This window comes from Oryctolagus cuniculus, chromosome 2 (genome assembly GCF_051225735.1).
Source record: "Oryctolagus cuniculus isolate XC-2025 breed Fujian yellow rabbit chromosome 2, ASM5122573v1, whole genome shotgun sequence".
NCBI lineage: Eukaryota > Metazoa > Chordata > Mammalia > Lagomorpha > Leporidae > Oryctolagus > Oryctolagus cuniculus.
Genome location: NC_142868.1, coordinates 174,029,433 through 174,317,790, shown reverse-complemented (window position 1 = coordinate 174,317,790; position 288,358 = coordinate 174,029,433). Strand labels below are relative to the sequence as shown.

Here is a 288,358-nt window from a genome sequence, read left to right as displayed (position 1 = left end):
AAGGATGGCCAGAGAGTTAGAGTGCAAAGAGAGAGTGGACAGTGGTAAATGGTGAGGCTGGAGAGTTATGCAGGGGCCAGATCAAGCAAGCTTTTATAATCAAATGTTGAGCTTTACCATAAATCCAGTGTAAGTCTCTAGAGGGGTTTGAGTGGGAGAACCTGTGGCCAGATTTGTATTTTTAATAACATCACTCCAGTTGTGGTATGCATAATACATGAGGGTGGACCCAGAATCATAGACAATGGGGAAACTATTTAGGAAGCAGTTGGAATTCATACATATGGGAGATGATCATGCCTTGAACACAGGTGATGATAGTCATAATGGAGACAAGTTTTTTAAAGATTTATTTTACTTATATGAAGGGCAGAGTTACAAAAAGAGAGAGGGAGAGAGAGAGATAGAGAGATCTTCCATCCTCTGGTTCACTCCCCAAATGGTCACAATGGCCAGGTCTGAGCCAGACCAAAGCCAGGCGCCAGGAGCTTCATCCTGGCCTCACACGTGGATGCAGAGGCCCAGGGACTTGGGCCATTCTCTGCTACGTTCCCAGGCACATTAGCAGGGAGCTGGATTGAAAGTGGAGCAAGCAGGATTTGAAGTGGTGCCCATATGGGATGTTGGTGTTGCAGCTGGTAGCTCAACCCTGATTCTCCACAATGCCAGCTTCCAGAGACAATGTTTTGGAAACATTTAAGAGGTGAAATGGAGAGGACTGGATAGACTGGATGTGGTTGGGAAGGAAGAGGGAAGAACTGGGAAGATTCTTGAGTTTTGACTTATTTACCTGGGGTAGATCTTAGTGCTATTCACTGAAATGGGAACTATTTTGTCCTTTTTTAGAATGTTTAAACACACACACACACACACACACACACAAAAGCAAAATGTGCTGTTTTGCTCATATTTTCTCTGACTTTCCCCACTAAACTATGAGCTTTTTGAGGGAGGGAACAATATTAGTCACTTCTGTATTTGGAGCATCCCTGAAGTATCCAGCCCAGTGTTTATGCCACTGGGACAGAAAGCTGATGCTTGGGGGCTGGCACTGTGGCACAGCAGGTTAATGCCCTGGTCTGAAGTGCTGGCATCCCATATGGGCGCCAGTTTGAGACCCTGCTGCTCCACTTCTGATCCAGCTCTCTGTTGTGGCCAAGGGAAGAAGTAGAGGATGGCCCAAGTCCTTGGGCTCCTGTGCCCATGTGGGAGACCTGGAGGAAGCTCCTGGCTCCTGGCTTCAGATTGGTGCAGCTCCTGCCATTGCGGCCAACTGGGGAGTGAACCAGCAGATGGAAAACCTCTCTCTCTCTCTCTCTCTGCCTCTCCTCTCTCTGTGTAACTCTGACTTTCAAATAAAATAAATAAATCTTAAAAAAAAGAAAGTTGATGCTTGAATCCTATTTGAGAAACTGAAATGTTACTGAGAGTTGAGCTTTTTTTTTTTTTTTAATTTGATTTCTTTTCATCATGGCATAGGAAGATTTTTACCTACACCTTTACTACTAATATACATTTCTTCAAGTTATGTGATGAACAAATGAGATAAAATAATGTAAAAGTATTTGGGAGAGAAAAAGATCTCTCAGAAAGACCTTATTTAGTTATTATCATTGTGCTTATGTTTTCTTTCGCTGTCGCTGTAACTTCCACTTTTTTTTTTTTTTTTTTTGACAGGCAGAGTGGACAGTGAGAGAGAGAGACAGAGAGAAAGGTCTTCCTTTGCCGTTGGTTCACCCTCCAATGGCCGCCGCGGCCGGCGCGCTGTGGCCGACGCACTGCGCTGATCCGAAGGCAGGAGCCAGGTGCTTCTCCTGGTCTCCCATGGGGTTCAGGGCCCAAGTACTTGGGCCATCCTCCACTGCACTCCCGGGCCACAGCAGAGAGCTGGGCTGGAAGAGGGGCAACCGGGACAGAATCCGGCGCCCCGACCGGAACTAGAACCCGGTGTGCCGGCGCTGCTAGGCGGAGGATTAGCCTATTGAGCTGCGGCGCCGGCGATCATGTGTTTATTTGTAAAAAGGAGAATCTGGTTTCGCATATTTGCAAGGATCTTATCAGTGCCCTATGTAATAAATGGGATCTGTTTTTTACTGAACAAACTACTGCAGAGGCTGAATGCTGGACCACTGCCAGGTGTCTTCTCCTAGTGTTTGCAGAAGCTTCTTCCTTATTTAGGATATTACTAAATATTTGTCCTCACTAAACCTTAGTCAGTCTTTCAGTATAGGAAATTACTCAACATCAAGATTAACTAGTCCTCAGAAGCATACATGATTCATTAAGAAGACTTCTGTAAACTTCAATAAAATAAATGCTGCAGAATATTATATAAGATGAACAAAAGATTTTTCTGGTTTATAGTTCCCAAGTACTCTAAGATCTCTAAAACCATACAGTTTATCACCCATCCAATATAAAGGATTGTGAAATATCTATTAGTGCTTTCTTAGATGATTAACAGGGCTTTTATTTACTAATCTTTTAGAATAAATTAACTATTTAGAAATTATCAAGAATGAGGAACAGTCAATTGCATGTTGATCCTTTTTTACTGCTTTGTTACTACTCTAGCAGTAAGTAGAAAAATATTATATTCCAATCTCTTTGAGTGGTGTCTATACCTTGCAGTTCAATTTCACCTCTGAAATGAATATGAGTAGTATCTAATGAAACTGTAGGAGCAGTTTTACAGAGTGAAAAGGCCAAATAATTTGAAATCAGATTTGTCAAGTAACATTTTATAGAAATGACATAATTTCTTTTTTCATCCTTCATCCTACTATTAATTCAAAACTGAATCGAAATGTCATCCTATGTCCCGATCCCTCTCTTCTCTTCTGACTGGCAGAATTAGGCTTTCTCCTCTGGAATCGAACAGACTCTTTTCCTTTCCACTAAAATAGAACTTAAAACATGATTTTCTAAATTTTTGGTTTCCTAGAGGAAAGTACTCATCTTTGAATTCTCTGTGCCTATCAGTGTTCTTGGTCCACAGCAAGAGCTCAGCATATTTGTTGAATGAATAATGCAAATTCCCTCAAAGCACATGAATTTATTTTATGCTGAAAAATTTCATGTTCAAATGTGTACTGGCCAGTGTTTGTAACAAACTCCAGAATTTTGGAGGCTGAACCATAGAATTTTTTTTTGTTCATACAATGACAATGTGTTCCTGATCTGTGGTGGGTAGCTTTCGAGAACCCATGGTTCTTTCTTTTAGCTCTACTTTGTCTAGGGCCTCAGTTGGCATCCTAAATTGGTGTTGGTCTATATCTTTGTGATGTAGAAATTTCTGAACATACTCATATGTAATGCACATTGCTTTAGGCAAGCCACTTGCTTGTCTTTCATTAATATATCCTCTCTGTATTTATTTGAGAATCTACTATTTATGAACAGTGTTTTTGGTACTTTGGATATCACAGTAAATAAAAAAAGTGTTCCTGCCCTTGTGTAACTTACATTTTATTGAAAATAGACAAAAAAGAATAAGTTAAATAAAAGGAATCATATAGTATTCTGGAAGATAATAAGTGCTATGGAAAAGTAAAAGATGCAATAAGGTGAAGAGATCAGGAAGGGATATATAGGGGGCTTGTTGAAAGCTTACCTTAAAAGAATCAGAAGACTGTTTTGAACTCAGATGAGATAAAGTACTATGAACTCTATTCCAAACACAACCAATGTACATCTGTGTGCATTCAACACACTCAAAGAGCTCATCCTTTGGTGTTTATCCCTAGTCCAAAGTAGTATTCTAACCATTGATGTAGACTCTAGAACCCAAAGCTATTTTCCTTTTCCATCTCTGTTTCTTTTACTCTACTATTTTCTTCCCCTGGCTTACCACGTGGGAACGATTTTTAATTCTCTGCTCGAGTTTCACTATCTTCTACTATACCAAATATTGAGTTTATAACCTTGCATTCCCAGACTTATGTCCTTAGAGCAGGTTGTCTTCATTTTGCCTGTTTACATCATGTCAGTCACCCCTCCTTCTTGTAGGTGTTGTGCTGTCTTTCTGGTTTAATCTGAGATGCCTGCCTAGGTCTCTCAGTTTCTTTCTGTTCACTCTCCAACAGGGCCTCACTGTTCTTTGTAAAATTGTTGGCCTGTGTTCTACTATCCTGACCACATTTGACTTTATTTCCAAAATATGTGTGTTGCCTATTCCATTCCTTCCATGAAAATGACTTACTCCAGTCTCTTTTATTTAAAGTTACCATTTTGAGACTCTAACCAATCTCTCCTGGGTCTTAGCACTCCATTGTTTGTTGCTTTGTAAACATTTCTGTTGTGATACATAGGCTTATATGTTGCCTTGTGACTCTCTCATCTTCCTTTAAGCATAATTATCTTTTTCCCTGCACTGCTTCAGGTCTAAAAGATACTGTACCTTGATGGCTCAGGTAGCATGATGGTTTCCTGTACCCAAGTTATTCTAAATTCATTTCCACCCTTGTGTCATTCAGTATGGTCCAGTCTACTCACCTGAGTCTAGAGGTCATGTTCATCTTTTAAGGCCCACTCATTCATGCCATCTCAAAACCTTCCCATTCTCTCTTCTTTACTGATCTTTTCACTGAGCTCCTGTGCAGACAAAACAAAAGACAAAACAAGAAAAAAAGAACTTAATTAATGTATATGCATATTACTAGTATTGTTTAGTATACAATATATATATTACTAGTATTATTTCAACTATTGTGTTTACTTCCCAATTAACTTTTTTTTTTTTTTTTTTTTTTTTGACAGGCAGAGTGGACAGTGATAGAGAGAGACAGAGAGAAAGGTCTTCCTTTTGCCGTTGGTTCACCCTCCAATGGCTGCCGCGGCCGGCGCACTACGGCCTGTGCACCGCGCTGATCCGAAGGCAGGAGCCAGGTGCTTCTCCTGGTCTCCCATGGGGTGCAGGGCCCAAGCACGTGGGCCATCCTCCACTGCACTCCCTGGCCACAGCAGAGAGCTGGCCTGGAAGAGGGGCAACCGGGACAGAATCCGGTGCCCCAACCGGGACTAGAACCCAGTGTGCTGGCGCTGCTAGGCGGAGGATTAGCCTATTGAGCCATGGCGCCGGCCCCCAGTTAACTCTTAAGGTTCTTAAATTATCGTACTTCTGTAGTCCCCAAAAAAGCTGCTACTCTCTGACTGATCCCAGTAGTTTAGAATTATTCTGAGAAAAGCTTTTAGAAGAAGAGTGATTCACATTTCTGAGAAATTGAGTTCTGTTCTCTTTGGTGTTAGAAAGAAACCAGAAGTCCCAGAACTCCATCCGATCTCTCATGTGGGTGGCAGGGGCCCAAGTACTTGGGCCTTCATCTACTGCTTTCCCAGGTACATTAGCATGGAACTGGATCAGAAATGGAACTGCCAAGACTCGAACTGGTGCACATATGGGATGCTTGTGCTGCAGGTGGCAGCATAACCCACTGTGCCACAGTACTAGCCCCATTATGAAAGCTTTTGAGTGCCAACATGATGTCACAAGTCTGAAGGTTCAATGCATATAAACTTTGCTTCAAGTACAAAATTATTAAAAATATTATATAAAATTACTTTCAGACTATGTGTACATGCTACCTATGAAACATGAATGAATTTGTGTTTAGGCTTAAGTAGGCATTATGCTTGAGGAATGTGGAGTTTATGGGAGAAGACTAAGCATGAGAGGGATATTTGAGTTACCAGTGTGGAGATGTTATTTGCATCCATGAAAATGCATGAGACCTCTTAGGCAGTAAAGTTAGATTGAGAAGAGGAGAAGCATGAGGACTGAGCCCTGGGGAATCTGCCAGTATTCATAAATTTTTAGAGGAGCAGAATCAACCGAGGACTGACAAGGAGGGCCTTGTATCAGAGAAGACCCAGGGAAGATATGAGGATACAAACCAATGCAGAATATATTTCAAGGACAGTGTAGTATACAGTGACATCAAATGTGGCTGAAAGGATAAGAAGTGGAATGAGAATTGTCTATTGGCTTTGGGAGAGAGAAGATAATTGATGATCTTGGTAAGAGCAATGGCTGTGGAGTTGTGTGGTGGAGAGTTTGATTTGGGGTGGGTGGAGTAGCAATGGGGAATGAGGAAGTCAGGATGACATAGTATTTTTCTTTTCTTTCTTTCTTTTTTTTTTTTTTTTTGGATAGGTAGAGTTAGACAGTGAGAGAGAGAGATACAGAGAGAAAGGTCTTCCTTTTCCGTTGGTTCACCCCCTAAATGGCCACTACTGCTGGTGCACTGTGGCCGGTGCGCTGCGCCGATCTGAAGCCAGAAGCCAGGTGCTTCTCTGGTCTCCCATGCGGGTGCAGGGCCCAAGCACTTGGGCCGTCCTCCACTGCACTCCCAGGCCACAGCAGAGAGCTGGACTGGAAGAGGAGCAACCGAGACAGAATCTGGCGCCCCAACTGGGACTAGAACCCGGGGTGCCGGCGTTGCAGGCAGAGGATTAGCCAAGTGAGCCGCGGCACCGGCCGTGTTTTTCTTTTTTAAAAAAGATTTATTTATGTATTTTAAAGGCAGAGCGAGAGAGAGAGAGAGAGAAAGAGAGAGATCTTCCATCTGCTGGTTCACTCCCCAAATGGCTACAATGGCTGGAGCTGGGCTGATCTGAAGCCAGGAGCCAGGAGCTTCTTCCAGGTCTTGTACATGGGTGCAGGGGCCCAAGGACTTGGGCCATCTTCTTCCAATTTCCTAAGCCATAGCAGAGAGCTGGATCAGAAGTGGAGAAGCTGGGACTTGAACTGGCGCCCATATGGGATGCCGGCACTGGAGGCCATAGCATTAACCTGCTCTGTCACAGTGCCAGCGCTTGTACAGTATTTTTCAAGGAGTTTTGCTGTGAAAGGAGAAGAGGAAATGTGAGTGGTAGCTGGTTGTGTATAGATTGACAAAGGAACTGGGTTACTTTTCTTCTTTTTTAAAGATGGGTATGATACTGTTAACATGTGCACTACCAAAGGGAATGATCCAGTAGATAAGGGATATTGTTGAGGTGGAAGAGGTGAGATAATTCCAGAAGTGAAACCTTGAAATGGCTAGAGAGCATGTGATTCACAGTCTAAGTGAAGGGTCTTTCATGACTTTCATGAGAGCAAAGTAACAGAGAGCTTGGCCTCTGGATGGGGCAGCACTCCCACCTATGTCCTTTTAACCTGTTGGGCAGTTCTCTTAGGTTCAAACATGTTTTGGATCTGAGTACTTCATTAGACTTGTTGAAACCCAAACTGTGTTCTCATTTTTTGATTAAGAAGACAGTGAGAAATTATCACATTTATGGTCATCACCTGGATACTCTTCCTATCATTTTACCTCAGTTTATCACTTCCTCCATTTCTATAGAGCATATACAAGGGAACTTCAACATGTTCATGGAGGCTGGTGCTGCAGCTCACTTGGCTAACCCTCTGCCTGCGGCGCTGGCACCCCTAATCCCTAGTCCCGGTTGGAGCGCCAGATTCAGTCCCTGTTGCTCCTCTTCCAGTACAGCTCTCTGCTGTGGCCTGGGAGTGCAGTGGAGGATGGCCCAAGTACTTGGACCCTGCACCTGCATGGGAGACCAGGAGAAGCACCTGGCTCCTGGCTTTGGATTGGCACAGCGCAGCAGCCGTAGCGCGCTGGCCATGGCGGCCATTTGGGAGGTGAACCAACAGCAAAGGAAGACCTTTCTCTCTCTCTCTATCTTTCACTGTCTAACTCTGCCTGTCAAAACAGAACAAAACAAAACAAAACAAAAAAACAACACAAAATGTTCATGGAAAAGCTGCATTATCTTTTAATTCCAGTTTCCATGAACTTTTTGAAGCTGTCTTGTACTTCTCCTGTTATGGCACTTACCAATTTTCATGTTTTTTTTTTTTTTTTTGACAAGTTATCTTTTTTTTTTTTTTTTTACACAGAACTGAAGATTCTGTGAGGACAATAACCATACTTTGTTTTCTTTCCTTGTATCCTGCATGTCCTGGCCTTTAAAGAGTGTGGGATACAGACATGCCTGATGTGCAGTGGGAATTTAATGCATATCCTTGTGTTTGTCAAAGAAATCAATGAGTGAGATTGGGTATGACAGAAAGTGTTGAAATTTAAGTTAAGTACCTTTAAGATGTCTCTAGCAGTATCCCAGGAAATCCTATTCCAACTCAATAAAAGGTAGGGATTTATGTGGAGTGGAGTTTAATGATATCCATTCAGACATCTATTTATCTCCTTGCATTGTCATTAGATTATGGCTGGAAAAATATAATTGCATTACTTTCAAGTGAATTTAGTAACACAAATTATTTGTTAATGAATTTTCTTACACAAATGTAATAGATACCACTTCTTATGATATTAAGAATAATCTTATCATTTTAAAGAGGAATTTTATGAGAACTAGAACTAGCTACCACTTGTTCCAATCAGTGAGAAAGCCAATATTAATAATTTTTGGATGTGTTCAACCTTGTTTTGTAATCATTCTGAAAAGCAATGCTGAAGTTTCCCTGTTCTTTGGTGGGGCAATTCTCTATCCCAGGACAAGGTTCTTATGGTTTCAATGCCTTATTCTTGTGATGTAGAAGCACAGGTGCTGGTCCCATTTATGGACCCACCATTGCCATCTCATGCCTCCTGAGTCAGGTCTTTGCCTGAGTTCTACAGAAACTCCATGTGAGAGCATGTCAGATAGGTTCTCTAGGCTGTCTCCTAGTGTTCTGCCTTGTACCTTTGTGGGCCTGGCACTTCCCAGACCCTGCTCCTGAGCTGCTGTAGCATCTGCAAACCTTATCTTTAGTTACAATTCTGGGTTGTCCAGTGGAGCAAAGCTCCCTTCTTCTCTTTCATCTCCATGACACAGAAAAGTTCATTCTGGCCCTTCTTCCAACAATAGGGCCCAGGAAACACAAGATAGCACAGATCATCCAGCTTCAGACTGACTGCAAATGGGCCTGTCTTCCTTTCCTGGGAGTGATTTTAGGAATAGAGGAGGCATAGTTCCTTTCTTTGAGCTGAATCCACAGCAATGGGAAACAAAAAAAAAAACCCACATATTAATTTCCCAGCTGGTTACCCTGCCTATGTTCTCAGTAAATCACATAGTAAACACTCGATTCACTGGATTCTAATATTATACAAGGAACTGCTTTAAAATATAAATCTTTTTAATTAGTACTTTGCATGAATCATTGGGCTAGAGGGCTTAAAAATTTGTGTTCTGAAAAGCAAAATTAGACTTTAACTTCTCTATTTTTTAATAGTCTTAATTTGTTGAAAACATTTTCTCCATGAAACTGTCCTATTCCTAGGTGTGACAAAAAATACTAAGCTAATGTAGGATCTAGCTGTTGATGTTTTCCTTTCTTTTGTTTGTAAGTGGGGATATTTATTTTGGTCTCCTAAAATATACTGGCAGTCAGATCCTGGGTGTTTAAGGCAAAGAATGATCATGTGCCTGCATCTCTCTTTGTCCCTTCCTGGCATTTATTGTTAATAGCTCACGCTTCCCTGGTCACAGGATCACCTGGTAGGTCCGGCTCTGTGGAAGTCTGCCATTCTCCTTGATTTCTGGGATTAGAATGAGTGACCAGAACCACATTTTGTCTCCCAGGATACTAGTCTATTGAGATTGCAGGGAAATGAGCACAATTAGGATCAGCTCATTAACTGTAATGGTTTTCAATGTATCACACCAAGGCTGTAACCCTATGTGGTCAAAGGCATTGCCCATTAGCTTGCATCTGGACAATAACCTTTCCATGTGGTTTCTCTGAAAAATTTTACACTTTATAACTGGAGCAAGGATAATAGAATACCTTTAATGAGCAATTATAATGAACACACTGACTCACTGGATAAAAATTGTGATAACTTATTAGGTATCCCACTGTAGTGTATGTATTTCTAAGCATGTTTGATTTTGACTTTTCTTTTAAGTTTCCCAGCTACTACTTTTTCGAAGAGAATTTCCTGAGTATTTTTTGAAAGAAGTGATAACCTTGGTTCAATGCAGATTCAAGAGTCTAGAGAGATATATTGTGGCTCTGCCCATGAAAGGATAAGTGGCCTCAGCTGAGTCATTTTACAGGTCATGAGGGACTGGGTTAAATCAGTGCTTCCCCAGCATGGCTGAAAAATTCTCTAGGGAACTTTTAAAAATACAGATTCACAGAAACCCCTGAGATCAATGTAATCAGACATGGTGGGTATGGATCTGGCTCAGGTATTATTGTATTATTTTAAAGTAGAAAATTAAACATTATTTATTTGAAAGGCAAATAGAGAGAATAGGGATGGGGAAGGAGGGAAGGGGAGAGAGAGAGAAGGAGAGAGAGAGAGAGAAAGAGTGAGAGAGAGAGAGAGAGAAAGAGAGACTCTTCCATCCACTGCTTCACTCTGCAGATGATTAGCAATAGCCAGGGCTGAGCCAGGCAGAAGCCAGGAACCAGGAACTCAATCCACATGAGTGATAGGAACTCAAGTTCTTTAACCATCATCTGCTGCCTCCTAGGGTACATATTAGCAGGAAATTGGAATCAGAAGCAGAACCAGGATTTCATTCTGATTACTCTAACATGGGATGTGAGCATCCCAAGTGGCATCTTAACCACTGTGTCAAATATCCACCTCTGGCACTTGTATCATTTAACAACTTCTCCAAGTGATTTTAATATGTGGCCAGGATCAAAATTTTTGAGCTGGATGATCTATAAATGTTTTTATACCTTTCAGATATTCTCAGTCTGTGAATTATTTCAGTATGTTTTTCTTAAAAATAACTTTCTATTGCAGTCCTTTTATTCAAATTTTTGGTGGCATTTCTCTTGTCTAATTTGCAATTTAAACATTAGGTAATCTGAAGAAATAAACATCACAATTCCACACTTAGGAGTTCTCTAACAGTAAATACCTAGCTAGAGAGGTGGGCAGTTTTAATGTTAGGTGGGCTGCCAGTTGATATGGGGAAGTCCTAAACACCTGTCAGTCATTTTACCCCCATGTCTGTGTCCCAATGGTGTATTTGATTTTTTCAAGGGGTATTTCTGTCTCAGAACCAAGATCACGACCTAGAATCATCTGAAAACTGTTAAGAGTCATTTACCTTGGAAATAAGAGGAGCCATTTCCCTTGACATATAGAAAACTTTGACTGGAACTCCAAATGTGAAATATGCTAGGCAGTGGACCTACGTGGAGGGCACAGGTGCCCATGGCTAAGGACCCCAGCCGATGAGTCTATGCACCAGCGTTGGAAAGGGAGGTGAGGTGAAACCTCAGTAGCCCGAGACATTGGTGGGAAAGCGGCAGGAAGAGCCTAGAGGGAACGAGGCTTGAAGCCCCGTGGGGGAAAGTTCACCAGGCTAACTAGAGGAGAGGAAAAAAAAATAAAAGGGACTGGTATAGCACGATTCTGTCTCTACACTCACCTCACAAAGGCAAGCAAGACAAAGAGCAGGTGCCATTTTGGACATACATAACAGCTGTGCTACCTCAGGGCCGCGCCCACCCTCAGCCAAGTGGAAAAACCTGATTCTGGTGGGGAGAAATAACAGGAGGTTAAGACCTAGTGAATGTGTGGAGCTTATGAACTGGGACTGTGAAAAAAAAACTGAGGGTATGTGGGAGAACTCACGGAGTGCCTGAGACGTGAGTACTCAGTGGGAGACGCCACAAACGGTAACCTTGGAAACCCGGTGGGAGATTGCAGGGGAATCTGAGCTTACAGTGAGGACTGCACAGATCCTTTGTGTGGTCTTTGGGACAGAGCAGACGAATATTATACCCACTGGGGCTAGTGCTCAAACACTGATTGCCTTCAAGGAGAATAGCTCAGCTGTGTGGAATTACTTCCCTTCTGAATAAGAGAGAGAGAGAGATTGAGAGAGAGAGAGAGAGAGATTGAGAGATATTGAGAGAGAGAGATTTACCACGCCATACCTGGGTATGTCACCTTTAGTAGACCCTTAACCCTAAAGAACTGAATAGACCTCTCTGGCCACACCCACCACAAGCCTCTAAAGATTCACTAAAAGCAGATAGTCCACTTAATCTAGAGTCATAGTATAACGAGAAAAGCCAACACAGTGAGGAAAAAAAAGAAGAAACCAAAGAATATCTCCACAATGCCAAGCAACAAACGCAGAAACCGAGGAAACAAGAGCAAGGAAGACATGACGCCCCCAAATGAACAAGACAACCCAAGCCAAGATTATGAAAATGATGAGATGGAAGAAATGCAAGATACGGATTTCAAAAAATTTATGATAAGAACAATTAGAAGTTTTCAAAAACAAATGCTTGAGCTACAGAATTCCTTACTGGACAGGATAGAAAATCTCTCTTGTGAAAATGAAATCTTAAGGAGGAATCAAAATGAAACGCAGAAACTAGTAGAACAGGAAAGTGTGATAGTGAAGAGAAATCAAAATGAAATGAAGAACTCAATAGATCAAATGACAAACACATTAGAGAGCCTTAAAAACAGAGTCAGTGAAACAGAAGAGAGACTATCAGACTTAGAAGACAGAGCACAGGAAAGTATACAGTCAAACTGAAGAAAAGAAGAGGAAATTAGAAATCTAAAAAATATTGTCGGGAATCTACAGGATACTATTAAAAAAACCAACATTCGGGTTCTAGGAGTTCCTGAAGGCATGGAGAGAGAGAAAGGATTAGAAGGCCTTTTTAGTGAGATACTTGCAGAGAACTTCCCCGGTTTGGAGAAGGACAGAGACATCCTAGTACAGGAAGCTCATAGAACCCCTAGTAAACATGACCAAAAGAGATCCTCACCACGACACGTTGTAATCAAACTCAACACAGTGAAACATAAAGAAAAGATTCTAAAATGTGCAAGAGAGAAACGTCAGATTACTCTCAGAGGATCTCCAATTAGACTCACAGCAGATTTCTCATCAGAAACTCTACAAGCTAGGAGGGATTGGCGAGTTATAACTCAGGTACTAAGAGAAAACAACTGCCAGCCCAGAATATTATATCCTGCAAAGCTCTCATTTGTGAATGAAGGTGAAATGAAGACCTTTCATAGCAAAGAGAAATTGAAAGAATTTGTTGCCACTTGTCCAGCCCTGCAAAAGATGCTTAAAGATGTGTTAACACAGAAACACAGAAACACGGTCATCAGTATGAAAGTAGGTAAAGGAAGGAAACCTTCCAGTAAAAGATCACAGGAATTTCAACACATATATTAGAAATATCTTTGGGAAAATGGCAGGGCAAAGTTACTACTTATTACATTGAATGTTAATGGCCTGAACTGTCCAGTTAAAAGACAGATTGCTGATTGGCTTAAGGAACAAAACCCATCTATTTGCTGCTTACAAGAAACACATCTTTCCAACTTTACAATTTCCTGAAATTGAAAGGTTGGAAAAAGGTATACCATGCCAACAGAAACAAAAAAAGAGCGGGCATAGCCATCTTAATATCAGACAACATAAACTTTAACACAAAAACTGTTAAGAGAGACAAAGAGAGGCACTATATAATGATTAAGGGATCAATTCAATAGTAAGATGTAACTATTATAAATGTATATGCACCTAATTATAGGGCACCAGTTTATTTAAAAGATTTGTTAAGGGACTTAAAGGGAGACTTAGACCCCAATAGTACTGGGAGACTTCAATACTCCACTCTCAGAAATAGTCAGATCAACAGGACAGAAGATCAACAAGGAAACAGTAGATTTAAACAACACTATAGCCCAAATGGATCTAACAGATATCTACAGAACTTTTCATCCTACACTTAAAGAATTTACATTCTTCTCAGCAGTACATGGAACCTACTCTAGGATTGACCACATAGTAGGCCATAAAGCAATTCTCAGCAAATTTAAAAGAATTAGAATCATACCATGCAGCTTCTCAGACCATAAAGGAATGAAGTTGGAAATTAGCAACTCAGGAATCCCTAGAGCATATGCAAACACATGGAGATTGAGCAACATGCTCCTGAATGAAAATTGGGTCATAGAAGAAATCAAAAGAGAAATCAAAAATTTGCTGGAAGTAAATGAGGATAACAGCACAACATACCAAAACTTATGGGATACAGCAAAAGCAGTGTTTAGAGGAAAGTTTATATCAATAGGTGCCTACATCAAAAAATTGGAAAGGCACTAAAAAAATGAGCTTTCAATTCATCTCAAGGATCTAGAAAATCTGCAGCAAACCAGACCCAAATCTAGTAGGAGAAGAGAAATAATTAAAATCAGAGAAGAAATCAACAGGATTGAATCAAAAAAAAATTACAAAAAATCAGACAAATGGAGAGCTGGTTTTTTGAAAAAAAAAACAAAAAAACAAAAAAACAAAAAAACAAAACAAAATTGACACCCTATTGGCCCAACTAAAAAAAAAAAAAGAGGGAAGACCCAAATCAATAAAATCAGAGATGAAAAAGGAAATGTAACAACAGACACCACAGAAATAAAAAGAATCATCAGAAATTACTACACAGAGTTGTATGGCACCAAACAGGGAAATCTATCAAACAACCCACTTAAGAGATGGGCCAAGGACCTCAATAGACAGTTTTCAAAAGAGGAAATCCAAATGGCCAACAGGCACATGAAAAAATGTTCAAGATCAGTAACAATCAGGGAAATGCAAATCAAAACCACAATGAGGTTTTACCTCATCCTGGTTAGAATGGCTCACATTCAGAAATCTACCAAAACAGATGCTGGTGAGGATGTGGGGAAAAAGGGACACTAACCCACTGTTGGTGGGAATGTAAACTGATAAAGCCAGTATGGAAGTCAGTCTGGAGATTCCTCAGAAACTTGAATATAACCCTACCATTCAACCCAGCCATCCCACTCCTTGGAATTTACCCAAAGGAAATGAAATTGGCAAACAAACAAGCTGTCTGCACATTAATGTTTACTGCAGCTCAATTCACAATAGCTAAGACCTGGAACCAACCCAAATGCCCATCAACAGTAGACTGGATAAAGAAATTATGGGACATGTACTCTATAGAATACTATACAGCAGTAAAAAACAATGAAATCTGTTCATTTACAACAAAATGGAGGAATCTGGAACACATTATGCTGAGTGAAATGAGCCAGTCCCAAATGGACAAATATCATATGTTCTCCCTGATTGGTGACAACTAACTGAGCAGCAAAAAGGAAACCTGTTGAAGTGAAATGGACACTATGAGAAACAGTGACTTGATCATCCCTTGTTCTGACTGTTGATGAGCAACTTAATGAGGTGAAAGGTAGGGGTCTTGCTTCATGTTGCTGCATGTGGAAATCCAGTTTTCCCAGCACCATTTATTGAATAGACTGTCCTTGCTCCAGGAATTGGTTTTGGATCCTTGATCAAATATAAGTTGGCTGTAGAATATTGAATAGCAGTGGTGATAGTGGGCATCTTTGTCTGGTTCCAGATTTCAGTGGGAATGCTTTTAACTTTGCCCATCCAGTAGGATGCTGGCTATGGGTTTTTCATAAATTGCTTTGATTGTGTTGAGGGATGTTCCTTCTCTACCCAATTTGCTTAGAGTTTTCATCATGAAAGAGTATTGTATCTTATCAAATGCTTTCTTTGCATCTATTCAGATAATCATGTGGTTTTTCTTCTGCAGTTTGTTAATGTGATGTATCACATTGATTGATTTGCTAATGCTGAACCATCCCTGCATACTCAGGATAAATCCCATTTGGTCTTAGTGAATGATCTTTCTGATGTGTTGTTGGAATCAATTGGCTAGAATTTTTTTGAGGATTTCTGCATCTATGTTCATCAAGGAAATTGATCTGTAGTTCTCTATCTGTTGTATCTTTTTTGAGTTTAGGAATTAAGTTGATGCTGGTTTCATAGAAAGAGTTTGGGAGGATTCCCTCTTTTTCAATTGTTTTGATTTGAATAACTTGAGAAGAATTTAGTTAGTTTTGCTTTAAATGTCTGGTAGAATACAGAATACCAGTCCTGGGCTTTTATTTATTGTGAGGGTTTTTATTGTTGATTCAATTTCTGTCTTGGTTATGGATTTGTTTAGGTTTTCTATGCCTTCATAGTCAATTTAGGTAGGTTGTATGTGTCCAGATATCTTTCCATTTCTTCTAGGTTTCCCATTTTTTTGACATACGGGTATTTGTAATAATTTATGATGATTCTTTTTGCTTCTGTGGTGTCTTTTGTTACATATCCTTTTTCATATCTAATTTTATTGATTTGGGTCTTCTCCTTTTTTTTTGGTTAGTTGGGCTAATAGTGTGTCAATTTTGTTAATTTTTTCATGAAACCAGCTCTTCATTTTGCTAATCTTTTGTATTGTTTTTGGTTTCAGTTTTATTTATTTCTTCCCTAATTTTAATTATTTCTTTTTTCCTAGTAGTTTTGAGTTTGGTTTGCTGCTGTTTTACTATATCCTTGAGATGCATTGGTAGCTCATTTATTTGGTGCCTTTCCAATCTCTTGATATAGGCACCAGTTGCTATAAACTTTCCTCTTAAAACTGCTTTTGATGAATTCCATAAGTTTTAATTTGTTGTGTTGTCATCTTCATTTCTTTTTTTTTGCATTTTTTTAACTTTTATTTAATGAATATAAATTTCCAAAGTACGGCTTATGGATTACAATGGCTTCCCCCCCATAACATCTCTCCCACCCACAACCCTCCCCTTTCCCCCTCCCTCTCCCCTTCCATTCACATGAGGATTCATTTTCGATTCTCTTTATATACAGAAAATCAGTTTAGCATACATTAAGTAAAGATTTCAACAGTTAACTCCCACACAAACATAAAGTGAAAAATAATAGATGATTTTTTAAATGATGATGAAATCAGATCAGACCTATTGTCATGTTTAATCCCAGCGAGAGTCAAGTTGGGAATTGATAATTTCTTCTTCTTCTTCTTCTTCTTCTTCTTCTTCTTCTTCTTCTTCTTTTTTTTTTTTTTACAGAAGATCAGTTTAGTATACATTAAGTAAAGCTTTCAACAGTTTGCACCCCCATAGAAACACAAAGTGAAATATACTGTTTGAGTACTCGTTATAGCATTAAGCCTCAATGTACAGCACATTAAGGACAGAGATCCTACATGAGGAGTAAGTGCACAGTGACTCCTGTTGTTGACTTTACAAATTGACACTCCTGTCTATGGCATCAGTAATCTCCCTATGCACCAGTCATGAGTTTCCAAGGCTATGGAAGCCTTTTGAGTTCTCCGACTCTTATCTTGTTTAGACAAGGTCATAGTCAAAGTGGAGGTTCTCTCCTCCCTTCAGAGAAAGGTACCTCCTTCTTTGAAGACCTGTTCTTTCCACTGGGATCTCACTCACAGAGATCTTTCATTTAGGTTTCCCCCCCCCCCCCCAGAGTGTCTTGGCTTTCCATGCCTGAAATACTCTCATGGGCTTTTCAGCCAGATCCGAATGCCTTTAGGGCTGATTCTGAGGCCAGAGTGCTGTTTAGGACATCTGCCATTCTATGAGTCTGCTGTGTATCTCACTTCCCATGTTGGATCACTCTCCCCTTTATTTATTCTATCGGTCAGTATTAGCAGGTACTAGACTTGTTTATGTGCTCCCTTTGACTCTTAGTCCTTTCATTATGATCAATTGTGAACTGAAATTGATCACTTGGACTGGTGAGATGGCATTGGTACATGCCACCTTGATGGGATTAAATTGGAGTCCCCTGGTATGTTTCTAACTCTACCATTTGGGGCAAGTCAGCTTGAGCATGTCCCAAATTGTACATCTCTTCCCTCTCTTATTCCCACTCTTATGTTTAACAGGGATCACATTTCAGTTAAATTTCAACACTTAAGAATAACTGTGTATTAATTACAGAATTAAACCAGTCATATTAAGTAGAACAGACAAAAAAACTACTAAGAGGGATAATGTATTAAGTTGTTCATTAACAGTCAGGTCATCTTCATTTCTTTTCAGAAATTTTTGTATTTCTCTTTTGATTTCTTCAATGGCCCACTGTTTGGGAGCATGTTGTTCAGTCTCCAAGTGTTTGAATGTGTTCTAGAGTTTTTTGAGTTACTGATTTCAAGCTGCATTCCATTGTGGTCTGAGAAGATGCATGGTATAATTTCAATATTTTTGCATTTGCTTAGACTTGTTTTATGGCCTAGCATGTGATCATTCCTAGAAAAAGCTCCATGCACTGATGAGAAGAATGTATATTCTTCAACTCTAGGATGGAAAGTTCTATAGATATTTATTAGGTCCATTTGGTCTATAGTGTTGATTAACTCTGTTTCCTTGATGATTTTCTGTCTGGTTTATCCCTCCATTGCTAAAAATGGGGTATTGAAGTCCCCCCATTACTATTGTATTTGAGTTTATGTCTCCTTTTAAATCCATCAATATTTCTTTTAAATAGCCTGGTGTCCTGTAATTAGGTGCATATACGTTTATAATAGTTAAAGCTTCCTGTTGAATTTATCCCTTAATCATTACATAGTGCCCTTCTTTGTCTCTTTTAACAGTTTTGTGTTAAAGTCTATTTTGTCTGGTATTAGGATGGCTACACTTAGTTCTTTTCTGGTTTCTGTTAGCATGGAATATAGTTTTCCATCCTTTCACTTTCAGTCTGCATGCATCTTTGTTGGTGAGATATGTTTCTTGTAGGTAGCAAATAGATGTGTTTTGTTTTTGAATCTATTCAGCCAGTGTGTATTCTTTTAACTGGAGAGTTTAGGCCATTTACATTCAAGGTGACTACTGATAAGTAATGACTTGGTTCTGCTATGTTTCCATAAATATTTTTATTGTTTATTTTGGATTTCCTTTGTACTTTTACTAGGAGATTTTCTGCCTTTACCTTCTTTCATAGTGATGATCATGTTTCTGTATTTCTGCATGCAGCACATCCTTTTATATATACACACATATATATCCTTATATATATATATCCTTTTATATATACATATATATCTATATATAAAATATTTATTCATTTACTTGAAAGTTAGAGTTACACAGAGAGAGAAGGAGAGGCAGAGAGAGAGAGGGAGGTCTTCCATCTACTGGTTCACTCCCCAGATGGCCTCAATGGCTGGAGCTCTGCTGATCCCAAGCCAGGAGCCATGAGCTTCCTCCAGGTCTCTCATGTGGGTGCAGGGGCCCAAGGACTTGGGCCATCTACTACTGCTTTCCTAGGCCATAGCAGAGAGTTGGATTGGAAGTGGATCAGCCGGGACTCAAACCAGTACCCATATGGGATGTCGGCACTGCAGGCAGTGGCTTTACCCACTATGCCAAAGTGCTGGCCCCTGTGTGCAGCACATCCTTAAGGATCTTTTGTAAAGCTGGATGAGTGATGACAAATTCTGTCAATTTATGTTTATTATGGAAGGTCTTTTTTTTTTATTATGGAAGGTCTTTATTTCACCTTCATTCATAACTGAGTTTTTCTGGGTACAGTATTCTGGGTTGACACTTTTTTTTCCTCTTAGGACTTGGAATATACCTTGACATTCTCTCCTAGCTTGTAGGGTTTCTGATGAGAAGTCCACTGTGAGTCTCATTGGAGATCCTTTGAAAGTAATCTGCCATTTTCTCTTGCGAGTGTTTTAAAATCTTTATGTTTTACTCTGAAGAGTTTAATTACAATGTGTCATGGTGGAGATCTTTTCTCGTTATGTCTATTAGGAGTTCTATGTGCTCCTGTACTTGGATGTTCCTTTCTTTTTCTAAATTAGCAAAGTTTCTGATATTATTTTACTAAGAAGGCCTTTCTTTTTTCTTTTTTCAAAGATTTATTTATTTATTTGAAAGTCAGAGTTACACAGAGAAAGGAAAGTCAGAGAGAGAGAGAGATCTTCCATCCACTGGTTCACTCCCCAGTTGGCCACAATGGCTGGAGCTGTGCTAATCCAAAGCCTGGAGCCAAGAGCCTCCTCCAGGTCTCCCATGAGGGTGCAGGGGCCCAAAGACTTGGGCTGTCATCTACTGCTTCCCCAGGCCTTAGCAGAGAGCTGGATCATAAGTGGAATAGCCAAAATTCGAACTGGCATCCATATGGTATGCCAACACTGAAGGCAGTGGCTTTACCTGTATACCACAGTGCCAACCCCTAAAAAGGCCTTTTAATCCTTTCTCTCTTTCCACACCTTCAGGAACTCATAGAACTTGTATGTTAGGTCATTTGTAGATTCCAAACAGTGTTTTTTAGTTTTCTAATTTCCTCTTCTTGTTTTTTTTTTTTTGTCTGACTGTATAATTTCCTGTGATTTGTCTTCTAAGTCAGATATTCTTTCTTCTGCTTCACCGATTCTGTTGTTAAGGATTTCCACTACATTTTTTTAATTTTTTCTATTGAATTCTTCATTTGCAATATTTCATTTTGCTTTCTCTTTAAGATCTCAATTTCGTGGGAGAAATTTTATTTCATGTCATATACAGATTTCATTAGTTCATACATTTGCTTCGGATTACTTCTAAGTAATCCTACGATCAATTTTTTTTTTTTTTTGACAGGCAGAGTGGACAGTGAGAGAGAGACAGAGAGAGAAAGGTCTTCCTTTGCTGTTGGTTCACCCTCCAATGGCCGCCGCTGCAGCCGGCGCACCGCGCTGATCCGATGGCAGGAGCCAGGATCCAGGTGCTTTTCCTGGTCTCCCATGGGGTGCAGGGCCCAAGCACCTGAGCCATCCTCCACTGCACTCCCTGGCCATAGCAGAGAGCTGGCCTGGAAGAGAGGCAACCGGGACAGAATCCGGCGCCCCGACCGGGACAAGAACCCGGTGTGCCGACGCCGCAAGGTGGAGGATTAGCCTATTGAGCCACGGCGCCGGCCCCAATTTTTTAAATTCTATTTCTGGCATTTCTTCAGTCTCTTCATCATCATATCTAGTATTGAAGTATTGCATTCTTTTGGGGGTGTCATGTTCTCTTCCTTATTCTTGTTTCTTGAATTGGTGTGTTTATTATTCATCATTTGTGGTGATATTAATTGGTTTCTTCTTTTTTTTTTTTCCTGTGGTGGCTTTTATTTTGGACTATGTCTTTGTGGATTAGTGGAGTGTCTGCTTTCAGGGAATACCTAGAGGTGTGTTGTAGGTGTGGCCAGGGAGCTCTTTCAGTGCTCCAGGGTGAAAGGAGTGTTAAGGTGACACCCAGGTTGGGTGTGGTAAATCTCCTTTTTTTTTTTTTTAATCAAAAGGAAGGTTTTTCTATTCTGTTGGAGTAGCCTCAGCTCATTTCCTCTCCTCAAAAGAGACCAGTGCTTGGGCGCTAACCCCAGTGGTTATAATATTGGTGTGCAATTTCCACAAGGACCACACAAAGGATCTGTGCAATCCTTGGTATAAGCAGATTCCTCTGCAATGTCCCTCACCAGTGAACCAGGGAGCCCTGAGCATGTGAAGCCTCCTACAATGACTACCCTAAGAGCTAGCCACACCCTGAGCCTTCCCATGCAGCCTCACTGTTTTCAAAGCCCCACAGTTTCAGTGTTTTCACAGTCCTGGTGCACAAGCCTCCCACAGTCTTGAGCACCCAGCTCCCCATCGGTTTTCCCTTACATACTCAGGAGTCTCCACTTGGCTGTTGCTGGCGCTGACATAAGCTGTCACAGCTGTTACATATCTCCAAAATGGCATCTGCTCTCTATTGACTTGTTGCAGGATGCCATTGCATGGTAATTGGGGGGAGAAAAAGTGTCCCCCCCTTTTTTTTCTCCTCTACTTTGGCAGGTACACTATCCCCCAAACGGCTCTATGCTGGATTCCCTCCAGCTTTATTGTCAGTGACTTGGGCTGCTGCAGTCTGGTCTCACCTCTCTCCAAAGTTGGTACAGAGGCTCTCAACTGCTGGGGTCCCTCCATCTAGGTCCACTGCGTCCCACTAGCTTGCATGGAATTCCCTCTGTCATTTTCTCCCTAACTTTTCCCTGAGACTGCACTCTCTCCACTTCTTTAAACTATCTTCTCCTAGACTAGAGCTTTAAACCACCTCTGTACTCTGCCATCTTAATCCAATCAAAATGTTTTTCAATTACCTTGTTTTTAATTTTTTTTCAATTAACTTTTTTTTTTTTTTTTGGACAGGCAGAGTGGACAGTACGAGAGAGAGACACAGAGAAAGGTCTTCCTTTGCCATTGGTTCACCCTCCAATGGCCACTGTGGCCATGCGCTGCAGCTGGCGCACTGTGCTGATCTGAAGGCAGGAGCCAGGTGCTTATCCTGGTTTCCCATGGGGTGCAGGGCCCAAGCACCTGGGCCATCCTCCACTGCACTCCCTGGCCTGGAAGAGGGGCAACCCGGACAGAATCCGGCGCCCCAACCGGGACTAGAACCCGGTGTGCCAGCGCCGCAGGTGGAGGATTAGCCTATTGAGCCCCAGCACTGGCCTCAATTAACTTTATATACATAAGATTAACCCTACACTTAGTAAAGAGTTTAACAAATAGTATGGAAAAACAAAACTGTTCCTCAACCGTTGAGACAAGTGCTGTTCAAAGTAATTTCATCTCAAAGTATACTCATTACTTTCTGGAGTAAATACTGAGAATATTTCACCTCATTGCATAAAATAGTACATGTGTTTTAAACACATTATAGAATAAAAGAGAAAATATAAAGGAATATGAAAATAGAATCATGTAAGCTAAATTCATGGTGTTTAAGCATAAGAAAAAGCTTTAGAGCATTAATGAAATTTAATGGTTAATGACATTGAGCTTGAATTAGGCCCTAAACTCTCAAATTGTGATGATACATAATTTTCTCAAACTGAAAACATATTGCGCATTAGGAGGTGAAGCACTTCAAGGAGTTTACACATAGTTTACTTTTTCTAATCTACCTTGTAAATTCTATCAGTGGCTTCCCAGAACCCTTCCCAGCTTTCCATAAAAACATCTACATGGTGCTCTCTTGCATACATTCATAATGTCTGTGACTTGTTCATCTGGGTTTGATTTGAGGCTTCAAACTTCTCTTTCAATTCATTCATTTTTGACACATAACATAGTTCAAAATGCACAAAGTACCAAAGATCATCCACTAAACATCTTCCCACTCCTGAGCTTCAGCTGTTTCTTCCTCACCTGGAGGTAGCCCATGGCTCATGTTACTTGATTTTTTTTTCAGGATTCTGAGGATTAGGTAAAAGCATCAAATGAGACCAATATATAGTAAAAGAAAGTTTTAGATGATTTTTATGTTTGGCTTGGAAAAAGAATGCCTATAACTGCCAATAATCACATTTCCAAAATGTTGACTCAGTTTGATGTTTGTGATTTCTGTGGTCAGGGCTGCCTCTTGGGCATGAGCTCTGTAAGACTGCATAGGCCCCTGTACTTTATTTAATGCTCTGTTTTCAGAATCTTGAAATTCTTAATGAGTTTTTTTTACAATATTATTATTTTTTATTTTGCTGTAGGTCCTACAAGTTATGTAGCCAGTCCTGTCAGTGATACCTTCCCTGATTGAAAAAAAAAAATAAAACAGCAATGTAGAATACTTTATGACTCAAATAGTCCAAGACTGACATGGGACAATCTTTAGTTCTGATTAAAGTTTAGGTTCAAGTCTGTCTCTGATGTTCACTGTGTGAAAATGTATGCTGAAAATGAGGGAAAGGAAACCTGATGATAGTATAAAATTTGTGAAAGAATAGGAAAATTTCAAATTAAATAGTAATAAGCTGCTTTTGAATGTTAAATTCAAGATAGAATCATAATGTTTATACAATTTTATCAATATTTACCTAATTCTTAAAGACTGAATGTTTGGTTTTGGTAATTGACATTTTAACCATATCTGATGGTATATTTGCCAATGGCTGCTTAATACATATTTTGCACTCACACCATATTTTTGCATACATTTCTGTTTTTCTTTTTGTGTAAACTGTAGATATTTGTTACTAAACTGGAGTTATTGCTGGAGAGGGGAAGGTAAACATTTCCCAGAAAGGATCTGTGCAAATGAAGTTGTTCCACTCCCAATAGGAATACCTTTTCTAACTAAAATAGTGTAATCTCACCTATTGCCAGCTTGTATACAGGTGCTGAGACCTTGAGGAATTGTATCTGTGTAAAAAACACATTCAGGCATACTATTGCTCAGAGGTGGGGAGCACTGTGGGACTTCTTAGCAAGATCATAACTTCATAGAACACATTTGATGTGGAGTCAAGATTTATATAGAAATCTGTTAATAAATACATGTGGCTTCTTGGCTGTGCTTTGAACATGGGCATTTACTAAGTCTAATACGAGCTGAAGATCAGAAGGAAACCTTCCAGCTTCATGGGCAGTAGTATTGCTAGATAAAATCCAGGATGTTTAGCTCAATTTGAATTTCAGATAATTAATATGTAACTTTTTTAGGATAAGTATACTGCAAATATTCCATTTTTAAGTACAAGTGTATCTTTTGTAACCTTCGTGATATATTTATATTAAATTCATTGGTTGGTTGTCTGAAATTCAGATTTAACTAGGTTTCCTATATTTTAACCTGTTTAATATGGCCATCCCACTTGTGAGGGAAGATAAGCATGGAAATAATGAAAGATGCAGACTGGATTTGAACTTTCTCCCGCATCCAAATTGCTTAAGATCCATCACTAGGTCACTAAGGGGGGGACTGGAGCTTGGATGAAAAAAATCATTGAAAAGTTGTTATAGTGAATTACATGTTAATTATGCATAGTGAATTGTTTAGATTCTCCTTAATCATTAATGCTAATCTGGCACTTACTGTGTCCTCATCACAGTATTAAAACACATTTCTTGCATTATTTTATTATTGCAATAATCCCATGAGAAAAACTATTATTAACCTATTTTTTAACTTTTATTTAGTAATTATAAATTTCCAAAGTACAGTTTATGGATTACAATGGCTCCCCCCCCATAACTTCCCTCCCACTCTCACCCCTCCCATCTCCTGCTCCCTCTCCCATTCCATTCACATCAAGATTCATTTTCAATTATCTTTATATATAGAAGATCGATTTAGTGTATATTAAGTAAAGATTTCATCAGTTTGCACCCACACATAAACATAAAGTGTAAAATACTGCTTTTTTTTAAAAATTTTTGACAGGCAGAGTGGACAGTGAGAGAGAGAGACAGAGAGAAAGGTCTTCCTTTGCCGTTGGTTCACCCTCCAATGGCCACCACAGCCAGCACGCTGAAGCCAGCGCACTGCGCTGATCCGATGGCAGGAGCCAGGTACTTCTGATCTCCCATGGGGTGCAGGGCACAAGTACTTGGGCCATCCTCCACTGCACTCCCTGGCCACAGCAGAGAGCTGGCCTGGAAGAGGGGCAACCGGGACAGAATCTGGCGCCCCGACCGGGACTAGAACCCAGTGTGCCGGCACCGCAAGGTGGAAGATTAGCCTAGTGAGCTGCGGCGCCGGCCTAGTTTCAGTACTAGTTATAGCATTACTTCACATTGGACAACACATTAAGGACAGATCCCACATGAGAAGTAAGTACACAGTGACTCCTATTGTTGACTTAACAACTTGACACTCCTGTTTATGGCGTCAGTAATCTCCCTAGGCTCTAGTCATGAGTTGCCAAGGCTATGGAAGCCTTTTGAGTTCGCTGACTTTGATCCTATTCACACTGGGTCATAGCCAAAGTGGAAGTTCTCTCCTCCCTTCAGAGAAAGGTACCTCCTTCTTTGATGGCCCTGTTCTTTCCGCTGGGATCTCACTCGCAGAGATCTTTCATTTAGGGTGGTTTTTTTTTTTTTTTTTTTTTTTTTTTTTTTTTTTGCCACAGTGTCTTGGCTTTCCATGCTTAAAATACTCTCATGGGCTTTTCAGCCATATCCGAATGCCTTAAGGGCTGATTCTGAGGCCAGAGTGCTGTTTAGGACATCTGCCATTCTATGAGTTATTAACCTATTTTTAAACACGATAATCATGGGATTTCCATCACTACCAAATTACAATATAATTCACATACCATAAAATTCACTCTTTAAAAAAGTGTATAATTTCTGATAGATTCACAATGCTATGTAACCATTACCATGATTTATTTCAGAATATTTCATTTCTCTAGAAGGAGATCCTGTGCTTCCTAACCTCACCTCTCAGCAGCCCCTGGTAACTACTAACCTACTTTCTTTCTATGGATTTGCCTATTCTGAACATTTCCTGTAAATGTAAATGTAATTATCTGATATTATCATTCTGTGTCTGGTTTTCTTAGCACAATGTTTTCAAGGTTCATTCATGTTCTACATGTGTCAATATTTTATTACTTTTTATGGCTGAATAATATTTGATTGCACTGATACCCTACATTTTGTTTATCTACTTGTTAGCTGACTGAGCCTTTTTTGGCTGTTTTAGGTCATGTTCCCATGAAGATAGATGGAGGTTTGTTGGAGTAAGTAATTTGCCCAATGTCATGCAATTCATAGATGATAGATCCAAATGCAAACCCAAATTGTTCAACTCAGAGCCTGAACTTGTAATAACTGTTGCTTCTTTGGTGTTCTCATAAATTCTATCTTCATGAAGTCTCACATATTTATTCAATATTTTGGGTTCAGATTAATTTGTTGAGCACTTACGACTACTCCTGGAATGGGTAAAACCAGGATTGTTGTCCTCTCCTGGCAGATATGCCACAATAGCACATGTTAATGACTGAAAACACGGTGTGTTACTTATTTCCACATGACAGCCTAAAGTAGGACAATGAGGAGAGACTCCTCTAGCTTTCTCTATTGCTTGTCTGAATTCCAGATTCTCTACTTCTCAGTGCCTGGGTTAAACAAAAATAGCAAGTTATCTAAAATAATATATTGTAGCTTCTTCTGAAGCTTCATAAATACTTCCTATTGGATTTTACTTCTCCCTTGTGTTGCCAAAGAACAGAAAGTAAAATTAGGACACCAAAAACACAACTAAAAAAAAACCCATAAAATAAGAAAGCAATAATTTGAGGGTGAGTGCTGTTTGCTTCTATAGATTTCTCTTTTTGCACTACCCAACTGTGCAAAGGCTCACAATTCATACATGCTATAGGCAGTACAGAAAACATCAGAGGAACCAAAGAGAGCATCCCATTTCACTTCTTGGTAGCTACTCACTGGAGTTCTTCATACCATAAATAATAATCCCCAAATGCAGACAAAAAGCATTGTACTCTTTTCTTCATACAGCTCCAGTTAATCAACATTTAACCATTCAGTAGGGAATCATACATGCTTCATAAAAACAGCTTGTTTTACATAGTGCTTTGTTGGGAGATCCTAAAAAGAGGACATTTTTGAGTCAAAAGTTTAAAGCAAAGCACCTTGTGCCAGCTGGTTGGAAGGAAGGCAGACTTTCCCTTGGAGTATTGTTTCAAGATAAGGTGAGAAGATGTTAAATCTTGAATTCACTTTTCTGTTAAAAGCAGAGATTATGATTTTGATTCTGCAGTTCAGGGTTCATTTCTCTCTCTTACTCTCCCTCTCCCTCTCTCCCTCCCTCTCCTTCTCCCTCTCTCTCTCTCTCTTTCTCTCTGTCTTAACAACTGAAAAATCCCTGCTCTGTCAAAAATGAAATCTAGAGGAAATCTTTCTGGTTCTGTAGCAGAAATGCGTAGCTGAGCCATACATTAGCGATCCTTATACAATTAGACTGCTCCCAAGGCCCCACATGCTCTGGTGTTGCTTCCTCACAGCAGGTGTTCTGAGAACTCTTTGTTCTAATTACAGCAGATTACCTGATTGGGGCAGACCACTGAACTTCCCAGTGTCTTGTTAAATGGAAAAGAAAAAACAACTTACCCACAGGGATTTAAGGAAATGAAGTTTTATTAAGTCATGCTTGTATGAAAGAAAATATAATTGTGTCAATGAATAGTATAACTGCAAATTTTCATGCTGTCCCTTGATCCCAAGGGACCCAAAGCAATTCATGTGTAAGTCTATTTAAACTGCATAGTTTTCCCATCAGGCAGAAAAAAGACCAGACTGAACACTCACATTCTACAGTGGGAAACTAAGGACACCTCAGGGATTAAAGGGGGCTCCTACATTCTCGTCTCTCAGCTCTTAGTGGGATGTACTTTTAAAACATGTATTTATTTGGGAGATAGAGTTTGAGAGAGAGAGAGAGAGAGAGAGAGAGAGAGAGAGAGACATACATACACACAAACACACATACACATAGAGAGAGTGTTCCCATCCACTGATTCACTCCCCAAATGCCTGAAATTTCCAGACTCAGTGTGGGACTGGGCCAGGCTGGCCAAAGCCAATAGCTGGGAACTCAATCCAGGTCTCCCACTTGAGTGACAGGAAGCCCAATCACTGAAGCCACCACTTCTGCCTCCTAGGGTCTGCATTAGCAGGAAGCTGGAGTCAGGAGCTAGACCTGGATATTGAACCCAGGTATTTTAATATGGGAGGTAGGCATCTCAAACCTTGTCTTAACTACTAGGAGAAATGTCTTCCCCAAGATGCATTTTTCATTAATTCTTATTGCACTTTCAGTAAAACCATGGAAAAAACTTGATTTTTTGATTTAGATTTTTCTCTCAAGAGAACTGTGTAAATGTTTTCAGTTTTTTGTAGTCTATGTGAAAAAGAAGAGTGTGGTGATAGCAAAACTTGTGTTGAAATGTATTCCCACTGTAAGGTATTAAGAAGGTCAGAGCTATGATATTTGGAGGTGGAATTTTTGAGAGATGCCTACAGTGTCCAATGAAACTGTATGGACATTCAAACCCTAGCAGCCTCCTCTGATTGACCTCAGTGAGGAGGGAGAGGGGTTGCTTCATTACTGCCAGGTCAGGTGGAAGTACAGATTCCTTTGATACCATAAGAATTAGACTCACTGCTACATGGTAGGAATGAAAGTCCCACTTCCTACTTCTTTGATATCATCGTAGCAGTGTTAGGGATTGGCTACATGACAACCTCTGGAGAACTAAAGTGTAGACTCTGCACATGGCCTTTGCTGGCAAGGATAGGAATGAGACTAGTTTTCCTGTGGTGTTTGAATGGAGTAGAGCTATCATTGCCTAAAAGTTTGGTGCACGTGTGTTGCAGTTTGCCCTTTCCCTGGTCTTGTGGCTATGGAGTAAGAATAGGTTTTCCTGGAGGCTATATCTTTCTGTGTTCATTGGTGCTTCTAGGTTGCCAGGTTCTCAGTACTCTGGGTGTATGTGAGGCAACAAGAAAATTTAGGGAACTCACTACTGAGTTGTTCTTCAGTAATGAGGTCCCTAGCAGGCTTGTCACTTCTCTCCATGTTTCAGAGTCTTCCTGTGCTTGAGTTATAATGTCCAAGGATTGTAGCTGTACTTGGTGGGAGAACAAGGACAAAGTATGTCTGCATTATCTTTCCTTGGATCATTGACTTGGTAAATTTGAAGGAACTTGAATTCTGGGCCTTGAGCTGTCACAACAAAATACCACATATGAGTGGCTTAAATAATAGACATTTATTTTCTCACATTTATTTTCTTCAAGTTCTGGAAGCTTGAAGTCTGAGTTCAGGGTACCAGAATAGTCAGGTTCTGTTGAGATCTCTCTGGATTGCAAATGACTGTCTTTTAGCTGTGCCCTCATATGCAACAAGAGTGAGAACAAGCTCTCTTCGAGTCTGTTTTTACAAGGGCGCTAATCCCAGCGTGAGGTCCTTACCTTCATGACCTCATGACTTCATCCATCCCCAGTTACCTCCCAAAAGTTCTGTTTTCCAAGTAGCATCACACTGGGGTCTATGGATCCAACATATGTACTTTGGAGGACACAGACATTCAATCCATAACAGAACTTCTCAAGAGATATTCTCAACAGATTTCTGAGGTCCGTGAATATTGACTGTGTATTTCTTAAAAAATTTAATGTCTTATTATTTATTAGCTTGAGACTGAGATTTTTCATCCACTGATTTCCTCTGCAAGTGCTTTCATGGGTTAAAGTTGGGAGCTGAAAAGTCAATCCATTTCCCACATGGATGGCAAGAGCCCAATTACTTGAGCCATACCTGCTGCTTCCCAGGATCTACATTAGTAAGAAACTTGGAGTTAGACATTGAATCTAGGTACTCTGATATGAAATATGAGTGTTTTAACAGATAGGCTAAGCAACAGCTGCACCAATTTTGGTTTTAAGACTACCCAGTTAGCAGTCTACAGAAAACTAAACTAAACGTGTGATGTTCTGATTCTTAGGTTGTTGTTATTCATGTTGTATGCATCATAATTAGCTACTAAAAAACTATTTTCGAAACATACAAGAGAACATTGTACAAATTCTCCCCACATTTGAGAACAAGCTGGTATCAATATTAAAAGTTGTAGTTCAAAAAGATTTTGAGGGGCTGATATTGTGGCATAGCTGGTAAAGCTGCCACCCCCAACCTCGACATCTCATAAAGGCACCAGGTTCATGTCCTAGCTGCTCCAGTTCCAATCCAGCTCCCTGCTAATGGCCTGAGAAAGCAGCAGAGGTTGGCCCAAGTATTTGGGCCCCCTGCCATCCCATGGGAGACCAAGATGGAGCTCCTGGCTCTTGGCTGTTGCCTGGTTCAGCCCTGGCCATTGCAGCCACTTGGGAGAGTGAACTAGAGGATAGAAGACCTCTCTGTCTATAACTTTGACTTTCAAATAAATAATAAATAAATCTTTTTAACAAAATAGTTTTGCATTGTTTGAACCACAGGGCCCACTCATATAACCTTGATTCTTCCCTCACTCCAAGTTAAATCAGTGTGCTTAAGAGAAAAATCCTGATAATTATTCCTAACACAACGTTCTCTGTTATGACATATTTTTCAATATGAATTTGTTAGAGTAGAATAGTAGAAAATTTTTATAGTTCATGTGTGATATTATCCTCAAGGCATTAATACTTTGAAGCGATTAGGGGAAGACTCTTAGAACTAAAGAAAAACCCCAAGTGGTACATAAAACTCTAGAAAAAAATTGAAATCATGGACATTTTTGAGTACAAATAGTAGGTAGTTTAGTGACTTTGGGGACTGTGTTTCCTAAACCATGAAGCTCTTTGGTAAAGCTGAGTATAACAGAAGAAGCTGTAAAGATATTACCGTCTGTGTTAAAACTGATTATAAAAAAGTTTTGGGGACTGGCGCTGATCCAGTTCTCTGATACGGTCTGGGAAATCAGTAGAAGATGGCCCAAATGCTTGGGCCCCTGCACCCACATGAGAGACCTGGAAGAAACTCCTGTCTCCTGGCTTCAGATAGGCCCAGCTCCGGCAGTGGTGGCAATTTAGGAAGTGAACCAGAAGATGGATATTCTCTCTCTCTCTCTGTATTTCTGCCTTTCTAATAAATAATATTTTTTTAAAAAAGAAAAAGGCTATACACTGAATCAGATTTAAAAATAGATATTTATTCATTTATTTGAGAATGAGAGAGAGAGAACCCCTATCTTCTGGTACCCTTTCTTGTTGTCTGCAAGAGCCCTAGGCTGGGCCAGGGGCTGAAACTGGGAATCAGAAGCTCAGTCCAGATCTCCCCTGTGGGTGGCAGGAATCCAATCCATTGAACCATCACATGCTGTCTCCTAGGATGTGCATTAACATGAAGCTAAAGTTAGGAGAGGGAATCAGGCTTTGAATCTAGACAATTTGATATGGAATGTGAGCATCTTAACAAGTATCTTAATAGCTACACCAAATACTTGTCCCTGAACCAGAGTTTTAATTTTAATAGCATTGGTCACTTAAAGACCCAGATTTTAAGGTCAAAGAGAAATTCCCAAGATTTAAGAGTATGAATTACTGTGATATTGATGCAAATGATGTTAAGCCAGCAAATATGGAGATTCTTAGATTTTTACCTCCCTATAAATCAACAAGTGAGCCTGTCTCACAAGCATACACACCCCAAAAAAGGATCTTCAGAAGGTTCATGGAAAATGCATGTTATCTTTTAACTCACATTCCATGAATTTGTTGTAGTCCCCACATGTGTTAAATAGACTCATGACCTTTGGGGCAGAGACACAGACAGCTTATTATTCACAGCGTAATAGCCAGAGCAGCATCTTATATTAGTTCCCCATACTTTCTGTTACCACAGGGACATGTGAATGAAGGCCAGACATGGCTTATGAATACTGTGGGTTTTTTATCATAGGAAACAAACCCTGAACTTAAGAGACTCTGAGCTTTCATCAGGGTTGCTGGTAACCTGCCCATTCTTCCCTCTGGAGAGCTATTACTCATAACCCTGGAACTAAGCAAATATCCTCTGGGAAGAGAAGGGAACTTCACTAATTCAGGATGTCTTTGGAGGAGGTGATGTTCTCTGTCTTAGATTTGTATTAAATTATCCCTTAATTCAGCTTGTCAGTACACTTTGGACCCTGTTGAAAGTAAGGAATTGGGAAATACCAGTGGTTATTTCACTGTGCTTGTATTTTTATTTGATTTGGGATTGTTTATGTTTATGCTCTGCTTACAAAGTTGTACAGTTTTAAGTGAACTGCTGCAAACCTGTTTTTCCCCATAAACTCTATTTTTGTGTGCATAATTTTGTAGAAAACAAAGTTTGACAGAAACAAGCACAATAAAGCAGTGTGAAGCAGTAAATTATTATTTTTTAAAAGATTTTGTTTACTTATTTGAGAGGTAGAGTCACAGACAGTGAGAGGAAGAGACAGAGAGAAAGGTCTTCCTTCCATTGGTTCACTCCCAAATGGCCGCAATGGACAGAGATGCGCCGATCCGAAGCCAGGAGCCAGGAGCTTCTTCCAGGTCTCCCATGTGTGTGCAGGGGCCTGAGGACTTGGGCCATCTTCTACTGCTTTCCCAGGAAAAGATATCACAATTAGATATCACAATTTTGTGAGTTTTCCTATACTTTTAATACTTCATATATTTTGGTATTCCTTTTTGGTCTAACTAACAATTTATGTTTATATCTAATTTTGTATTATAACTTTGTATTCTTTTCCTTAAAGAGAACCCCTCAATTATATTTTGACGAAATGAACACTGTAAGAAAAAGAAATAGATTCCACCTATTCCTCAAGAAATGGTGCACAACATAAGCTGTGCTCTGTCTTTCTTTCACTCGGGCTCCCCTGCTGTGACTATGGCTGTAATAGAATGAGATATCCAGCCTTGAACTGTAGATGAGATTAGAAAACAAATAGGCAGTGGTGAGAAGGAAGTAACCCATACAATATCATAGAAAAAATTATTGGGATAGAGTAACTCAGATTGGGCATGAGTAGCATGATAAAAAATGTCAACACAGTGATGAAAACAGTTCAGCAACAAAAGTTGCTGAACAAAAAACATGAACAAAAATGAAAAGTAAGGAACAAGCAATTAGAACAATCAGGGAGACCCCCTGACCCAGAAAAAAAGAAAACTCCTGAGAAGGGCTCTGCATTATTTAGTAACTTCATAAAGATGCAATCATGTGTTATAAAATAAAAAAATAAAATAAACTGAAGAACAAATCAGTACATTACAGAACCAATCAGGTTATCAGAAATATCATGGAACAGAATAGCATAGGTGAAAATAAAGTTGTTGATGTGGAGAAACGACTTGAGGTAAACATAATAAATGCAGATTAAAAAGAATAAAATATTTAAGTAATTAAATATAAAGTAATAGATAATGGATAAGAGACAAAGATAATCCAATATGAAGTTAACTGATCTTGAAATACACAACCTAACAACTGAAAGTAAATAAATAATCAGAGATTGATGAAATACAGGAAAAGTTTACTGCAATAAATGAATAACTGAATAAGTATATTGAAAAAGATACTTCATTCTAGAAAAAATAATAAAAGTCAATTGATAGCAAGCCATATCATGGTTAGATTGAACTTGATGGATAAAGAAAATTCTTAAGACATCAAGGCAGAAAATGAGACTCAATACAAAAAGAAAAGTAATAATCTGCCTTTAAGATTTTTGGTACAGTGCTGAATGCCACATTGAACAAAAATGACTCCATATTTATACTCTTCAGATAAATTATTTTTCAAGTATAAAGGAAACATGCATTCTAAATGGCATCAAATACTTTAGACAATGAAGCACTCACAAGCCCTTTGCAAAAAAAAAAAATTGAAACAAAAACTTGATGAAATTAAAAAATAGAACAAAACAAATCTTGTGTGGCAGACAGAATGATGCTCCCTACCGCCAAAGATGTCCATGTTGTAATCTGTGGAACTTTTGAATATATTACCTTAGATGGCCAAAGAGACTTTGTAGATACAATTAAGTTAAGGGTATTGAGTTGGGGAGACTCTTCTGGATATCCTGGTGGTCCTAATGGAGTCAGATAGGTACTTGGAAGTGAAAGTGGGAAGCAAAAAGATAGGAATCAGAGAGACAATTGAAGATAACCTGCTGCTGGCTGTGAGCATGGAGGAAAGGGCCATGAATGAGGGAATGCAGGTAGCCTCTAGAAGCCCAGAAAGGTAAGAAAATGGATTCCCTTCCAGGGCCCTGAGAAGGATGTCAACATGGCCAACACCTCATTTTCAGCCCAGTGAAAATCATTTTGCAGTTCTTTTGTTTTCATTTTTTTAAATTTTATTTTAAGTTATACAAATTCTATGTTTTTCATATATGCAGAATTAGGAACATAGTGGGACCTCCCTCCTACCCTACCTCCTACCCACATTCTGACTCTTGCCCCTCCTTCCTCTCAGATTCCCATTCTTGATTTTTAAAATGATCTATTTTCAGTATACTTAATGATTGTATAGTTTAACCTACTCTAAGTAAAGGACTTCAACAAATGGTATGAAGAGAAACAGAATAAAACAAAACAAAACAGAACCTTGTTCCTCAATGGAAGAGACTAGGGCTATAAACAATCATCTGTTCTCAAAATGTCTATTTTACACCAATACATTACACTTCAGGTACTCTATTATTTACATTGGATCAGGGAAAACATATGACATCTGTCTTTTTGGGACTGGCTTATTTCACTGAGTAAAATGTTTTCCAGTTGTGACCATCTTATTGCAAAAAAGAGGATTTCATTTTTATTTTTTTTCAGCTGAGTAGTACTCCATAGTGTATACATAACCATAGTTTATTTTTTAAAGATTTTATTTATTTATTTATTTGAGAGGTAGAGTTACAGACAGAGAGAGGGAAAGACACAGAAAAAGATCTTCCATCTGTTGTTCACTCCCTAGATGGCCACAATGGCCAGAGCTAAGCCAATCTGAAGCCAGGAGCCAGGAGCCTCCTGTAGGTCTCCCACACATGTACAGGGGCTCAAGCACTTGGGCCATCTTCCATTCCTTTCCCAGACCATAGAGAGCTAGATCAGAAGAAGAGCAGCTGGGACTTGAACCAGCACCCATATGGGATTCTAACACCACAAGTAGAACTTAGCCCACTATGTCACAGCACCAGCCCCATTCCATAGTTTCTTAATCAATCAACAATTGATGGGCATCTGGGTTGATTCCATATCTTAGCTATTGTAAATTATACTGTTATGAACATTGTGGTACAGATAATTCTTTTGTGTACTGATTTCTTTTAGCTTGGGTAAATTCCTGGGAGTGGGATGGCTAAATCATATAGTAGGTCTATATTCAGATTTCTGAGGTATCTCCATACTCTCTTTGACAGTTTTTGAGCTAGTTTACATTCCCACCAGCAGTGGATCAGGGTTCCTTTCTCCTCACATCCTCACTAGCATTTGTCATTTGTTGATTTCTATATGTGAGCCATTCTACCTGGAGTGAGGTGGAACGTCATTGTGGTTTTGATTTGCATTTCCCTGATAGCTAGTGATCCTGAGCATTTTCACAAGTGTCTGTTGGCTATTTGAATTTCCTCTCTTGAAAAATGCCTGTTTAGGTCCTTTGCCCATTTCTTAACAGCAACAAAACAAACAATGCAGTGAAGTTTCTTGAGCTCTTTATATATATATGCTGAATATTAACTCTTTATCATTTGTGTAGCTTGAAGGTATTTTCTCCCATTCTGTTGGTTGTGTCTTCACTTTGCTGAGTATTTCTTTTGCAGTGCAGAAGCTCCTTAGCTTGATGTAATCCTATTTATAGATTTTTGGCTTTGACTATCTGTGCTTCTGGGGTCTTTTCCAAGAAGTCCTTTCTTATGCCAATGTATTGCAGATTTTCCCTCATGTTCTCTAATGATTTGATGGTATCGGGTCATAGATTTAGGTCTTTGATCCATTTTAATTGGATTTTTGTGTAAGGTGTAAGGTTGAGGTCTAGTTTCATACTTCTGCACATGAAGATTCAGTTTCCCCAGCACTGTTTGTTAAGGAGACTTTCCTTTTTCTATGGATTGATTTTAGCTCTTTTATCAAAGGTAAGTTAGCTGTAGATGTATGCTTTGATTTCTGTAGTTCTTTTCTGTTCCATTGGTATATAAGTCTGTTTTTGTGCCAGTACCAGGCTGTTTTGATTATGATTGACCTATAATATGTCTTGAAATCAGGTATTATGATGCCTCTGGCTTTTGTTGTTGTTGTTGTTGTTGTATGAGATTGCTTTAGCTATTCAGAGTCTCTTGTGTTTCCATATGAATTTCAGCATTGTTTTCTCTAGATCTGTGAATATTGTTGTTGGTATTTTGTTTGGGATTGCATTGAATCTGTAAATTACTTTTGGTAGTATGGACATTTGATGATGTTGATTCTTCCAATCTATGAACATGGAAGATTTTCCCATTTTGTAATATCTTCCTTTATTCCTTTCTTTAGTGTTTTGTAATTTGCATCATAGAGATCTTTGACATACTTGGTTAAATTTATTCCAAGATATTTGATTCTTTTTGGAGCTATTATGAATGGGACTTATCTTAGAAGTTCTTTCTCAGCCATGACATTGTCTGTGTAGACAATGACTGTTGATTTTTCTGTGTTTATTTTATGTCCTGCCACTTTACCAAACTCTTTTATGAGTTCCAGTAGTCTTTCAGAGGAGTCTCTTGGATCCCCTATGTATAGGATCATGTCATCTGCAAATAGAGCTGATTTGACTTTCTCCTTTCCTATTCATATCACTTTGATTTCTTTTTCTTGACTAATGTCTCTGTCTAAAACTTCCAGGACTATATTAAATATATTAAATGGTGAGAGTGAGCATCCTGTCTGGTTCCAGACCTTAGAGGCAATGGTTCCAACTTTTCTCCATTCAGCAGGATGCTTGCCATGGGTTTGTCATATATTGCTTGATTGTGTTGAGGAATGTTCCTCATTTTGCTTAAGATTTTCATCATGAAAGGATGTTGTATTTTATCAAATGCTCTCTCTGCATTTACTGAAATAATCATATGGTTTTTGTTCTTCAGTTAACTGATTTGTGAATGTTAAACCATCTTTGCATACCGGGGATAAATTCCACTATGTCTGGATGAATGATCTTTCTGATATGCTGTTGGATTTGATCAGCTAATATTTTGTTGAGGATTTTTGCATCTATGCTCATCAAGGATATTGGTCTCTATAATTCTCTTTCTCTGTTGCATCTTTTCCAGGTTTAGGTGTTAAGGTGATGCACGCTTCATAGAAAGAGTTTGAGAGGATTCCCTCCTTTTCAGTTATTTTGAATAGCTTGAAAAGAGTTGGAATTAATTTTTCTTTAAATTTCTGGTAGAATTCAGCAGTGAACCCATCCAGTCCTGGGCTTTTCTTTGTTGGGAGGGTCTTTATTACTGATTCAACTTCTGTCTTGGTTATTGGTCTGTTTAGGTTTTCTATATCTTTTTTTTTAAAAATTTATTTGACAGGTAGAGTTATAGATAGTGAGAGAGATAGAGAGAAAGGTCTCCCTTCCATTGGTTTACTCCTCAAATGGCTGCTACGGCTGGCGCTGCACCAATCTGAAGCCAGGAGTCAGGTGCTTCCTCCTTGTCTCCCATGCGGGTGCAGGCGCCCAAGCACTTGGGCCATCCTCCACTGCCATCCCAGGCCACAGCAGAGAGCTGGACTGGAAGAGGAGCAACCGGGACTAGAACCAGAGCCCATATAGGATGCCGGCGCTGCAGGCGGAGGATTAACCAAATGAGCCACAGTGACAGCCCAGGTTTTCTATATCCTTATGACTGAATCTTTGTTCTTATCAAAGATATAGTCATTACAAATATGAGAAAGGAATTTTTAAAAAAGATTTATTTATTTATTTGAGTTACAGAGAGAGAGAGACAGAGAGACAGAGAGAGAGATCTTCCATCTGCTGGTTCACTCCCCAAATTACTGAAATGGCCAGGACTGGGCTGGACTGAAGCCAGGGGTCAGGAGCTTCTTCCTGGTCTCCCACATGAGTGCAGGGGCCAAAGCACTTGGGCCATTTTTCACTGCTTTCTCAGGTGTATTAGCAAGGAACTGGATTGGAAATTGGAAGTGGAGCAGCCAGGATTCAAACTAGAGTCCATATTGGAAACTAGCACTGCAGATGGTGGCTTAACCAGCTGTGCCACAAATACCAGTCCCAAGAAAGGAATTTTTAAGACATTTCATAAAAGTATTATGGAGAGGCTTTAATTAATGCAATAACATAAATTTGAATTTGTGAAAGTCTCTTTAACAACTCTTCCTAATGTATTAATTGTGTGTGCAATTTTGTGTATCTTCTTTCTGTTTTCTTGTCATTATTAATAGTATACCACTCAAGCTCTAAAGTGAGTACTTTTAGATAGCAGTCAAATTTAGATGTTTTTTTTATTTAAGTTCCTGCATAGGCAAGGATCACCAAGAGGCAGAGGGAGGTGGTGACAGTTGTGAAAAGAAAAAGAAGACAGAGTGACTATTAGGAATACAGAATAAAGACAAACCTGTAAACCCACTTGGTATTGATAAGAGAAGGTAGCGTTTGTCAAATGTGCTATCCCTAAGAGCCATACTCTGAGCCCAGAGCTTCTACTGTTTTGAATGTGTTCTCTACCACACAACCTTATCTTCCTGGTCGTGGCACTGGGTAATTAATCTAGGGCAGCCAGTACCAGATGTCCTCAGAAAGTTCATGGAAAATGTGTATTTTGAAAAAAAACTATGTGGACTTCAAATAAACTTATTCCCTAATTATATTAGCCACAAACTTTCTGAAGTGTCCTAGAATTGCAGCTGGTTGGTGGCCCCCTCTGTCAAGAGACCACCTCTGTCACTTGACTTGAGGATACATCATAGGCCACTTCTGGGTTCATGCTTCTGTTAGTTTCAGGTCCCACAGAGCAGACTTTGCAATGGAAGCCAGTGTATAGGAAGTTTATGGGGAGTGCTATTGAGACCAATGTCTGGGAAGAGGAAGAGAGGGAAGAGGAGAGAATGAGAGAGAAGAGCAGTGAGAAGAGGGACCTGGGGAGATGCTGAATGGTGATGCAGTCTCAAGGCAGGGCTGAACATATGTTACAGGCAGCCCTGGAACTAGAATGACTCTTCAGAGATGTCCCAAGTTGGAACAGGAGGACTGTGCCTTTATCGTCTTTCTATCAGTCAGTCCCAGCTGTTCTGGAAGAGTCTGTGACCTTGGATAAAGTAGTTCTTTTCAGCTGTGGCAACAACCTGTACAGTTTGATGGATGGGAGGTGTCTGCCAGCAGTACTCTCAGAGGCTAGGGACAAATCTTTTCATTTCTGAAGGGGATCTGGGCGGCACATCACAGTCTGCTGCAGCCTTTTGGTTATAGTCTGTTTTGGACTCTGTTTTAAGATTTAAAGTAAGTAGCAGAATGTGCATGTAGCATGTGTCCATGGAGAGAGTGAGAATTATTGTGAAAGGGCTCTTGAAGTTAACATGAGGCACATGGAAGTTAATGCTATGAAACAGAAGCTATGAGTACACAAGGAAGCAGCTCAAAGTAGGCCTGAGGCCAACAGAGTTGTATGAACTCCTGTCAGTGAGCCCTTAGAGACATACCTCACACGCTAGTGTGCTTATTGTTTTTCTATACATAAAATTTTCCTTATGGTTCCACATATATCCTTTCATTAGATAGTAACCCAAAGATCTGAAATTCTACAGTGACTGAATTGTGCATAATCACTTGCAGCTTGATCTGTGTAAATTCAAGACACTTAGGACAAACATATACAGACCATTCTATTTTTGGTGACCATTTATCTACAACTCCATTGCTACAGTAACATGAATCACCCAGGTTATACAGGATAATAAAGATTATAAATGTGTATTTGATGGCTTTTTATCACATTGATCCAGCTCCACTTCTGTGTTCCTACTCCATCTCATTGATTCGTAAATAGTGTATATGTTTGCATTGCATGCTGGACCAAATTATTCCTGCATCCTGTTTTTAGTTAATAAATACCATGAGAGCATTTAGTTAAGTGAATGAGATGGAACATTACTTATTGTTGATAATACTGTTAATAACATGGATATTTATTGGGCATCTATTAAATGTTAGAGACTAAGCAAAGGGCTTATGTACACTATTTCAATTAACATGTGTACACCGTAGGCTAGTCAAATTTTAAAAAAGTTCCTTAATATAGATGAGTAAACTGGTATTTAGGGGGCTTAAGCATCTTGCCAAAGGTTACAAAGCTAGCAGGTGGTGGAATCAGCACTTCAACCAAATAGAATGACTCCAGGCTGTGAGCTTAAATATGTGTTTACTGTTTTGTGTTATAAAGCTAAAAGATTATAATCCTTACACCAGTAGTGCCAAGCCTTTAACAAGAGTCCAATATGGTGGTATGGTGAGCTGTGTTTTTATTCAAGAGCTGCTTTGGCTGAAATTCAAACATTTGAAATAACCTGTTCAAGATCCTCTCTTAGCTGTGTTCTTTTAAGGGGCAGAAATATGATGGTACAACAGATGTTTGAGCTGATTCCTACCAATATGTTATTGTATTGTTTAAACAGTTAAATTCTATAAAACTAAACTGAGGTATTGGATATCTGGGTGTCTGGGCCACACAGAAGAGAGGAGATGAAGTTGAAGGCCATCCAAGACAAAATCACCCAACTGGCATTTTCCTTACTATTGACCTCAATATGGGAAAGCTTCTATGTGTTGTATCCTTTAGATTAGGCAGAAGATCATTCTCAGAGCTATGCAGCAAAACCCAGGTGAATTTTAAAAGTAGAACACATTCCAAATAAGATTTATTTTACTTAGCTTGTAGATCAACATATTAAAATTGATCAAATATGCTCAAGTACCACTTGGGAGAACAGGCAGTGGATCCGAGCTCTATTTTCACTCCTCCCTGTCAGTGAGTGTTCTTTTGTTGCTGAGAGCAAGACCCTTCAGGTGGCAGCACCACAGACTCTTTGTTACCTTGAATGCTAAGGCTTGTGCTAGGCAGTTGCCTAGCAACCCTTGTCTCTTGTATTCTTTTCTAAAGAAGGTATTTTTGTATTGTATAATGTGAATTTTTTTATTTGTGTTGGCTGATGATTTAAAATGAGATCCTTGTGTGTGTGTGTGTGTGTTAGAATACAACAAATGCCTTGTGGTTCCATCAAACCTCTGAGTAACAATTATGAGACAGTGAAGCCTTATTTGATGAAACTGCAAGCAATAATGACCCCCCAATCATAAAGCCATTACAAAATCCTGTTGGAAAGCATAAAGGACTGAAAAAACGTGCTATGTCTAATGGAAATGAATGTTTCCTATGAAATGTTGCTTTCTTAATATATGTATTATTAGTGCTCTCATGGGCTAAATGTACTTTTATTAAAGATATTATCTAAAGTTGCTTAGTGCTCAAAGCTATAACAATAAGAAAGATACAAAAAATATAAAATATGTGTAGAATATCTTTCATTATTTTCTCCCAGAATTTATGAACACGGTTTTTAAAAAATATTCAACAAGGAAACCCTTAGGCTTTTATGTGATTTACATGCTAAATTTTTATCTTTGAACTTGACTTTCTTTAGTCTCATAAGGCCTCCACATGATGCTATCTAGAAGCCCTGAGGACTAAACTTCCAAAGTATTTATGTGGGAAATCAGATTTTTTTAAAGGCTGGAAAAATTAGATTCAGATCTGCAGAGATAATGTTATGGCAGATATTTAGGTGCTCCAAATGTAGAAAGTAAGTTTGTGTAAACAGTGAAACTCACATATAGACTTAAAGTAGAGTTTAAGGTCTTCATCTGGGCAAAAGATTAATCATTAAGTAAAGTCAGGATCAAATAGAAGAATATTTTTAGAAGTTAATAAGATTCTCTTAGTTTCATGGAGGTAGTGTATAGCAGCACTCAGAACCTTTCAAATGCTCTTTTGTTTGACCAGTTGTTGTATGACTGGTTATGTAAATAGCCAAGTTAAGTGGGTTCCCTAAATGACCCAGACGTTCTGCCTCAAAGGCAAGAGGCAAAGGATCATGTCATGAGCCTCCTTTGGAATAACCTCTCATCTGCAATATGAGAATTTTATTTACTATACATTCTAAATATGAGACAAGACTTGAGTAAAGCTGTAAGGGTAGTTCTGTCCTTGCATTACTGTGCCAGAGCTTGCGAAGAGCTGGCGGTTGCCCCTGGGGGCTAGTTTCTAGGGACCAGCCATAGGGCAGATTCCAGAGGGTCCCACGGGGCAAGGCTTATGTTTATTCCATCATCTAATTTAGTCACCAGCACACCCATGACTTAGGTAAACTGATTATATGTGTGTGTGTGTGTGCATGCATATGTCTTGCTTTTCATTCATTCCTTATTTAAAGGTTTTATATTTTTTGAAAAATTTTAATCCCTTAATACTGTTCTTGATATTTGTTTTGTCTAAAGTTTACATATGTAAAACTATGTAGATATGGGTGGAGAGAGACCAGGCTGTAAAGTTACCCTGAATTTTATAGCAAGGCACACTTATGCACCCCATGTGAATGGATTAATGGACAGAGCCTGTCTTTGAAAAGTGTATCTACAGGAGGAAAGTTTTCAATTCGGGAATCACCTGATTTTTCTCTCTTCACATGTTTGAAAGGAGAGATGCGGTATGTGACAGCTCTGTTCATGGCATCAGTTATCCTTTAATATCCATATCTATTTGGGAAAGAGAGCTGCTATTAACTTGTTAGTAGCAGCAGAGCCCTATTGTACGAACCATGGATAAGTCAGCATAACTTTTCTCTCTGTTCTTGGAGAGCTGAAAAGAACTAAGTGTGATTTGAAGATTTCCCAGTCAGACGTGCCTCATACATTACTTCCTTAGTTTCATGAATATATTTGTTCTTTCCTGATGGGTAGATCTTATCCCATTTTTAAAGACTTTCTACTTTTATGTATTTTTTCGAGTTTGAGTTCTTAGGGGAGGTCTTGGTTTCTCACAAATCAGCCCTCTTGCTCCCTTTTGCCACGGAGCTAGTTTTATGTCATACTATTGCTGTCAGGATACCCGCAATGTGATGAGACAGTGCTACTGTCCTCTGGGACCCTGTCTTTTTAATAAAGATTTTTTTATTTATTTTGAAGGTTAGAGTTACAGAGAGGGAGAGACACAGAGAGAGACTGAGAGAGATCTTCCATCTATTGGTTCACTCCCCAGATGGCCGAAAATGCCAAGGCTGGGCTAGGCTGGAGCCAGGAGCCAGAAGTTTAATCCAGATCTTCCATGTGGGTGGCAGGGGCCCAAGTACCTAGGCCATTTTCATCTGCTTTACCCAGGCCACTAGCAGAGAGCTGTATTGGAAGTGGAGTAGCTGGGACATGAACCAGCGCCCATATGGGATGCCAGCATCTCAGGTGGCGGCTTTTCTCATTATGCCAAGCCACCGGCTGCTGAGACCCTGTCTATCTGGAATGATGATCTTCTTGGGACACCATGCTGCTTGGTAATCCCTTCAGCTGGTGTGGATTTCTCCTAAGAGTCTTGCCACACAGCTTCTTGGTTCTCACATTGAAATATCCTGGTAGTCTCCTATGCACAAGAGAGGCTGTACTAGACTACTGTTTTTGTTTAACCAGTTTCTCATTTTCTTCATCTCATTTTTCCTTTGGGGAGCTACACTTCCCCTTTCTATGTGGCCTAGTGTAATTGTCAATCACAATGCCTTAAATGCACACACATGGCCTGCAGGTGTCCCAATGACCCCAGTAAGACCAGTTAATTTAGCCTTTAGATCATTCACACCTTGAATGGAGGGACACATTGTTAGAAAGTTTTTATTCCATTGTTACTGCCTTAAGGAGACATTCTATAAGATTGTTGACAGTGGTCCCTGCTACCTCTCTGCTTTCTGTCTTTCCTGGGTTTATGCAGATTAGATTTCTTTCTATACTAAGATTTCCAGAGTCAGTGCAGATTGTTTAAAACCAATAAAGTATTACTGATGACTGAAAGAGAATAGCTACCTCCCTGATCAGTTAAGCTTAGATAAAGCTGGTTACATGGCCTTCAGAGAGAATATTTAATAAGATGCCTGTTTGGGTTATAACTGTAGCTTCTATCTTTTCAGAGGGTCTGCTGACTTCTTAGGTGAGTGGGATAGTTTGGGTTCAGATGATATGAATGTGTTTTTTTTTTAAACTTTTATTTAATGAATATAAATTTCCAAAGTACGATTTATGGATTACAATGGCTTCCCCCCCATACCGTCCTTCCCACCCACAACCCTCCCCTTTCCCACTCCCTCTCCCCTTCCATTCACATCAAGATTCATTTTCGATTATCTTTTTTTTTAACTTTTATTTAATGAATATAAATTTCCAAAGTACGATTTATGGATTACAATGGCTTCCCCCACATACCGTCCCTCCCACCCACAACCCTCCCCTTTCCCACTCCCTCTCCCCTTCCATTCACATCAAGATTCATTTTCAATTATCTTAATATACAGAAGATCAGCTTAGTATACATTAAGTATGGATTTCAACAGTTTGCTCCCACACAGAAACATAAAGTGAAAAATAATAGATGATTTTTTTTAAATGATGATGAAATCAGATCAGACCTATTGTCATGTTTAATCCCAGTGAGAGTCAAGTTGGGAGTTGATAATTTCTTTTCTTTTTTTTTTTTTTTTTTTTACAGAGGATCAGTTTAGTATGCATTAAGTAAAGATTTCAACAGTTTGCACCCCCATAGAAACACAAAGTGAAATATATTGTTTGAGTACTCATTATAGCATTAAATCTCAATGCACAGCACATTAAGGACAGAGATCCTACATGAGGAGTAAGTGCACAGTGACTCCTGTTGTTGACTTTACCAATTCACACTCCTGTCTATGGCATCAGTAATCTCCCCATGCTCCAGTCATGAGTTTCCAAGGCTATGGAAGCCCTCTGAGTTCTCCAATTCTTATCTTGTTTAGACAAGGTCATAGTCAAAGTGGAGGTTCTCTCCTCCCTTCAGAGAAAGGTACCTCCTTCTTTGAAGACCTGTTCTTTCCACTGGGATCTCACTCACAGAGATCTTTTGCCAGAGTGTCTTGGCTTTCCATGCCTGAAAAACTCTCATGGGCTTTTCAGCCAGATCCGAATGCCTTTAGGGCTGATTCTGAGGCCAGAGTGCTATTTAGGACATCTGCCATTCTATGAGTCTGCTGAGTATCTCACTTCCCATGTTGGATCACTCTCCCGTTTATTTATTCTATCGGTTAGTGTTAGCAGGTACTAGACTTGTTTATGTGCTCCCTTTGACTCTTAGCACCAAAAAGGAAACCTGTTGAAGTGAAATGGACACTATGGGAAACGGTGACTTGATCAGCATAGCCCTGTTAATGAACAACTTAATACATTATCCCTCTTAGTAGTTTTTTTGTCTGTTCTACTTAATATGACTGGTTTAATTCTATAATTATCACACAGTTATTCTTAAGTGTTGAAACTTAACTGAAATGTGATCCCTGTTAAAGATAAGAGTGGGAATAAGAGAGGGAAGAGATGTATAATTTGGGACCTGCTCAAGCTGACTTGCCCCAAATGGTAGAGTTAGAAACATACCAGGGGATTCCAATTCAATCCCATCAAGGTGACATGTACCAATGCCATCTCACTATTCCAAGTGATCAATTTCAGTTCACAATTGATCATAATGAAAGGACTAAGAATGTGTTGTTTTTAGGATAACTGCTTCCTTGTAACAACAGGCCCTACTACTGAGGCTGACTTGCACAGTGGTTCTCCATCAAGAACACAGGTTTAAGCGGGCCAATAATTGCTTAGAAAAGAGAAGTGAGGAGGAGAGATAATGAGAGGAGGAAAACTCTGCTCAAGCATTTTAGTCATTTCATTTTTAGGTAGTGCATACTATTCCATTGTATGGAAAGTCCACAGGTGATGCATTCTTTTACTAAGGAAGTGTTAGGCACTCCATTTTGCTCTTAATTATCAACATAAGTTTTTAATGTACATGCAGTTTTGAGAATACTAGAAAACAAGTGTCATTCAGTTTCATTATGGGCATTGTGTTCTCTCTTGCATAGCTTTCATATGGAAATATACCACGGTTTTTTACTAGCTTGAGAGTAGTCTTTAATTTTAGAATAAATTCATTGCTATTGAATTTTGTTATTCTGTATTTCAACATTTCTTGGCTCTCTACTTGTATTAGAATGAATGGCTAGATAAATCTTAGGTTTTAAAAAATAATTTTGGATGTGTACTATACCAAACAAAATGAAAACTTCTGAGTTTAGATTTTGCTTGCAGCTCTAATTCTCATTGGAAGTTGTGTACTTCACTTAAAGCCATACAAGACTCTTTTTTTAAAAAAAAATTATTTATTTATTTGAAAGGTAGAGTTACAGAGAGGCAGAGGCAGAGAGAAAGAAGTCTTCCATCACTGGTTCATTCTCCAAATGGCTGCAATGGCCAGAGCTGAGCCAATCTGAAACCAGGAGCCATGGCAGAGAGCTAGATTGGAAGTGGATCAGCTGGGGCTCGAACCAGTGCCTATATGGGATGCTAACACTGTAGATGGAGGCTTAACCCACTGTGCCACAGTGCTGGCACCTATAAGACTCTTGAGAGAACTACTTTTAAATAATGGCACTGAGAGTTGAATAATGGCTGAGAATTGAAAAATTAAATATTCATGGGGAGGTTTCTGTGTCATCTAGAAATTTCTTCACTTTTAAGAAACACATTTTTTTCAAAAATCATATTTTGATAGATACTAAACTTACATAAAAGTATATGTTTCATTAAAAGATTATCACATTATCCTGGAATTAAGGTGGATCTTTCTAGATGTAGCATGTGATTCTTCAGTCACTCTTCCAACTCATCTTTCTGTCCTTAAATCATTCAACAATATTTGTTTATCCCCTTCTATGTGCTGAGTACTGCTCTCATTGCTGGAGATAATAGCAGTAGATTAAAGAGATAGAAAGCACTGATTGCTCTCTCCTGGATATTATGGGCTACTGGGGAGATGGAGAGTAATCTGGAAAACAAAATGAAATGTATATGGTAGATGGGCAGAAGTACAATGGAGTAAAGCAGCAAGTTGGAGGGTGAGAGCAGGAAATGTTGGGATGCAGTAGAGGCATTTTAGGCAGGGTGGTGACATTTGCAATGAGTTGGTGACATGGGAACACTATTCTGGACCAAGGCACCAAGTGCAAAACCATGTGCTGTGAGAATGTCCCTGGTGAGTTTAAGGAAGAGCAAGCAAGGAGTTGGGCCTGGCTCAGAGAGTGTTGGAAGTGAAATATAGGAGAGGGGTCCTGACCTCAGGATGAGGCTTTCCTTCCATCTCACTCTGCAAAATGCAAAGTCCTTATTATGATCCAAAAGGCCCTGCATTAACCCTCCCCCTCATTAACACACTCAACCCCTCTCCTACAGAATAGTGTTCCCATTTCACCAACTCATTGCAAATGTCACCACCCTTCCTAAAATGTCCCTACTTCACCCCAACATTTCCTGCCCCCCTTTTCCCTACTTGTTTCTTTACTCCATTGCACTTCTGACAATCTACCATACAACTGGGCCATCATCTGCTTCGTACCCACGTGCACTAGCAGGGAGCTGGATTGGAAGTGGAGCAGTGGAGATGCAAATCGGTGCCCATATGGGATGTCAGCACTGCAGGCAGCAGCTTAGACCGTTAAGCCACAACACCGGTTATCAAGTCCAACTCTTGGTGACCACTTAGGACTTCTCATTCATTGATTGCAGACTTTTTCACTCCTTATTACTTGCACCTGACCTCTCTTGCCTCCTACCTGGTGTGTATGATTGCAGCCATTCTTGGTATGTACCCTCATTCTTTCTTTTGTCTATTGTACTAACCTAGAAAAGGCCCAGTACTGCCGGAACCTTACTGCCCAATCTGCCTTTTCAACAGGACTGAATACTTCTCTGGTAAAGCACTTAACCATGACAATTAATCTTTGAATTTATGACCACATATCTCCTGGGGGATCTCAACAAAGCCCAGTAATCCTAATTATTTCCCTCTGCCATCATCACAGGTTTTTCTCACTCCCTCAAACTTTTAACCCTGCCCCTATTCTGTGCTTTGTACTCTTCCTTTGATGTTTCGACAATGGATATGAACCCAACCCTCCACCCCGCCCTGCTTATTCCTAAGGCCACCCTGTTGCTCCTCAGTGCTGTGGCTCCTGAACTTTTCCCTCTCTTTCTGGCAACAGCAGTTTTTTCTCCTTTATGTGAAATCACCATTCAAACATAGTAGAATATACCTCATCTTAAAACAAACGAAACAATTCTTTGAGTCCACATCCTGTCTTAGCCATGACCACAATTTCTTTTGCTCTTTATAGTATTTCTTCAAAAGATTGTCAAGTGTTTGCTGTCTCAAATTTTCCTCTTTCATTCTTGCCTGAACATATCAATCAAAATTTTCCACTCACCATGACAAGAAACCAGCTTTTAGAAGGATCACCAGTGCCTTCCACACTACCAAATCCAATGCTCATTTTTCATTTCTTGTTTTACATGATTCTCAGCAGCTCTCTACGAATGCGTCAGTCCATCCTTTGCATACTTTCTTCACTTGGGTTCTGGGACATCTATCTTACTTTCTGAATTTTCCTCTGGTTTTGTTGTTTGAAAAATTATTGGCTTATTATTCATTAACATGTAGAAAAAGCAATGCATTTTATAAAACATCTTTTGGCATCTAACAGGAAGGTTGTATGACTTATCTCCTTTTAAATTACTGTGATGAATTTATTAATATAGCTCTACTCTTATCATTCATGGAATGAACCTAATTGGTTGTAGTGTGTTATTCTTTCACTCTACTACCTAACTCCATAGTTCATATTTTCCCTGGACTTTTGGTGTAATATTTATGAATGAAATTTGCAAGTTATTCCATTTTGATGCATTCTTTGTCAAGCTATCATAATATGCTAGCTTTTTAAAATTAATTATAGTTTCCTTATCCATATCCTTTGATGATTTATTGATTTTTTTGAAAATTGTTCCTATTCCTTATAAGTATTTCAAGCTTGAATTGCAAGGAAAAACAAAACAGAGAGTCATTCTAAATTCTACCATGCAGATATAACCATCATTAATATTAGATGGACCAGATAATCTCTTGATATGTATTTATATGTGTATTTCTGTGTGTGTATGTGTGTGTGTATAAGTAACAGTGTGCTTGGAACATGGTAGGAATTCCCATTAATTTGTTTACTGAGGGGGCCGGCGCTGTGGTGCAGTGGGTTAAAGCCCTGGCCTGAAGCGCTGGCATCTCATGTGGGTGCCAGTTCTAGTCCCGGCTGCTCCTCTTCTGATCCAGCTCTCTGCTATGGCCTGGGAAAGCAGTAGAAGATAGCCCAAGTCCTTGGGGCCCTGTACCCATATGGGAGACCTGGAAGAAGCTCCTGGCTCCTGGCTCCTGGCTTCAGGTCGGCTCAGCTCCGGCCATTGTGGCCATCTGGGGAGTGAACCAGCAGATGGAAGACCTCTCTCTCTGTCTCTACCTCTTTCTGTATCTCTGTCTTTCAAATAAATAAAATAAATCTTTAAAATATTTTTGTTTACTGAAAAAATAGAATATTAGATGCAGTTATTTTTGCAAACATGGGGTCATATTAAATTCTATTTTTATTTTTATCCAATAAAAGTTTATTTAAATGTATATTACATAATAATCAACAAAACTAATCTCATCAGAATGAAAACAAATAATTGAAGTAACTGAAACTGGAACCAATTCAGAAACTTAGATATGTTTTTTATAATAAACTATCAGTATCTAGACCATAACTCTATAGCTTAAGAAAAACACTGTGATAAAAGGATTTTATTTCTATACCTTTTTTTAATTTATCTTTTCTTGATGTTTACCTTTTTGCCTATTCATCTTTTGCTCATCTTTAGTTAACTGTAAACTAGAACTGATAGAATTTAATATTTTCTCTTTTTACCTCATTTTTACTGGCTTTATGTTATTGTTGATTTTAAGATTTATTTTGCTTACTTCCTGTTCTTTACTCATAATTTCTAGTTTGTTTTCACTGCATTACCATGATTAATATTTTCATTAAATCAGTGATCCTTTTAACAAGCCTTCCTTATTCATCTCAGTTGCCTTGTTTCCATTGTTCTGTGGAATCTGCAAGAGAGAATTAAGGGTGCTTTATTCCCTGAGTTCCTTCCTATTGAGAAAATTATAATAAATCAACCCCTTCTGGATAGGTTATTGATTTTCACATTTTCTCAGAACTTGGCATATTCTATTAATACATTGTTCTATCAGTGAAGATTTCTATGGAGCTATCTAGGCCAGTCTGTTTCTAAATTTTGTTTCATTTCATTATTATATTTTAGTGAAAAGGTGGAGTTTCTGTGAAAGAAGAGGAGACTCTGTACTCACTTCCTCTTCACCCATCCATCTTTTCCCCAAAGCTGTTTCCACTCTATGTGGTCACAAAGGAGAGACAATAAGACCATCTCTGCATCTTATCCTGTTAGGGCAGACAGATAAAAGATGTGATGGCCAGTTAAATTTCAATTCCAGGAAAACATGATACTTTGAGTCAAAGTGTGTCCAAATACAACTGAGCATCCTGCAATTTTATTTGCTAAAGCTGGCAACCTTAGTTGAGCATTTCATTGTAGCCTTAAATTTTGAAATATTGCATCCACAAGATTGCCAGATGTTAATGCTTTTGTAAAACTAGCTCTTTGAAAACTTTGGAATTTCTTCCATGTTTTTTTCTGTGCTTAGGTCTTTTATTATTTGAGGCTTCAACATTTTTTTAAAGTGGATGTACAATTATTTAACATTCAGATTTCATTAATACGTGTGCATTATGGCAATTTTACTGGGGGTTTAACCCTACCTGCTGAGGCTAGCAACTGGGTCTAGTTCACACTTAACACTAATTAAACACTTTATTGCATAAATACAATACCAAACAAAGTATATTCAAATGCTTTCTTAAAAAATCAATTTTAAAGGCCTTTCTATTCAGGCTAATGACAAATATAATAAAGGCAGATATGCTAATTTAACATAATTGACTGATTTTATACAGCACCTATATCTTTTAGTGCACAAGTATATTATTAAATGGTAGAAAACATCCAATACAACCATTTCTACAGAACAAGGAAATAAATGTCTAAGAAAGAAAGCCCCCCATCTTTTATACCCACCCCAACAGTCTAACTCTAAAGAGGAAAAAGTCAATGACTTTCCTCATAAGAGCTCACGACTAATGTTGCTTTGCTATCAACATCTATATTTCTGATCTGTTATGAGCATTGAGACAAATATTCCCAAAGAAAGAAGCACAACACATTTTGTGGTAGCCTATTCAGCAACAGCAAGCACTACATTCAAGCTCTCTCATCCCAGGAATTAAATAAGGTCAGCCACATTCAGGAGCATTTCCTCCACTGTAGTATTGTAGAAAGTCTCAGTGTCTCAAATAATCCTCATTTTCTTCATTAACAGAGTTTATAGCCACACCTTTGCTCCCAAATCGACCCCCTCTGCCCATTTCGTTGTTTTTCAAAAAGTATGCTGTTTTGCTTATGATTCCATGTCATAAATTATGTCAATGTTGTTTATGAGTGCCATGCCTTCTCATTAACTGCTGCTATCGACTCCTGTGAATATAGTTTTCACTAATGGTAGGTAGATTGTAGTTTATAACCACAGGCACTTGCTGCACATCAATCACACAAGCCAACAAGTTAGTAGTGATCAGTACATGGCTCGATTCTGATTGGAATTCTCTCATGATGACATCTCTTTCCATGTCACCAGGCAGAGGAAACTTTGAAGTCCCTGGCATGCATTTTTTCATTGAACCAGTCCACTTTGTGCCTTGTATTGAGAAAAATAACAGCCTGCATAATGGTCAGTGTTTTGTAGAAGTCACAAAGTGTGCCCAACTTCCATTTCTCGCTTTCAATATGAATATAGAATTGTTTGGTTTCTTCAATGGTCAATTCTTTCTTCACCAGAATTTGAACTGGATCTCTCATGAAATTTTTTGGTCACTTCTAACACATCAGTTGGCATCATGGCAGAAAGCAAGACAACCTGAACACCGGTATTTAGTTTTTGAAAATCTCATAGATTTGATCCTTAAACCCTTGTCTCAATATTTCATCTGCTTCATTCAAAATGAACATTTAATCAGTTTTGGAGAAAGATATCTTCTGCTTAACTTGTCAAATACTCTCCCTGGTATACCAACAATATGTGGTAAATGCCTGTAATTTTTGCATTTCATTTCTAACGTTTGTTCTACCAATGCAGGCAATGAGAAGTTGATCCCATATAGTCTCCTAGTACCAGAATTACCTTTTGGATCTATTGAGCTAGTTCTCTGGTTGGGGTCAATACTAGTGCTTGGGTCTCCTTGAACTCAATATCCAGCTGTCGCAGGTTGGAAATAGCAAATGTGGCTGTCTTGCCAGTGCCTGACTGAGCTTGAGCAGTCACAACCTGTTCTTTAATGCAAGGAATAATAGCTCTTTGTGAAATAGCTGAAGGCGGCCAGTGTTGCAGCTCACTAGGCTAATCCTCCACCTGTGGCGCCGGCACACCAGGTTCTAGTCCCGGTTGCTCCTCTTCCAGTCCATTTCTCTGCTGTGGCGCAGGAAGGCAGTGGAGGATGGCTTAGGTTCTTGGGCCCTGCACTGGCATGGGAGACCAGGAGAAGCACCTGGCTCCTGGGTTTGGATCGGTGCAGTGCACCGTCTGCAACACACCAGCCATAGTGGCCACTTCAGGGGTGAACCAATGGAAAAAGGAAGACCTTTCTCTCTGTCTCTCTCTCTCTCTCTCTCTCACTGTCTAACTCTGCCTGTCAAAAAAAAAAAAAAAAAAAAAAAAAAAGAAAAAAAGAAATAGCTGAAGGCATCTCAAAACCATAAGCATAGATGCCCTGAAGAAAAGGTGCCTTTAATTTTACATCACCAAAGTTATCAACAATCTTATTCCAGTTGCTCTTGATGACAACCTCGGGGTCCATTCTGTTCTCTGTTATATTTCGCAGAGCTGCCAGACTTGTCCAAAGAGCCACTTAGCAACTGACTGAAAAGCTTTCAACATTTTTATAAATAAAATGTGGGCATAATTTTTTTAAAACTTAGTTTTCATTATGTCAATTACTGTTTCCCTTTATCATTCTTAAATTTGTGTTATTCATGTTTTCTCTCTTTTAAAAAATCTTTTGAAGTAGAGTGGTTTACCAAGTTTATCTATTGATCCTTTCCCACAAGGCTAGCTCCTATATTTATCAATCAATTCTACTTTTTGGTTTTCTGATTCATTCATTACAATTTTTAATTCAAAATTTTCCTAAATTGCAAAATTATTTGCCAATACATCATACATATCTTAAATGCATAGTCTAATGAATTTTTATTTTCATGTGCACCCAAGTAACTATCACCCAGGTCAAGTTGCCAAACTCATTGTCCCTGTAAAATTCTTTTGTATTTCTTCCCTTTGAATACAACTCTTCCCCCCCCCCCACCCTGAGGTAAACACTACTTAATTCTGCTACCATTAATTAGGATAGACTGTTTTTGAATTCTAATAAGTGGATGTAACACTGAAGGGTGTGTGATTTCTTTTACACGGTGTTTTTGGAAATTACTTTGTGTTATTGAGTGTATCTATACAGTGTAAATTTGTTTCTGTGCTGTCCATGTACATATATTTTTTGTTACTTTTCCAATTCGAGTGTAGTGGTTATTCTATTCATTTTTGCTTGGCAGCTTATGTTATGAGTCCTGTTTTTTCTCATGGTGTGGAGTTAGTTTTCCCCTTAGGTTTTGGGAAGTGTTGTCTTCATGCTTGTTGTTTTTAATATATTTGCTCTTGCACATTGACTCACTCTTTGACCCAAGAGTTGTATAGAAGAATCTGTCTTGAGATTTTTTAAGTATCAAGTTTTAGTCTCTACCTCTGTCATGGATTTCTTTCTTTCATTCTTTTTTTTTTTTAAATTTATTTGAAAGTCAGAGTTACACAGAGAGAGAAGGAGAGGCAGAGAGAGAGAGAGGCCTTACATCTGCTGGTTCACTTCCCAGTTGGTTGCAACGGTTGGAGCTGTGCTGATCTGAAGCCAGGAGCCGGGAGCTTCTTCCATTTCTCCCATGCAGGTACAGGGACCCAAGGAATTGAGCCATCTTTCACTGCTTTCCCAGGCCATAGCAGAGAGCTAGATGGAAAGTGGAGCAACCGGGTCTCAAACTGGTTGCCTATATGGGATACTGGCACTTCAGGCAGCAGCCTTACCTGCTACTCCACAGTGCCGGCCCTATGGATTTCTGATTTTATTGCATTGTGATCAGAAAATGTGTTTCTTGCCATTTCTATTAAAATTATATTTGGTTTCCTTTGCTACATATTATGCTCATTAAAGAAATGTTCCATTGGCGCAGGCATTTGGTGCAGTGGTTAACCTGGCATCTTGGACACCCATATTCCATATTGGGGTACCTGGTTTGAGTCCTGGCTCTTCTTCTAATCCAACTTCCTGTTAATGTGCACCCTGGGAGGCAGCCGGTGATGGCTCAGGTACTTGAGGGCAAGTAGACTGATTTCCTGGCTTCTGGATTCAGCCTGACCCAGCCTTGCTGTCTTAAGTATCTGGGGGAGGGAACCAATAGATAGATGATCTCTCTCTATGCCTTTCAAATAAAATGAAAATAAATGATAATTTCAAAAAGAAAAATATTCCATGGGTACCTCAAGAGAGTATCTTTTCCTTTTTAAGGAATTCATTGATTACCAGGTATACTACAAAAACTTAATTATACATTAGCCAAAATTAATAGCATATTTTTTCCTTAGTCTATAGATGTTATCCTATTGTCTTCTGGAATTTAATATTGCTGAAAAGAATATGTTCAGCCAGATTTTTTTCATTTGTAGATTTTCTCTCCTGTGTAATTACTTTTTGCCTCTTTTCTTTGCAGTTTAATAGCTCTACTGTGTTTCTGTTTCAATGATTTACTAATGATTTTTACTTGAGTAGGATAAGTCTTCTCAATCTGTGCATTCCTACCTTCTTTTATATCAGAAAATGGTTATCTATTACTACTCTATATTTTTCCATTTCACTTACACTGCTTCACCCCCCGCACACACACCCCAGGCCTACAATTCATATGTTAGTTGTTTGTTTTCCTTATGTCCTACCTATAGTTTTCATCTCTAATCACATTTGTGTATTTTTTCCCTTGCTTTTTTCTTCCTCTGCCCAGTCCTCCGTCATATCACTAACTCTCTTAACTAACATTGATATTACTTCTTACTGCTGTCATTTTGGTTTTTGTTATGTAATGTTTTATTAATCTCATTTTTCCTTTTCTTTGTCTTCAGTTGTTCTAGCTCTTGGTTGATCTTATGAATCTCTTTGTTGACACCATTTTAATAAAGTAAATATCCTCTTTAATTTTTGTTTACTTTTAGTAAATGTTTCTATTTATTTTAAAAGAAGGAAGTGGGAGAGAGAGAGAGGGAGAGAGGGAGAGAGGGAGAGAGGGAAGGAGAGGGAGAGAGAAAAAAATTGATCTTCATCTGTTGGTTCACTTCGTAAATGACTGTAGCAGACAGGACTGGGCAAGGTGAAGGTGGGAGCCTAGAACTCAATCTGGGGCTCCCACTTGGGTGGTAGGCACCAGAGCCATCATCTGCTGCCTCTCAGGGAGAGAAAACCTTATCTAGAAATGTTTTCTTTACTTCAAGGAAGTGTTACTTGGAAGACCTGTTTTTCCGAAATATATTCTTTGTCTTCCATTTGTTTTTGTAGTCCTCTTTTTCTTCTTCTATCTTCTTTTTCTTTTCCTTCCTGTTTTGGTGTTAACTCTGCAGAAATGTCATATTTGAAGCTTCATGTTAATCCTCTGTGAATGGTGCAGTTCTTTCTGGTTTGTATTTACTCCAGAAGTAGATGGTGAGATTGTCTTTTCCTCTGTTTTTTCTTCTCTTGCCACTCAGTATTAGGGAAATTTAGAACTATGTTACTGAATCCTGAAGTGAAAAGTTCTGCTTTGTTTAGTTCTTTATCTACTTGAGTCACAGAGGAGCAAAACAGAGGCATAATTCATGTGTATTGTTTTTTATATTGTCTGTTGTTACCTATGTTGGGTCATGTGTCCCATGTCATTGGTTCATTCTGGCAGGAGGTGTGAGAGTCAAGATCTTTCGTTTGGACTTAGAGTTCATATAATTTAACTAAAGCAGATATTTTTTGCATCTATTTATTGCCCTTACTCATTTCCAAATTTTTTTCATAAATAGATAGTTGGGTAGAAAAAATGACTATAGGGGCCAACACTGTGTTACAGTAGGTTAATCTTCCGTCTGCAGCGCTGGCATCCCATATGGGCGCCAGATCTAGTCCTGGCTGCTCCTCTTCCAATCCAGCTCTCTGCTAAGGCCTGGGAAAGTAGTAGAAGATGGCCCAAGTGCTTCAGCCCTTGCACCCATGTGGGAGACTGGGAAGAAGCACCTGGCTTCTGGCTTCGGATTGGCACAGCTCAAGCTGTTGTGGCCATTTGGGGAGTGAACCAATGGACAGAAGACCTTTCTCTCTGTCTCTCCCTCTCACTGTCTATAACTCTACCTCTAAAATAAATAAATAAAAATCTTAAAAAAAGAAAAAATAACTATAAAATAACCCTGTCTTCAGCCTCACTTCCCTAAATATAGAAGTTGCTCTAAAATGTTTTGGATTGATGTTTTTAGCTCATCCCACTGATTTCTCAAAATTTCCGCTCCCATTTTTACAGGCATAAGATTTGGGGTGGCATCCCTTAGGACTCTTAATGTGCTTTATTTTTTAAAGGTATAAATGAATCTTTAAAAAATTTGTTAAGGCTGGCACCACAGCTCACTAAGCTAATCCTCTGCCTGCGGCGCTGGCACCCCGGGTTCTAGTCCCGGTCGGAGCGCCGGATTCTGTCCCGGTTGCTCCTCTTCCAGTCCAGCTCTCTGCTGTGGCCCGGGAGTACAGTGGAGGATGGCCCAGGTCTTTGGGCCCTGCACCCCATGGGAGACCAGGGGGAAGCACCTGGCTCCTGGCTTTGGATCGGCACAACGTGCTGGCCATAGCGGCCACTTAGGGGTGAACCAACAGAAAAAGGAAGACCTTTCTCTTTGTTTCTCTCTCTCTCACTGTCTCGCTCTGTCTGTCAAAAAAAATTTTGTTGAACTTACTTTCTTTTCATTTGAAAGGCAAAGAGAGAGACATAGAAGTAGAGAGATGGGAAAAGAGAGAGAGAGAGAGAGAGAGAGAGAGGCTGTGAACAATTTACTGGTTCATGCCCCAAATTCCTATAACAGATGGGGCTGGGCCAGCCTGAAGCCAGGAGCCTGGGAGTCTCCCATGTGGATGACAGGGATGGAAGTATTTGAGCCATCACCTGCTGTCCCCAGGGTACACATTAGCAGGAAGCTGAAAGCTGAAGCTGAGCTGGGATTCAAACTCAGGTACTCCAATATGGGACTCAGTGTCAGTGGGTCTTAACCACTCTGTGGTTCACTGTGCCGAATGCTTGCTTTGTTCTTAGGGAGTGGGTGTGGAGTCAACTGTTTTTTTTTTTTTTTTTTTTTTTTTCTTCTGTGCATTCTTTTTTAGATAGTGTGAACTCCTCACATCAGTTTTCATTATGGCCTCTTTTTACCATTTTCACGACTGTCTAGTTTCACTATGGGTGACAATTTTTAGGCTCTATTTTTGTTTGTTATCATTAATGTTAGCAAGGTACTGGGAGAGGAAATAAGTATGCATTCATTCTCTCACCTTTTAGCAAAGATTCTCAATTTGTTATTCTAAAACAAAAGATGAGTATAAATAATGAGACAACTGTTCCTATGGGACATATTTAAGAAACTGTTTGAGGCAGCTGTCACTTCCATTTCTAAATGTCCTTGTTGCTAGTGCTATAGTCTGCTGTTCTGATTTCCGGCTTCCCCAAATTCTCAAGGTCCTCATCTAATGACTAATCAGCAGGATTTGTATTCTTATTTTGACTTTTGGGACCTATGTTTCTGTGGACATGTCAGCATTCTTACCACCAAACTTCTGAATGCCTTGTGATTAGCTAATTCCAAATGTTATTTTCTTTCTTTCTTTTTTTTTTTTAAAAAGATTTATTTATTTATTTGGAATTCAGAGTGACACAGAGAGAGAAGGAGAGGCAGAGAGAGAGAGAGAAAGGTCTTGCATCCACTGGTTCACTCCCCAATTGGCCCCAATGGATGGAGCTGCTCAGATCTGAAACCAGGAGCCAGGAGCTTTCTCTGTATCTCCCATGCAGCTGCAGAGCCCAAAGGACTTGGGCTGTCTTCCATTGCTTTCCCAGACCATAGCAGAGGGCTGGATCGGAAATGGAGCAGCCAGGACTCGAACCAGAGCCTATATGGGATGCCAGCACTGCAGGCAGTGGCTTTACCCACTACACCACAGTGCTGGCCCCCAAATGTTATTTTCTTTGTTTTTAGTTTTGCACTCCTGGTTTCCTACTTTGTATTCCCTAGTCCACCATCACTCATGGTCCATTCAAACGGTTTATTTGTGACAGTGACCCAGAACTCTTCATATACTACCTCGAGATACAGAAACACCATGATATTTTCTTTTGATTTTATTATTTTTTTCAAGATTTGTTTTAAAAGAAGAGTTACAAAGAGGCAGAGAGAGAGAGAGAGAGAGAGAGAGAGTCTTCCATCCACTGGTTCACTTCCCAAAAGGCCACAATGGCTAGAGCTGGGCCGATCTGAAGCCAGAAGCCAGGTGCTTCTTCCAGGTCTTCCACGTGGGTGTAAAGGCTCAAGGACTTGGGCCATCTTCTGTTGCTTTCCCAGGACATAACAGAGAGCTGGATTGGAAGTGGAGCAGCCAGGACTGGAACCAGTGTCCATATGGGATGCCAACACTGCAGATGGCGGCTTTATCTGCTATGTACAGTGCTGGCCCCTTGACTGATTTTTTTTTTACCAGAATGTCCACAGTGGTTAGAAAGTTGTTTACAGAAAAATGGGGAATGCATTGAGGTTTACTCTAATGTGATCTTTTTTGTACTTAGAATAGAAGTGTGGGTACCTAGGCTGAAGTAGAAGTTCGTGGCTCAATGCCTTGGTTTTCTTCAAAGATTTGCCAGTGCCTTCATCTTTGATTATAAGTCAGCCATTTTACTTGGCCATTCAATGCCTCTGATTGTTTATGGAACTGGAAACTTTATCTATCATGATTTTTGTAGCCTAATAGATGTTGTGTTGATTGATGAGATACTGTGCGCACACCAGATGTCCTTATCCATAAAACCCAAAATTCTACATACTCGGCTAGGATTTTGGATTGTTTTTCTGTTGTCTCAGATCAAGATTTCTGTGGCTTATTAGTAATCTGCTCAAAAAGGAGTTTCATCTTCTTCCAGAAAACTTGAAGGTGGAGAAAATGGTGGGGAAATGAACATTTAAAGGTATGAATTATGATTTCCTTTCAAATAGCATACTTTGTCAAAGTTGGTTACTTTAAATAACCAGAAAGATTTCTGCAATATACTTTTGTTTTAAAACTTTAATTTCAATGTTGTTTTCAATTAAAAATTTTGTATCACTTGGCAATGCAAATCTTATTCTGGAATTTCAAGTGCAATTTGAAGTTGGTAATCAAAAACTGATGGAGGGGTAGGCATTGTGGCACAGTGGGTTAAGCTACCTCTGAGATATGTTTATCCCTAGTTTGAGTCTCTGTACCTCCACATCCAATCTACTTTCCTGCTAATGTGCCTGGGAAGGCAGCAGATGATGGCATGAATACTTAGGTTCCTGCCACCCATTTGGGAGACTCAGATTGAGATCTAAGATCCTGGCTTCAGCTTTACTTAGCCCTGACTATTTCAGGCACTTGGGAAATGAACCAACAGATGGAAGATTGATCTCTATCTTTCACATAGATAAATAAATAAAACTTTAATAAATAAATTGTTTATATTTTAAAAAAATATTTATTTACCTACTTGAAAGTCAGAATTACAGAGAGAGAGGAAGAGATTGATCCATTAGCTGACTGACTCCCTAGATGTCCTTAATGGCCAGTGCTGGGCCAAGCTGAAGCCAGGAGCCATGAGCTTCCTCTGGATCTCCCATGTGGGTGCAGGGGCCCAAGCACTTGGGTCATCTTTTGCTGCTCTCCTAGGTGCATGAACAGGGAGCTGGATCAGATGTGGAGCAGCTAGAACTCGAACAGGTGCCCATGTAGAATGCTGGCTCTGCAGGCAGTGGTTTAACCTGCTGAATCACAGTGCCATCCACTGTGTTTATAATTTTTATTCTAGGATTATAATGTTGTATTAGATATTTCCCACTGCCTGGAATGCTTTTATCCCATGGTCACATTTGGCTGACTTTCCATTGTCATTCAGACCTTAGAGAGATCCTCACTGAGGATTCATGTGAAACAGCTTCTTGTTACTCCCTTTCCCATTTTCTATTTCAATTTTCTGCACAGAGCTTATAGTCATTAGACATTTCCCTTCCCTTCCCTTCTCTACCCTCCCCTACCTTTTCTCCATCTTTAAGTTTCTGTCCTTGCTTAGACTTCTGTATCCAGGGACTCACAGGATTATATAACATTCAGGATAGCAGGAACCTTTTCTATTGGAGTTATCTCTATTTCTAGATCTAGAACAGGATCCAGAGAAGGTACACCATGAAACATTAAGTGAATTAATAAAGGAATGATTTATAAGTTTCCTAACATTCCATTGAACACAATATTGAAGTAATTATAATTAGTGAGTCTTCCATAGAGCACCATTTAATATTCAAATGAGTATATGAATGACTGAACTGCTACACCACTGCCTGCAGAGCCAGCATTCTACATGGGCACCTGTTCGAGTTCTAGCTGCTCCACATCTGATCCAGCTCCCTGTTCATGCACCTAGGAGAGCAGCAAAAGATGACCCAAGTGCTTGGGCCCCTGCACCCACATGGGAGATCCAGAGGAAGCTCATGGCTACATCCTGTGCTTCTTTGTGTGGTCCCTTATGTAAGTCTTAATAATTCCTTTTCATTGAGGGTCTGTGCTGTTATTCCAAACTCCTGGCTCTTACTTTGATCCCATTCCTGAGTCTATCCTGAGCCCCATCCCTGACCTCTTGTACTTTCCTTACCTGGGGCACATTTAAAGTATGATTACTTCAAAAATTAATGCGGTTACCTAACAGAGGAGTGTAAACACAGCACAGTTACTAGATATTGCCTTATTTTTTGAGTTTTGAATTATATTATCCAGTATTCTTTTGCCAATTCAAATATTAAGACGACAACTTCATGCTTATTAGGTCCTGGGCATATATAGATAAGAATGTGAAGTTCTTATCCTTGAGGAGTTCATATATCATTAAAGTTTGTAGATTCATAGGGACATAATTTGGTGAGTTCAAAATGGTACTATAGAACATATAAACTCTTTCTTGAAAATTGCTCAGGAATTTGCTGAGAAGGTAAGAACGAGTAACCAGTGGCTTCTCAGGCACCAGGCTCTACTCCCAGTCATTTCTGTGCTGATACTTACCCTATACCAGGTACTTTGGAGCAATGAGGTTGCTGCTTAGTAGTATCCAGCAAATGGTGCACACTTAAAAATTTATACAATGAATAAACGGACAGTTTGGTATTTTGGTTAATAAAATTGCATGAAAAGATTCCTAGTGGGATGCACATGAGTAATTTTTTGTTGAAAGAAGTTCACATTTCCAACTCTAGGTGGAAAGACCTAGAGTTGGGGAGATCCTTGTGCTGAGAGACCTACTTCAGGGAACTGGGGAGGGAACCCATTGTTCTTTCTTTTCTTGGAGCACCTGAGGAGTAACATGTGCAGCACATAGGCAAGCAGGGGCTGGGGCAAGGCGGATTCAGGAAAGAAAAACGCAGAAAATGCAGAGATGTTTAGAGGAGGGGGAAGGGCTGTTCTGTTTATGGATAGGTGGGCACAGTGAATTTTCTTTCTAAGTTAGAAGTGTTGAGAGGCAAATACTCTGTGAATTTGAATCATTGGATTATTACTATTACTCTTTGAAGTTACAACTTCTGAAGTGGATTTTTTTGCTGTTTCCCCCGAGACCTGATATTTGTCAACCTTGGATCCTGCTTTAGGGCAATTTGGCTTTTTTATTTAGTTTTTCTTAAAGAAAAGCACTGTCATTCTGCCTTCAAAAAGGACGTGTTTGTGATAGAAAAATCTTTGCCTCACATTTCTCCTGCATTGACAGAGACTGAACTCAGGGTGGAATTCATTTGTCAAGGCACGTTTGGAGAAGGTGGTACAAATATGTACCACTGTACTATTATAAATATTTTTTAGTACATGAAATTTAAATTTACTGAAAAATTCAGTGCATTCTAAGCAGGCACATTCTTGATGTCATGGATTTTGTGTGCTGTTTATTTATTTATTTTTGACTGGCAGAGTGGACAGTGAGAGAGACAGAGAAAAAGGTCTTCCTTTGTCGAGGTTCATGCCGCAATGGCTGCTGCAGCCAGCACGCTGCACTGATCCAAAGCCAGGAGCCAGGTGCTTCTCCTGGTCTCCCATGTGGGTGCAGGGCCCAAGGACTTGGGCCATCCTCCACTGTACTCCTGGGCCACAGCAGAGAGCTGGCCTGGAAGAGGAGCAACCGAGACAGTATCTGGCGCCCCGATTGGGACTAGAACCTGGAGTTCCAGCACCGCAGGCGGAGATTTGCCTATTGAGCCGTGGCGTCGGCCTGTGTGCTATTTATTTTTAACCCCAGTGCACATAAATCAATTCTTTTATTTTTATCTTTTATTTAATGAATATAAATTTCCAAAGTACGACTGATGGGTTACAATGGCTTCCCCCCCCATACCGTCCCTCCCACCCACAACCCTCCCCTTTCCCACTCCCTCTCCCCTTCCATTCACATCAAGATTCATTTTCGATTATCTTAATATACAGAAGATCAGCTTAGTATACCTTAAGTAAGGATTTCAACAGTTTGCTCCCACACAGAAACATAAAGTGAAAAATAATAGATGATTTTTTTTAAATGATGATGAAATCAGATCAGACCTATTGTCATGTTAATCCCAGTGAGAGTCAAGTTGGGAATTGATAATTTCTTTTTTTTTTTTTTTTTTTTTACAGAAGATCAGTTTAGTGTACATTAAGTAAAGATTTCAATCGTTTGCACCCCCATAGAAACACAAAGTGAAATATACTGTTTGAGTACTCGTTATAGCATTAAGCCTCAGTGTACAACACATTAAGGACAGAGATCCTACATGAGGAGTAACTGCACAGTGACTCCTGTTGTTGACTTTACCAATTCACACTCCTGTTTATGGCATCAGTAATCTCCCTATGCACCAGTCATGAGTTTCCAAGGCTATGGAAGCCCCTTGAGTTCTCCGACTCTTATCTTGTTTAGACAAGGTCATAGTCAAAGTGGAGGTTCTCTCCTCCCTTCAGAGAAAGGCACCTCCCTCTTTGAAGACCTGTTCTTTCCACTGGGATCTCACTCACAGAGATCTTTTTGCCAGAGTGTCTTGGCTTTCCATGCCTGAAATACTCTCATGGGCTTTTCAGCCAGATCCGAGTGCCTTTAGGGCTGATTCTGAGGCCAGAGTGCTATTTAGGACATCCGCCATTCTATGAGTCTGCTGAGTATCTCACTTCCCATGTTGGATCACTCTCCCCTTTATTTATTCTATCGGTTAGTGTTAGCAGGTACTAGACTTGTTTATGTGCTCCCTTTGACTCTTAGTCCTTTCATTATGATCAATTGTGAACTGAAATTGATCACTTGGAATAGTGAGATGGCATTGGCACATGCCACCTTGATGGGATTGAATTGGAATCCCCTGGTATGTTTCCAACTCTACCAATTGGGGCAAGTCAGCCCGAGCATGCCCCAAATTATACATCTCTTCCCTCTCTTATTCCCACTCTTATGTTTAACAGGGATCACATTTCAGTTAATTTTCAACACTTAAGAATAACTGTGTGATAATTACAGAATTAAACCAGTCATATTAAGTAGAACAGACAAAAAAAAAATACTATGAGGGATAATGTATTAAGTTGTCCCTTAGCAGTCAGGGCTATGCTGATCAAGTCACCATTTCTCATAGTGTCCATTTCACTTCAGGAGGTTTCCTTTTTGGTGTTGAGTCAGTTGTCACCGATCAGGGAGAACATATGGTATTTGTCCCTTTGGGACTGGCTTACTTCACTCAGCATGATGTGTTCCAGATTCCTCCATTTTGTTGCAAATGACTGGATTTCATTGTTTCTTACTGCGGTATAGTATTCTAAAGAATACATATCCCATAATTTCTTTATCCAGTCTACCGTTGATGGGCATTTAGGTTGGTTCCAGGTCTTGGCTATTGTGAATTGTGCTGCAATAAACATTAGGGTGCAGACCGCTTTTTTGTTTGCCAATTTAAACTCCTTTGGGTAAATTCCAAGGAGTGGGATGGCTGGGTGGAACGGTAGGGTTATATTCAGGTTTCTGAGGAATCTCCAGACTGACTTCCATAGTGGCTTACCCAGTTTGCATTCCCACCAACAGTGGGTTAGTGTCCCTTTTTCCCCACATCCTCGCCAGCATCTGTTGTTGGTAGATTTCTGTATGTGAGCCATTCTAACCGGGGTGAGGTGAAACCTCATTGTGGTTTTGATTTGCATTTCCCTGATTGCTAGTGACCTTGAACATTTTTTCATGTGCCTGTTGGCCGTTTGGATTTCCTCTTTTGAAAAATGTCTATTGAGGTCCTTGGCCCATCTCTTAAGTGGGTTGTTGGTTTTGTTTTTGTGGAGTTTCTTGATCTCTTTGTAGATTCTGGTTATTAACCCTTTATCTGTTGCATAGTTTGCAAATATTTTTTCCCATTCTGTCGGTTGTCTCTTCACTCTCCTGACTGTTTCTTTTGCAGTACAGAAACTTCTCAATTTGATGCAATCCCAATAGTTGATTTTGGCTTTGACTGCCTGTGCCTCCCGGGTCTTTTCCAGAAATTCTTTGCCTGTGCCAATATCTTGAAGGGTTTCTCCAGTGTTCTCTAATAACTTAATTGTGACATAGTTTTAGGTCTTTAATCCACGTTGAGTGGATTTTTGTGTAAGGTGTAAGGTAGGGGTCTTGCTTCATGCTTCTGCATGTGGAAATCCAGTTTTCCCAGCACCATTTATTGAATAGACTGTCCTTGCTCCAGGAATTAGTTTTAGATCCTTGGTCAAATATAAGTTGGCTGTAGATGTTTGGATTGATTTCTGGTGTTTCAATTCTGTTCCATTGGTCTATCCATCTGTTTCTGTACCAGTACCATGCTGTTTTGATTACAACTGCCCTGTAGTATGTCCTGAAGTCTGGTATTGTGATGCCTCCAGCTTTGTTTTTGTTGTACAAGATTGCTTTAGCTACATAAATCAATTCTTCATAGGGGCTGGCACTGGCACAGTGGGTTAACTCCCTGGCCAGAATTCTGGCATCCCATATAAGTGCTGGGTTGATACCTGGTGGCTTACTTCCAATCCAGCTCTCTGCTGTGGCCTGGGAGAGCAGTGGAGGATGGCCCAGGTCCTGCGCCCATGTGGGAGGCCCAGAGGAGGCTCCTGGCTCCTGGTTTCAGATCAGCACAGCTCCGGCCATTGCGGCCAGTTGGGGAGGACCTCTCTCTCTCTCTCTCTCTGCCTTTCCTCACTCTGTGTAACTCTGACTTTCAAATAAATAAATAAAAATATTTTAAAAAATTCTTCATAAATTATGTTTATTATTTCATAAAATAGAATTGTGTTTTTTTCTCCCGAATGTTATAGGATCACCACATTGGGAAATTTTATCACAATGTCTTTAAGCTGGCTGTTACACAAATCTTAATGTGTAGCAGCACCGGATAAAATGCAGAGTTGGGCAAAGAATAGTGGTGAAGCCCTGTGCCTCTATGTATTGACTGCTGGCAGCTCTGTCTGCTGGTCCACTGGAGTCTCAGTGAATTAGGAGACAAGAACACATGCTTTTTTCCACCCTCAGAAAGAGACTATTTAGACCAGAAGGAGGAAGTCAAGACCAGAATTGTTGTGGCACAAGAAGAAAGATCAGGAGGCTGAGAGATTTTCACTTTCTTTTTCGCTCAGTGAGTATCATAGGAGGTAGAGCCATGTGCTGCACCAGGTGCAAAGATCAAGTGGGTAAGCAGGGATCAGGGTGAAGGGGAGACTTGTGTTTTTTCTGGAACCTTGACTCCTAGGGAGGTCTTGGCTGCTGGAGAGGTGACCTGATCTCCAGATAACTGAACTTGCTCACTCACACTGGCCACAAGACAGGGCTGTGTGGGTGTATAGTACATATATAGGTTTATGACACATGACGAATCAGGATTCTTGTTGTCCAAGACATTACTCCATTATATTCACTTGGAAAGGAAGCAGCTAAGTGAAGAAAGACTATTGCTTTAGCAGCAACCACAGGAAGAATTCAGAATGACAGAAATGTAGTTACAGTGGCACTTCGATTAATAAGACCCATAGGAAACATGCTCTTTTACAAGGAAATCATCATGTTTGAGAAAATACAGCACAAAAACCATTATAAATCACAGAGGTGCTTGTACATGCTATTACTTGACTGGAAACAAAAACAAACCAACAAATAAAAAATCCAAGCAATCAACCAAAAACCTGTTCCACAGCTTGTGTTGTCTCCTAACAGCTTGAGGTGAATAAATAATTCTTTGGGCAAAATTTCTTTTCAGCTGCCAGTCTTACCTTCCTGTACCCTTCCTAGGGGTCTTCCCATGTATTCCAGCATACCCCGCCTCCTGAACCCAGTGATCATTCACTCCTGACTTCAAGGTTTCTTCTTCTCACCGAAATTAAGAAAAATCTAAAAATCCAAACCACTTATCCTTACTGATTATTAATTGGTTGTATTTTAACTCAATGTGTCCATAAGTATGCTCCCCAAAGCATAATTTTCAGATGTCAATAGGTGTCATGTAGTCAAAAGGAAAAGATCACATGTCAAATAGGATGGGAAAATTCTAGTTTGGGCAACTAGATTGAGTTTCATTGCTGTAGGAATTCTCAGATGTGTGCATATGTAAATTAGGAATCATAAAAGGGTATATAGTATTCAGTGTTTTGCAAACTTGTTCAATCATCTTAGAATGTTTTTTTTTTTTAGTACATTAAGGAACTGATGTTTGTGTGATACACTCTGGGGAATTGTATTTTAGCAGAAACTCATCCATGTGTATCTAAGTGTAGCTCATCTAAACAATTTGTTAACATTTTATGCCTGTAGTGGGTTTGTAGTGGCCCTGAAAATTAAGTCCAAGTTCTAACCCTAGTTTTTTTGAATGTGACCTCATTTGGAAATACAGTCTTTGCGGATGATATTAAATTAAGGATCACAATATGAGATCTTCTTGGTTTTAGGGTGTGTCATGAATCTGCTGATAGTATCCTTAAAGGAGGTTAAAAAGGAGAAGACACAGAAACATCTGTGGTGAAGAAGGCCATATGAAGATGGAGGCAGAAATCTGTTATACTAACACAAGCCGAGGATCATTGGGAGCCACCAGAAGCCAAAAGAGGCGAGTAGAGCCTCTCCCTGAGAGCCTAGGAGTGGACACAGGCTTATTGACTCTGATTTTACTCTTCTAGTCTCCAGAATAAGGGAATCCATTTCTCCTGTTTTAAGCAATCCTGGGAAACCAATACAATGCCCATTGTTTCTAAGTGTGAAGTATGGTGGCTTGGACTTTGGCCTTTATTTTTAAAGATTAGGCATGGGGCAGAAACTTTTTGAGGACAGACTGATTCTATTTTTTAGTCACTGAAAACAAAATTCAGTATTTTTGATGTGGTTGCTTGAGGGGCGGAATATATTAGAGAAAAAGAACCATGACATTCTATCCCAAAAAACTGTTCTTTTACATTTTTGGTCCCCTTCTAATGTCTTCTTGTTTGGGTGAGGCGTCACTGCATCCATCTTGTCGTCTTTACCTTCCACAACCAATCAGCCATAAATCCTGATAATAACTCCCCAATGTCATCTTTTTTTAAAAAAGATTTATTTATTTAGTTGAAAGGCAGAGTTACAGAGGGAAGAGGAGAGAGAGGGAGAGAGGGAGAGAGGGAGAGAGAATCTTCCATTCACTAGTTCAATCTCCAAATGGCCACAATGGCTGAAGCCACAAGCCAGGAGCTTCTTCTGGGTTTCCCACATGGGTGCAGGGGCTGAAGGACTTGGACCATCTTCAGCTGCTTTCTCAGGCACATTAGCAGGGAGCTGGATTGGAAGTGGAGCAGCTGGGACTTGAACTGATGTCCATATGAGAATGATGGCCCTGCAGGTGGTAGCTTTATTCGCTATGCCACAGCACTGCCCCCGATCCAGTGTCATTCTAATCTATCCTCTTATCCACGTCTTCTGCACCTAAATCCAGGCTTCATCACATCTTGCTGGGGTGCCACTGGGATCTCCTACCTGGCCTCCATGCCTTTTCTATTGTTGTTCTGCAAAACATTTTGCAGCCAGGGTATCTTATGCATTCTTCACATCCCCAAATGCCACTTAAAATACTATCATACCTTTCTGGTTCTCTTAGATAAGGGTCGATATCCTTAATCTGTACTATAATGTTACCAACCCTCCAAACTCATTTCTCCGTTGCCTGCTTCTCTCTGTTTTCTTTTTCCTATTAGTGAACTTTTGTCAATTACTCAGAAAAGTTTGTGCTACTTGTCACAAGGGCTTCCCTCATGCTGTTTCCTGGGACTGCAACATCTTTCTTTCCTACCTCGTTTCATAATTAACATTCACTCTTCCTTCACTACCTTTTTTTAAATAAAGATTTATTTATTTATTTGAGAGACAGAGTTACAGAGAGAGAGAGGAGAGAGGGAGAAACAGAGAGAGAGGTCTTTTGTCCGCTGGTTCACTTCCCGAATGGCTGCAGTGACTGGAGTTGGGCTGATTAAAAGCCAGCATCCAGGAGCTTCCTCTAAGTCTCCCATGTGGGTTCAGGGGCCCAAGCACTTGGGCCATCTTTCCTTCTTTCCCAGGCCATCAGCAGGGAGCTGGACAGGAAGTGGAGTAGCTGGGAATTGAACTAGCACCCAAATGGGATGCCAGTGCTGCAGATGGAGGCTTAACCTACTATGCCACAATGCCAGTCCCCCTTCACTTCCTTGATCAGTTATCATTTGCCCAGGAAAGTGTTCCCTGGCCTTGATTATGACCAGTTTTCCTTGTATCATGGTTCCTTTGTTAGCAGTTATAACAGTTTCACTGTTTGTTAGATTTGTTTGTTTGCCACCTACTGAAATCTATGCTCTTGAGAGTAGGGGCTCAATAAATTTTTTATAAGTGAATTCATGAACAACAAATGGATGAGTGAATGAATAAATGAAATCAATGAGGTAATGAAGAGAATGAATGAACAAAGTTTGGTCCAGCTGACAGTGTTGTAAGTCTAGTCCTTGCAAGATATGAGGATCACAAAATATTACTTCCTCTAGAATCTGAAAGTTTGTGTTTTTCAGTCACAAACAAGAGACTAGCTCTGGCTAGGTGAAGTAGAAGAGATCTGCTGAAACACAGTGGCAGTTCTAGAAAACCAGACTTGTAGACTCTGCAGTCAGCACAGTGCCCATCATTGTGTATAAATTTTTTTTGTGGAGGTGCCATCATTACTACCACACCCAGATTGGATGATCTGTGCTGCTGCTTGAATCATAACTCCTTTGGAATCCAGTTGTAGCTGCTGTTTCTGCTGCCATTTCACCAAAATTATTTCTATGTTATCCCTTTTTCTTTGAGTCCCCAATTTCCTTTTCTAAGTCTGAGGTGGAATTTCTAAGTCTGAGGTGTTTTTAGCATTTTTAGCTCCACTAATGGGAGGTGAGGTCAGTCTTACAAGGTTGGGCAAATACCAACCATGTTAGGAGTGTATAGATGTTGAAGAAAACAAAGATAATGATTGTTTACTGTGACCCACTTGACTATACAATATTAACGTACTTTCCTCCATTATTTACATTATACAATAAAAACTGTATCTGTCTAGTGAAGTTATCACACTGCATATGAGATAAAGGCACATCAGTTACTACATATACCTCTAAGCCAGCATGTCTGGTTCTATCATGTCATGACTCAATATTCTGAACTAAATTCTAAAGTTTACTACTACCACAACACCATATGTTAAAGAGTAGGAGAAAAGTGTACAAAAAAGAATAAAATCATATAAGTAAATACATGAAGCTACAAGTCTACAAAGCTATGGTCCTTGTTTCTGTAACCAATCATCAGGCTATAGCTGAAAATTTAATTTTCTTTCTCCACTTGCCATTTTAATGATTCTTTTGTGTTCATCCACCTTGGCTGATCAGGATTCTTTACCAGCATTCTAGATCTCCATTCCTTAGGGATATAAACCCTCTCTGTATAATGTTGCTTTTGCCTTTTAGTGAATTTTACTACTGAATATGAAAGTAGAATAAGGTCTCACAGGGAGAACTTTCCTTTGTGAAAGAGAAGTCCTGCTTGCCCTTAATAAGTAGAATCATTCATGCTAATGAGCAACCTCTTTTCTGCCATTGTGTCTTAAGAGCTCCAAATTATATATCTCTATGACCAAATCGTTCATGTCACTGTTGTATCTCTGGTGGACAAAACCTCTAAATCATTATTGCTCATGTGGAGGAGATGAGATACAGACATTTTGAGATGAGTTGTTAAGGATAATAATGTGAAGTTCAAACCAAGTTGCTTTGAAGATCCACACATATTGACAGGCGGAGAAAAAATAATGTATATTGATTTTTGGTTTGTAGTATATATATTATATCACATTGAAGGCATTTTAATATCATATGCCAGTGTCTAAAATGAATCTTTAATAGGCCATTCCATTGTTCCACTATACCAACTGCTTTTGGGTGATGAGGAACGTAGTTAAACTGGTGAATCTCATGGGCATTGATCCTTTGTTGTATCTATCTCATTGCAAAGTGAGTTCCTTGATCAAAAGTAACAGCACGTGTTATAGCATGATGGTGATTAAGTCCATGGATAAAGAAACTACCAGAGAAGCACTATGATCAGGAATAGAAAATATTAGTACTGAGTAAGTAAGGGCAAAGTAATCAGAAATACCTTTCCCCTATGTGATCAAAAGGGTACAATTACCTCAAATCCATTAGGTGGATGGCTAATTCCCCTGGTATATGGTATCACAGAAGACTTAGTGTTGATCTCTGCTACTAGCAAGTACAATCCACAGAAATGCAACAGTGTTAGCCTTGGTGAGAGGTAGTACATATTGTCGCATAACTTTAATTTCTGTCTCTATAGCCACCTTGTTCATGAACTCAATGAGCAAATATAGGTTGGCAGGGGAAGGAGACTAAGAAATACCTTTTTATAAAAAGTCTCCTGCCCTGGGGCATTGGATCATCATTCACAAAGGACACAAATATTCTTTTAACCGAAGGAATTGATCCTTTCATTCTGACTATCTGGCTGAACCATTAGCTGTGGCCCATACATGATATCTTTGTTATTTCAGGTCTTCTCTGCTTCTATGGAAAGTGGCCCACAAGAAGAACTAATCGAAGCTCACTCTAAAGAAGTTATCTGTAGGGCCTGGTACTATGGTTTAGTAGGCTAAGCCTTTGCCTGCAGCTCTGGCATCCTCTATGGACACCGCTTTGTGTCCTAGCTGCTCCTTCCAATCAAGCTCTCTGCTTGTGACCCCAGAAAGCAGTGGATAATGGCCCAAGTGCTTGGGGCCCTGCATCTGTTTGGGGGAACTGGAAGAAGCTCCTGGATCCCTGCTTCAGACTGTCTCAGCTCCAGCCATCAGCCATTGTGGCCATTTTGGGTGTGAACCAATGGATGGAATTCCTTTCTGTCTGTCTGTCTCTCCTTCTCTCTGTAACTCTACCTCTCAAAAAAAAAAAAGTCTGTAAATCATGTAAATCAGTCTTGAAACATCCTCTTGGTCAACCAGCCCACAGAGAATGTCTCTTCAGATTTTAAAATTCTATTTATGGAGAGGACAGCATCCAGCTTTTAGGGGTGAAGCTTCAGTGGTGGACACATCAGAAATTTGAGCCATCTACTTATGTCTTCAAGATACTCTCAAACCTAATTTCATAAGAAGTAAGTCCACTTGATAATGGGGTGCATTGGGGCATCTCTGTATCAATGGATTGTTGAAATCTGATGGCATCTAGTTTGAATATCTTAGTTTGCCATGAAATAACACGAAGTCTCTATCAGGGCTCAGCAGCAAGTTATGAGCTCTTTTTTGAAGTGAGAATAGTTATTTAACAAACAGTACAGTATTTCACCATAAAACCCTTGGGGTCACTTTTTGTATTTGGGATAGCTGTACAATGTCCTGTGGTTCTCTAGATAAATCAAGTGCTGTTGAGTCTTCTGGGCTAGATCTCCAGTGAGGCCTCAAGTTCTACTCACTGCAATCTTCGGCGCTCTCAGGAAACACTGCAGAGAGAATCCTCATGTAGGTCCTTTTGCCTTTCCTCCCTACTTCCTACCCCTTTGCCTTTCTGCTTTCCTTCTATCTATTGCATATTTATTGAGTTCTCTATAACCCCATCTGTGCTGCCTGACCACAGAAAAACCCTGCCTCTCACTTCTCAAACTTAATGCAATCCCTGCCCTTTTCTTCCTAAACCCCAAGACTCTCAGCTGTAACTTTTATAATTCTGACACTTTTGACATTATAATAGTTAGCACTTAATTCATTTTTTAGTGCTGTAACTCTTCCTTATTCTGGAGTGCTGGAACACATCAGTAACTCTCCTACATCCCTTGACCTTTGTCACAAACTTTCAAAGTAGAAGAAATGTGTTGAAGCTACACGTCCTCTTTGTTAATGGAAGTGTCACATACTGAGTTGAATTTGCCTTGGAATTTGGGATTTTGTTGAAACTGGGCTTTGTGATATATAATAAGTGTAAGGCACCAGGGTTTCTGCTTCATTCTTCTTTGAGAGCTGCTCCCTCTGAGAGCAGGGCATATGTTTTGTCTTATCATGAGCCCTTCATCAGAAAAGGTGCTCTAGGTCATTTGGTCCTTGGCGGTATCACAGGAGGAAGGGCAGTCTCTGGCATCTGATCCCAGCTGTTTCTGAAGGCCTACAGAGATGGATCTGCTGTTGCTCCCAGGGCAGCTGTAGATTCATGGCTTCACTCGTTATGGGTTTACTTGGTTATTACACTTCATTACTCTTTCCTAAAATCTCTTCTCTTTCTTAATTTCTGTTTCGACACAATGCCATCCCCCATTACACATCATTTGCGCATATTTATGAACTAATTTCCTGTGCTTCCCATTTCTTATGAATCATTCATTTGGCCTTTGTTTATCCCTGGGAGTTATCATCTCTCTTATTTTAGTATTTTGACTCCTTCTAAGACACTCCTTTCACTTTAGTCATAACTTTGTGACCTTCTGAGTTCCCAGACTTGGTGCTTCATTTTCAGAACAAACTTGTAGATTCATGCAGTTTCTTTGCTCAGTGGAATAATAGAATTTTGTCCACGTACGTAAGGAGTGGGGTTCATCCGACCTGGAGAAGATTATAATATAAACCTTTTTTTTTTCTAATTTGCTATTATTTTGGTTTGCCCCTTGGTGCATTTTATAATTATTAGTTTAGTTTCCTGTTTTTTTTGGGGGCATGATGAATATCTAAGTTGAATGAGTTAGCATTTTTTAATGTTGAGTTTTGTGTAGCTTTATTTAGTCTGTGTTTCCAAGGTTATTTTATGCTTTTTGTATTTTATCTTTCCTTACTGGTCTTTGCAACATCTTTCAGCTTAATAACATCAGGAAAATCTCATTAGCTTGCTGATCACTCTTTTCCCCAGATCTTTATTAAGATATAAAGATTTAACACCAATTTTCTCAGCACCTGTCTAGTCATTTGAATTTCACACAAATCTTCGAGACAAAATGAGAAAGGACACTGTAGGTACGTCTGTCAGTTTTATTAATACTTTACCTTGCATGTCATCTGCATCTGCTAATTTATACAAGCTAGTTACATTCTCTTTTTGAATATTTATTTATTTGAAAGGCAGAGTTACAGAGAGGGACATATAGACACACACACACACACACACACACAGAGAGAGAGAGAGAGAGAGAGAGAATGAATCTTCCATCTGCTGGTTTACTCCCCAAATGGCCAAAACAGCCATGCCTGGGGCCAGGCCAAAGCCAGGAGCTAGGAGCTTCTTCCGAGCCTCCCATGTAGATCCAGGGGCCTAGGTACTTAGGCCACCTTCAGCTGCTTTCCTAGGTACATTAATTAGCAGGGAGATGGTTCAGAAATGTATCAACAGGGACTGGAACTGTCATCCATGTGCAATGCTGGTGCTACAAGGGGCAGCTTAACCCACTGTGGTACTTTGCCAGTCCTGCTAGTTACATTTTTTAATTCTTTCTTCATTTCTTCTTCTTCTTCTTTTTTTTTTTTTTTTTTTTTTTTTGGTCAGAGGTTCTTTTTATAAGATTATCACTATTTATTAATTGTCCAAATTTAGAATCTCTCAATGTAAAAGATAGACCCTCTCCCATTTCCATAAAATGTTGTAGAAGGTAGGAGACAACAGTCATCAAATTCTTATTGTGCTTTCAGTTGTTACTATTGTTTCATATAATAGGCAGCACCCCATATGAGGAGTTTTTTTATTTTATTTGAGGAATATAAACTTCATACATTTTGTGATGCTGTCATTATGCCTAGGCAAACCCCTAAATCCTGTGTCAAATTAGCATTAGGAAAATACCAGCAAATCTTCAGCCTTGTAATTCTCTTGGTGATTGAAATTAATTTCACCTAAGTGTTTATAGTTTTTTTTCCATCTGTAGGTTTATATTTTCTTTTTTCTGTGTTAACTAATAAATGAATTGTTAATTACTACTAATAATTTATTATTAATTACTAATAAATTAGTTATTGCCAGGCTGCCATATCACCTGTCATTAGTGCTCTGGAAGTTATTTAGGTCATAGAGTAAATGTTTGAGTAAATGGCTTTTAAAATACTCTCCATTTACAACAATCTGCTATTCTACATTTGTTTTTATAGTTTGGCCAATAGGTTGTTCACATTTTTGGCAGATTGAAATTTGTGAGTGAAAATGTTTTTGCTTCTAGCATGGACCTTTTCCAAACTAACAAATGCTCTGATCCCATTGTGCATTCTGATTTCAAAGAAGAGACAGTTACTTACCCAGAAGAACTTATTTTAACCTACGAAGGCACAGGAAAGCTTATGTTGAATTGATTGTTGTTCTTTTGGTGCAGGTTTCACTCTATCCTTAGTAATTGCTTTTGGAAAAGACACTTTATAGAAAAGCAAACTATTGCACCTGAAGATTGATTACACCTTCTCTTCTATTTCTCTGTCCTTATCAATTTTATGTGACATTTGTGAAAGTCAATATACTGTTCATTTTTCATATACTCAGCCACGAGAACCTTCAAAAAATAGTAGAGTCTTCCCCCATCCCTACCCAATGACTATTGAACATAATGCTTATCACTAATATTTTCTAATATGTATACACATTTTTAAAAATCTTTTTTCTTTATGTTGAATGTTATGTATTGTAATTTAAGAAATGCAGAAACTGAAAAAATAAATTTTAGGAAGAAAATAAAAAATCTATTGTTAATCTCACAAACTGGAGATAAATATTATTAAGGCCTTTTTGCAATCATTGATGAATTATGTGCTGAGATATGCAAGAATATGCATTCTTATTTTGGGAAACAAATTGAAGCATATTCACACAATTCTATGTTTATTTTAATTTATTAGTCTATCTTGTAGACACTCCTACATTGTATGTGTCAATACATGTAGAGCTACGTCATTCATTTTCAGGGGCTGTCCACTATCTCATTGTATTAAAGTCCATTCATGGATTTTTATCTTCTATTGATGCCTGGCTCTCAAATATTTTAGAACAAAATGTGGCACTTGGAGTGAGTAGGCATTTAGCCTAGTTGTTATGATACCTATGTCCCATATAGGAGTGCCTGGGTCCAATTCCTGGCTCTGGTGCCTGACTCCAGCCTCCTACTGATGCAGACATTGATGAGTTTCTACCATCCATGTGGAGAGACCTGGATTGCATTCCTGGCTCCTAGCTCTGGCTCCAGCCCATCCCTGATTATTGTTATTTGGGGAGTAAATCAGAGAATGAGATCTCTCTGTCTCTCAAATACTAAATAAATAAATAATTAGAATATGGCACTGAATATCTCTGAACCTATATAATTCTATCCAAACGTGACTGTATCTTTAGGATTAAGTTATATAAGTAAAATACAGTGTCAGAGAGGGAGCATTTGTGAATTTGATGGATGTTGCCATGTTGCTATGCTTAGAGGTTGTGGCAGGGACTCCTCCCACCAACAGTGCCTGCTTTGCCACACACTCAGACTGTCAAATTCTTTGGGCCTCATTATTCTGACAAGTAATACTTATTTTATTATTAAATTTTCACTTCTCCTTGTGAACAAATTTGGACATCTTTTGTTTAAGAACTCTTTCAATTTTTTTCATGTTATTAATGGTACCCCTTCCCCCCTGCTATGGGATAATTTTTAAGATTTTATGTCATCAAATTTATCAGTATCTTTTTGGTGTGGTGTCTAGATTTTGTATTTTCTGTGGAAATAACTTCTTCCTTGCAAGATTATATATAGAAACTTCTATTTCTTTTTTACACTTCATTTTAACTCTGACTAAATTCAGAAGCATTGGTTAAAGTGATTACTTTTTTCTCTTAAAGGGCTACCTGATTGAGTGTATGCTTAAGAAAATCCATCTTCCTTTTCTTGTTTTGATCTGTCTTACAGAGTAGCTGTAATAGTTCACATTCTCGAATCCAACATGGGAAGTGAGATACACAGCAGACTCATAGAATGGTAGATGTCCTAAACAGCACTCTGGCCTCAGAATCAGCCCTTAAAGCATGCAGATCTGGCTGAAAAGCCCATGAGAGTATTTCAGGCATGGAAAGCCAAGATACTCTGGCAAAAAAAAAAGGACCTAAATGAAAGATCTCCACGAGTGAGATCCCAGTGGAAAGAACAGGTCATCAAAGAAGGAGGTACCTTTCTCTGAAGGGAGGAGAAAACTTCCACTCTGACTACGACCTTGTTTAAATATGATCAGAGTCAGTGAACTCAAAAGGCTTCCATAGCCTTGGCAACTCATGACAAGAGCCTAGGGTGATTACTGATGGCATAAACAAGAGTGTCAAATTGTTAAGTCAACAACAGGAGTCACTGTGCACTTACTCCTCATGTAGGATCTCTGTCCTTAATGTGCTGTACATTGTGATTTAATGCTATAAACTAGTACTCAAACAATATTTTTTCACTTTGTGTTTCTATGTGAGTGCAAACTGTTGAAATCTTTACTTAATATATGCTAAACTGATCTTCTGTATACAAAGAGAATTGAAAATGAATCTTGATGTGAATGGAAGGGGAGAGGGAGTGGGAAAGGGGAGGGTTGTAGGTGGGAGGGAAGTTATGGGGCGGGAAGCCATTGTAATCCATAAGCTGTACTTTGGAAATTTATATTCATTAAATAAAAGTTAAAAAAATAGTTCACATTCTCACCAACAGTGTATTAGGGTACCTTTTCCTCTGCATGCTCACCAGCATTTACTGTTTTTGATTTCTCTATGAGGGCCGTTCTAACCCTGATAATGGAAAAAAATATTTCATTGTCATTTTTTATTTCTTCTATCACTAAATGAAGAAACACATTTGTTTATTGGTTGTTTTTACTTTTATTCTTTTTTTTAAAAGATTTTTAAAATTTATATGAGATTTACAGAGAGAGGTAGAGACAGAGAGGTCTCCCGTCTTCTGTTCACTTGGCCACAATGGCTGGAGCTGCGCCATCCAAAGTCAGGAGCCAGGAGCTTCTTCTGGGTATCCCATGTGGGTGTACGGGCCCAAGAACTTGGGCCATCTTCTACTGCTTTCCCAGGTCATAGCAGAGAGCTGGATCAGCAGAGGAACAGCTGGGACTAGAACTGGCACCCATATGGGATGCCGGCACTTCAGGCCAGGGCTTTAACCCGCTGCACCACAGCTCCGGCCCCACATAATTTTATTCTTTAAATAACTATTTATTTCCTACAATTTTTTTTCTTTGAGGATTTAAATTCCCTACCCCGCATAGATTTGCAATGTTAATTCAATTTGAAATTACAACCTTCCTTTGGAAGAAAGAATGAAGTGTTAGATTTGGGGAACTGAGGGAAATTTGTGTCTGATTTTGCTCTGTGGCTCAATTCAAATACTTGTTTCCTATCACAAATATTGGCCTATTAATTGTGGCTTCCACTGCTGATTATTATTGAAATTCAAGGACAATAATGAGAAATTTGACATTTATTTTCCTGATTGCCACTATATTTGAAATAGCATATTGATATTTAATAGTTCTAACACTTGCTACAGATGATCTAACAATTTGCAGACTAATCATTAGTGTCTAACTTTTTCAAAGCAAAATTGACTGAAACCAATTAAAAGCCATGCCTAAGAATTTGCAGAATTACAAAAGCTTTATCTATTAAAACTTTCCAAGGAGACCAACCCTCAGATATAAAAATATGAGTTTTGCCTAGATTGAGAATCAAATAGGCATAAATAACATTACCTGCAATTTCAGGAAGCTTATTATTTCCTAAGCCAATAAAGAAATGGTATAAAAGAAAGAGAACTTCAGATTTGTATTAGTCAATATGTGACCTTGGGCAAATCATTTAAGCCTGTCTATTTCTTCACTGCAGAAGGAAAACTTACTGGTTTATTACATATTTCAAAATGCCATGAACATTAATGAAGTAATATCTGTAAGACATAAAATTTATGAGAACATTTCTTTTCATGACTCTTACTAAATTCTCTGCTTTGGAATTCAGCCCCCTACATTGCTGGACACTTTAATTGTAGAACGACTTTATTTTAAGCTAAAATCTGCCTTTTGCTAATTTCCAGTTATTTATTATAGTTTTATAGTCTAAAACTATGATAATCTTAATTATTCTATGTACTAGTTCTTTTTTATTAGAAAACTTTTATTTAATAAATATAAATATAAATTTCAAAGGTACAATTTTTGGATTATAGCAATTCCCCCCCCATACCCACCCTTCCAACTACAAACCATCCCATCTCCTACTCCCTCTCTCATCTCATTCTTCATTAAGATTAATTTTTCATTATCTTTATATACAGAAAATCAACTTAGTATATACTAAGTAAAGATTTCAACAGTTTGCACCCACACAGACACACGAAGTATAAAGTACTCTTTGAAGATTAGTTTTACCATTAATTCTCATATATGTACTAGTTTTTTAATTAAGCTTCTTAATTCTCTAAGATTTAAAAAAATACTGTATGCTTTTCAGTGTAAAATAATATTTACTTTTTTGTTTAGAAAAATATAAAAAAACCTGGAGTATATGAGCTAGGAATCAAATACAGTTACTCTCATGTGGGTTGCAGACATCTTAACTATTAGGCTAAACTCTTTTTCTTTGAATCATATATTTGAACTATGTATGGGTATATGGACTGTATATACTGTGCCAGATAGAGGGAATATTAAAATGAATTTTATATACTACCTTTGTTGAACGAGTTTTTGTTATAGATGGAATGAACAATATGAAAACAAGGTCTCCAGAGGTCCAAGCCTTTCCAAAGAGTGGATAACAAGGTAGAGAGGGGAACCCTCAAGGCTTCTCAAGGAAAGGCTGAGTGAAGCAAGGGAAGGGCATCCTGGCATAGGGAGGACTATATGCAAAAGCAGCAGGGCAAGACTCCATAGACCTGTTTAAGCAACCACTAGCAGTTGGAAGTGGCTTGAACTTAATGCTTCAGAGGATCAGTGATAGGAGATCTATCTGGAGATGAAGCAAAAAGTCATAAATAACATTAGCCATGTACTAAGACCTTATTTTTTTAAAAGAAATTGTATTACACATGCTTCTTGCATTTCGTTGTCCCTGCCTTAGACTAATTTGCTCATCTTCTCCCACATGACTTATCTCACTAGAACTGGTTTAGTTTCCTCTAAGTACAACTCCTAAATACTTCTTCCTATGTATATACACCCCTGTTCGTCCCCTAACCTTGGGTCTTCCTTTTTGACTTGGGCTCCTATTTATAGGCTCAGTGGATCAGACTGTATAATCATACCACCAATTACCAGGGGGTTTACGGAACCCTTTATCCATAGTTTATGTAAATCAGAATAAGTTGACTTTTAAAGACCTTTACAAAAATGTTTTTATTTCTTTATCTGTGATGAAGTCACTGATTGAAATTTAAATGGTGTCAATCAGCATACTTTTATTATGAGTCAGAATTACAAATCAAGCTAGCTTAAAAAAGAATTTATGTGTTCATATTACTGAAAAAGTCCAAGAGTAGATCTTCATCAGTCATTGCTAGTTGTAGAGCTCAGCAAATGTCAGTGAAGTTTGGCTGTGATTCCCTTTTTCTTTTCTGGTTTTTCTTTATTGTGTGCTGGTTGCACGTTCAGGCAGGCCCTCTTCATGTGGTGGCCTCTGGTAGCTCCATTGATAGTGTTCATCAGTGTTTCTCCTTCTTAGCAATTTTGTCTGAAACCTCAAGCCTGGGTCTCATTGGTCTGGACTATATCATGTGTCAATTCCTGAATAAGTTAACATGGCCGTAAGGATTAAATATAGCTAAATATGACTTGGCCATCAAGAGCTGGGTGGTGGCTTTGAGATAGCTCAAATTTAAGCCGTATACATTATAATGTGGAAGAGGTGGTTTCCCACAATTACTAGAATGCAATTAACAGAAGGAGAAATGAATGCTTGGTAGCAAAAAACAAATGGATCTAAGATAAAGATTTTATAATTGATTATTCATTTTTCATTCTATAAAATTTATTGGGTATCTAAGATTTTCAAGGCACTATGATAATAAAAGTGGTTATTTGCTGGTTATTTATTATCCCCATGATAGTCATAGTCTTTAAGTATAAAATCATATGTTAAATTATCATCTTATTCAACAAGCAACAACTATAGTTGAAGCCACTTTGTTCAATCTTTAGTGTTATCATGAGAGGCTCTGTCAAGAATTTGATGAAATCATTATGCATTAAAAATTCAGACTTCAAAAGAAAATATAAATTAAGTATTTTTTTGCATGAAAACATTTTACACAATAATGCTTGTCTTTAAAGAAAAATGTTTCAATACAATGTCAGGGCCATGAATGAAAGCTGTGATATATTCATTAGGGGAGAGGTAATTGGTAAACTTTGCTATTTTCTTATTACTAGAGTGGAAGGATGGAAAAACTAGGAACTTCAGAAGCTTTTGAAAAGATATAAGAACATAAATCTTGGCAATCTTGAGGTACTGAAATTGTCCATAGAGAAGATGGTTGAGGGTGATCATAATCTTTAGGAGGAGAGATCATGGTACGTGAAAATGACACAGATAAAGTCAAGGTAGGAAAGAACATAAGTATTCTAGGAGAGAACAGCCTTTAAAATTCAGTACTCAGTAGAGATTCTCATTGAAATGCCAAGACACTCACATGAAATATACTACACATCCAAAAATATAATGTACAACTTTATAACTAATAATCCCAAACAACATGACTTCTTACATTTTCCTAGCTCCATTTATCCCCAGTCCAAACCTTCCAGATGAGTGCCATATTGAACTGATTTCTCCAAGGTCATGCATTTTATCTTCTTATTCTCTTCATAGTTTAAATGAAATTTTAACTTGATCTTATAAAAATATATATTATAGCTTACATTTAAACCTTTTCTCCAGGGTGTCAGGCTTTGAGGATGTGCTAGGGAAAGATTAAGAAGAAAAATGCACTGGAATAGTATAGGTATGGTCAAGAACCTCAGTACAGGGGCAGGCATTATGGTACAGCAGGTTAAGCCACTTCTTGGGACACATATCCCATACTGCAGTGCTGGTTCAAGTTCTGGCTACTCTGCTTCCAATCCAATTTCCTGCTAGTGCATTGTGGGAGTCAGCTCAAGTGCTTGGGGCCTTGGAACTCACATGGGACCTGCCACCCACACAGTTTTCTCAGCTCCTGGCTTCAGCCTGTGATAATTAGGGAAGTGAACCACGGGATGGAAGATTTGTTTCTCATTTTTCTTTCTGCCTTATTCTCTCTTTCTGTCAATCTTCTTTTCAAGTAGACAAAAAAATTAAACATTAAAAAGCAAAAAAAAATAAATACTAAAAGAATAATATCAGTACAGGGGGCTGATGTTTAACCTAAGCAGTCAAGAAAATGATTCCGATACCTCTGTCCTGTAACAGAATGCCTAGGTTTGTGTACCAGCTCTAGCACATGACTTCAGCTTCCTGCTAATGTAGACCTTGGGAGGCGGCAGCTGATGGATCAAATAGTTGAGTGCATGTCACCCACTGGGAGACCTGCATTGAATTCCTGGTTCTCAGGTTTGGTCTGGTTCAGGTCATTGTGAGCATTTAGGGAGTGAGTCAGGTGATGGGAGTTCACGCTGTCTCTCTGTTGGTCTGTCTGCCTTTCAAATAAATAAATAAAATTTCAAAAAATTTAAAAAAGTAATCTCAATATATGAAACATAACCTGCTCTCTCTGACTTGAAAGGTTCTTTAGAAACAGAAATCTTCTTTATGTAGCTAGATGAGTACTTAAAAATATGTCAGTGATCTAAAAAATATGATGAAATCAATGCCCTTATTACCTACTTTGGCAAATTGAACATTGTCACTAAGTTTTGCTTTCCTCCTTAATTCTGTATCTGTGCCTTTATAATGAAATATTTAGTTTTCTCTTGTTTTTCTTCTGTATGGTTTTAGATGCTTCTTAGTATTATAATCGTTTTTTCAAAATTAAAAATTTTTTTGATGTCACAGTGGTCTGTCACATTTCTTTTTCTCTTCTTTTTTTTTAAGATTTTTTTTTAAGATTTATTTAAGGCCGGCGCTGCGGCTCACTAGGCTTATCCTCTGCCTGTGGCGCTGGCACCCCAGGGCGGGGCGCTGGATTCTGTCCCTGTTGCTCCTCTTCCAGTCCAGCTCTCTGTTGTGGCCTGGGAAGGCAGTGGAGGATGGCCCAAGTGCTTGGGCCCTGCACCAGCATGGGAGACCAAGAGGAAGCACCTGGCTCCTGGCTTCAGATCGGCACAGCACGCCAGCCATAGTGGCCATTAGGGGAGTGAACCAACGGAAGGAAGACTTTCCTCTGTTTCTCTCTCTCACTGTCTATATATATATATTTAAAAAAAAATTTTTTTTTGACAGGCAGAGTGGACAGTGAGAGAGACAGAGAGAGAGGTCTTCCTTTGCCGTTGGTTCACCCTCCAATGGCCACCGCGGCCGGCGCGCTGCTGCCGGCACACCACGCTGATCCGAAGGCAGGAGCCAGGTACTTCTGGTCTCCCATGGGGTGCAGGGCCCAAGCACTAGGGCCATCCTCCACTGCACTCCCTGGCCACAGCAGAGAGCTGGCTTGGAAGAGTGGCAACCGGGACAGAATCCGGCGCCCCAACTGGGACTAGAACCCGGTGTGCCGGCGCCGTAAGGCGGAGGATTAGCCCAGTGAGCCGCGGCGCAGGCTGCTCTCACTGTATAAATCTCTCTCTGTCTCTCTCTCTCACTGTCAAACTCTGCCTGGCCAAAAAAAAAAAAAAAAAAAAAGATTTATTTAAAAGGAAGAGTTACAGAGAGGTCTTCCATCTGCCGGTTTACTCCCCATGAAAGCAACAGCTGAGCTGTGCCAATCTGTAGTTTGGAGACAGGAGCTTCCGCTGGGTCTCCCACACAGGTGCAGGGGCCCAAGTGCTTGGGCCATCTTCTACCACTTTCCCAGGCCATAGCAGACAGCTGGGTCAGAAGAGGAGCAGCTGGGGTATGAACTGGCATCCATTTGGGATGCCGGCACTGTGGGCAGCAGCATTACCCGCTAGGGCACAGTGCCGGCCCCAATATTACAATCTTAAGATTTACTCCTGTTGTTGCATTTAACTATTTTATTTATTCACTTGGATATTATTCCATTGATGAATGTAGTACAGATTATTGATCCTTTCTACTTTGGATAGGTATTTTGGGTGTTTTTGTTACTGCTGTTTTTAACGGTAGTGGGCATATTTTTTTCAAGTTTCTTGAATTGATTGGAATTGGAGGACTATCATTAAATAAAAAGGAACCCTTCCACAAACTAACTTGCAATGCCATCTTTGTCATATCTCTAGATTACTTACATGATGATCTTTTGGGGGCTCTTTGTCCTGTCTATTGGACTATTTTTCTAGATGGCATCACACTGTATTAATTTCTATAGGGTAAAAATAATTCTTGTTATCTGTTATGGCATTCCTCACTTTATTTTGTTCTCCAAACTTTTCTATTTTGTACCATTTAAGAGTAAGTTATATATTTTAACCTTTTACCCCTAAATAGATTATGTTATTATCATCATATTGATATAATTCTATTACTACTATCCATTCCATATTAAAGTTTCCATAATTGTCCCAATACTGTCTCTATAGAATATGGTTTTCCTGGTTCCAGATCCCAGCTAGGGTCACACTTTACATTTAGTATCATATTTCATTGGTTTCCTTTAATCTGAAACAGTTCCTCAATTTGTCTTTCATGATAGTGATGTTTTTGAAGAACATAGGGCAGTTGTTTAGTGAAATTTTCCTCAGTGTGACTCCAGTTGCATTTTTTAAAAAGATTTATTTATTTATTTGAAAGTAGAGAGAGAAGGAGAGGCAGAGAGAGAGAGAGAGAGAGAGGTCTTCCATCCTCTGGTTCACTCCCTAGATGGCTCCAATGGCCAGAGCTGTGCTGATCTGAAGCCAGGAGCCAGGAGCATCTTCCAGATCTCCCATGTGGGTACAGAGGCCCAAAGACTTGGGCCATCTTCCACTGCTTTCCCAGGCCATAACAGGGAACTGGATCCAAAGTAGAACAGACAACACTTGAACTGGCACCCGTATAGGATGCTGGCACTGCAGGCAGTGGCTTTACCTGCTAAGCCACAGTGCTAGCCCCTCCAGCTGCATTTTTAATAGGAATGTTACATTCTTCCCTTCTTAGTTATTGATATCAGAATATTCAGCTTCTCATTATTTGAGGCTGCTAATTTTGATGACCTGGTTAAGATGGTGCCAGCCAAGTTCACCATTGTAAAATTTTTTCTTTTTTTTTTTTGTTTTTTTTTTTTTGACAGGCAGAGTGGACAGTGAGAGAGAGAGACAGAGAGAAAGGTCTTCCTTTTGCCATTGGTTCACCCTCCAATGGCCGCCGCGGCCGGCGCGCTGCGGCGGGCGCACCGCGCTGATCCGATGGCAGGAGCCAGGAGCCAGGTGCTTTTTCCTGGTCTCCCATGGTGTGCAGGGCCCAAGCACCTGGGCCATCCTCCACTGCACTCCCTGGCCACAGCAGAGGGCTGGCTTGGAAGAGGGGCAACCGGGACAGAATCCGGCGCCCCGACCGGGACTAGAACCCGGTGTGCCGGCGCCGCTAGGCGGAGGATTAGCCTAGTGAGCCGCGGCGCCGGCCTAAAATTTTAATTTTATACAATTAATGATTGATCAGTGGTGAGAAACTTTTAGACTATGTGAATGTCCTTTGATTTACCAAATTTTTATCCAATAATTTTAGTATGTATTGATGATACTTGTCAGAACCAATTATTTTTTATAGTGGTTTTTAATCCTTTGTGTTTTAACCATATCATTCCTTCCACACTTACCAATTCCATTTAAAAACATAAATACAAGTTCTATTTTGCTCTTTATCACATTCTCTCAGTTATTTAAACATAATATTTACTTCTTGCTTATTTCCTCTTTTTTTCAATATATGTTACCATTTTAGACCTAATTTTTCTCTTTGCTATTTCTTTGTGTGTTTCATAGGTTTTTACCTATGAACTCAATTTTTTTAGTACTTTGAGAAATTTTTTTTGTTGAATTTTTCAGGTACTTCTGTGAACAGCTAACCAAGTACCAGTTTCCTTTAAATTCTCTCCCGAGATTTTTTTATTTTTTAGACCACTCAGGAAGTACAAATTTGGACTGCAAAACTCCATGAAGGCTGATTTCAGTTAAAAATTTTTAGGGAAGAATTTTTCCCTCACCATTCAATGCTGGAGTCAACAGTGTTTTCTTGCTATCTTGAGCGGGGAGGAATGTGGGTTTATTTCAAGTTTACCCTTTCCCTGAGGTTGTAGCTGATGAATAGCTAGTTCCATTTGATGAAGTGTTCTATATGATTCCCTGCTTTTAATGAGCCCCACCAGCTTATTCTTCTGTGTCCAATCCCTCTGGAGACCAGGACTAATGATGCTCAAACTTACTAGTTTTAAGAGACTTCAGGATGAAATCTGGCTTTAATGAGCTGCTTATTTATCCAGGTTATTGCTTCTACTTAATTTTTGGCTTCTAAATACTTTTATCATTTTGGTTATCCATTTGATAATAGTAAAAGAATCTTTGAATAATTTATTGAGCCTTTTAGTTGTTTTTAGGCAGAATTGGGGGTTCTTTACCCCTTTCCTTCTGGAAGTAGAGCCTTCCATGGTCTCTTTATCTTCATGGTGAGATCCGTGTGCTATTCTTTCTTTAGTAAATTTATACAAACATGAGCATGAACATGTTCAAATATACCAATGGGATAAACTTCAGTATATCTGTTTATTTTTCTCATTGAATAATATATAAAACACATTAGTTTAATACTTAATGAGGTTACTTTATGTTTTTGTAGTTGAAAATAGAGTTTCATGGGTGGTTTGTCTGAACACAGATGATTTTTCAACTTTTTGCCTGATTTGATAAAACAGTATAGATAATGTTTTCACAAAGAATTAAATTAGGTCTTACTGTCCAAACAGATTTCAAAGATTCCTTTAATCTTTCTTCTAAACATTTGTTTCAAATGAATCTTAATCAATAAGTATTCTGTACATGTTAGCTAGTAGATTAGCAAAAATGAATGAGCAAATGAATGAGTATTGTTCAGTAGCTCAATCCCAGTTTAGTTTTCATGCGGTAGCCTTCAGTTGTCCATCAGTGAATGAGTCAGGTTTATACCTGGCCTCATCCATCTTCACTAGCTTCCAAGTCCTGAAATGGGGTAGCGGTGGAGAGAGAGAGAGCTTTACAGTGAAACATCATAAATACTTCCTCACTTCAGCCACTAAATTGAGTTTCCAGCATAAATCCTAGCCTAAGCATCAGCAGTACAGTATTATTTGGAAAAGTACAATTGATGTAAATATAAGTACTGATGATTTATCAAGCCATATTCGTCTTTTTCCACCAAGAGCTAAACAGGTTATAACATTTGCTGTCATTGAAGTACATTGAATTTTCAAAGACTGCTTCCTAAAATCTAGCTATTTTATTTGGAGACTTTTTTTTTTCTCTGAAATTCTGGCTGCTGCTGCTCTGAGCAGAATGGATTGTAAGGCTTGTGAGAGACTAGAACAGAATTATAAGTTCCTTAACAATCTTTGAGGAGGGCCTCAAATTGTTCTGGATAGTGAGCAAAAGCAAGACAAAAAGCTTCCTGGGCAAGACACAGATATTCAGAGTCAGGGTCAAAAAAGATTCATCTAAGTAACTGGTCATTAGGTAGGAACTAATCATAATAACAGAGTAGGACTGGTTTTCTGCACACAGCAAGCTTACATGGCTGGATGTAGCACTTGGATATGAACTGAGAAACATTGTTGTAGAGATAGACTATTGTGGTGGAATGAGAAGCAACATTGTTGAGAAATCAACTGCAACAGACTATCCACTTCCTAAAGGAGTTATTCCTTCCAGCCCACTTCCCACTCTCCTTTGAATAGGATAGAGCAAATGTTAATTTTATATGTTCTGAATTTTTTGTACACCCTGAGTGGCAACAAAAATCTTACTAAGGCAGATATTCAAATAATTTTGCACAGTGGCCTTTTCTTAAGGAAATCTTCCCATGTGATATGCTAGAAAAGGATTCAGCCTCCTGCAAGACAAATCATCCCACATTCTTGAAACCAAATTTGACAGGCTGTGAAAACCTTTCCAGCTTTTTAGAAAATTAATTTGAGAGCCAGGAGAGAGAGAGAGAGAGAGAGAGACGCCATCTGCTGGTTCATTATACCAAATGCCAAAAATGGGTGGGGCTGGGCCAGGGCCAAAGTTAGGAGCTGAGAACACAATCCAGGGCTTCCATATTGGTGCCAGAAACTCAACTACCTAAGCTATCATCACCAGAGTGTGCATTAACAAGAAACAAGTTAGGATCTGGAGGCAAATGTCAAACCAGATGATCTAATGGGATGCAGGCATCTTAACCACTAAATACCTGTCCCTGATTATGAAAATCTTGACTATTAAATAGTTATTCCTTTATTTCAGTTATAAATAAAAATATTATTACCACCTCTTGACATGCATTAGTCACAGCAAGTGGTTTAGTGTAAAGGTGTCTGTAGGTTGCCTAATTTATATCACTTCTAGTAATTCATTCAAGTAGATAGTTAGTTGTGAGTTTGGTCAAATAATTATTTAAGACTATAAGATTTCAAAGATTTTTAATTTATTCTTTATGTTTGACTATGATTGAGCAGTATGTGACTGGTTATTTCAAGTTTAAGAAGCTATTTATTTTAAAACATTTTTGGTTCAATAACCAAATCTGTAATCTGTTCAGTACAGAAAAATCTATCAAATGTTGCTTTTTGACATCTGATGCTGAGCATGGTGGTGGTGTGTTCTGTTAGCTGCAACAGACACAGAGGCATTGAGATCCTCACTTAGTGTAATGATTCCAGTCTCCATCACCACCCACTGGTCTGGAAAAGAAGCAATTGCAGGTGACATCAAATTTAGAAAAGAGCTTTGAACATGAGGATGCTTAAATTACCTGAAAATGTTATCCCTATGGGTAAACTTAAGTTCAAGAGATAATTAAAATGATTTTGGGCTTCCTGAGAGGTTTCTGAGTTTTTCCTTATACATTAAAAAGCATGTAATAGTCATAAGTGACCAGATTATTTCCACTTCACTTATTCTGTTTATTTCTTTGAATGAACAGATATTTGATATGGTGAAAGACCATCTCAAGCATTTGCAATGCCTAGTTTAATTTGGTTTTGTTGCTTGAACTATAATCTGTAACCCCAGATTTTTTATGTCTTCTGGGAAAATATAGTTTTAACACCCACATGCATGCACATGTGCACACACACACACACACACACACAGAGAGAGAGAGAGAGAGAGAGAGAGAGAGAGAGAGAGAAACTTATATATTTGACAGAACTGGTAATATAAAAATTTTAAACTAAAGCCTAAGACAGAAGAGAAATTCAAATATATAAAATCATATGTACGGAGGGGAAGGTGTTGTGGCACAGCAGGTTGAAGTGCCACATGAGATGCCCACGTACTCAGAGTACCTGAAATGGACTCTCGTTTCTTCTTTTGATCTAACTTCCTGCTAGTGTGCATTTCCAGGAGGCAACAGATGATGGCTCAGGTATTTGAGTCCTTGCCATCCATGTGGGAGACCTGGCTGGAGTTCCTGGTTGCTAGCTTTAGACTGGCCCAGCCCTGGCTGTTGTGAGCATTTGAGGAGTGAAACAGCAGTTGGAAGATCTCTTTCTGTCTTTCTGTCTCTGTCATTTTGCCTTTCAAGTCAAAATATAAAAAATACCTATGGTGAACAGCATACATGATTAAAAGAGAGGCAGTGATTAATGGGTAACACAATAATTCTTAGGTGTATAGAGCAGATTCTGGGAACATGACTTTTGTGGATTGTGGGAAAGAAGGTAAGAAAAGATGTTTTTTCTTTTCTTTCTTTTTTTTTTCTTTATCACAAACCAGCCTGGGTTACCTTTATTCCACTATTGTGGGCCAAGGAGTTCAGGGCAAGAACTCTTTGGTTTAAGAATTGGCTCTTTATTAAATACAGTTAATGGGAAAATTATATCTGATATAAGTCTTATTCTGTTGGTCATTACAAAACAACCAGAATAAAGTTATTCATAAATTATGAGCAGTTCCAGGAATATCTCTGTTCTGTGCTTTCCCTTTCCTCACATCTCCACCAAGTGGGGCAAGCAAGTCCTTAGACACTGCAGTGTCGGGTTGATGGAAGTTTTGCAACTGTATTTTCCATAAAAGCAAGAGCGAATAAGAACTAGTGGAACTATTCCCTTCCTTGTTATGACACTGGATGGATTGGAGATGGAGAATCTCCTTTCCCTGGAAGGCCTTTGGTGCAGAGGCAGAAGGAAAGGTGAGCGTGTCCAGTCATAGATTCATTGCTAACTTTGCCCGTGCACACAGGCTCTGACTATTGCTGGCAGCATGGTTTCTGTTGCTCTCTAGGATGCAAAGCCTTTAAGAAAACAGTTTAGTAGTATGAGCTTCTCTGTGCATTTCCTGTTTTTATTTTTTGTTTCTTTTAGCAATTGAGGTGGGAGAGGAAGAAAAAATATCATTTGGCTGTTAGGTCCTGAACAAAGAGGGCTTCTTTGTGGCGGAGTCTGTTCTCCTGCACTGTAGCCGGCTTCGACTACTGTGAAGGGATTCAGGGAGGCACCCTCCTGGGAAAACTGGCTTCAATCTGAAACTCTCACAGCTTCCCTTCAAGGAAAATGACCTTTTATATCACTGTTATAATAGCGTGAAAAGTGGAATCATTTCTACCGAAGAGTCATTGGGTAATTTGAAAATGAACTTGACACTTTCAGAGGTCATCTGGGGAAGGCTCAGGAGGCAGGAACTACAGCTGCCTTTTCTTTTCCTGTATAGATTATGCCACCTATGCTGTTCTATCACCTCTTTCTACCACTTTGGCTTCTCCTACTCCTTCTTTTCTTTCTCCTGGTCAGTCCTGGGAGAGGCCGAGTCCTCGGTCTGGTTTCTTTTTTCTCTTTGTAGATGTTCTGACATCAGGGAACTCAGACATTCATAATAAATAATCAGTTTATCAGTGAGGTCTCTGGGTTGAATAAGGCCTTTTAGTCATTCCATCACAGTCCTCTAATCTTTCAGCATAGTCATAACTAGAAATGGATAGGTATTCTCTCATAAAGGCTAAGGGATCCTGTATCCCTCAGGTTTGTTTCTAGAGTGTACCTGGGAGAGCAGTCTAGCATTTATTAGTGAGACAACATCAGATTCTTGGAATGTGTTGTGACAGAACTCATTGGAGTCCTGGTGATTATCTCAATAAAGATAAAACAAAGGAAAGCAAAGTTCTTGCTTGGTATTGTTAGGTGCCTAAATAAATCATGTCTCCTGTAATAGGTAAACAAGAATGGAAGCAATGTTAAGTAACAAACCATTCAAGCAGCCTCCTTGTTGTGTGGTCTTGAGACAGCATGGCTGTAGATCCTATGGCCAGCTATACTGATGTACAAGGCTTGATATAGAAGTGTATTAAAAACACTCTTGCTCATTCAGTCTGTCTTGTACTGCAGCCTAAACGTTCAATTTACATTGTCCAGGTATGGTGGCAATGATTCATAGAATATGTCACTAGCACAATGTCCTCACTTTCCTCATCACTGTTAACAGACAGGGGACCCTCAAGATAGGGCCATTTGTTTGATGTCTAACGAAACTCTAACTGAATGTCCACAGTGCAAGTTCATTCTGAAACCAAAGAATAAGGAAGTAGTAGTGTAGCTTTCAAATCGACTTCTCAACTCTTCAAGAGTTATGGAGTTTCAGATATAGAGCAGAAACAATTAAGAAGTGAAACAAATTAATGAATGCAATATTCATGTTTTCTTAGAAAAGTCAGAGATTCTCCAACCTCGGGTGCCACCTCTTTTTTGTCTTTTTATGGTCTAAAACTTTTTGTATTGATGGCCAGTAGGTGTCAGCATGGAAATTACAATGCATTTTGAAGTCTACCAGAGTTCATCAAGGTGGCCATCTTTGATCCAGGGGGTACTGACTGGTTAGCCTGAGGGGGAAATTCTGACCGCAAGGCATCCTGTTCTCAAAGATAAACAATGTTACCATGGTGGGTAGAAACTTAACTAGGCAGTTCAGGCATTGCAGTTCAATGCTCAGTGCATCCTGAATCTGTGTAGCTTTTCTGTGCCTGAGTTAGATCCCACTCCTCAGGTGCTGCCATTTTGACACCACTGCTTCCAAGCTGTGTCTAAGCTGGCAGCCCAGCGTCTGCCAGAGTGACTTCAGCCACAACCACATCTGGTCTGAATGGTTCAGTGTGCAAGTCTGAGGAAAGATTTTAACAACAAAAACAAGTTAGCATGGTTTTCTAGTATTTTCAGTGTTATAACTAGTTTTGTGAATAGGAGTTGAGGAGTGACAATACTACTACTACTAATAATGTATTAAGTTGTTCATTAACAGTCAGGGCTATGCTGATCAAGTCACTGTTTCCCATAGTGTCCGTTTCACTTCAGGAGGTTTCCTTTTTGGTGTTCAGTCAGTTGTCACCAATCAGGGAGAACATATGGTATTTGTCCCTTTGGGACTGGGTTATTTCACTCAGCATGATGTGTTCCAGATTCCTCCATTTTGTTGCAAATGACTGGATTTCATTGTTTCTTACTGCGGTATAGTATTCTAAAGAGTACATATCCCATAATTTCTTTATCCAGTCTACCGTTGATGGGCATTTAGGTCGGTTCCAGGTCTTAGCTATTATGAATTGAGCTGCAATAAACATTAGGCTGCAGACCGCTTTTTTGTTTGCCAATTTAAATTCCTTTGGGTAAATTCCAAGGAGTGGGATGGCTGGGTCGAACGGTAGGGTTATCTTCAGGTTTCTGAGGAATCTCCAGACTGACTTCCATAGTGGCTTGACCAGTTTGCATTCCCACCAACAGTGGGTTAGTGTCCCTTTTTCCCCACATCCTCGCCAGCATCTGTTGTTGGTAGATTTCTGAATGTGAGCCATTCTAACCAGGGTGAGGTGAAACCTCATTGTGCTTTTGATTTGCATTTCCCTGATTACTAATGACCTTGAACATTTTTTCATGTGCCTGTTGGCCATTTGGATTTCCTCTTTTGAAAAATGTCTATTGAGGTCCTTGGCCCATCTCTTAAGTGGGTTGTTGGTTTTGTTTTTGTGGAGTTTCTTGATCTCTTTGTAGATTCTGGTTATTAACCCTTTATCTGTTGCATAGTTTGCAAATATATTTTCCCATTCTGTCGGTTGTCTCTTCACTTTCCTGACTGTTTCTTTTGCAGTACAGAAACTTCTCAATTTGATGCAATTAGTTTTTTTGTCTGTTCTACTTAATATGACTGGTTTAATTCTGTAATTAATACACAGTTATTCTTAAGTGTTGAAAATTAACTGAAATGTGATCCCTGTTAAACATAAGAGTGGGAATAAGAGAGGGAAGAGATGTATAATTTGGGACATGCTCAAGCTGACTTGCCCCAAATGGTAGAGTTAAAAACATACCAGGGGATTCCAATTCAATCCCATCAAGGTGGCATGTACCAATGCCATCTCACTAGTCCAAGTGATCAATTTCAGTTCACAGTTGATCATAATGAAAGGACTAAGAGTCAAAGGGAGCACATAAACAAGTCTAGTACCTGCTAACACTAACCGATGGCATAAATAAAGGGGAGAGTGATCCAACATGGGAAGTGAGATACTCAGCAGACTCATAGAATGGCAGATGTCCTAAATAGCACTCTGGCCTCAGAATCAGCCCTAAAGGCATTCGGATCTGGCTGAAAAGCCCATGAGAGTATTTCAGGCATGGAAAGCCAAGACACTCTGGCAAAAGATCTCAGTGAGTGAGATCCCAGTGGAAAGAACAGGTCTTCAAAGAAGGAGGTACCTTTCTCTGAAGGGAGGAGAGAACTTCCACTTTGACTATGAGCTTGTCTAAACAAGATAAGAATCGGAGAACTCAGAGGGCTTCCATAGCCTTGGAAACTCATGACTGGAGCATAGGGAGACTACTGATGCCATAGACAGGAGTGTCAATTGGTAAAGTCAACAACAGGAGTCACTGTGCACTTACTCCTCATGTAGGATCTCTGTCCTTAATGTGCTGTGCATTGAGATTTAATGCTATAACGAGTACTCAAACAATATATTTCACTTTGTGTTTTTATGGGGGTGCAAACTGTTGAAATCTTTACTTAATGTATACTAAACTGATCCTCTGTAAAAAAAAAAAAAGAAATTATCAACTCCCAACTTGACTCTCACTGGGATTAAACATGACAATAGGTCTTTACTGATTTCATCATCATTTTAAAAAAATCATCTATTATTTTTCACTTTATGTTTCTGTGTGAGAGCAAACTGATGAAATCCTTACTCAATGTATACTAAGCTGATCTTCTGTATATTAAGATAATCGAAAATGAATCTTGATGTGAATGGAAGGGGAGAGGGAGTGGAAAGGGGAGGGTAGTGGGTGGGAAGGACGGTATGTGGGGGAAGCCATTGTAATCCATAAATCGTACTTTGGAAAAATATATTCATTAAATAAAAGTTAAAAATAATACTACTACTAATAATTATAATAATAGCTACAGCTAACATTTATTCAGAACTTCAGCTCAACTCATTGCTATTCCACTCCTTGCAGTAAGTTTCCAATGTAAGTACTACTATTATCGCCTCTATTTTGCAGATGATGAAATTGAAGTTCAGAGATGCTATATATTCTGTCCAGCTAGTAATAATAAGAAAGTTAGTAATAAGGAACAGGGATTCAAACATTGGTGCTTTATAAGCTACCAGGTTATGGAATCAATGGGTTTAGTAAGAGAAACATATTCCAGGAACAGAGAACAGAATAAACCTGGGGTAATTGTTGCTTGCTTAGGTGGCACTTTGAGATGGATGAAGAAGTGTCTAGAAAATAGTGCTTGGATCTCATTATTAGGTAGGTGGGTGAGCAAGAGAAGAATTTACATGTGTTTAACTGCAGCAGACTTTTGGCACCTTGTACTTAACTGCTGTGCCTAGTTTCTTTGTGATGGGCTGGACCACCTTTTGACACATCTGATTGCTCTAGACCCCTGGTGGGATGAAGTGGGATTCATGATGAGGAAAGGATGGTAGAAACAAATAACACAAGAAAATATTTTTTTCCTGAGCTGACATCTTCCTACCTGTCAAATATTATTTTCCACCATTTCTTCCCATTTCATACCTCTTTGTCTCCATTTGTACTTTTAATTTTAATTTTAATACAATTGCCAATCTTCTTGCTTGCTGTAATGCTGCTGCTTTTGTTTGGAGACCAATGGCCTACCTTGCAAACTCCTCTTTATTGGTTGGAATGTAACTTTAATTGCAAAGCTTCTCCTGACTTCCCATTAGGGAAGGCAGTCTGTGCTCAACCTGATATTTACACAGCCCTCCATTACAGCCATCATATTGGGATATTATGATTGTTTGCTTATTTCCCTGACTTCCTACTGGATTTCAGATTGTATAATCATTTAAGGCAGGAAGATTTTTTATTTTTTTTTTCTGTATCTTTGTGCCTCTAGTGCTTTGCACAGGATACTCCCTAATAAAAAATGCATTAACATTCAATAACTGAGTACATGAATGTATTGATAGTAGTTTCCAGTAGAATAGTGAAGTAGCCTAGTAAGAATGTAAGTAAAGACAATGTTCAGGTGGATATTCAAATGTCTAAAAGTAGAACTCACTACAGAGAGATGGGTGAGAATGAAAGGCAAAAGAAACAGAGTGATGTTATTATGGGAATAGTCAACAGACTACACAGCCAGGCAAAAATTATGAATTGTACATGTATTGCTCAGATTATAAAACAGGCAAAACAGGAAAATATACCAGTAAAAACACAATTCAGCTCTCTGGATAGCTGCTCTGAATTTTACTGTGCTAAAAGCACAATGTCTGATTAATATTTTACAATTTCAGCTCACAAAGGGCAGAGAAAGCAACAAAGGGAAGGCTATTCAGGTCTGGCCTGGCTTTAACACAGCACTAACAGACATGGTGTGGAAGAGAAAGGAAGTTGGGGAAAAGAGATTCAGCTATCTTGGCAATAAATGATCACTTCCATTGTTCTGGCTATTAAAATTATACACACATATATGAAAACAAATGTAACAAAATTTAAGAAGAGAAAAGAAAATAACTCCAAGTCTCCTTTGAGTACAACTGCTGTTAACATTTGTGGTATTTCTTCTGATCTTTAAGAACAAATGTACATATTAACATATGCCTATTCCACCTATTTTGGATATAGAGTTTGGTAACCTGTTTTTAAAAATTAATATTATTTTTGAGAACTTTTTTCTTGTATTAGTTTATATTCTTTTTAATAGTAATTTATTAGAAATGTAATATTCAATGGTTATATTTTAAGTCAGAAATACTCTCATTTTGGATGCTTAATTTGTTTTCTATAATAAGTAATGCTCCAGTGAATAACATTATTAAGGACTTAATTCAAATCTTTGTCTACTTTCTGGATGGATTTCTAGAAATGTAGTTATAGGTAAAGTGTGATTGTTAAGGCTATTGATTAAAATTTCTTTCCAAAATTACATTTCTACTCATGGAATGGAGAAGTGATGTTGGGGCCTATGCTATGGCATAATCGGCTAATCCTCACGTGCAGTGCTGGCATTCCATATGGGTGATGGTTTTAGTTCTGGCTCCTCCTTTTCTGATCCAGCTCTCTGCTGTGGACTGGGAAAGCAGTAGAAGATGGCCCAAGTGCTTGGGTCCCTCCACCTGCATGGGAGACCCAGAAGGAGCTCTAGGCTTCAGATCAGTCCAGGTCCAGCTGTTGCAACCGTATGGGGAGTGAATCAGTGATTTGAAGGCCTCTCTCTCTGTCTCTCCCTCTCTCTGTCTGTAATTGCCTCATAAATAAGTAAATAAAATCTTTAAAAATAGAAGTGTTTTCACTTTACCCTGGCTTCTGTATTATATTAATCTGGGTTCTCAAGAGGGACAGAATCAAATAGCAGATTTACTAGGTGAATTGGTTCATGTCATTTGGATACTGAGAAATCCTACAACAGGACATCAGCAGGTTGGTGACTCTGGGATGCCAGTAGCATGGCTGAGTCTAAAAGTCTCGGGGCCAGGGAAGCAAATGATGCAGCTCTTAGGCCTAGGCTGCAGGCCTGAGAACCTAGAGCATTGCAGGTATCAGTTCTGGGGTACAAATGCCACAGAGCATGGAGTTCTGCTGTCCAAGGGGAGGAGAAGAGTAGTCTACCCTGTCTTCAGGAGATGGTTCCATAGTTTCTCTTTTCTCTGTTTTTCTTCTAAGTTCTCAGTTGATTGGATGATGTTAGTCCACATTGAGGGCAGATCTTCCCTACCTACTCTACTTGGATTCATAGGAAACTCTCCTTTGTGAACATGCTCATAAATTCATCTCAAAATAATTCTCTACCAGACCTCTAGGTATTCTTTAATCCAGTCAAGTCGACACCTAAAATTAACCATCACATATATGAATATATTACACACATATGATTTATATATGCATCCATGTATGTGATTTCAAATATATATACCCTGTATATGCTTTGATTTGCATGTTGAATACTCAGTACTTTCCTGATTACTCAAAAGCTTAAAGATGACTGAGAGTTTCTTGAGTACAAAAGTTTTCTTTAATTAGAAGAATTTAGTATGCTTATCAGTAGGTGGCTTGCCTCTTCAAGACTTTTTGCCTGTTTTTGTATTCTGTTCTTATTTTTAAATTTCAGGACTTAGAACACCAATACTGTAACAACAGAGAGGCAGAAAGACTTGTTCCTGAATATGTTAGTATGAAATTCCAAGAAATAGGGACGTTCTCCCATGTAAACACTACACAGCATTAATAATCAGGAAAATGACATTGATCTAATGCTGCCATTTAATCCTCAGATGCCCTTCAGTTTTTGCCCAGTAATCTTAAGAAATCAGTCAAGTAGCTTTTGTTTTCATGTCTCTGCAGTGTCTTAATTAATCTAGAACATTCCTTAGTCATTTCTTAACTCTCTTAATGTTGATACTTTTGCATAAAAATTATTCTGCAAAATATATCCTAATTTGGCTTTATCTGATTTTCCTTGTGATTAGATTTAGCTAGTTCACTTTTGATGTGAATATCATATCAGTCAGGCTGTGTTGATCATGTTAGAAGGTGACAGTGACTCCAACACCCCATTACTGGTGATGTTAACTTTAATCTGCTTAAGATGGTGTGTGCTTCTTTCCTGTAAGATTATAACTCTTCTCTCTGTGAGGACTTATACTGTGGCTATGTAAACATCTCATTTCTAATCAGAATTTTAATTTATCCATTTACTTATTCATGGTGATATGGATCTCATGAATACTATTTTGTATATTGAATTATCATCTGATACTATGATTATTTATTTTGATGCACAAATTGTCCCACATTTGGTCAGTGGAGATTTTAAAGTTGACTTCCATATTCTTTTTTTTTTTTTTTTTTTGACCGAGTTTAGACAGAGAGAGACAGAGAGAAAGGTCTTCCTTTTTCCGTTGGTTCACTCACCAAGTGGCCACTATGGCTGGCGCGTTGCAGCCAGTGTGCTGCGCCGATCTGAAGCCAGGAGCCAGGTGCTTCCTCCTGGTCTCCCATGCTGGTGCAGGGCCCAAGCACTTGGGCCATCCTCCACTGCCCTCCCAGGCCACAGCAGAGAGCTGGCCTAGAAGAGGGGCAACCGGGACAGAATCCGGTGCCCCAACAGGGACTAGAATCCGGTGTGCAGGCGCCACAGGCAAAGGATTAGCCTAGTGAACCGCGGCACCGGCCAGACTTCTATATTCTTTTGGTCAGTCTTCATCATTATTTAGCACTACCCTTTCTCTGGCACAAGATTTTCCAGGATTATCTTTTTCTTTTTTTTGTTGTTGTTGGTTGGTTTCTGGTTCTTCAATTATCCATTTTTCTGGGGAACTCTGTTTGCTTCTAGTTTATAGAAACCAAGGTCCAACCTTTAAGTATACTCACTATAAACCAGGTATGGTCACTTTCAAGCCCTTTCAGCAGCTAGAACTAACCTATCTATGTTTTTTTTTTCTTTTTCTTTTTTTATTTCAACTTTTATTTAATAAATTTCCAAAGTACAACTTTTGAATTATAGCAGCTTTTCCCCCCATAACCACCATCCCAACCGCAACAATCCCATCTCCCACTCCCTTTCCCATCCCATTCTTCATCTAGATTCATTTTCAATTATCTTTATATACAGAAGATCAACTTAGTATATACTAAGTGAAGATTTCAACAGACTGCACCCACAAAGACACACAAAGTATAGAGTACTGTTTGAGTAGTAGTTTCACTGTTAATTTGCATAGTACAACACATTAATGGCAGAGATCCTACATGGGGAGCAGGTACATAGTGACTTCCGTTGTTGATTTGACAGTTGACACTCTTATATATGATGTCAGTAATCACCCGAGGCTCTTGTCATGAGCTGCCAAGGCAATGGAAGCCTCTTGAGTTCACCAACTCTGATGTTACTTAGATAAGGCCATAGTCAAAGTGGAAGTTCTCTCCTCCCTTCAGAGAAAGGTACCCCCTTCTTTGATGGCCCGTTCTTTCTGCTGGGATATCACAGAGATCTTTCATTTAGATTTTTTTTTTTTTTTTGCCAGAGTTTCTTGGCTTTCCATGCCTGTGAAACCCTCATGGTCTTTTTAGCCAGATCCAAATGCCTTAATGGCTGATTCTGAGAGCAGAGTGCTGTTTAGGGCTTTTGCCATTCTATGAGTCTGCTGTGTATCCTGCTTCCCATGTAGGATCATTCTCTCCTTTTTAATTCTATCAATTATTTGCAGACACTGGTCCCATCCATGCAGTCCACTTGACACTCAATCCCATCCCCATCAACCATGAACCTAAACTGATCACTCCAACAAGTGAGATGGCATTGGCACATGCCACCTTGATGGGATTGAATTGGGATCCCCTGGCATGTCTCTATCTTACCATTAGGGCTAAGTCCGAGTGAGCGTGTGCCAAACTGTACATCTTCTCCCTCTCTTATTCCCACTCCCACATTCAACAGGAATCACATTTCAGTCAAATTTAAACAACTAAGAATAATTGTGTGTTAATCAAAGCATATATATGTTTATATATATATAGATCTGTCTATATACATCTGTATTTATGTTCCTATTTGTTTCTATATATTAAAAACCACAAGTTCTAACTAACATTTACAACTCTAATAAAACAGCACAGGGGGCTCTTCTCATTCATTATTTCCCTTTCCAAATTTGTAACACCCTTTTTTTTAAAAAAAACTTTTATTTAGTAAATATAAATTTCCAAAGTACAGTTTATGGATTACAATGACTCCCCCCCCCATAACTTCCCTCCTACCTGCAACCCTCCCATCTCCCACTCCCTCTCCCATTCCATTCACATCAAGATTCATTTTCAATTTTCTTTATATACAGAAGATCAATTTAGTATATATTAAGTAAAGATTTCATCAGTTTGCACCCACACAGATCAAAAAACATAAAATACTGTTTGAGTACTAGTTATAGCATTAATTCACATTGAACAACACATTAAGGACAGAGATCTTACATGAGGAGTAATTACACAGTGACTCCTGTTGTTGACTTAACAATTTGACACTTTTGTTTATGGCATCAGTAATCTCCCTAGGCTCTAGTCATGAGTTGTCAAGGCTATGGAAGCCTTTTGAGTTCACCGACTTCAGTCTTATTTAGGCAAGGTCATAGTCAAAGTGGAAGTTCTCTCCTCCCTTCAGAGAAAGGTACCTCCTTCTTTGATGGCCAATTCTTTCTACTGGGATCTCACCCACAGAGATCTTTCAGTTAGGTCCTTTTTTTTTTTGCCAGAGTGTCTTGGCTTTCCATGCCTAAAATACTCTCATGGGCTTTTCAGCCGGATCTGCATGTCTTCAGGGCTGATTCTGAGGCCAGAGTGCTGTTTAGGACATCTGCCATTCTATGAGTCTTCTGTGTATCCCGTTTCCCATGTTGGATTGTTCTCTCATTTTTAATTCTATCAGTTAGTATTAGCAGACACTAGTCTTGTTTATGTGATCCCTTTGATTCTTAGACCTATCAGTATGATCAATTGTGTAACACCCTTTTTTAACAGTGAGGACATGACTTCCATCATTCTCAAAATATTTAATTACTTGACCAACCCTCTTATATGTAGCCAATATCTGTCTCTGCTGCCAGTGTGTTCACACTTAACAGACTCACTGCTCATCCTGCTTGGGCTGAGATGTCTTGGACTAGATAATGCTTCTACCACTGCTGTGTCCACCCCACTCCTCAGTGGATGAACATAGTCCTCTTGCCACTCTAGTTCAGTTTCATCACACATGAGTTGCCTGTGGACATACTCTTTTAACCCTGTTGAGGCTTTATTTGTCCATACTGGCCCAGCACCACTTCTACCCCATGCAGTGCATTCCCTGACCCCACTTGAACTCTGTACATCACCAGTCAGAATCACTGCTGTTGCTTTTGTCTACCCTCTGTTTTGCCTCCATATGCACTGATGCCTGCCTAACCCTAATGAGACTAATTCCATTTAGCTGAAATAAATTATTCAGGAAGGAAGGCAAATGGGATGATTAGAAGCATGGCAAAGTTTCTTAAAGTCTGATTTATCCAATTCTCTTTCCTATATCTCCCAGTAATCAAAATAGAAGGAAAAAAGAGCTTCAGTAACCAAAAAAACTTTCTTCTCTCTTTTTGTAAACTACTTGCAAATGTTTTATCTTTCTTCTTGTTAGGCCAGTTCTTTACTTGGGAAATCAGTTTATGCTATCTGAATTATTTTGGTATGTTTGCCCTGTATTTTTGCTCTGCATATATGAAAGGTAGGAACAGGACATGATCCAGCAAGTAAGAATCCTTACTCCTTACAAAAGCAAGCTTGGAATAGCTTTTGTTTCTATCATAGACATTTGTGTGGTAGCTGGAGAATAAAAAATTAACAAAAGAAAGAGAGGGAGAGGGAGAGGGAGAGGGAGGAGGGAGAAGGGAAGAGGAAGAAGGGAGAAGGAAATAGGGGTGGGGGAGAGAGAGGGAGAGAGGGAGAGAGGGAGAAACAGACAGCAGACCCAAGGCACAGGTGGGAAAGCAGGAGAGTGTTGCAGTGAACAACACAGCTAGGTAGAGTTGAAGGAGGGTGTGGATAACAGAAGATAATGAGCCAGAGTACTCCTGTGAGGTGAAAACAACACAATAATGACAAACAAACTAGGATGAGTAGCAACAGGAATATCTATTAAGGACTCATTAAATTTCATTTCTTTTCAATGATCATTATCATTTCTACTTAATTTTCACAGCAATTCTGCAAAGAACATTGTGATTATTATTCCTATTTACAAATTGGAAAACTGATATATCCAGTGGCTAGGAATTTTGCCTTAGACCACACCATTGGTATGAGATTCAGTTCTAGTTTTTTCTGTCTTTAAATTCCAAATATTTCATCACCATGATTCACAATTCACTGCAGTGTGAATAAGAACAAAGATTTCAGGAGCTGGGCTACACAAAGACTGCTTTTGAAGTGCTGAGCTCACTGGACTTTATTTAATCAGACACCAGATAATCATCACTAGGTATGTTCTAGAAAGGACTCTTAAATGGGAAGGAACATATAAGCTACTTTTGAAAAATTGTGATTATTGGGTTTGGTGGTTGTCCCCCCCAAAAAAGGAGGTATATTCCTGTTCAAAGAAGTTACCATATTGTTGTTTGAAAAAACTTATTTTTTGTCAGTGATATCATTCATGTCTCTGACCTCTGTATGTAGAAGCATTTTATATTTTTATATAAATTGTATCTACTCAGGATATTTTTTAAAATAAAAAGTGCAAGTCATCACAAATCAATGATTGGTTTACAGGGGACTATTAACATTAATGTGCTACTGACCCCCAGACTATAAAATTCTGAATGAAGAAAAGCAGTCCGTACTTATGTTCGTGAATATATTTATTAGATTAGTCCCTATTGTAATGAATTTGTGGAAGATCAAGTGTTTCAGCCATCCTTTGTAGATTTCCTTGTCCATAACTGTCATAATTTAGGTAATAGTGAGTGATCAGTGGCCACACACTTACTGGTATTTGTAGCTGCAGACCTCTGTCTTCCTGTAAGTGGCAATTACATTTCTTTAATCAATTTGAAACATAGTCTGAATTCATTGCTAATCTACCGACTGTGGGCTCTACTCAACACAGGTCAGCGAAGTAATCATAATAAAAATGTAAAAGATATAATTATGGTACCATCCAACCCAATCAAATAAAAGCAAGTAGCTAATTTCCATTTGTAAGTTCAGATGACACTGTTTATGTGGTCTGTCACATACATTTAAAAGCTGTAAGCTGTATGAGACTAGTCATGCATAATGTATGGACAGTAAATACTTGAGGGCACTTGACTGTGTCTTATTCATCTCTGTGTCTGCAGTGATTCTCACAAATCCTTCCATAATATAAGCACTCAATAACTGTTGTGGACATAAATACACTCAGAGCTGTGATTTGGAGTAATGACTAATCTCACCTTGTGTTTCGATTTGTGATATAAAATGAACCTACTAAGAAGATTTTTCTACTTCATTTCATTTAGTCATGTATTTGGGAGATGATAGGGAGATAGATTTGGTTAAATAACTATCAATTTATTATTTTAGTAGGCATTAAATTTTAATTAACATTAACTAGTTATCATGGAAAAATATAATGAGATGTTTAAAAAAGAACTTCCTGAGAGAAAGACAAAGTTTTGGGCCTGAAAGTAGTTGAAAAGTATAGACATTTTACCCATTTCCTGGAAAACCAACTAGGGCAGATGGGACTGAAGGTTGTAGTTGTTTTTAGTAGCATTCTGGTAGATGGTTAGTGGAGAATTGGGGGGAAATGGGAGGGAGGAGAGGGGACCAGAGAAGAAGCAGAGTACCAGCAGCAAGTGAATATTAGCTTGTTTCCCTTCACCCTCTCCATCTTCTTTCTTGTAGTCCCCTGCAAATGAAAATAGAAATCCCATAATGTATGAACTCAGTAGTCACTCAACTCTATTTGCAGGGATTCAGATGAGAGGGAGGCTTGGCAGTACTAGGGTTCCAGAGCAAGGGGCCACCTTGCTAGTTGATGCAGCTGTTAAACTATGCAGATGAAACCTGGAGGGGCTGAGATCTGCCCAAGTGAGCTCTGCTTGTAAGCTGGTGTGCTGGCTATCTCTGACCTAGAAGGAGAGATGATTCTTTGTACAAAGGTGTCACATACTTTGCCTAAATCTGGCCCATCTGGGCATCTGGGCTGCTTCCACCCAGGAGAGAGTTCTTTTACTGTTGTGCTAAGGGCACTGGATGGAGTGACAGCACTGAGTACAGGGAAGCCCAGATGGACTTCCAGGGCAATTATATTTGTTTAAGGCAGCCCCAATTCCAATGGTAAATAGTTTATTCTGTATACTTGATTAGCTTAGCTCAGCACCTTTCTCCCTGAGGGAACTTACTGTTGTATGTCCACACCTTAGTCCTCCACTGTAAAATCCCTTTGACTCTTGGGCTATTCTTTAATTTTTAAATTAATATAAAGAGAACAAATTTTATGTATTCTAAAGATAAAATTCTAAGGACATAAGGCTATTTGCCTGCTTTACTCCTTCTTTGTTGCTGAGGATTCGGTCTGAGAAGAGGAGCATGGTGGGGGCAAGAGGCGTGGAGTCACCATACAGACACTGGGAGTCGGGTGAAAGCAGGCTAAAGGTGAGCAGCGAGCAGACTCATTTATTTCAGTTAGTACAGCAGCTTATATAGCCAAGGCAGCCAGTCCGGTCAAGGGCCAGTTTATGCCCTAACCAATCACAGCCTGTTGCCAGGAAGGCTCCATTGCCAGGTGGGTTTCAAGGCCATTCCTGAGTAACTGACACTTGCTATTGGCCATCTTGGCATGGCCTTCTCATTCCACCATACTTCCTCCTTCCCTCTTTTAAAAAAAATTTTTTTTAATAACACACTTTCAATTTACCTTATAATCACAGACTTAATACTCCACTAAATATAGTGTTCAACAAGTAAACAGTAGAAAGACCACTGTTCCACAGGAATATAACCAAGGGCTAGAAATGATAATCAAATTATAAGGTGTCAATTTCATTATTATACATTCATTTTTTTTAATTTAATGAGCATAAATTTCCAAAGTACAGCTTATGGATTACAATAGCTTCCTCCCCACCGTAACTTCCCTCCCACCCACAATGCTCCCCTCTCCCACTCCCTCTCCCCATCCCCTTCACATCAAGATTAATTTTCAATTATCTTTATATACAGAAGATCAATTTAGCATATATTAAGTAAAGATTTCCATTTTGCTCCCACACAGAAACACAAAGTGTAAAATACTATTTGAGTACTAGTTATAGCATTCATTAAACACCTAAGAGTAATTGTGTATTAATTACAGAGTTCAACCAATAGTTTTAAGTAGAATATAAAATGCAACTTTTGTATTGTTGTGGCTTCCCCCCCAACCTCCCTCCCTCCCGTGGCCCTCCCCTCACCCACTCCCTCTCCCATCCCGCCCTTCATTACGTTTCATTTTCAATTACCTTCATATACTGAAGATCAACTTAGTATATACTAAGCAGGGATTTCAACATGCTGCACTTACACAACCAAACCAGGTATAGGGTATTGTTCGACTAGTAGTGTTGTTTTTGAGTTTCATAGTTAAACACATTAAGGACAGAGATCCTACGTGGGGAGCATGAACCCAGTGGCTCCCGTTGTTGATTTAACAATTGGCACTCTTATTTATGATGCCAGCAATCACCTGAGACTCTTGCTATGAGCTGTCTAGGCTATGGAAGCTCCTTGAGTTCACCAACTCTGAATTTGTTTAGTCAAGGCCGTATCACAGTGGAGGTTCCTTCCTCCCTTCAGAGAAAGGTGCCTCTCTCCTTGATGGCCTAATCCTTCTGCTGGGTTCTGGTTCACCAGGATCTTTCATTTAGTTTTTTTTTTTTTTTTTTTTTTTTTTGCCACCGTGTCATGGCTTTCCATGCCTGTGAGACTCTCATGGACCTTTTAGTCAGATCCGAATGTCCCAAGGGTTGATTCTGAGGCAGGAGTGCTATTTTGGGCATTTGCCATTCTATGAGTCTGCTGTGTGTCCTGCTTCCCCTGCAGGATCATTCTCTCCCTTTTGATTCTATCTTTCATTATTTGCTTACACTGGTCTTATTTGTGTAATCTCTTCGACATTTACCCTATCTTTTTGATCAGTTGTGTATTTATACTTATCACTTTACCAAGTGTGCTGGCATTGGTACCTGCCTCCTTGGTAAGGTTGAGTTGAAATCCCCTGGCACATTTCTAGTTCCACCATTGGAGGTAGGTCTGAGTGAGTATGTGCTGTCCTATATATCTCCTCCCTCTCTTATTCCCACTCCTATGTTTCACAGAGATCAATTTTCTGTTAATTTTTAAACACTTAAGAATGGTTGTGCATTAATTGCAGAGTTCAACCAGTGGTCTTGTGTAGAGCAAACCGAGCAACAACAACAACAACAACAACAACAACAAATATACTAAAGGAGCAAAATAGTAAGTTGTTCCTCAACAGTCTAGATAAGGGCTGCTCATGTCATTGTCTCTCATAGTGTCCATTTCACTTCAATGGGTATCATTTTAGGTGCTCGTTTAGTTGCCATCGATCAGGGAGAACATGTGATATTTGTCCCTTTTGGACTGGCTTATTTCACTCAGCATGATGTTTTCCAGCTTCCTCCATTTTGTTGTAAATGCCTGGATTTCATTGTTTTTCACTGCTGTATAGTGTTCCATAGAGTACGTATCCCATAGTTTCTTTATCCAGTCATCTGTTGATGGACATTTATGTTGATTCCATGTCTTAGCTATTGTGAATTGAGCTGCAACAAATATTGAGGTGCAAATGGCTTTTTTCACCCCTTTAATTCCATTTGGGTATATTCCAAGGAGTGGGATGGCTGGGTCCTGTGGTAGTGCTGTATTTAGGTTTCTGAGGATTCTCCAGACTGTCTTCCTAGTGGCTTTACCAGTTTGCATTCCCACCAACAGTGGATTAGTGTCCCTTTTTCTCCACATCCTCGCCAGCATCTGTTGTTGGTTTTTTTCTGTATGTAAGCCAATCTAACCGGAGTGAGGTAGAATCTCATTGTGATTTTGATCTGCATTTCCCTGATGGCTAGGGATCCTGAGCATTTTTTCATGTGCCTGTTGGCCATTTGGATTTCCTCTTTTGAAAAATGTCTGTTAAGGTCCTTGGCCCATTTTTTATTGGGTTGTTTGTTTTGATTCTGTGGTGTTTTTTGATCATTGTGTAGATTCTAGTTGTTAATCCTTTATCTGTTGTGTGGTTTGCGAATAACGTCTCCCATTCTGTTGGTTGCCTCTTTGCTTTCCTGACTGTTTCCTTTGCTGTTAAGAAACTCTTCAATTTGAGGTAATCCCATTTGTTTATTTTATCTTTGATTACCCGTGCCTGTGGGGTCTTCTCCAGGAATTCTTCGCCTATTCCGATATCTTGGAGGGTTTCCCCTATGCTCTCAATTAGTTTCATGGTGTCGTGGCGCATCTCTAGTTCTTTGATCCATGTTGAGTGGATTTTTGTATAAGGTGTAAGGTAGGGGTCTTGCTTCATACTGCGACATGTGGACATCCAGTTTTCCCAGCACCATTTGTTGAAGAGGCTGTCCTTGTTCCAGGGGTTGGTTTTAGGTCCTTTGTCGAATATGAGTTGGTTATAGATGTTTGGATTGATCTCTGGTGTTTCTATTCTGTTCCATTGGTCTATCCATCTGTTTTTGTACCAGTACCAGGCTGTTTTGATTATAAATGCCCTGTAGTATGCCTTGAAGTCTGGAATTGTAATGCCTCTGGCCTTGTTTTTATTGTAAAGGATTGCTTTAGCTATTCTGGGTCTCCTGTTTCTCCATATGAATTTCAGCATCGTTTTTTCTAGATCTTTGAAGAATGACTTTGGTATTTTGATTGGTATTGCATTGAACTTGTAAATTGCTTTTGGGAGAATGGACATTTTGATGATATTGATTCTTCCAATCCATGAGCATGGCAGGTTTTTCCATTTTTTTTCTGTCATCTTCTATTTCTTTCTTTAGTGTTTTGTAATTTTCATCATAGAGGTCTTTGACCTCCTTGGTTAAATTTATTCCAAGGTACTTTATTGTTTTTGTGGCTATCATGAATGGGATTGATCTTAGTAGTTCTTCCTCGGCCCTGGCATTGTCTGTGTATAGAAAGGCTGTTGATTTCTGAGCGTTGACTTTGTATCCTGCTACTTTACCAAACTCTTCTATGAGTTCCAGTAGTCTCTTATAGGAGTTTATTGGGTCCCCTATATATAGTATCATGTCATCTGCAAATAGGGATACTTTAACTTCCTCCTTTCCCATTTGTATCCCTTTAATTTCTTTTTCTTGCCTGATGGCTCTGGCTAACACTTCTAGGACTATATTGAATAGCAATGGTGAGAGTGGGCATCCCTATCTGGTGCCAGTTTTCAATGGAAATGCCTCCAACTTTTCCCCATTCAATATGATGCTGGCCTTTCGTTTATCATAGACTGCCTTAATTGTGTTGAGGAATGAGGGTTTTCATCATGAAAGGGTGTTTTATTTTGTCAAATGCTTTCTCTGCATCTATTGAGATAACCATATGATTTTTGTTTCTCAATTTATTAATGTGATGTATTACATTGATTGACGTTCGAATATTGAACCATCCCTGCATACCAGGGATAAATCCCACTTGGTCCGGGTGAATGATCTTTCTTATGTGTAGTTGGATTCGGTTTGCCAGAATTTTATTGAGTATTTTTGCATCTATGTTCATCAGGGAGATAGGTCTGTAGTTTTCTTTCTCTGTTGTGTCTTTTCCAGGCTTAGGAATTAAGGTGATATTGGCTTCATAGAAAGAATTTGGAAGGACTCCCTCTCTTTCAATCATTTTGAATAACTTGAGAAGAACGGGGGTTAGTTGTTCTCTAAATGTCTGGTAAAATTCGGCGGTGAAGCCATCCGGTCCTGGGCTCTTCTTTTTTGGTAGTGTCTTTATTACTGATTCAATTTCTTCCATGGTTATGGGTCTGTTTAGATTTTCTATATCTTCACGGCTCAGTTTAGGAAGGTTGTATTTGTCCAGGAATCTATCCATTTCTTCCAGGTTCCCCAATTTGTTAGCATACATCTCTTTGTAGTAGTTTCTGATTATTCTTTTTATTTCTGTTGTGTCTGTTGTTACATTTCCATTACCATCTTTGATTTTACAGATTTGGGTCTTCTCTCCATTTTTTTGGTTAGTTGGGCCAATGGTGTGTCGATTTTGTTTATTTTTTCAAAGAACCAGCTCCTGGTTTTGTTGATCTTTTGTATTGTTTTTTTTTTTTGGTTTCAATTCTGTTTATTTCTTCTCTGATCTTTAGTATTTCTTTCTTCCTTTTGGATTTGGGCTTGATTTGCTGCTGTTTTTCTAAATCCTTGAGGTGCATGGAGAGTTCATTTGTTTGGTTCCTTTCCAGTTTCTTGATGTAGGCACTAATTGCTATAAACTTTCCTCTTAGCACTGCTTTTGCTGTGTCCCACAGGTTTTGATAGGTTGTGTTATCATTTTCATTTGTTTCTAGAAATCTTTTGATTTCTCTTTTAATTTCTTCGATGACCCACTGTTCATTTAGGATCATGTTGTCCATTCTCCATATATTTGCATATGGTGTAGAGATTCTTGGATTGTTGATTTCGAGTTTCACTGCGCTATGGTCTGAGAAGCTGCATGGTATAGTTTCAATTTTTTTGAATTTGTTGAGGCTCCCTTTATGGCCTAGCATATGGTCAATCCTAGAGAATGTTCCATGTACTGGGGAGAAATACGTGAACTCTGTGTCTGTGGGGTGGAAGGTTCTGAAGATATCTATTAGGTCTATTTGGTCTATGGCGTCAATTAGCTCAGTTGTTTCCTTGTTGAATTTCTGTCTGGTTGATCTGTCCATTGGTGAGAGTGGGGTGTTGAAGTCCCCTGTTACTATTGTATTTGAGTCTATATCTCCCTTAAAATCCTTCAGTAATTCTTTCAGGTACCCAGGCGCCCTGTAATTAGGTGCATATACATTTATAATAGTAATGTCTTCCTGTTGGATAGATCCTTTAATCATTTTATAGTGCCCTTCTCTGTCTCTTTTAATAGTTTTTATGTTAAAGTCTATTTTGTCTGATGTTAGGATGGCCACACCAGCTCTTTTTGATTTCTGTTAGCTTGGAGTATCTTTTTCCATCCTTTCACTTTCAGTCTGCATGCATCTTTGCTGATAAGGTGTGTCTCCTGAAGGCAGCATATAGATGGATTCTCTTTCTTTATCCAATCAGCTAGTCGATGTCTCTTTGTAGTGGAATTAAGACCATTCACATTCAATGTGATTACTGTTAAGTACTGTCTTTTCCCCTTCATGTTTCCTGAAACGAGCTGTTTATGTATTTTGAACTTTGTTTGTGGGTTACTCTACATTGGCTTTTTTTGCAGTGAAGTTCTTGTTTTTGTATTTCTGTGTGCAGCACGTCTTTGAGCAAGTGTTGTAGGGTTGGACGCGTGGATACAAATTCTTTCAGTTTCTGTTTGTCGTGGAAGATCTTTATTTCCCCTTCATTCATAAATGATAGCTTTGCAGGTTATAGTATTCTAGGTTGGCATTGTTTGTCTTTTAAAACTTGAAATATATCATGCCATTGTCTCCTTGCCTGTAGTGTTTGCGATGAGAAGTCTGGGGTGAGTTTGATTGACTTACCCCTGAATGTGATTTGTTGCTTTTCTCTGGCACATTTTAGGATTTGTTCTTTGTGTGTCACTGAACTGAGTGTTGCCACAATGTGTCGTGGTGAATTTCTCTTCTGATCTACTCTGTTCGGAGTCCTGGCTATCTGTTGTATTTGTGTGTTGTTATCCAGCTGCCTTTGTTTGAAGTTTTCTGATATTATTTCGTTGAAGACACCTTCCAATCTGTTCTCTCTTTCCACCCCCTCAGGGACTCCTATTATCCGAACAATACACCGTTTGATTGAATCTTGTAGGTCTCCAACTGTATTTTTTAATTTTTTAATTTCTTCTTCCTGCGTTTGAACTGACTGTATTATTTCTGGAAGTTTGTCTTCGAATTCTGATATTCAGTCTTCTATTTCATCTGTTCGATTTCTGAGGGATTCCACGGTGTTTTTTATATGGTCAATTGAGTTTTTCAGTTCTAGTATTTCATTCTGGCTTCTCTTTAGGATCTCTAATCCTTGGACTTTTTTTTCATTCAGCTCTTGACACTGTTTCTCATTATTTCTAAGTATTTTGATTATTAATTTTCTGAATTCTTTTTCTGGCATGGTTTCAACTTCTTCTTCAGCCTCTGTTATGGTTGGTTTAGCCTGCTCCATTGGCAAGTTTATATGTTCTTCTATATTCTTATTGCGGGTTTTTGTTTTGTTTTTTGGCATTCCGTCTGGGTGCTTTTTCAGGTTGATTTCCCTCTGCTATAGGTTGCTGTGAGTCTGTACCAACATCCAGTGTAAGCAGGCTGCTCTACACAGCCCGAACGTAAACAGACAGGATGGCTGCTCTCTGCCCGCTGCAGCTCTGGATCCTGCCCTTTTTCCCCTGCAGGCGCTATTCAATTTTTTTTTTTCTTGTAACTTGAGTAGACGGGTGTCAGGGCTTTGAGCAAGAAGCTCCACCTTTGGGCTCTGCCTCCGAAGGTTAGTGTGAGGCAAAGACAGTTCTCCTTTAAGCCCGAATGTAAACAGACAAAATGGCTGCTTCCTGCCGGCTGCAGCTCCGAGGAGGCGCCAAGAGATACTGGCTTACTCAGTCTCTCAATTAGTACCCCTGAATCGTGCACTCTTTCCGCAGGCGCCACTCACTCTGTTCCGTTTTCTATTTCCTCCCACACACTCAGTCATGTGTGTCTCAGTGTCCTTCCCAGGGTGGGTTGGGGGAGGGGTGGCGGTGGCTGTTGCCACTGTGCTGGGCGAGCGCCCTGTCTCACCTCGGCTTCTAGCGCTGGTGCGTACACACTCCTGCTGGTGTCCTGCACCTCAGGTGTCCGCGTCCTCCTTGTGTGTCCACCCTATCTCCGCAGTTTCAGGAAGGGCTTCTCATTTCCCAAAACTACAAGTTCTCACCCCTCTTTGAATCTTCCCTTACCGGACCTTCGGCGTGCTCCCTCCCTATTCCGCCATCTTTCTGTTCCTATTATACATTCATTTTTTATACTACCTATTTTAGCTTCTACAAATCAGAGAAAATATCATGCAACTTTGCCAAACTCTCTTATGAGTTCTAGTAGTTTCTAAGATTCTCCAATGTATAGGTTCATATCATCTGTAGACAGGGATAATTTGATTTCTTCCTTTATAATTTGTATCCCTTGGGTTTATCTTTCTTGCCTAATGGCTCTGGCTAAAACTTGCAGAACTATATTACATAGTAATGGTGAGAGTGGGCATCATTGAGTGGTTCCAGACATTAGTGGAAATACTTCCATCTTGTCTCCATTTAATATAGTGTTGACTGTACACTTGTTATATATTGCCTTGATTATGTTTAGGTATGCATAATTTCCTGAAGGTTTTTTTTATCATGAAAGGATATTGTATTTTATTAAATGCTTTCTCTGAATTTATTGAGATAGTCATTTGGTTTTAGTTTTCATTTTGTTAATGTGCTGTATCATGTTTATTGATTTGCATATGTTGAACCATCCCTACATCCCTGGGATGACTCCCACTTGGTCAGGGTAGATGATCTTTTTGATGTGTTGTTGTATTCAATTAGCTAGTATTTCATTGAGGATTTCTGCATCTGTGTTCATCAGGGATATTGGTTTATAGTTCTTTTTGTAGTATTTTTTTCTGGTATTAGAATTAAGGTGATGCTGGTCTTATAGAAGGAGTTTGAGAGGATTTCACCCCTTTTCATTGTTTTTGAATAGTTTAAAAATTGAGATTAGTCCTTTTAAACTTTGGTAGAACTCATCAGTGAAGCCATCCAGTCCTGGGCTTTTCTTTGTTGGAAGGGTCTTTATTACCAATTCATTCTGTCTTTATTTTTGGTCTGTTTAGGTTTTCTGTCTTCATTCCCCAATATTGGTAAATTTCATGTGCCCCCAAATCTATCCATTTCTTCTAGATTTTCAAATTTGCTGGCATGTAGCTGTTTATAATAATTCCTAGTGATTCTTTTTTTTCCTGTTGCATCAGTTGTAATAGCTCCTCTTTCATCTCTGATTTTATTAATTTTGATTTTTTCTTCCCTCTTTTTTTGGTAGGTGGCCAATGGTTTATCAATTTTTTTTTTTATTTTTTTGACAGGCAGAGTGGACAGTGAGAGAGAGAGACAGAGAGAAAGGTCTTCCTTTGCCGTTGGTTCACCCTCCAATGGCTGCCGCGGCCAGCGCGCCGCGGCCGGCGCACCGCGCTGATCCGATGGCAGGAGCCAGGTGCTTCTCCTGGTCTCCCATGGGCTGCAGGGCCCAAGCACTTGGGCCATCCTCCACTGTACTCCCGGGCCACAGCAGAGAGCTGGCCTGGAAGAGGGGCAACCGGGACAGAATCTGGCGCCCCGACCGGGACTAGAACCCAGTGTGCCGGCGCCGCAAGGCGGAGGATTAGCCCAGTGAGCTGCAGCGCCGGCCACAATTTTGTTAATTTTTTAAAAAAATAAATTATTCATTTCTCTGATTTTGTGTATTTTTACTTTCAAATTTTAAAATTTCTTTTTTTTATTATTTCTTTACTCATACTAATTAGGGGTTTGGTTTATTCTTGTTTTTCTTGTTTTTTGAGATGCATTTTTAGATTATTTATTTGATACCTTTTCAAATTTCTTTCTAAAAGATTTATATATTTGAGTTACAGAGAAGGGGGGGAGGGGAGGGGGAAGAGAAGGGGGAGAGGGAAGGAGGGGGAGAAGGAGAGGGAGAGGGAGGGGGAGAGGGAGAGAAAAGATCTTTTATATACTGGTTTATTCCCCGAATGGCTGTAATGGCTGGAGCTGGGCTTCTGAAGCTAAGAGCCAGGAGCTTCTTTCAGTTCTCCCATTTGAGTGTAGGGGTCAAAATACTTGGGCCACCTTCTGCTGCTTTCTAAGGTACATCAGCAGAGAGCTAGATTGGCAGTAGAGCAGCCAGACCTTGAACCTGTGTCCATATGGGATTCCAGCACCACAGGCAGTGGCTTTACCCACTATGCTGCAGTGATGGCCCCTCCAATTTCTCAAAGTAGGCACTAATTTCTATAAACTTTTCTATTAATTCCACTTTTGCTGTATCCCATGAGTTTTGATATGCTGTGTTGTCATTTTCATTTGATTCAAGGAACTTTTTGATTTCCATTTTATTTGTCCTCTGACACACTGTTCATTCAGGAGCATGTTGTTCAGTCTCCATATCTATGTATATTTTCATAGTTTCTTTTGTTGTTAATATCCAGCTTCATTCCATGGTGGTCAGAAAAGATATGTGGTATGATGTCAGTTTGTTTTGAATTTGTTGAGATTGTTTTATGGCCCAGCATATGGTCTATCCCTGAGAATATTTCATGCACTGAAGAAAATAATGTGATTCTGCAACTGTAGGATAAAATATTCTTCAGGTATCAATTGGGTCAGTTTGATCCATAGTGTAGATTAGCTCTGATGTTTCTTTGTTGATATTTTGTCTGGTTAATCTGTCCCTTAATGGAAGTAGAGTGTTGAATTCTCTCATAGTTATTGTTTTAGAGTGTATGTCTCCTTTTTTAAAAGATTTGCTCATTTATTTGAAAGGTAGGGTTACAGAGAGGCAGAGGTAGAAGGAAGAGAGAGAGAAAGATAAAGAGAGAGAGAGGTCTTCCATTAGATGGTTCAATCCCCAAATGTCTGCAATGTCTAGAGCTTGGCTGGTCTGAAGCCAGGAGCAGAGTTGGTCCAGTATGAAGCCAGGAGCTTCTTCTGGGTCTCCCATGTGGTTGCAGGAGCCCAAGGACCTCTGTCACTCTCCCAGGTGCATCTACAGGGAGCTGGATTGGAAGTGGAGCAGCTGGACTTAAACTGGCACTCATATGGGATGCCCAGCAGCTTTACCTGTTATGCCTCAGCACAGGCCCCATATGTCTCCTTTCAAATAGCTGGTATTGCATTCAATCTGTAAAATGCTTTTGGAAGAATGGACATTTTGATAATATTGATTCTTTCAATCCATGAACATGGAAGATTTTTTCATTGTTTTGTGTCTTCTTCTATTTCTTTCTTTAAAGTTTTCCAATTCTCATCATAGAGATATTTGACATCCTTAGTTAAGTTTATTCCAAGGTATTTTTTTGTAGCTATTGTGAATGGGACTGATCTTAGAAGTTCTTTCTCAGCTGTGGCATTGCCTGTGTATACAAAGGCTGTTGATTTTTGTGTATTGATTTTATATCCTTCTACTTTACCGAACTCTTCTGTTAGTTCCAATAGTCTCTTAGTGGAAATCCTGGGATCCTCTAAATAAAGAATCATGTCGTCTGCAGAGAAGGATAGTTTGACTTCTTCCTTCCCAATTTGTATCCCTTTAATTTCTTTTTCTGGCCTAATGGCTCTGGCTACAAATTCCAGTACTATATTGAATAGCAATGGTGAGAGTGGGCATCCCTGTCTGGTACCAGATCTCAGTGGAAATGCTTCCAACTTTTCTCCATTCACTATGATGCTGGCCATGGGTTTGTCATATATTACGTTGATTGTCTCGAAGAATGTTCCTTCTATACCCAATTTGTTTAGAGTTTTCATCATGAAAGGGTGTTGTATTTTATCGAATGCTTTCTCTGCATCTATTGAGATAATCATATGGTTTTTCTTCTACAGTTTGTTAATGTGGTGTATCACATTGATTGATTTGTGAACATTGATCCATCCCTGCATACCAGGGATAAATCCCACTTTATCTGGGAGAATGATCTTTCTGATGTGTTGTTGGATTCTATTGGCAGGCATTTTATTGAGGATTTTTGTGTCTATATTCATCAGGGAAATTGGTCTGTAATTCTCTTTCTCTGCTGCATCTTTTTCAGGCTTAGGAATTAAGGTGATACTGGCTTTGTAGAAAGAATTTGGGAGGATTCCCTCCTTTTCAATTGTTTTGAATACGTTGAGAAGAATTGGAATTAGTTCTTCTTTAAATGTCTGGTAGAATTCAGCAGTGAATCCATCTGGTCCTGGGCTTTTCTTTCTTGGGAGGGCCTTTATTATTTATTCAATTTCTGTCTTGGTTATGGGTCTGTTTAGATTTTCTGTATCTTCATGGTTCAATTTAGTAGGTTATATGTGTCCAAGAATCAATCCATTTCTGCTAGATTTCCCAGTTTGTTGGTATACAACTCTTTGTAATAATTTCTTATGACTCTTTTTATTTCTGTGGTGTCTGTAGTTACGTTCCCTTTTTCATCTCTAATTTTATTGATTTGGGTCTTCTAACTCCTTTTTTTTGGTTAGTTGGGCTAATGGTGTGTCAATGTTGTTTATTCAGAAAGCTTGCTCTTAGCTTTGAGCTGATCTTTTGTAATTTTTTTGATTCAATTTTGTTTATTTGCTTTAAATTTTAATTATTTCTTTTCTCCTACTAGTTTTGGGTTTGGTTTTCTGTAGTTTTTCTAGATCCTTAGGATGCATTGCTAGCTCTTTTATTTAGTTTTTAATCCCTGTTAAAAATAAGAGTGGGAATAAGAGAGGGAGGAGATGTACAGTTCGGCACACGTTCCCTTGGACTTACCCCTAAGGTTAAAACGAAAAACTTGCCATGAGACTCCAAATCCCATTGTGTTTTCAGCTATCAATGCCATCTTGCTAGTTAACATTACCAGTTTAAATTCATAACTGATCACAAAGGTAGGATTAAGTGTCAAATGGATCACATATGTAAGACCAAGTGTCTGCTAATAATAATAGATAGAATTAAAAAGGAGAGAATGATCCAACATGGAAGCAGGCCACACAGTATACTCATAGAATGACAAATACCCTAAACAGCACTCTGGCCTCAGAATGAGCCCTTAGGGCATTTGGTCTGGCCAAAGAGTCCACGAAAGCACTTCAGGGATAGAAAGCCAAGACACCGTGGCAAAAAGTGACCTACATGAATGATCTCTGTGAGTGAAATCCCAGTGGAAAGAACAGGCCATCAGAGAAGGAGGTACCTTTCCCTGAAGGGAGGAGAGAACTTCCACTTTGATTATGGCCTTGTCTAAATGATGTCAGAGTTTGTGGACTCAAGAGGCTTCCATAGCCTTGGCAGCTCATGACATGAGCCTTGGGTGATCACTGATGTCATAAATAAGAGTGTCATTTGTTAAATCAACAACAGGAGTCACTGTGCCCTTGTTCCCCATGTAGGACCTCTGCCATTAATGTGTTGTACTATAGAATTAACGGTAAAAATTAGTCTTCAAACAGCACTTTATACTTGTGTGTCTGTGTGAGTGTAAACTGTTGAAAACTTTGCTTAGTTTAGAATTGATCTTCTGTATATAAAAATAATGAAAAATGAATCTTGATGAAGAATGGGATGGGAGAGGGAGTGGGAGATGGGACAGTTTGGGGGTGGGAGAGCAGGTATGGGGGAAGAACTGCTATAATCCAAATTTTGTACTTATGAAATTTATATTAAATAAGAGCTTTCTATAAAAAATTAGCTTGGCACCTCAACATTGGGTGCATACACATTGGCTGTAGTTACATCTTTCAGTTGAATTGTTCCCTCATTCATTAAAAAATGATCTTCTTTGGCTCTTTTTTTTTTTTTTTTTGACAGGCAGAGTGGACAGTGAGAGACAGAGAGAAAGGTCTTCCTTTTTCCGATGGTTCCCCCCAGTGGCCGCTGCGGCTGGCGCACTTCGGCCAGTGCATGGCGCAGATCTGAAGGCAGGAGCCAGGTGCTTCTCCTGGTCTCCCATGCGAGTGCAGGGCCCAAACACTTGGGCCATCCTCCACTGCCTTCCCAGGCCACAGCAGAGAGCTGGACTGGAAGAGCAGCAACTGGGACAGAATCTGGCGCCCCAACCGGGACCAGAACCCAGAGAGCCAGCACCGCAGGTGGAGGATTAGCCTATTGAGCCACAGCGCCAGCTTTCTTTGCCTCTTTTTAAGTTTTTATTTCTAAGTCTATATTGTCTGATACTAAGATAGCTACTTCTGTTCATTTTTTATTTCCAGTTGCATGTAATGCTTTTTTTCCATCTTTGCACTTTTATTCTGTGTGTATTATTTTTGTAAGGTGTGTTTCTTATAGGCAACATATAGAAAGGTCTTGTTTTTTATACATTCAATCAGTCTATATCTTATAACTGGAAAATTTCTTTCATTTACTTTTAAGGTTATTATTGATAAGTAATGACTTGGTCCAGCCATTTTCCTGTAAATATTCCTTTTGTTTGTTTTGGATTTCCTTTGTAGTATTACTAGAAGGTTTTCTGCTTTCAAATTCTTTTGTGATGTTGATTTTCTTTTTGTTTCTGTATGTAACACATCCTTAATTAATTGTATGGCTGGCCAAGTGTTGACAAATTCTTTTAATTTTTGATTGTCTTAGAAAGTCATTGTTTCACTTTCATTCATAAGTGAGAGCTTTGCTGGGTAAAGTAGTCTTTTTAAAATATTTTTTAACATTTATTTTATTTATTTGAAAAATAGAGTTACAGAAAGGCAGAGAGAGAGGTCTCCCATCCTCTGGTTTACTTCCCAGATGGCTGCAATGGCCAGAGTTGTGCCAATCTGAAGCCAGGAGCCAGGAGCTTCCTCTGGGTCTCCCACATGGGTGCATGGGCCTAAGGACTTGGGCCATCTTCTACTGCTCTCCCAGGATATAGCAGAGAGCTGGATGGGAAGAGGAGCAGCTGGGACTAGAACCAGCACTCATATTGGATGCCGGTGCTTCAGACCAGGGCTTTAACCTGCTGCGTCACAGTGCCAGCCTATGGTAATCTTGATTGACAGGTTTTTTATTTTTATTTTTTGGCAGTTTAAGAACTTGGATTAGTCGATGCCACGGCTCAATAGGCTAATCCTCTGCCTGCCGCGCCGACACCATGGATTCTAGTCCTGGTTGGGGTGCCAGATTCTGTCCCAGTTTCTCCTCTTCCAGTCCAGCTCTCTGCTGTGGACCAGGAGTTCAGTGGAGGATGGCCCAAGTGCTTGGGCCCTGCACCCGCATGGGAGACCAGGAGGAAGCACCTGGCTCCTAGCTTTGGATCGGCGCAGTGTGCCAGCCGTAGCAGCCATCTGGGGGGTGAACCAATGGAAGGAAGACCTTTCTCTCTGTCTCTCTCTCACTGTCTAACTCTGCCTTTCAAAAAAAAAAAAAAAAAACCTGGATTATGTATCTTCATTCTCTCCTAGCTTATAAGGTTTCTGATGAGAAATCTGCTATGTAATTGGATATACTTTAAGGGTAATCTGATGTTTTTCTCTCACACATTTTATGATCTTTTCTTGAGGTTTTTCTTTTGAGTTTCACTAAAATCTGTTGTGGTGATCTTTTCTGATCATATCTATTTGGGGTTCTGTGTACTTCCTGTACTTGGATGCCAACATCTTTCTCCAAATTAGAGAAAATTTCAGCTATTCTTTCTTTTTTTTAAAGGTTTATTTATTTGAAAGGCAGAGTCAGAGAGAGAGAGAGAGAGAAAGAGAGAGAAAGAGATCTTCCACCTGCTGGTTCACTACTCAAATGGCTGCAATGTCCACAGCTTGCCTGATCTGAAGCCAGGTGCCAGGAGCTTCTTCTGAGTCTCTCATGTGAGTGCAGGGGCTCAACAACTTGGGCCATCTTCCACTGTTTTTTTCAGGCGCATTAGCAGGGAGCTGGATGGAAGTGGAGCAGTGGAGACTCGAACAGGAGCCAATATGGGATGCCGGTGCTGCAGGCGGTGGCTTTACCTGCTATGCTACGGCGCTGGCCCCTTTAAAAAAATTTTTTTTCCAGCTATTATTTCACTGAGTAAATTTTCTAAGCCATTCTGTTCTTCCATTACTTCATTCTCAATATTCTGTAGGCTTTCCGTGAAAACTCTCCAACTTCCCCCTGGGAGAACACGGTCCCTCTCCTGTTCTTGTATCTTCCCCATCATCAAAATCAGTGTATCTTTTCCCTAATCAGCCATCTAGGAACTCTCCTCTTGGGCTTTTCACTTGAACCCTACATCAACTCTTCCTCTAGTAGGGTATGCTCAGAGTCATGCTCTTACAGAAGAAAGTGGGGGGAATGTTATATAAATACTGTATCATAAAATATTTCAAGCATCTAGAATATTACACAGAAACATATTTTAAAACCTATTCACCCCTCAGTGAGGTCTATTTGTATTTGCCAAATTTACCTGGGTTTTATTTTTATGCAATTTAAATAATCTAGAGTTAAAAGTACATGAGGGGGCCAGCGCCGCGGCTCACTAGGCTAATCCTCCGCCTTGTGGCGCCGGCACACCGGGTTCTAGTCCTGGTTGGGGCGCTGGATTCTGTCCTGGTTGTTCCTCTTTCAGGCCAGCTCTCTGCTGTGGCCCAGGAGTGCAGTGGAGGATGGCCCAAGTCCTTGGGTCCTGCACTCCATGGGAGACCAGGATAAGCACCTGGCTCCTGCCATCGGATCGGCGCAGTGTGCTGGCCACAGCGCGCCGGCCACGGCGGCCATTGGAGGGTGAACCAACGGCAAAAGGAAGACCTTTCTCTCTGTCTCTCTCTCTCACTATCCACTCTGCCTAACAAACAAACAAATAAAAACAAACAAACAAACAAACAAACAAAAAACTACATGAGGGGGCTGGTACTGTGGTATACTGGGTAAAACTGCAGCCTGCAGTGCTGGCATCCCATATGGCCTCCGGTTCGAGTCCCAGATGCTGCACTTCTGATCCAGCTCTCTGCTATGGCCTGCGAAAGCAGTAGCAGGTGGCTCAGGTCCTTGGGACTCTATATCTGTGTGGGAGACCCAGAAGAAGCTCCAGGCTCCTGGATTCGGATTGGCACAGCTCTGGCCATTGTGGCCTTCTGGGGAGTAAACCAGCAGGTGGAAGACGCTCTCTCTCTCTGCCTCTGCCACTGCCTAGCTGTAACTCTGGCTTTCAAATGAATAAATAAATCTTTTTTTTCTTTCTTTTTGACAGCAGAGTTAGACAGAGAGAGAGAGAGAGAGAGAGAGAGAAAGGTCTTCCTTTCCATTGGTTCACCACCCAAATGGCCGCTACGGCCTGCACGCTGCGCAGATCCGAAGCCAGGAGCCAGGTGCTTCCTCCTCGTCTCCCATGCGAGTGCAGGACCCAAGGACTTGGGCCATCCTCCACTGCACTCCTGGGCCACAGCAGAGAGCTGGACTGGAAGAGGAACAACCAGGACAGAATCCGGCGCCCCAACCGGGACTAGAACCTGGTGTGCCGGCGCTGCAAGGCGGAGGATTAGCCTAGTGAGCTGTGGCGCCGGCCATAAATAAATCTTTTTTTAAAAAAAATACATGACTGTGTCTCACTTATCCAATTTCCCACCTTTATACTGTTGACCAGTTATCATTACTGTCCATAAATTTTATAGAATGTAGTTTTTGTTTCTGAAGTTTATTTAAATGCCATCTTTTATGAGTGTACTTCAAAACGTTCAGAGAAACATGTAATTTAAAGATAACATGCATTTTCCATGAATTTTTGAAGACTCCTCATAAATCATTTTGCTACTTGCTTTTACTTATTTATTTTTTAAAGATTTATTTATTTACTTGAAAGAGTAATACAGAGAGAAGGAGAGACAGAGAGAGAGAGAAAGGTCTTTCATCTGCTGGTTCACTCCCCAGATGGCTGCAATGCCCAGAGCTGTGCCAATCTGAAGCCAGGAGCCAGGAGCTTCTTCTGGGTCTCCCATGCGGGTGGCAGGGGCCCAAGGACTTGGGCCATCTTCCATTGATTTCCCAGGTGATAGCAGAGAGCTGGATCAGAAGTGGAGTGGCCAGGTCTTGAACCGACGTCCATATGGGATGCCAGCCCTGAAGGTGGCAGCTTTACCCACCAAGCCACAGGGCTGGCCCCTGCTAATTGCTTTTAAAATGTAACATGTTGAGATTTACCCATGTTGATACTTGTAGCTCTCATAGTTCATTCCTCTTAGCTGCCATTATGTATATGACATTATATATCATTTATAATATATATATATATATATATGAGCTATGATGTGAATCTCTAGAGGAATTTTAATGTTTGTTAGAAGGATGTTCTGTTTTCCCTCCTTCTTAGTACATTTTTAACCATAAAAATGCTCCCAGATTACAGAGCAGCACAGCCAGAGGGGCTGTTTAATTATTGAAAGATGCTTGAATACATATGTTCAGGGAATATTTATAAAATGTCCTCCAGTTTGTCAAATCACACATTCAGTATTGGGATACAGAGGTAGATAAGACAAGACTCTGGTATAAATGTTTAAAATATGCAGGGTGCTTTGGGATCACAGAAGAGGGATGGAGGAGATAAAAGTAGGAAGGTAATGATTGGAGAAACCTTCAGAGAGGAACTGTTGATATCTGAACTGCCTTGAAGAAATGAATTTCCTGGGAGCCATATCTGGAAAAGACTGCCTTTATAAAGGGATTAGGTTATGTAACCCAAGGCAGAGAGTTTTGAGAGGGCGTGGTGAGATCAGCAGACTGCTCATAGAGTGGTGAGCAGAGTACCTGAGGAGGACATTCGCCTATCAGAATTTCTGTTTCCTCAGAATTGAATGGATAAATAGTGCCCACTACTCACACCGCTTGTCATGGATTTTTAGAACCACTGAGAAGGAAAGGCATATGTGCAGACCTTTTGCATTTAGATGACTTTCTTTCTTTTATAAATATGCAAATCATTTTATTTTAAAATTTAAGAATTTTAATATTTTGCTATGTTCATTTCATGTGTACAAGCATGCTATTTTTTGAAAGCAGGAATATTAATATCACAAAATATGGCATTTTTGACAGTGATCATAAAGTGATGAAAAAAAGGTATCCTGTCAAGTACATCGTATAATTCAGTGAAGATAATATTCATAAATATATACCAAATATTGTGACATCCACACTGTTTTTATATACTCTTCCTCCATTTTGTTGTAAATATTAGGATTTCATTCTTTTTTAATGGTTAATATTCTGTTGTGTATATATATATACCACATTTTCTTTATCCAGTCATCGGTTGCTGTTTATCTAGATTGATTTAATGTCATAGCTATTGTGAATTGGCTGCTATAAATATATTTAAATGATTGTCTAAAACTCTTTCCTACCTTCCATTCTTCAGGAGTTAAAAGCATGGTATTTGGGATTAGACAGACTTAGATTTAAAATCCAGATTTGCTGCATGCTAGATGCATGACCTGATGCATATAACTTTACTTTGTTAATTTCTCAGCGTCCTCATGGGTGAACTGAAGTAGCAGATATCAGAATTTGGCCCCCTAAAATATATATGAAATGTGGCCCCCTTAAAGTTTCCCAGAAGTCTCATCTGGGATGCCACATATGTTATTGGAATTTGGAGTGCCATACGATATGAGCATATGCTTATTAATAAATCCCCAATATTAATAAGCCCATGTGGGTCTTGCCTAATATTCAGAGAAGAATTCTGAATATTGGCATAAATGAATGGGGCAGCATGGTACATTTTACGCATTTATTCAGTGCAAAAGATGCATAGGAGAGTGAGGGCTTTATCTACAAGAGAGAGGTAGATCTGGGTTCATACCGAGTACCAGGAACCAGCCACATAGAGGAGTATCTAGGTCAGGAGGCATGGGCGGGTTGACCCGAAGGCCACACACCCTGAAGGTACAAGGCTATAGCCAGCCCCCTACTGGCAAGAGGCCAGGGGGAGGAAAAAGGCTGGACACCCTGAGTCCCAGACCTTTAATCCACTTTCAAAGGGGAGTGGTTAATTAACCTGATTGGCTGGTGGGCACTCAGGTGTGGCCAGGTAGGGGCATAAGATCACACAGGGGCATGGTGAAGACATGGTCTTCCAGCTCACAAACCTAATCAGTTTTAACCTGTATGTCTGTCTACTTCAGCAGGTTCTTGAGGTGGACGTTAAAACAGTTAAGTCACCACTTGGGATTCCCATGTCCTTATCAAAGTGCCTGGTTCAAGTCCTGGCTTCTCCATTTCCAGTCCAGCTTCCTGTCAATGTGCAGCATGAGGGTCAGCAGATGATGGCTTAAGTGCTTAGGTTTTTGCCACCTACATAAGAGACCAGATTTGAGCATTCTGGGCTACTGGCTTCAGTCTGGTCCAGCTTGGTTGTTGTGGGCATTTGTGGAGTGTATGGAAAATGTCTTTCTGTCTGTCAGCCTTTCAGATAAAAAGAATGTAACAAAAATATGCTTTTAAAAATAGCAAACTACCTGAATGCTATGAACTGAATGTTTGCCCTCTCGCTACTACAAATCATCTGTTGAAACCTAACCCCCAGTGTGATAGTTTTAGTAGGTGGGAGTCTTTGGGAGGTAGTTGACTCTTGACAGAGGAGCTCTCATGAATGAGGCTGAAGAGATCAGAGTTTTGTCCTTTCGTCCTGTGAGGACACAGTTGGCTAGAGGACATCATCTGTGAACTAGGAATTGGGCCCTCACCAGATGCCAAACCTGTTGGTGCTTTGATCTTGGCATCTCAGCTTCTAGAACCTTGATAAACAAATTTGTAGCTTTAAAGCTACCCAGTTTATAGTGTCTTGGTATAGCAGCTGGGATGTACTAAGACTGTGGTTGCGCTAGTTCAGAAAGATGAATGTGGTGTGATCACAGGCGCTTCAGGCATTTCCTGCTCTTGGGCTGGCGGAACTGTCTCCGCAGGCCTCTTACAATTGTAGTAGGCACGATCCCAAACAGGTCCTGGTGTTCCTTAACCCAGTTCAAACAGCAAATGGGGTGAGTTACTCATAATGGTAGTTTCACAAATTTGAATGTGGATTTTTTTTTAGTGATTCTATGAAAATAGCCTTTCATGTTCAGGAAAGCTTTTGGAAAAGCTAAATTAAGGAAAGTGAAAGAAACTTTCTTGGCTGCAGGATTTCCTGAAAGACTTCAATAAGTTAATAAATATTTTGAATCTCGAAGAATGTATACGTTTTCCCCAAACATTTGACCAGGAATCCCCTTCTCAGGGCTACTTTATTAGTATCTTCTAGAATAGTAGTTCTTCACAGAACATGGGTTGGGAATTGTCTTAGAATCTAACCTTGACTTCATTCCTTGTCAGGACATGAAGCAGTTCTTAAGGTTCATCTCTGTCTTACAATTTGTATTTTTTTCCCTCTGGAAGCAACACAGAGAATGCATTATAGGAATTATGTTTGTCCGGTGAGATGTTAATCTCCAAGAGTTTGTGATACCTCAGAGAAAAAGCCTCTGGCTTTCTTCATTAGTCTATTATGACTGTATTATTCCATTGTAAATTTTGTCTTAGACTTTTAATGGATTATTGAATTTTTTGTTATGAACCATGTCTTAGAGGCAATATAATTTAAAAAGCACTCTCTGATTTTGTAAATACAGTACATCTTATTTTTCTCAATGTTTGCTGTCTCAGTCTTCATGACTCATTTGAGCATTCTGGGATTCTCCACTGTTGTAGAGTATCAAATATGGATGACTTTGTTAAGTCAAAATTCAGGGCTCAAAAATGCTGAATATTTAAAATTTTTCCCTTCTGATATATCAATAATGGTGAAGTCCCAGGGAGAAGGGATTATACATTAAATATCAATGATAAATGAAAAAACATAGTTTTTATTTATGATGTTCCTTATTTTCTTCTATAAAGGGTTTGAGAAACTTACAAATAAAAATGCATTTACAATATTACTTGTAAGCAGAAAGAGGCCAATTAACAACAACAATAAACTATACTGAAGGGGAAAACTAATTTTGCCAAAAATGTAGTTTGATGTTGTTAAAGCAATTGAAAACTAAATTTGGCTCAGGGATTCCTGGCAGCCAAAGAAAAAAAAAGGAGGGGATAGGGGAAGCAGGGCATTATGGGGTTAAAACTTTAAAGCTTAAATCCGCAAAATTTAGCTAATGAGATAAGAATGCATTGCTCTTAGTGAACTAACTGGGTCCAGAGACAGAATTAAGAATTCCCAGAATAATGAAAATCTTGTCACATACCCCTTGGATTTTATAATTATTTTATAGGCAAGAATAAAAAATCCTATCAAATTGAAAATGCTTTTCTTTAAAATTATTCCGTTAGATTGCTAAATCTCCTTATGATGAGCAGCCTCTTAGAGGATATGAACCAGAGATCCAGGAAATACCATAGATTGGATTAAGTTCATGTTGGCTAATCACTGTTCACTTTTGGAAGGAAACCTTCAGCATTTTGAGATGCATGGGTCAGATGAGCCATTTTGGGAATATCTTTGCTATATGATTAAATATATATGTATATATGAATACAATCATAAAAGTAATTATATAAATAAAATACAATTTAAAACTAAGTGTTCTCATGCTGCCAAGCCTTTTCCCTGTGCAGAACACATTTCTTTGCCACTTGTGGATCCTTCAGTGCAAAAGGTCACGGGAATCTGTACCTGCATCTGCTGCTGAGATGCATTCTTATCACCTCCTGCGTACCTGAGGAATTCGGTTCCCTGGCCTTCCCTTACATAAAGTGCCGATACTTTGAAGCTCAGAGTCATCTGCTGATGGATATTTGCCAGAGCAAGTCACATGGGTCTCATAGGTGGGGCAATAATTTGATGTCCTTTGAAGATGACATTCTTCAAAAAAGCCAGTTGTTATTTATGTGATGGGGAGGATGAAAATGTATGAAGGGAGGAGGAGAAGTGCTCTCCAGTGGTGGTGCTCTACCTCTCCACTGTGATCAGCCTTGACCCCATCATCACACTCAGTAAGACAAGAGCCTGCAGCCAACTGGGCACATGAGAAGCAATGGTGATATTGATCTCTTAGGTTTCTGAGGTGTGGCTCCTGGAGGTCTCAAGTTCCATTCCCAAATGACCCACTAGAAATTCTTTCTTAGGGCAGGCCAGAGTTGTGGTATAGCAGGTTAAATCACTGCCTGTGATGCCAGCATCCCATGTTGGCACTGGTTCATGTCTTGGCTGTTCCACCTCTGATCCAGCTCTCTGCTAATGGCCTGGGAAAGGCAGCAGATGATTCAAATGCTTGGGTCCCTGCCACCCATATGGGAGACCTGGAACTCCTGCCTCCTGGCTATGGACTAGTCCAACCTGGCAGGTACTGCCATTTGGGGAGTGAACCAGCAGGTGGAAGATCTCTCTCTCTCTCTCTCTCTCTCTCTCTCTCTCTCTCTCTCTCTCCTTCTCTCTGTAACTCTCATTTCAACATAAATAAATCTTAAAAAAATCCAAGAAATTCTTTCCAGAAGATGGATGAATATAATGAGAAGCTACACTAACCTTAGCTACAAAAAGATAACAGAAAAACAATGGAAGGACCGTGTTCCCAGGCTGAGAGAAATTTTCAGTGGGGAAATAGCAGAATAGAACCGAGGCTCTGTGGGACAGCAAGGAAAGAGGACAGGCTCACTGCTATGGCTGGCCATACCACCAGCTATCCCTGCGTCTATATAACTGATTGCTGGCTGAGAAATGCCATCTTACCAAGACAAGGTAGGAAGAAGATGCTGCGGTGCCTTCTCACTGGCAGTTTTAACTGAGAGAGAATTCCACACTGATTTCAAGACCAGCTTGAGGAGCTGACAGGGGTCTAAGCAAAGTGCCAGATTCAATTGGCTGTGTTAAATTGCTGTAGAACTCCGTTCTGACTCAGCTACTCTGTTCTGACTCCTGCTACCAGAGCCAAAGTTAGGGCAATTTATAGGGCAGACTGCAGACCCTCTGCATTCTACAACTGTGGGGTATCTGAGCATGAGGTTCAGAGCTGTGCTAACTCACTCTGTGTGATTCATTTGGGTTTCCCACAGCTTCTTTGGCCTAGCCCTAGCAATCTCTCATAAATATCTGGACCTGGCCTGAGGAAGTTCCCTCTGCAACTCCAAGCTCATGTTGCTGGAAGACCTGGGCATGAGCCCCTGCATTGCCCTTGTATGATGTAGTTCCATCTGTGCATTGTGGAGCTGGAATTGTTGATATTGGCTTACAGTCTCCGGAGTAATATGTACTTAACTCATAGTATCTGGAGTGTTTTATCTGCATCACTCTGCTTCAGGCAGATGGCCACCACCCTGGAAGATCTGAGTAATGACTCGCATCCTACAAGAGTAGGACTGTAACAATAATTACTAATTTCTCTCCCTCAAACTTCCTTCCTTCCTTCCTTCCTTCCATTTCTGTAATAAAGTACTTGTTTTTTACTTTCAAAAATTTATATAAAGGGAACAAATTTCATATATATATATTTTAATATATATATAGTGATACTTCCTACTCTCCATTCTTTGAGAAGATAAATAGAATAGATAGATCTTTAGCCAGCCTAACAAAGAAAAAAAAGAGAGAATACTAAAGTAAACAAAATTGGAGATAAAAAAGAGTTTTTACAATAGACATGTCTAAAATAGAAAGGATCATAAGAAACTTCTGTGAGCAAGCATATGCTATCAAATTGGAAAAATCTCAAAGTAATAGATGAATTTCCTGGATACATTTAACCTACCAAGATTAAATCAAGATGATATAGAAAATCTAACAAGAACCATAACAAACGAGTTAAGATTGAAACAGTAGTTAAAAATCTCACACCAAAGAAAAGAACGGGCCATTAAAGAAGGAGGTACCTTTCTCTGAAGGGAGGAGAGAACTTCCACTTTGACTATGGCCTTGTCTGAATAAGATCGGAGTTGGTGAACTCAAGAGGCTTCCATAGCCTTGGCAGCTCATGACAAGAGCCTTGGGTGATTACTGATGTCATAAATAAGAGTGTAAATTGTTAAATCAACAACGGGAGTCATTGTGTAACTATTCCCCATGTAGGATCTCTGTCCTTAATGTGTTGTACTATGCGAATTAACGGTGAAACTACTACTCAAACAGTACTCTATACTTTGTGTGTCTTTGTGGGTGCAGTCTGTTGAAATCTTCACTTAGTATATACTAAGTTGATCATCTGTATATAAAGATAATTGAAAATGAATCTTGATGAAGAATGGGATGGGAGAGGGAGTGGGAGATGGGATGGTTGTGGGTGGGAGGGTGATTAGAGGGGGAAAGCTGCTATAATTCAAAAGTTGTACTTTGGAAATTTACATTTATTAAATAAAAGTTGAAATTAAAAAAAGAAAAAGAAAAAAAAAACATAGATAGGTTAGATCTATCTGCTGAAAGGGCTTGAAAGTGACTATACCTGGATTATAGTGAGTATACTTAAAGCTTGGACCTTGTTTTTATAAACCTTTCTCCAATAGAAGCAAACAGAGTGGGATGGGAGAGGGAGTGGGAGATGGGATGGTTGTGGGTGGGAGGGAGGTTATGGGGGGAAAAGCCTCTATAATCCAAGAGGTGTACATTGGAAATTTATATTTCTTAAATAAAAGTTGAAAAAAAATGAAATAGAGGTTCCTCAAAAAAAAAAAAAAAAAAGAAAGGTTTAGTATGTGAGGGCTTTACTACTTAATTCAACAAAACATTTAAAGAGGGGCTAGCTTTAGTACTTTTCAAAGTATTCCAAAATATTGAAACAGATGGAACTCTGTCAAATTCTTTTTACAGGGCCAGCATCAGTCTATCACTAAACCGAACAAAGATAAAATATGTAAATTAAAACAAAATTATTCTTAGGTATTTAAATTTAACTGAAAAGTGATCCCTGTTAAATATAAGAATGGGAATAAGAGAGGGAGGAGATGTACAATTTGGGACATGCTCAATCAGATTTGCCCCAAATGGTGGAGTTAGAAATGTGCCAGGGGATTCCAATACAGTCCCATCAAGGTTGCATGTACCAATGCCATCTCACTAGTCCAAGTGATCAATTTCAGTTCACAATTGATCACACTGATAGGTCTAAGAGTCAAAGGGATCACACAAACAAGACTAGTGTCTGCTAATACTGACTGATAGAATCAAAAAGGGAGAGAACGATCCAACATGGGAAGTGGGATACACAGCAGACTCATAGAATGGCAGATGTCCTAAATAGCACTCTGGCCTCAGAATCAGCCCTTAAGGCATTCGGATCAGGTCAAAAAGCCCATGAGAGTATTTCAGGCATGGAAAGCCAAGACACTCTGGCAAGAAAAACAAACAAACAAACAAACAAAAACACCTAAATGAAAGATCTCTGTGAGTGAGATCCCAGTGGAAAGAATAGGCCATCAAAGAAGGAGGTACCTTTCTCTGAAGGGAGGAGAGAACTTCCACTTTGACTATGTCCTCGTCTAAATAAGATCGAAGTCAGCGAACTCAAGAAGCTTCCATAGCCTTGGCAACTCATGGCTAGAGCCTAGGGAGATTTCTGACACCATAAACAAGAGTGTCAAATTGTTAATTCAACAACAGGAGTCACTGTGTACTTACTCCTTATGTGGGATCTCTATCCTTAATGTGTTGTCCAATGTGAAGTAATGCTACAACTAGTACTGAAACAGTACTTTACACTTTGTGTTTCTGTGTGGGTGCAAACTGATGAAATCTTTACTTAATATATACTAAATTGGTCTTCTGTATATAAAGATAATTGAAAATGAATCTTGGTGTGAATGGAATGGGAGAGGGAGTGGGAGATGGGAGGGGTGCGGGTAGGAGGGAAGTTATAGGGGGGAAAAGCCATTGTAATCCACAAACTGTACTTTGGAAAATTATATTTACTAAATAAAAGTTAAAAAAAAAACTACAGCCATATTCTTGATGAACATAGATGCAAAAATTCTCAACAAAATACTAGCATACAAACACCAACAGTACGTGCAAAATATCATGCATCATGATCAAGTGGGGTATATCCCAAAGATGCAGAGTAGTTTTGCATTTGCAAATCAATAAATGTAATAAATAACATCAACTAGTTAGATGTAGAGAAAGCATTTGATAAGATTCAACATCCATTCATGATTAAAACGCTCCACAAATTAGGTGTAGAAGGAACATTCCTCATTTTTATAAAGGCTATATGACAAACCAACAGCCAGTATCTTATGGAGTATAGAAAAGCCAAAAGCATTTCCCCCCAGATCTATAACAAGACAAGAATGTCTACTTTCATCACTCTTATTCAATATAGTATTGGAAGCAACAGCAAGAACTTTGAGGGAGGAGATAGAAATAAAGGACATTGAAATTAGAAAAGAGGAAGTGAAAAATACCCATGTTTGTAGATGACATGCTATTATACATGAAACAACCTAAACACTCCATCAAAAAGCTGTTAGAACTGAAAAACCAATTAAGTAAGGTTGCAGATTACAAAATAGACATACAAAAAAGTAGCTTTTTAGTACACTGATGATGAACTTGAAGAAGAGAAATCAAGAAAGAATCCACATTGTTAATAACAGCAAATACTTAGGAATAAATTTACCCAAAAAATGTGAACAGTCTCTACAATGAAAATTATAAAAGATTTATTAAAGAAGTCATCAAGTACACACAATAAAAGGGAATATATTCCTTCCTCATGGATTGGAAGATTTAATTAAAATGTCTGTGCTATCTAAATCAGTCTACAGATTCAATGCATTCTCTATCAAAATATTGATGGCATTCTTTACAAAGGTAGAAAGACCAATCATGAAATACATATGGAATCACAAAAGAGCCAAGATAGCCATGATCATTCTGAGAAAAAAAGGTCAAGTTGGCTGCATCACAACAACTGACTTCAAAGCATACTACAAAATTATAATAATTAAAGCAAGATGATACTGGAATAAAAACTAAAACATAGACCAATGGAGCAGAGTAGAGAGCTCAGAAATTAATTTAAGTGCATACAGTCAACTGAATTTTGACAAAAGTGCCTAGGCCATATGTTGGAGAAAGGATAAATTTTTCAATAAATGGTTCTGGCAAAACTAGTTGTACATATATAGAAGGATGAAATTAAATCCCTACCTCTCATCATATACAAAAGTCAACTCAAGACAAATCAAAGACCTAAATAGAAGACCTGATACTATGAAATTGCTGGAAGAAAATATAAAGGAAACACTTTAAAACATTGCTATAGGTTATGAATTCTTGGATAAGACTCTCAAAGCCCAGGCAACAAAAGGAAAACTAAACAATAGGGATTAAATGAAACTCAGAAGCTTCTGTCTGTACACCAAAGGAAACAATAAATAGAGCACAGTGGCATTTGACAGAATGGAAAAAATATTTTGAAGCTATTTATCCTGCAAAGGATTAAACCCAGAAAATATCAGCCACGCAAAAAACTTAACATAACCAGAAATCCAATCCAGTGAAGAAATGGGAAAAGAACCTCAACATATGATTCTCAAAAGAAGAAATATAAATGAACAACAAATATTTGAAAAAATTCCCAACATTAGTAGCCACCAGGGAAATGCAAATCAAAACCACAATAAGATATCATCTCACCCCTGTCAGATTGGCTATTATCCAAAAAGCAGAGTAACAAATGCTGGCAAGGGTATAGAAAAGGGTAATCAAAGCTGGCGCTGCGGCTCAATAGGCTAATCCTCCACCTGCGGGGCCAGCACACCGGGTTCTAGTCCCAGTCGGGGCACCGGATTCTGTCCCGGTTGCCACTCTTCCAGGCCAGCTCTCTGCTATGGCCAAGGAGTGCAGTGGAGGATGGCCCAAGTGCTTGGACCCTGCACCCCACGGGAGACCAGGATAAGCACCTGGCTCCTGCCTTTGGGTCAGCCCGGTGCGCCAGCCACGGTGGCCATTGGAGGGTGAACCAATGGCAAAAGGGAGACCTTTCTCTCTGTCTCTCTCTCTCTCTCTCTCTCACTGTCCACTCTGCCTGTCAAAAAAAAAAGGGGGGGGTAATCATTGCCAAAATTGACAAATGGGATTACATAAAATTTGAGAAGCTTCTGTATTGCAAAACACTCAGGAAAGTGAAGAAACAACCAACAGAATGGGAAAAATACTTGCAAACTATACAACAGATACGGGATTAACAACCAGAATATATAAAGAGATCAAGAAACTTAACAGCAACAAAACAACTCAGTGAAGAAATGGGCAAAGGACTTAAACAGACATTTTTCAAAAGAGGAAATCAATATTGCTAACAGACATATGAGAAAATTCTTAGGATCACTAGCTGTCAGGGAAATGCAAATAAAAACCACATGAGATTTTACCTCACCACTGTTAGAATGGGTTTTATACAGAAACCAGCAAACAACAAATGCAGGTGAGGATGTGGGGAAAAAGGTACCTTAATCCACTGTTGGTGGGAATGTAAACTGGTAAAGCCATTATGGAAGACAGTATGGAGATAACTCAGAAATCTGAATATAGACCTACATACTGAAAACAGTATGGAGATACCTCAGAAATCTGAATATAGACCAGCCATCCCACTCCTGGGAATTTACCCAAGGGAAATAAATCAGCATATGGGTTATCTGTACTCCCATGTTTATCACAGCTCAGTTCACAACAGCTAAGACATGGAATCAACCTAAATGCCTGTCAACTGAAGACCAGATAAAGATTTTATGGGATATGTATACCATGGAATGCTACATAGCAGTAAAAAAAAAAAAAACAAAAAAAACCCTGAAACCCGGTCATTTGCAACAAAATGGATGAAACTGGAAAATATCATACTTCATGAAATAAGTCTGTCCCAAAGGGATAAATACCATATTTTTTCCCTGATCTGTGATAACCAATAGAGTACCAAAAAGGCAAGCTAGAAATGAAAATGACACATTGAGAAGCAATGGCTTTGAACAACCCCTGTATTGACTGTTGAGTAACAGTAAGTTTTTTCCTATTTGTTGAACTCTTTACTTAACATAGAGTTAATCATATATGTGTAAAGTTAATTGAAAATAGATCTTAGTAAAAAATAAGAGTAGGAGTTAAGAGAGGGAGGAGGAAGAGGGGTGGAAGGGTGGGCACAGCAGGAAGAATCACCATGTCCTAAAGTTGTAAATAGGAAGTGTATGGAGTTTGTAATGGTAAAGTTGAATATTTCTGTATACATTCCTACGGACTTATTTTTAAGGGTGCAGTTAAAAAAAACTTGCCATGGGACCTCAAATCCTCTTAAGTGGGGTGGCAGGGAATAGCATTCTAAGTGTTAACACAATCATACCAGTAGGATTAAGTGTTAATGTGATCATATAAATAGGATTAAGTGTTTGGTAATAATAGATAGAATTAAAAAGAAGTGTATGTTTCAACATGGGAAGCAGTCCACACAGTGGACTCATAGAATGACAATTGCTTTCCATAGCACTCTGACCTCAGAATGAGCCCTTAAGGAATTCTGGTCTGCCTGAAAATCCCATGAGAACATTTCAGGCATGGAAAGCCAAGACTCTATGGCAAAAAAATGTCCTACACGAAGGACCTCGGTGGGTGACACCCCAGTGGTACTTTTCTCTGAAGGGAGGAGAGAACTTCCACTTTGCCTGTGGCCTTGTCTAAATACTGACAGTTTGTGGATTCAAAAGGCTTCCATAGCCTAGGAAGCTCATGTCAAAAGCCTCGGGTAATCCCTGACATCATATATAAGAGTTTTAATTGTTAAATTAACAACAGGAGTCACTGTGCACTAACTTCCCATGCAGGACCTCTGCTCCTAAAGAGTTGTATTAACAGAGTTAGCAATAAAACTTGTTTTCAAAGTCTTATTCCATTTTAGTGTATTAAGTGGAGGTTATATGTATGTAGCATAAGTTTCAGTTATGCCAAAATGTCCAGTTCTATTGCTTGTTTTCTTAGGTGCTCCTTTAATTAATGGTAAAAGTTATTCCCAAAGGGTAACTCTTATACACTATTAGTGGGAATGTAAATTAGTGCAACCACTGTGGAAATCGGTATGGATTTCTTATAAAAATAGAAATAGACTTGCCACATGATCCAACAATGCCATAGCTGGGTATATAACCAAGAGGCATGAACACATTGTACCAAAGAGATAACTGCACTGCCATGTATATTGAAGCACTGTTAACAATAGTAAAATATGGAATGAATCAGAGTGTCACTCATCAGATGAATGGATAAAGGAAATGTGGTATATATATGTATGCAATAGAATATTAATCATCTATAAAAATGAAACTGTATCTTTGCATCAGAATCATAGGAAATGGAAGAAATCATGTTGAGTGAAATAAATGACATAGAAAGGCAAATACTGCATGTACTAACTTATGTGTGGAAGCTAAAGTTAAAAAAGAAAAAAAAATCAAAAACCAAAAACTTGCCTGTGTGTATCAGTATTGCTATAAATATAGTGTTTTGTCAAACATTGTTCTTTGTCTTTGTGAAACAAATTGTTATTAATGACATGCTATAGTTTTTTTTTTTAAGATTTATTTATTTGAAAGGCAGAGTTACAGAGAGGCAGAGGCAGAGACAGAGAGAGAGAGGTCTTCGTCTGCTGGTTCATTCCCCAGATGGCCACAATGGTCAGAGCTGGGCCAGTCTGAAGCCAGGAGCCTGGAGCTACTTCCAGGTCTCCCACATAGGTGCAAGGGCCCAAGGACTTGGGCCATCTTCCACGCCTTTCCCAGGCACATTAGCAGGGAGCTGGATCTGAAGTGGAGCAGCTGGGACTTGAATGGGTGCTCATATGGGATGCTGGAGCTGCAGGCCATGTCTTAACCTGCTGTGCACATTGCCAGCCCCCTACATTAAATTTTAAAATAATCACAGATTAAAACTATAGTTGGGACTGGCACTGTGGTGTAGCAGGTAGTGCTGTTGCCTGCAGTGCTGGTATCCCATGTGGGTGCTGGTTGGAGTCCTGGCTGCTCCGCTTCTGAACCAGCTCCCTGCTAATGTGCCTGGGAAAACAGTGGAAGATGGCACAAGTCCCTGAGCCCTTGCACCTACATGGAAGACTCAGAAGGAACTCCTGGCTCCTGGCTTCAGTCTGGCCCAGCTCTGGCCATTGTGGCCATTTGGGGAGTGAACCAGCATATGGAAGACTTTTATCTCTGTCTCTTTTTCTCTCTATGTAACTCTGCCTTTCAAATAAATCGATAAATAAATCTTTAAAAATGTACTGCATGTGAATGAAATTGACATCTTTTCATTTGATTATTGTTAATAACCTTAGCCTATATTCCTGTTGAATTATGGTTCTTTTTACTTTTTGTGTGTCAAGCTCTGTATTGAGTGGAGTATTAAGCTTTTGACTGTCATGTAAATTATTAATATACTATCAAAAAGGAAAAAAAGAAAAACAGAAAGAAAATCTTTAATTTCTTTTTTTTTTTTTTTTTTTTTTTTTTTGACAGGCAGAGTGGACAGTGAGAGAGAGAGACAGAGAGAGAAAGGTCTTCCTTTTGCCGCTGGTTCACCCTCCAATGGCCGCCGCTGCAGCCGGCGCACCGCGCTGATCCTGGCAGGAGCCAGGAGCCAGGTGCTTTTCCTGGTCTCCCATGGGGTGCAGGGCCCAAGCACCTGGGCCATCCTCCACTGCACTCCCTGGCCATAGCAGAGAGCTGGCCTGGAAGAGGGGCAACCGGGACAGAATCCGGCGCCCCGACCGGGACTAGAACCCGGTGTGCCGGCGCCGCAAGGTGGAGGATTAGCCTATTGAGCCACGGCGCCGGCTGAAAATCTTTAATTTCCAATGATGTTTTAATGCCTGTTATTGACTGGTTGGTACTCTGGTCAGCTGCCTGTCTTACCTCCTCCTTAATCTAGCCCTAGTAGGCTTCAATAAAAAATTCTTTGGAGTCTATTACATATTTGCCTATGACTTTTTAGCTGTACTAAAAGCTATGGAAATCAACCAAATAAATTCCAACAAAAATTAATAGTGAAGCCACATTACAGTTAATGAAATATTAAAAATCTTCCCTGAGGAAGGTATGGAAGAAATTTGGCTTGTTTTTGCACATTGTTTACTTCTTCTTGGATGTGCTTATGACCAAGGAATAGAACACCAATGTGTGTAGTTTGAAAAGAAGTAATGTGTACTCAGGAGTGGGATGCACAGGATAGATAATGTAGCATAGGACTACTTTCCTCCCATCAGAGTGAATACCATCTAGAATGTGTTTAAGGCCTTTCCAAACATTTTTCAGTGAACATGCCATCTTTGATGAATAGAGCCCATTGTATGCTGGGAAATATTTTCATATCTGGGAAAAGCAAAATTGGCGAGTGTTAGAAGAAAAAAAAAAATACGGGAAAGAAATTTTAATTACCTGAGACTTGGTGTTTACATGAGGGATGCCTCATTATCATAATGGTCTGTCATCCATCACTGCCACATAGTCACCTTTGTTTACTGTTGGGAAATTCAAATTGTATGGTCTGGATGTCAGAAAGAAAATGTGCAAATGCCCTTGGTAGACTTGGGGAAGTGAAGAAACTGAGCTGTGTATCTTTACCTACTTAAAGGAGTCTTGTGTACTCAATTTCTCCAAATATTTTCCTTAAATGCACAGGTAGGATTTTAGGAGACAGAAAAGGGCCTTTTGTTTTCTTATAATGGATCAAGTTGCCTGCTCATTGGGTACCTATTCAAGAGACCAGAAAGTGTTCACTTATTTGTTCTTTTATTCCCTCCCTCACCCCCCACCATTGCCCCCAACCATTCCTATCCTTAACCCTCACATTTCTACGCACTATGGTGCAGCCTGGGACAGATAATAAAGATTATGGTGACAGAAACTTTGCTTTTAAAGAACTCACAGCCAAATATGCTGTGCAGATGCCTTAGAGTTCTGTGCTAGGACAGAACTAGAAGAGAGTAGCTTTCTCTAAGAGATTAAAGATTGCCAGGAAAGGTGGTGTTGTGGTGGGATGCAGGAGAGACAAAAAAAATTTCTTGAGGGAGGAAATACGTATCTTGAAGGATAAACTAGTTAGTCAAACTGAACTTGCTGTCTCTGGATAATTCTTTTGATGTGTGTGTATATGTGATTATAAAAGCACCGGATTCTGTCCTGGTTGCTCCTCTTCCAGTCCAGCTCTCTGCAGTGGCCTGGGAGTGCAGTGGAGGATGGCCCAAGTCCTTGGGCCCTGCACCCGTATGGGAGACTGGGAGGAAGCACTTGGCTCCTGGCTTCGGATCGGCGCAGCATGCTGGCCGTAGCGGCCACTTGGGGGGTGAACCAACAGAAAAAGGAAGACCTTTCTCTCTCTCTCTCTCTCTCACTGTCTAACTCTGCCTGCCAAAAAAAAAAAAAAAAAAAAAAAAAAAAACAAACCAAAAAACCAGTATCAAATGAAGAGTGGGTGTCTCAGTGTTTTGTGCTGCTATAACAGAATATCACAGACTGGGTAATTTATAATAAACAGAAATTTATTTCTCACACAGTTCTGGAGGCTGTGTACTCCAAGTTTGAGGGGCTGATGTCTGGCAAGGGCCTTCTTGCTCACACATCCCATAGCAGAGGGTGGGAGGGCAGGAGAGATAACAAGAAATCAAACTTGCAGCCTCGAGTCCTTTTATAACTGGCATTGACCCAGTGATGAAGGTGGGGGCTTTATGTCCTAAACATTGTCCATCAGGCCCCACCTCCCAAGACAGAAATTGGGGATTAAGTTCCCAACATGTACTTAAATATTTCTTGTTTTTTAATTTTATTATTTATTTTTATTTTACTTGAAAGGCAGAGAAAGAGAGAGAGGGAGAAGGAGAAGGAGAAGGAGAGAGAAGCTGGGGGCTTCTTTTTCCTGCTGATCTCAAAATGCTTGCAACAGCCACAGCTAAGCCAGGCTGAAGTCAGGAGCCCTGAATGCCATTTCAGGTCTTCCACAGGTGATAGCACTTGAGGATTCACTTTCTGTTCCCCCAGGAAGCTGATTTGGAAGCAGAGGATCCCGGATGTGAATCAGGCACTACAGTGTGGCATGTGAGAATGCCAAGGGGTTACTTAACCAGTGCACACAATGCCTGCCACCCAACTAATATTTTGGGGGAAACCCACTGAAACCATAGCAGTAGGCTACTGTTGAAAACAAAAAAAGAAAGATTGTAAGGATGCTTCCCCAACTTGAGAACTTCACATTCTCCTCCTAATACTCAATGCTATTGTGATCACCAGAGGCTGAATGAAGTTGATGAGCGGAGATCTGTTGGTCATCTCTGGTGGTCTGAACCTTCACTTGATAGAAGTAGAAACTGAGGCCCTTGGTTGGGTGTTGCCAAAGCTATGTCTGCTGACCTACACTGAGTTGTTCAGCAGTGACCATATCCTTTGTCTCCTAACTCCTGGTCTGAAATCCTTTCTGCTCTTCCATACAAAGTACTTCAATTTAATGTTCAGGCAGAAAAGGACACTAGATGGAACATATTCTGGAGCTTGATACCTGATTGCTGTAGTTTCCATGATTGTACTGCACTTTCTGGGGCTTTTATGATGAACTGATATCAGAAAGTAAAGGTATGTACCTAATTCGAAGGTGACTTCAGAGCGTGGTTAATCTCCTGTGTACAATGAGTTTTTTTAAAGGATTCATTTTATTGAAAGCCAAGGCAATGCAGAACAGTGAGTCTATTTGAATGCAATAGTGCTTTTTAGGAGATCAGGTCCAGCCAATTTCTGATTCCCCAAGGCAAAATTCTATTAGGCATTAAAACTCAAATTTCAGGCACCTTGCACTGATGAACACAGGGAACATCTGTGGCAAGTTTCTGGCATTATAACCACCGAATACTGATTATTGTAAGAAGAGAGCTAAATTGCAGTGCTGACATACTAAAATAAAGAAGCATTTGTTCCTAAAAATACACAAGTACTTTTCTACTACCTTTCTACTGGGCTGAGAGGATGGTGTGTGACACTGATAAACACATCCTGTAAGTTTTCAATTTGCTTTGTTGCTCCAGAACACTTAACAATAGTCATGCTAATAATAAGCACTGTTAATGGACATCTGCTGTGTTCCAGACATTTTATGTACATTTTCCCAATCCATACAGTAATCCTGAAAGACAAGAGTACCTTTATTTTGCAGAAGAGAACACTAAATCTCCTAACAGTTAACCACCGTGCCCAAGGTATGGTGATGAGAACGTAGATGGAGCTAATCAGAAAAGACTTGGTCTATGCCATCTCCTTTACATGACTCCAGGGATTGTTTTTATATCCTCTGCTCCTAGCCCCTCTCTAGTGTAGGTGTATAATTCAATTTTTTCAATTGACTGTGGTTAGACATCAAGGATTTGGGTGTCTAAAACAGTGTTTCTATCTAAAAAGAGGTGAGCTGAGGAATAGTCTGTGAGTGCAGGATGCCCAGGCACCCAGCACTGATGATTGGAGTTGGGGGTGGCAACCGAGATAAAACTTGACTGGGAAACTGCTTGTTCACTGCCATGAATCTTACTACTTATAAGCTGGAATCAGGCCCATTAAGTGTCCAATCCAGCTTGAAGGAAGTTAGAGGCGTGCAGAGGAATCTTTTTTTTCTGATGCAGAGTGGAGCAACTATTAGTGCAGTTTCCTACTCAGCCTCCTGAGCCTTCTGTACTCTCTCTCTGCCCCTCCTTATGCTAACCTCCTCAAATTTAATCCTTTCAACTTCACTTTGCCTTGCATTGGTGGCCCAGATGGTGAGCTCAGCTTCCCTAGCTGGACTAAGGCACCCACACGCCCTGACCTGCCTTGAGAACTGACAGATATTTGCTGAGCAATGATTGTTCTCTGCCAGGTTCTTCCAACTTGCTGGAATTGTGGTTTCAGTCATTTCTAATTTATTCTGTCCAGCAGTTCCCTATGACCCAGTGTCAGGGCCATTAGAAGGAAGAGTGCATGCTCAGAATAATAGCAGTAAGCATAAGAAGCTAGGAATCTGTTCTTGAGTGTTAGGAGACTTAGGAGTTGATTTGACATTACAGCAGCAGAGGATATGTGAGTGTTGGCTTTGGGGACACATTAGATGAGTTCCCATTGCAGGTTGAAGAGCAGGAGGAAAAAATAGGTATTTAGTTAGGACTTTTCTGGTTGCAAGTTCCATTATCAATTTTGGCTAAATTAAGCAGAAGAGGATAACATTGGGTATTTCTCTGTATCCAAAGGCATGAATGCAGCTCCCTCTCAGGAATAAACTGAAGATAGGGACCTGAATGATACCTTGATTTTTCACATACCTCCTTTGTGCTTCTTTCTGCCTCTCTGCCTTATTTTCCTCCTTCTCCAGCTTCTGGACCACCAGGCAGGAAACTCGGGTTCAAGATGCTCTGTCTTCTATGTTAGTCTCATAGTAACTAAGAAAGAGGTTATCCCTTTCATCCTTCAGTCTTACATTTTTTTCTCTCTCTCACCCACCCTCCTCCATACCCCTGTTCAAATTCCATAATTTGCAGAAGAAATAATCAAGTAAGCCTGGGTCAGATGTTAACCCATGGACTGTGGTGAGGTATGGAAAGGCCTTAGAGAGACATGGCTGGTTTTGATTCCATCATGAGGATGGGTTAAGAAGTGGCAATTTCTAGAAAAGCTGTGTGGACCAGGAAAACAATCTCATGGTTACTACCTTCAAAACCTAGAATTGGTTAGGAACAGGCCAATGGTCCGGTGAGAGTATTAGTTAATACGGTGATTATGTGTAATAATGAAAGCAACTAATTTTTATTGAGCCCAACTTGTACAGTGCCAAGTTTTTATATCTCATTTGATCATCACAACTATAAAAACTAGGTAGTTTTGTTTTCTAGATCAAAAACCAAGTTCATTATATCATGTTCTTTTAACCGTGTTCTGTTAACTTACTATACCATACTGTCTTACATGATGACTCATGATGACTGGTATAACATGAGATACTTGATAGGACTTATTAACTGGTAGTTATCTGAAGAATTTATAAGGTTAAGGTTTGTCCAAGGCCATAGGGTGAGGACTAATTGACAAAGCCAGGACTGTATCCCATCATTTCCTTCTAGGTCCATCCTTTCTGTATTCTTAACTATATCCCAACACTGACTACGCCAGTCAGTCTCTCATAGGGTTTTTCATGTACATCATGCTAGGAATTGCTTGCTCACTGATACTACTTTTCTCATAAATCAGAGATGCAGAATTACATGCAGCTTCTCTGGTTTGCTCACAGAGCTGCAGACAACAGCTGAAAGCCACAGCATGCAGATGTCAAAAATGAAAGGAAATAGTTGGGATTCAGGTTGTATCCTGACGTGAATCATCAGCCATGTATGCAAGAAAACATATTTGTTCACTGCTTTTGCATTATAGGTAAACATGATAAAACCAGCCCACATGATACAGCTCAGGAAGGACCCAGAAGATGAGATTGTATTAAGCACAATCTTGGTCTTGAAAGGGACTTGTCTTTGCCATTTCATTTTATGATCTCACTTCTGATTCTTTACTGCACAGAAATCTTATGATCAGACTTTCCACCTCTCTTTCTTCCCTCCTACAGGCATGAATTGTGTGCACCAAACATTTACAGTGGCTAGGCATTATTTGGCTTTTACTATAGATTTTCTTTCTTCTTCGTTGTGTGTTTTTTTTTTCTCCTTTGAAAGCTCTATTCAGTACTTTGGCATTAAAAAAGCTCAATATGAATAAAAAAAACCCATAATCTTACCCTTTTGGTGAGAAGCTAACACTGAATATGTTGCACCCATCTTCTATGGTGAAAGGGGACTTTTACAACTTGTAGTTGGGCTCAGAGAGCTGAAATAAGTTTTGAGTATCATTGGAATAGGGCCATTAGTCAGTGAAGCAATTTCCCTTAGCAGATATGCAAGGAGAATTTGAAGGCTGAATTTTTGTCTTTGTTTTTTCTTGTTTGCTGCCAACTGCAAGTTACAAATTGGATACAAATTCCTTACCCTTTGGCCAGCAGCACTTTATTTCATGCTGTCTAATTTATATGTAAACAAAGTCACAAATTTGACTTAATTGTGTTTCCCTTAAGTTTTTCCACCTTATTTTAAGGGAGATTGTTTGGTTTGTGATTTCCTTAACTCTGGTTAACTGTTGACTTTCTGGAACATTTTGCTTCAGCATTACCAAGAAATTTCAGCCTATAGCGACATCTAACCAGGTGCTGATTTGGACGTGAAATTACAGCCTTAGTCACAGACCATTCATGAGAGCTGAAAAAAAATCCTGAAAAACTTGAATAAAAAATCAGGTCTCCATTAAAAAAAAAGGCTGTAGCAGCACAACCTTGTTTTCTCTACAAGAAAAATCTGTAAGATTAGGTGAGAGAATTAAGTGGAGTCAGATATGCTTCTGAGTTCCAGGAATGTCTAGAAATCTCTCCTCATAGATTAGAATCTGCATTTTTCCCATCCCAATGGAAGGACACTGATTGCCATTAGCCTTTAGCTTATTTTGGTTTTCCAAACTCCATATGCTGGGAACTTCTCTAGATCGTCTGTGTTGGTTGCCATTTTAGTTTCCTAGAACGGTCATATCAAGTTTTCCCAAACTGGTGGCTTAAAACAAGAGAAATTCATTCTCTGATAGTTCTGGAGGCCAGAAGTCAAAAATCAAGGTGGTGTCAGGGTCGTGCCCCTCCAGAAGGCTCTCTGGGGAAGAGTCTTTCCTGCCTGTCTCCTAACTTCTGATGGTTGCTGGCAATCTGTAGCATTTCTCTTAGTTTATAGATGCATCAGTTGTCTCTGCCTTTGCCTTAATGTGGCCTTCTCTTTATCTCTGCATGTCTTTTCTTCTTGTAAAGACAACAATCAGTGGATTGAGGGCCCTCCCTAGTCAGTATAATCTTCATGTTAATGAATTACAGCTGCAAAGACTCTTTCCAAATAAGGTCACATTCTTAAGTTCTGAATGGACATGAGTTTTGGGCAGTGGGCACTGTGTGGCTCACTATAGTTGCCTTTCTTGGATCAAAATAACTAAAGGCAATGATGCTTTAGAAATTTCAATCATATGTCTCAAGGTTTTACTATATTCAGTCACCTAAAGTTTAACATTTTGTGGACAGAGACCCTTATCTTTTAGAAATAGTATCAAGTTTTAGTAGGTGGAACTCAGATATTCATATAAGGATAGTCTCAAAGCCTTTCCCTATGTCTAGCACAGATGATGTCTCAGAGGATTAAGGCAGAAAGGACTAAATGCAGGAGAAGAATTTTGAACCCTCCATGCCAAAGAAATTGCAAGGATTCATCATGCTAAGCCCTACAGGGGTTCAGGTTGTCATCTCTATTATTTTTTGAAAGCCCTTCTTGTCAAAGCTTTGGCTCATAATTGAAATAGAGAATTGAAATATAGTATGGGACTTATACTTCCAAGATCCAGTGGAAAACCCATTTGGTTCAAATGGAATAATAACTCCTTGCCTTTCACACTAGGAAAGAAGACCTATCTGAGCACTGCTGAAGTATTTTAGTGATTTGCCAATACAGAGTTATGGAAATTTAATACAGAGCTCTGAAAGTTAAGAAGTCCAAACCTCAAGTGACCTGTTAGTGCTATGTATGCTAAGTCTTTTCAGTTTGTCCCTGTAAGATTGTCACAAAACACACCCAACACTGGAGTAAGGGAAAGGGTTTATTGGAAAAAAACCAGCAGACCAGAGGGAAGGGGCGAAGAAGAAAAAAGAGAGTAAGAGAGAGAGAGAGAGAGAGAGAGAGGAGAGGAGAAGAGAGCATGAGCAAGAGAGAGTGAGAGGAGAGAGAGGAAGAGCAGGTGAGAGAGTGAGAAGAGGAGACTAGAGAGGAGAGAGAGAGAGAGAGAGAGCCACGTGTTCAGGAACAGGTCCTTTTAAAACTTTGCTGGAGGGCGGGCAGGGAAGCAGAAGTGGTGAATCCCATTAGAATGAGGGTGGAGCTTGACACTGGTGGTTGGGCCATGTGGCCACCTGGCTTCCAGCAATGGTGGCGGGGGCTAGAGCCTAGGATGATGTCAGGGTGTAGATTGCGTCATAGATAAAACTGTACCATTTTCCTAACAGTCCCAATTCAGCAACAGCTGATAAATTCTGGGAAAGGAGATGGGAATAAGCAGTGAGCACAGTCACTGTGTTATTGTCTTTCCAGATTTCTTGATTTATGATCTTTAGTTAGACTCTCATACCCTTTCTTCTGAACATTGAGACATCTGTGTATTAGTATATGCTGATAGCAAGGGAAGATTTATATGAGTAAAATATCATGTTGCTTATGTATATGGATGGTGGGAGATCCAGAATTTAGGGAATGTGGAAGATTGGCTTTGATGAGAAAATGTTGGGAGTCAGAGAAGTACCTGCTCAGGAATCAACAAATAGATCTAGCCACTGTGGACATCAGTAAGCTTGAAGCACTGGAACCTGATGAATCCTAAGATGAACATACTGAGACAATTACAGTTAAACCATATCTTGAAGGCATTTATTTAATATTCAGTCTGCAGTCTGCTCTACTAGCAACTTTTCCCCACATCTGCTAAATTTATGCAACTATTCACAGTTATCCACAGGGAAATGAAATAAGTGATAGATAATTATAACAGTTTGCTTTATTGGAGTAAGAAGGCATCATTAGTAAGAATTTGTTGGTCTCTGGATTATCAATTGCTGAAGCTATGTTTATTCTAGAATTTTGAAACAAATTCTGAACCCTTTGAGAAGTGATAAGATACTGAATTTGAGAAGAAAGTGTCTTTTAATTTTTTTATCCCCTATTGATCACTTTTTAGTTTACCCTGGTTTCTGAATTCAATGCATTAGTCATTCTACATTAACTATATTAACTAACCTAGTAGATTTAGTAAGTTGGTTAAGAAACTGAAATATCAGTTAATGAGTACAATTCTTTATCAGTTTCTACAGTTTCAGTCATCATAATATTTGCAGTGTGAAAAAGATATCAGATGACTGCTAAGATTACCTGCTTTGAAGATATCTACTATATTTTCTATAATGTTTCTTTCAATGTCAACCTTAATTTATTTTAAAATGTTAAAAATAAACAATTTTGTGAAGATATCATTTCAGTTTTTAAGCATTTATGATGGATATCCACTCAACAAAAGGAAAAGCACTTCAGGCAAATAATTAATTTAAGCTGAATTATTTCAACTTAATTTTTATTTGTTCATTTATTTACTCAGTGAGCAGTTATTTTTGTGAGCTTCAACTATGTATCACTTACTGCTTTAGACCCCAGTGACATAGGGGGACAAGATTAGTCCTATCCTAATACTGCAGCTCATGTTCCAGTAGAGTGTAGAGGAGGAAGCAGACAATAAACAACAATGAAAAATGTTTAATATCTGAGGTGCCATCAAGATGTACAGTACCATGGCAAAATGTGACATTGAGAGAGCAAAATGAGGTGGTAGCTTTTCTACAACCTTGAAGGAAGGATGGTGCAGTGAGCAGATTGCACTTACTGTGAATCCATTCAAGCTTAAAACTTAGGGACTTTCACTTACATGGGTCTTTGTGGGCGACGGAAGTTGCTAGGTGCTGTAGAATATTCTTAGAAGTAGAGGAAGTCAAATTGTTATCAGAAAGAATTTCAACATAAACATCCCTGTTAAAATGCTACATATGTCTCCAGAGAAAGTGAAAAATGACTTCCAATTAATCTTCAAAACTTCAATAATTTGCCATAATATCTGCTCTCATTCTACACAAACAATCCAATTTTGTATTTCTTTTCCTGAGAGAACATTCTCAGCCAGAATTATATAAGTTTTAGGTTCCAGCCAATTTTTAGCCACCTAACCATGGGAATCACAGAGGAAGAGGGTAACAGAGAGATAACAAAAAGATCAGTGTGACTGGAATTCAGCATGTGAGTGGGTATACTAACATGAAGTCAGAAAAGTAATAGGAAGTGAGGGGTGAGTATTTTGGCTCATAAAGAGCTGTGGGTTTTATTCTAATTAACTGTGAAGTCAATTTAAATTCAGATCAGAGGAATTGCTGGATCTGACGACATTTTCATCAAATCCTTTAAAAATAATCACCTATTTAGAGTGAATGGAGGCAAGAGCAGATGCAAGGAGACCTGGCAGACAGATGCCATTGCAAGAATCCAGTCAGCAAGTGAGGGTGGTTGGGGCCTAGTTCAGTAGCAATAGGGGTGGTGAAAAAATCAGGATTAGACTTTTTTTTAAGAAAGAACCGAGAAAATTTGTAAATGGATCATATTAGAGAGAAGTGAATTCAAGGAAGATGCCAAGATTTTTGGCTTGAAGAATGAATGGAGTTGCTGTTTGCTGAGTTAGAGTCTTACATCAAGACTTCAAATTTGGAGATTTAAGTTTGAGACAGAAGTCTAAGTGGAGATGTAGATAGCTGAGTATATGAGTACTTTATGATCATTTAAATTTTTTTTGACAGGCAGAGTTAGAGAGAGAGAGAGTCAGACAGAGAGAAAGGTCTTTCTTCCGTTGGTTCACCCCCCAAAATGGCCACTATGGTCGGTGTGCTGCACAGATCTGAAGCCAGGAGCCAGGTGCTTCCTCCTGGTCTCCCATGTGGGTGCAGGGCCCAAGCACTTGGGCCATCCTCCACTGCCCTCCCAGGCCACAGCAGAGAGCTGGCCTGGAAGAGGAGCAACTGGGACAGTCCCAACTGGGACTAGAACCCCGTGGTGCTGGCACTGCAGGTGGGGGATTAGCCTAGTGAGCCGCAGCTCTGGCCGATCATTTAAATTTCTATACAGTCCTGCAAGGTAGGCATCATTCCTATTTAAAGCTTTAAAAATGCAGTTTGGATGTCATCTGATACCATATGACAACATATGACTGGAACATAGATCTTTATATCTGACTGCTTGTTTTTCCCATTGTATTGTCTTTTTGTGTTGTTTCATTCTTCCTTCTCCTTTATCCATAACTTCTTTTTTATGTCTACTTATTCATTTGTTCAATGTATACTTATTGAACAGCTCTCCTATGCTAGGCATAGTGCTAGGTGTTGAATTATAAATATGAGTAATACATTATTGCAGCTTTCAAATCACCTTGTGATCTTAATAGCTTGTTGGTACACTAAGATGTGGAGGAAACTAAATTCAGTCAAACTGATAACTTGAGTCTAATTAGCCATGACTTGTGACCAGTAGAATTCATAGTAATTTTGGGGGAAAAAAGAAAACACTGCTAAAATAAACAAATTTCAATTTTAAGATGCTGAATGATTTTAGATATGACATATAAAAGTCTGTCTTAGAAATCAGAGAATATAGTACATATGATTAACATTTATTTGGCTATATTTTTTAAAAGATTATTTAAAAAGTAGAGAGAGAGGGATATTTCTATTTGCTAATTCATATCCCAAATGATTATAATAGCCAGGGCTGGGCCAGGTTAAAGCCAAGAGCCAGGAATTCCTTCTGGACCTCACATGGGTGGCAGGAACTCCAGTACTTGAACGTCATTTGCTGCTTTCTAGGCACATGAGCAAAAACAGAGAGAGAGAGAGAGAGAGAGAGAGAGCAAGAGAGTGAGCAAGCTAGATTGGAAGCAGAGGAGCTGAAAGTTAAACTGACACTCAACTATAGGATGCCAGCATTGTAAGCAGTGGCTTTACAGGCTGACCACAATATGAGCCTTTGGACTCTTGAGTTTCTAAGTGCTCTTGGCATGCTTATCTTATTTAGTTATCACAACAAAACTTTACGATAGCTGATATTATCATCAGTTAAGATACATGAAGTTTAAATGAAGTAGCAAAATTAGAAACTAAACCAAATCATATATGTATGTACATATATATATATAATTAAAAGGAAGCATTTTCCTAATCATCTATGGTCAATTTTGACAAAGGTGCCAGAAAGATACAGTAAGAAAAGGATAGTATCTTCAATAAGTGATGTTGGAGGAACTGAAGAGTCACATGCAAAAGGACAAAACTGGATCTTTATCTCACAGCATATATAAAAATCAGCTGAAAATGGATCAAACACTTAAATATAAGACCTGATACTATAGAACTGCTAGTATCTTAGAATTATAGTATTCTTGGGGAGGGAACTTACTGCTATAGCCCAGGAGAAGATAGTTTTAAAAAAGTGGAGATAGTGTGTAGTCTCAGGGAAGAGTTAGGGAGAAAATGGCGTAGGACACTCTACTGCCATTAGAGGGACTTGGTGGACCTGCAAGGAGGACATGGGCGCCCACAGCTTGGGACTCCAACAGCCAAGAGCCTACACATCAACACTGGAAAGTGAGGTGAGACCAGACTGCATCAGCCTAAGCCACTGGCAAAAAAGTGGTAGGAAGTGCCTAGAGGGAACCTGGCTTGGAGCCCCATGGGGGAAAGTATACCAGCCAAACTAGAGGAGAAAAAAAGGATGGGACAGAAACATTTCTCTCTCCTTGATCACTTTACAATGGAGTCCTTTAACAAGCCGATAGAGCAGGTACCATTTTGGATGTAGTTAACAGCTGCCCCAGCTCATGTTTATGCCCAGCAACCAGCTGAGTGGAGACCCCTGACTCTGGTGGGTAGAACTAACAGAGGGCTAGGAGCTTGTGACTGTGTGAAGCTTCTGTACCAGGAATATGAAAAAAACTGAAGGTGTGTGGGAGGTCTTAAGGTGTGGCTGGGACTTGGAGCTGTCTCAGTGGGAGACTCCACAAGCTCAAGGTTCCTGGTTACCTGGTGAGAGACATTGCTGGGTGTTGCCCCCCCTCTTCATGGAGGAACGACACTGGACCCTGCGCTGTTCTTTTGTCTGCTCGGCCCTTCCCGGGTTTGTTGCTGGTCCTTCCCAGGTTGGCTGCCGATCCTTCCACCTCCGTGGAAGGGTGGCTCCCCCTGCCACTTTCCCCACTTCCGTGGGGGAGTGGCACACCGCCAGCCGGCTCTCTCGGGGGCTGCTCAGATGTTATCCGGATGTTCCCCTTAGATGTTCCCGATGCATGTTGTCTCTCCCTTCCTTTATAGTCCTCTTCCACCAATCCCAACTCTGCTACCCACACACCGAGTACGCTGCTCTCCTCCAATCAGGAGCAGGATCAGCTCCTGCAGGTTATTGGTCGAACTGGAGGCAGCTGTGTAGAAGCTGTTTCCTCCTCTCCCAGCGCCATATTGTGGGAGAGCAGATGCATAGAATAAGTCTTAATTCCAGTAACTTAGTCTAGTCCGAGTTGCTCCCCACAGCTGGGGAATCTGAACTTACACCGAGGACTGCAAAGATCCTTTGTGTGACCCTTGGGACAGAGTGGATGAATGTTACACCCACTGAGGCTAGCACTCAGGCTCTGGTCTCCACTGAGGAGAGGTGCTCAGCTGAGCAAAACAAACCTCCCTTCTGATTAAAAAAGAGAAAAGAAAAAAGAGAATATTTATCATGCAAATCCTTGGTGCGTCACCTTAGGCATGCCCTTAACCCTGGAGAACTGAACAGAGCTCTTTGGCCACACCCACTACAAGCCTCTAGAGATTCACTGAAAGCAGACGCTCCACTTACCTACAGAAGCATAATACAACAACAATAATAATAATAATAAAAGAAACCAATGGATGTCTCCACAAATCCAAGAAGCAAGAATAAGGAAGACAGCATATTGTCCCTAAAAGTACACAACACTTCAATTAGATTGTGAAGATGATGAGATAGAAGAAATGCAAGAAATGGAAATCAAAAAAATTGATCATAAGATTCCTAGAAGTAATCAAAAGCAAATGCATGAACTACTGAAATCCAAGCAGGACATGAAAAAAATTTCTCTCATGAAATTGAGAACTTAAAGAGAAATCAAAATAAAATGAAGAATCCAATAGGACAAATTAAAAATGCAGTGAAGAGCCATAAAAACAGAATTGGTAAAGTAGAAGAAAGAATATCAAACTTAGAAGACAAAGTATAGGAAAGTACACAGTTAAACCAAAGACAAGAATAGGAAATAATAAAACTAAACAACAACAACAAAACACTGTTGGGAATCTACAGGATATTATATATATATTAAAAAAACTCAACATATATGTTCTAGGAGTTCCTGAAGGCATGGAAAGAGAGTAAGGCTTAGAAGGCCTTTATAGTGACATAATAACAGAAAACTTCCCAGGTTTGGAGAAAGAAATGGACATCCAAGTACAGAAAGCACATGGAATTCCCATCAGACATGACCAGAAAAAGATCCTTGCCACAACATTGGTCTGGGCAATGATTTTTAGATGTGAACCCAGAAGCATAGGTAACAAAAGAAAGTAGACAAATGGAATCAAATAAAACTAAGAAGCTCTGTACAATTAAGGAGAAAATTAACAAAGTGAAGTGACATGGTTATGGTTTGGGAGAAAATTTTTTCAACCACACATCTGAAAAGAGATTAATGTCTAAAGTAGATGAGGAACTTAATTATATATAGAGAAAACAAGTAATCTGATAAAAGAAAGGACAAAGGCCATGAATAGACATTTCTCAAAAGAAGCATATGAATGATTAACAAATCCATGGAAGAATGCTTGACATCACTAATCATTAGGGAGATAATTAAAACAGTAATGAGATATCACCTCACATCTGTTGGAATGGCTATTGTAAAGAGATGAAAGATGGTGCTGATGAGGATGTGGAGAAAAAGGAACTCTTGTGCACTGTTGATGGGAATGAAAATTAGTACACCCATATGGGAAACAGTATGAAGGTTTTTTCAAAAAGCTAAAAATCAAATTACCATATAGCAGTCCCACTTTTGGGGATGTATATGAAAGAGTTGAAATCAGTATGTTGAAAAGATGCCTGCATTCCCATCTTTATTGTAGCACTGTTCACAAAAGCCAAGTTATAGAATCAACCCAAGTCTCTATCAGTGGGTAACTAAAGAAAATGTGGCACATGCACACCATGGAATGATGTTCTGAACCTTAAAAAAGGAAACCATTCTGACATTTTTATAACATGAATGAAATTGCAGAATGTTATAATCAGTGAAATAAGCCAAACATGGAAATATAAATATCATATGTTCTCACATGTGGATTCTTTTTTTTTTTTTTTGACAGGCAGAGTTAGACAGTGAGAGAGGGAGAGAGAGTTATAGACTGTGAGAGAGAGACAGAGAGAAAGGTCATCCTTCCGTTGGTTCACTCCCCTAATGGCTGCTGTGGCTGGCGCTGTGCCGATCCGAAGTCAGGAGCTGGGTGCTTCCTCCTGGTCTCCCATGCGGGTGCAGGGACCCAAGCACTTGGGCCATCCTCCATGCCCTTATGGGCCACAGTAGAGAGCTGGACTGGAAGAAGAGCAACCGGGACTAGTACCCAGTGCCCCAACTGGGATAAGAATCCTGTGTGCTGGTGCCGCAGGCGGAGGATTAGCCAAGTGAGCCATGGCGCTGACCACATGTGGATTCTGAAACAATGGAACTCAAAGAAGCAGGGAGTAAAGTGGTAGTTACTAGAAGTTGGGCAGTAGAAGGATTGAGTAGATGACAAAGGCTGCAAAGCCTCAGATAGGAGGAATGCCTTTTATTTTGAGTTCTATTACATAACATATTGAATACAGCATAGCTAATATTTGAGTACTGTACATTTCAATTCAGCTAAGAAAGTAAATTTCAAGTATTCTCATCACAAAAGGTGAAATATGGGAGTTGATGGGTATGTTAGCTTGATTTAGTCATTTCATCTTGAATTAAGAATCAAAACATCAGCTGGCGTGGCGGCTCAATAGGCTAATCCTCCGCCTGCGGCGCCAGCACACCGAGTTCTAGTCCTGGTTGGGGCGTTGGATTCTGTCCCGGTCACTCCTCTTCCTGTCCAGCTCTCTGCTGTGGCCCGGGAGTGCAGTGGAAGATGGCCTAAGTGTTTGGGCCCTGCACCTGCATGGGAGACCAGGAGGAAGCACCTGGCTCCCGGCTTCGGATCAGCGCGGTGCGCAGGTTGCAGTGCTCTGGCCACAGTGGCCACTAGGGGGGAACCAACGGAAGGAAGACCTTTCTCTCTGTCTCTCTCTCTCATTGTCCACTCTGCCTGTCAAAAAAAAAAAAAAGAATCATAACATCACTTTGTAACCCATAAGTATATATCTGTAACCCATAAGTATATATACAAGTATAATTTGTCAATGTATAGTAAAAATAAAATAAGGAACTTTTAAAAATATTTTATTTATTTATTTATTTATTTGAAAGGCAGAGTTACAGTGAGGCAGAGGCAGAGAGAGGGAGGGAGGGAGGGAAGGAGGGGAATGAGAGAGAGAGAGAGAGAGAGAGAGATCTTCCATCGACTGGTTCACTCCCCAAATGGCTGAAACAGCCAGAGCTGTGCCAATCCAAAACTAGGAGCAATGAATTTCTTCTGGGTCTCCCATATGAGTGCAGGGACCCAAGGAATTGGGCCGCCATCTACTGCTTTCCCAGGCTATAGCAAAGAGGTGGATCAGAAGTGAAACAATTGGGACTTGAACCAGCGACTGTATGAGATGCTGGCACTGCAGGCGGTGGGTTTACCCACTACGCCACAGTACTGGCCCCTAAGGAACATTTAATCATTTTGAAAATTGACTTCAAGAATCAAGAGTCCTGGGTTCTAGTCCAAATTTTATTTTTGAGTTTTTTGCTCCTGTCCTCAAAATGTAGTGTCCCCACCAGCAGCTGGAATTCAGAATCCTTGGATAACTTACATTCTCTACAATGACTATAATAATAGTTATTACATTTCATTGTGAGATATACTTAATTTTTAAATGTGTTTAAGAGGTAGAGCCATAGACAGAAGGAGAGACAGAGAGAAAGATCTTCCATCCACTGGTTCACTCCCCAAATGGCAGCAATAGCTGGAGCTGCGCCAATCCGAAGCCAGGAGCCAGGAGCTTCTCCTGGGTTTCCCATGTGAGTGCAAATGGTCCAAACACCTAGGCCATCCTCTACTGCTTTCCCATGCCATAGCAGAGAGCTGGATTGAAAGAGGAATAGCTGGGACATGAACGGGAGCCAATATGGGATGCCAGTGCCGCATGTGGAGTCTTAGCCCACTATGCCACAGCGCCGGTCCCTAGATATACACTTTTATTTTAAAAATGACTTAGATGATTGGCCGGCGCCGCGGCTCACTAGGCTAATCCTCCGCCTAGCGGCGCCGGCACACCGGGTTCTAGTCCCGGTCGGGGTGCCGGATTCTGTCCCGGTTGCCCCTCTTCCAGGCCAGCCCTCTGCTGTGGCCAGGGAGTGCAGTGGAGGATGGCCCAGGTGCTTGGGCCCTGCACCCCATGGGAGACCAGGAAAAGCACCTGGCTCCTGGCTCCTGCCATCGGATCAGCGCGGTGCGCCGGCCGCAGCGCGCCGGCCGCGGCGGCCATTGGAGGGTGAACCAACGGCAATGGAAGACCTTTCTCTCTGTCTCTCTCTCTCTCACTGTCCACTCTGCCTGTCAAAAAAAAAAAATAAATAAAATAAAATAAAAATGACTTAGATGATAGATGTAGATATTATTTGTTTAATACTAAGTGTGAAGTTGTTAGGTGCTTTATCTGGGTTATTTAATTCAATTGTCACAAGAACATTGCAAGGTCATGGATATTATTAGTGTTATTAGATTTTATTATATTAATTATTAATATAATAATTAATAGTACTACATTATAGTATTACTAGAGTATTACAGATAATGAAACAAATTAAGTAATGTTCTGGAGGTCCAGCTGGTCATACATTTTGGTACTGAGTCTAACCCACTTCTGAATCCAAATTTCATGTTCTTTATCATCTTGTTCTTTCTCCAGAAACATAGGAATTATCCTAAATGCAAAACTCTAAAAAATGTCAACTCTCAGAAGAAATCAGGACATTTTTGGGAGTGTTGAGGCTAGTTAGCAGAAGACAGTGTGAAAATGCTACAGCTGTTGGCCAGAACTTCAGTCTAGTGAGGGAATTTCAAATAACACTTGCTCTTCTTTGGCAAGGTTTTTGAAAAGAAGAACATGCCAAGATTCATCCATTAGTATAATCTAAGATTTCCTTAGTAGGCTCTGCTGTCATTAATATCATATTATGTAAATTATCTTGCAGATTTCAAAATGTTTAGGGAAACAATCATTTTAATCCTTCTTGGAAATCTATAACATGATTTTGTTTATGTTCCATTTTTGAGCATGAAGTATATTGATATGTTCACTAGTATCCTTTTTTTTTTTTTTTTTGACAGGCAGAGTGGACAGTGAGAGAGAGAGAGACAGAGAGAAAGGTCTTCCTTTGCCGTTGGTTCACCCTCCAATGGCTGGCGCGGCTGGCGTGCTGCGGCCGGCGCACCGCGCTGATCCGATGGCAGGAGCCAGGTGCTTTTTCCTGGTCTCCCATGGGGTGCAGGGCCCAAGCACTTGGGCCATCCTCCACTGCACTCCCTGGCCACAGCAGAGAGCTGGCCTGGAAGAGGGGCAACCGGGACAGAATCCAGCGCCCCGACCAGGACTAGAACCCGGTGTGCCGGCGCCGCAAGGCGGAGGATTAGCCTAGTGAGCCGCGGCGCCGGCAGTATCCTTATTTTCAAACATAAAACAAAGTATAGGTCTGTATGGAAGATATTTTCAAAGATCCCCAGAGTATCCCTGAAGTTGCAGATGGTAATGAACCCTATATATATTATGCTTTTTCCTATATGTATATACAAAGGAAAAAGTTTCATCTAAGATTAGGCACATTAAGATAGTAACAGCAATATGTAATGATTAAAAGAACAATTATTATAATATATTGTAATTAAAGTTAGGTAAACGTGATCTCTCTCTTAAATATTGTTCTGTACTCACTAGGCTTTTGATGATCTGAGATGATATAAGGTCTGTGTGATGAGATAACTGAGGTGAATGACAGGCAAATGAGGTGAATGATGTAGGTATTGTGATGAAGCATGAGGCCACCACTGACTTTCTGATGATGTCACAAGGAGGATCATCAAGCCACACCCATGCTAGCTGACTTCTAGTAACTGAAATGGTGGAAAGCAAATCCATGGACAGGAGAGGACTACTGTACAAGGACTAGTACAATTATCCCAATTACCCATTACCCAGCTTCAATAATTATCAAGATATTCTAAATGCTTGTCTTCTCTGTAATTCTCCACTACCTACTCTTGCTGTCTCCCACTCCTGGAATATTTGATGAGGCACATGTTATTAATTCCATAAATCCAATTCAGTAATTTTTTTTTCTTTTAGGAATGTGGACCTGTTTAATCATCACCACAATGCTGTTTCAGAAGACTTTAATTACTGCCAAAAATTCTCTCATGTCCATATCCTTTTACTTAGCAAAATGCTGTTAAGTTTCATTAATTTGTTAACATGCATTAGTGGTTTGTTAATTTTAATTATTGAATAGTATTGCATTATGTGCATCTAACACATTGTTTATTTTTTAGAGTTTTGCATTTTGGATAGTTCCTATGTTCTAAGCAAGTATACCAGACAAAGCCGTTGTTCTTAACCAAAGTTTAGTAGTGTTTCATCAATAATCACTTCTCAGTGTCAGTTTCCAGAGCCTTAGCATGGTTGCTGGTGACAATTTTGTCCTGTTTTGTCATCGTTTTTTGGGAAGATTTGTTGCCATGTGGATATTCCTCTGCATCCTCAAGTTTTAAATGGTAAAAAAAATGTCTAAGAACAGGGAAAACATTAAAGATATGTTTGTAAATGTGGTTATTTATTGATTCAGCCAATATTTATTGAAAATTTTTGATACAGATGCTAGCAATGTGCCGATGTGAGAAAATATTGTCCCCTCTCTTGAAGTTCTTACAGTTAAATGGAGGGTCCAGAAAAGTAAGACAAGCAAGATGGCCTAGAAACTCAGGGGGTGGGTTGTGCATTTAACCCTTGATGCCCTCACTATTGTGAAATATCATGCAAGTAATTTAAACTCTCTAAACCTCAATTTCCTCACCTGTGAACTGATTTTATTAATAGTATCTTCCTCATCTGACTTCTGTGACACTGTTTTCATATATATAAATAGCTTTTCAGTGTCTAGCATCTAGTAAATTCTGAATTCTGGGTCTCTTGTGTTTTCATATGAATTTTAGAGTTGTTTTTTCTAGATCTTAGAAGAATGTCCTTTGTATTTTGATTGGGATTTCATTGAGTTTGTAAATTGCTTTTGGTAGTGTCAACATTTTGGTGATAGTAATTCTTTCAATTCTGAACCTGGAAGATTTTTCCATTTTTGTGTCTTCTTCATTTCTTTCTTTATTGTTTTATAATTTTCACTGTAGAGATCTTTCACATGTTTGGCTAAATTTATTCAAAAGTATTTAAATATTTTTGTAGCTATTGTGAATGGTACTGATTTTAGAAGTTCTTTCTCAACCATGGCATTGTCTATGTATACAAAAGCTATTGAATTTTGTGTGTTGATTTTATATCCTACAACTTTACTGAACTCTCTTATGAGTTACAATAGCCTCTTATTGAAATCTTTTGGCTTCCCTCTATAGAGGATCATGTCATCTGCAAACAGGGGTAATTTGACTTCCTGTTTTCTAGTTTGTATCTCTCATTTCTTTTTTTGCCTAATTGCTCTGGCTAAAGCTTCCAGAATGATATTGAATAGCAATGCTAAAAATGGAAATCCTTGTCTGGTTCTGGATCTTAGTAGAAATGCTTCCAACTTTTCCCCATTCGATATGATGCTGTCTTTGACCTTGTCACATATTATCTAGATTTTGTTAATAATGTTCCTTCTATACTAATTTGCTTAAGTCTTTTTTTAATCATGAAAAGATGTTGTATTTTATCAAATTATCAATAACATCTATTGAGATAAACATATAGTTTTTATTCTTTAATTTGTTAATGTTATGTAAAGCTTTTATTGATTTGCATATGTTGAACCATCTCTGCATACTAGGGATAAATTCCACTTGGTTTAAGTGAATGACCTTTCTTTTGTATGTTGGATTTGATTAGCTAGTGTTTTGATGAGGATTTTTGCATCTATATTTATCAGTGATATTGGTCTGCAATTCTCTTTCTTTGTTGTGTCTTTTTTCTGGTTTTGGAATTAAGGTGATACTTGCCTTATAGAAGGAATTTGGGATGATTCTCTCGCTTTCCATTGTTTTGAATAGCTAAAAAATTGGCATTAGTTCTTTAAAAGTTTGATAGATTTCAGCAATGAAGCCTTCTAGTCCTGGGCTTTTCTTTGTTGGGAGAGTCTTTATTACTGATTCGATCTCCATCTTCATCATTGGTCTGCTTAGGTTTTCTGTGTTCAGGACTCAATTTTGGTAGATTGCATGTGCCCAGAAATCTATCCATTTCTTCTATATTTTCAAATGTGTTGGCTTATCACAGTTTGTCCTAATTCCTGATGATTTCTTTTTATTTCTGTGGTGTCCATTGTTAACATCTCCTTTTTCATCTCTGAGTTTATTGATTTAGGTCTTCTCCATCCCACTCTCTTGTTTTGGTTGCTGAGCCAATATTGTATAAATTTCATTTATTTTTTCAAAAACCAACCCTTCATTTCACTGATCTTTTACAATCTTTTCTTTATATTTTACATTTGAAAGTTTCAATATAATGTGTTGTGGTGAAGATCTTTTCTGGACATGCCTATTAGCAATTCTATATAGTTCCTGTAACTTGAGTGTCCACTCTCTTTCTCCAAATCATGAAAGTTTTCTGCTTTATAAGAAGGCCTATTAGAATAGGCCTTCTAATCCATTCTCTCTTTCCATCCTTCAGGAATTCCTAAGACACATATGTTGGGTCATTTGATGATAGCCCATACATCTCAAACACTATTCCTCATTTTTTTCTCTTTTTTTCTGGTCTGACATATTTCTAAACATTTGTCTTTTAGCTTGGATATTCTTTCCTCTCACAAGTCTGTTGTTAAGGCATTCCATTGTCCTTTCTATTTGACATATTGAATATTTCATTTCTAATATTTCAGTTTGATTTCTCCTCAATATCTCTTTCTCCTGGGAAAATTTTTTATTCATGTTATGTATGAATTTCTTTAACTCATGAATTTACTTCTCATTGTTTTTGAGTAATCTTATGATCATTCTTTTGAATTCCTTTTCAATAATTTCATCAATTGGTTTATCTTCACAATCTAATATTGAAGTGTTGTTATGTTCCTTGGGGGAGTCATATTATCTTCCTTGTTCATGTTTCTCATGTTTCTATGCTTATTTTTAGGCATTTATGGAGCTACTTGTTGATTTTACTCTCTGATGGCTTTTATATTTGAAATATGTCTCTGTAGCTTAGTGGAGTATCTACTGCTCCAGTAGATATTCAGAGGCATGTGCTGTGTAGGGGCAGGGAGTTCCTGTCAATGTTTGGGGATGGTGCAAGAGTTCAAGTTCACACCTACTTTGAGTGTGGTAAATCTCTTTTGTTAGTAGGGGGTGAGTATGATCAGCTGGCCGATGTGATTGTTTTGGAGGAGAGACTGAAGCGGCATTCAAGGCTTTCGGGAGGAAAGGCAGATGGTTTATTACTCATGCAGACTTGACAGGACCCCCATCCCAAGTGTCAAGCCCAGACTCTTAGCTTTCCTTTGTTTTTATAACCCCAAATCAGGAAGTTTCAGTGACAGGGTTATCCTTGAAGCACCTAAGCATGTAGATAACCATCACAAGAATGTAGCTGGGCTTCCTGCAAAAGCAGCCTATTCTGGGAATTGCTGACAAGTGTGTGGTTGAACGGTGAAGCAAAACAAAAATCCCTAAGAATCCCTGAGCAGCCTGTCCTTGGCTGCCTCTTGTCTGAACTAATAGGGAGGAGGGCATGCGGGCTCCAGCCCTAGTAATGGGCATCATACCCTGTTATTGCTAACACATAGGAGTCTGTCAGAGATTAAAAAAAAAAAACACTCCTATCACGATTAGCATTAGCAAGATACAGCCTATAGCAGGACTCCAGTATGATCACTGCTTCATCTTCTCTCTGCCAATGTTATCAATGCCCAGAGCAAGCCCACAATGGCTACACACTCCACCCGTGCATTCATATGAACTGTACAAATGGTCTGTGCACTCCTCAGTGTGAGAACAGAACCGTCTGCAATGATCCATCCCAGGCCCTCAGGGAGCTCCGAGCCTCTGATTCCAGACACTGTGTTTTCCCAGAGACCCAGCTACACTCCATGCCCTATCCTATAGTCACAGAATTCTCACAGAAATAGCGCACAGAGCTCCCACAGTCCACAGACAGCAGGAGATATACTCTCAGCTCCTGCTCCGTGAGTCTCTTCTTTTGTCCACTAAGAGAGCTGAGGCCTTCCCAGACCCAGCTGCCTGAGAAGTGTTCTGCTTTGGCAGTTTGAGTACAGGTGCCACTGATATGAAGGGGGAAGTGAGCGCCTCACAGGCTAAAGTGGGTACCCTACCCCCTGCCAACTCTTAAGACCAGACTCAAATTCAGTGGAGAGCATATACTTATCTCTCAAATAAAGTCCCCTGATCACATATGCAGAAGCTGCAAGCTGCCTGTACTCACTTTGTTAAGATGGTACTTCCTCTCTGCTATTCACCAGGAGTCTTTGGGGGAGGGTATGAAGCATGCAGTGTGCTCTCTTCACGGGGTTATGTAGACTCCCTGCTAACATTCAGGCTGGACTCAAAGACCATGTAGTCTGCAAGGTTCTCTCTCAAACAGCACCACCAGTGACACTGGCTGCTATAGTCTCCTCTCATTTCTCTTGAAGAGGACTGTGTCTCTTCCTGATGCTAATTCTGATACTCAAGGAAATGATTTTAAAATTGATTGTTTTTAAATGGAAAGTAGCAATTACCAGTGAGGGAATGGAGAAAATTAGGCCAGAAGGAAGAGAGACCCAAGATGAGGAAAAAGGAGTGGACAGATTGCACAGCCACTGGAAGCTTTACAAGGGAAAGCAATATAACCTTATGCTACACTAGATATAAATTTGTGTGTGTATTTGCATATCAAACCTGAACCATTTCAGTTATATTCTTTAGTTTTCATTCCCTTCATGAATATCTTAATTCAATGCATCAGGAATTAAGAAAGAGATTGTGCCATGTAAATTTAGATATACTGATTTCAACTCTTCTGTTTTCCCAAAGTCAAATCTCTGTGCCGTTTTGAGCCACTTCTACCTTGGAACCATACCCTGACGTCACAGGGACTCTCTGGATGGAATTCTAAGCTACATACTGTTATTCTTCTTGTAGTTTGGTGCCAGTGGTCATCACTAATACTAACTGGATGTTTAACTCTTTACTACCAGTGGTGAGCAATTTCCTTGTACAGGCTGTATGACCTTGTATATGTCTGTGCAGAATCCCTGAATCCATTGTTTCTTTTTGGATTAAATTGTTAGATTAATGTAATGCAACAGACTATTTTATATTAAATAGTTATGCCCTTTCTGTGAGGCAGTTCATAGCCCTTTCCTTTATCTGGGTCTTTATTTTGCCTTTGATTGTCCAATCAGGTTTTAGCCCATTTTCAATTATAGATTTTTTTTTCTCCAGAAGTGGTCAAAAATGATGTAAAGCAGGTATGTTGATTCACTCAAAATCACATTGTAGATTCAGGCTAAGTGATAGCACAATAACTAGAAAACAAAAACTTATTGATGTAATATGTTTACAGAAGGCAATCTAACCACTGGAAAGAATGCATGTGTTTATAGAGTTTCAGACAGCAGAGCTTACTGCTCTGTAGATAAGAGCTTGGGAGAGTTGGAGGGATTTAATCAACATTCAAGATATAAACATACTTTGTGCCAATTCCAGGTTATATTTAAGTTTCAGGTTGACTTCCCAAGAAGCAAGAGGTTGCTCACTTGTACCAGGATATTTCAATGTTTCTTTTTAAACTTGGAATCCCAGCTGCTTATTGTTTACAGAGGTCACTGGCATTGCTTTTGGAAATGGGAATGGAAAACTCTTGAGTCATGACAAGGTCAGGTCAGGCTCTCCCTGAAGGTTGTTTGAGAGCTCAAGTTTTGATTTAGTGTATAATAACAATTTTGATTGTTCCAGGGTCAGGGTGATTTCATCCAGCCCAATGCCTATTCAGTGGAGGTCCTGGCCAAATATAACTATCTTTTTAGATGGAGTTGCCTACTTATCCTTGGATTCTAAAGAATGGACTGAAAAATGATCCCAGCTGTGGCAGAGAAGTCCTTTCCCCAACATTTATGGAGAAAGAAATGTTATGTGTCTTAGAAAGGCTGCCTTTAGAGATTAACATGCCTGTTTTTTTAATCCCTTTGATCAAGGTCTGTAGATCAATGAATGCTTGTTGGAGTAAGCCTCTGTTCATCCTGTACTAGCTATTCTTTGCCTCTTTTTCCCTTCATTACTCTTATACAAAAGAAGTAGAAAAGGAACAGGAAGAGGAGGAAGCTATTTTATCTTTGAGTGGAATAATGTATAAAATCTCTGGAATTCCAGTTCTTTAATTTTTTGCTCTGATTCTGGTTTGACAAATGGTAGTCTGTGTTTTATACTTTTGCATCTTTCCTGGACATTTTAGAAATACTGAAATGATTGCAAACACAGAGGAAGCCTCCTCAGAAGAATGGACTTTCCAGCCCTCTGCTGAGAGAAAAGGCTATCTCCTTTCCTGTCTTCATTGTGACTGGGGCCACTCAAATTATTTGTCCACAGGAAATGCCTTGGCTTGCTGGGAGCACTAATGGGCATGACAATCGATATTGCTGATACCAATACATCACACTCTCAGTAAGAGATTTCAATAGTACATTTTCTTTCTCTGAGGATTTGGTCAACAACATTTATACAACACACCCAGCATGCAATGCATGGTGCTAGACATTAGAAAAGAAGGCAAGAAAGTCACAAAGAATGGTTCCTGTTCTTTAGGACCTTCTTAAATAGTTGGGAAGATGATGACTGTTATTAGTCAAGGTCTTCCATTTAGGAATCTTCTGATTTTTCCTGAAAGACAAAAGTATCAAGACAAAAGGGGTTCTCAGAGCCAGATGCGCACTGACTCCAGTGAAAGCTTGAAAGGGGTTTCCCCTGTGGATAAGATTTGATTAATTTACACAGGATCATGGATCAGGTCTCTAGGGGACAGAGATATGGGTGGCAGTACAGAGCAGGGTGTTGTAAAGCAGCCAGTAGGACAAACAGTGGTATGTAAATTCTGAGAAGGCAGGAGCTGAGGGAAGCTCACAGAAAGGAGATTTGTGTGTTCCAGAAAATCAGGAATTCATAGATAAGTTAAGGCAGCAAAAGAAAAAATAATAAGGCTGATCAGTAAGAGGAGACAAAGTATGCAGTATTTGCTCATGTGATGAAACAAATCACTGCCATTTAGCAGCTTGAAAAGCACATGTATCACTGCATAGTTCCTGTTTGTTGAAAGCCTGAAACTGTCAGTTCAGTTCTCTTTTCAAGATGTCACAGTCCATATCAAGTGTTGGCCAGGAATACAATTTCATCTGAGGTTCAAGGTCCCCTTCCAAGCACAATTTAAGTCCTTGTGGTTATAGCACTAGGGTCCTTCACTCCCGGAGACAGCCCACCAGCCCTTGCCATGTTGCCCTCTACAGTCTGGCACTTTTTTCTCTAAGGCCAGTGGAAGAACCGGAAGAACATCCACTGCAGATCTTCTGTTAAAGGGCTGACTTGCTTAAAACAGGCCTACCTAGGATATTCTCCCTTAATCAATTCGTTAGAGACCTTAATTGCATCTACAAAATGCCTTTTCCTCTATCTTATAAAGAAATTTACATATGGATGTCACATATGTGACATCCATTCTATTGACAGACCCCACCCATACTTGAAGGGAAGGGATTTTACAGGGCATGTACAGTGGAAACTGGTTGTTGTGGGGATGAGCCTACAATTCTGTGTCTAACATAAGGTGTAATCAAACTCATGTGATTATCTGACCATGAATCTAAGAAACAGTGTAATCTTTCCAAAGGACTCACATGTATATAGATATTCCTTGACTTACAGCAGGGTTATATCTTGATAAATCCATCGTACGTTGGGCATACTATAAGTTGAAAATGCATTGAATCCAGCTTGCCTAACTTAGCCAACATCACAGCCTAGCATCACATTAAACTCAATAGGATTGTTTGCTTCCCATTGTGATCACATTGCCACTTGGGAGCTGCCTGGCATTTATAGAGTATATCATGCTGAATGTTGTTAGCCTGGAAAAAGATAAAAATTCAAAATTTGAAATACAGTTTCTACTGAATGCAGTTTTACTTTTGTGCCATAGTAAAGTTGAGAAATTGTAAATTGAACCTTTGTAAGTTGGGGATTGTCTGCATTTCTTGTGAAGTCAACACTGATTCCAATCATTAGAATCTGTGGAGAGAGAATAGGTAACTGACTCTGCCTATGGGACTAGAGTATGTTAAGAGTATGACAATGCGAGATGTAGATCTTTTGTTGAGTTGTAGGGCATAATGTGATTGAAGATGATTTTATCTTCTCTACAGTCACTTTATAAAGTGGGACTGGGGCTCTGAAACTAACTTAGAAATTATTGAAACAGTCCTGCTTTGAAGAAAATTATGGCAAATAGCTCTGGAAAGACAAAGGCAAAGTTAAACCTAAGAGACATTTTTTTAAATTAAATTAAATTTTTGTACATTGGGGATGTATTGGATTTGGGTTGTATAGAAAGAAGAGGAAAAATAGGCAGTGTCTCTATGGGTTTAAAGCTAAGGAAGTAGAATGGAATTAGCATTTTTTTCCCACTTAATGCAACTTTGGAGGCCTCTTATTAACAAAATAGTATTGGAGGGGCCCACATTATAAGGCCATGTAGGCCATAATTTCCCTCTTCATGAGCTTGGAGTGTTCTAGGAAAAGGGTGTAGGTGAGGAGTCCCTGGTATCAAATGCAATAGGAAAATGAGGGTGGAAAAAACATGTATGTCATAAACAGCAGTCTTCTCACTGAAGTAGTTGGGAGTATAGAAGACACATTCCAGATGGCAATAGAAAGAACTATGGGATATCCATTAGAGAAGCAGGATTGCAAAATGAGTCCAAAAGAAACAAGCATTACATAGAGGGTAGAAAGAGCAAATGACTTCCTTTGAAGTTTGGAAACAGCTCAACCTATTTATATGATGCTATCATTATTATTTTTTTATCATTGTCATAATGATTATTTTTATTGATAAAGTTCTAAAGTTGTTTGAACTAAAATTTGAACAAATATCTGTGGTGGGAAGACTTTAATCACTCTACAAAGAATACAGATATGCATTCATATTTTTGAAATAGTTGCTTGTGGAAGAGCCTTTAAAGTCTTCTAGGCCAGGCTGTCATTCATATAGGACTTCATTTTTAATATTTTATTTAAGTTATGTAAGTTTAATATATTTCATATATACAGATTTAGGAACATGGTGATACGTCCCTCCTCCACCCTTCCACAACCCAAGCTCCAATCCTACTTCTTCCCCTCTATCACATTCCCACTCTTAATTTTTACAAAGATCTATTTTCAGTTTACTTAATGATTGCCTAGTTAACTTTACACTAGGTAAAATAGTTCAAAAATAGTTTAAAGAGGGGAAAAAAAAACACACTGTTCCTCAACAGAAGAGACAAGGACTGTAAACAGTCATCAAATCTCAAAATGCCCATTTCACATCTAAACATTACATTTTAGGCACTCTAATAGTTACTTCAAATCAGGGAAACATATGATATCAGTCTTTTTGGGACTGGCTTATTTCACTAAATATAATGGTATCCAGTTGCATCCATCTTGTTGCAAAAGATAGGATTTCATTTTTTATTTTATAACTGGCAGTACTCCATAGTGTATATATACCATGATTTCTTCATTCAGTCAACAGTTGATGGACATCTGGGTTGATTCCATATCTTAGCTATTGTGAATTGTGCTGCAGTGAACATGGGAGTACAGATCACTCTTCCATATGCTGATTTCATTTAATTTGGGTTTATTTTCAGGAGTGGGATGGCTAGGTCATATGTTAGGTCCATATTGAGATTTCTAAGGTATCTCCATACGTCTTCCACAGTGACTATACCAGTTTACATTCCTACCAACAGTAGGATACCTTTTTCCCCACATCCTCACCAGCATTTATTGTTTGTTGAGTTCTATATGAGAACCATTCTAACTGGGATGAGGTGAAATCTCATTGTAGTTTTGATTTGCATTTCCCTGATGGCTAGTGATCATCAGCATTTTTCAAGTATCTATCGGCCATTTGAATGTCCTCTCTTGAAAAATGCCTGTTCAAGTCCTTTGTCCATTTCTTCACTGGATTGTTTGTTTTGTTGTTGAATTTCTTGATATCTTTCTAGATTTGGATATTAAACCTTTATCTGTTGCAAGTTTGCAAATATTTTCCCCATTCTGTCAGTTGCCTCTTCACTTTGCTAAATGTTTCTTTTGCAGTGTGGAAGCTTCTCAATTTGATGTAATTTCACTTGTCAGTTTTGGCTTTGATTGCCGGTGCTTCTGGGGCCTTTTCCAAGAAGATTTTGCATATGCCAATGTCTTGCAGAGTTTCACCAATGTTCACTAGTAATTAAATGATATCAGGTCATAGATTTAAGTCTTTGATCCATTTTGAATGGATTTTTGTGTAAGGTATAAGATATGGATCTAGTTTTATTCTTCTGAATGTGGAGATCCAGTTTCCCCAGTGCCATTTGTTGAACAGACTGCCCTTGTTCCAAGGAATTATTTTAGCTCCTTTTTAAAAGATAAGTTGGTTGTAGATGTGTGGATTGATTTCTATTCTGTTTCATTGGTCTACTCATCTGTTTTTGTGCCAATGTCAGGCTCTTTTGATTATAGCTGTCCAGTATTATGTCTTGAAATCAGGTATTGTGATGCCTCTGGCTTTGTTTTTGTTGTACAAAATTGCTTTAGCTATTCACGGTCTATTGTATTTCCATGTGAATTTTAACAGCATTTTTTTATATCTGTGAAGACTGTTATTGGTATTTTGATTCGGATCTCATTGAATTTGTAAATTGATTTTGATAGTATGGGCATTTTGATATTGTTGATTCTTCCAGTCCATGAACATGGAAAATTTTCCATTTTTAGTGTCTTCTATTTCTTTCTTTAGTGTTTTGTAATTTTCATCACAGAAATTTTTGATGTCCTTGGTTAAATTTATTCCAGGTATTTAATTTATTTGGAGCTATTGTGAATGGGACTGATCTTGAAAGTTCTTTCTCAGCCATGGCATTGGATGTGTATACAAAGGCTATTGATTTTTCTGTGTTGATTTTATATCCTGCCACTTTACTAAACTCTTTTATGAGTTCCAAAAGTCTTGTTGGAGTCCTTTGGATCCCCTACATATAGAATGATGTCATATACAAATAGGAATAGTTTGGTTTTCTCCTTTTCAATTTGTATCCCTTTGATTTCTTTTTCTTGCCTAATGGCTCTGACTAAAACTTCCAGGACTATATTTAATAGCAATGTTGAGAGTGGGCATCCTTGTCTGGCTCTGGATCTTAGAATGCTTAAAGTTTTTCCCCATTCCATAGGATTCTGGCTGTGGGTGTGTCATGAATTGCCTGGATTGCTTTGAGGAATATTCCTTTCATACCCATTTATTAAAGTTTTCATCATGAAAGGATGTTGTGTGTTGTCACATGCTTTCTCTGCATCTATTGAGATAATCATATGGTTTTTGTTCTTCATTTTGTTACTGTGATGTATCACATTTATTGATTTGCCAATGTTGAACCATTCCTGCATAACAGGGATAAATCCCACTTGGTCCAGGTGAATGATCTTTCTGATGTGTTGTTGGATTCAATTAGGTAATGTTTTATTAAGATTTTTGCATCTATGTTCATCAGGGAATTGGTCTATAGTTCTCTGTCGTATCTTTTTCTGGTTGAGGAATTAAGTTGATGCTGGCTTCATAGAATGAGTGTGGGAAGATTCCTTCTCTTTCAATTGTTTTGAATAGCTTGAGAAGAATTGGAATTAGTTCCTCTTTAAATGTCTCCTAGAATTCAGCAGTGAAGCTATCCGGTCCTGGGCTTTTCTTTGTTGGGAGGTTCTTTATTACTGATTCAATCTCCATCTTGGTTATTGATCTGTTTAGGTTTTCTATGTCTTCATGGCTTAATTTAGGTTGGTTGTATTTTTCTGGGAATCTATACATTTGTTCTAAGTTCACCAGTTTGTTGGCAAACAGCTCTTTATAGTGATTCTTGATGATTCTTTTTATTTCCATTGCTTCTGTTTTTACATTTTTCAGCTCTGATTTTATTGATTTGGGTCTTCTCACTCTTTTTTCTTGTTAGTTGGGCCAATGGTCTATCAATTTATTTTTTCAGAAAACCAGCTCTTCATTTCACTGATCTTTTGTATTTTTTTCTTTCCATTTTATTTCTTCTCTAATTTTAATTATCTCTTTCTTCCTACCAATTTGAGATTTAATTTATTGTTGTTTTTCTAGGTCCTTGAGAGGCATTTATTCAGTACCTTTCCAATTTCTTCATGTCAGCATCGATTGTTATAAATTTCCCTTTTAACACTGCTTTTGCTGTATCCCGTAAGTTTTGATATGTGTTGTCATCTTTCATTTCCAGATATTTTTTGATTCTGTTTTGATTTCTTCTATGACCCACTATTCATTCAGGACCATGTTGTTCTGTCTCCATGTGTTTACATATGATCTGGAGATTCTTGGTTGTTGATTTCCAGCTTCATTCCACTGTGGTCAAGGAAGCTGCATGGTATGTTTTCAACTTTTTGAATTTGTTGAGACTTGCTTTATGGCTTAGCATATGGTTTATCCTAGAGAAAGTTCTGTGCACCGATAAGAAGAATGTGTATTCTGCAACTGTCTGGTGAAGAGTTCTACAGATATCAGTTAGGTCCATTTGGTCCATACTATTGATTTGCTCTGTTATTTGTTGATTTTCTGCATAGATGATCTGTTCATTAATGAAAATGGGGTGTTGAAGTCCCCTGTTAATATTGTAGTGGGTTTTATGTTTCCCTTGAGATTCATTAACATTTCTTTTAAATAGCCAGGTGCCTTATAATTGAGTGTGTAAACATTTATTATAGTCACATCTTCCTGTTGAATTGATCCCTTAATCATTAAATAGTGCCCTTCTTTGTCTCTTTTTTTTTTTAACTTTTATTTAATGAATATAAATTTTCAAAGTACAGCTTATGGATTACAATGGCTTCCCCCCCATAACGTCCCTCCCACCTGCAACCCTCCCCTTTCCCACTCCCTCTTTTAACAGTTTTTATGTTATAGTATATTTTGTCTGATATTGGGATGGAAACAATTGCCTTTTTTTTTTGCTTTCTGTTAGCATGGAATACCTTTTTCCATCCTTTCACTTTCAGTCTGCATGCATCTTTGTTGGTAAGATGTGTTTCTTCCAGGCAAAAAATAGATGGGTCTTGTTTTTTAATCCATTCAGCCAGTCTGTATCTTAAACTGGAGATTTGAGGCCATATACATTCAAGGTGACTATTCGTAAGTAATGACTTGGCCCTGCCATTTTCCCATAAATATTCATATTGTTTACTTTGGATTTCTTTTGTACTTTTACTGGGGGATTTTCTGCTTCCACCTTCTTTCATAATGCTGACTATCTGTGTTTCTGTGTGTAGCACATCCTTAAGCATTTTTGGAAGACTAGACGATTGGTGACAAATTCTTTCAATTTCTGTTTGTTGTGGAAGGTTTTTATTTCACCTTCATTCATAAATGAGAGCTTGTAGGGTACAATATTCTAGGTTGATAATTTTTTTTCTCTTAAGACTTGGACTGTATCTTGCCATTCCCTTCTAGTTTATAGGGTTTCTGATGAGAAGTCAGCTGTGAGTCTAATTGGAGATCCTCAGAAAGTAATCTGGTGTTTCTCTCATGTACTTTTTAGAATCTTTTATTTATGATTTACTGTGAAAGGTGGACTAAAATGTGTCATGTCTGTTGGAGTTCTATGTGCTTCCTATACTTGGATTTCTCTTTCTTTTTGCAAATTGTGGAAGTTATCTAGAATTATTCTACTAAAAGGCCTTCTAGTCCATTCTGTCTTTCCATATCTTAAGGGATTTCTAATATCCATATGTTGGGTCATTTGATAGTAACCCTTAAATCTCTAACCCTGTTTTTAAGTTTTCTAATGTCTTCTTTATTTATTTATTTATTTATTTTGGTCTGACTGAAAGGTTTCCATAAATGTGTCTTCCAGCTTGGATATTCTTTCTTCTGCCTCACCACGCCTGTTTTTTAAAGACTGTCCATTGCCTTTGTTATTTGACCTTCTGAATTCTTCATTTCTAATATTTCAGTTTGAATTCCCTTAAAAATTTCAACTTCATGGGAAAATTTTTTTTCATGTTATGTATGGTTTTCTTTATTTCTTGGATTTCCTTCTGATTGCTTTTGAGTAATTAAATGATAATATTTTGAATTCAGTTTCTGGCATTTACTCAGTCACTTCATCTTCACATTATAAGATTGAAATGTTGAGTTACTTTGTGTGTGGGGGGGTCATTTTTTTCTTCTTTACACTTTATTCTTGATTTTCTGCATTTGTTTTTAGGCATTTGTAGAGTTGATTGTTGTTTTCTTCTCTGATGGCTTTTATCTTTGAGCTATGACTCTGTGGCTTAGTGGAATGTTTGTACTTTCAGTGAATACCAAGAGAGGTGTGGTGAGTGTGGCCAAGGAGCTCTGGTCAGTGCTTTAGGTTGCAGTCAGTATCCAGGGTAACACCCACGTTGGGCATGGTTGATCTCTTGATTTTTTTGTTTTTAAAGGTTTATATATAAATTTGGAAGGCAGAATTACAGAGAGGCAGAGTCAGAGAGGTCTTTCACCTGCTGGTTCACTCTCCAAATGGCTGCAATGGCTGAAGCTGGGCCAGTTTGATGCCAGGAGCCAGTAGCTTCTTCCAGGTCACCCATGTGGGTGCAGGGACCCAAGTACTTGGGCGACTTTCTGCTGCTTTTCCAGACACATATGCAGGGAGCTGGATTGTATGTGGAGCAGCTGGGTCTTGAACCAGTACCCATATGAGATGCTGACTTTGCAGGCAGCGGCTTTACCCGCTATGCCACAGTGCTTTCTCTGGTCTCCTCTTTCTTACAGATATGGGGGAATTGTCACCTCTATTGGTGCGATCACTACTTCACCTCCTCTCCTCCAAGCTGAGGAATACCCCAGTGTTAGCCCCCAGGGTGTTCAATAGTCATCTGTGCCACCTAATGAACTGCACAAATGATCTGTGCAGTCCTCACTATGAGCACAATTCCTGCTGCAGGGAAACCTGTCCCAAGAAACCAAGGAGCTCCTAGCATGATTGCCCAGAGACACTGCTGTACCATGTACCTTCTTATGTAACCACTGAGTCCCCACAGTTTCAGCACACAAAGATTCTACAGTTGCTGGGTGCAGAGGTTTGGCTCTGCTCTGCCAGTCTGTCCAGTCAACAGAAAGGCAGATTATCCCCAAGCCAGCTCTGCCTAGGTATCTTGATCCTGGGCAGCTGGGGGCATCTTATATTTCTACATGAATGCACAGCCACTTCCCAGCCAGGCTCAAAGTCAGTGAGGACCATGGGTTTTGCCCTCTGATACAATCTCTGGATGCATACACAAGAGCCATTGGCTGAATGTTGCCCTCTCTCTGCCACTGCTGCCAGTATTGCGGAGAAGATGGCTTCCTGTCTCAGCCAGTTGTTGTGTGCGTGCACAAAGGCTTCTGCAGTTGCCACCCAAACCAAAAGTAGCATGTGCCCTTGCTTAGCCAGTCAGTGGTGCTTTGTTGTAGAGAAGTTGGGGCATGATAAATGTGCCCCCCTCTACTTCTATTGGGTCTTTGGGCAACCACTAGCCCTCAGGGCTCCAGTCCAGACTCATGCCACACTCTCCTTCTGGCTATATCACCATGGTTTGATGCAGATAGGCCTTTATTGTATGTTTTTTTTTTTTAAATTTATTTGACAGGTAGAGTCATAGACAGTGAGAGAAAGGGACAGAGAAAGGTCTTCCTTCCGTTGGTTCACTCCTCAAATGGCCTCTATGGCCAGAGCTGCACCAATCCAGAGCCAGGAGCCAGGTGCTTCTCTCTGGTCTCCCATGCAGGTACAGGGGCCCAAGCATCTGGGCCATCCTCCACTGCCCTCCCAGGCCACAGCAGAGAGCCGGACTGGAAGAGGAACAATCGGGACTAGAACCCGACATCCATATGGGATGCTGGCTCTGCAGGTGGAGGATTAACCAAGTGAGCCGCAGCGCCGGCCCTGTTTTTTTTCTTTTAAAGATTTATTTGAGAGGCATAGTTACAGACAGAGAGAGGGAGAGGCAGAGAGGCAGAGAGACAGAGAGGCAGAGAGGTAGAGTGGCAGAGTGGCAGAGAGGCAGAGAGAGAGAGAGAGAGAGAGAGAGTGAGCCCATCTACTGGTTTATTCTCCAAATGGCTGCAATGGCCAGAGCTGAGCCGATCTGAAGCCAGATGCCAGGAGCTTCTTCCAGATCTGCCACTTGGGTGCAGGGACCCAAGCACTTGTGCCATTTTCTCTTGCCTTCCCAGGCCATCAGCAGGGTGCTGAATTGGAAGTGGAGCAGTTAGGACTTGAACTGGCGTCCACAAGGAATGCTGGCACCAGAGGTAGATGCTTAACCTACAATGCCACAGCACTGGTCCCAAGACTTCATTTTAAACTTCTGAAAGGTTGCATGCCTTTGGAAGAAGAAAGCTCACAACTTTCAATTTGATAATTTTGTTGTCAAACAGTTTTATTCAGTCACACTTTTATAGCAGATTTCCTATGCCCATGACTATACAGAACTATGGAGAAGGGCAGTAGGGGCTGGTCTTTGGAGAAAATGGGCATCAGAACACCCTTTAATGGAAAAATAGAACTGAAGGAAGTCAAGTCTATCCAAGAGTAGTGTCTCCTCCAAACTATGGATCTCTGCTTTCTCTCATAGAATCTAATAAATAGAGGTTTTGGGTTTTTTTTCGGTGCTGGCCTCTTCCATTTTATTCTCAACCCTTTAATCTTGTTTGACTGCATCTATTAATGGCCATCACAGACTATATTTACTACAGGAATCATATAGTATAAATCTAATCTGATAGTCCTAATTTAAATATCCAGTTCTTTCCCCTCAATATAGTATTGCCCAGTGTAATATAACCCTCATCTAAAAGAAAATAGACTCGTTTAAGATATTATGTGAGGGGCTGGTGCTGTGGCATAGCGGGTGAGGCCTGCAGTGCCAGCATCCCATATGGGTGCTGATTTGAGTCCCTGATGCTCCGCTTCCGATCCAGCTCCCTGCTATGGCCTGGGAAAGCAGTAGAAGATGGCACAAGTCATTGGGCTCCTGCACCTGCGTGGGTGACCTGGAGGAGCCTCCTGGCTCCTGGCTTCAGATTGGCATAGTTCTGGCCATTGCAACCATTTGGGGAGTGAACCAGTGGATGGAAGACCTCTCTCCTTCTGTCTTTCTCTCTGCCTCTCTATAATTCTACCTTTCAAATAAATAAATAAATCTTTCAAAAAATATTATGTGAAATTCAGTTTTGTTTGAAAAATGAATATTGTGTTAGTTGCAATCTTGTCTGAGATAAATCGCACTCAAAGTTTGGAATTATTCAGAATAAACATCTCCAAAAATACAGATGTACTATTTCATTTTGTAGATGTTTCTAGAGTTGCTGAATACTTTAGCTTTAATTAATGTCAGTCATGAATTTAAAATTGGGAAAAATCAAGCCAAAAATGACAGGGTATTAAAATGTGATTCTGAATTATACTTATTATGTAGTGATATTTTGATAAAATTTATGTGGAATAAAATGTGAATCTTGTACAACATATATCAGAACATAAGTGCAATTTTAGGATTTCAATAGGGAGTTAATTAATCATGACTTTAAAATATATTCTAACAAATACCAGTGTACCTTATGACAAAGTGATTAGTGCCAAGAAGTAATGATTTTATTCCACAATTCTAGAGCCTATTAACAAATATAACTTTGTTTCTCCCATAGAACCCAGACAGAGTGATTTTGTAAATTATGCTAACAGTATTTGTTGAATTGTATGTTAATTTTAAAAACCAACTTTTCTCTCTCTTCATAGGACAGCATGAAGTAGACTATCAGGCATGAGGAAGACATAATGCTTTCCCTTAAATGGGGCAGTGGGATCCAGTGGGGTCTGACCAACCAGTGCATTGTAAATACCTTCATGAGTGAGCCAGGAGAAATTCTAACTCTTGTACTCTTTGTTAAGGGGCAAGAAAATAGTGCTGTTAAGGCTCTAAGCCTTGGGCAGTGCTGCGACTCAATAGGCTAATCCTCCGCCTGCGGTGCTGGCACACCGGGTTCTAGTCCCGGTTGGGGCGCCGGATTCTGTCCCAGTTGCCCCTCTTCCAAGCCAGCTCTCTGCTATGGCCCGGGAGTGCAGTGGAGGATGGCCCAAATGCTTGGGCCTTGCACCCTCATGGGAGACCAGGAGAAGCACCTGGCTCCTGGCTTCGGATCAGCCAGCCACGGTGGTCATTGGAGTGTGAACCAACGGCAGAAGGAGGACCTTTCTCTGTCTCTTTCTCTCACTGTCCACTCTGCATGTTATAAAAATAATAATAAAAAAAGGCTCTAAGCCTCAAAGCAGGAGAGAGGTGAGATATGATGGAATGCTGTGTGTGTGTGTGTGTGAAGAGGTTTGGGGCAGGCATTTGGCCCAGTGATTAAGATGCTGCTTTAGACACCTGCATCCTATATGTAAGTTCTTGAGTTCTTAAGTTGTGTCTGTCTTCTGACTCCATCTTCCTGCTAAAGCTCTCTCTGGGAGGCAGCAGATGATAGCTCAAATATTTGGGTTGTTGCCACCCATGTGGGAGACTTGAATTCAGTTCCAGGCTCCCACCTTCACCCTGGCCCCGTCTTGGCTGTTCAAATATTTGGGGGGCTGGTGAACTGGCAAATGGGAGTTCTCTTCTCTCTCTCCTCTTTCCATCTCTATCTGGCTCTCTCTCTCTCTCTCTATCTGTGTGTGTGTGTGTATATATATATATATATATATATTCCACTGAAAGGCTGTAAAAACTAATGGAAATCAGTTACCCTTGCCTGGTTAGTAAGAACTTCTTAAATACCAGCACTATCTGGTGAATTTGCATCCTGGGTATTAGAAAGCAGTTTTCCTCCTGCCATAAGGTGGTGCAGTTGATGGCTGATATATTACTAACCTGCTTATTACTCTTCAATATATTTCAGTCGCATTTGGGAATAAAAATCCAAATGTATTCCTGTACCCCTAAAGTAATAATTATCAGGTTATGACTGACTCACTAATCTCATCCCATGATCTCTCCCTCCCTCTCTCTCTCTGCTATTGTCCCTTCTGCCCAAATGTTATTACCCTAAAGGTTTGCATAGCTTGAGCCTTGTCTTCATTATTTTCTCAATTCAAATGTGATTTTCTCAGAGAGGCATTTTCTGAAAAATCCCAATAAATTATCCCTTCCTCTACCTCCACCTGTTTTGATGTCCTCCTGTTTTAATTCAGAAAGGCAGCTGGCAGACTCCAGATCCAGAAAATCATTACCTAAAGATTCTGATTTTGACTCTCCACCTAGGGAGCTCAGTGAATTAATTCCTAAGGATTTTGCCAGTGTCATCTATTCACCTCCTCTGACCTGGATGGAAAAGAGATTGGATAATACAGGCAACACATTCCCATGCTGGATCAGTGATCATTTTCTGTTCCTTTTACTATTTTATTATCTTTGTGACACAGACTTCAGAAAATTTATAATTCTTTATTTGCTAAGTGGTTTAATGTTGATCTGCCTTTGACTGATGACCATGAGGACAGAGACTGTCTACTGTATTCACTGTTAGATTTTCAGTGTCTATAAGGATGCCTGGCATAGCATATGTAACTACTCAGAGTACTCAGACCTTTGTGTGATATAGTTGAATGAAGTGGCCCTGTTAGGAAATACCTTCAGGTGCCAGAATGACACATATGCACTCCTTGGGCTAGGGGTGATGGATAGTGGGCAGTCCCTCTTTGTGGGAAAGAAGGTCAAAAATGAATTCTTTGCAGGTGCCACTTAAGCAGCACTTAAATTCAAATATCACAAAGTTGTTTGTATGATTTTTTTTTATTTATTTTTTATTTATTTATTTTTTTATTTTTTGACAGGCAGAGTGGACAGTGAGAGAGAGAGACAGAGAGAAAGGTCTTCCTTTGCCGTTGGTTCACCCTCCAATGGCTGCCACAGCCGGCGCGCTGCGCTGATCCAATAGCAGGAGCCAGGTACTTCTCCTGGTCTCCCATGGGGTGCAGGGCCCAAGCACTTGGGCCATCCTCCTCTGCACTCCCTGGCCACAGCAGAGAGCTGGCCTGGAAGAGGGGCAACCGGGACAGAATCTGGCGCCCCGACCGGGACTAGAACCCGGTGTGCCGGCGCTGCAAGGTGGAGGATTAGCCTATTGAGCCGCGGCGCCGGCCGTTTGTATGATTTTTTAATCTGTTTATTTAAACTCAAGATAACCTACAAGTTAGACTGTGCTAAACTTTCCTCCATTCTTGGCAAGAAACTACTTCTGTAATGATTCTGTAACCCGGAAATTTCACTAGGTTTAAGTATCTATCTGCTGTGAGCAGGGTTTATTAATGACAGTGTTATTAAAAATATGATTATTTTGGCTGGCGCCAAACAATAATTCATTATTGTTTGGAGTGGCAGATCATCTGGAAACCCACCTGCAGACATAGCTCCTGTAGTTCCAGTTTTCATGATGCCACATTGGCTGTAGTAGTACTAAGTAATCAATGGCCACAATTTGCATTCTGAGGACTGGTATTGGAATTGTGCTTGGAAATTTACATTATTCTAGAGGAAGTGGTGTGGTGCGGCCGTTAAGTACTTTCTTTTAATGAATGTGTGCGGTGAGAAAGAAAGTGGCAGGAGCTTGTGCTGCTGGGTTAGTTGGAAATGGGCAAAGGAGGGTCTCTTGTGGTGTTCAGCCAAATGTTCTAAAATGTAGCAGCATTGGCTTAGGGGTGTATAGATTATGGAGCTGTGGGGAAACACTCTTTTTAGAAAAGTGAAGCTTATGTTAACAGTTTGAAAACTTCTATATCCTAACCCCAGTCTTACATTTATTTGAAAACAGACTGCATGATGTCCCTACTATGTGTCAGGCCCCAGGGACATGCAGGTGAGCAAAAGTAGTTATATCAATTATATACAAATGGCAGCTTTGATAATGCATGTTATTTTAAGATTTCACATTTATTTGGGAACAGAAGGTGGTTTTAGGGCCACCATTCTGTCATTATGGCAGAACAGACTAGTTCTGAAGCTCCCCAAACACAGTCTGTCTGTCTCTTGTTTTCTCTTTTGTTCCTTTCTCTACCTTTAATTATGCAAATTGAAAAGCATTAACTGGGCATTCATTGTGGTTTGGAACTCTGACTTTTATGGAACTCCACACTTTATTAGCTTTTAAATGATGAACAAATAGTGAATCACCCTATGGTGTGATAAACACAGAATAGTGGTCTGTCTCAAGGCCCTCAGAGAGTAAGTTATATGCTATAGAGCCCAGAAAAGCTTTGAAGAATATCCCCAACCCCAAAGAAATAATAATATTTTACTTACAGGCTCTTTTAGGAATTGGGTGAGATATTTTATTCAGAATACTAAGCACATGGTAATCCTTCACATCTGTTAATTATTATGATGAAGACAAATGAACTTGTTTTGTATTCTTGCACTATAGAAATTTTTTATAACTGTCCTAACATTCCTTGAATATTAAACTACTATCTATTTTCTCTTTATTCTCTTCCTTTGGAGTGGGCATTTGGCATAGTGGTTAAGTCACCATTTGGGATGCCCACGCCCCATATCAGAGTCCCTAGGATTTATCTCTGGCTTTGCTTTTGATCCAATTTCCTGCTAATTGCAGTCTGGGAGGTAGCAGATCATGACTGAAATACATGCGTCTCTGTCACCCATGTGGGAGACCAGTATTGAGTTCCAGGCTCCTGGCTGCAGCCTGGCACAGCCCTGGCTATGGTAGGCCTTTGGGTAAAGTGAATGAATCAGCAGATGGAAGATATTTCTCTCTGTCTTTCTGCCTTTCAAATAAATAAATACTTACAAAAATTTAAAATGTTATTTTATTCATTTTTGTGCTTCCCCCACTCTAAAATACTTGTCTATAAACTTGACTAAATTTAAACAAAAGATATAAGGTATGGCTGGGTTATAAAGTGGAATTGGGAAAATGAAAGCTAATGGAAATTGCAGGATTACAGTTCTCCTCGTGTCTTTGCCTGTCCACAGAAATTGGAAATCATGTGAGGAAAGTGTCCAGAGAATGCAAATGTTTCTCTTTTCCTGTGTCTGAGAATTGTAAGATCAGTCAGTGGGACTAGGTTAGGGTTTTTAGCCCATGAGTAGAATCATAGGACACACATCCTTCTTAGCATGTTCACAGTCTTTGAATTGGGAGGCAGTAAGTGGATTTCAAATGATAGAGTTAATTTGTACTTATGGAGTTTTTTGGGAGAGGTGCTTAATTTTCCAAATATAATATATAAAATAACACATTTTTTCCCAGGATAGACAATATAGAGATAGCGATGAACTTGATAGATAAAGGCAGATATCATCTTTGAAAAGTATTTAGGGCATTAATAAACTGCCTGATAATGAGCAAATAGTGCTGTGGTCTTTCTGTACCTTTATGACATTTAGTATTATATTTTTCCAGAATTTTGAAGATGGATAAGAAGGAATGTCTTCTAGAGTTTCAGAACACAGACTTTTTTTTTTTTGGGGGGGGGGATTCAGTGGTTAAGTTGCCAATTGGGATGTCCACATCCTATGTTGAAAAATGCCTGGGATTGAGTCCTTGAGTCCTGACTGTTCCTGATTCCAGCTTCTTGCTAATGCATACCCTGGGAGGCAGCAGGTGATGGCTCAAGTACTTGTGTCCTTGCCACTCATGTGGGATAACTGGAGATTTGGCTTCCAATTTTGGTTGACCCCAGTGGATGAGACATCTCCCATTCCCTGTATCTCTGTCTAAAAAGAAAAAAAGGACACAATGTTTGTTACTCAAAGTATCAGCTTCTTTATTTCTAAAATGAGAGCAATAGCAGTTATGTGCCAGGGTTCTTTGGGAATTAAATTGAAAAATTTTGTAACTGTAGTTCCTGGTACACAGTAAACATTCAATAAGTTTTAGTTATCATCAAATATCAGGTATTGTTGTCACCTCTAATTATCAAGTAACAGGTGGACATGATGTGGGACACTCATATCTCCAAGGCATAGCTGTGACCTTCTTGCAATGAGGCTGTTTCATTTTCAGTCTTTTTTAAAAATATTTCTGTATTACTATTTAGCTTAAGAAACTTGTTTATGGCTACTTGGATGTGTTCTAAGACTTTGCGTGTTGTGGACATGGCTTTTCCCATTATTTCTGCTGCAGAAGTCTCACCTGGCACTCAGCCGACTTTAAATATATCAGGTAGGTCTGCACCCTGCTGCTGATTTGCATCTGTCATAAACTCAACACTCAGCATAATGTTTTCCAGATTCCTCCATCTTCTTGCAAATGACCAGGTTTCATTGTTTTTGACTGCTGTATAGTATTCTGTAGAGTACATGTCCCATAATTTCTTTATCCAGTCTATTGTTGATGGGCATTTGGGTTGGTTCCAGGTCTTAGCTATTGTGAATTGAGCTGCAATAAACATTGATGTGCAGACAGCTTTTTTGTTTGCCAGTTTTATTTCCTTTGGGTAAATTCCAAGGAGTGGGATGGCTGGGTTGTATGGTAGGGTTATATTCAGGTTTCTGAGGAATCTCCAGACTGACTTCCATAGTGGCTTACCCAGTTTGCATTCCCACCAACAGTGGGTTAGTGTCCCTTTTTCCCCACATCCTCACCAGTATCTGTTTTGGTAGATTTCTGAATGTGAGCCATTCTAACCGGGGTGAGGTGAAACCTCATTGTGGTTTTGATTTGCATTTCCCTGATTGCTAGTGATCCTGAACATTTTTTCATGTGTCTGTTGGCCCTTTGGATTTCCTCTTTTGTAAAATGTCTATTGAGGTCCTTGGCCCATCTCTTAAGTGGGTTGTTTGTTTTGATGTTGTGGAATTTCTTGATTTCTTTGTAGATTCTGGTTATCAGCCATTTATCTGTTGCATAGTTGGCAAATATTTTTTCCCATTCTGTTGGTTGCCTCTTCACTTTCCTGACTGTTTCTTTTGCAGTACAGAAACTTCTCAATTTGATGCAGTCCCAATAGTTGATTTTGGCTTTGACTGCCTGTGCTTCTGGGGTCTTTTCCAAGAAGTCTTTGCCAGTACCTATATCTTGCAGGGTTTCTCCAATGCTCTCTAATAATTTGATGGTGTCAGGTCATAGATTTAAGTCTTTAATCCATGTTGAGTGAATTTTTGTGTAAGGTGAAAGGTAGGGGTCTTGCTTCATGATTCTGCACGTGGAAATCCAGTTTTCCCAGCACCATTTATTGAATAGACTGTCCTTACTCCAGGGATTGGTTTTGGATCCTTGATCAAATATGAGTTGGCTGTAGATGTTTGGATTGATTTCTGGTGTTTCAATTCTATTCCATTGGTCTATCCATCTGCTTCTGTACCAGTACCATGCTGTTTTGATAACAACTGCCCTGTAGTATGTCCTGAAATCTGGTATTGTGATGCCTCCAGCTTTGTTTTTGTTGTACAAGATTGCTTTAGCTATTCAAGATCTCCTGTGTCTCCATATGAAATTCAGAATCATTTTTTCCAGATCTGAGAAGAAGGTCTTCGGTATCTTGATTGGTATTGCATTGAATGTATAAATTGCTTTTGGGAGAATGGACATTTTGATGATATTGATTCTTCCAATCCATGAGCATGGGAGATTTTTCCATTTGTTGGTATCCTCTTCTATTTCTTTCTTTAAGGTTTTGTAATTTTCATTGTAGAGATCGTTAATGTCCTTGGTTAAGTTTATTCCAAAGTATTTGTTTTTGTAGCTATTGTGAATGGGATTGATCTTAGAAGTTCTTCCTCAGCCATGGCATTGCATGTGTATACAAAGGCTGTTGATTTTTGTGCATTGATTTTATAATCCTGCTACTTTGTGTTCTCCCTGATCGGCGACAACTAACTGAGCACCAAAGGGGAAACCTGTTGCAGTGAAATGGACACTATGAGAAACAGTGACTTGATCAGCTCTTGTCCTGACTGTTGATATACAATTTAATACTGTATCCATTTTAGTATTTTTTTTTGTTCTAGTACTATTGGTTGAACTCTGTAATTAACACACAATTATTCTTAGGTGTTCAAATTTTAACTGAAAAGTGATCCCTGTTAAATATAAGAGTGGGAATAAGAGAGGGAGGAGATGTACAATTTGGGACATGCTCAATTGGACTTGCCCTAAATGGTGGAGTTAGAAATGTGCCAGGGGATTCCAATACAATCCTATCAAGGTTGCATGTACCAATGCCATCTCACTAGTCCAAGTAATCAATTTCAGTTCACAATTGATGACACTGATAGGTCTAAGAGTCAAATGGATCACACAAGCAAGACTAGTGTCTGCTAATACTAACTGATAGAATCAAAAAGGGAGAGAATGACCCAACATGGGAAGTGGGATACACAGCAGACTCATAGAATGGCAGATGTCCTAAACAGCACTCTGGCCTCAGAATCAGCCCTTAAGGCATTCGGATCAGGTTAAAAAGCCCATGAGAGTATTTTAGGCATGGAAAGCCAAGACACTCTGGGGAAAAAAAAAAAGAAGAAGAGCTAAATGAAAGATCTCTGCGAGTGAGATCCCAGTGGAAAGAACGGGGCCATCAAAGAAAGAGGTACCTTTCTCTGAAGGGAGGAGAGAACTTCCACTTTGACTATGACCCTGTCGGAATAAGATCGAAGTCAGCGAACTCAAGAAACTTCCATAGCCTTGGCAATTCATGACTAGAGCCTAGGGAGATTACTGACGCCATAAACAAGAGTGTCAAATTGTTAAGTCCACAACTGGAGTCACTGTGTACTTACTTCTCATGTGGGATCTGTCCTTAATGTGTTGTCCAATGTGAAGTAATGCTACAACTAGTACTGAAACAGTATTTTTACACTTTGTGTTTCTGTGTGGGTGCAAACTGATGAAATCTTTACTTAATATATACTGAATTGATCTTCTGTATATAAAGAGAATTGAAAATGAATCTTGATGTGAATGGAATGGGAGAGGGAACAGGAGATGGGAGGGGTGCGAGAGGGAGGGAAATTATGGGGGGTGGGGAGCCAATGTAATCCACAAACTGTACTTTGGAAATTTATATTTAGTAAATAAAAAAAAAAACAAACTCAACACTCTCTCTGTGGTTTTAGCAGGCTTCCTCAGAGGATACCAAGCCAACAGAAATGCATGCTGCTTGGCCAGGTAGGCCTTGACATGGTATATGAGCAGAAGGAAATTTTTCTGTGTTTGTGCCAGGTTAGTGGTAGCATGCTGTGTCTTGTCACACAGACATGGTGCTTGGGACCTGAGCTGGAATTCCATGCTTTTTAACTTTGCTTACATTTGCCTGCATTTCCAGTTGGTTAGAGGTATTGATAAGGGAAGAGAGACCTGGTTATTCTTTCTCTTTATTTTTTAAACATTTATTTATTTATTTGAATGTCAGAGTTACACAGAGAAAAGGAGAGGCAGAGAGAAAGACAGAGAGAGGTCTCCCATCCACTGATTCACTCCCTAGTTGGCTGAAATGGGCAGAGCTGTGCCGATCCGAACCCAGGAGCCAGGAGCTTCCTCCAGGTCTTCCCACACAGGTGCAGGGCCCAAGGACTTGTACCATCTTCTAATGCTTTCCCAGCCCATAGCAGAGAGCTGGATTGGAAGTGGAGCAGTCAGGACTTGAACTGCTGCCCATATGGGATGCTGGCACTGCAGGCAGCGGCTTTACCTGCTATGCTGCAGTGCCAGCCCCCTAGTTTTCCTCTTTATATGTGACAGTATTCTATAGGAGAGAAGCTTCTAGAAGTGACACCTCTAGATGTAAGCAGCCAGAAGTTCAAGAGGTAAAGGATGGATACTTGTTGTTAAGTTGGAAAATATTGATCTTGAAGGACTTTGCTGTCATTTTAGATTGTTCCAGCCAAATTTGCAGAATGCCTTAAAACTTCTAATTAATCTTTCATCTGTCAATAAACTGTTGCCCTGCCTGCATCTATTATTGCCAGAGCCATCATCCTTGTTTCACAAGGACAAAGGATAACTGCTATCATTATTCCTACACGCTCTGTAAGAGTGGCACTCTTGCCTGGGTACCTTTGACAAGGCTGAAGTGTAATTGTTTCAGCACACACCCTAGGGCAGATTCTGAGTTGGTCATTTTGATTAAATTGACTCATCATGTTATTAAAAGTTAATTTTTCCAGTTATTTTTTGATTCTCTGAATCAGCCAGATTGACCTACTGTATTATTATAGAAAAAAATATACAGTAGCCGTTTGTTTTTAATAAGGTTTTAAAATTTTATTTATTTATTTTTACTTTATTTGAAAGGTAGAGATATATCTGTCTGCTTGTTCATGCCCTCAACAGCCAGGCTCAAGCCAGGGGACCAGAACTCAACCTTGGTTTCCTACATGTATGACAGGGACCCAAGCACTTGATTTATTACTTGGTGCCTCCCAGGGTGTGTATTAGCAGGAAGCTGAATCTGAGGAGTGGCCGGAACTCAAATGAGGTTGTCACATATGGAATACAGGCTTCCCAAGAGGTACTTATCTGCTGCACTGAACACCTGCTCCCATTGCTGGTTTCTCATGCAGTCAAATGGAAACAGCAGGGCACAAAGTCAATGCCTCATTTTCCCCATTAGTAGAATACAGAATTTAATACCAACTTCCTAAGTTTTAGTAAGATAGTTTGATTAAATTTTTTTTGAAGGAATAAGTAAAACTGTTTTATAAACTGTTGAGCTTGGTATGAATGTAGTATATTAGATTTATCAATGTAGCATTAAGCATATTATCTTAGTTTTTAAAGGATTCTCTGTTTCATTTTCATTAAGTATTCTAAGAGTCATTTGGAGCCTTCAGCACTTAGGTTACATTTATTACCAAAACTACAGTATTTATTACCTTGCACTAAATACGATGCCAACCATATTGTCTTGGCATTGGCAGGAAACTAACTATTGAGAACATTCTGTGATATAGCCTGAGTTGTGGCTCAGTCAGTTCCTGTCTTTATCAGTAACCAACATGGTCTCTAATTGATTATTTCTCAGACATACTCTTCTGAGTCCTCTGTAACATGTAGTCCTGAACTCAGAGTTTTCTTTTTAGAAAACTTTTATTTAATAAATATGAATTTCGAAAGTACAACTTTTTTATTATAGCATTTTCCTCCCATAACCACCCTCCCACCAGCAAACCATCCCATCTCCTACTCCCTCTCCCATCCCATTCTTCATTAAGATTCATTTTTAATTAGCTTTATATATAGAAGATCAACTTAGTGTATACTAAGTAAAGATTTTAACAGTTTGCATCCACACAGACACACAAAGTATGAAGTACTGTTTGAGACTAGTTTTACCATTAATTCTCATACACATTAAGGACAGAGATCCTACATGGGGAGTAAGTGCACAGTGACTCCTGTTGTTGACTTAGGAATTGAAACTCTTTATTTATGGCATTAGTAATCACCCAAAGCTCTTGTCATGAGCTGCCAAGGCTATGGAAGCCTCTTGAGTTCACAAACTCCGACCTTATTTAGACAAGGCCATAATCAAAGTGGAAGTTCTCTCCTCCTTTCAGAGAAAGTTACCTCCTTCTTTGATGGCACGTTCTTTCTGCTGGGATCTCACTCACAGAGATCTTTCATTTAGGTAATTTTTTTTTGACACAGTGTCTTGGCTTTCCATGCCTGCCGAATTCATAGTTTTCTAACCCCACAGACCTTGGGTGTCGCTCCCCCTCTTCGTGGAGGAACAACACAGGACCCTGCGCTGTTCTTTGGTCTGCTCGGCCCTTCCCGGGTTTGCTGCTGGTTCTTCCCAGGTTGGCTGCGACCCTTCCACCTCCGTGGAAGGGCGGCTTCCCCTGCCACATTCCCCACTTCCGCGGGGGAGCGGCACACCGCCGGCCGACTCTCTCGGGGGCTGCTCAGATGTTATCTGGATGTTCCCCTTAGATGTTCCCGGTGCATGTTGTCTCTCTCCTCCTTTATAGTCCTCTTCCACCAATCCCAACTCTGCTACCCACATGCCCAGTATGCTGCTCTCCTCCAATCAGGAGCAGGATCAGCTCCTGCAGGTTATTGGTCGAACTGGAGGCAGCTGTGTAGAAGCTGTTTCCTCCTCTCCCAGCGCCATATTGTGGGAGAGCAGATGCATAGAATAAGTCTTAATTCCAGTAACTTAGTCTAGTCCGAGTTGCTCCCCACACTTGGGAAGTGAGGACACCAATATATAGAAACTAGAAGAGAAAGTGATGGGTTTTTTTGAGATATATTCCATTTTATATAAAGGCAGTTTCCAAAATGGAGCTAATTTTGGAGAGAAGAGTTGGGGGTTATAGATTTGGAGCCTTCCAGCTAGAGCTTAGAATTTAAGCTGTGGGAGCAGGAGATCATGGAGGAGAAGGGTGAGTGTGTATGCAGTGTGAGTGTATACACTAGAAATGGGTGAAAGGGTTGGTAAGAGGAGGAGAGGTTAGGTGAGGGGAACTCTGGGTCAAATGATAGGAAAAAGAGAGGAGTCAACAGAAGAGGCATGCAATTTAAGAAAGGAGAATGGGAATGAGAGTCCTTTCATCTTGTGGGAGGGACTCCAAATGCTGGTTACCTTGATATCCAAATTTTTAATTCCCATCATCATCTCCATCTCTGCCTCCAAAGGGAAGCTATACCTTTTTAAAGCTTATGTTTTTGTAGCTTTCTTAATCCCCCAAACTTATGAATGTGAGTTCAAAATAACATTTGGAGTAATTATGTAAACTGTAGTGCCAAAAGGAAATTCAGAAATGCAAGAATACCAAACCAACACTGCTAATATATTTATTTTCTTGTGATAATTTTGTTTCATGTTCAGAGCTGATAGCAATGGAAATGTGCAAGTAAATGTGCGAGACTTGTTTTCAGCTGGCATTCATTCTCATTGGTTGGTGCCAATGGTACAAACTGTTCAAATGTTATAAATGTCATTTCTGTATTTAGCCTGATAACCTCTAATTCCCCTTCCGCTCCCCTCCAATCTAAACAAACCACCTTCTCTTACCCTCTCCCCAGCCTCTTTCTAATAATACCAGGGCACATCACCTAGGGCAACAGGAATGTGTGGCAAAGACATTTTCACACCTGAAAATAATTTCTTCAAAGTTCAACTTATTGTTTCACCAGAAGAATGCAAATTTAGTCAACTTCCATGGGAAAATAAACTGTTTTTCTTCCCTTTTCAAAAATAATATTCAAGCTGAAAATTAACCAAAGCCTAGCCTATGAGGTAATGTTGAAATTTTACAAAGACATCATCTATTTGAATTAGTGTCTGTAGAACTTGCCATAATTAAAAAGGACTATGACAGCTCACTGCTTTCTTTTGTAAAAACAAAAGGGGCTACCATTTACCAACAATTCTTAGAGATATATATTATCTAACAGAAAGTTTGAAAAATTGTTGTTTGGTAACCTTTGTAGCTAATATGAAGCTCTTTTTTGAACATCATTATAATCTTTTGTCCTGTGAATGGCTAGGTCCAGGAATATTTTATGGTCAGTTGCTTTCACTGCTTTGTTCAGACCTCAAAAGGACACTGTGATCAGCTGAATAATGGACTGCAATGATATCTAGGTACTAATTTCTGAGACCCATGAGTGTTTCCGTATATGGCAGGTATGATTCAGTTCAGGATCTTTTTCTAAAAAATATTTATTTGTAGATGTGATTAGATTTAGGATGCTTTATAAGATAATTAAGTTTTAGATCTGTTTTTAAAAATATTTATGTATTTCTTTGAAAAGTGAAGTGAGAGAGAGAGAAAGAAAAAAGAGGAGAGATATCTTCCATCTGCTGGTTCACTTCTCAAATGGCCACAATAGCCATTTGGCCTGGACTAGACCAAACCAGGAGCCAAGAACTCCAAATGGGTCCCCCTCATGGGTGGGTGGCAGGGGCTTAAGTACTTGGGCCATCCTCTGCTTTCTTCCAAGGCACTTCAGTGAGGAGTTGGATTGGTAGTGGAGGAGCCAAGATTCAAACTGACACTCCAACATGTGATGCCAGCATTGTAAGTAGTGACTTGACCTACTATGCTACAATTCTGGCCCCAGCTTCAAGATCTTGAGATAGAGAAATTATCCTGGACTATTCACAAGAACCCCAAAAATAATCACAGATGTCCTCGTAGGAGAAAGGCAGAGGGATATTTTATGATAAAAGAGAAGTAGGAGCTGTGACAAAAGAAGCAAGAGCTTGGAGTGATTCAAGGAAGGGGACTTGAAGTGAAGAATTCAAGAGAACCTTGAAGAAGCTTGAGAACCCAGGAAAATGAATTCTTCCTTAGAGTCTACAGAAGGAATGAGCCCTGCCTGTTGTTAAGAATTCTGATTTCCAGAATTGTAGGAGAATATATTTGTGTCATTTCAAGCCACCATGTTTGTGGTAACTAGTTATAGCAGTCACGGAAAACAAAAATTTAACTACCTATTGCCTTCACATTGAAACCAGCTTCATTTCTAGGACAAAGAGGTTTGTAAGGGAAAGTTAAGGCACATTCTTGGATATTTCCTTAGAGAAGGGAGCCTCCCCAAGTAGAACAAAGAGGCCACATTTCTGTTGGTTCTCTCATGTTCTTTGAGGATGATGCTTTCACCTGTAGAGGATCAAACAGGGTGTTGTCAGAGAAAAGATTGCATTGAGTGGAGTCTCTGATCTCTAGCATTTTAAGCATCTGGTAAAATGAAGGCTACAACCTTTAGAATATTATGAAGTGAAAAAATAAAAACAAATATTTAACACAGGAAAAGTTGACAACTACCAAGAATTGGAAATACTGCTTGAGAGGGAGGTGTTTTGCCTTGCGTCTGCTTGGCTTACTTTCATTAGGAGCAAAAGTTATGACTGAAAAAGAAATTCAAGCTACAGTAAAACAAAACTCTGTTAGTTATTTTTTACCTCAATATTTGTGGTGAGTTATTAGAATCCTCTAAAATTTATGTCCACTTGAGTCTAAGAAAGTTGAGCTCGTAGAAGCAGAGTATACCAGAGGCTTGGGGTAGTTGTGGGGAGATGATGATCAAAAGGTATAAATTTCAGTTACATAGAAGTAATAAATTCAAGAGATCTATTGTACAGTATGTTGGCTGTAATTAATAACAGTAACATGTTCTTAAAAATAGCTGAGGAGAGATATTTAAGTGTTATCACAAAAATGTGAGGTAAGGTATATGTTATTTAGATTGACTTGGGCATTCTGAAATATATACATATTTCAAAACATGTTTGTCATAATAAATATGAGAGGTGTTAGAAAAATGCATAGTCTAACTAAAAAGTATGGGTGGCTGGTGCGGTGTAGTGAGTAAAGTTGCCACCTGCAATGTTGGCATCATATGTGGGTGCTAGTTCGAGTCCTGACTGCTTCAGTTCCAGTCCAGCTCCATATTAATGGCCTGAGAAACGCAGCACCAGATGACTCAAGTGCTTAGGCCCCTGCCACCCATGTGGGAGACCCTGAAGAAGTTCTGTGCTTCCTGGCTTTGCATGTGATCATACCTCCACACACACTTCACTATTGCCATCCTTAAGCCTCACCATGTATCTGAACCAAAGGGAGCTACCCAGTCTTGGTCTGTGAATCTCCAAAACTGGGAGCCAAAATTAACTTCCTTCATAAGTAGCTTATCTTGGTATTTCATTTTAGTAGCATAAAGATGACTAATACAGTGGCAGAATTTGGTGAGAAGTGGCCATATAGTATAGTAAGTAATGCCAATAATTGCCTGGAACCATCAGAAGTGAGGAGGAGGCAATCAAGGATTCTTCTGTGGGCTCTTCACAGGGAGCATGGCCCTGAAAGACTGATTTTAAATTTCTAGCTCCAAGAACTATAAGAGAATATATTTCTACTGGTTTAAGTCATCAAGTTTGGGGCAATTTGCAGTAGCAGCCCTGGGATACTAATATTCTCTTCTTATAGAAATTGTCTTCTTTTCTTTCTTTTAAAGTATCACTTTCTAGATATCTCTGGAAGTCAAAACTTATGCAACTTATATATTCGATTTGAGGAGACAATAGGTGAACACAGTTTCTGGAATTCTGATATTTTAAGTGAATTTCTTGGCAAGTACATGGTTGTGGTTTGTCTTTTACTCTTTTTCTTAAATCATTGACTTTTAACTGGTATCTTTAAACTTTTTATATTTAAGGTGATTATTGATATAACTGTTAATTTCTATCATCTTTGTAACTGTTTCCTATTTGTTGGAATTAGTTCTGCCCCCTCTTCTTTTTCTGCCTTCTCTGACTTTATCTTACACAATTCCAATTTATCTCCTCTCATAATTCTTATTACTTACTTTTTAACAAAAAACTTTTGATGTGGTTCTTCTACAATTTACAATACATCTAAATCCAAATTGAAATGACATTGTATTATTTCAGGTGTATTTTTTGTAGTTTATACAAGACTTGCAACATCACAGCACTGACCCCAAGACTTTCTAATACCTCTCTCCTGTCCTTATGATAGTGTTGTCATTCGTTTTACTTATTCATATGTTATAGTTACATATGTTATAGTTACCTAATAAATTGTTGCTATTTAAAGATAAAGACTTATGTATTTATTCAAAAAGCAGCATGACAGAGAAAGAGAGGTAAAGGCAGAGATTTTCCATCACTGGTTTACTCTTCAAATGGCTGCAAGAGGCAGATTTGGGCCAGGCCAAAGCCAGGAACCAGGGACTCCATCCTGCTCTCCTACATGGGTATCAGGGACCTAAGTACTTGAGTCATCGTCCACTTTCTTCCCAGGTACATTAGCAGGAAACTGCATGCGTAGAGCATCCAGGACATGAACTGGTGTATCACAAGTGGTGGCTTAGCCTGCTGTGCCATAACATGTGCTCAGATTGTTACTATTATTATTTTGAGAAGTCCCTTTAAGATAACTATAAGCAGGATAAAAAGATTTTACTTTTATTCCTCTTTTGATGCTCTTACTTTCCATATGTAGATCCAGAATTCTGACCTATTTAATTTTCTTTCTGCCTGAAAAACTCTTAACATTTCTTGCCAGACAAGTCTGCTGTAAATGGATTCTCCACTTTTGTTTGTTGAGATAGTGTTTATTTCTTTTATTTTTATTTTTATTTTTTTTTGACAGGCAGAGTGGATAGTGAGAGAGAGAGAGAAAGGTCTTCCTTTGCTGTTGGTTCACCCTCCAATGACCACCATGGCTGGCGCACGGCGGCTGGCGCACCGCGCTGATCCGATGGCAGGAGCCAGGTGCTTCTCCTGGTCTCCCATGGGGTGCAGGGCCCAAGCACTTGGGCCATCCTCCACTGCCTTCCCGGGCCACAGCAGAGAGCTGGCCTGGAAGAGGGGCAACCGGGACAGAATCCGGCGCCCTGACCGGGACTAGAACCCGGTGTGTCGGCGCTGCTAGGTGGAGGATTAGCCTATTGAGCTGCGGCGCTGGCCTATTTCATTTTTAAAGGAAAATTTTCCTGAATACAGAAACTCTAGGTTGGCATTTTCTTCTTCTTCTTTTTTTTTTTTTTTTGACAGGCAGAGTAGACAGTGAGAGAGGGAGACAGAGAGAAAGGTCTTCCTTTGCCGTTGGTTCACCCTCCAATGGCCGCCACGGCCGGCGCACCGTGCTGATCCGATGGCAGGAGCCAGGTACTTATCCTGGTCTCCCATGGGGTGCAGGGCCCAAGGACCTGGGCCATCCTCCACTGCACTCCCTGGCCACAGCAGAGAGCTGGCCTGGAAGAGGGGCAACCGGGACAGAATCCGGCGCCCCGACTGGGACTAGAACCTGGTATGCCGGTGCTGCAAGGCGGAGGATTAGCCCAGTGAGCTGCAGCGCCGGCCTTCTTTTTAACTTTTTACACTTTATTCTCTTCTTGTTTAGATTGTTTCTGATATGAATTCTGCTGTAATTCATATTTTCTGTCTATAGTTAAAATGTATTTTTACAGCTTCTCTTAGTCATTTAATTTTGTCTTTGATTTTCTACAATTAGGATATGACATGCTAAGATATACTTTTTGGTAGTTAATTTTTGAAGCTTTTATATGTTTTTAAATTCATGGCTATATGGTTTGGTGTCTGTTATTAATTCTGCAAAGTTCTTTGGCTTTATTACTTCAAATATTTCTTCTACCCTATCTTCCTTCTTTCTCTTCCTTCCAATATTTAATTGCATGTGCGCTATTCCCTTCATATTGTCCCATGGTTCTTGGCTGTTCTGTTCTTTTTGTTTTTGCATTTCAGTTTGGGGATTTTCAGATGACTTCTCATCAGGTTCATTATTTCTTTCCTTAGCTGTGTTGAGTCTAATGAGAAACCCTTCAAGGGCATTCTTCACTTGCTTTACTGTGATTTTCATTTCTAGCATTTCCTTTTGGCGCTCTTTTGGCACCCCCATCTTCTGACACCTTCAGTGTACTGCTGTCCACTCCTGCTATTAGAGCCTTTAACATATTAATTGTATCAGTTTTGAATTCCTGTAGATGATACCAGTATCTCCCTAATGAATATATGTTTTAATCTATTATTTATTCTTTATTCTCAAAGTTACAAATTAATACAGAGGTATGAGGTTGCTGGCCTTACAATCTTGTATTGACTACTAACTGATTTTTGACAAGTGAGTTAATCTCTTTAATCTTCAGTCCTTGTCTACAAAACCTGGATAACACATATCTAATGGAGTTTTGTAAGTATTCAATGAGATAATATATGCAGTATGCATATGTTAGTGATAGAATCTAGCTGGGTAAATAGTAAATAATGAGTTATTATTATTTTATTATTCTATATGATTTTTTCTATGAAGAAATTGAAGCACAATCTACAACAGTATTCTGGGTTCCCCAAAAAGAAAATCTGACAGGATAAAGAAAGTTAAAGTTTTATTTTTCATTTTATACTTTTTCTACTTTGTTTAATGTTTTATTTCATGAGTAGTATTACTTTCTATAATAAAAACTACTTTGATTCCTATTATATGTATTTCTAGTTATAAATTTCATGCCATTGAATTTTTTTGCTTGCTTTATGAGCAGTCAACAGAAATTGTACATTAAATGACATCATTTTTGATGGAAGAAATAAAACTTGCACATTTATTATAAATCATGCAAATTAAACTACACAGATGTACAACAAACAGAAAAGGAAATAAGGATTGCAGCATTTAAATTAAGTGTTTGACTAACTGTGGTTTATGATGGGCTTTTATTTTTGTAGGATGAGTAGAAAAATATTCTTTTTTTTTTTTTTTTTTGACAGGCAGAGTGGACAGTGAGAGAGGGAGACAGAGAGATGGCCGCCACGGCCGGCACACTGCGGCCGGCGCACCGCGCTGATCCGATGGCAGGAGCCAGGTACTTCTCCTGGTCTCCCATGGGGTGCAGGGCCCAAGCACTTGGGCCATCCTCCACTGCACTCCCTGGCCACAGCAGAGAGCTGGCCTGGAAGAGGGGCAACCAGGATGGAATCCGGCACCCCGACAGGGACTAGAACCTGGTGTGCCGGTGCCGCAAGGCGGAGGATTAGCCTAGTGAGCCGCGGTGCCGGCTGAAAAATATTCTTAAGATTAAATCAACTTAAATTTCACAAGAGGATAGGATTGAGGAGATGATGATTAAAGGGCACAAAGCTTCAATTAGAGAGAAAGAATATGTTTAAGAGATTTGTTGTACAACATGATGACTGTGGTTAATGATAATGCACAGTTGAAAACTGCTAAGAAAGCAGATTTTAGGTGTTTTTATGCCTCAAAAAATGATACCTGTTGGGGCTAGTACTTTGGTGTAGTTAGCTAAGCCTCCACCTGTGGCACTGGCATCCCGTATGGGCACTGGTTCATGTCCCTGCTGCCCCTCTTCCAATCCATCTCTCAATTTTTGACCTAGGAAAGTAGTGGAAGATGGCCCAAGTGCTTGGGCTCCTGCACGCATGTGGGGAACTTGGGAGAAACTCCTGGCTCCTGGCTTTGGACCTCTCAGCTCTGGGCTGTTCTGACCATTTAGGGAGTGAACTCCGTCTTTCCCTCTGTCTGTATCTCTGCCTCTCAAATAAATAAAATATTTAAAAAAAAGACACTTATGTAAGGCAGTTGGCTAGATTTAACTGTTGCACAATGTATTCTTATATCAAAACATATCATTGTATATCAGATGTACACATATTTTTACATGTCCATTAAACAATAAAGAAAAAAAGTGCACAGAATGAATATGGCATGCTGTTGGATGCTTCAGCAATAGGAAAGTATTAGGGACCCAAATGTGCTTTTTCATGTTGTCAGACTCTTGACTTGAGATCACATCAAGAGAATACTGTGGAGACTTCTGCAGGGCATAAAACACAATTCTGTTTTATCAAAAGGACACAAATCCTTTTGGTTGTCTGACCTAATGCTTCATATGCATGTTCAAACCTTTCAGGAAAAAAAAATAAAATGCTCAGTTAATACCACACTTTTTCAAAAGGAGTAAGATACATCCTTTGGGGTAGTTTAGTGAACACGCACAGCAAATCCAGCCCTTCTCGTTTGTCACGCATTTAGGATTGAGTTGTAAGCATTTTAAACCCTCTTTAAGCCTTTCCCAGGCACTAAGGCTCTTTGCATGCACCACTGGGACCAGACACAATATAAATCTGAGATTGCACCTGGAATTCAGTTCACATAGGGGTGGGCTAAGTTATATCAAAACAGATTTTCTGGTGCAATGATGATGATCTAAGTCATGAAAGCTAAGTTATTAACATTGTCAGTTTACATTCCCTGCCAGAGAATGAGCACGAGTCTAAGAGTTGTATGCTAATATCACTCTCCAATCCCTAGTTTTAGAATAGTTTGTATTACTGTGAGACTAAAGCACTGGCAATGTCTTGAAGACATAAACTTTGATTTCATTGAACTAGACTTGACTGCTAACTCTGTAAGTATGTGCTGCTGATCACCAGGTGGGGGCGTCCAGAAGCAGATAATGGCGGGTCACGCATTACTAGACCCTTAGAGTTAGAATGGGCTTCATAATAATGCATGCCAATTCATCTCCCCTTTTAAAAAATTTGAAAAATCTGTTATATTTACTTGAAAGGCAGAGGGACAGAGGGGAAAGGGGTGGGCGGGGAGAAAGAGACCAATTTCCCACCTGCTGGTTCACTCCTTAAATGTCCATAATAGCCAGGGTTGGGTTAGAAGGCAGCTGGAGCCTAGAGTTCAATCTAAGTCTCCCAGATGGGTGACAGTGACTGAAATACTTGAGTCATCACCTTCTGCCTTCCAGGGTGCACATCAGCAATAAGTGGGAATACAGAGTGGAGTCCACACCTGCCAACTTGGTTTTGGTCTTAGGGGAAAGCACGTAGCTTTTACCATTAGGTAATATTTTCCCCAAAAAAGAAGTGGTTATTTAAGGAATATAAGCTTCATGAATTTCATAAGTACAACTTTAGGAATATAGTGTTTCTTTCTTTCTTTTTTTTTTTTTGGACAGAGTTAGACAGTGAGAGAGAGAGAGAGAGAGAGAGAGAAGGTCTTCCTTTTTCCGTTGGTTCACCCCCCAAGTGGCCGCTATGGCCGGCACGTTGCCCTAATCTGAAGCCAGGAGCCAGGTGCTTTCTCCTGGTCTCCCATGCTGGTGCAAGGCCCAAGGACCTGGGCCATCCTCCACTGCCTTCCTGGCCACAGCAGAGAGCTGGAATGGAAGAGGAACAACTGGGACAAAATCCAGTGCCCCAACCGGGTCTAGAACCCAGGGTGCCAGTGCTGCAGGCGGAGGATTAGCCTAGTGAGCCATGGCGCCGGCTGAAATATAGTGATTCTTACCACCATTCCTGCACTCCCACCTACTCCCATTCCTCCTTCTCCTCCCTCTCCCATCCCCAATCTCATTCTCCACTAAAATCCATGTTCAATTAACTTTATACTAAGAAGACCAACTCTATACTAAGAATAGAGTTCAATAATTTGCATGAAAAACAAAACAAAACTATTCCTCAACAGGAACAAGGGCTGTTCAAGTCATTGCATCTTGACGTTAATTTCACTTTTTTTTTTAGAATCTTGATTAACTATAAAGAAGCACCCAAGATTTATATATCTTTTGCAAGCACTTAGACATAATTATAATACAACTCATTGAGGACGTGGGAAGTTAGTGAGCAGTGAATCCTGTTGTTAATTTAACAATTAGCACTCTTATATATGACATCAGTGATCACCCAAGGCTCTTGCCATGAGCTGCCTAGGCTATGGAAGCCTTTTGAATCCACAAACTCTGTCAGTATTTAGACAAGGCCACAAAACAAAGTGGAATTTCTCTCCTCCCTTCAGAGAAAAGTACCTCTTTCTTTGATGACCACTTCTTTCCACTGGGTTCTCACCCACTGAGGTCCTTCATATAGGACATTTTTTTTTTACCACAGTATCTTGGCTCTCCATGCCTGAAATGCTATTGACCCACTCCCTTTTAAAAATATTTATTTGCTTATTTGAAAGACAGAGGGAGAGCCCTCTCCCATCCACTGTTTTACTTGCAGTAAGTCCATAGGACTTAGGGCTGAAATAGTGAGCTGGAAACTCAATAAAGACCTCTCATTTGGTGGCAGGAACCCAGTTACTTGAGCCATAATCCCCAGGTCTGCATTAGTAGGAACCTGAGCTAGGTATCAAACCCAGACACTCTGGCATAGGGTGTGAGCATTTTAATTGGCATTTAGACTGCTATGTTAATGTCTGCCCTTAACTTCCCTTTTCTTACATATAAAGAACTGGAGGCCCTGGCATATGAAGTGATTTACATAAGGGAATAACATTTATTTAAAAACAAATCATGGCCAGCGCCACGGCTCACTAGACTAATGCTCCCCACGTGGCGCTGGCACTCCGGATTCTTGTCCCGATTGGGGCGCCAGTTCTGTGTCCCAGTTGCTCCTCTTCCAGTCTAGTTCTCTGCTGTGGCTTGGGAAGGCAGTGGAGGATGGCCCAAGTGCTTGGGCCCTGCACCCCCATGGGAGACCAGGAGGAGGCACCTGGCTCCTAGCTTCAGATCGGCATAGCGCACTGGCCTTAGAGGCCATTTGGGGGGTGAACCAACGGAAGGAAGACCTTTCTCTCTGTCTCTCTCACTGTCGAACTCTGCCTATCAAAAAAAAAAAAAACAAACAAAAAAACACCAATCACATCATTTTGTATTCAGATAATTACTAGATGTTTACTACAAGATAACCTATTTTGTTTATTGAATAATTCAAACTTATTTTTGTCTATAAAGACAACTTAGTCATAATTGAAAAGCATCCATCCTATTTATTTGTAAATAGTAGATATGACCTTACCATTAAATTGTATGTTTTTTATGGTACCTTTGAACTCTTTGGCTTCTTAAGTAGTTGTTCAAGTGGCTTTATGTAGAAAACTATTTTCCGTGGTCAGTAGGATGCTAGTTGTTGGTAATGGGCTACACTAAGACCTTTGAAAATCATCTTTGTAGTTCTACATAAAATGATCCATTAGGCTTCACAGCAGTTCTACAGATTATGTTTTCTCTTCTTTTTTTAAAAAAATGTATATATTATGTTGTATGACATGATATTTTGATATCTTCATGTATGCATATATGTGTATATTTGAAGTGATTATTATAGTCAAAACTCAGTTTTGTTGATTTTATTGATGAGGAAATTGAACTCAGTCTAATAGCTTGTTTAAGATCACACTACTTAGAGCTTGTACTAGTACTAATCTTCTCAGAATGTCACAACCAATAACACTGACTACAGGGCTTAAACAACAGATACTTTTTTTCTCACAATTCTGGAGGCCAGAAGTCCAAGGTCAAGTTGCTGGCAGATTTGCTTCTGGCGAGGGCTCTTCTTGCCTTGCAGATGGCTGCCTTTTCACTCTGTGCTTACGTGATCTTTTCTCTGTGCTTTTTTGGGAGGAGGGGAATAGTAGGGGAAAAAGATATCTCTGGTATCTCTTTATCTTTTTTTTTTTTTTTTTTGACAAGCGGAGTGGACAGTGAGAGAGACAGAGAGAAAGGTCTTCCTTTGCCGTTGGTTCACCCTCCAATGGCTGCCGCGGCCGGCGCTGCGGCCGGCGCACCGCGCTGATCCGATGGCAGGAGCCAGGAGCCAGGTGCTTTTCCTGGTCTCCCATGGGGTGCAGGGCCCAAGCACTTGGGCCATCCTCCACTGCACTCCCAGGCCACAGCAGAGGGCTGGCCTGGAAGAGGGGCAACAGGGACAGAATCCGGCGCCCCGACCGGGACTAGAACCCGGTGTGCCGGCGCCTCAAGGCAGAGGATTAGCCTAGTGAGCCTCAGCGCCGGCCTCTTTATCTTTTTAAAAGGTCACCAATCCTATTCAATTAGAGCCATACTTTATAGGCATCTGTTAACCTTATTTACCTCCTTAAAGGCCCTATTTTGAAATATAGTCACATTGAGCTGCAACATATAAACGATGTGGGAACACTATTCAGTCCATAAGAGGTACAAAGTTAGAGTTTGAGCCTGAGTCTGCCTGGCTTTGAAACTTGTGCTTGTTCTTATGATACCTGCTGAGTATTAGTGTATGAAATGGCAATAGTGGCATTTCCCCTGTCAAATTAATATATTTGTATTATGGTTCAGAATTTAACTCTATTGCCTTCCTTTCCCCATGGTATATAGGAATGACTGATGATATTATCTAACTGGTACAAAATAAAGTAATTTGACATTTATTGGTATACTTGATTTCTAGAGAGGAAATGCCATTTGGGATTATGAGCACTCATGTACTGATCTCTACTATTGGATTCAAGCTCTACCTATCAAAATTTGGCAAATAGGTGACACCCTATGGTGTACTTCCAAGCAAGTACAGTCATTTAGCATTCATTCACCCTTCACACATATGCATTGGGTGCTTACTATGTGGTTGATGCTCTTCTAATGGGTGAGGGAATGGCAGAAGGAAAGACTGATAAAGATATTGCTTTCATGGAGAAAACAGTAAGGGTAAGCAAAGAAAAAACATTTCATACAAGATTGGTGTACTGGGAAAAATGAAGTAAGGTAATAGGAAAGAGGTGCCTTGGATTGGAGGAGCGTTAGCTTGGTGGTCAGGGAAGCCCTCTTTGCTATGGTGACAACTGAACTAAAACTTGAATGATGGGAAGGGTTTGGTCCTGGAAATATTTGGGAGTTAAATAGACCAGGCAAAGGAATAGCAAAAGCAAGGGCTCTGTGAAGAAAAATATGGTTTGGGGAATGGAATGAAGACCAGAATGGTTATATGAGGTGGTCAACGGGAGGAGTGGCCGAAGACAAGATGGTAGTTGACAGGGCTCGACTTACTGCAGCTCTGATACACAGTGGAAAAGAGGCTGGCATTTATTCTTAGTGCAGTGGGACTCTCTTGGGAGATGTTAAGCAAAAGGCTGACATGATCTGATTGGCGTTTGTGAATAATCATTTTGGCAGTGTACATGTACCACAGTGATTGCAATTTTGTGTCTTTCTTTCCTAGAGTGTCTTTGTGTGAGGCAGAGTAGACAACATATTCTCTGCATTGGTCAATTTAAAATTAGTTTCTGAAGAGCTGATATACAAGCAAATCTGATGGGTAGCAAAACAAATCTATTTAAGATTTGCTTGTAGCTAACCCGTGTCCAGAGTGTGAAGCTTAGCCGTCTGTCTGACATGGCCCATCTTGTTTCTCCATTGTTCAGATAACCTCACTGATATTCTAATAAGTAACTTGAGCTTCCTTTATTCCTTACTCTCTCCCTTCCTTCCTTGTATCCATACTTCCTTCTTCTGTCCTAATAAGGGAGGCATTCTATGGTTTCTGTCAATAGGTGCTCTTCTCTCCATTCAAATTCAGCCTGTTCCAGCCGGCGCCGTGGCTCAATAGGCTAATCCTCCACCTTGCGGCGCCGGCACACCGGGTTCTAGTCCCGGTTGGGGCGCCGGATTCTGTCCCGGTTGCCCCTCTTCCAGGCCAGCTCTCTGCTATGGCCAGGGAGTGCAGTGGAGGATGGCCCAGGTGCTTGGGCCCTGCACCCCATGGGAGACCAGGAAAAGCACCTGGCTCCTGGCTCCTGCCAGGATCAGCGCGGTGCGCCGGCTGCAGCGGCGGCCATTGGAGGGTGAACCAACGGCAAAAAGGAAGACCTTTCTCTCTCTGTCTCTCTCTCTCACTGTCCACTCTGCCTGTCAAAAAAAAAAAAAAAAAAAAAAAAACAAATTCAGCCTGTTCCAATTAGAGTTTCTAGACACTGATTTCACTGGCTGTTTATGAACTCCTCCAGTTTGCAGAATTCAAAAACTAGAATGAGATGGAAATCTGAACCCGGCAAATATGGGCTGCTTGCTTGAGATAGGCACTGTGAGCCAAATTGACCACTGGAGGATTCCCAAAAAGAAGCTGTGCCACCTCCATCTGCTAGCTCTCCTGGTTTCTGTGCTCAGCTGGTGTGGTTTGGGGACATCTGAAGCTGTTGAAGGAGCCTGCTCCCACAGATGCTAATGGTCACAAGCATCACCCCTGGGGGGTGCAGGGAGAATGAGGAATAAACCAGGGGCGCAAGGCAGGAATCCTAGGAGAGATGAGGAGAGGATGACAAAAGGGGGAGGACAGATTCAAGAGGGCAGTGCTATACATGGTAGCAAGTTTTGAGGGTACAGAGAGTTATTTTACTTGAAGTTGGAGAAATAGCAATTGAACAATGGAGATGGGTTGAGGATTGACAGGACATCTCGTTTGTGCCTGTTCACTGATATGCCCATAATGCCAAGAGGCCAAGTCTTTTCTACACCCACCTCAGGAAGAAGGCTGCTTATGCACATGATGCTAAAGATTTATAAGAAGTCTCTTTGGTTCCTGGCAGCAGCACAGTATTAATAAAGTACTATTTTATGAGAATTATCATTGTAAAAACATGAGTGGTCTTCTTTATCATGCAAGGACATATACTATTAACCTGTGCAAACATAACCCCAAATCCATCAGTCCTCAAGAATAACACTGAGTTTCTTATTCTCTTCCCCCACCCTCCAGGTGTTTTTGCTGCCATGTGTTCCTGTATACCATCTTTACCTAGTAAGTCAGGGAAAGTGAATATTAAAATAAACAGGGCTGGAGTGGGCATTTGGCCTAGCAGTTCAGATGCCAGTTAAGACACACATGTCCTATGTAAGAGTGCCTGGGTTTGATACTGACTTTGGTCTCTTGACCCAGCTTTCTGCTAATGAAGACCATGGGAGGTGGCAATAATAGCTGAAATAGTTAAGTTCTTGTCACACACATGGGAGTCCTGGATTGAGTTCTCAGCATCTGGTGTTGGCTTTAGCCCAGTCCTCATTGTTTATGGTTATTTTGGGAATGAACCAGCATATAAGAACTTTCTTTCTCCCTCTCCCCCTCTCCCTCTCCCCCTCCCCCTCTCCCTCCCTCCCTCCCCCCTCCCCTCCCTCTCTCCCTCTCCCTCTACCCCTCTCCCTTTCCCTCTCCCCTCCTCTTCTCCCTCCCCCTCTCCCTCTCCCCCTCTCCCTTTCCCTCTCCCCATCTCCCTCTTCCTCTCCCTCTCCCTATCTCTCTCTCTCTCTCTCTGTGTTTTCTCTCTTTCCTCCCAATAAAGAGGATAAAAACTAAAATAAATAGTGCTATAAATGAATCCAATTATATTAAATATGCTATAAATAAAATAATTATATTGACACTCTATCAGAAGTAAAACTTTGTGCTGCAGTGGTTTAAGCCATGCTTCGGACACTTGCATCCCCTATTGGAGTACTGATTCGAGTCTCAGCTACTCTGCTGCTAATGCATCCTGGGAGGCAGTGGCTGCTGGCTCAGCTACTTGTTGTTGCAGCCCACATGTGAGACCTGATGGAATTCCAGGCTCCTGGCTTTTGACTGCCCCAGCCAGGCATTTGGGAAATGAATTAACATTTGGAAGATCTGTCTTTCTCTTTGTCTCAGTCTCTGTGCCTTTCAACCAGAGTAAAATGAATCAACAAGCATGTAAAAACAAATGTAATATGGTAATATATGTGCATTTTAATAACATTAAATAATATGTATATTCATGGGTCTAATACTGATAATAGTGAAGAAATATGAGCATGTTTAGAAAAAGTGGGGCCAATTATAATAGAATATAAAAAAGTTGTGATTTCTGTTAGTGGCAAGTTTTAGTTGATTCCACTGGGATTTTTTTTTTTTTTGCTTATTCATTATTAAACAACATAGTACATTTCAATTACTTGTTAATAGAAAGGAAGTCATAATTTTTTTTAACCAATGAAATTCACAGAACTCCTATCTATTTTTTTAAAGATTTATTTTATTTGAAAGACAGAGTTACAGAGAGAGGTAGAGACAGAGAGAGAGGTCTTCCATCCACTAGTTCACTCCCCAGATGGCCACACGACAGGAGCTGCACTTATCCGAAGCCAGGAGCCAGGAGCTTCCTCTGGGTCTCCCATGTGGGTGCAGGGGCTCAAGGACTTGGGCCATCTTCTATTGCTTTCCCATGCCATAGCAGAGAGCTGGATGTGAAGAGGAACAGCCAGGACTAGAACCGGCACCCATATGGTATGCTGGCTTTAACCTGCTACGCCACAGCACTGGCCCCAGAACCCCTATATTATATCCACTGATCTTGGGTTAAGTGTTGAGAATCTCTGTTCTAGGAGATTTCTAAAGTAGCATGCCCAGTCCTAAACTGGTAGAATATACTGTGGTTTTGGTTCTTTCCCTTAAGTTAAATGTTCTCTGAGGAAATTGGATAATTTCTGTGATACCTGGGAACTTACAGTATTCTGAGGGCATGCTGGGTAATCAAAGCTGAATTGGGCATTGCTAGAATCAACTGGAAAAAGTTTAGAAGCCACATAGTCTCATGGAACTGACCAACTTCTTCAGATACCAGTAATCTTGCTCTTAGAAGTGACCCCCTGCAGGATAACTGTGGACTGTTGTTATTCTTACATGTGCATCATAATGGCTGCAGGTGGCTGATTGCAGCCTCCTATTTTGAGGCATATTTGTTCAAATGTCAAGGCATTTCTTTAAGAAGAAATGAAATTGATTGTCTTTGCTACTTTATTGGGATGATTCTTGTTCTGGGCCAGTTTTCATTTGCAAATATCAGACCATGGTATTCCATATGCTATTAAACATAAAACAATAAATATGTTTTAGGAAATGTTTAAAGATGCTTCATAGAAGTGTGGTCGTGGTGGTGCCACATGGGTGATCTTCCTTCCAAGGATGTCAGTACACTTTGGCTGTTGGGCACAGAGGAATGGTCTGATGAGCCAGCAACTGAGACAGGAAAACTTGAGTTGGAGACTGACACCAAGTCTAAGCAGCCAAGATTAATTTCCATGCTCAGTAAGATGGATCCTGGAACTCAAAGGGACCATTTTGCTGCATGACTCACTCATGTAGTTTATAGGAGCTATCCAGGGCAGATCTCTTTGAGCTCTCTGTCATGCCAACCAAATTAAAAGCAGACTCCTCTAAGTTAGAAGAGATCCTTGGTGGTCCAGCTCTGGCCTTCCCCTTTGACTTCATCTTCTCTTCCCCTTTTTCTTGTTTAGGACTCTCCATGGTGTACACATAGTATATATATATATATGGGTCTCTATATATACTATGTATATATATACATATACATATATATACATATATATAGTCTCTCGTATATGTGTTTATGTATATATATATATATAAAATCTCCTTATATATAAAATCTCCATATATATGTGTGTGTGTGTGTGTGTGTGTGTATGTGTATAATCTCCTTTTGCTCCTAAGGCCATGATGAACAAAACAACCAGAGACTAAATCAAGCACAAAAGAAAATAATGCAATCAAGGGATGTAGTAAACTCGAGATGTATGAAGCTACTGCTGGCAAAACACAGTACAATGTTTTACAGAAAATCTGTTTTTTTTATAAGTAAAATAAATATACTCTAAAATTACAGCAAAATAGAGAATAGCAGATAAGTAAACCAGTAACATGGTTATTTATCATTATTATTAGTGAGTTTCATGTACTGTACATATCTATATGTGTTAATACTTTCTTATGACTGGCAGTGCAGTAGGTTTGTTTATACAAGCATCCCCAAAAACACATTACTCTGAGTAATGTCTTTTGCTATATCATTATCATAGCTGTGATATCACAGTCTATAGGAATATTTTAGCTCCTTTATCAGTGACTACCATTGTATATGCAGCCTGTCATTGGCTGAAATGTTTTAATATGGCATATAGCTATACATAAATCTTCTGTGTGGTACAATTCCTTAGCTGCCCAGGACAGGGTAAATGTTCTGTAGGTATGGGTTCTCTGTATATAGAGTTTCAATCACCATCTATGTTTGTAAGTGCAATCAGTATCCTTCTTTCAGAGGTATTACAGTTCTTGAGCCTTTATAGGATCCTGAGGCAAGAATAGTCTTCGTTCCTTTAGGCTCTCTCAGTTCTCAAGCCCCTAACAGACTTAGCTTCTACACTCTATAATGTCTGCAAAATCAGTTACCACTGACAAAATGTAGTAGTTCACCCTAGCTCTCATACCAATTTACTGCTCTGCCTGATGAATAATTTTACAATCTGCTTCAATGCAAAGGAAAGATGAATATTATGAACTCTCCTTACTTATGTGAATCTGAGATGGTATACTTAGGAGGAAGTGAGAGTCCATGTTTTCTGTGCATGGAGGATGTTGTGCATAGAGACAGAAGCCTTGGATATGTGTTTGGACTAGGTCCTCTTTTTGGTCACTTTCAAATCATAAAAGTTGTGACTCAGTGATTTTGTGAAATGCTCTGAACTGCTAAGATAAAAGGTGTGATGGACACAAAGAACATTGCTATTAGCCCCATTTTTGAAGTGATGTTATAATCTTTGTTCATTTTCAGTTTTATTGTTCATTTGAGCTTAGAGAATTTTCTCACCAGTTCTCCTTTTGTATTATCATAATATCTAACAGCTTTAATCAGCCAATTTGTCTTGACAAAAATTACATGCATGGTTGTCCCTATTCAGAGCACTGTTTTGTTTTTTAAATCTCCATTCAACCATAACCTCCCTTTCATAGAATATTCACATGTATATCCAGTCCCAGTGTTTTGGTTTTGCCAAAAGTTCCATTATCTGTTTTCCACAAGCATAACCTGCTTAATACTCATTGTCTGAGAGCACTGCATATTCATGTGCAACTCATACGTAGTTTCATTATCAAAATTCAAAGCAAACCAGCATTATTTAATGGAATCTTTAAGGAGATTATTAGAAACAATTTAATTCCTCTGTGCTGCTTAGTCCCATGCTCCTATTTTTACCATGAATTTTATTTCCCTTTACCTGAATTTGTCAAATTTGATTAGTAGTTAGGGAAAGCATTAATAAAATAAACTGCTTAGTCAAGAATAGAATCTGATATGAAGTTCAATGTTTTATTCTACCTTGGAATTTTCTGGACTAATGCTCATATATTCAGCTTTAACTTGGTTCCATTGCTTTCTTGTTGATGAAACCCAGTGCTAGTGCCACAAAGGTCAAGTTCTCTGGACTTCTAGTGATCCATCTTAACAGAATATATAGTATGCATTTATTGTCTTTAATTGGTATTTTAAATTTTGTTCTGTGAGATGTTGATGCTTGCACAAATTTCTTGACTGTGATTTTCTAAAGTGCTACATAATAGTTGGAGCCTTGTAGATTATAAGAGGGCATGTCTATGGGTACAGGTTTTGCTTACAAAAGCAGAAATGCAAGCTGGCCAAAGGATTCGTATTCAGTGATTTAAAAAAGTGGCATCAGACTGGTCAAAGGAATACTGAAGGGACACATACTTTTTGGAGTTCCCATTTAAGTTTGCAATTCTTTTTTTTTTTAAACATGAATGTATAGTACTTTGCCCATAATAGTTTTTATTTCCTTTTTGCTTTGATCAGCTAAAATCAGGGAACTTGTCTTTCGTCATTGTCCATGATATTTATCAACAACTCCCTCAGATTACATTGTGTTGTTATTCTATTCCTGGGTCTACTTTTCATAGATGTTTTGCCTAATATTACTCAACTTCCGTGTATTTGCATAAAAATTAGATTTTGAATGCCTATTTTTGTATCATTGAAGTATTCTGAGTACAAATCTAACACAAATAAAAATTTAGCCAAAAGCTAAAGTTAAAGAATTTTAGAGCTATCCACTATTCAGTGACATATCCCTCTATCTTCTTTATTATCACAAATAACTCATGCCTATTTTTGTGTTATAATTACAGATAGACAGACATTTGATAGACAATAGAACTGAGATTTAATTATAAATCTTAATCTGAGAATCACTACTTAATTCCTCAGATCTTCAGTTTTCCTGTTTGTCCATAGAAACAGTAAGACAAATAGAGGCATGTTTAGTTCTAACAATAGCTTGTTTTCCTGAATTTATATCTAATCAATTACTGGAAAGTCAATGATATTTTTAGTACTTGGAGGTGGGATATAAATGTGACATGCTATTTAAAAAAGTCTTTTTTATGAATTTAACTAACCCCCTAATGCATTTATGTTTATAAATCTAGATTTTTAATAATGATTTTTGGTAGAAGAATAATTCTAGTTTTATAAATGAGTAATATTTTATATCACTAGGGGAACATTCTTTTTTTTTTTTTTTTTTTTTTTTTTTTTGACAGGCAGAGTGGACAGTGAGAGAGAGAGACAGAGAGAAAGGTCTTCCTTTGCCGTTGGTTCACCCCTCAATGGCTGCTGTGGCTGGTGCACTGCGCTGATCTGATGCCAGGAGCCAGGTGCTTCTCCTGGTCTCCCATGCGGGTGCAGGGCCCAAGGACCTGGGCCATCCTCCACTGCCCTCTCGGGTCACAGCAGAGAGCTGGACAGGAAGAGGAGCGACCGGGACAGAATCCGGTGACCCGACCGGGACTAGAACCTGGGGTTCCGGCGCCGTATGCAGAGGATTAGATTTGCCTATTGAGCCACGGTGCCAGCCAGGGAGCATTCTTTTTAAAATACATTTTATATATTGAGCCTTCCTATAAACATGTGTTCTGGTTCATTTCATAATTTATATTTTTGATACATTTTGAGTTTTACAAATCCCTTTTTTCTTAAAGTAGGGCATGGATAGATTACTTTTCTTTACCCTACAGGTACATTGCATAGGATAATTAGTTAATATCCACAGATTTTTGAAAAGATGAATAAAACATGGAGCTGTTTATACCATCAACCTCCTGTGTCACCTTTTCTCCTTACACTCCAGTGACTTTGTAGTGGTTAAAAAGCACTCAAGAAAATGGTAGCGGGCTAATAAACTCATTTGAAGGCTTGCCGGTGTTCTGTTGGGCACATATTACTTTATTTTGTGAGAAGAAAATTAAATAAAAGTAACTTAACTTGAAGCAAAAGAAAATATGTGTATATTAGTCTGCTTTTCATCAAAAACTGAAACTAAAGTACCTAAGAGAAGCTACTTATGAAGGAAGGACTGTGTTTAGGTTCACTATTTTGGAGGTGCCTAGTTCATGACTGAATGGCCCCCATAGTCTGATGTGTGATGAAGGTGGTGCATGGTAGAGTGAATACAGAGAAGGGATCTCATGGCAAGTCAGGAAGCAAAGACAGGGAGCGCACTCTACATAAAACTGCCATGATTTGATCATGGGGCTGCCCCTAATAGCTTTATCCAATTCAATCCAATCTGAAAGACTCTAACTTCAGACATCATAATTGGATCAAACCTCTAACCTTGATCTGTAAGCCCATGTCTTTGAGATTTAAATGTATGCATGAGTTGGGGAACCAAGTCACATTCAAACTATAGCAGAGGGGCAGCAGGAGCTTGAAAACTCCAAAATTCATTCCAGTTGAAATAACTAGCAGAAGACAAAACAAATCCTGTCTTTTTTGTAATTATTAAATTTATTTTTATTCCTATAATATAGTAGTGAGAACAAAGATGTGTCATATTCCACTCCTCTGTCTGTTGCATTTCTTCTCTTCAAGCATAAAAAATTTGGTATCGCCTTTACTTTGTTCCAGAGAAACTTGAAAATACTCTTGGGCCATGGTTTTTAGCTTTAACATTCATTGTTCCTCCTCTCTGTCCTTGCTTCCTCCCTACCTCCTGCCCCATCCTGCTACACACACACACACACTCACACTCACACTCACACACAGGAAGCTCTTTGTAATTCTTACTTGGGCTTATGATGAATTTCCACTGAGTTCTCTCAGATATGGGGTGTTCACTTTTTCCCTTGTGCAAATGAGGAAACCACTGGTGGCCAAGATGTTTTCATGCCTTCTGATTTTAAAATAAGATGCTTGAAGGTTCTGCAAATACTACACTTTGAGATGAAGCTCTTTTCTCTTGTTTGGACTGCCCTAAGCCTCGTGTGAACTTAAAGGTGGCTTTTGAAGGAAATGGATGTTCCCTAGTGGGAAAAGGCATTACGTCTATGAGCTAAAGGCAGAGTTTGACCTTTTGAAATCTGGTTTCTGTCTCCTGCTTAGCTGGTGAGATGTAATTAAGGACTGGGAATTCTGCATTCTGAATCCTCATTTTTAACAGATAGAACATCACCTATTTGTGTGATTTTCTCATACTGAAAAACGATGCAAGTTTCTATCTAACTCTTTTCAGGGAACTATTTAGACCTTGCCCAGGTTTTAAGACTCTTTAGTAGCTCTTTACTATAATCTAGGACAATGGACTTCTGTTAGATTTATATTACCTACTCCCTTTAGATTACCGTGTCCTCAGTTTACTTGGGATGATGGACATGTTTCTGAATAAATGCATCAGTAAGACTACCATCATAGAAGGAAAAGACATTAAAAATGTGTGGATCACAAAGGGTTAGAAATTTGCCAATAGCATTGGGGCCTAGGGTATTTCTTAGAAGCAGAAATTTTAGGGAACTTGAGCAAGTGACTTCTCTCTTCTTGGACCTTCATTCTGAAAATGTAATAATTTTTCCATTAAGGAGACAGCCAAAACTTATGCCATTTCTGCTTGTGTTTGATTTTTTTTTTGAAATTTGTTGAAATATGGGAATACTTCAAAAAGTTTGTGGGAAAGTGAGATTAAAAGATGTATTTATTTTGCTGCACAAAAATAGAAATCCATGCATAGGTTTTTTAATAATCTACATTTTCCATGAAATTTTTAAAAATAGTTATTCATTTTGAATGTTCTTTGTGTGCTTCCATATTTCTATATATACATTTCCCTCACTTAAGCCCTCTGCTATGGTAAATTTTAACTTTAATTTTGTGTTGTTCACATTGCTGGCCAATTTAAGAAACAGTTTCCATATAAAAGTCTGAAAGGGATAGCTAATGGGTTTTGAAATACAGGGTGCCTTGTTGCTATTGAATCAATATATATTTGTCTATGAAATTTTTGTCTGTCTACTATCCAAACCTCAATTTGTTATCACCTATAAAATCATTTTAGTTGCTTCTTTTCACTTGATTATAAAATGTGCCTTTTTCCAACCTTTTTTTCATTTTTATTATTATGTTCTGGAGGATTTTTTTAAAGGCTATTTTTTGACAGGACTTTCTTTAAAAAAAAACAAAATAATATTATTTCATGTAATTTTTCTATAATATTTATTGCCCTTATTATATGGTGTGGTAGACATTTAATACACAATCAACAGCCAAAGATTTGTGTATGACCTTTTCAGATGAGTATCAATTGTGTTAGATTTCCTAATTAGCAATTGGTTTGACCTCATTGGTACTTCAAAAACTAGATAACATCCCCCCCCCCCCACATATAAAGGTTTAGTATTAATCTGAGTGTGAATAAGAAAATTAACTACTGAAGACTTTTATTAATAGTCAGACTTTCCAGCAGTAGCCATAACTTGTAAAACCTTGACTTCCATGTGTTTTTTACTAGAGGTGGTCACGCATGTTATTAAGGGAACCCTTGGTTTGTCTTTTTTACCTCTAGGGAAGCAATTATCTCTATTGTACTTGGAAAAACTGTATCCAGTATAGTGGTTGTCTTCCTGCTCCCTAGGAAATAATCTGCTGGAATGCAAAATACAATTACCATGCTTGAGCAACTTCCTGTATCCTGGAGCTGACCATTATTAATGGCATCCAATTATTCATAGCAATCAGGCAGTGGACCTTGCTAAACAGACCACAGCAGTGGGTATTTGACAGTCAGTCAGCTGTCTGGGTATAATAGAAGGAGACAGTGTCATATCCTGGTCATCTTAAGTGAAAACAACATGTCACTTTCAGACTTACTAGAATACTATAATAACTTGATTGCAAGATTTAGCCTATCATTATTGTTAGAAGCATATGTTTATATATGCTGCCAGGAGCAGGAAAAAGAAGTTGGTTTAGGGAAGCTTGGTGTTTGAGAATCTCTTTGGCTTACCTTGCATCATGGCAAATTTACTAAATGACCTTTGATGTATCATTTAGATTTCCTAAGCCTCAATTTCCTCAATTCTAAATTGAGGGCATTTTGTCTACTTTTGAGAGTGGTTGTGAGCATTAAATGACATAATAACTGTGAAACAATTGGATGAGTGAAAGTGGCTGAATCATTGTCAGTTTCCTGTCCAAAGCATCAGTCTGAGCTCCAGTTCCGGCAGAGGTAAAAGGAACCTTTTAACCTTTTTAATTATTTACTCAAGTGCAGGATAGAGTTTGACTCGCACATGAATACTGCTTTTTCATTAAGCCCCGAAGTCAAAGATTTTTCCCTTATTGTGCAGTGATATTAAGGTGTGATGCTTGTTTGCAGTGAAGGAACTAAGCACAAAAACTGACATATATTTCCAGGTGGTTGCCTTTTGACCCTTCCATTTCCTGAATGTAATTTCCCTTGAGTTGACATGCCTATAACAGTTCTGATACAGCTGCAACAAGAAGCAAATTGTTTGCTTCCCAAAGTGCATTAATTCTCTTATTACATCACCTACTCACATTAATTTATGAGAGTGATCACGAGGAGGGGGATTTTCACAAGGAACTAAATTTCAGTTTTAAGCCAAGTAATTTGAAATGGGATGGAGAAACACACATATGTTAATAACCTGCTAATTCAAAGTAATCATGGAAGAGCTCTTTTATGAGTCTTACCTCCTTGTCACCATGAGAGATATTCTAGTGAGATTTGCAATTTTAAAAAACCTGTACTTTTTCTAAGATTGCTTGGGTGAAGATGAAATATCCTCTTTAGAATTTCTCACATACACATCTTACCAGTGCTGGATATGGAGTGAATTTAACTTGTCGTGAACCTTATGAAGCAGAGAAAATCTTACTGAGAGAAATGAGAATTAAATTTTAGAAGGTGGCTAATGTATTAACAACTCAGGCCAGTTGTTGATTTTCTGGTGACCTGGGAAATAACTTCAATTTCTGCACTGCAGGTGGACTCTCTGGACATATATGTAGATGAAGGGAAGAGAGGGACCTGTGATGGTTTTCAGAGGTAGCTGGCTGGGCAGTTGAGAAGTATTTCTGTCTGCTTTGTAGGCAGTAATTTGCCTCAACAGTTAAGGGAATAGAGATAAATATTGACAGACTGAATTTTAAATGCTAGCCTTTTCACTTTATAATTTGAGTTTTCTTATCTGATAAAGTCTTTTTTTTAAAAGATTTGTTTATTTATTTGAAAGAATAACACAGACAGGAGAAGCAGAGAGAGAGAGAGAAAGAGAGAGAGAGAGAGAGAGAGAGAGAGAGAGAGGTCTTCCATCCGATGGTTCACTCCCCAATTGGCTGCAATGGCCAGAGCTGGGCTGATCTGAAGGTAGGAGCCAGGAGCTTCTTCCAGGTCTCCCACACAGGTGCAGGGGCCCAAGGAGTTGGGCCATCTTGTACTTCTTTCCCAGGCCACAGCAGAGAGCCAGATTGGAAGTGGAGCAGCTGGAATTGAACTGGCGTCCAATTGGGATGCCGGTACTGTAGGTGGTGTCTTTACCCACTACACCACAGCACTGTCCCCGTTGTTTATCTGATAAAGTTTTAACAGCAACTGTTAAGACTCTTGGAAGACAAGAGATCACACATGCCCTCATATTCTAACTTTCAGTACAGTGGGGTGAATGGTGGTCCCTGAAACATATTTACTTCCTAACCTCTGGAACCTGTGAATGTGATTTCATTTGCCAAAAGGGACCTTTTAAAAAAAAATGACTCTCAATAATGGAGTTCTGCATTCTTTCTATTTAAAAATATATGTACTTGTGAGAATGAGCGAGCATAGCTGATTCACTACCTTAATGCCTACAATAGCTTGTGCTGGTGATAGGGACCAGTTAGTTGCTCTAGTAATCACTCCTGCCTCCCACAGTGTGCATTAGCAGAAAGCTGGAGTCAGGAAGAGCAGCCACAACCAGAGAGGAAGCAGGAATCTAATCCAGGTAGTCTAATGTTGGAAAGAGGTATCTTAACCACCAGACTGAGTGCTTGCCCCACTAATAGGGTCTTTATAGATGTAATTAAGGATCTTGAGGTGACACCACCATAGATTACCAGGGTGGTCCCTAAATCCAATGACAAGCATCCTCATAAAAGACAAGAATAGAAGACACAGACAGAGAAGACCATTGAAGACAGAAGCAGAGCTTAGAGTGATAAAGCCACAGAATAAGGAAAGCCAAAAGACATCAGAAACTGGACGAGACAAGAAATGCAATATTCCCTAGATGGTCTGGAAGGAGTGTAGCCCTGTTAACATTTGCATTTCAAACTTCTGGCCACCAGACTATATGATGAATTTCTGTTGCTTTAAGTCACTTATTTTGTGTTAGCTTGTGACAGCAGTTGCAGGCACTAAAGGACTGAGCACTGTGTCTGGTACATGGTCAGTGTTCCACAGGTTGTTTCATGTTTTTTCAGATAAAAGAGACCTTTTTTGGGGGGCGGGTAGGATGAACTTTCTAAAAAATCCTGTCTTTATTCTTCCCCTCCTTATATCCTTAACTTACTTATTGATCTAGAGGTTATTCCATATTTATTAAGTAACTTCTATGAGTCATGGTTTGTGGTACTAAATTTACTAACTGCTTTGAAAAGAACATTATACTATGGCAAACAGGAGACTATATATAGACTCCAGCCTCATTTGGTTTATTCTTGAGTGCTTTAGTGGGAGAGATAGACATAAGATAACTTTTTTTTAAAGATTTATTTATTTGAAAGGCAGAGTTACAGAGAGGTGGAGGCAGAGAGAGAGAGAGAGAGAGAAAGAGAGAGAGAGAGATATCTTCTAACTGCTGGTTCACTCCCCAAATAACTATAATGGCTAGAACTGAGCTGATCTGAAGCCGGGAGCCAGGAGCTTCCTCCGGGTCTCCCATGCAGGTGCAGGGGCCCAACGACTTGGGCCATCATCTACTACTTTGCCAAGCCACAGCAGAGAGCTGGATTAGAAGTGGAGCAACTAGGACATGAATTGGTGCCCATACGGGATGCCAGCACTGCAAGTGGTGGCTTTACCTGCTATGCCACAGTGCCGGACTCCCAAGATAAGTTCTCATTTCAGGATTAACTGCTATGAAGAAACCTGATTGGATTTGGGACAGTCCAATAGAACAATAAAGTGGGTTACTTACACAGTGTGATGAGTTCATTGCAAGGAAGTAAACAGTGAGAAAAGTAGAGATGGTGGTTTTAAGGGTGTGATAGATTCTGAGCTATATCAAAAATTTTAGCGAAAAAGGGAGATATTTTTGTAGAGGATTTCTGCTCTTTTTTTATTTTATTTTATTTTTTATTTTTTTATTTTTTGACAGGCAGAGTGGACAGTGAGAGAGAGAGACAGAGAGAAAGGTCTTCCTTTGCCGTTGGTTCACCCTCCAATGGCCGCCGCGGCCGGCGCGCTGCGGCCGGCGCACTGCACTGATCCGATGGCAGGAGCCAGGTACTTATCCTGGTCTCCCATGGGATGCAGGGCCCAAGTACTTGGGCCATCCTCCACTGCCTTCCCGGGCCACAGCAGAGAGCTGGCCTGGAAGAGGGGCAACCGGGACAGAATCCGGCGCCCTGACCGGGACTAGAACCCAGGGTGCCGGCGCCGCAAGGCGGAGGATTAGCCTAGTGAGCTGCGGCGCCAGCCGATTTCTGCTCTTAAAGCAGTGTTGACTTTGAAATTTGACTGCCATTAGGTTTGAGACGTAAAAAGGCATTTGTCTTTGATGGGTAGAATATTCCTACTTTACCTAGGGGACAATAAGACATTTTCCTAGATGTTCTAGGGAAGGGTGGGCAAACCTTTTCTCTAAAGGGCCAGAGAATAAACAGGGTCTCTGTTGTTTCTGCTGCAACTTTTGGACTTTAGTTCATAACATGAAAGCAGTCATAGACAATCTGTAGACAAATCTTCTATATTCTAAACTACTTATTGGATACTAACATTTGAGTTTCATTTAGTTTTCAAGTCTTATTCTTTTTTAAAAAAATTTATTTATTTATTTATTTTGAAAGGCACAGTTACAGAGAAGCAGAGGCAGAAAGAGAGAGAGAGAGAGGTCCTCCATCTACTGGTTCACTCCCCAAATGGCTGCAAAGGCCAGAGCTGCGCCTATCTGAAGCTAAGAGCCAGGAGCTTCTTCCAGGTCTCCCATGCTAGTGCAGGGGCCCATTGACTTGGGCCATCTTCTACGGCTTTCCCAGGCCATAGCAGAGAGCTGGATCAGAAGAGGAACAACTGGGACACGAATCGGTGCCCATATGGGATACCTGCACTGCAAGTGGCGGCTTTACTCACTATGCCACAGAACTGGTCCCTCAAGTCTTATTCTTAAAATTTCTCTCTTTTCCTTCTTTTCTTCAATCATTAAAGAAAATGTAATGCTCAGTCTTAATTTGAGAGCTGTACCAGAGTAGGCTCTGGGAGGCAGGTGGCTTGTAGGTCATGGTTTGCCAAATACTGTTATAGAGTACAACCTCTCTTTTTATAAGGAAAAGAAAGAGTTTCCATGTCCAGAAACTCTGGTGCAAACAGCTACCCACCAAGCAGGAGTGGAGAGTTAGGTAGGAAAGAGAAGTCTCCTTGGGGAAGCAGTCTGATACCTCTGCAGGATTCACAGCTCCTACTAGTTCGATAAACATGGGCCTGAACTTGAATTAAAAATGATTTTTTTTGCTTCATGAATCAATATTTAATGATAATGTATCTACTTGATGTTTCAGCTATAAAAATGCAAATTATGCATGAAATTGATGTACATTATTCCATAATTAACTAATCTGATAGAAAAAAAATTAGGTATTTATATTGAAAACAAGCCATTCATAACTATTAAGATACTCTCCAGTGGAGAATCATAGTCTCAAAAATATGAGTGACTGGAAATTGGGGCCAGTCACTTGTGACCAGGGAGATGGAGTATTGTGTTTCTTTCACCCTACTGGCATTGCCCAAGTGCCTTTCTAGCAATACATTCTCATACGTTTTAAAATGATGAAAGATAATTCTTAAAATGTTTTATTCTGTGACATCATTTCATGAATGGTATATAAATAGTGCATTCCTATATAATGCTGCATTGACAACCTTTACTGCACTATGGACTCTGGAAATATGATGATAAACAAATGGTTATGAATTTGAAATTTGTCAAATACCTCTGAATTCAAGTGCCTTATTATTCAGAACTTGTGGATTACTCCCAAAATCATTCAGTTTAAGTTATGGTTTCTCAATTCTTAATTAGCTGTCTTCCACTTTCCTTTAAAACCTCTTGTTTTAGCCACAGTGATTAATCCACAAAAAGTACATCCTATTGTCAGTCTGTTTTGTGTATTTAACATTAAATGGATCCACTTTCTACAGATCATGGATTTTTTTTTTAGTGCTTAAGGAGGCCTCAGAGAAGACTAAGCCTAACTTCCGAATTTTATACCTCAAGAGAATGCTGAGGAAGTGACTGTAATTCATTGGTTTTGCCTTTAACTGTAAAGTGTTTCTATTTAACTCTGTAATGAACTTGGCTCCCCCCTGTATAGTCAGGAATGCTTACTCAATGATTTCTGACTCCCCTCTACTCTTATGTAACTTTACTCTCAATTTCTGACCTAGAATCCTAAGTTCCTCACTACATACTTGTGACTTACTTTCTATTTTTGATCTCTGGTTACATGAAAATGATGGATAGGGGATTTTGTCTTTTACTTTCTTTCATTCTGTAGCAATTGCCAAATCTCTCTTACCTATTAGGCTTTCTGGGCTCTGATCAGCCCTAATTTAGTCATTGTTCCCAAATACCTTCCTAGATAGTGCCAGTGTCTTTAACTGTTCAATTCTCTTGTTCTTTTTGTGGTTTGTAGGGACAGTTAACAGCTGCATATGAATATCTTGGTAATCAATACCTATTCAACACCTCTAACTCTAATCTTGAACACCCAAGACCAATCTTCCACTCTCATCTCAGTCTATGACCAGATGTCAATAATAGAAGGTTCTACATTGAAATAAAAGCAAGAATCAAGCCCAACCTAACCATATGTACTTAAAGAAATAAGTTAGTAGCATGATATCATCACTGGAGTGATGGAAATAGAATTGTATGCCTAAATAACCTTATATGTATTCATGTCATAACCTGACATGGTTCATTTTGATAGACTGTTATCTCCCTTAAACAGAAATATTGTGCACAGAGCTCTATGTGCAACATGAAAAACAACCTTGAGTTACATTCATAAATCATATTTGAATTAGAAAGGAATTTGCCTTACCAGTATCCTTCTTTACTTTGAGATGGCTGATACGATTTTACTAAACCATTTCAACGGTTTCAAAGAATATGCTAGGAGTTTTTAATGGTTATTGCATTTAATACAACATGAGCACAATATTTGCTACTGATTTTCAGAGCCTTTGAATTTTGATCACTTATCTTTGATTTATGGGTTAAAATCATGTCCCTCACTGAGAGGCTTTTTTTTAAATAGACATTACGTGATAGCATGTGGTTTGTAAAATAACCTGGGAGATGAAAATGGAACACTAATCTTTAAAATCCATTTGAAAAATAATTTTTAAGCTGAATTTTGTCTTCATGTAGTATGATGCAGGCTTTATTATGCTTTGAGAGACTTTTCTTCCAAAAATATTTTCTTTTTGACAAGCAAAGAAATCAACATTAACTTTATTTTTTCAATCCTTAAATTATTGCAACATGATTTATGGCTTAGCATATGGTCTGTCTTGGTGAATATATCATCTATTCTTGAAAAGAATATGTGTAATCTTTTATTATTTAAGTATTTTTTGGTTGTCAGTTCATAGTTATTCAGTCTTATAGATGCTTACTGATTTTCTTTCTACTTATTCTATCAATTATTGAGAGAAAATTTTTGAAACCTTTAATTGAAATTGTGGATGTATTTATTTCTCTTTAAAATATATGTAGGGGTATGTGTTTAGCCTAGTGGTTAAGACACCTGTGACCCACATTGGAGTATTTGGGTTGATACTCATCTCTGACTCCTGACTGTAGCTTTGTTATGTGGACCATTGAGGATAGTGATGATAACTCAAATTTGATTCTTGCTACTGATGTGGAAGTCCTGACTTGAGTTCCTGGCCCCTGGCTTTGACTTTGGCTCAGTTCTGCTCATTCTGGATTTAGGGTGTGAATCAGCAAGAGAGGTCATGTGAGGATAAGGCGAGAAGGTGTCTGTGTATGAACTAGGATGAGGGCCCTCACCAAGAGCTGAATTGGCCAGAACCATCATGTCGGACTTCCTAGCCTCTGAAACTGTGAGACACAAGTGTTTGTTATTTAAGCTAACCAGTGTGTTGTATTGTAATAGTAATCTTAATTAAGACCTATCACTTCACGTATGATGTCAGAATCATACTTACAACAATATACTTCTTTCTATTCTCTTCCCTTTATTTCTCCTGTAGTTGTCATATATTCTACTTTGACGTATGCTTAGAACCAAGTCTACTACCATTATTTTTGCTCTAAATATTCTTTTATACAAATTAAAAAATGAGGAGAGCAAAAACTACAAAAAGAAAGGAAGAAAGGAGGGGATGAGGTAGAAAGGATGAGGGAGGGAGGAAGTGATTATCAATATGTTCTTAGAATTATATCTACAAACCACATTGAATCTGTTAAAAACCAGTTAAAATGAATAATAAAGAGAAGATGTTCTTAAAAATATCTTTCCATGTATTTACCATTTTCAGTATTCATTCTGTATCCTTTTTTTTGGGAAAGGGTCAGTTAGTAAATATTTTAAGATTTGTGAAAAATAGAGTCTCTGTCACAGTGACAACTATACCTGTGTAGAGCAAAAGAAACCACAGATATTTGTAAACAAATGATCATGACTATATTCCAGTAAGATTTTACTTATGAACATTAAAATTTGTATTGTCAATAGTTTTTTGTAAACTTTGAATTTCATGTAATTTTAAACATAATATTTGTTTAATTGTTCTGATCATTTAAATATGTGAAAATCATCTTAGCTCATAGACCACACAAAAGCTGTTAGTTGGCTAGATATGGGTCATAGTCTATAGTTTTCTGACTTCTGCTGTAGATGCATGCTTTTCCTGATGCCATTAAGCCTCATTTAAGAATATTTCTTGTAGTTCAGGGCTAATAATGACAAATTTTATGTTTTCATTTCTCTGACAATCTACTTATCTCTTCATTTTGAAGATACCTTGTCAATATATCAATATTTTCTTGTGATAAAGAATTGTAGGTTTTTGATTTTCAGCACTTTAAAGATAATAATTTTTTTTTTTTTTTTTTGCTTTTCAGCACTTTCAATAACATTCTATTGTCTTCTGGTTAATTGTATCTCTATGTTTTGTTTCCTTTGCCTCAAAAATGAAGTCTATTTGGTCTTCACAGCTGCAGTTTGGGAAGGTTGAATATTGAAGCAAATACAAAACTCATCTGATGTGTTCTCCTTTTTCCCTCCCTCCCTCCCTCCCTCCCTTCCTTCTCTCTCTCTCTCTCTCTCTTTCTCTTTCTTTCAATACTTTTCTGTATTTACTTTGCCTGAGAAGTAGAGAGAGAAAGATACAGAGGGAGGGAGAGAGGGAGAGAGAGAGGCAGACAGATTGCTTCTTTTTTTTTTTTTTGACAGGCAGAGTTAGACAGTGAGAGAGAGAGACAGAGAGAAAGGTCTTCCTTCCGTTGGTTCACCCAGCAAATGGTCGCTACGGCCAGCGCGCCAGTGCACTGCACCGATCCGAAGCCAGGAGCCAGGTGCTTCCTCTTGGTCTCCCAAGCGGGTGCAGGACCCAAGCACTTGGGCCATCCTCCACTGCCTTCCCTGGCCACAGCAGAGAGCTGGACTGGAAGAAGAGCAACAGGGACAGAATCTGGTGCCCCAAGCGGGACTAGAACCCGATGTGCCAGTGCCACAGGTGGAGGATTAGCCAAGTGAGCTGCGGCACCGGCAACAGAGTGCTTCTTATCTGCTGGCCCATTCCCTAAGTGTCCACCAGGAGCTGTTAACTAAATCCCAGTCTCCCATATGAGTGGAAAGGACCCAAGTAATTGAGCCATCACTTGTTGCCTCCCAAAGTGTGCTTACTCGGAAGTTAGAATTGGTAGCAGAGCTGAGACTCAAATTCAGGTACTCTGATATGGGAAGCATATGTCCAAAGTGGTATTGTAACTGTTAGGCCAAATGCACAGTGCTTGTGTTTGTTTCCCTCAAAGAATGAAACCTAAACAATATGTTAGCTAGTGCTTTAAGTACTCTGTTCACATCTATTGATTTTTATCATAAGAATAAGCACAATTCCTGTGATTTTGTCATGACTAGATGCTAAAGTACTTTATATATGCTCAAAATATATGTTGTGATTAGTTTATATTTCTAAAATGTGATGCTTGAAGCTTGAGAAATGTTTAATATTTAATTTTTCTCTGTCATTTCAAAGCATTTTTATGGGGATCTTATATAATTGGCTTATGAGGCTGTAGTAAAGGCTGTGAAATTTGAGGTTCTTAACCTCAACCAGTCAACATTTATGAAATACCATCTATGTACAAGATACTGGTGGGTCTCAGAGCTGTGACTCTTGCTAACTCAATGTTATGTAATAATTCTTGATATCATAATGCATTGTTTAAAGGAAAATTGGAGAATAGTCACAAAAACAAGATTCCACAGCCACCACATGAGTTGTCAGTATCCCATAAAAGCACTGATTGAATCCTGGCCTCTCCACTTCTAATCCAGTATCCCTGCTAACATGCCTGGGAAAACAGTGAAAGATGGCCCAATTCTTCGCTGCTGCTCCCATGTTAGAGACCCAGCTGGAGTTCTAGGCTCCTGACTTCTGCCTGTGCCCAGCCCTGGTTGTTGTAGCCATTTGGGGGAGTGAAACAGCAGATGAAGAATTCTCACTCTCTCTCTGTTTCTCCTTCCCCCTCTGAAACTGCCTTTCAAATAAATACATATTCTTTTTTTAAAAAAAACTAAACAGTACACTGAAAACTGAACTGTTGCAATGAGACCATGTTATTTACATAATCCTAATCCTCCTGATGTCACTTTTTTCTTCCATAGAATTAAGATGATGTGTCAATGATCTTTAAGTTCCTTATGGTTTTCTGCATGTCCTAGTGAACTTTTTTCTGTCTCATGCAATTAGGATATAAATAGAAGATCATGATGCTTTTTAACCCTGCATTCTGAAGGTGATTTTGATTGTTTAAAATATGAAATGTTAGAGTGTACTTAAGTTGCAGAAAAAAGATTTTTCTAAACATAATAGCTAGTTACCTTCCTTGTATACTTTTATGTGTCCTCTGAGTCATATCTACACTCAGTAGCTGCTGACAAAACAAGATTTTACTGCTGAAAGAGCAGCAGATCTAATAATGCTGCAAAAGAGCAGGCTGAATTTTATTTTGCCTTGGGTCATCAATAAAATTCCAGTCATGCTCTGATCCTACACTCTTTATTGTTCCCCATGACACATCACAGGTAAAAGCAGACTTTACTATTTCAGACATTACAAAACTTTCAGTGAAGAATTGGAAAACATCTAAAAGGTCACACATAAGTCCTAGAGAGCTTCCAAAGCATTCTCCAAGATACAGTGACACGTGCAAATGGGAGTATTTGTTAGGATAATGCTGACTGCTGCTACAAGTAGACCTGCAAATAAAAGGGTTTGGAATAATCAAAACTTTTTTTGTGTGTCTGCATCTCTTCTTCTTGTGGTCATTTAGGAACTGATGTTGGTGGAGGCTCTGCCATTATTTAGGGTCTTATTTTAGGATCTGCTAATGTCATATGCCACTTCCATGGCTGCTGTAGTCATTTCCATTCCAGTACGTTGGAAGGGAGAAAGAGCATGAAGTTCACCATAGAGTTTTATGAGTCTGTCTATGCTTCCAGTGGCTTCATATATCTGTAAGAAAGATGTAGAAATCTCAGAATCAGGAAAAAAATCACTGGGTGTCTGTCGCTCCCCCTCTTCGTGGAGGAACGACACAGGACCCTGCGCTGTTCTTTTGTCTGCTCGGCCCTTCCCGGGTTTGCTGCTGGTTCTTCCCGGGTTGGCTACTGTCCCTTCCACCTCCGTGGAAGGGCGGTTCCCCCTGCCACTTTCCCCACTTCCGCGGGGGAGCGGCACACCGCCGGCCGGCTCTCTCGGGGGCTGCACAGGTGTTCCTTCATATGTTCCCCTTAGATGTTCCTGGTGCATGTTGTCTCTCTCCTCCTTTATAGTCCTCCTCCACCAATCCCAACTCTGCTACCCACACGCCGAGTACGCTGCTCTCCTCCAATCAGGAGCAGGTCCTACAGTTTCTTGGTTGAACTGGAGGCAGCTGCGTAGAAGCTGTTACTCCCTTCTCAGCGCCATATTGTGGGAGAGCAGATGCATAGAATGAGTCTTAATTCTAGTAACAGTCTTAGTCCGAGTTGCTCCCCACAGGTGTCTAATGTCCAGAGCTCATGTCATTAGCCATTCTCTAATCTTTTGTGATCTTGGAGTATCTGTACCAGTCCTAGAATTTTAAACATAGTGTATTATTAGATCTCAATCTTGTGATGAAGTTAGGCCAATTGAGAGGTTTGAATTTTTTATTTATATGTTTTCTTTGACTTTCCTGATGTTTTTTCCTCCACAAAAGAACCAGTTTATAAACTGGATGAGAACAGAGCTTCCTCCTTTTGATGGCTTAGATAATGAGGGGAACACAGATGGGCACATAATCCAAAATCATAAGCTGCTTCTGTCTTGAGGCTGTAAGATTGGTTAATAAATTCTCTAACTTTGTCTGTAGCCTTGTTGTGTGGAAAGGGCCTTTTACCTCTTTCTTCTGGATTAAAGATGCTGTGACCTTTTAAAAATTACCATAGTATTTATTAACCAATGGTCTTTTTTTTTTTTTCAAGATTTATTTTATTTATTTGAAAAACAGAGTTACAGAGAGAGGTAGAGACAGAGAGGTCTCCTATCTGCTGGTTCACTCCCCAGATGGCCACAACGGCTGGAGCTGTGCCAATCCGAAGCCAGGAGCCAGGAGCTTCTTCTGGGTCTCCCACATGGGTGCAAGGGCCCAAGAACTTGGGCCATCTTCTACTGTTTTCCCAGGCCATAGCAGAGAGCTGGATATGAAGAGGAGCAGCTGAGACTAGAACTGGCACCCATATGGTATGCTGGCGCTTCAGGCCAGGGCTTTAACCCATTGCACCACAGCATGAACCCCTGGCCAATAGTCTTAAGTGTTGCATAAAACTCAGTTATGTTCAGGTGTCTGATTTGAGATTAAAAAAAATTTTGATAATTGTTGATGTCCCATTTTCAAGTCCTGAGTATAGTTCTACATTTTTGAATGTATGTGGTTTGGTTTCCAAATGTGCCCATTTGGACTATCCTGCTGTTTGTAATTTATCTAGACAGTTATTTCATAATCCTGATAAACAGAACACATGGTTGCAACTATCCAGAGAATATAGCACACTTATATGGCATTAGTAAGATGAAAGACACCATTTGCCAAAAAATTGAGTCAAACTTGCTGAATATTTTGCTTCTTTTTAAAGCTTATCCATCTAAGAGAACTATACTTTTCATGAGTTTTACAAATAAAAAAAGGAACTTTTATTCACCTCTTTAGTTTTGGATATAATGATAGAAGCCTTCAGAAGACTTTTCCTTTCTTGGAAGATGGAATTGTTATATGTTATTTTTGTCTCCTGAAGACAAAATTAATTATAGATAGGAAGTTTCTGGACTCATATGGGAAGGGAAATGATCCCAAGATGTTTTAAAGGTCTTACCACTATGAGAAGCTGCCAGAATTACTTTTTAACTGATGATATATTAAATATAAGTGGATACCTCGTTATTTTACATGCTTTGTCTTTCAAAAACTTATTTGGGGATGTGTATAAACCATTTGCTCAATGGGAATGATTTTTACCATGTTTTACCATAGAAAGTGCATCAGTTTCAGTGATTAAATTTGAACTTGAATCCTTGTTCCTGCATAATAATGTGACTCAGAACTAAATGCTCCTTACGCTTCCTGAATCATAGTTTTTTCACATTTAAAAATATCCAACTTATAGGATGCAGTGAGATAAATGAAATAATTGTGGGCAAAGGTCTCTGGAACCATGAACTGCTATAAAAATATGAGTTTTTTTATTATATAACTGAGTATTACAAAATAAAAATCTATATCCTCTACCTTGTTTGTACATGCATAGACACACATGTGCACACACCATATACATATTTGTAGTGGATCAAATGAGTATTTATCTACAGGGCTTATTATTTATATTATGTACAGAATTTTGGTAAAAGCTGGATTTAATGCCTATCATAATATCTCATGGAGAAGAGTTCCATTTTCATAGCATTAGCATAGGAATTTCAGTAGAAAATTCCTTCTTTGTAAAGCTGCACCTGTTAGCTGGCAATGTGCCCTGTCAACAATTTGTTCCTTCTGACGGGACAGTATTTAAGGCCAAGGAAGTTGTACATAGCCAATATACTACCTAGGTGAGTTTAAGGGAATTCTGTAAACCAGTTGTTCTTTCTATCTCTGAATTTTGGCTTCTACATTTCTAAAATTGGGATGAATTAAATAATTTTAGGTGCTTGTCCATACTTTGAAATCTCTTGATTTCAGAGTCACTCCATGGTTGGTCTAACATGATATGATCACTAACTCATGTCAACACTCTTGAACTTAGGTAGCTAACTGAATGTGTCCAGAAACAACCTCTTAACAAAATAAACTAGTAATGCAGCAAGGGATAATTCCGACCTATCATGAATTAATTTATTAACTGCAGTAAGAGGATGAATGTAGGTGGATAAAATCTGAAAATGTCCTTACTCTTTGAGAGAAAATTTATATAAAAGATAAAGTCATGTTTTTTAATATATAATCAATGAAAATAGTATGAAGTTTTGGAGAAGTTTTGTCCAATAATGCACTTCAGCGATGGAAATGTTCTATATTTGCACCATACAACGTAGCAACCACTAGCTATAACTTGAAGTGTGATTAGTAAAACTGAGAAACTGAGAATTTTATTTTTTATATTTGAGATATAAACATGGGAGAGAGAGAGAGAGAGAGAGAGAGGTAACCTATCTGTTGGGTTACTTCTTAAATGCCTACAAAATCTAGGGCTGGGCCAGGCCAAAGCTGGGAACCAGAAACTCAATCCAGATTTCCCATGTGGGTGGCAGAGACCTAAGTATTTGACCTATCACCTGCTGCCTACCAGGGTGCACATTAGCATGAAACTTGAATTGGGAGCAGAACTGGGTCTCAAACCTATGCACTATGATGTGAAATTCATGTGTCCCAATCAGAATCTTAACCACTAGGCCATATATCATCCCCAGAACTGATAATTTTTAAAAAGCAAATTAATTAGTTTGGAAGAGAAGGAAAGGGAAGGAGAGCAAGAAAGAGAGACAGATAATGTTCCCATGTGTTCCTCAAATGCCTGTGATAACCAGTGTTGGGCCAGAATGAAACCAAGAACTAGAGCTCAGTCCACATCTCCTGCATAAATGGCAGGAACACAACCACTTGAGCCATCACCCACTACCTCCTAGAATACGTGTCAGCAGGAAGCTGGAACTAGGAGTGGAGCTGGGCCTGAACCCAGGCACTCTTGACATGCAATGTGGCATCCCCAGGAATGTCCTAACCACTAGGCTAAATGCCTGCCTGCCTCAACTGAAAATTTTTATTGTTATTTGTTTACTTAACCAAACTTAGTCATATGTGGCTAGTGGCTATCTTTCTGGAGAGTGGTTATAGAGAATGTGAAGTGCTCACTGAGTTATAAGCTTTTTTAGGGCAAGAAATCTGTCTTGCTAATTTTACTATGCAGGTATTAAAACTAACAGAGGTCACAGAGTAGAACCCAGTAAGTCATTTTTGTTGCAGGAAAGGATATTCCTTAAATGAATTGTGATTAAGGATATTTGGATATCATTACATTCTTTTTTTTTTTTTTTTTTGACAGGCAGAGTGGACAGTGAGAGAGAGAGAGACAGAGAGAAAGGTCTTCCTTTGCCGTTGGTTCACCCTCCAATGGCCGCCGCAGCTGGCGCACCGCGCTGATCCGATGGCAGGAGCCAGGAGCCAGGTGCTTTTCCTGGTCTCCCATGCGGTGCAGGGCCCAAGCACCTGGGCCATCCTCCACTGCACTCCCTGGCCATGGCAGAGAGCTAGTCTGGAAGAGGGGCAACCGGGACAGAATCCGGTGTGCCGGCGCCGCAAGGCGGAGGATTAGCCTAGTGAGCCGCGGCGCCGGCCGGATATCATTACATTCTGTATCCCTTTGCATATTAACATATGAATTGAAAAATCTTCTAGTAAATAAGCTTACTTTGTTTTTAAGTTCGCATCTTTCAGATATTTGCAGGTTGTTCACAAAGTTAATGAAAAATATTTATTATGAAGAAACTATGCACAGATTTTATTTTTTGTGCCAAAATAAGCTTATTTTTTAATTCCATTTTCCATGAACTTTTGGAAATACTGGCATATGTGTATATGTGTGAGAAAGAAAGACAAGGGAGGTAGAGAAGGAAGAAGGAATATGGGGGAGAGAGAAATATCCCATACATGTAATCCCATAGAATGCAATGTGGGAAAGTTTGCTTTTTAAGAGATGTGGTTTAGTTTGTAGAATACATGACCACCTACCACATAGATGAGCTCAACAAATCAGGTTTTTGGACTTTGCTCTCTAATGTAATATGGATGAAAAATACTGATTCAGTGAAGTGTGTTGGAGCAGAAACCAGAGGATAGGCAGAAAAATTAACTTAATAGAAGATATTTAAGTATTCAAAGCCCTCTGAGCAATTGGGAACAGAGGCTTAAACCTGGAACACTACGAGACTGGTCTTCATGAGGTGAGCAACTTCTCCCTTGAGACATAATCACTATTTCTGAATAGTGAATGTAATGTTTTTCATATCTTTTTGAAGTTTTTTAGGGATCCTTTGTTTAGAATTTTTTTTTCTATTCCTGTTTGGAAGAACATCAACTTCAAATCTGAATTTGCTATTTAAAGTACTAGGATTTTCCCCAAGGACTTTTGAAATTTTTGTTAAAACAAAACAAAACAAAAGACTCCAAACCCTTACCTTTAAGTTTTCCACAATTGAAATTTTTTCATTGAAGCTGAATCATATTTAACGAAAAGTTGAAAATCATTAATATCTAGTTCAAAAGACAAGATGAAAAGGATCAAAGTGCCTTGCTTATCTAGCTTTCTATCTTCTTGAGGGTCAATGCATAGAAATGTGCATGAGAAGTAGAGCTGCTGGCAACTGCCTGGTCTAACACATTTTTTTCCAGAGAGTAAAAAATACTGTTACCTCTTGGTTTATGAGGCGATGAAGTATTCTAGCACATAAATATTGACGCTGAGACCCATGGGATGTAGCTGTGTTGAGCACATTTGCAAGACATAAAGACCAAAGCTAAATGAAGTTACATCTTTTCCTATAAAACGCAATCTGTCTCTCAATGGATCGTACTGTCCTGTTGTTTTTATTTCCTCCATCTTTATAATTGGAGACATCCTGCCGGCTTGTTGAAAACACTTGTATTTCTTCCTGAAAGTTAGCCAACCTACAAATTATCTTTAAAAGTCTGATTAGGTGTTTGCAGCTAAAATTAACACATCAGGGAAATGCTAGAATTTTGAGCTGGAAGCTGAGAACAGGAAAATGGTTAAACAAAGACATAAAAAATCTGTCAGAACAATATTCTGGAATGAAATAGATTTTTTAATTGAAAATTTTGTGTAGCTTTTACCTACCTTGGAGCAGGAAGCCTCTGAGTTCTACAATATTGAATATAGCTATAAATGTTTATATAGTTTTTATTTGCTTAGATGGGAGCAAGGTAGGGGGTAGTACATTAAATATTCTCTTATAATACTCTTATAAAGTTGCATAAAACAAATTCTGAATACAGTGTGTTCAATTGCAAGGATTCATGGGAGAACCATGAATTTCCTGATAAAACTCATGGTGTCCTGACCAGAGGCCATGTAAGAATTCCCGAGTGAGCTATGAAGCTTGAGAAATATTAATTCAGTTGTGTGTAATTCTGTTTCCCCAAGCATGTCATGATAATATTCTTGAGAAAAAAATAATATATTCATCCAAAAAACATTTAACTTAGACTAATAGACTCCAAGCATTGTTTTAGGTATTGGAGCCAGCCATGAACATTTTTGTTGCGATACTTGCTCTCATGGAGTTTATCTGAGGGAATTTCAAAATATTATTGGAAATGATATTAAAAATGAGTTTATTTTTGTGCAATAAAGGAAATGCATGCATATGGGGGGTCATCACAAAGTTTTGTGAAATTAGTGTTATGACAAACTATGCATGGATTTCAAAATTTTTTGCACCAAAGCAAATGTGTTTAAATTCCATTTTCCATGAACCTTGTGAAGTCTTCTCATATGTTAATGTCGAGGAAATGACATACAGCAAGCGAGAGGAAAACTGAATATGCTTCAAGTATACTAACAAATCCTGAAAATAAATGAAGATAATATGATAAGGCATGAAAGTAGTTGGGAGGCCTTTCTGAGAATGGAACTTGAGAGCTGAGTTCCAGAACTTACAAAGAGCTAGTACCAGAGGAAGACCGAAGTTAAGAGAAATAACATGTACAAAGGACTTAGAGTGACAGGGCTTACAAGAACAAAAGATGACCAGGGGCCGGCACCGTGGCTCACTTGGTTAATCCTCCGCCTGCGGCGCCAGCATCCCATATGGGTACCGAGTTCTAGTCCCGGTTACTCCTTTTCCAGTCTAGCTCTTTGCTGTGGCCTGGAAAGGCAGTGGAGTTTTGACCAGGTGTTTGGGCCCTGCACCCTCATGGGAGACCAGGAGGAAGCACCTGGCTCCTGGCTTCGGATGCGCTGGCCGTGGGGGCTATTTTGGGGGTGAACCAACGGAAGGAAGACCTTTCTCTTTGTCTCTCTCACTGTCTAACTCTGTCAAGGAAAAAAAAAAAGAAAAAAAAAAAAAAAAAAAGAAGAGATGACCAGGCCAGTGTGGCACTGGAGCAGCAGATCTACTGGGAGAGCAGATTCAGATCATATAGGGCCTCATGGACCATGTAAACATTGTCATTTTGCTGTGTGCTTTCCTTTCATTGTCTCATTTGGCAAAACCAAGTTTAAATTTCCACTCTTTATAACTCAGCCACACCAGCTGATCATGAACCAAATTCATTACATAGATCCTAAATTGGTCTTCTTTGCTACTGGGCAGTCATAAGTGTGCAGCTTTATTCTACTTGCTTTCTTATTCCCTTAGATATTTTTATACCTTTCCTTCTGTCCTCAAACCTTCTACCTGTCTTAGCTTAAGACCATGTTTCTTTCTTTACTAGGAAAACTTAAGCAGTCAGTAAAGACCATCTGATACTCTCATGATTGCCTCTTTTCAACTGCAGGCATCTGCATCTACGTATGCCCACCTCCACCTTGTTACCATGAATATAATGTCCATGCTTCTGTCTAAAGCTACTGTTTCCTTTTGTGCACTAGATCCTTGGCTTCTCTCGCCTTCTTAAGGACATCGCTGCGTAATTCTCCTCCTGTTTCTAAGATCATTAATTATTTCCTCTTTACTATCAATATGCAAAAATATAGTTATTTTTCTCACTTAAAAAGCCACCCAACTTTCTTAGGATTCTATTCTTCCAAGAATTAGTTATCACCTTATTTCTTGGTTTTCCTATTCAGCAGAACTCTTCAAAAGTCATCTGCCTTTGTTGCCTCAACTCCTTCATTCCTAATCTCTCTCAAAACCCATACCAATCAAGCTTTTGTGCTCACCACTCTAACAAACTTGCCAAAGTTGCTAATGTAATTAGCAATGCTAATGCTAATTAGCAATGCTAATACATTGCGAAATCCAGAGGTCAGTGCTCAGCCTCATAATAATTCACATCTGGCAGTAGATGGTACATGGCTCCCTTTGTTTCATTTTCTTTTCTTGGTTTACATGATGTACTTGTTATAATTTTTTTTTCTCTTTAATCATATTGATCACTCTTCTTAGTCTCTTTTGCTGGGTCTTCCCTTTCTTTCTAATTTTTTCTTCCTTGCTTTGCTGTCTTGAGGGATTACATAATTCAGTAGAGTATATGTTTTACTTGTTAAGATGCTACTAATGCTGGCCGGCGCCGTGGCTCAATAGTCTATTCCTCCGCCTTGTGGCGCTGGCACACAGGGTTCTAGTCCCAGTCGGGGCGCCGGATTCTGTCCTGGTTGCCCCTCTTCCAGGCCAGCTCTCTGCCATGGCCCGGGAGTGCAGTGGAGGATGGCCCACGTCCTTGGGCCCTGCACCCACATGGGAGACCAGGAGAAGCACCTGGCTCCTGGCTTCAGATCAGCGCAGTGCGCCGGCCGCGGCGGCCACTGTAGGGTGAACCAATGGCAAAAGGAAGACCTTTCTCTCTGTCTCATTCTCTCTCTCACTGTCCACTCTGCCTGTCAAAAAAAACAAAAAAAATGATGCTACTAATGCAGTTGTTATACATGCAGGAAGCTGGGGCCAGGAGCTAGAACAAGGTATTAGACCTAGTGCTGTGATGTGGGATGTGGACATCTTAACTGATATCTTGACCACTAGGCCAATGCTCACCTCTAAACTTGTCTTTTAATTTAATTTTTCTACAGACATTTTGAAGTACTCTCATATACCTTTGTGGCCAGCTTCCCTAGTTCCTTCAAGTGTCTCCTTCTCAGTGAGGTTCTACTCCAATTCATTAAAAATTTTAACATCCACATGGTTCACAAAATATTACACTATATTTTTTGTTGTTCTTAGGATTCACCATCTTCTAATTTAAATTATAAATTATATAATTAATTTATATAATTACATTTGTATAATATATATATATTTATTATTTTATTTATTGTTTCACTCCCTTTGCTATACTGCAATCTTTAGCATGGAAGTTTATTTATTTATTTATTTGATTTACTAAAATATCTAAGTGCCTAGAACAATGTCTGGCACTTTTTGCCTGGCAGAGAGTGTTTGCTGAATTGTGAAATCATCTCATATAATCCCTATAGTAACTCATGAAGTAAGAAGTGTTATGTAGTGTATAGCTGAGCCATATTCAGGCCTGAGGCAAAAAGAAAAATCAGTAATACTGATTCTGTCTTTATTTAGAATTTTGATCTTTTTTTCATTCTGATTTTTTGTATTTATTTTGAGTTAAAAAATACTCTATTATAATATGTTTATGTTTGTTACTGAACATTTGCTAACTCCTTAGTCTTGGCTTGGGAATCATATTATTCCTGTTTTGTGAGTGAGGAACCTGAAGTTTGGAGATGTTAAGTCACTGGGTCTGGCTTATATTACCATTAAGATTGAAGTCCCTGAATTATCTAGTTCTGGGGGGGGGGGGGTGTTGTTCATAACCATTGTGCTACGTTTTCTAGATTCTTGTTTAATTTTTATCCTTTCATTCAATGCAGAGCTCCTTCCATCTACATCTGTAAAATGTACTTGTTAAATTGGTGTTCATTTTTTTTCTGGTAATGCTTTGTTATTCTCCTGGGGTACTATTTAGTGCAGGCCAGGTTTGTAGTCATCATTCACATAACAACACTTTCCAGAAGAGTCACAACTATATGTCCATAATTATCTCCACCTTGAACTGTAGTGGGATCACTCATTCTTAAACCGAAGTCTTTCTTAGGTCTGACGTCCTCAGATAACATCCCTTTAGGATTATTTTTGAATAATTTTTGAATAATTGCTACCACTTGTCCTCTCCTGACTTCCATTTCCCCAAAAGAAATGACTAGGCTTTGTAGAGCTGATTCTAATTTGGACATATTCTTCCTGATTTTTATTTTCTTATTACATTTCCCACTTACACATCTGAATTCACATGCATTCTCCTTCACTTGGCCAAGAGTTAGAAGGCTAGTCTTCTTCAAAGGCACAGAAGCAGCTTCGCACTGCCTCTGAGTGGATCCACTGCCTTCACCACGGTCCGTGCTTAGATCAAGCCTGCCTTGCTGGTGCATTACAGTGTGGCTTTAAACAATGAAGGACTTGTTTTAGTTTTTTTTTTTTTTTTAATTTATTTTATTTATTTGAAAGGCAGAATAAGGGAGGGAGAGAGAGAGGGAGGAAGAGAGAGAGAGGGAGAGAGGGAGAGTGGGAGGGAGAGGGAGAGAGAGAGAAAGGGAGAGGGAGAGAGAGGTGGGGGAGAGAGAGAGAATGAATGTCTATCTGCTGGTTCACTTAACAAATGGCTGAACTGCATCTGGGTCCCAACCACTTGGGCCATCTTATGCTACTCTCCCAGATGTGTTAGCAGGGAGCTGGATCAGAAGTGGAATAACTGGGATTCAAACCTGCACTCATATGGGATGCTTGTGTCACAGGTGACGGCTTCACCTGCTGCACCACAACTCTGGCCCCTTATTTTAGTTTTAAAACCTCAATAATATCAATTATCACAAATATTTAGTTACAAAATTTAGCATAGTCAAAATATTTAGTCACACTAATCTCAGATGGCAAATAATATAAACCTCTTAACTTTGTAGACTCATATGCATAGATTAAAATAAAACAAAAATAAAACTGAAATTTAATCCATTTTAGTAATATGGATATTTATACAATTTACTTCAGAAGTGAGTTGATTATATTCTGATATTTAGGGTGCATTTTAATAATTAGTCTGTATATATCCTTCTTTCATTTTTTATTTTGTATTACTATTTTTTTCCTTTTTCCTACTCACCATAGGCACTCTGTTTTGTATGTAAAGTATATGCTTCCAATATAATTTTCATAATTTACAGGAGGGGTCTTTACAAAATCCAATGAAAATGCATATTATGAAAATATTCTATGGATCTCAGTTTTTTTCACCAAAATGAGCTTACCTTTTAATTTCTTTTTCCCAGTAACTTTAAAGTACTCTCATATTGCTTAAATGTATAGAGTGATGCTAGCAAAAGGCTTCTGCCCTAACTGTTCCACTGAGTTTATGTAGGATAATTTTGACTCTGAGCCAAAGCCTAAAGAAATTAATGACATAGCTGCTTCCTACCCACTCTCTCTACCACTTTCTCTTCTTCCCAGTATCCATTGGTTCAGTCTTCAGTGGACTTCACACTTCAGACTTCAGTGGCACACATACTTTTTAATGCTAGCTGTAACAGATCTTCTTTAATATCAGTTTAAAAATATTACTTATCTAACTAATAAATTCATGAAGCAGAAGTAATATTTTTGTGAAGATTAAGTGGAAACACTGTGATTTGCTTCACTAAGTTTAAGCCATTTGGTCTTATTTATTCCTTTGATGGAAAAGTAAACAACTTCTAAAACAGATTGTGATCTACTTTAAGCCTCAAAGCTGATTTTCTTGACCTTAGTGAAACACTGGGTCTTAAAAAAATACTGTGTTCCAGATTCATCCATATTGTAGCATGTATCATAATTCATTTTTAAGACAATAATATTTTACCATATGCATATACCATATTTTGTTTATCCACTCACCTATTGATGGACATCTTTTAGCTATTGTGAAATTTGCTATTATTTAGCCAGTCACAAAAGTACAGATGTTGTATGATTCTACTTATGTGAGGGACCTAAAATAGTCAGATTTATAGAGATGGAAAGTAAAATAGTGTTTTAGAGTACACAGAATTTCAGTTTGGGTTGTTGAACATGTTCTGGAGGTAGGTAAGGTTGATAGTTGCACAACAATGTAAAGGTACTTAATACCACCAAACCATAAACTAAAAATGGTTAAAATGGCAATTGTTGTATTAAACATATTTTAACATATTAAGAAAAGAAGATCATTGTGTTGGGGTTCTCCAGAGAGACGAAACTAGTAAGGTATGTACATAGATACATGAGAGAGGATTCACCCAGGGAATTGGCATTAAGGTGGCTGAGGACTCCTATGACAGAACATCTGAAACATGGAGACCTGGAGATGACAGTAGCATGACAGTCCAATCTAAAGGCCTCAAAACCAAGTAAGCTATTGTGTAACTTTCAGTCCACGGTCAAAGGCCTGAGAACCTTGGGGGCCACTGCTGTAAGTCCTAGACCACAGGCAAGCAAGCATGGAGTTCTAAAGTTTCAGGCAGTAAGAAAGAAGTCAGTCTATTCCAGCTCTCAGTGCTTCCTATTTAAGTCCATTTTCTTTTGCTGTGACTGAATACCAGAGCAAGGTAATTTATAAATAGTAGAAGTTTATTTTGGTCCATGATTCTAGAATCTGGGAAATCAAAAGTTCGACACCAGCAACTTCTTAGCTTATGATGGATCTTGCTTGCTGACGTGGGCAGGGGGAGTCCCAGACCTTGACTCCCAACTTGTGAATATCATTTTTATATATTCTAGTGGGAAAGACATGAGACATGTGTGCACACACAAATACAAACAAGTTGCTGTTTCTCTGCAGAACCTTGACTAATGCAACATCTAAAGAGGGATATAGACAGGATTCAGTTTATGCTCTGGCAGTTTCAAAAGGTCTCCATCTCCCTCAGTTCTCCCATTGTACATACTGAATCTTTATTAATAATAATCTGAAGACATTTTCTTCTTCCAATAAAGATGTGGTATTAGTACCCCAGGGCATAGTCAGTTATATAAATTTACTCTGAATGTCTGTATGCTTTAATTAAGTTCAATAATATGTGCCTTGTGTTTTGACATTTCATTGTTATCTGATTATATCTGTGTGTCTGTTTGTATATATGTACTCACAAAAAATTTAAACTTGACATTTGGCATTTAGGGCAAGTTCACTAGGAGCAGCTCTTCAGAGGAGGATTTATGTGCAGTTAATTTGTTAAGGAAATGTTTGTGAGAGTAGCCAATGGGGGAACAAGGAAAGCAGGACAAAGTAAAAGAAGCCATGCAAACATGTGGTTTCAGGTAAAGCCCCGGTCCCCCCTGATCATCAGACTCAGTCTCCACCACAGCCTGCTGGAGCAGGAAGCTCTGGAGTGTACACACATAGGATTAGAATAAGAAAATGTTTATTGCCACTGAAGATTCTTTGTTTATTGAATATTTATTAGTTTAAAAATATTTTACCTGCCTGGACAGGAATTGTTGGTGCTACAATAAAAGAAAAATAACATGAATTTCAGATAGAAAAAGAAAATTTTCAGTCATATTACTAGTGGGATATGCTAATTCAGAAAATTTCTATAATTCTGTTACTGAATTTTTTGAAATGCATTTATAGTTGAATTTTCTGAAATATAGTGGGAGAAGAAGGTAGAAGAGGACGAGAAAAAGCTACTGCCAGATTTTTAGGGGAGATATATTTTTATCAATCCAATTTTCATATGGATCCTTATACAAGGAAAGATAAACAAAATAGACAATCACTTGAGTCATATTTTGTAAGAAACAAATGCCCATCAAATAACCAGTCCTTATTTTGACCTTTCATGCTGTAACAAGGTAATCTATGGACAGGTGTTTCTTTGGTGGGGGTTAAAGAAAATACAGCTTTCTATTTTGAGTATCACTGGAAATAATGGTGCTATGTTTTATCCTTTTATATTGAGACAGTTTAATTTAGTCACATAGAATGTTGAAAATGGCTCCCTATTCTGATTGAGCTGGAACTGCTTAAGTGGCACATGTGATTGCCTGCTTTTTATTATTGAAAATCGGTGCGCGCACACACACACACACACACACACACACGTACTCAAGTCCTTTCCAAACTAATTCTCCAAAATAGATAATTCGAAGACTTTAGTTCGTTAATAAAAAATAACCCAGAAAACCTGGTTATGATTAATCTACATAAATGGAAACTTATTTTTCTGTCCACTGCTACCATTTTTGCTAGGGGGCTACATTCTCTTTCAAGTAGTGAAGAAATATATAGCTCTCCTTAAGAGATGGTTATTATATGGTATTGTTACAATTATGCATTATTACATCTGATTTTGGTAATATATCTAAATGATAATGTCCTAAAATTACAGAAGCCATAAAAAAAGAAAAAAATGACAATAATTAAGAATTTTCTCTTTCAGAACCACTTCTCAATAAATCCAAATAGTCATACACTCTGCTCACTTAGCACACACTTGTGTCCTGTAATTCCAAAGCCCACCAATAGTGGCTGTGTGTGTAATGTGTGTGTGTGTGTGTGTGTGTGTGTAAGACTTCCTTGCAGATTTTGAACCTGCCACAAGTTCAAAGTCTACAGGGCAGGTTGAAGACCCAGGGAAGAGTTTTGCAAGCTGAGTTCAAAGACAGTTTGCGGCCAGAACTCCTTCTTCCAGGGAAGTCACACTTTTTTTCTCTTTAGGCCTTTGATTGATTGAAGAGGCACATCACACTGTGGAGGATAATCTGCTTTACTGTTAACCTACACAGAAACTTCCAGAGTAATGTTTGACAAAATATTCAGGCACTGTGGCCTAGCCATATGTATAGACAAAATTAACCATCACAAATATATGATTCACAGTGTCTGTAGGCTTTGTTGTAAAATACATGTGTTGAAACTCTAACCTCTGCTACTTCTGAATATAACCCTATTTGAAGATGAGGATTTTAAAGATGATTAAGTTAAAATGAAATAGTTTTGGGGGAAGAAGTGCTCTATATACATATATATGTATACAGATACACACACACACACACACACACACACACACACACACACACATATATATATAGTATATAAGGACCAGAAATCTAGGGATCAGACATGCATGTACCAGTGGAAAGACCATTTGTGGGCATAGTGAGAAGGCCTCACCTGCAAGTTAAAGATTGAGGCCTCAAAAGAAACCAGTCCTGTTAACACCTGGATCTTGGATTTCTGGCTTCCAAAATTGTGAAAAAATAAATTTCTGTTGCTTGTTTAAGGCACACAGATTGCAGTATTTTGTTATGGCAACCCTAGCAAACTAATACAGTCTGTAAGCCTTATTTTTTGTCTATTTAAATGGAAAATATAAAACCTGCCTTTTAAAGTCAATGAGATTATTGAAAATATGATACCTAAGAAAAGTGCTTCAGTCCCTGGCTTATGGTAAGTTGTTCATTGTAAAGTTAAACTTACACACATTACAGATATAGAAATAACAATTTCTTTAAATATAAATGAAATAATTAAACACATAAAAGGGAATTCTCAGTGCAGACATGAATGAGTTAGGAGAACCACTAGAAGGTGATTTTGGGGAGTGGATGTCTAGCCTAGTGGTTAAGATACCTGCATCCCATGTCAGAATTCCTGGGTTTGACTTCTGCTTCTGGCTCTTGACTTGCTTTCTGCCAGTGCAGACCCCAGAAGGTATTGTTAATGGCTCAAGCACTTGCATTCCTGCCACCCACATGGGAGACCTAGATTGCATCCCTGGATCCTGGTGCCAGCCTCCACTCAGCCCCAGAAGTTGTGGGCAATTGGAGAACAAAGCAACAGTTGGGACCTCTCTCTGTCACTTGCTGCCTCTAACATTAAAAAAATTTAAAAAAAAATTATTAGTAAATGCCAAAATAGTTAATGGGAGGAAAAATAAAATAGGACCATTCAAGCACAGATTCTTTCATTGTTGCTAAAGGAAGGTATGAAACTAAAAATCAGAAGGGAACTGGACATTAATATCTTTCTTCTCACTGTTGAATTCACAGTATTTACCACCATGCCTTCATAGAACCAACTCTACCACTGAAACAGAATCTCAAGGAATAGTCAGTATAACTTGTTGTATGCACATTGTGATAAAATTAACTTTATAGTAAACTGTATATTCTGTTTTTTCCGTATTTGGATTCAGTGATTTCCAAACAACAGCCAAACTTTCAGGATTTTAGAAAGCATCTGATTCATGAATCCTTTACACTATCACTTTAGTTAGATATGTGGGCTGAATTGAAGGCAATGGGGAAGGCAAACCTGGATTTGGGGACATCAGGCAACCACCAAATGATAAAGAACGCAATTTCAGCAAGGCTGATTAATGACTGGGCATGCTACTCAGTGTAAGACAACTAAAAATGAGTGCTTAGTGTAATTTTTTTGAAAAATTTATTTATTTATTGTGAAAGAGTTAGAGAGAGAGAGAGAAAGAGAGAGAGAGAGAGATCTTCGATCTGCTGGTTCACTCCTCAGATGGCTGCAACAGCCAGGGCTGGGCCAGGTCAAAGCCAGGTGCTAGTAGCTTCTTCTGGGTCTCCCACTTGGGTGGCAGTGGCCCAGACACTTGGGGCCTCTCATGCTGCTTTTTCCAGGCCATTAGAAAGGATCTGGATCAGAAGTAGAGCAGCTGAGACTCAAGCTGGTGCCGGTTTGAGGTGCTGGCATCACAGGCAGTGGGTTTACCAGTGTGCCACAATGCCAGCTCCCAGCTCAATGCAATTAACTTTTTCAAATAACAGAATATTTATTTATTTAAACAATGCAAAGAAAGCATACTACAATAAAAGAAATATTGCCAAAGAAATCTTTGAAAAATTCAAACTTTCTCATCTATAAGAGGAAGGATTATTGAAAAGGATAATAGGAATTACACTTGTAAAACCAAGAAGAGTAATGAGTGAAGTTGTGAAATTATGAAGGGAGTGAGCGTTCAGCTTAGTGTTTGAGATTCCTGTATCCCACATCAGAGTGCCTGGATTTCATCTCCAGCTCTGCTTCCTGACTCCAGCTTCACACCAGTGCAGTCCCTAGGAGGGAGCAGTGATGGCTCAAGTAATCCCTCATGGGGAAATCTGGATTGCATTCCCATTTCTGGTTCTGGCTCTGGCTCTGGCTCTGGCCCTGGCCCAGCCACAGCCCTTGTGGGCATTGGGGAGTGAGCAATGGATGGAAGCTTTTTCTGTATGTATGTCTCTTAAATTAAAAAAAATTATGTATATACATATGTATACATATATATATACATACACACACAATACATGCACATACGTACATACACTGCAGGAAAAAAGTTTGTTAGAAAGACTTCTGAGGAAATTTGGCTATGGAGATGGAGCAAAATAATGGTGGGTTAGGTTATAGATGCAGTTAAAAGGAAAGATATTGATATCCGCTGCCCTCATGCTCTCAGGAGAAACAGGTGGCTCCATAGGGAAGATATATTTCTGGAAAACATCATGGAATGACATGATTCAAGATGAACTAGGAAAAAGACCAAGATCAAGTCTCTATTCTAATCATTTCATTTGGTTTATGGGTACATAGCAACATCTTTTCACTATCTGGTTATTGTGAAATTTTAGAAAAAGAATATGGTAATGTATGGAACCAAAAAAAGAAAAATAACAAAACTGTGAATCAGTTATCTTTTAAAATTTTTAAATTAAAATTTGGTAGACAAGATTGTATGTATGTGATTCATTTCTTAAAGTTAAGGGAGAAGAGACAGCCTCTGCATATTTATGTGGATTAAGTACAAAACTGCAGAACTATTTAGAGGATGACTAAGCTAGCCAGGAATTGTACTCTTGAATGATGCAAATATTCTATTAGAAGATTTTTTCAAGCTTTGCTAATAGTACTGAAAATTAAAGGAATTGCCAAGTTCTCTTTGGAACATGTATGCGTAAAGAAAAGGAAGAGAAAGATCAACAATTTAGAAAGTCATGTCAAGGGTTGAGAAATAGTAATGTGTAATGATTAGTACAAATAATTTCTAAAGTACTTAAGACACAGAGAGTACCAAAGTATATTCTGGACACCACATATTGGAATATCAATTTGGACAACTGGGAGAAATATATCAATTAAAGTTTTCCTAGTTGAGAGCAACACAGTTAAAGAAAAGGGAAAGTTTCTGAGTGTTGTTAGTAAGAAAGAAGAGCATGAGGTTACCAATCATGCATATAATCATGGGTATCATAGGAAATTCAGTATCCTTATACATATTCAGTTCTTTTGAAGAATGAGATTTCTATACATTAAACACATATAATTTGAAATCAACTGATGTAAAATGATCCTTTTTTTAAAGATTTATTTATTTACTTGAAAGTCAGAGTTACACAGAGAGAGGAGAGGCAAAGAAACACAGAGAGGTCTTCCAACTGCTGGTTCACTCCCCAGATGGCTGCAATGGCCAGAGCTGCGCTGATCTGAAGCCAGGAGCCAGGAGCTTCTTCTGGGTCTCCTACATGGGTGCAAGGACCCAAAGACTTGGACCATCTTCTACTGCTATCCCAGGCCATAGCAGAGAGCTGGATTGGAAGAGGAGCAGCCGGGACTAGAACTGGCGCCCATATGGGATGCTGGTGCTTCAGGCCAGGGTATTAACCCATGGCGCCACAGCACCAGCCCAAAATGATCCTTCTAAATGGGTTTCAGAATATTCAGAAAAATTTACTAGAAAATTTGGCTTGGATTTGAATGAATATCAAGAAAATACTTTTAAATTGAATGTGAAAGATGCTTTTGTTTTTGGAAATGCTTATTCTGTAGAATGAAATACACAATAGAAAGGATCCCTCTACCCTGCATTAAATTCCATTATGAAGAGGATGAGGTTATATTGTGTGTACCTCCCAAAGTAAAACTATTAATCTTATGCCAGCATGAATTCATGTGTGTGCTGAAATAGTTTCTGTAAGGGTTAGTTTTGCAGTTGTACCATGAAAACCACCGATAACAATTACAAAGAATCAGAAAAAAAAAGATAGATAAAACATACGTTTGTTGAGATGAAAAGGGAGATAAGTCCTTAACTTGATAGTAACTTTGTGAGCAGAAAGCAAACAGAATTTGGGACAAGTTTGGCATTTCTTCAACCAGTAATCGTCAATGTTTAATATCCCTGTGATGAAACAAATTCATCTTCTGAGTATTGACCTGTACAAATTTTCTGTGCATTTATTGTCCTCTTGAGTAAGACACTTCTTCACTTTAAAATGGTCTTAAAAATATCAGGTGAAGCTTTCTTTGTGGACAAGGGTAGGTCAATGATTAAATTTTCTCAAGTCTGTGGAGAGATTACAAAAATAAAATTAATGTTGTGAATTTTTCAAAAAAGCAAACTCATTCAATTAAAGAATTGCCTTTTTATTCTGAGTATGTCCTACTTACTTAATATCATTTAAGATTTCCTTCCCATGAAACGATGGATAGTACTTACATGTTTATCTTATTAACATCCTTACATGGAAAAAGACAAATCAATACAATTTGCTGATTCCCAATTTTAAAAAGCTACTACGTAGTGGACGTGGACTTGTAGAACCTGTAAACACTGTCTATAGTTGTACTGACTGTGAACATATTGACATAAGCCTATAATTATTATTAAATAACTTGTGCCAAGTGCCTTCTTCCCTACCCACTCTGGTTACACAATGCTTCTTCTTGGGACCACAAACTTACTCAAAATTAAGTGTAAGAATGGCTAAAAATAAAATCCAAAAGTCTGGGAACCATTGTCCTTACATGAGTGTTATTATCTGTTCCTTTAAGAAAGATGAAAACTCTTTTGGCTCTTTGACAATGAAATCCCTTAAAAGCCATATTCAAGCAATCTGGCAGTTCCCAGTTTGATAAATATAAGGATAGGGTTATTTTGACCCCTTATTACAAAGTAGAGTTTATTTTTCATAAATAAAAATATAGGACTTTGTGCTTACTAGGGAAAAAAGTTATATGATGAGAAATGGTGGGGAGAACTGAAGACCAAATTGCAGATGAGAGAGATGGATTTTTGCATCTCTATTCTCCTTCTCCTCAGAATTCTTCTAGTAAGATAATTATGACTGATGCATCTAGGAAGATCCCAAAATGAGGACATATGTCTGAAAAAATTCTCAGCAAAACATTAAGCAAAGCAAATAAAAGTTTAGAATCTTGTCTAAGTTTGTTAGAGTACATTTGGAGGTCTTTCTCCTTTGTTCTTTTGTACCTATCCTAAAAACAAAAGACACAGGAGCAAAGTGTGTTATTAACATGGATTGATCTTTGAGCAGCTGCCTTATTAAACTTCAGAGATGATGCTTCCCTGTCACTGTGGTCAGGTGACTAAAGCTGATACTGCCCCTATACCTTGAAGCTCTGTAAGTAGGTGACAGCTTCTTTGGTGACTACTGTATCACCAAGATGTATGATACTCTTTATTTGACAGATAGACTTATAGACAGTGAGAGAGAGAGAGACAGAAAGGTCTTCCTTCCGTTGGTTCACTCCCCAAATGGCCGCTACTGCCAGTGCTGTGCCGATCCGAAGCCAGGAGCCAGGTGCTTCCTCCTAGTCTCCCATGCGGGTGCAGGGACCCAAGCACTTGGGTCATCCTCTGCTGCCCTCCCGGGCCACAGCAGAGAGCTGGACTGGAAGAGGAGCAACCAGGACTAGAACATGGTGCCCATATGGGATGCCGGTGCCACAGGCAGAGGATTAACCAAGTGAGCCACGGCACCGGCCTCGATGTATGATACCCTTACATGAATGATATTATCCCTTAAAGTATTTGGAGTGATAGAATTTTAGTACCAATGAACAATATTTATAAGGAGGAAGGGCTGGCGCTTTGGCATAGCGGGTAAAACTGCTGTCTGCAGTGCTGGCATCCCTTATGGGCAGTGGTTTGAGTACTGGCTACTCCACTTGCAATTTAGCTCTCTGCTATGGCCTGGGAAAGCAGTGGAAGGTGGCCCAAGTCCTTGGGCCCCTCACCCACGTGGGAGACCCAGAGAGGGCTCAGGGCTCCTGGCTCCTAACTTCAGATTGACGCAGCTCCTGCCATTACGGCCATCTGGGGAGTGAACCAGCGGATGGAAGACCTCACCCCCAACCCCCACCTCTGCCTTTCTTTAACTGCCTTTCAAATAAAATAAATAAACCTTTTTTTTTTTTTTTTTTAAAAAAAGAGGATACAGTATTGGAGACCAAGTAAAAAGGGATGGAGTATTCAATGAGGAGAGTGTAAAAAGCATGGAGAGCTGTCAAAGTCAAGAGGAAGGGAAATTTTTAAATGGAAACCTATTAGTAGTGCAACAAAATTAAGTGAGCAACTGACCTAAGAAAAGGTCACTTATCCAATTGGTTGATGAAAAATGACCTTTAAGAAAGCCCTCTCATGAGGTTGATAGTATTGTAAGTCAGATTGAAATTGTTTGATATGTGACTGAGAATTGAGAACTCATAGGTGGTACATGCTAAATACCTTTTCAAGAAGATTTAGCAATAAAGAAAATAGTGTCATATAAAAGAAACAATTTGATTTCTAGATCAACTCAGCATTAGGAAAAGTGAAACTTGGGGCAGTATGGGATATATCAGACAATTTTCTATCCCTTGAGAAATTTCTACATTTATGGGATGAGGCAAGATGATGATATAAAAATTATTCTGTAGAGTTGGAAAGTTTGGCTGAAACAGAATGAAATTCTAAGAATCAACTTTAGGGGTTAAAAAAATAAGAAAAGTATTGCTTGGCAGAAACTGAGGAATGATTAAGCATATTCCAGGAAATGAGAAAAGAAATTGGCCTGGAAATGGACCTGACCCCATGATGAGTTGCTAATAAAACACTGATTTTATGCAAATATTATTGATACTTAATGGGCATTTTCCCATTTGTATTTAACTCTCCTCAGGCAGGAATACTGTATTCATATTGAAGTCTCACAAATAAATAATACTACAGGGATGTTTAAGAGGCCCATGAGAAATAAAACACCTGGGGAACCAAAGAATTGTTTGTATCTGGAAAATTGAAAGAGAATGGAAATGTTTAACCTAAAAATAGAGTTCTTAGGTATTACTTCAACCATTTATTAGGGTTTTATAATTAAATATGTCCTAAAATAAAAAAAAAATCTAACTGTTCCTCAAAAAGCACTGGATTGGGATTGAGAAGAGCTACAAAGGAACTAGTGAAGGGGCCAAGTTGGTAACTTGGTGTCTGTATGCTGGAAGAGTTCACCGTGGGGTGCTCTGTGAGGAAAGACATCATGAGAGTGGGTGGGAGAAGCATGTATGCCAATAGGTATACTTAGCAGGCTGAGTTGTCAGAAGGATTGGAGGAGATGAGGCATGGGCAAGAGGTCGGCCAATATTCTGGGTCCTAAAGGATGGAGTATCCAATGAGAAAGTAGTTGGGACTCCATTTTACAAGGGGAAAATTGATTGGTAACAAACTAAACAGCAAGAATCAAAAGGCTTGGTAAGGACACAGCTACCCAATTGAAGGTATGTGGGCCAAAGGATGGTTTATCTTGAGCTGAGTGAAGCTTCCCCAGCTCTGGGTTGGTTGGTATGGAGCAAGAAAAAGCTGGCAATGTTCCTATGAATGTATTTTCTTAAGTTGCAAAGCTAAAATTGTTTTTGATTTTTCTTTTTTTGCAAAAAAGCTACTTATTTATTTATATATCTTGAACATGTTATAAATGCTATGTTGAACATTTTGTCTTGACATTAGTTTTAAGGCATAGATATTAAGAAAAAGTTTTCCATCTGCACTATGTGAGGGGCTTCTAGGTTTCTTTCATTGTCAAAGGGATTAGAGATCAAGACAGAACATTTAAAATGACTGGGGAGAGGCAGCTAAGCAAGTTCATTCCTGCTAGTGAGGTTGGGCTTATGTGGTAGAGGAAGATCAAACCAAGACCAACTTTAAGCAGGTGTGTGTGTTGAGTCTGTATTATATTGTCTTTTGGATTTGGTTGTCTTGAAATTACATATTTCTATACTCTTTTTAAATTTTCTCTATTGTGAGGGTGGCTTGAGAGGGAGGTGGGGAGAGAGAGAAAGAGAGAGATCACCCATGTGCTGGGCCACTCCTAAAATGCCAACAGCAGTTGGGGCTAGGCCAGTCTGAAGCCAGGAGCTTGGAACTCAAGAGCAGGGACCCAAGTAATTGCGCCAGCACATACTGCTTGCTAGGGTGCGCAGTAGCAGGAAACTGAATTGGAAGTGTAGCTGGGATTCAAACCTAGGGACTCTGATGTGGGAAACCCTTGTCCTAAGCAGTGACATGTTCACTTGCTGTACAAGTTTCCTACGCAAGTGTGTTCTGTTCTGTTTTCTGATGAGCTCTTTATCCTGTTTTTTTAAATGCATATTTTTAACATGCTGTTTTGGCCCTGGGAACGCAAATTCAGGACTGTATGTCCTTCTCTTAGATTAGGAACTCCTTGAAGGCAGGATTATTTCTTACTTAAAGTCTAGCTATAGCAATAAAGCACAGTCAATGCACATCACATGAAATTCTTAGATTTTCTAGTAGTTTTCCAGTAAATTGGGGAAAGGAGCAGCTAAGCAGGTGAGGATAGACAAAAGAAGACTTTGCTGTGGAGCTAAGGCACAGGCATGGAGAAATGTGAAATTATCTTAGTGAATTTGATATAATCTCTATTTTTATACTGTATTATTTATATTTTAAGCTTAATTCTAAGCTCATTGAAATAATTTTGAATGCATCTATTCCTATAGGAGAATTTGTTAAAATTAAAATGAGTCATACCAAGATGGCAGAATAGGGAGGGAGTTTACAGCTCTAGTCCAAGAAAGATTGTTTAAAAAATGAGGAGAGAGTGCAGTCTCAGCGAAGAGTTAGGGAGAAAATGACAGAAGAAACTCCATGCAAATTAGAGGGACACTGTGGATCTACGTGGAGGGTATGGGCATTCACAATTCAGGACCCCAGCAACCAAGAGCCTCAGCACTAGCTTTGGAGAGTGAGATGAGACCAGACTGCAGCAGCCCAAACCACTGGTGATAAAGCTACAAGAAGAGCCTGGAGTGAGTCTGGCTTAGGGACCTATGAGGGCCAATATACCTGCCAACCCAGAAGAAAAAAAAATAGGGCATGCTTCTCTCTCCCTGACCACCCAGCACTGGTGTCCTGTAACTAGCTGATAGAGGGCAGGTACCATTCTGGACATGCATAACAGCTGCGCCAGCTTGTGCCTGCATATCCAGCAACCAGCTGAGAGGAGATGTATGAGTCTGGCTAGAATTGACAGGAGGCTGGGAGGTCTAGACTGTGGGAGCCTGGTGTGCTGGGACTGTGAAAATGCTGTAACTGGGTCGCAGAGTGTGGCTGGGTCTTTGGACAGCCACTGTGGGCAGCTCCACATGCTCAAGGCCCCCAGATTCCCTGGTGAGGGCCATTGATGTGGGATCTATGCTCACACTAAGGACTGTATGGATCCTTTGTGTGATTCTTGTGGCAGTATGGATGAATCTTGTACCCAGTGGGGCTAATGCCCATGCATTGGTCTCCTTGGAGGAGAGGCAGTAAGTATGAGACTGTGCCAACAGAGCTGAACAAACCTCCCCTCTGATATATATATATACACTGTATATATATATATACACAGTATATATTTATATATATACAGTATATATACTGTATATATACATACACATATATATGTATATATACATATATACATACATATATATACATGTATATATACATATATACATACATATATATACATGTATATATACACATATATACATACATATATGTTTATATATATTTATATATATACTATGTGTGTGTGTGTGTGTGTGTATATATATATATATATATATATATATATATATAAAGGCAATGTACCATGCCCTATCTGGGAGTCACCTTGGAAACTCCCTTCCACATGGAGTGCTGAACAGAGCTCACTGGCCACACCCAGCACATGCCTCAGGGTATTCACTGAAAGAGCAGACATTCCACTAATCCATAGAGGTATAATCCAAAGATAAAAGCCATCACAGGGAAAAAATATAAGCCAACAAGTATCTCCACAAATGCCTAAAAATAAATGCAGCAATTCAAGAAATAAGAATAAGGGGCCAATGCTGTGTCGTAGTGAGTAAAGCTGCCCCTGCAGTGCTGGCATCCCATATGGGCACTAGTTCGAGTCATGACCAGAAATGATCTTTCTTCACCACAACACATTGTAGTCAAACTCTCCACAGTAAAACATAAAAGAGTCTAAAATGTGCACGAGAGAAATGCCAGATTATTTTCAGAGGAGCTCCAGTTAGAGTCCCAGCGGACTTCTCATCAGAAACCCTACAGGTTAGGAGAGAGTAGTGAGATATATTCCAAGTCTTAAGAGAAAAAAACTGTCAACTCAGAATAGTATACTCTACAAAGCTCTCATATATGAATGATGGTAAAATAAAGACCTTCCATAACAGAAATGGAAAGAATCTGTCACCACTTGTCCAGCCTTACAAAAGATACTTGTAATCCATAAGCTGTACTTTAGAAATTTATATTCATTAAATAAAAGTTTAAAAAAAACAAAAGATACTTAAGTATACACAGAGAAACACAGAAACATGGTCATCACTATGAAAGAAGGTGAAGGCAGAAAATCTCCTTGTAAAGGTGCAAAGGAAGTCCAAAGTAATCAATAAGAATATTTATAGAAAAATGGCAGGGCCAAGTCATTACTTATCAAAGGTCATCTTGAATGTAAATGGCCTCAAATCTCCAGTTAAAAGATACAGACCAGCAAAATAAGGGGAAAAAAGAAAATATCTATTTGCTGACTATCACATCTCACCATACACTCTCACCAACAAACACATCTCACCAATAAAGATAGATGCACACTGAAAGTGAAAGGATGGAAAGATATTCCATGCTAACAGAAACCAAAAAACAGCTGGTGTAGCCATCTAAATATCAGACAAATAGACTTTAACACAAAAACTGTTAAAAGAGACAAAGAAGGGCACTGTGTAATGATTAAGGGATCAATTCAACAGGAACATGTGACAATAATAAGTGTATATGCACCTAATTACAGGGCATCTGGTTATTTAAAAGAAATATTAATGGATCTAAAGGGAGGCATAGACTCCCATACAATAGTAGTGGGAGACTGCAACACCCCACTTTCTGCAATGGACAGATCAACCAGACAGAAAAATCAGCAAGGAAACAACAGTTAATCAACATTATAGAACAAATAGATCTAATGGACATCTACAGAACTTTTCATTCTACAATTGTAGAATACACATTCTTTTCACCAGTGCATGGTACTTTCTCTAGGATAGACCACAGGCCAGGCCATCAAGCAAGTCTCAGCAAATTTGAAGGAATCGAAATCATACCATTCATATTCTCTGACCACAATGGAATTAAGCTGGAGATCAACAACTTGAGAGTTTCCAGAACATATGCAAACACATGGAGACTGAACAGTGTGCTTCTGAATGAACAGTGATCATAGAAGAAATAAAAAGAGAAATCAAAAAGTTGTTGAGGAACATTTTTTTCATACTTTTTGTTAAAATCTTTACTTAGTATAGAGTTAATCTTCTGTGTATAAAGTTAATTGAAAATAGATCTTAGTAAAAAATATGAATGGGAATAGGAGAGGGAGGAAGAAGAAAGATGGGAGTGGGGTGGGAGGGTGGGTACAGTGGAAAGAAACACTATGTTCTTAAAGTTTTATCTATGAAATGCATGGTTTGTATATCTTAAATAAAAATTTTCCTGGGGGAAAAAAAAAGAAAAGACTGATTAAAAAATAAATGTTGACCCATGAGCCAGGGAAAAAATTGATACACCAAAAAAAAAAAAAAAAAAAACTAAAAAGGAGTCATAACATAATTCAATATCTCTAAATTCCCAGGATGTGGCAAAATTATTTGAAAAGAGTTATAGGATTTAAATTGGTTGTTTGTAGCTTAATTCCTTCAATCTTTGGTCTCATAGATATTTTTAAGTGTGACATACATTCTCAGATATGTATCAGGGTCTAGATCTATAATGGTAACCAGGGATATTATCTATGCTCTGTTGAAACTTACAGTTAGGTATGGATTAATCAAGTGGTTATGATGTTTGAAGTGATATACAGCAAGATGGAAATAAATGTATCTAAGGACTGTGTAGCAGTGGAAGGTGATCTAATCCTAGATTTGTGTGTATTGGAGGAGGAAGGGATATTTAGGAAAGGCTGCCTGGAAGAAGTGATGCTACTAGATTTGAGGTCTGAAAGTCAGCTGGGAGATCCTGGTAGAAAGATGGTACAGAAGCTGATGGAGGTACTGGTAGAAACATTTCCATGTTGAAGAAATACAGTGGCCAGAGAACCTGTTTCCAGAAAGTGCAAAAACTGAGAAAAATGTGTGGCTGAAGGAGAAGTGCAACTAGGAGCAACTTTTAACAATCCTTTAATGATGCTTGGAAAAAGATGACTCTTCAGAGAAAACCTGGAATGTAGACTGAGAGTAACAGGTCAATGTTTTTCTTAGAAGCCAAGAAAAGGTAATGTTTCTAGAATGATGTAATAGGTGACATTATCAAATGCTCCCAAGAGGTCAGTTACTGGAAAAAATAAAAACATTAATTAACTTAGTAATAAGGAGATACTGGTGGCTGAAGAAAAAGCTGTTTTTAAAGAGGCAACTATTGAGAGGTGAAAACTGTAAAGTAACTGGGAGGTTAAAAAAAAGGGAGTGTCAGTTATTTTAAGACAATTGGTTACATGGAGAAGAGGAGAACCACAGTAGAAGAAGGTAGATATGATGGAATATGATGGAGTGGAGCCGTTTAGTATGACTGTCCATTGGGATCTCATGTATAATCAATGGTTCAGAAACTTACACTCTTTAAATAGGTCTTGAAGAATAATTCTGGTACTTAATAATAGAAAATTATAGTCATGGTGTAATTTGTTCCTATGATATAATGCTGGTATAGCTATTATTTGTTTATGACTTTACATTTTTTATGACTTTACATGTTTATGACTTTTTTTTACCATGTGAATATATGATCCACTTAACAGAGAGGCCATTGACTTTATGAGACCACTTCAAATACATAAAGTGTTGAAAGCTAGCAGATGCCTATTCCTTCATGTTTTCTTACATTGCAATAAGAAAATTTTGTGTGCTGGAACACAGTACACAATTTTAGTAAGCTTACATCCTACTAAAATGTATAGTGCAAGAGCAGTCACACATATAAGAGAAATAAACATAAATGATCTTAGTGTGCAGGGGATTGCATGGAGAATGCTCTAGTTTTATACTCTGAGATAGCAGAGGTTGTGGCAGTGAAAGAAGTGCTCTTTAATTTAAAGACTTCTATGGAAGTGCTAACTTATTGAAGACATTTACCTTCTAGTAGTTGCAAGTTCCTAGAAAAATTGTTCAATCACTTTGGCCTGCATTTTTTTTTTATGAAATTGGATTCCTAATCTCTTCCATCCGACTTTTTCTGAACACTCTTGTGCTTCCAAGCTATAAAATACTGTTTATATTGTATTTATCATTATGGTCAATGAATACTATAGTATTTATTGAAGGAAGATATAAAGCTCATAACAATGTTTATTGACATAATACTATGTACATATTACTTGATAAAATGCAGCTTCAATAATTAAAATTTACATCTTAAGTTTAGATTATAAGATAGATATGTTTACACCGATCAGACATTATACAGTGTATACATGAATAGAAACATTGCCAGATACCCCATAAAATATATACTTGTTTATAAAATAAAAAAGAAAATAACAATAACGAACATAAAAACTATATAAACTGTGCCTGTGAGAAAGGCAGTGTGACATTAAAAGCTGGGAAAGATCATGGGCTTTGAAATAGATTTGCTGAATTTAACCACTAGAGGTTACTTTGGGTAAGTTGTTTTACACTTCTGAGCCTCAATTTATTTATCTGTTATATGATGGTATTAAAAAATGGTCAGTAGTAGTAAATAGTAGTGTTTCCCTCATAGGGTATTGTGGAAATTCGAAGAGGTGATGCTTTTGATGTGAGAAGCACTAACCCTCATTAGTGCTTGCTCTGAGGCCTGTGAGTGTCTGCCATGTAAAGCGCAGCTTCCCAAACGGGTGCAACTGATTTCTAGGGAGGTTGCTAGGAGGGGCAGTAGAAGTCATGAAGCAAATGTACAATGGTCTCCCAAAGTGGCCATATTTATTACATTATTATATGTTTTTACAAGGATTTTTTTAAAAAAACATTTTTGAATTTTATAAAGAGAAGGATTCAAGGAAATATGCTGTCATTGGAGGAGTGGAAGTGAGGGTCAGACTTTAGCTCTAAAGCATTGAAATGTGTGTTCATTCATTTTTTTTTTCAACCCGGAGTTCCTCTGTGGCAATGGTTAAGCACTTCTGGTCTGAATGCTTGGTTCTTGGTGCAAGATATTGAAGTAAAGATGCCTCTTGTTCTACCACTGATTTGGATAGATTAGAAGTCAAGTGGATTATATGGATTTGTCTCAGTAAATCCTAAAGTGATTTTCTGGATTTGGGAAGAATTTTGACATGTTTTAACTTAGCGCTTTAACTGAGAAACGTTCCTAGCATGTTGGCTGTTTTAAGCAATTGAAAACACTGTCAACTCAACTGAAAAAGGCAAACCTAGATGTTTTTAGACACTGCATAATATGTCTTAAATATATTTTGGTAAATATCTTCATTTCCTTATTTACTGTGACTAAAACAATTTGGCAGATTTTCAATTCTAGACTACATAAATACATAATTCTTGGAGAATACATTGTATGCTTTTCCTGAATTTGATAAATTTGCCAAAACTTAAGTATCTACTTTCTTATTAGTGTTTGGATATTTTAAAAGGAACATTGATTTGACTGAAACAAAGGAATAAGGGCAAACATATACACACAGAGACAGACACAGCAGATTTAATGTCACCTTTTCAAATGTGTGGTATCTATACTGGAACTTTAGTTTTAACTTTTTTATTTTTATTTTTTTGACAGGCAGAGTTAGACAGTGAGAGAGAGAGACAGAGAGAAAGGTCTTCCTTCCTTTACTTCACCCCTCAAATGGCCGCTACGGTCTTCCATCCGCTGATTCACTCCCTAATTGGCTGCAACAGCTGGAGCTGTGCCGATCCAAAACCAGGAGCCAGGAGCCTCTTCTGGGTCTCCCATGCGGGTGCAGGGGTCCATGGACTTGGGCCATCTTCTACTGCTTTCCCAAGCCATAGCAGAGAGCTGGATCGCAAGTGCAGCAGCCAGGACTCGAACCAGCGCCCATATGGGATGCAGGCACTGCAGGCAGTGGCTTTACCCACTATGCCATAGCACTGCCCCAAGTATGCATTTCTGTTAAGTATATATATGATATTGCCAAAGATTTTAAAAAAATGTACCAATTTATACTTCTATTAGTTATGTGTGATGTGACTAATATTGTGGGCTTAATTTAATTTGACTTTTTATGATGAATAATGTTTTTAAGTATTATTTAATATATTTATTAGTGGTCATCTTCTGAGAACCACTGCTGAGTTTTTTCCCCCTCAGATCTATTTACTTATTTGAAAGGCAGAGTTACAGTGGGGCTGGGAGAGGGGAGACAGAGAAACATTTTCTATCCACTGGTTTATTCCTCAAATGGCCTCAATGGCCAGAGCTGGGCCAATTTGAAGCCAGGAGCCAGGAACTTCTTCCAGGTCCCCCACCTGACTACATGGGCCCAGGTACCTGTGCTATCTTCAGCTGCTTTCCCAGGCACAATAGCAGAAAGCTGGATCAGAAATAGAGCTGCTAGAACTCAAACTTATGCCCATATGGGATGCTGGTGTCAGAGGTGACTGCTTTACCCACTGTACCACAACACTTTCCCCAGCAATAGAGCTTTGTATTTTATCCTGGAGTAGATGGGAGGAGGAAAACAGGAGGGTGACATGATTTGCTTTTTGTTCAAGAGACATGGCTCCTGGCTTTCTGAATGGGGAGGGTGAGGGATAGGCAAGGGTCTAGAAAAAGTTGTCACATAGCCATACATTAGATAGAGTTAGGATTTGAACTCATATCTGTTTGGATCTAAACCTCATGTCCTTTCATCTTACTACTTCCTCCTTTGTACTTGAGAGTTCCCTAGGGATTTTTCTGTTTTTAGCTTCTGTTCTTTATGTGTGGATGTGGGTAGGGAGTGTGTTTGCAACTTAACTTTGTTTTTCAGGAAACTCTGCCATGATCCATTCCTATTTCATTCATTGGACTCTGATCATATTGTGTATGACCAAACTTGATTTTTATGTTTTTGAACAGTCTTGTGTTAAAAATAGCAATGTGGAACCATGAATGCTATTTCATTTGGGGGAAACACTTTTCTTTTGTCCTTTTTCTTTGTTGCCTCTTTCCATCTTCCTTTTTATAGAGACAGGGATCTCCCAGTCTTGCTTTTTTTAAGTGATGACAACCCTTGGTGAGTTGATTAGACATCAGACCTAAGTTCAGCTAATCAGGGTCCCATTCATTGTGATTTAGAGAAGAGACAGATCTACAGCCAGAGAGTGAGAAAGAAAGAAGGCAAATGAAGAAAGAAGGAAGGAAAGGTTGGAGGGAAAAAAAGAAGAAAGGAAAAAGATGAGAATACAGTGCAGAAGGAAAGATGGTGGACTGGTGTTTTGGTGCAGCAGGTTAAGCTGCCCCCTGCTGGCGCCCCATATGAGTGCAGGTTTAAGTTCAGGCTGCTCCACTTCCAATCTAGCTTCCTGCTAACACTCCTGAGAAAGCAGTGGAGAATGCCCCAAGTGCACCCACGTTGGAGACCAGATGAGACTCCTAGCTCTTGGCTTTAGCCTGGCCCAGCCCTGGGTTTTGTGGCCACTTAGAGGGTGAACCAGCAGATGGAGGATCTCTCTCTCTCTCTGTTTCTCCCTCTTACTCTGTTATTCTGCCTTTCAAGTAAATAAGTAAATCTTAAATGAAGAAGAAGAAGAAGAAGAGATGGGGTGGGGACAGGGCATGAGAAGAGGAGGGGGGAAAAAGAAGGCAGTCTTTCTCTCTTGGGTTGCTGGACTTGTAAATATGGCTGTGGACAGCTGTGTTTTTCCACTGTAGTTAGGTAAAACAGAACAAATAAATAGAAGAGAGATGCAGAGCTAAATGAGAAATACTTCAAGGTTTCCTCTAGCTTCTAGTTTATGATCCCAGTTTGTCCCTGGGGTCTGAATGCTTCTCTTGTTTATATGAGACATCCTGCTAATCTTGTAATAAAGTTACCAATTTTACTTAAATGTATTACTCTTATTTGTAACCCTAGTAAATTAACCCACACTCAGTATGCTATCATATAGCACAGGTATTCTAAGCTAAAGACAGTGAGAAAAATCAGATTTGATTATTATTTCTTGCCCTGAAGGATTTTTTTTCAACTATAGAGTTGTCAAGTGAATTCAAACACAGATTCTTTATTAGCTAGCTTCATTATCTGATTAAATCTGGTTAAAGTACCAGGCACATTGGCTGTTTCAATATAATATGACAGTGCAAAATTAAAAGCAACTGAGAGATTCAGTCATTTGAATTTTCAGTGACGGGTACAATTGGAGTACCACAGCTTGCTAATCTTTTCCTGCAAGTCTGGTGTGGTGGTCTGTGACTAGATTCCAGCCATTGGTTGGTCTTCTTAAACACATTTTGATTAAAAAGCATATCACCAAAGGGTGCTATCTGGAAAGTGCTCACACTATAAAATCCAAGGCTTATTAGCAGGGTTGAAGTATTCCCAAATAATTGAATATTACCTTGGTACCTTGAAAGGCAATCTAAACTTCTTAAACCTTTCTGAGTTTTTTTTTCTTTGATTGAGTGTTGAGGAGGCTGAGAAGGCTGAGGGGCTGTCATCTCAGGCACTGACACCCAGTGTCAAGCATCTTGGAAATACTGTAGGCCAGTTCAAAACATACACAAAAATACTGAGTTTAATTAGTATTTAGTTGAAAATTTGGTAGGAAAAATCATTAAAAGTTTTTTTATTTATTTTCCAATAAAATGTTTTATTAAAATTTAGGAAGGAAAATGGAAAGAAATAAAATGGAATAAAAATAAAATAAAAATAAAAGCATAATTAATTATAGCATTTTTCCCAGAGCTTGTTTTTAATTTGTCAGTCTTTACTTGTTCTTTCATAAAACATCACATAGTATGATGTTGTATTTTACAATACTGTGTCTTCCCTTTATCCAAGAATTTTCAATATTGTTATAAATTGGAATATGTTTTCAAAGATTTCATGGCATAGCTATTATATAACTCATTAGCCACAGTTTTGGAGCATTGATGGCTCTAGTTTTTTTTAAGGATTTTAATGTTGCAGTACATCTCTTTTCATGCAGTTTTTTCTGTGTGTAGAATTCTTTGTAGGTCGGGTCCTTGGCTATTTCTGCCCCACTTTGATCGTTTCCATGCTGGCAGCACACGTTTACCCAGCACCTCTTCCTGGTGCCCCTTTAGTTCTGCAGGCACCATCCCAGCTCTGTGAAGAGAAGGAGGCTCTGGGCAGGTCTGGGAACACAGAATGTGAACTGCAAATGTGAATGAATCTGAAATCCGAGTTGATCCCTTGTTTTCACTTCACTGAGTCCCAAAGATGAGAAGTGGCTGAGAATGTGCTGGGATTTGACTCTGCCAGCTGGCGAGGCATGCCCAAATAATGGGAGATTATTAGAAGCCTGCCCTTTTCCAGTGAGCTTTTATCCACATTCATTTCTGTGTTGTGCCAATTAGGAATGGCACAGTGGTTTCCTTTGTATGCATCCTGGCAGCCCCATCCTCATTGATTTGGGAGGAAAATCTCACAGAATGTGCACGTCACTTTGGCTTTTCATAATGAGGCGTGACAACAGGATCTCTGGTCCCTTATTCTACATTCCTAAGTAGCTGTGTGCCTGAGGAGACTGTCTGTGCATGGCTTAATACTCTGGCATCTTTAAGCAAGAAATTTCTATTAGAGTGGACTAGTAATCACATTGAGTATATAGAAGAGATCATTCATTCACTCTCTGAAGTTTTCTTTTTTAATGGATATAGTATTAATTCATACAGGAGCTACAGTGGGGCACAGCAATACAACAGAATTTGATGCAAGATAGAGTGAGTTGAGTCCCAGTCAATGATTAAAATATCTGAAGTACCTTACCATAAACTTCCTTCTGTGACTATTTGACAGTGTGACTCCTATGGTCAATAATGCAGTGACTCTCCAGTGTGTATAGAGCCAGGTACCAGTGTGCTCACTTAGAGCGCTTGGAGGGGGTCAATATTCAAACCCAGGGTCCCCTTCTAATCCAACTGCTAAGAATCCAGGACAGGATTTCTCTTCCCATTCATGAGGCAACTGCTTTCCTTTGTATGGATCTGAAAAAAGTAAAAATAACACAGCTACCTGTTACTTAGACAAAAGGAGTTTTGTTTATTTTAGCCAAAAGATATGTTGTGAGAGTGGAGCTGTGGGTGCTCGGCTGCTAGGCTGCTGTGTGGAACTTCACCTGTACTTCTTTCATGACCACACATTCTTACTTAATGTGAAACTTGAAAAGGGGATCAGAGACAGGGCATCTCTGTGGACCCTCTGCACTAGTTCCTGCTTAGGGTATCTTTGTGTGGTTCTGCATAAATCTGTTGTGCAGAATCAGGGAAGCACTCTGCTGGGTCACTGAACACTCATAGCACTGGAATTGAAGAGCGTTGATAGAACCAGGATAGAGGTTAACTGCCTTCTGGTTGTTGTCATCAGTTGGCATGGGACATACCTTTTTTTGTAAGCACATGTGCTACTGAAGTGAGCACAGCATGGGGCATGCTAAGTGGTGGATGAGAGCTGAAATTGCATGGAAGAAGCCATTGTCTTCATCTCAGACAGCACTTGAGAGAGACAGGACCTGTCTGTTCCTGGGCCTGTAATGCAGGCTTATTTATTTCTCTGCTGATACTCAGAAATGTCAATGCATTCCCAGTGTGTGTGTGTGTGTGTGTGTGTGTGTGTGATGTAATAGAAGTACATGAACTAGTACAACGTACTGGTGATCAGTAAATGTTAACTTCCTTTTCTGCCAGAGAGGAACTTACAGTATTTCACAGAATACTAGAAACTTACACCTGGAAGACACCATAGAGATCCTTTAATCCAACCACCATAGTTTATAGATCAAGAAATGCAGACTGGTTTTAGGGATTTTCCTGAAGTAAAAATGTATCGACACAGGCAGGTCTCCAACTTAGACATTCTGATTTCAGCCAAATAGTCTTTTCTTCACACAGTGTCTATTTTTCAAGAGGCAAGAGAAAATTTATTTGTGTATGTTTTCAAAAGCAAAAATACGAAAGCAGGAGAAAAAATAACACCTAAGTGTTCATTGTTATAAATGTTACTATATTTATATATTACTTTATGCTTTGTATTTTTAATCACCTTATTAAACAATGATTGACATAAAATATATATATTTAATGTATACAATTTGATGAACTTAGAGATAAACATACAACATGTAAATTGTCAGTACAAACAATATCATAAGAATATTACTACCTATCCACCCCTAAAAATTTCCATCTATATATTTATTTATTTTTGATAAGAATATTTAGCATAAGATTCATTTTCTTAGCAAATTTTGAAGTATATAATATAGGACTGTTAAATTTAGGCACTGTGCCACATAAATCTCTTAGACTTACTTATCTTGGAAAACTTTGTACCCCCTTACCAATATCTCCCCATTTCCTTCTTCTTCTAGCTCCTGGCAATCATCATTCCATTCTTTTTTTAATATTTAATTTTTTTTGAAAGACAAAGTTACAGAGAGGGAGATATAGAGAAACCTCCAGCCACTGGTTCCCTGTCCAAATGGCTACAATGGTCAGGGCTGGACCAGACCGAATACAGGAGCCAGGACCTTTAAATAGGTGTCCAAGTGCTTGAGCCATCCTTCACTGCCTTCTCAGGTGCATTAGCAGGAAGCTGGATTGGAAGTTGAGCAGCTGGGTCATGAACCAGTGCATGTGTGGGATGTTGGCATTGTAGGTGGTGATTCAACCCACTATGCCACAACACTGGCTCCAACCATTCTACTCTCACTCTCTCAGTATGACTGTTTTAGATTCCTCATATAAGTGGGATCATGTACTATTTTTCCTTCGGTATCTGGCTTATTTCACTAGTTATAATGTCTGCATGTTTCGTCCATATTGTTGGAAATGACAGAATTACTTTCTCTTTAAAGATAGAATAGAATTTCATTGTGTAAATACAGGCTATTAATAAATACTTATTTTTCAAACACTAGACTATTTTTAAACATCTTTATTATTCCTAATTTATTTCCATTGTGGTTAAAGCATAATTTATAGACTGAAATATTTTTATATTTATCGGGACTTACCTTGTGAACCAGAATATGGTCTGTGTATAGGTCTTATGTGCATCTGCTGTGGTCTGGTGGAGCTTTCTATAAAGGGCTGGATCATAATGTTATTCAAATCTTAGCTTTTATTAATTTTGTGTATACTTTTTGTAGAAATTATTGGGAGATGAATGTTGAAATCTCCAACTGTAATTATTGATTCTTTTTCATTTTCTCCTTGGGAAGTTCTTTCAGGTTTTATTTCACATAGTTTTTATCTTTGTGTTTTTTGGCATAAACATATAGGGATGGGGTGCTTTTGTTGTGGCACAGCAGATTTAAGCTGCCATCTGCTATGCTGGTATTCTATATACCTCTGGTTCCTGTCCTGGCAGTCTACTTTCAGTCCAGCTCCCTGCTAATGTGCCTTGGAAAGCAGAGGAAGATGACCCAATTACTTGAGCCTCAGAAACCCTTGTGGGAGACCCAGATGAAGCTCCTGACTCTTGGTAATGTCCTGGCCCAGCCTTCACAGCCATCTTGGGAGTGAACAAGTAGATGGAAGATTTGTCTGTCTCTGTCTCCCTCTGTAACTGATAATCAAATAAGTAAATAAATCTTTTAATAAAAGATAAGAAAAATGAAGTAGTGCAAAAAAATACAGTGTAATGATATCTGCCAATCTGGAATTCTTCACCCAAGGAAAATATCTTAAAAAACAGAAAATGAAACAAGTACTTACGAAAATAAATAAGTCAACACTGTCATTCATGTGTTTATTCCTTTGTAGGCAATATGACCTTTTACTTCTGGTTACTTTTACTATTTTGTGTTACTAATTTTAAGCAGTTCAATTGGAATGTGCTTTGGCAATTTTTGTTTCTGTTCTTGGAGTTTGTTTAGCTTCTTGGGTCTGAGTAACTGACAATTTCCATCAACTTTTAAAACTCTCAGCTGTTATTCCCCATATTTTTTTTACTGCTCCCCCAATTAAACCCAAGAATTCTAATTACATATATGTGCCTTAAGGGCTGATTCTGAGGCCAGAGTGCTGTTTAGGACATTTGTCATTCTAAGAGTCTGCTGTGTATCCTGCTTCCCATGTTGGATCATTCTCTCCTTTTTAATTTTATCAGTTAGTATTAGCAGACACTAGTCTTGTTTATGTGATCCCTTTGACTCTTAATCCTATCATTATGAAACTGGTAACTTTGACTAGTGAGATGGCATTGGTACATGCCACCTTGATGGGTTTGAATTGGAATCCCCTGGCACGTTTCTTTTTTTTAACTTTTATTTAATAAATATAAATTTCCAAAGTACAACTTTTGGATTACAGTGCCCCCCCCATAACTTCCCTCCCACCTGCAACCCTCCCATCTCCTGCTCCCTCTCCCATTCCATTCACATCAAGATTCATTTTCAATTACCTTTATATACAGAAGATCAATTTAGTATATATTAAGTAAAGATTTCAACAGTTTGCATCCATACAGAAACACAAAGTGTTAAGTACTGTATGAGTACTAGGTACATGTTAATTCACATTGTACAGCACAGTAAGGACAGAGATCCTACATGGGGAGTAAGTGCACGGTGACTCCTGTTGTTGAATTAAAGTCCTTAAAAATCTGTTATGGGGCTGGCTTTTGGTGTAAAGGATAAAGCCTCCACCTGCAAAGCTGACATCCCAAATGGGTTCTGGTTTTTGTCCAGCTGCTCCACTTCCATCCTGCTCCCTGATAATGTACTGGGAAAATCAGTAGAGGATGGTCCACATGCTTGGGCCTCTGCTACCCACGTGGGAAACCTAAAAGAAGCCCTTGTCTCCTGCCTTTTGGCTTATTCCAGCTCCGATCTCTCTCACCCTTTATCTCCCCCTCTTTCTAACTCTGATTTTAAAATAAATAAATAAATCTGTAAATAAAGTCTGTTACATTGTTGAGAGTTTTGTTTCTACGTATTCAAATTGATGATGATGACTCAGATGAGCAATGAGGGGTCCCTTTCCATATATCAGAAGTTGTTTTCCTGATCAATCTCCTTTCTGATGCATTGTCTTAAGAATGGCAACCACCTTTTTTGGGGGGGGAGGGGGCATACTTTTAGCTCTATCCCCTCAAGTCAGAGAATCCACTGTGCTTTACTTAGTTTCCCCTTACCTGAATCGTTAATTGAAACTCACATAGGGAAAACAGCTGGATCAACTGTTCACAGTCCATTATGGCCTTTTATCCAATTCTGTGAAAATGGTTTTAAAGAATGTTTAGTTCTTTCCTTGTTGTTCCAGGCTGGAACATAAAATTGTCCAGAAGGAAAAGTCTTCAGTTGTACTGATATCTTATTTAAATATATACATTTCTGAATTTTTCTATGTTTGTATCTAATTCCTTAACAAGGTGATAAACTCCTCTAGAGCAGAAGACTGATAGCTTATATTTGTGCATATTCCCTATAATGCTGTGCATTTTGCCATAAATTGAGAAAGTTCCTGCAACAAATTATGACAACATAGGAATGCAACATTTCTTTTATGATAGAGTCCACATATGACATTTAATAATGTCATTTGGGTTTATTTATTATCTGTGTCCCTCTGAAGGAAAAAGGAGGGCTGAATCAAAATAGATTCGAGTGGAATTTGGAGTTCTCAGGCCTAGAACCCACAGTTTAAACTAAATCAACAACCAGACAGAGAAATTTACCCAGATTTTGGGAGGAAAATCACACAATGAAATACAAGCAAATCCAGTGGCTGGGATTCATCTCTCAGTAAGAAACCAACAGTGTCAAGTCTGGAAAAAAGAAGAGGGGAGAAAATTAGTCTTACAAATATCCTGTTAAATATAAGAGTAAGAATAAAAAAAGGAAGAGATGTACAGTTCGGCACATGCTCACTTGAACTTACCCCTAATGGTAGAGCTAGAACATGCCAGGGATTCCAATTCAATCCCATCAAGGTGGCATGTCCCAATGTCATCTTACTTGTTAAAGTGATCAGTTTGAGTTCATAATTAATCAAAAAGATAGGATTAAGTGTCAAAGGGATTACATAAATAAGACCAGTGTCTGCAAATAATAATTGATAGAATTAAAAAGGAGAGAATGATCCTTCATGGGAAGCAGGATACCCAGCAGACTCATAGAATGGCAGAAGCCCTAAACAGCACTCTGGCCTCAGAATCAGCCCTTAAGGCATTCGGATCTGGCTAAAAACGCCCATGAGAGTTTTTCAGGCATGGAAAGCCAAGACACTGTGGCAAAAAATAAATGACATAAATAAAATATCTCTGTGAGTGAGATCCCAGCAGAAAGAACGGACCATCAAAGAAGGAGGTGCCTTTCTTTGAAGGGAGGAGAGAACTTCCACTTTGAATATGGCTTTGTCTAAACAAGATTGGAGTTGGCGATCTCAAGAGGCTTCCATAGCCTTAGCAGCTCATGACAAGAGCCTCGGGTGATTACTGACATCATAAAAAAGATTGTCATTTGTTAAATCAACAATGGGAGTCACTGTACATCTGCTCTCCATGTAGGATTTCTGTCCTTAATGTGTTGTACTATGCGAATTAACAGTAAAACTACTACCCAAACAGTACTTTATACTTTGTGTGTCTTTGTGGGTGCAGTCTGTTGAAATCTTTACTTAGCATATACTAAGTTGATCTTCTGTATATAAAGATAATTCCATGATGAAGAATGGGATGGGAGAGGGTGCGGGAGATGGGATGGTTGCGGGTGGAAGGGAGGTTATAGGGGGAAAAAGCCGCTATAATTCAAAAGTTGTACTTTGGAATTTTATATTTATTAAATAAAAGTTAAAAAAACCCCAAATATCCTGAAAGATATACTTCATATAGGTGTCATGTCAATTTGAAAGTCTAAAAAAAAAAGATCATCTGGCATGGATGGTGAAAGTTGAGTGAACCTGGCCTGAAATTGTGGATGTGTGATGGGAAGGTGTTTAAAGTACAAGACTGTAACTGATTCCAATCCCAATTCTGTTAGTGTGACTACAGTCACTACAATAACTGTAAAGACCTCTCTATTCTGCTTATTCATGGTAGGTTCCTGGCTTTGTTGCTTCATAGCTAAGATACATGTAAATGTTAATAAACAGTCATGCCAACTGTCTCAAAATTAGTTCAATTTATTTGTAAAGAAGCCATAAATTCTAATGCAATTCTGGTAGAAATATCATGCTATTTGTTATACTAAGTGCTTACCATTCCCTTGTCAAGTATTTTAAGTGAATGATGTGTTTAAAATTTAAATAGAATATGTAGGATTATAATATTCAAAACACATTTCAGATTTGTTTTTTTTTTCAGATAAATTTTGGTATTATGACATTTGATAGGTCTTATTCAATATAACAATAGCTTTATATCATTTTTGCCACCCATCAAATTGCATAAAAACCTGCTTAAATTTCCTGAAAACCATTTAAAATAAGAATTGTGTTAGGTTCTGGCACTATTTGAAGGTCATGTAACACATTACCTCATTTAATACCAAAATAATTTTATGAAGTCAATATTAATACTGTTTATTTTCTAGAGGAAACTCCAGTTTAAGTATCTCAGGCTGGCACTATGGTGCAGCTGGTTAAGCCACCATCTGCTGTGCCAGCATTCCATATGGGTGCTGGCTTGAGTCTCCACCGTTCCACTGCTGATCTAGCTCCCTGTAAATGCTCTGGGAAAGCAGCAGAAAATGTACCAAGTGCTAGGGCCTGTGTACCCATGTGGGACACCCAGATAAAACTCCTGGCTCCTAGTTTCTACTTGGCCCAGCCCTGGCTGTTGTGGACATTTGGGGAGTGAACTAGCAGATGCAAGATGTCTCTCTCTGTTTCTCCCTCTCTCTCTGTAATTATGACTTTCAAATAAATAAACATTAAGAATATTTAAAAAGAAAGTTTAAAAGTTTAAGGGTCTTGTCCAATTATCCAGATCAAAGTCAAGTTGGCTTAACTTAGAAGTTCTTAATCACCATCTTGCCCTTATTTCTCCTTTTGTCACTCTTTTGTTCTCTCTTGTCTTTCTTGTTTGTGGAATCTGAGTTACAAATTTAACAGGTTTAACATTGTCACATATTATTATTCTTTTAGTGAGTCACAAGCCCATTCTTGAATATGTTCTTGGAATTCTTTAAAGGACAATGCCTGCATTGTAATTAAAGAGTTTGGGTGAATTAGGAGTCTCTCAGCCACTCCCTTAAAAATACTCTGGGATAATCTGGAAGTAGGTTACCGTAAGAATTCACACAATGCAGTAGGTTTTGTTTATGCTGCTATTAAGTCCTGATTAATTTTCCTTTTACTAGAACTCAATGGACACAAAGTCTATAGTTTATTGAGAGAACTTTCTCACAAAGCTGTGGTAGTTGCCTCACAATAACAGATGGGGGCAGCAGAGAGCTTTCCAGGTGAGCTTAAATAAGGCCAGGTAGGCAACTACTTAGGTGTATTAGGACCAGTAGTGGAAAAAGTATGAGTAGTGGTGAGAAGGGTTATGAGGCATCATGGGAAGCAGGAGAAAGAGGGATCAAGTAATGGACATATCTAGATCAAGTATGGGAAGGTCAGAGAAATTGACAAGATTGGAGCTGAATGGAAAAAAACCCCATCTGTAGATACAGGGCTATTTGCAGATACAGCCTATCCAGTTTCAAGCTATAAAGAGCTACAATTAGGTTAAACATCTTCTGTGGTATCAGTCATGATATTATAAACCTTATGTCTGTTCTTTATTATTTATTAATTTATGTTTGTATTTGTTATTTAATTCAAATAAATTCTAGTGAAATCTCATATTCTCATAAAAATTCCTATGATGGGTATTTATCTAAATGTTACCTTAAAAGGAACTGAAGAAGGTCAGCACATTTAGGGCTAGACTCTAGGTCTAATTAAGTTTCAAATCCCAGACTCACTTTCAAATTTGCAACACATTGACAGTTTATTCTTGTAAAATATTATTTCTGTAACCAGAAAATGTGAAGAAAATCAATGCAGTGGTATTTTTAAAAGCCCAAATTCCCTTTCTAAATCCATTTTTTATTTAAGCAGTATTCTTTAGAAATGCATTTATTGGAATGAAAATATTTCCCTTGGAGATTGAGTCCTTTGGTGTACCATTCAAATAATTAAATTATTGAGTTATCTGAGGGTATGAAGAGAATAGGATCAGATTAGGTAGTCCCTAAGAGTCTCAGTAGCAGAGATATCCATGACCTTGAGAACTTCAGCTACTCACAGAATTGTTGCTTTATCTTTGAAGTTGGTCTTCTTACCGTGTAAAGACTGAGACATAGAATTGGAACAGCTATTTATAAATGCTCAGAATGTTTATGGAGTAGAAAAAATATGAATATGTTTATTGTTACATAAATATCCTAGAAAGTTTAGAAATTAAAATTTAGAAGTTTATTTTCTGGCATAATTCAAGAGGAGGGGCCAGCATTTGTGAAACCTTGATTCTCTCTGTGTTTAACCTAAATGATGAATTCAGCAAAACTTGAAAAGAGCAAAAGCTAAAGGTTGATTTTAGTATTAATGTAGCTACAGAACATACTTTAGGATGCCTTACCTAATCTCAACGTAGACTTAAGGAAAATAGTAAATACATTAATAAAAGATTATATCAAGCAACCACTTTTTAAATAATTTTGATTGTGTATAGGGCCCACCACCAACAAAATTTTGTTTTCCTACAAGTTCCTGGATGTGTCAGTTTTATACATATATTATAGAACTTTTCTTGGCTTAGTACATTTTGTTTAGATTCCGGATATGTACGATTAAAGGAGAGGAATTTTAAACATAGTGTTTGGGTCAGTTCTTTTAATTTTAAGACATTAGGTTATGTAAATACTTTGTGTGTGTGTTATGTGCATGAAAATGTGGGTAGAATGTGTCCTGTTTACGCTTTTAAGAAAAGATTTATTTATTTTATGCAAAAGTCAGAGATACAGAAAGAGAGAGAGAGACACATCTCCCAGATGGCCAGGGCCGGACCAGGCTAAAGCCAGCAGCTTCTTCTGGGATTATTATGTATATGGTAAAGGCCCAAACACTTCTGCTGTGTTCCCAGGCCATTAACAGGGAATTGGATCAGAAATAGGGCCACTGGGACAAGAATTAGTTTCCAAATGGGAGGACAGTATCACAGGCAAAGGCTCTACCTGCTACTCTAGAACATCAGCTCCTCCTTTTTACGTTTGTACCCCTTGCCCTGCAAAGCAACTGGCTAGCAGGCAGTTCTCAATATTTTGGAACAAAAGTGTACTCTGTCTATATAGAAATCTCATAGATTTCTGACAATGTCAGATATCAGAGTTAAAGGAGAGTCAGGGAAGAAGTTAACAAATACAAATTCTTGTGTACTATTTATTATCCATGTGATTTTGAAGGAGCCGTATAACTTTTGCTTTTTCATTTGTGTAATGGACTAATCATGTTTCCTATCTCCAAGGGTTGTTGAGTGGAAAATGGGTTAACATATATAAAATGTCATATAAGCTGTAAATTATATGGAGACCAAAGTATTTATTTTATTGCTTTAAGATCAAATTTTTATTTTCCAAACTTCAAAATTCACCATGCACCTGAGCCCCATTTCAAGTGGACCTGTTACCCACATGCCCATACTGTGAGGAGAAGGTAACACTTTGGGTTGAATGTAGATAATTTCCTCTATTGCTAATGACTAACTCAGAGATCCAATGTTCTGCTTCTAGTAGGATTCATTGTCTTAAAGGATACATGTTTACAATGTGAAAAGAAAAAGTCACAAAGTGAATTCTCTTTTATGTCAATACTATAGCAAAATGCTGAAGTGCTTTAACCTGAATGAGAAAGAAAACACATTGTGGAATGTTCATATTGCAGGTCATTTAAAAGCATCTTGATCATACACAAGGTGTATGATTGAGAGATAGATCTAAGATGGAGAGAAGCCAGTGGAGTTGAGAAAATGGTATTAGGAAAGATTCTTATCCCTATTCTTCCTTGAGATCCTGAAGCCATTATAATCCTGATAAATATATATTTTTTGCTTTTGAAAGCCCATACATTTATTGGGTGGCTAGCCAAATGGAAGTAGCATTGTGTTGCATCATTTTCATTTGCGCTGGACGTTAACATTTTATTTGTGTATTGTTTATGGCTCTATTGGTTTTACTACTGTGGGTTTGAGCAATTATTCCTACCTAAGATCCACATATAAGCAACAAAAATGTTTTATGTCATCTTTTTTTTCCAATAGCCAGGCATTCATAATGGAAATGATATTAGTCTTCCTTCAACACTAAGACCAGTATACAACCATAGTGAGCAAAAATGCATGTTGGCTGAATGCAAGACTCAATGTAGGGCTTAAATAATATCCAGACTGATCACTAGAACTTTGTAGTACCTACTAATAAACTCACCCTGCTTAATTCTCTAATTTTTTCTCATTCAACTTGTAGATTTCCCTGTTTGTTCTATACACCAGCCATGCAGGCCTATTTTCCACTGACCAATGTCTTTTCCATCTCAGGGGCTTTGTATGTGAAGTACACTCCATCTATGAAGTCCTTTCTTGGATCTTCCCAGATCTGGCTCTTTCAGGTCATCTGGGCCTCATCTCTTTGATAAAGTCCTCCTTGACTTGCTATGGGGAAGAGATTCTAAGGTGACCTCCATGATCCCTTGTCTACTGGCATCTACTAGCTTGTTTAAAACCCATCAGTGAGTATGGAGGGACCTTTGACTTGCTTCTAGCCAAGTAAAAATGGCAAAAGGTAGTGATATATGACTCCTGTAATTATGATACATTATATAAGGCTATCTTGCTAGAGAATTTCCTTGGCAAGTTGGTGAAGTAATCAGTAATGTTTGGAAAGCCCACATTTTAAGTAACTGTAAGAGCCTCCAGGAACTAAAGGCAGCCTCCTGCTAAAGGCTCATAATGTCTGATTCTGTGCTATACTTGTGAGAAAATTCATTTCTTAACAAAATAAGTGAGTTTGGAAGTAAATTCTTCCCTAATCTACCTTCTAATGAGATTACAGTCCAGCTGGCTCCTGGATTGCTATCTCATAGGACTCTAAGAAGATGACTGGGTTAAGCTCTGCCAAAACCCCAGGCCCATAGAAAATGTGAGATAATACATGTGTATTCTCTTAAGCTTCTAAATTCGTGATAATTTGTTATGTAACAATTTATAATAGACACTCCATTTAGCTAAAGTTTTTCTCACTCTGATTGCTCTCGTATCATTTTGTTTAAATATTTTAAAAAATATATCACAAAATGGAAGGGGAGAGGGAGCGGGGGTGGGGGGTTGCAGGTGGGAGGGAAGTTATGGGAGGGAAAAGCCATTGTAATCCATAAGCTGTACATTGGAAATTAATATTCATTAAATAAAAGTTAAAAAAAGTTAAATTGAAAAAAAGGCTTAAGGGAAATAAAAATATATCACAAAGTCTACTTTTAAGTATCTATCTCTTTTCTTCTTAATGTCCTCTGAATTTGTAACCTCTGTGTTGCAGTTTTCCTCATCTATAAACTGGAGTTGATAATACTACATCCTAAGGTTGTGGGATTAAGTAGGCTTGTATTTGGAAAGAGCCCAGCGTGATTTTTTTTAAAAAAGGTTTATTTATTCATTTGAGAGGCAGAGCAAGAGAGAAAAAGAGATAGATACAGAAAGACAGGAGGAGGAGGAGGAGGAAAAGGAGAGGAAGCGGGAGAAGGAGGGAGAGGGGAAGGGAGAAGGATCTTCCATCTGCTCTTTTACTCCACAAATGACTAGAACAGCCAGGGCTGGACTAGGACAAATCCAGGAGCCAGTATTCTAAAATCTTGCATCACTCCCTGGATTCTTGGCTTCTTATCTACCAAACTGTTTTTCCAAATGGAAAAATGTGTTTTCCATATCCATACCTCAGCCTGCTTTATTATCACCCATGGGCTGAATTTATCAAACAAGAAGAATATCAAATGATAATTTTGAAACTTTTTTTTAACTTTTACATTTCCAAAGTACAGCTTTTGGATTACAGTGGCTTTTTCCCCCCATAACTTCCCTCCCACCCACAACCCTCCCATCTCCCGCTCCCTCTCCCATTCCATTCACATCAAGATATTGACTGATATTAGACAAAACACCTTGGTGATCATGGAATAAGATGGTCTCACCAGGCCAATTCATGGCCCCTTACTCACTAAGTTACCAAAATGTGCAATTGCCCTTCTGGTATTTTTGAGTCCACTGGAAAATGATAAAGTTATCTGCAGAACAAATTATGAATATGGATTATTTAAATTTTAAAATTTATTTTTGAAAGAAGTGGGGAGAAGGAGGGAGTGAGGGAGGGAGGGAGGGAGGAAAAGAGAGAGAGGGGGAGAGAGAGAGAGAGAGAGAGAGAGAGAGAGATGGAGGAAGAGAGAGAGAGAGAGAGAGAGAATTTCCCATCTGCTGGTTTACTACCCAAATGCCTGCCACAGCCAGGACTGGGCCAGGCTGAAGCCAGGAGCCTAGAACTCAGTTCAGATTTTCTACACAGATGACAAGAACTCAAGCACTTGAATCATCACCTGATGCCTCTCAGGTGTACATTGGCAGGAAGCAACATTCAAGAGCAGATCTAGGATTCAAATCTAAGCAATGTGATATGAGATAGAGGTATCTGAAGTGGCATTTTGACCTCCTTGCCAAATGCTTGATTCAAGTCTGAACTAGTTAAAGCAGTTGAGACAAGATCCTTGGGACCTGCAGAATGGGAACATTTTTTCTGGATAATTGGAGTGACTCTTCTGAGCATGAGTTCCCTAACATCTGAAAAAGTACCTCTACCTTCAGGACCTCTGCAATAAGTGCCATGCTTGTAGGTTTCTTTTTTTTTTAAAGATTTATTTATTTATTAGAAAGTTAGAGTTACACAGAGAGAGGAGAGACAGAGAGAGAGAGAGAGGTCTTCCATCCCCAATTAGCCACAATGGCCAGAGCTGCGCTGACCTGAAGCCAGGAGCCAGGAGCTTCCTCTGGGTCTGCCCCACAGGTGCCGGGGCCCAAGGACTTGGGCCATCTTCTACTGCTTTCCTAGGCCAAAGCAGAGAGCTGAATTGCAAGTGGAGCAGTTGGGTCTTGAACCGACACTCATATGGAATGCCAGCACTTTAGGCCAGGGCTTTAACCTGCTGTGCCACAGCGCTGACCCCCTTATAAGTTTCTATCTTCTGATCTAAATCCCAAACTGTGTTACCCTAGCCCTTTGACAAAACTGCATGTGGATGAAATGTTACAGAATTATACAAAGTTGATGAAGAATGAAATTTAGCAATAATCTAATAGTAATGATAAGTAGCATTTGGGGTTATTTATTTTGTGTCAGTGGACTGTGCACAGCACTTGATATGCAATGTCTCATTTAATAGAATCTAACTCATTCATTTTATAGGTGGAAAATCTGACAATTTGAGTGGTAACTTTCACTTATAGTTTAGGCTGTATATCATAGTGTTTAAATACAAGAAATTGAGTATATAACTACATTTATATGATATTTTCTTTTTTTAATTCTTTTTTTGACAGGCAGAGTGGACAGTGAGAGAGAGAGACAGAGAGAAAGGTCTTCCTTTTGTCGTTAGTTCACCCTCCAATGGCTGCCGCGGCCAGCGCGCTGCGGCCGGCGCACCGCGCTGATCCGATGTCAGGAGCCAGGTGCTTCTCCTGGTCTCCCATGGGGTACAGGGCCCAAGCACTTGGGCCATCCTCCACTGCACTCCCTGGCCACAGCAGAGAGCTGGCCTGGAAGAGAGGCAACCAGGACAGAATCCGGCGCCCCAACTGGGACTAGAACCCGGTGTGTCGGCGCTGCAAGGCGGAGGATTAGCCTAGTGAGCCGCGGCGCCGGCCATTTATATGATATTTTAAAAGTGATGATTGCTGGGTATTTAGCCTTATGGTTAAGATGCTCACAACCTACACTGGGGGATATGGGCTCCAGCTCCTTATTCCGTCTTCCTGCTAATGCAGACTCTTAAGATATAGCAGTGAGCAGTGATGGCTCAAATAATTGGGTTTCTGGGTTGCATTCCTGCTTCCCATGTTTGGCTTGGCCCAGCCCTGGCTGTTGTAGGCAGTTGTGGAATGAACTAGTAGATGTTACTCTCTTTCTGTCTCTCAGTGTCTCTTTGTCTCTTGAATAAATAAATAAATAATTTTAAAATATGTAAGAATTGGAACTGTAGTAATGGTTGACTGTCCTGGCCTGGAGGTGACACAGATCTCAGTTTGAGAAAGTGACTGTGCTGCTCACCAGCTGTGTAATATTCAGTGTGAGTTAACCTCTCTGACCACTAATGCTCCATCTGTATCCTGGAGATTATTATCTTATATTGGTTAATATAAGAATTAAGTTAAATCAAGAACGTAAGAGTAATATTACCTGATAGCTGAGTAACTGTATGGCAAATAAGAGCTCTTATTATAAATTGCTTTTGTATAGGTTAAACTTTATGTAGTCATTATCCAAATTTTATTTTTAAAAATGTTTGTATATCTTATTTAATTGAAAGGCAAAAAGGGAGAGAGGAGAGAGAGAGAGAGAGAGAGAGAGAGATCTTCTATCCCCAATTTCACTCCACAAATGACTGTAACAGTCACTTTTGAGCCCAGAATTCTATCCAGATCTCCAACATGAGTGATAGGATACAAGGAATTTGGACAATAATTGCTGTCTCCAAGGCAGTAGCAGGAAGCTTGAATTAGAAGTTGAGCCAGAACTTGAACCCAGGCACTCTGAAATAGGATGTAAGTGTCACAAGCAGTGACTTAACCGTGTGCCAGTTGTCTGTCTCCCACATTTTTTAAAATTTTAATCTTATTATTTTGTAGATTTTGCTATTGAAGAGATGATATCACAGAAATGAGAGGTAAATGTTGGTCATTTGCTCTGTGATATTAGGAAGACCTGAGACTCAGACTGAGATGGGCAGACTTCAGTGTTTGGTTTCTTTACTATTTGGTTATTTAATTTCTTTACACATTTTTTATACAACAGAAGGGCTCCTTCCAATCAGTGGGAATTGAGCTTTCCACTTAGGTTGGAACCCTTTGAGGACGGGAACTTGTATCTTTGTATCAGAACAATCCAATAGGTCTGTTACAGATATGAGTTTATTTTATAATAACAAGTTAACAGAGAATTCTAAAGAATATGGATCCTTACTATAAGGTAAATCATCTATTCCCCACACTGAATCTCCAAGGTAAAAGTACGCGGTATTATAGAGGCCAGTGCTGTGGCATAGTGGGTAAAGCTTCCACCTGCAGTGATGGCATCCCATATGGGCTAGTCCCGGTTCTAGTCCTGGCCACTCCACTTCCAATCTGGCTCTCTGTTGTATCCTGGGAGAGTAGTGGAGGATGGCCCAAGTCCTTAGGCTCCTGCACACATACCGGAGACCCAGAGGAGGCTCCTGGCTCCTGACTCCTGGCTTCGGATTGGCACAGCTCCAGCAGTTGCAGCTATCTGTTGTGGTTGGAAGACCTATCTCCTCTCTCTCTCTTTCTCTCTCTCTCTCTCTGCCTCTGCCTCTCTGTAACTCTGCCTTTCAAATAAATAAATAATTCTTTTTTAAAAGAGGTATTATAACATGGCAAAGTGTAAAATGAACTACTTGGGGATCTAATATGGGGTACCACTGAGAAATCGCTGTGTAGGCCAAAATAGGCCTAATTAAGCATATATTAGACTAAAGATTGGCTACTTTTTCCTATTTGCTTTCTCCCTCCCTGAGCACAGTTCCAGGATTTTGTTCTCATAAAAATACAAGGTTTAGTTGAGTAATTACTTAATGGATATTTATTGAGTTCTTGCACCCCCCAAATCAGTTAAATTAAGTCTTTCATTATGGAACTCATTTTAGGGCAGAAAGAAGAAATGTTGACTAGAAAAATATAATTGTGATATCATAGTATTGAGACTGAGGTATGCTTAAGTTGCTTTTAGGACACAGAGTGAGGAAACCTGGTCAGAACTTGGAATATCAGAGAGGACTCTTTCAGGAGAATGAGTGAGCAAAGTCCCAGAGGAGTTAACCAGGCAAAAAGGAAGGAAAGATTCCTATAACTTATTGCATGTTCAAAGATTTGAGTCATCAGAGACCATTCTGGGTCATACACATAACTCAACATAGCTAAACTTTACAGAGGGAGAGGACTAGGGCAAGAAATATAACTGATGAAACAGTTATGGGCAGATCTTGAAGGCCCTAAAACCATGAAAAGGATTTTATTCTATAGATTAAAGATATGAAAAGGGTTAGTTTCAAGCAAGGAAGTGACATAATTGTGTTTAGAAAATCACTGTGGGGGTGGGGTTGACATAGCAGGTTAGGCAGTTCCTTGAGATGCCTGAATCCTATATTGGAGTGCCTGGGGTACAGTCTCTTCTCTGCATCTGAATTAAGTTCTTGTCACTACACCTGAAGGCAGCTAATGTCTACCCAAGTACTTGGGTTCCTGCAACCCATATGGGAGACCCAAATGAAGTTCTTGATTTCTGGTTTTGGCCAGGCTCGGACCTTACTGTTGCAAACATTTGTGAGAGTGAACCAGCAGATAGAAGCATGCATGCTCTCTCTCTCTCTCTCTCTCTCTCTCTCTCTCTGTGTGTGTGTGTGTGTGTGTGCGCGTGTGTCACTTTGGCTTTGAAATAAATGAAAAAATCTGGAAAATTAGTTAGAAAGATCACCATAAAGATAAGATTGAGGGGTCTGGTACTGGTGGCAGGGAAATAATTAGGTGATGGTTGAGTTAAGTAAGGAAGTGACAACAAGGATTTGTGGTAATTAATAATATCAGATTAGAAGAAGAAGAGGAAGAAGCTCTAGATGAGCCCAAGGGCTTTGACTTGGGTAACTGGAAATGGTGAATTGATATGAACTAAGGAATAAGGAAAAATAGGTTTCAATGAGAAGTGTGATAAATTATGTTTTGGGAGATATCAATTGTGAAGAACATATAAGACTCCCAACTGGAAATTACTAGTCGGCAGTTATATTCTAGTTAGGAGACACAAGGATAGAGATGTGATTTGGGCATCACCATGGTATAGGTGCTAAGTTAAGCCAAGGGAAAAGATGAGATAATTTAGGAAAAGACTACATGCATGGATATAATAAGTAAGGAAAGAAGGGAGAAAGGATAAGGAGGTGGGAGGGAAGCAATCGTGCCCCTGAAGTTAAAGTTGAACAAATTCATGAGTCTAAGAATAATTGACAGCAGTAAGTATTGTAGGGAAAGAGAGCAGGTAAAATAAGAACTAAAAGTGTTAACTGGATTTAATCACACATGTGACCATGGCAAAACAGTTTCAAAGAAGAGCTGGGATGCAGGAAGTTATAAGAAGAAGAAAAGAAGAAAGTAGTGGCAACAAGGACAATTATTTTAGGAAACTTGTGTCTGAAGAGGAGAGACAATAAATAGGAAAGAGGGACAAAACCCTGAGGGAGTTTTGTCTGGCCTTGTGATGTGTATGCATGTGTTTTGTGTGTGTGTGTGTGTGTGTAGAGTTTTTGAAGATGGAAAAGGCTTGCATGTATTTATATGCAGAAAGTAAAGAACCCAAGGATGGTGTAAAGGTCATGCTTAATTTTTCCACTCGTGGTAGATAGAATTTCACTTTCTCTTGTCTTGAAGCTAGAGCTATGTGACTTGGTACTGTTAATGACATGTAAGCAGATGTGATGTTGACACTTTGGATACTAGAGCCAGTGTGCACTTTTTCCTTTTCCTGACTCAGTGATCTGTATGGCATGTGCCAAGATAAATCTTCTGTGAGCCCAAGTCTCTGAAAGGGCACAGTGAGATGAATGCAGCCTTGCTGGTGACCTTCACTGAGTGCGCAGCATGAACCAACGGTCAGGAATTTTGTTAATATTGGTCCGTCTGCCTCTTGCACACAACACACATTTCAGTTCTGTGTCCACCAATTTTCAGGTTACTCTCCAGTGTTTTTATTCTGTGCATTGTGGAACAGGCCCTGTATGGCTACCATGTTTAAACATCTCAGGCCTTCAGACTCTAACCAGGACTTACATGGCCTTCCCAGACTTCTGGACTTGGACCTAAGTGCATCACTGGTTTTTATGGGTCTCTAGATCACAGATACAGATTACTGGGCTTCTCAGGCTGCATAGTTTTTGAGCCAATTCCTATAATTATTCTCCCTCCCCTCACCGCTCCTATTGGTTCCGTACCTCTGGAGAACCCTGACTGACACACTATTCATGTAATCTTCACAGACTCCTAATATTTAGATGACTGAAGTAATTCCATTTCAAAACTTCCTTCTACAGACAAGGACATTGAGACCCAGAGTGTAGTGAAATTAAAACCCAGGCTTCCTTTGTTCCATCTCAATCTTCTTTCTTAGGCCCTTGAACCTTTGATTCAGGACTCAGTCTTGACCTAGGGTGAAACGTCTAACCTTTCCTAAATTATTCTTTTCCTTTGAACCTGGTTATATGTAGGCTCTCCTGATGCAGATTTTTAGCTATTTTTTCCCTCTGCCGTGCCCTGAGTTTAGCCTGACAATATGGGTCCTGCTTATATCCATAAGCTGCTATCTTGTAACACACTCACCCTAAGGCATCAAAACAAAGGATTAGAAGGGCTACTGAGCAAGGTCAGAAGTGCCTTGCACCTATCTGGGATTGAGCAAGTGCAAAAAAAAAAAAAAAAAAAAAAAAAAGAAGGTGACCAGAGAGGCTGCAAGGCTCAAGGGTGCACCAGGCCCTAGGGCCTCCTGAGGAAAGTCATAACTTAAAAAGCATTAGAAGCCCTGAGGCCAACTGTCTGTTCTTGAAGTACTCCAGGGATGCTTTTCGTATTTTAGAAGAAAGAAGAGTTTTCTGGGAGGGAATGTTTGCTATTCACAGATTGAAGCAATCCCCTAAACCAAACCTTGAAAAATGTCTGATGCTCTGTTAGCCAAATAACAGCTTCTGTCTATCAACAGAATTCTGAAAAGCTGGATAAGGCTTTGATAGTTTAAGGAATATGTGCAATGCTAAGTTTGAATGAAACAAATTATATTATCATTATTATTCACTGAAGAGTATTTGAACAATTCTTATAAAAGTCATGTAAGACCACCTTTCACTGAAAAGGGACCTGGTATTTTGAATATCAAAACATGACCTTATCTTATCCCTGGGCTGCCTTTAGTATCCATTTTCCAAAAACGAAGAATGGTAACCTCCCTAAATGCATTCATCTCTGTCAGATTAGTTTATCAGATTAGCTAGCAGAGAGCTGGTTTGGCCTTCTTCCTGCTGCTCAGAGCTGCCTGGAGGCAAAATGGAAACTAGTAGAAGGCTGGATGGGCTTGATTAGAGTTTGTAGAAGTTCTTTTGTTGGGAGGGAGGAGAGGAAGCTTTCCTTTAAAAAAGAAGGCAGGGGTGGGCTGAAGGCCTGGCCTTACTTGAGCAGTTTGATCAAATCAATTATAAAATGTTATTAGTCAAACTGGCTGTAAACAACCAGGATATATATATATATATATATAGGCAAAATAGTTTAAAATTTTTCTTGTTGGAATTATCCAAAACAACTGATCTTGAAACCTGAGTCTATCAAAATCACAGAACATTAAGCCATGGAATTTTAAAAAGAATACATCAGTTCGTGTGCATCCATCCTTCTACCAGATATCATTTCTTGTTTATCATTGAGGTGATAGTGTTGCAGGGGAGAGAAGAATTAACTTGCAATTACAAAAAGCATATTAGAAATTTCAAAAAGCCATGCCTGTTAAATCCTCTCCTTCTCTCTCAATAGCTCCTTATCATCTTAATTTCATGGGTCAGATATTAGGATGAGCCAAAATTGCAAGTTCTTGTAAGAGGGAAATGGCTAAATGAATAATATTTTTTACTGCTTATTATTTATTGAATCCATCTATTTCCAATTATAATATTGTGTCTCATCTCCTACAAGATTGCTTTTGCACATGAAGTGAGATGACCTGAAACATGCTGCTGTTATTATCAGGGCCTTCTTGTAGTTATCAATGTTGATTTAAAATCTCAGCAAACTATAGCATGCAGAAATATGAAATAAAATGAGCATCTAGTGACAATATACCTTTCTACTCGATTAAAAATGTCATTATGAAATCCAGTGTAATTCTTTTCCACATATACCTTCATTTGCTGCTAAACGGGCTGACATAAAAATATATCACATTTTTAATGGTAGGAATTTGGACTCATATAGCTTGTACTTTTGTGTGTGTGTGCATGCATAATATACTGAAATCTACTACTCCGCACGTTATGTTAGTAAATTTTTACTGGTAAATTCAAAGAAGGAGCAAGAAGAGCATAGGGTAAGGACAAGTGAATACTCAGTGTTGGGTTACTGATTTGAAATCAGTGCTGTGCGCGGTTGAGACAGTGGCAGGATGAGAGCGTGAGACTGAAGGCTGGGCTTTTCTGGTTAGGAGTCTCACTCAGGACGCCCATTCCTCTTCAGGTCTCATCCCCAGTCTTTAACAACTTGGATAATGTCAGCCCTCTTAAGTTCTCTGATCAAGTCTTTGATAGAATTTCTTATTTGCTGACTACTTGAGAAAGCTACCTGCAAAGGGAAGGTGAACCACGAACAGTTAGAGATATGACTTTTCCAAACAGAAAAGATAGGAAGAGTAGGGGGAAAGTGACTAAATAATGTACAAGCACAAAGAATTTACTTGTAAAGATCTTTTAATAAAAAGTTGAGCTTCCTAAGCCAATAAAAACATATATCCAGTTCCTGTTGTCTTTCTTTAGAGTAAACTATCTGAATTCTGGTAGTCATAGTGATTAAAAATCAATTTCTAATTTTGAAAAAATATATTGGGGACAGCATGGTGGCGTAGTGGGTGAGGCCACTGCCTGTAGTTCCGGCATCCCATGTGGGCGCCAGTTCAAATCCCAGCTGCTCCACTTCTGATCCAGCTCTCTGCTGTAGCTTGGGAAAGCAGTGGAGGAGGGCCCAAGTCTTTGGGCCCCTGCACCTGCTTAGGAGACCAGGAGGAAGCTCCTGGCTTCGGATCGGTGCAGCTCCAGCCATTGTGGCCATCTGGGGAGTGAACCAGAGGATGGATAGATCTCTCTCTCTGCCTTTCCTTCTCTCTCTCTGTGTAACTCTGGCTTTCAAGTAAATAAATAAATATTTTAAAAAAGAAAAATATATTAAATGAATGTATTTTATACCATATAGCCATTCAATTATTGAGATAAAAAATGGAAAAAAACTTGGGTTATATCTTTTACGTGAAATTTTAAGGTTCTATTTCTTCTGTTATTCTGTGGCTAATTTCTTTGAGACTGAAACATTTTAAACACATACACACACACACATGCATGTACAAACACATGTGCATACATACACAAAGTTTCAATATCATTTGAAAGATATATTTCCTTTTATGTGACATGATTGAAATCCAGGAAGGCTAATTTAGTCATTTGTACTTTCTTAAATAAGTAAATTTTAATTAACTTCCTATATGGGAGGTCAGAGTGACTCAAGTTACCCTGAGAGATAGCAACATGCAAAACATTGCCCTATTTGTGTCTTGTGATTCCATGGTAAAAGATAGTATTGAACCAGTTTTATCATATTTGCCTATAGATGCATATTATATAAATCTGTCATCTAAAAGGTAATGGATCCTAAAATTAGATTTCTAGCCCCAACATTTTCCTAAATTCAGAAAGAATTCCAAATGCCAACTGTAGATTTTTGACTGTAAGAGGTAGAATTTTAGGATAGGCGCATGACTTTTCCCTTGGGAGTTATTCTCCTGATTATTTTATATTATGTGGCAAAGGTTTATGAGCAGTTGGCTTGAAGATGGCTAGATTATCTTGGTGGATTTAATCAAATTACATGATCCCTTTAAAAGCAGAGAGTTTTATCTAGCTAGTAGGAAAAGGAGGAGTTGAAGAGGTTTGAAACATGGAGAAGATTTGGTGTTCTTTTGCTTGAATGAAGTTGAAAGGAGCAAGAAGTGAGTACCCAAGAGGAGAGAGCCTGCCTGAACATGAAAGTGAATTCTTCCCCATAGCCTTCAGATACGAAAAAGCCCAGCCTTCCCGACGCCTTGCCTTTCTTCATGAGAGAACTCAGTTAAACATGTCTGGACTTCTGACCTATGGAATTGTTTCCCACTGTTCCATCAGGGCCTGGGTAGGAGTGTGCAGAGGACTAGATTCAGGCACAATCTTTGGTGGAGCAAGGTGGCAGCATCCATGCTCTTAGCTGGGAACTCCAGAGCACACTTAAGTGACTCAGCAGAGTCCTCTTACCTAATCCAAATCCAGGTACTTAAACAGTACCAGGTATTTAAAACAGTCTCCTGGTATGAAGGTTGCAATACCTTGGAGTTCTACTAGGTACTATTGGTTGTTGACAGTGGACCATAAAATTAAGCTGTTGACCATATTTATATTTTTTTGCTAAATAGACTTCCTTCTACTTAACTGATCTTGCAACTAAAATTTCAATCAATACTATTATATATAGTATCAGTTACCAGGAAAAAAAATAGTCATCAGTAATGTAACTATAAAATCACCATTGTTTGCCTGTAATCCAGTTTTGGCATTTGGTTTTCATGACCTGTGAATTTGGGTAATCAACCACTATGCTGTGGATTGTACTGTGTTGTGGTTGAGTGGGTTTCAACTCTGTAGGTCTTACATTGCCTCTATCTTCAGGGCTCATCCTTGTACTTAATTATGTGGTCATGGAAACAGGCAGAGGGATTGTGAAGAAGTCACGGACAGGGCTTGTATTTATGTGGAGAAGAAAATCATGTGTAGCACCAAAGAATAGATAGTAATGAATATATGAGTCTGTAGTAGAGAGGGCTGGAAAAACAGCTGACCCTATGAGTCAGGTTCTTGAATTCAGCTTCTTTTTCTACAATGACATTCTATGTTAGCTTTTCTTGGAGCCAGTTTCTTGAACTCTCAGTTTCATTATCTGTAAGATGTTTGTTCTAAATAGAGCAAAAGGGTATCATCCATATACTCTTGCACTTATAAACGAAGCACCCTACATAGATGTGGAAGTTAGAGTTCTTAAATAGAGAAGAAAATATGGAAGACCTAGATGTCACTTAGGCACAGAGAACAGCCATTTTTAGAATGCCTTCATTTGGTATTAACTATTCTGCATTTATTTAATAATTACTTGTGCTCTCACACTTGATAGGAGATAAGTATTTCAAATTGGAGAAGTAGTACATTGGTATGTATGTTGCCAGTACAGTAAACTTGTATAAGCAGTTACTCTGAGCATTAGACTTTCTTTAAAAATAATCAGTGAACAAAGATATTAACCCTCTCTCCATTAGGTGATCATAATTTGACAATTATCTTAGACTGTTAATTAATAGTGTATAGTCTAGGATTTTAATGCAATTACCCTAATATCATTGTTTTACATAGATATTTCCTGTATGATTTATGGAAAATAGGAAACTAGCAAATTACTACATTTGACCAATTAATGAATTTGGAAGTAAAAATTTGTGGATAATCACTATGATATCACATTGATTATAGAGGTGTGCCAGTTAATAGGTGGTGGCTCCTTGAACCATTATGAATTAGCTGTTGCAATGAATAAATCTATATATATGAGAGGGGGATACATGTTCCCAATCACCATATAAAAACTTTATTTTTCTTTCTCTTCTATGTCTTTTCATTTAGCGTGACATTTTTCCTTTAATTCCTTCAGATCTGAATTTTGGACTCTGACCACAAAGAGGGTATGGGATCTTAAATAGAAAAATACCAGTGCATCAGGCTGTTTCTGATTGCATTCTGCTTTAAAACTGATTTGGAGGAAGTTGCTTTTTAAAACTCTTTTTTACTCTATTTGAAATGAATATACTGCAACACTGGTTAATATAACTGGACCTTCTAAGGTTCTAATTTGAATCACTAGGCTATTTAAAAAATGAAAGGAGGTAGGTTTCATTCCTTAGGTCATGTGCTAAGATTAAACACTTACTTTCTTGAGACTTAGCAGGCAGTCTAAGTGAGGACACTGCAGAGATGATGAACAGACCTGAAAAGCTGCAAACATCTATGACACCCCTGAAGGTGAAACTCATCAAGCTCCTGCTGTTACACTTTCTAAAAGTGAATACAGGATTTGGCATTGCTGAGACCTACCTCTACCCAAAGCACTCAAAGATTTGAGGGGAAGGAGAAAGCGAAGTTGGAACAGATGCCAAGGCAGCTGGAGATAGACCCACAATGCATAACTGTACCCAATTTAGTTACTTAATGTGGGGTGCTTACATGCACCATGCTTTAAAGAAGTAATAGACTTTTTATTGCTACTAAGGCTGAAATAAACAAGTGATTTGATCATTTGTCTGGATTAATTGGTAATGAATTAATTAGCAGCCATGAAATTCAAGCAATAACCTGGTTAGTTCCTGATTGGTTGATTAATCTACCACTGCACTAAAAAGGGTCATAGAACCATGGAAACTCAGTGTCCCAGAAAATATGTTTTCAAAAACACATTTGTCATGTAGCTGCACATATTTAGGCTCAAAAATGCAGGGGATATTTTTACATCTTGGTCATGGCTGGGGAAAATGCATCGCATAACTAAGGTTAGTTTTCACAGAAAGTACTGTTCTTGGGAAGAAAGAATTATACATATTTCTAATCTTAAGGAAATTTCAAATTCCTACAGTTTTTAAGACTGTAGTATACTGGGATAAGCACTCTTAAAATTCTTATAAACCATCATTTCTTTCAGAAAACAAGGTATCAAGCCTCAGCCTTTACTTTGGTACCTTTGAAGAATGGTCCATCCAGCAGCCAATGTCTGTACCTAATACAGTGCTGTAAAATGCCTTGAGGTCACTTCTGGAGATGTGACTGCATGTTTGAAATTTGGTAGGAAAATTCCTTTGCAGCTCAGAAGTAAGACATGAGGCCTAGAGCCTAGGCTCAGCAGCTTGCTCATCCTTTCTGCAACCTCCAGGCTATGGTTTTGAGTCGCCAGCACAATGAAGCTATCTTCTCCCCTTGTTAAATTTAGCAAATACTGAAGCAATCAGTAGGGAAGCACAAATAGGTTCTTTTGGTTATGTCAGTGGATGTATATTGACAGTGGAATATTAAAAGCTTCCAATTAAATTCAAGTCCATTTAAGGGAATGTCTGAAGTATTAGGATAGATTAGATTGTGCTGTAGTAACAAATGAATACTACCATCTCAGTGAGTCAAAATATACAACTTTATTTCTTGCTCAGTGATTCCTCCATAGACCTCCATCCCAACTGCTGACTCAGGGCTCCCAATTGTTTCTACCTTATTGGAGATTCACTGTTTAACACAGGGCTCCTTGGTTGCTATAGCCAGAGAAGAGTATTTAGAAGGTAGTTCATAGAGTTTTCATTGATTCATCTCTAAAGTGGTAGATGTCATATCCTAGAATGGTCTACTGACACACAGTGTTAACTTGACCCCACTTAACTGCAAGGTCCCTCTGAAGCAAGATCTGCTAGATCTCAGATACAGAGGCAAAAATAGTTGTTAGCACTGTTAGAATCTGTCCTGCAAAGTACCATCCACTTTACTTGATGAATGTGATAGTTTTTCCTTTTAAAAAACCTATGATCTTTTGACTCAATGCCCTGGGTATTGTGGTCATTTGGAGAGTGAACTAGTAGATGGAAGATTCTCTCTCTCTCTCTCTCTCTCTCTCTGCTTCCTCCCTCTTTTGCATGACACTCTCCATTTCAAGTAAATGAAAATAAACCTTAAAATAATCCAAAGTTTAATGCCAAGTTATACATTTTAGAGACTTTAAATCAATTGTACATTGGCTTTCTGAACTTTGATGGGATTGGAAAAGTGAAACAAAAACAAATAGAATGCCTATTTGTTGGTATTGAACTGCTTCTGATTCTAAGAAAATAACTCTCAGTATACCGAAAGAATGTGCAGGGTTTAAGAGAATAAACCTGAGAACTAGTGATGGGTAGATAGCCCCCCCCACCAAGAATAAGTGAAAGCTCCTTAAAATTAGAGGACATTCATCACCTAGGAAGAAGCTAGTCATCATCTTTTTTTTTTGCCATTTGAACAGGTCATAAAAAGGAAAGACCTTTTTCAGATTTTCCTCTCATGTTGTCTAGAATTCGAAGTCCTCCCAAAACTGCCTTATTACCTACCTTTTTTAGAATTATCTTTTCCTGAAATCGAGAGTAAAGCTTGCTCATTGAAAAAAAGTTTAGAAAGTACAGGGAAGGGTTTGAAGAGAGGAAAGAGTCACTTGTAATGCCCTCATTCAGAGACAATCTCTACTAACATTTTGGTATTTTTATTTGGGACCTTAAAAGTATATTTTATTTTATGTAAATGAAACCATGCCTTTTTAAAAAAAGTTTCTTGAGAACTTTATTTAGCAAAGGATCATTTGGAAGGCAGAATTACGAAGAGGCAGAGAGAGAGAGAGAGAGAGAGAGAGAGGTCTTCCATCTGCTGGTTCACTCTCCAGATGGCTGCAATGGCTGGAGTTGCACCGATCCAAAGCCAGGAGCCAGGAGCTTCCTCTGGGTCTCCCTCGCGGGTATAGGAACCAAAGGACAAGGTCCATCTTCTACTGCTTTCCAAGGCCATAACACAGAGCTGGATCAGAAGTGGAGCAGCCAGGACTCAAACTGGAACCCATATGGGATGTTGGCCCTGCAGACAATGGCTTTACCCGCTATGCCACAGCACTGGCCCTGAAACCATGCCTTATAAGCAATTGTGCGCCCTGCTTTCATTATATATAGATACCACTCCACATATACATTCATAAACATGCTTATTTTTTATAAACATGCTTTTTAAGGTGGGATAACAGTTTTATGAAAGTTTCAAATTTTACTTAGTCATTTCTTCATATTAGCCTCATAACTTGGCTCTAAATTTAAGACATTATAAATGACCCTGTAATGAATGCCAAGAGTTACTAAATGTGGCTTTGAAGGTGTGCAATTGCCTTTTGCCTTCTTCAAAAGACTAATATTCTTTTATTGATGTAACAGTTAAAATACAATTCCATATTATTTTAAGAGATAGTGAAGAGATGGGATAATGTAGTCATTTCCCAAATATTACAAACTTTCTTAAACAAGGTTTTGTGCTGATTTTGCAAAACAAATCATAGATAGGAGCACATTCCAGCTTTAAAAAAATGTGAAAGTAAGGACATCAGTTAATATTGGCCACATTATAGCTAAATGGCAACCAACTAAAAAATAAGCATTGATTTAGCTCATCCATCTGCAGAATGGAGGGATCCTCTGCTCTCTGAGGCTTTCATGGGAAGCTCTGCTCACAGCAGATCAGTGCTTTGGCAGAGGCAGCTCTGCTCAATGTGACGCTCAGCCTCATTGGGCCAACAAGATAAACAAGACATGATCCTCTGATGTCAATGGTGGAGCATCCCCAGACTCTCAAGCGCTTGTCCAGTCTTTGTAGCATCTTATCTGTTACCATTCCATTGGTCAAAGTAAATTACTTGCTAAGATTGAATTCAAGAGATGGAAAGGTAAACTTGGGCCGTAGAGAGGCTCTAGCAAGTGTAAGTATACCTACAGAAAACTCTCCCAAAGCCCAGAGATTAATCATAAAGAAAATATCTTGTGTTGCCCATGTTTATTAAAGAACTAGAAATAGATCGAGAACCTCTGGAACTCTAGGATGGTGACTTTTTTAATGTGTTAACTTCTTGTCCTAAAGGATACTCAGACAGTTGATAAAATCCTATTTCTGAGTTAATTTGTGATGGTCTCTTTGGAAGTGATTAACATTTGATTCAGCAGACTGAATAAAGATCTACCCTCACCAGTATAGGTGAGCATCTTCCAATTGTTGAGAAAACAAATAGAACAAAAAGGTAGTGGAAGGATCACTTTTTTCTCTCTCTCTGCTTCAACTGGGACATCCATCTTCTCCCAACTTTGGACATTAGAACCCCTGATTCTCAGAACTTAGGAACCTGGACTTATAACAGTGCTTCTTACCAGCCCCTGTGCTCCCTCCCCTTTCTCAGGTCTTTGGGGAGTGACACCATCAGCTATGCTGGTTCTCAGGCCTCTAGACTGTGAATTACACCACTGACTTTGCTTGTTCTTCAACTTGCCAACAGTGTATCATGAGCTTTCTGGTCTCCATAACTGCATGAGTTAATTCTCATATCTCTATGTATCCTATTGACTCTGTCTCTCTGGAGAACACTAAATCATTCTTAGAGGTCTCTTTATGGATTAGTCAGGGCTCTCCAGAACCAATGTTATATGTATATAAATGTAGGAAGGGATTTCTGAGAGCAATGGGTTCGTGTGGCTGATAAGCCAAGAGACCCTGGGATGGTTGTGTGTATGGCTCAGTCCAATCTAAAGGCTTCAGAATTAGGTAAGCCAAAGGTGTAACGTTCAGTCTGAGACAGAAAGCCTGAGAATCCGGCAGGTGGCTAATGTTGAGTTCTGGAGTCCACAGGTTGGAGAGCCTAGAGTTCTGACATCTAAAGCAGAAACAGAAGAGCACATTCCAGTTTTCAAGGACAGACCAGTTCTCCTTTTGTTTTGTTCTATCTGGGCCCCCAACTGATTAGATGATGCCCGCACACAATAAGGAAAGATTCTTTTCCATTTAGTCCAGTCAGACTCACATGCCAATCTTGTCCAGAAACATCTTCAACATAGGCATTTCTTAATTCATTAAGTTGACACCAAAAATTGATCATCTTTTTTCTCTACACATTCATGAAATTATGAACAGGAGGCCTCTGTGGCCAGCTTGGACATTCTTTGAACAGTCAAAGAATTCAGATCACTGACTCCCCTAAACTGATATTTTCATAGCCAGGTGCCCTCATTTCTTTAAGGAACTGTTCTTCTAAGACGAATCTGTTCCATTGAGGAGCTCTGTGTCAGGAAGCACTAAACTTATTTGCCCCCTAGAGCAATGATTCTCAATCTTGGCTGAGCATGAGAGTCAACCAAGGAGATTCTAAAGATTGTGTGGTGGTAGAGTCCCACACAAACCCGTGGAGGCTGTGGTCCTGCCATAGATATGTTTCAGGAGTTCTGGATACTACTCTGCATTCAGCGTTAAGAACCATTGCTCTGGCAAACCATTTTCCTCTCTCAATCTGTTTTTTTTCTGGACTCCGAATTTCATCCATAGTCATAAATAACTTTATTCTCACCTGTCATAGAACAGTGCAAACCAATGAAATCAGCTGACTTTTTATGAGAACTTCACAGAGTTTAGCTTTGAAAAGTGTGAATTCTTCTTCATTAAGAAATTGGTCAACTATGTTGGACCTCAGCCAGAATGGACTCAGTCTTGGTGGCACATGTGAAATTACTTGGAATAGTTAAAATCAAAAGCGAAATTCCTGCGCAGTACCAATCTCCCTAAGATTCTGGCTCAACTACTCAGGTATGGGGCCTCATTGTTCTTTTTAAAAAAGCTGCTTACATAGACGTAATATGCAGTCGGTTTTGAGAATCACTAAGTTCCAATAGGTCTAGAAAATCAGCAGCCATGGAAACACTTAACTGTAAGACACTAGTGAATGGTTGTATCTTCTTTAGTCCTAAGGACTTCTTGAACAATGATAAATATGAGGGGCCTTGAAAATTTCATGGAAATACACATTATTTTTTAAATTCAATTTCTCCAGGGAGTTTTTTGAACTTTGCTTGTGTTTCCTTGGATGTAGCAGAGTGGGAAACTGAGCACAAGAATTGAGAGTTATAACAGTTTGCTTGGCTATGTCACAGGATATGCATATGGGTGAGAGAAATGAGACTCATCAGGAAGATATGTGGACACAATGGGTCTGTTAGTAAAGTGGCAAATACAAGACCAGGGGCTGGAAATATGATTTACTACGTTGGAAGCTCTGCTAACTCCTAGAACAGTATAATTATCAAATATCAAATGATCCTTTTATTGGATTCTTCTTTTGAATCATCATATTTATTCGTATTTTGTGTCAGTGTGATTGTGCCATTCTAATGTTGCTTAAGTGTACGGATAGTATATTTGACATGTTGAACAACCATGTTCCTTGGAGTATAATCATAATCATTAAGCAACTGTGTTTTTATTTCTGTTGTTCATTTAACTATATTTATTGTAGCTGGTGCTTCTCTTACCTCACGGTGAGAAGCTAAGATATTAATGACTACTCAAACTTTGAGCTTACTCTCTGAACTTGGCAGGTGTTTAAGACTGACTTTTCTTTTCATGGGACATCCAAGTATTTGATGGAAGGAACCCATCTCTGTCCCAAATTTCTGGGAATCTCACACCTGTAGCTCTTTTTATAATAGCAAATATTCATTTATTGTTGGTAAACTTAAACGACTCACAGCCACTATAAATAAATTGTTTCCCTCAGTTTTTCTCGTCTCATGTCTGTTCTCCACTTGGATTGGCCATACCAGCATTTGGACTCTGGGCTCTTTCACTATCATCACTACTATTTCTGCTAAGCCTGGAAGCTGATACAATCCTGCAAGTCATTTTTTATATAACCATAGCTGTGCAACACGCCCCCACCTTTTATGTAACCACTATTGTCTGTAAGCATATGTAAGATGCTGAGGGCACAGCTAAGCACAGCTCCTCTGAGCATGCTTGCATGTTACCATGAGAAAAGATGTATGAATATGCACTTGGCTCATAGTTATTTTTTGGCCTGTTCACATGTATCCCTTATCTTCTTGGAGCTGAGCTGCTGCATTATAATTGGTATAGTCAGCAGGATTCATCTCAGGCCAATATGGGGATTGCTATGCCCATCAGGGGCAGGATTCAGGGTGGCCAGCTACCAGTATATAGTACTTGGTGGCTATGGCCTTATCTTCCTGGCTGTCCCTGCCCTCAGGAGTGGATTGAAGAGGATGGCTCATCCTTTAGTATAGAATAGGTATTGCATGTGCTCAGAAAGCCATTAGAGAAGAAGGGTGCCTGGGCAGCAACAGGGGCTGTGGAGTGAATCTTTCTCGCCACTTTGACAGTAGAAACCAACAATAGATTTTGCACAGAGGTCTGAGAACAGGACTTGCAGCATGTTCTAGACAAGAGAGAAAATCGGAAGGCCAGGGATGATATCATTCATGCTCTGGAAACCAAGATTACTACCCCTGAGCTATACACAATGCCAGAGATAACCCAGAAGTTGCGGCAGTTAAATCCTCTGACCATGAGGATGATATTGAGTCTCCAGTATTGTTCAAGTCCTGTAATTATCACCCAAGAGATTAAGACTCAGCAACAGAGAGTTCTTCCAGTTGGTAGAGCATTTAGTGTTCTACTGTATAGTCAGGCAGAATTGGTAGATCTGGGTTCTAAATTTAAGCAGAAGGCTTCTGAATCCATTACAGCTTGGCTCCTCTGATTATGGAGGTAGGAGTGTATGGGAACTTACTCCCTCGATTGGAAATGGAAAAATTGGCATCCCTGAATGTGCACCCAGTTTGTGGCAAAAACTTCAGACCACCTATCATATGGCAGGAAATTATTCCCTTGTGGACTGGATTATGGCAAGAACTCATGTGATATGGCCTAATGCTGGAGACTTCCTGGGGCCATCAGCAGGTGGCAGACCTATACTGAGCTACAGCAAGTGTTACAGGAGTTGGGCAGATGAAATGCTATATACAATGCTAGTCACAGACCAGATGAGGAAATTTTTACTGAAGGGACATGGATCTTGTGCTGAAGATTGTTGCCTCTACCCTCTTTGATCCCCTGGTAGTGATACTAGCCTCTACATGGGACAACCTGTCACTGTGATTATGCATACCATTGCCAATTTGGAGGAGGCTGACACAGTGGAAGGGGATAAGGTCCACAATCTTGGAGGAGAAAGAAGGCAAATAACCAATTAAGGTTGCTTAAACTCAGATGTGAGTTGGGCTCTGGCAGAGTGACAGAAAGAAAAAAAATTGATAGGCTAATAAGGTATTGCTAGAATTATGGCAACAATTAAAGCCAGAACAATAGTTGTACCATTAAAGGAGTCCAGTTTGAGTAAAGCACCCAAGTGGACATCAGGAGTACAAGTAGTATGACTACAGGTTTTTTTAAGTGACCCTGAGTCATCTGAAACAACCACTGACAATTGGACATTTAACTTTGATTAGGGAGGAGGCCAAGGTGCCTACTTCATTGGGATGGGTGGGGACCACATGCCTCACATAAAACTTGCTAGTATCCAGTGAGTGCTGACATTAGGTGACACAGGAGCCAAATGCATATTATATGGCAACCCTGAGAGGTTTCCTGGACCCCCAGTAGCTAGAGATGGTTATGGAGGATGCACTATCAGGGTAAAAGCAATAAACATTCCTATGAGATTAGGGCATCTACAAACCCAGGAATATAATGTGTATGTATCCCCCATACCTGAGTAAATACTGGGCATTGATTTCCTACAGGGCTTACGTCTAAAAACTACTGTGGGGGAGTTCCATCTGTGAGTACCCGTGGTTAAAGCTGTACTAAGGAGGCAAATTGCCTACCTACAAATATAGCTATCCATGGTTCAGCGGATGACAAACACCAACCAGTGTAAACCGCTGGGAGTTATGAATAAACTACTAGACCCATCCAGGAACTAGAGAATGTAGGCATCATTAGCTCCACACATAGCGCATTTATTTTACCAGTATGGCCTGTAGGAAATCCAGATAGGACATGATAGATGATAATAAATTAACAAGAGCTTACTAAAAATGTCTCTCCCTTGTATGTGATAGT

The 288,358-nt window shown here is 39.2% G+C and overlaps 1 pseudogene; it reads right to left on the bottom strand.

The window, feature by feature from the left end:
* Positions 1-51,678: 51,678 nt before the first annotated feature.
* Positions 51,679-203,412, bottom strand: LOC100341675 (eukaryotic initiation factor 4A-II-like; annotated as a pseudogene).
* Between the last annotated feature and the right edge of the window lie 84,946 nt (positions 203,413-288,358).